Here is a 213,658-nt window from a genome sequence, read left to right on the forward strand (position 1 = left end):
TTGACATTGCCAGTCCTCGCCCTGGGAGGATGCCAAAGAACAAATGGTTATGGAAAGTGAACCAGATTCTCAAGCCTTCAAAAAGAAAATATACAGCACATTGTGTGGAAGTTTGCTTTGCCGCTACCCCTGTTAACTTTGCTGTTTTGGAAAGTAAGATTCCAGTCTACAATATAGTTTTTATTACAGTAAGACATACAGGGACCAGCTAAGATCAGATCTCCCTTGTGCCGAGCTGTCTGTGTCTGAACAGCTGGATACAGACATGCAAAAATGGCGGGAGAAAGGAAATAGTAACATCCTAATTTTACAGATGGGAAAAGGCAGGCACAGAGAGATAGGGAATTTGCCCAAATTCCTCCAGGCAATCTGTGGCACAGTTGGGAACTGAAACCAGAGCTACGGAGGGCCTTAATTGCAAGATTCTTTCACCAGCACAAAATCCACCCCCCAATAAATAAATAAAAATCAAAGAAAAGCAGCTGTTCAGCTGCTGATGAAAAAAAACTAACCTCACATTCCACTGTGAACAAGCTGATGAGGCTGCAGCATAATCAGAATCAGGGTGGATAGTGTGTGTGGGGGGTTGGGTTTCAGTCTTGATGTTTCAATAGCCCTTGAAGAACTTGAGAGGGAGAGAAAAAAAAAGTGTTCTCTTTCCACTTAATGAATCTCACCCCAGAAGACTAGCTTTGCCCAGTAGCCAAGGTAATAGCCTAAAATCCCTAAAGGAACTGGAAGGGGGAGTCTGGGTCTGGCCAACAGGGAAAGGTCTAGCTTCAACAATAACACAAAAGCCTCTATCTGACGTAGCTGAACTACAGAAGCCCTGTGTAATCATAAAACAGAAGGGAAGGATTGCCAAAAAACCAACCTCTGGTTTAAAAAAAAAAGTAAAATACAAAGCCAATATTCACAATCTGTTCAAGACTCTTATTTTCTGATGAGATTAGATGTTAAACCAAGTAGTTTAAAGCAGCAAAAATCCCAGCCATGGTGACTAAAAAACCAAATGTTTCAACAGAATTATTATAACAAGCAGCTGAGGACAGCAGGATTTTCAGATAAAAGGCTTACCATCCTAGAATCAAAACACACAATGAAGTATAGTCTCTCTTTATTTGCATTTGAAAGGTACAGTATATTACACGAGACCATCTCACACGAATTTACATGCTACTGTTTACGACTGCTACTGAGAGCAGCCCCAACAATGAGTGTATTCTCAAATACCCCCAAATTTCTAACCTGCCTGCAGTAAACCAAGGATGAGGTGGGTGAGGAAGAACAACTCATTTTTACAACACTGGCATTGATTGGCTAATGCTCTGACATGTTTTCCAAACGTGTTTCTTTAAGGGAAGGCGGCTTCTAAAAGATACTAACAGCTATTGGTTTAAAAGAAGGGCAGTTATGCAGAATACTCCCTTCTTCCCAGAGGTCTCCAAATTTCATTGATTGAAATTAATGGCACTCCAGTAGGGATAAACATGGGGGTCTCTGATTCTACAGAAAAAAGGTGGAAGGGATGGAAAGAAGGAGTATAAATAAAAAATCGAGGAGCATTATTTCCATCAAAATACAGGTAAGAAGTGAAGGTGATGAACATGATAACAAGGGGCCCTTTAGATCAGTTAGTCCAGCTTCATGCCAGTATAGGACTCTGTCTACACTAGTTTTACAGGTGATGGTGTTTCCACCACTTCCATTGGCAGCCCTATTCCACACCCAAAACCATGTCACTGTCAGAATAGGTTTTCCTGATATTAAATTTGATTTTTTTCCCCCTACATCTTTAGAACCATCTGCAAACATAGAGGTAGTTCCCCCATCTCTATTTCTATATCCTTTGACTCTAAAAATCAGTAGGAACTAAATCAATGGATTACAGCCAGTTTATAAAATACATCAAAGCTAAAGATAATTTTTTATTTTCCCCACTATGCTTCAAGTTAACCATAGTTTAGATGGAAATATTTCACAGTAGAAAGACAGCTATGAATGGGCCACAAACAGAGGAGGGCTTTAAAGTTCCCTGGCACTAATATATTGTGAACTATTACACATACAGGCTCAGATTTTCAAAGGGGTCATAAAGATTAAGGCACCCATTAAGGTACTGCAATTGAAAGTTAATGGGATCTGGGTGCCTAGCCTTTGAAAATTCCAGGCATACGACATACAATCACTCAGCTAGCAGTGGCACTCCAAGCATGATATAGCCACATTTGCAGATACTAGAACTGGAGGAGAAAGAAAGTTATATATGTAGAGCTACAGTTGTATAGATCTGGTTGGGGGTTGCTTCCTTACAAAGCATGGAAAAAGGACGTATTCAGCTTGGTTCTTCTCTGCAAGACAGTTGACATGACTAGATGGGATAGTGAAGACTGCATCTAACAAATAGCGAGCCTGGCCTAATTAGGTTTGTAATGAGTAGCTGCTCTATACCAAAAGAGGCCTTTATTCAGAAGGGACTTTGATTTTTTTAACAGAATACATTTTGAAAGAATGACAGAACCTCTGGAAAGGATCTAATAGCAGCAATAAGAAAATGCAAAGTGTTCAAACATGTATTTCATGGCACTGTGTCTGCCATCTGCTTTTCTACTGCGAACTTAGTAATGAACACAGTCAGGAGTAGAAAACTGCCAAATTGGAGGAACAAGGAAATGCAAAAATTAATCAACCTTAAGGGGGAAAAAAGTCCTCAGAGAGGAACAAAATGCCAGGGTGCCTTGTAGAAGGTGGATGGGAACATTTACATTGAAGTGAAGGTGAATGCAATACAGATAGAGTTAAAGCAAAGAACAGAACAGAGACTGCACTGCACACAATGAAGAATAAAATGTTATTTCAAGTATAGAAGATGAAAGGTCAACTGAAAGAGTCAGTAAGGGCTCAGAGATAAAGGCAATTCAGTGACAGCAGAGGCAGAGATAACAAAATGTAAATGAGTTTCTTGCTTCAGTGGTCACATGAGACAGGGGGATTGATGCCAAGAAACAGGATTATTTTTTTTTAATTTAAAGAAAGGCTTGATGGAAATAGGATAAGCCAGAACCAGTAACAAAGAAGTCAGAATTACTGAAGACATGAGGGCTATTCAAACTTCAGCACAAATTCGTAGAGGCTGGGATGGAGAACTCAAAATATATACTGTGTGATGGGCTGGGTCAGAGACCCCCTTAGGACTGTCATCTGATGTGCATAGACTACCTCTGAGCCCATTCTCTGCCAGTTTGGGACTCCAGAACCCTGCTTTGTTGAGGCAGAAATGCAAGCCTGCTGCAACACAAACCCAGGGTCTGAACCATGCCCCCAAAGCTGGAGACTTAACTGAAAACAGCTCAAGAAGTGCTCCTGTCTCCAGCACCCAGACACCCAGCTCCCAAAGGGATCCAAACCCCAGATAAATCCATTTTATTCTGTATAACGCTTGTACAGGGTAAACTCATAAATTGTCCTCCCTCTATAACTCTGATAGAGGGATATGCACAGCTGTTTGCTCTCCCAGGTATCAATCAACAAAAGTGATTTTATTAATTATATAAGTAGGATTTAAGTGGTTTCAAGTATCAGACAGAACAAGTAAAATAAATCAAAATAGGCACGGCTAACTTAACACACTAAGGATCTAGTTACAAATACTAACTTCTCACCTAGATCTCAGGTACAATTTTTCAGACCAATGTTGTAGTTTATAGCCTGGGTCCAGCAATCACACACACCTCTGCAGTTACAGTCCTTTAGTTTCAATTTCTGGCATCTCTTTAGGGTGGAGAGACCATCTCTTGAGCCAGCTGAAGACAAAATGGAAGGGCTTCCAGGGCCTTTTATATTCTCTTGTGGGCAGAAACCCCTTTGTGGCTGTGATTTTGCACTGAAGAACAAGATGGACTTTGTAGCCACGTGAGCGAGTCACATCTCCATGAACAATTCAGCTTTTTGTAGGCTGATGGCATGGTTTATGTGTTAGGCTATGTCTAGACTACTCGCCGTATCGGCGGGTTAAAATCGATTGCTCGGGGATCAATATATCGCTTCTCATCTAGACACGATATATCAATCCCCGAGCACGCTTATATCGATTCCGGAACTCCACCAACCCCAACGGAGTTGCGGAATCAACAGGGGGAGCCGCGGACATAGATCCTGCGTGGTGAGGACGGGTGAGTAATCCGATCTTAGATATTCGACTTCAGCTACGTTATTCACATAGCTGAAGTTGCGTATCTAAGATCGATTCCCCCCGTAGTGTAGGCCAGCCCTTAGTTTGAATGTTCCCAGGAAAGCTTGGATGTGAATTGGCATCTCCCAAAGTCCATTGTTAGTTAAGTGCTCTCAATTACTTGAATAGCCCCTTCACAATATATTGGCCAAACCTCCCTTATGCGTCTCCTACAGCAAACACTTCAAATACAAACAAACAGAGCTCCAACGCCCATAACTTCAGATATAAAAATGATACATGCACACAAATAGAATATATTCAGTAGATTATAACCTTTGCAAAGATATGTCACATGGCATATTGAACATAAAGCATATTCCAGTTGTGTTTTATACTTAAGCATATTTCCATAAGCATATAGAGTGCAATGTCATACTATGTATATAATAAAGTCATACAGAACAGACAGAAGGATCCAGGGACTACTAAGGAAAGAGTGCGGAAAGGCTGACTCCATCAGAAGGGAAAATATTGATGAGAGACTAGATATACCTGACTGGAACACTTAGTTTGAATAAAGATATGCTGCATGAATTTATCAAAATCACATCACAACAAAGCTGATAGAACTTCTGAGGCAACCAAGAGAATTTGAGATGTGTAGCTTACAGGGGCAGCTCCAGGCCCCAGCACGGCAAGCATGTGCTTTGGGTGTCAAGCTGCGGGGGAGCGCTCTGCCAGTGCCACGGGGGCGGCAGGCAGCTTGCCTTCAGCAGCTTGCCTGTGGGAGGTCCGCTGATCCAGCGGCTTCGGCAGAGGTCCTGCAGGCACGGCTGTGGGATGTCCGCCAAAGCCGCGGGACCAGTGGACCTCCCACTGGCAAGCCACTGAAGGCAACCTGCCTGCTGTGCTTGGGGAGGTGAAATGCCTAGAGCCGCCCCTGGTAGCTTAATACATAGTGCACTGGACTAGGAAACCAGCAAATCTGGGTTCTTTTCCCAGTTTTGCCACTGACCTGCTACGTGACCTTAGGCAAATTACTTCACCTTGCTGAAGACTCCAGCTTCCCTCCCACCCTTTGTCTTGTTTTTTCTATTTAGTCTGCAACCTCCTTGGGACAGGAAGTGTCACATACAGTGTCTAGCATCCTATTGGAATACGAATTTACCTCTATGTTAAGAACTACCTGTCATGGTATATTTCCCCAGTCTGAACCTTAGAGTCCAAAAGTTGGGGTACCAGCATGAATTCCCCTAAGCTTAATTACCAGCGTAGATCTAATAAGCTGCCACCAACCAGGACTTGGAGTGCATGGTAAACTCTAGGCCCCCCCAAAACCTTGCCCAGGGACCCCCAAGACCCAGACCCTCTGGATCTTAACGCAAGGAAAGTAAAGCCCTTTCCTCACCGTTGCCTCTCCCATATTTCCCCTCCCTGGGTTACCCTGGAAGATCACTGTGATTCAAACTCCTTGAATCACAACACAGAGAAATCAGGTTTGTTCCCCCCCACCCCTTTTCTTCCCCTCCAGGTGTTCCCTCCCTGGGCTCCTGGAGAGATAGACATATTCAAGCTCCGTGAATCTAAAACAAAGGGATTCCACCCTTCTCCCCTCCTCTCCTTCCCTGTTAAGTACAGACTCAATTCCCTTGAGCCTCAACAAGGGGAAAAAATCAGACAGGTCTTAAAAGCAAAACTTTTAATAAAAAGAAAGAAAAAAAGTAAGAGTTATCTCTGTAATTTAGATGGTAAAAGTTACAGGTTCTTACAGCTTATAGACACTAGAAAGAAGCCTCCCCCCCCCCAGCAAAAATACAATTTAAAATACTTCCAGCAAACTACACATTTGCAAATACAGAAAACAATCAAAAGACTATAACCGCCTTTTCTACCAAATACTCACTATTCTGAATATATAAGAGACTGTAGCACGGAGATTGGCAAGAAACTTGGTTGCACGTCTAGTCCCTTCCAGGACCCAGAGAGAACAAAGCAAAACCCAAAAACACAAACAAAGGCTTCCCTCCACCGAGATTTGAAAGTATCTTGTTTCCTGATTGGTCCTCTGGTCAGGTGTCCGGTTCACTGTTTGTTAACCCTTTACAGGTAAAAGTGACATTAACCCTTAACTATCTGTTTATGACACGACCTCACTAGGGTATCACACAAAAGTGATAAAATGCAAAAGGTCAGCAGGAATGAAATAGGGATTTGGTGGCCAATTAAGTGTCCTGGAGGCTTAAACTGAATAGCATTAGGGGAAACACTTCTGTATGGAAACAAGATAAGAAGAGTGTGACTATAAACATTACTACATCTAACAGAGGTCATTTCATGTATCAACAACCAAGAAGAAAAAATATCCAATAAGAGACAAAGGCTGTAGATCCTACAAAAGGACACACTGTGCTGTACAGACAGTGAGATATATTAGACACTCAGCACTGCCTAATAGAAGAAGGGAATCAAATTCAGAATAGCATGGGCAGACTAGGAGCCCTGACAGATGTTGGTTTTGTAATGTAGAGGCTCGTGTGTATTAAATACTCTCTGCTGGATGGAATGTCAGGCCTGCTTGAGTGTGTACAATAGCTACAGCAAAGCAAATATGTGGAACATGCAATTTACTCACAATCGATTTAAACCTTTGTTTTCTGAACTGTCCCATGAGACATTAAGTTTGCTTTAATTTATGTGTTATTCAAAGTAAGTCACTGATTAGTTCTTGTTTAGGAGATTTTGCACAAGCAGTTCACAGTGAGTATTCTAGGTGTATTAGTTAGTTTTGATTAGACACAAATAGTATGTTTGTCTTCCCTAACTGGGTATGCATGGCCATTAGAACCATATTTCCAGTGTAAATACTAGTCACATTTAGAGAATTCAATATTCCCTGTCTGCAAATACTTTCCAGGATTTGTTAAAAGTGCTGTTTGTTACCATTCCTGCCAGTAATCTTATTCACCAGATATGCAAGGAAAGGAGGACACAAAATGCATGCAAACATGGCAAAACAAATTTATTTTAAATCATGTGATTATAAACAGATTACTTGCAGTTGAGGCTGCTGGGGGGGGGGAAAACAGTGGGGGAAAATCCCAAACATTTTACCAGTTTTTAATTCTGCATCATCATCAGATTTTGAAAACTTTAAACCAGCTCTGGCTTCCAGTATTTGTCCACCTCTAACTTTAACTTAGTAGATTATTCTTTAGTTCAAATAGCAGAAACATCTGCTTTTGAAGCAGAAGGATGATTGATAAGTCTATCAAATACTTCCAAACAAATCGAAAAGGATCAGTGTGGGACAAAGTTCAGACTCTTGATACAATACTTAGAAGCACCAAAAAAAGCAAACAAAATATTAGAATATAAAGAAAAGAGGTATTGAACACAAGGCTAAATACATTTTTCTGACCTTGCACAAAATCAGAGTAAAATGATTATCAAATGGAGATGGCACTCACATTTTGATTTGATCATGGCAGTATATCTGCTGCATGTGATGTGCACATCACAAGCAAAATAATTGTGCTAGTTCTGCATGACCTATGGTGCAAACAGGTGGAATGCTACCCATTAGAGCTGATAGGAAATTGTCTATCAAAACTATTTTTAATCAGGAAATTGGATTTTCAACTAAAAATTAAGCAAAAAGTACCTGCTTTCTGCCAAAAACCCTCAATATTTCAAATTGAAAAAAGCTCAGCATCTGAAAACTGATCAAGTTTTTGGATTTAGATTGCAAACTGGATTATTTCAGCCAACAACTTAAATATTTGTATTCTGAAATACTGACATAGTGCCTCAAGGAATTATAGATTGGGAGCATGAGGCACCCATTCTCCTCTATGTGCTGGGCTTCCCACTTGGACTTCATCTTCCATTATGCACCATTGTTGTGCCACCTCCCCTCACCAAGAGGGAAGAAGGTGCTGTATTAAGGGAGAGGTAGTCTGACCATGGAGCTTGGCCTACAGAGGAGAATGGGTGCATGAGGCACCCAAGTTTCATCTCCCATAAGACAATGCAGCAGCAGGTCTTATTTAGAGTATTTTGGTAGAATTACTTTGTTTTCTAGTATTTGCCAGAAACTCAGTTTTTCCACCAGGAGAGGGGAGGGGAACAAAAACAAAACCCTTAGTTTGGATCAACTCTACACCCAGTCTTCTTAATTGGAGGTTGAACTGCACTTGGATGCACTCTGGCCTAGTTTAAACCCACAGATCCATGCGGTCAAGCTTCTTACCCTTCAGTGTGCCCCCTTGTGGCCGAGCCCTTGATAACAATGGTCTCACTTCGGTTTCCCTTTCTGTCCCAGTTCAGATGCATGGCTTGTGGGGCTTGGAATCTCTTTACAGCTCCAGCCCTTTGGATAAGTCACTTGAGTCTGTCCCCTTTTGGGGTAGTAAGGGGGTCCCACCCCAAGGTGGGAAGAGCCCTGTGATGGCCCCCAGTAGCTAGTCAGCGGGCCCAAACTCTCCTCCTCCCAACTCCACCAGGGAAGGAACAAAAGTCAGTCAAAACAGGGACAAAAATAAAGTCCAATGTTTTTGTGCAAGGTCAGAAAAATGCTAGGACCACCACCCCAAATCTGGGCTTCAGCAATCTTCCCCACTTTGGGATGGGTGCTGGTAGGGGGACCCAGACACACCTGCTTCCCAGCCCATGTGCCCTCTGATTAGCAGTCAAGGACTGAGTGATTAAGTTTCCTGCTGCCCACCCCAGGCTGCTTCCTGCCTGTGTCCTTCGCAGACATCTGCATTCCCTGAACCCTTCTACCAAGAAATGCGCTCTCTGAGGGGCTTCTCAGTCCCATACTATGAAGCTCTTTTAGACTGGCTCTCAGCTTCTCCAGTAGCCAGCCAGCTCTGCCTTGCTGTTTTTTAATCCCAGCTGTTCCTAATCAGCCATTCAGCCGCAGGTGAGGGAGTGATTGCCTTCTTCATTAACACCTTAGTGTTTGCTAGCCATGTCTGGTCTATTGGCTATTTGAACTTGTGTCAAATAGGGGAAGCAGGAGACATGAACTGAAACAAGGGTCAGACCTTAAAGGAATTTAAGCAGAATTGCTTTCTACATAGATCAGTTGACCTGCTCTATAGGTTTCAGAGTGGTAACCGTGTTGTTCTTTTTGCTGATACAGACTAAGGTGTAATTGTAGCACTTTAGAGACTAACAAATGTATTTGGGCATAAGCTTTTGGCCCACGAAAGCTTATGTCCAAATAAATTTGTTAGTCTCTAAGGTGCCACAAGTACTCCTTGTTCTTTTTCCTACTGTGTAGAACAGTTTACTGCAGTGGAAGCAGGTAGTTTAAGTTTTGAAAGGCAGTTGTGTATTGTTTGCCCTACCCTATATATTTACTTAACTCAAGGGATTAATGGATATTTGGCTCTCTTCTGTCTTTATTAATTTAGATCTGGCCTTCTATGGTTCAGAGACTCCGGGGATTAGTCTCATTATTCTTCTATTTCGACTTTAGTTGCAATCAGTTTTAATACCATAGTCAGATATTAAATCCTTCAGGGGAAGCCTCTGTATTAAACTAGCTATTCCAATATTGAAATGAGGGAGTACTGAAAGACAAATTTTAGGTAACAGTGTGTAGAAGAATTAATAATGATGGGCTAAGCTCTGTGTTTGTAGTGACTGTACATCACCATTCAACATGCTGTCTGTTAAAAAGGCATTAGGTTGAAACCTTCAAGGTCTTGCACAGAGTTTCCTTTCTGAGAAGACAATTTACTTTCCACAGTGACAGCATGAGAATTATATATTATTGCTCCCTTTCACATGTGATCATAATGCATTATTGTTCAGCATATGACATTATTATTAGGTATTGTAGTACTGTTGCACCCAGAAATCCCAACCCAGGTCTGGGCCTCGCTTTGGCACTGCACAGGCACAAAGATAGTCTCTGCCCTGGAGAATCTACAGTCTAACTAGACAAAAAAGAAGGAGAAATCATTCTTATTTTACAGAAGAGAAATCAGGGCACTCACCAATTCAGTTGCAGGCCTACAGCCAGTTGAAGCTTTCTAGGTTTTCAACAAAATCTTTCTTCGAAGATTCTATTTTCTACTAGAGATAGCCCAATATCACACAAAGTCACTGGAAGAGACAGAAATTGAACCCATTTTCCTAAATGCCCATCTACTGCCTTAACCTCAAGATCATTTTCCCTATCTGCTCTTACTCACAGAAGGAAACACTGCAAGATTGGACCCATACATTGCAATAACCTCTGCATACGATGCTATGTTATGAGAAATAAATGACTTTATATTTCTTTTTCCTGCAGCTTAGATAAAATTCAACACTTTTCAAATTTACTAATTCATATGGGCTCATATTAATGTATAGTATTCATTATTACATACATTTAGCTGTTTAAAGCTTAATCTTTTGACCATGAATTCGGTAAAGCATTTAAGTATGTTCTTAAATCCATCCCTATGCAGCACAGCCTTTAGACGTGCATGATTAATCTTGTGCTTGCAATGACTTCAATGGGATGATACCGGAAAATGTGTTTAAAGTTAAGCACATACTTAAATGACTCTCTTAATGAGGCTAGCTAGCTGAATCAGTGTCTTCAAAGTTAAATGAATTCTTAACCAAAATTTTACTTCATATTATAGGTGGCACAGGTGATGACACCTTTACTTACGGTTGCCCAACACTTCCCATTATAAGACCCATTTGCTTATAAATTTGCCAAAATGTAAGCATTTGGACTGAAATCACCCACCCTGGATATTTGCTTCAGGCAAAATGTTTTTGGAAAATGTTATCCAAAACAGTTCAACCATTTCTCAGAATGCTTCAAAGGGAAATGATGTTGTTTTGCCCATGTTAAAAAATTCCTCACAATCATGTTGTTGAGAAGATCTAGAGCCTCCATGCTCTGGAGCAGGGACTTGAAAATTCGTGGGGAGGGGGTCATCTTGGAATCAGGGATGGAGATGGGCCTTCTGCCATTCTGGTGGGAAATTATCCCAATTTGGCCAAGTTATAAGCCTCTGAAAATCTCAGTTTGTACATGCTGAGAGCCTTGTAAAGGTTTGGCTGCTAAATTCTTCAAAGATTCTATCTACACTTGGCATGCACTGGGACTGCAGGGCTGCTGTGGTACTGGTCACTGAAGCTGACAGCAGCAAGACCATCTCTTACGGCGCTCTCGATGCTCCTGCTGCTGGGGGGCCCGGGCAGCATGGAGAAGGGAGGAGGCAGCAGCCTGGCTGGAATGCAGGAGTGAGTAGTCAAGCCTGGAGGGGTGCTGTCTGAGGACACTCAGTAGGAAAATGGGGGATGCAGAACTTAAAGGGCACTTGGGGAGACTGGGATGAGGAGGCAAGGGGTGGGTGAGCTGGCTGAGGGGAGGAGAGTGGGACATGGTGCTGAAGGAGGTGAAAGGGAAAATATATTTGGATGATGATCCAGTGGGGTCTTGGACATGTAATTAAGGTGACCAGAGGGCAAGTGTGAAAAATCGGGACAGGGCGGGGGGGGAGGGGGGCGTAATAGGATCCTATATAAGAAAAAGACCCAAAATTGGGACTGACTCTATTAAAAAAATCAGGACATCTAGTCACCCTACATGTAATCAAGGTGCAGGGATTGGGATGAGAAGATTGTAGAAGGAGTAAACCAGGACATGGACAGGCTGAAGGCAGAAGGATCTAACCACTAGAGAACACTACCCTCACTACCAGGATTCCTGAATCTTAACATCCCTCTGCTCTCAGCAAATATCTGTAAACCCCCTAGCAGTGTACGCCTCATCCTCCTGTACTAACTGGCCCATTCACTAGCTGAGTGACTAGCTACCTTTGCTTTCATTTCCTGTCTTAGCTCAAGTTGCAGCCATCTGTTCTGTGGATCTAAAGGTTCCAGTTCTGCTGGATGGAGAACTCATATGTAAGAGGGCAGAGGAAAATCCTGGACAGCAGAAGGATCCTGGACTCCTTAGAGAACTTGTCTTATGCCCAAAGAATTGTTCAGAGTTGAGGGGAAACTGAGGCAGGGAAAGTGCATAGAGTTGTGTTATTTTGTCTAAACCCGTGCATCTCTCATGCTAAATGAATAGTAAATTGCATTTTAGAATCCCATGCAAAGTCTGGGTGTCTATTTGTCTTCACTATCGCATACTCCTGAAGAGGTAAATGATAAACCAGAAGGCCCACACCTTCAGTGAGATGCTAGGGAACATGCAAGAGCTGCTGAGGAGGCACTAGCTTTAGGGCCTAGGCAATTGGATATTGACATCCCCATTGCCAAGAAGGATGTCAAACACACAGGGGCAGCTCCTGGCACAAAGCGCGTGCCTGGAGCGGCAAACCGTGGGGGGCGGCGTGAGTCGCTGTGACAGCAGCAGTCAGGCAGCCTTCAGCGATGTTTCTGCGGGAGGTCTGCCGGACCCACGACCTCAGCAGCAATTCGGCAGTGGGTATGCTGATGGCGCGGGACCGGTAGATCACCTGCAGAACCACCACCGAATCTGTCTGACCGGTGGACCTCCCGCAGAAACACTGCCAAAGGCTCCCTGACTGCCGTGCTTGGGGCGGCAAAAAACGTAGAGCCGCCCCTGCAGACACGAGGTCCCAAACCCAGGGAGAGTGCCTAAACTCTGCCCCATCCCAGCAAGCTAAGGGCACGCAAGATGCAGCATTTGGATGCCCTCACAGAAGTCAGGACAGCATCTAGCAAGGAGAGTTCAACTAGATCTGTTACAACAGACTCAGGTTCTCAGGTATTCTAAGCACTCAGAGGCTTTTGCGCGTTTCATTGCTTGTATAAAAGGGTAAGATTTTGGCAGTTATTTTCACTAATGGTCACAGATAGTTTGGAGGCAATAAACAGAAATTCACGGCAGTCTGTGACCATTACTGAAAATAAAAGGGGAGGGGGGGAGATGACAGCTGGAGCCCCACCATGGAGGGTCAGGGGGACTGACAGCCAGAGCCTCATTGCCATGGAAGGAGGTACAGCTCTGGCCAAAGCCCCACCCCTGGCCAAAAGCAGCAGCAGGGGGGAAGGGTGCACAGCCCCCACAGCCAGAAGGGCATGGATCCCTGGCTCTAACCCCAACCACAGCATCACACAGCCCCAGCTCCTGCCCCGACTACACCCATGGGGGTGGGGGGTCGCATAGCCCCAGCCCAAGCTATGGGCAGGAGGAATGCACAACCCTCACCCCCTGGCCAAAGCTACAGGCTACCTGCCCAGCCGAAGCTGCTGGGCGGGGGAGGGGGTGCACTGCTCCAGCCAGGGGGGGTGGAGATCCAATACCCTATTTCCCAACCAGCTAACACACATGCTCCTTAATTCCACAGAGATTTTACTTTCAGGTCTCTAAAGAGAGGACTATACAATTTGAGATTTTTGAACCAATTTGAAGCAAATGAAGATGGGAGGGGCTACTGGGGCTTCCACTGACTGCGCTAAGGCATGGTGTGATCTTTTTCCTGGCCGCTATGAAGCCTGCCCATGGGCTAGCTTCTCCAACTGAGCTGCCAGTACAGCCCATAGCTACAAAGAAAGGTAACAGCAGAGGAGCTTGCAGAGCCCCATTGACAGCATCAGGACTTAAAAGTACAAAGGACAAACAGAAGTTGGTGGAAAGTGATGCAATTCAACATCATTCATTGTCCTCTTTCTTATAGAGAAATCACTTGTTTCAAATTTCTTTGCTTGAAAATATGCATTGTCACGCACTGCATGCTGTAATAAATTACCATCGAAAGAATACAGACAGCTTCCACAATCAAAATGCCATGGTCATCTCAGTTCCCTGTGTAACTTCTAAGGCACCATAAATGAGAGCTCAAGTATAGCAAAGATTCAGTTTAGGTTCATATCTATTAAAAAATTAACACTACAAGAATATTAATGAATTCATTCATTGTATACAGCAAGTATCTCTTCATAGCTATAGGCCATCCAGAGGCTACATACTAATTCTAGGCTGCAGGGGGTTCAGTTCTCAATGTTTCAGGGAAAGATATCAGGCTATCAATTTGTTTTAAAAATGGAGCAGGTTCTGGACTAGCCACTGTGAAAAACACAAATTGTAGAGGTAAACAATGCATAGATCATTGCATAGATGATTTTGTCTACTCAAAGACAAATTGCAACCTGGCACAGGAAAGACAAGGGATGGTATGCAGATAGCCTGACACCCCCCAACATGCCTTCTGGAGATGCACATTAACTGGGCTGAGATTGCTAAACTCAAAGGGCTGGATTATGGACCCCTTATTGACAATGGCAATCAGTAACTCAAACAAATAGTCCCATTGAGGAACATCAATATTGAAGTCAGTCATTTTAAGGTGGAAGTGGAGAGGTTCACTGAATTGAATTCACGGAAGAATCTGAGAATTTAGCTGCCAAACTAACAAGCATGTGCGACCTGCAATTTTTCAGAGGCTTACAACTTGGTCAAGTGTGGGTGGTTTTACAGAAAAACAGCAAAAGGCACCAAGGCAATTCCCTAGCCAAAGGTCAAGTCCTAGTTCCAAAACATGGCAGTACTAGATCTTCTCAACTAAACAATTGTAAAAAAAAGTTTAAACATGTGATAAACATCATTCTCCCTAACCTTATTTTCAGAAATGCTTGACATACTTTTGCTGAAACTTTCAAAAATAAGTTCCACATGAGGCACATACCTGGCACCTGAAATTTTAGTCCAAATGGTTGGAGTGTGGCAAAGTTATAAGCAACTGAAAACAGTCTTATAATGGGCAACCTTAAGTATAGACAGAGCTACCAACTCTTAAATTTACATAGTTTAGAATAAAAGTAACAGACTGTGTGAAAAACTATGGTAGTACAGGATTGATGATGGGAGAATGTAAGGACCCTTTCATTTCTAGGCCTCATTTATTTAAATTGTGCCCAGGTAAGGTGTGACACCAGCCTGTTCATTGGTCTTTGTGACATTAGGAAGAGAACTGACACCTTCAGCTAACAGTCAAGTATACATATCACAAAAGTTGCCACCACCATAATTTGGAAGTCAGAGAGGTCAAGGATTGAATGGGGGCAGACAGGAGGGTGAGGGATGAACTTGAGTAAGATACTGGTACAGAAGTGAGGCAATGTGGGGAACAGGGAAAACTTGCACTATTACCACCTGTGCTGTCCCTGTTCCATGGGGAAACAGAAAGATTCCATTTCCACAGCTGTCAATATAGCATCTCTCACCAGCAAGACATATATTGTGGCAGAGCTCTGACCTTGCCCCCATGGGTCCTGCACTTCTAGGCAGTTTATGCTAGCCTCTGGCTCATTGTGAACCTCCATGTAGTCCTTCTCTCTCTAGGGCCAGGGTTACAGTCTACTGAGCCCTTTTCATCATAGGCCAGCAAGGAGGTTGGTGAGAGAACTCCCACAGTCTCTGTTGTCCCTGGGGGCTTATTTCAGAACAGTTTAGCCTCCTGTCCTGACAGTGGCCTGACTTCCCCTCCCAGGAGATGTTCCTGTAGTGGTGGGTTGGGGGGGAACCCGGGCCCGCCCTCTACTCCAGGTTCTGGCCCAGGGACTCTAATGGTAGCAGCTGTTGGCAGCCAACCTTTCACTGCCAGAGTTGCTACATTTCCCTGGGCCACAGAGCTCTTCTGCTTTTCCCTTCTTCACCCTTACCTTAGGGCTCCCTTAACCATGGTTTGAGGGTGTCTTCTTTAACCAGCTCTTCAGCTGCATTTCCTCTTCTCTGGCTCCCTGGCTCTCCTTTGCCTGACTGGAGTGAGCCCTTTTTATAGTATCAGCAGGGCCTTAGAGTCACTAACTTATTGGCCTCACCTGACTCTTTGCAGGTTAGAGTCTGTGTTCTCATTAAGATGGAGCAGCCCCTGCTCTGGTCAGTCAGGGAATAGAAAACTGTTAATCCAGTGGCCAGTATATCTGCCTTCAGCTATTCTGCTGTACCCAACTGGCCTGGGTTTATTACTAGATATACATATATATAAAAAAGGAGGTTTTTTATTTAAAAGGACATCTTCGACTCCATTCGTAAGTATGTTTTACTGCATTAATACAAGACATTTTAACAGAACACGTATGCATTAGTCAAAATAGTGTCCTACAGCTGCATCCACTTTTAAGAACATCAGCAAAAGGCTCTGCACTTCTAACACACACTCTTTCTGTACAATGCACTTATGAGAATTAAGGACTTGTTTCCGCAAGAGACTGATAGGCAGCAGTTTTGAAGTCAATAAGAGGTGAGGGGTCAGCACACCTCACAGCATTGAGCCCTATTTTATTAGCTGCATATTGGTTCTTCTCTTATCTGGTCCTAACATTTTAAGGCCCAGCAAAGTCCTTATTGTACACATACTGTATAAAAGTATTCACTGCCCTCTGTACCAAATTCCAATATATCCAACTATTAAACTAGTACTATTTTAAGTTATATGACATGTAATCCTGTAATCCTTCTGCCCCTGTGAGTTGACAGCAACAAGGGCTGGGTTCAGTATCCAGGGGTTCCATTTCAATAACAGAATGAAAAACCGGCTCGAGCCCCCACCCAGTGACCTCCCCCGGGCAGTTCTAGGAGGCAATACTTCCCCACTCGCAAGCAGAGAGTCTGAGTGTAGCAAAATCCTTTTAATAAAGAAGGGAAACAATACAGCATCACATTGGAGAAACATCACAAACAGGATCATAACACAAACCATAAGCAAAAAACCCCACCTCCAAGTACATTTGGCAATGTCCTTTCCCCCTTAGACTATTAAGTCCAATCACCCCAAAAGTCTCTGTCTCTGGTCAGTGCCATCCCAGAGTTCAAAAGTTTATCTGCAGAGTTCCCCTCCCCAGCCTGGGTGGAATTAGGAGGTCATACACAGGGTGTTAAGGGGCACCTTACATGGGCCAGGGGCCAACTGCTCCTCCTCTCCATGAAGTTCTGCTGCAGACCTTCACCACAATCAGCTCCACTCCATCAGCTGTGCCGCTCCTCCAGCCGACCCATAAACCACTCCACTCTGCTCACTGTTCTGCTCCAACATGCTGCAAACTGCTTCGCTCTGCCAGCCACTTAGCGATAGATCTTCAGGCTCCCCCACTAGTTAACACAGCACTCAGTGATCTCAGCTCAATACGCTTAACTCTTTTAGTGATTTCAGCTTGTAGTAGGGGAGCCCCAGTGCTGGTGCACCATTGGCACAAAGTAAATTCAGCTCAGAAGCCTCTAGATGGACTCCTAATAAATTCAAAATTAGCTCTGCTCTTTAACAGTGAAGAGAGGAGAACATGCAATTGGTGTTCCAGGCCCTCAAAGGGGGCCCGGACCATCAGGTACACACACCAGTCCTCAACCTCTCTCAATTCACTGGGTTTTGACACCCATGTCCCTTGTCTAGCAAGTGCTACATAACTGATGGTGAGACATCTGTCATAAAGCAGTCTCATAGTTCCTCATTCACATAATCAGGGTGACACTTTATTCCTCCTGCCCCAATAACAAAGAAATTGGGGATCCCAGAGCTGTCAAAATAACTATCCCAGGCTGCCATGGGCTATGCTAGGTGGGGTGGGTGTGCCAATGCAAATACCTAAAATTCCTTTCCACACTTCCCATAATTCACCACCAGATGTCAGGGTAGAGCTTATCCTGATTGCTTACAATACTATTGATTTTTAAAACAAATTGAGACATATGGTCAATGTTTATAGATGTTTCACTATCTCTAGCATGCAAAAAAAAGATTTGCAATTTTGAAATAACACTTTTGGGACCAAAGTACACTGGGTCCACTCCTTCAAATAGTTGCAGTGTTTGCACTGCAAGAAATAAATAAAAGAGTATTCAGTTTTAAAAGGGTCTGCCAAATGACCTGAAAGAAATTATATACTTTGAGAAAGCTAAAGTATCATAGTATCAGAGGGGTAGCCATGTTTGCTGCTTTTACAGATCCAGACTAAGAGTCCCATGGCACCTTACAGACTAATAGACGTATTGGAGCGTGAGCTTTTGTGGATGAATACCCACTTCATCGGATGCATGTATTCACCCATGAAAGCTCATGCTCCAATATGTCTGTTAGTCTATAAGGTGCCACAGGACTCTTCGCTGCTCTTAAAATATCATAAGGCTTCTTCCTAGATATCAAATAAGACTGAGGGCTTTTTTCATGAAAAAAGAGTAGGGCACAAATTCTGCCTTCAGATACCAGTTTAACCTGTACAATAGTTTCAGCCATGCGGGTTGGTTTAGTGCTATGATTACAAACAGCATGTATCAGTTCATGCAGACAGAAAACTAAATGGGGACATAAGATTCATATATCTGAAGTCCTCACTTAGTTTTCTGTCTGCATGAACTGATACATGCTGTTTGTAACTATAGCACATATTATATATATAAAAAAACATGTTCCTCAGAATGCTTATTGATTGCACCAGGTAGGAGGGGAAAGTGTTTTTCTCTCTGCTTGTGAAACAGTCCCTTTTTCCCCCGCAAGGAGACATTCAGTTGCTGTGTTTAAGAGTTTGTGTGAGGAGAAGTTCACTCTTTTTTCTCTCTATTGTCAAATTATTAAAAAGTCTCATTAAACTATTTGTCTCGGTCTTTTACCTCATTCCCCCATCCCTGTTAGCTTCAACCCATACACCTCTCAGCATCAGCCTTCAGCTTCAAATTGTATAGAAGGTCTGATCCTGAGCTGATCAGAGCCCCTTTGAAGAGCTCTGAATGCCTTCATCTCCCAAGCAAATCACTCCACAAGTCTATCCCAAACTCATGGTAAATCCTGCCTGCCATCTTCTCACAATTTTACCTTAGGATGATCCAGACATCCAAGCACCCCTCCATCTGAGTTGCCATGAGTGTATAAGGGCAAGAGGAAGCCCTTCTAGAAGGGTTATCATGTCTGAGACATTTGACTTTTTTCTGATCTTAAACTGTAATGTTTGTACAGTGCTTGAGGTCTAATTCAGTAAAGGCTTAAAGTGGGGCAGAAGGCTTAAAGGGTGCTCATGCAGTTAATAAAATCTCACCAACCAATTTACCTTACAGTTTGGTTCCATAAAGTGCTTTATAAATGCTTATTATTTATTACTAGAGAGCACTAATATATACTCTTACCTTTCCCCAGTAGGCAGAACCACAACTTCAAGTGCTGATTGACTGTATAGTGCATGTAGAAATCTCTCTAAGCAGGAAGACACCACATACAGGTCCGCAACCTTGTGAACCCACTAAGAGCAGGGAAGAAAGGAATCATGTGATAAGTCTTTTCTGAGCTGGCTGTCAATTAAATTTACATGGGCATTTCAGAGAGAGAATTTCATGAAACAGAATTCCTGCAGGATTCTGGGAGTACTCAGAGCAAAGCAACTGCACTCTTGACATAATTTAGAAAAACATATGCTACAATTTAGGAATTGGTTTTCTCCTGATAATATTTTGACACTTGTAGTTTTAAATCCTTCATATCATACAATATTTGTGTCTGGCTCCTTTGGGAGACGAGAGATTCCAGAAGACTGGAAAAGGGCAAATATAGTGCCCATCTATAAAAAGGGAAATAAAAACAACTCAGGAAACTACAGACCAGTTAGTTTAACTTCTGTGCCAGGGAAGATAATGGAGCAAGTAATTAAAGAAATCATCTGCAAACACTTGGAAGGTGGTAAGGTGATAGGGAATAGCCAGCATGGATTTATAAAGAACAAATCGTGTCAAACCAATCTGATCGCTTACTTTGATAGGATAACAAGTCTTGTGGATAAGGGAGAAGTGGTGGATGTGGTATACCTAGACTTTAGTAAGGCATTTGATACAGTCTTGCATGATATCCTTATCGATAAACTAGGCAAAAACAATTTAGATGGGGCTACTATAAGGTGGGTGCATAACTGGCTGGTTAATCATACTCAGAGAGTAGTTATTAATGGCTCCCAATCCTGCTGGAAAGGTATAACGAGTGGGGTTCCACAGGGATCTGTTTTGGGACCGGCTCTGTTCAATATCTTCATCAATGACTTAGATGTTGGCATAGAAAGTACGCTTATTAAGTTTGCAGACAATACCAAACTGGGAGGGATTGCAACTGCTTTGGAGGACAGGGTCAAAATTCAAAATGATCTGGACAAATTGGAGAAACGGTCTGGTGTAAACCGGATGAAGTTCAATAAAGACAAACGCAAAGTGCTCCACTTAGGAAGGAACAATCAGTTTCACACATACAGAATGGGAAGAGACTGTCTAGGAAGGAGTATGGCAGTAAGAGATCTAGGGGTCATAGTAGACCACAAGCTAAATATGAGTCAACAGTGTGATACTGTTGCAAAAAAAGCAAACGTGATTCTGGGATGCATTAACAGGTGTGTTGTAAACAAGACACGAGAAGTCATTCTTCCGCTCTACTCTGCACTGGTTAGGCCTCAGCTGGAGTATTGTGTCCAGTTCTGGGCACCGCATTTCAAGAAAGATGTGGAGAAATTGGAGAGGGTCCAGAGAAGAGCAACAAGAATGATTAAAGGTCTTGAGAACATGACCTATGAAGGAAGGCTGAAAGAATTGGGTTTATTTAGTTTGGAAAAGAGAAGACTGAGAGGGGACATGATAGCAGTTTCCAGGTACCGAAAAGGGTGTCATCAGGAGGAGGAAGAAAACTTGTTCACCTTAGCCTCTAATGATAGAACAAGAAGCAATGGGCTTAACCTGCAGCAAGGGAGATTTAGGTTGGACATTAGGAAAAAGTTCCTAACTGTCAGGGTAGTTAAACATTGGAATAAATTGCCTAGGGAGGTTGTGGAATCTCCATCTCTGGAGAAATTTAAGAGTAGGTTAGATAAATATCTATCAGGGATGGTCTAGACAGCATTTGGTCCTGCCATGAGGGCAGGGGACTGGACTCGATGACCTCTCGAGGTCCCTTCCAGTCCTAGAGTCTATGAATCTATGAATCCTGTGCATTGGCTGAATGTATACTGCATTACTTTGGATATATTGATTAGTGCTAATTAGTGTGAGGTGAAAGTACTGTTTGCATGAAATAAATGGTACAAGTTGGAATCTGCTTACATGAGTGATTTTTAAATACAGCCAGATTACAATGTCACTGTGCAGTAAGTAAATGTGTTGTACAAGGACACTGATCCTGAGACATATTAACCTCCTTCAGTCTGAAATCTTGAGTCAAATTTCCCAGTGTTAAATGTCAATGCAAAAATGCATCTGATATAGAAGCAAAGGGCTCCCTGCTGCTGAGTATCAAGAGTTTAAAAGAAGCAGTTAATCCTTCAAGTGTGGTTCTACTCTGAACAGTGACCTTTTGAAAGTGGCATTGTAAGGTTCCATTTTTATTCTCTCAGTGCCATCCAGGTCAAAATGTGTTCATTTTGACAACAGAAACATGTCTTCTTCTAATGGCCATCCCTGCAGATTCAACCTGGAACCTGAAATTCAACCTAAGCTCTTTCCTTCTGGTGCATCACCACTTAAAATAGAGGACAGAATTATATCTTCTTGTTCACTTGTGCAATCACCATTCAAAATCTGCATATAGTGAACTCCAATTAAATCAGTGCAATTGTCTTCATTGGGTTTGCACAGCTGGTAAAACTGGGCTCCTGCCACTCCTTGTGGTCACTTGATTCTTACTCATTGCAGCCAGTATTAGGCATGGTACTGGGGGCAGCACTACTTAGGGAGTTGCTTCAGTTAATTCCTCCAGGCTGTTTTCTCCCTCACTGCCTTAAGGGGTCAGAAGGTTGTAACCCATTCAAGGACTTATTGCAGGGTTTTCACCTCAACACAAGACAAACCTCAAATGGCCTAATTAAAAACAAGATTGATTATGAAAAGAAAAACCAGAACAAAATAAACAGTCTCCATAATATATCTATCATGTGTTATAGGGCCAGATCCAATTGCCACTGTAGTCTTATAGAAATACCCTCCCCTACGCTTTCAATTGGAGCTTGCTCAGAGACACAATCAGCAAAAGTTAATTCATATAATTATAGCAAAGAAATCTCAAGGATACACCTTTCTTCACTCTGATCCATTTGGCTTCTCAGGTGTCCTCCCTCTTTCTTCAGCAATTTATGTTCTCTCAGTTATAGATCCTCTGGATCTGCCAGGTGTTAGCCTGCCTCTTACAATACCATGCATCTCTCACACGGAATTTACACAGGTGTCCTGTCTATGAAGGTTATTGCCAATTTGGATTTATTTCTTGCTTTGGACAAACCATTTTGTTTCTCTTTTCTTCCTACACAATTTTGAAAGTTATTGTAAAGGCAGAGCAACACAATCTGCAGCTCTCTAGCAGGAGGTTAGCAAATGACCTGATCAAAAATTAAACAAGTCTGCCAGTCATCATAGGAAACGTTGCTGCCGGGAATTAAAAACAATAAGCCATGGCACATGCTTGCCTATGCTCATGTCCCTCATATGGCAGCTCATCAATTCTGTAATTTTAAAGACTAAATAACTATGGTAGTGCCTGGACTAGAAAAATAGGTCATGTTTAAATATCCACCTATGGATTTTATCATCCAGATAAACCTCCCCAACACCAAATGCTATCTGCTCTTTATTCTTACTCAAGAGTCATGATTTTGCTTGTTAATACTTTTGGCTGGAAGTGACAACGGCAAGCTTGGTCAGTCTGCTTCTAAAGATGATATAACTTTTAGAATTCTACTCTATATCAAATATGAATTACGTATACATTAAAAGTAATCTGGCACACAACTCACTCCCTCTTACCAGCTTGGCTCTACAGGGCTCAGAGGAATAAGAAGTAGCAAGAATTTATTTTTGCCACTATCAAACAGATGTAGCTCTGAAAACACCAAGGGTGTAGGTTAGTTAAGTAGGAATGTGCCTTTTTTTAAAAAAACAATAATGAATTTTTCAATTGATGCCAGTTTAAACTTGAGCACAGCAGAAACTAAATTGGATAACAATTTAATTTTGTCTCTTGGTTTTCAGCCAGCTGTTGCCTATTTTGAGATTAATAGGCAATATGTTAATTGTTAGCTGTCCAAATGCAGAGGAGAGGAAACCCAAAAGGAAACAAGTTAGCAACTTGTCCAGTAAGATATACTTCACCCAATTACAAGGAGTTTGCCTGTTATTTTTAATTAATGTTCTGCAGATAATTCAAAGACGTGGCACCCTTCATTCTTGAATTTATGAGAGCATAAAAAGAACTCTACATTTTCAGCCATCATCTCAAACCTATTTATCATATTGTAACAACACTAGCAGCATATTCTGTGGCCATTTAGATCACATCTAGATTAGGGATATATAGACTTGGTTTAAAACATGCAAGCTAACACATTGAAACTAACATGGTGTCAAACAAGACAAGACATTTTAAAATGCCTGTCAGAGCTCTGACCTTGCCCCCGTGGGTTCTGCACTTCTAGGCAGTTTATGCTAGTCTAAGCGGCTCATTCTGACCCTCCATGTAGCCCTTCTCTCTCTAGGGCCAGGGTTATAGTCTACTGAGCCCTTTTCATCATAGGCCAGCAAGGAGGTTGGTGAGAGAACTCCCACAGTCTCTGTTGTCCCTGGGGGCTTATTTCAGAACAGTTTAGCCTCCTGTCCTGACAGTGGCCTGACTTCCCCTCCCAGGAGATGTTCCTGTAGTGGTGGGTTGGGGGGGGAACCCAGGCCCACCCTCTACTCTGGGTTCTGGCCCAGAGACCCTAATGGTAGCAGCTGTTGGCAGCCAACCTTTCACTGCCAGAGTTGCTACATTTCCCTGGGCCACTTCCCCACAGCTCTCCTGCTTCTCCTTTACCAGTGGTTTGGGGATATCTTCATTAACCAGCCACACTTTCTCACCACTAGCTCCCCTCTGCCTGACTGGAGTAAGCCCTTTTTATAGTATCAGCAGGGCCTTAATTAGAGTCAGCTGGTCATATTAGCTTAATGGCCTCACCTGACTCTTTGCAGGTTAATTAGTCAGGTATTCTCTGCTCTGGTCAGTCAGGGAACAGAAAACTGTTAATCCAGTGGCCAATATATGTGCCTTCTGCTATACTCAACTGGCCTGGGTCTATCACAAATGTTTTACCTTGTTGTGATCCAGCTAGCTAATGTATTTTAAACTGTGATTTGGCCTGTATAGACTAGGCGCAAAATCCTGTTTAGAATCATGTCACAATCAGTTAGCTAACACAATTTAAAACATGACCTCTTTTCCTAGTCCAGGTATGACCCTAGTTATTTAGTTTTAAAATTACAAATTGACCGAGCTGCTATGTTAGGGCACGGGTGTAGGAAAGTATATGCCATGACTTATTGTTTTAAATTCCTGGCAGCAACATTTCCTGTGGTGACTGGCAAACTTGTTTAATTTTTCATCAGGTCATTTGCTAACATTCTGCTAGAGAACTGTCTCTATACCAAGAATATCAGTGTTAAAATAGGGACAAATATATCCCATTGGCTTCAATGGAGTTAACAGCAGGGATTAATTTGGACCAGACAGGGCTTTAAAAAATGAGCATTAGCACACAGTCATGAGTTGTTTCTCCCAGATAAATTTTGTACAATCTGAAATTCCTAAACTAGCTTTTTAATAGTGTTTCAAATAATTGTGTTTCTAGTTTTTTTCCCACTGCAAAAATAGCCTTCAAAATGTAAGCTAACACATTGCTGCCTTTTTAAAATAGCCTTGTAGAAAAACCTGCCTCTAATAAACAGCAGTAGCAAGAAACACACCTCTTCTTCTCCCTATTTGTTTCAATGAAATGTGACTTTCAAGCTTAGTTGGGGTCATTTAAAAGCTTACATCAAATCACTCAAACACTAAATGAAGCACATTTTAAACCATTGCCTTGAAGCTTCCATTTTGACATTCCCTCTCCCAGAATTTTTCGATATTATGAAGCATGTTATTGCCAATCCCAAGTGCTTGGGCGGGGGAGGGGGGGAATCATGAGTTAGTCCCCACAAAAAATATGAGAGTTATGTAATTAATAAGTGTTGGGTTTTTTTATTGGCCTTCTAATTCCTGAGCCTTTACAGTTTACTTTTTCATGCTTTTCTTCATCATCATGAGGGTTAGGAACTTTCTACTACTTTTAAATGAGAGCTGAGATTCTCATGGATTCACGTGCCTCCAGAAGCTGAGACTATAAGAGAAATAGAGCTGGGAGAAATTTCTGGCTGAATAGTTTATTCATTGAATGAGCCATTTCAGTCAACCTGAAAGTATTCACGAATTGGATCCCTTTAGTTTTGGCTGGGAAGAAGTTTTGCAGGGTCAGTTTCAAAAATACTGTGCTTATTGCTTAGAGCACTTGGCTGGGATGTAAGAAACTCACGTTTGAATCTCCACTCTGGAGCAAGGACTTAAACTCAAATTGTCTGTTTATTAGGTAGGGGGGCTAACCACCAGGCTATAGGCTAGTCTTCTCTCAGGTGCTTCTGCTGAAGCTGTTGTGTGTGGAGTGTGGGGAGAAAGAGAGAACATAACTCTGTAGCATGCTGATTAAGTTCCTCACCTGGCGGGTAGGAGATGTGGATTGAAATCTTCTCTCTGTCTGATTCAAAGGAGTGATTTTAATCCACATCTCTTGCCCCCTAGATGAAAGCCTCAGTCACCAGCCTAACAAATTGTTCTCATTCTCCTTGGCCAAATGAATATTTATATAGTTATAAAAAGTGGAACAGCTTCAGCAGGAGAGATGCAGGCTCAGAGCAGTAGTGCCAATACCTTGGGAGTTAGAGCACTCACTTGGGAGAGGGGACACCTGGGTTCTAGGCTCCTCCTCCAAATGAATAGTTAAGTAATTATGAAAAGAAGTAGCACAACTTCAGTAAAAGCTATTGAGAGCAACCCACCTCAAAGGCACAAGATCTGAGCTCAAGTCTCTGCTCCAGAGTGGGGTCCCCTACATCCCAGGCAAGTGCCCTAACCACTGGGCTGAAGGCTGCAAGTGGATGGATGGGTACACATGGTTTTCTGGAATGGACTAGGCTTTTCCAATTTGCTCAGAAAATTCCAAACATTTTCAGAAAAAAGCTCTTCTTTTTCCTGATTTTTCAGTTTTCTGGCCAAACTGAATGACCAACTATTTGCCCAGTGTCATAAACAGATAGTTAAGGGTTAATGTTCTTTTACCTGTAAAGGGTTAACAAAGGGAACCAAACACCTGACCAGAGGACCAATCAGAAAACAAGATTTTTCAAATGTCCAGGGAGGGAAGTTTTTGGGTGGGTGTTCTTTGTCTTGGTTTGGTGGCCCTCTCGGCTCTGAGAGTGATCTCTCTATCTCTAGGCTTTCTAATCTTCTGTTTCCAAGTTGTAAGTACAAGGATAGTAAGACAATAGGTTTATATTGGTTTTTTTGTATTTACATGTGTGTAGTTGCAGGAATGTTTTAAATTCTTTTTGGATAAGGCTGTTTATTCATTTTTTCTTTTAAGCAATTGACCCTGTATATTGTCACCTTGATACAGAGACCATTTTTATGTCTTTTTCTTTCTTTTTATATAAAGCTTTCTTTTAAGACCTGTTTGAGTTTTTTTCACTGGTTACGGCTAAGAAACGAAGGGGGGGGGAAATCTCTTTGTGTTAGATTTGCTAAGCCTGACTTTGCATACTCCCTGGATGAGGGGAGAGAGAGATTTGATCTCTCGGTATTTGTGTTTCAAGGACTTGAAGCAGGGAATATCCTAGAGTACCCAGGGCGGGGAAATCTGGGAGGAGGTAAAGAGGAGGAAGGGAAGTGGGTTATTTCCCTTTGTGGTGAGACTCAGGGCATCTGAGTCTTGGGGTCCCCCAGGGAAGGTTTTGGGGAGACCAGAGTGAGCCAGACACTGGAATTTTCTGGCTGGTGGCAGCGATATCAGATCCAAGCTGGTAATGAAGTTTGGAGGTTTCATGCTAGCTTCTCATGTTCTGAACTCTAAAGTTCAGATTTGAGTAGGAAAGTTATGACACCCAGCTGTAAAAAAAAAAAAACACAAAATATTGTGTGACTCATGACAAAAATCATGAAAGTTGTTTCTTCTTCTTAGCCTATGAGGCAACATGCCTCAGGTGGCACGTGACCAGGATCATCACCACAATTGGTCTGCTGGTCAGATCATTAGCTTCCCTAGTCTGGGTCAAGTACTAACAGGAGTGCAATGCGAACGAAGATCCATGCCCCTCTGTCCCTCCCCCACCCCCCAAGAGTTATTAACCCAAAGAGGGATGCAAACAGAACAGTAAAGCAGTGAGGCAGAGCGCCCTTGGAAGTACACGGATTGAAAAAAACAATGGATTTCAAATGGAAGATATAAAAAAATGTTTGTGCTAAAATGTTTCCTTTAAACTAGTTATCCGAGTACAATGCATTGGCATTCAAAGAAAATAATATAGCTAAGGAAAGGCTACAGAAAACTAAAGTATAACTCGTTTCATATTTTGGGTATAAAAAATAGTATAATGCCAACTTTATTATATGTTTAAAAACTAGTAATTATTAAGGGCCAGATCTTGCCACTCTTACGTTGAGTAGCATTTTACTCCAATGAATAGTATCACTGGTTTTAATGGGACTAACACAAGGAGTAAGGTACTACTCAACTTGATTAATGGTAGTAGAATCTAGCTCTTAACAATTTTCAAGTTACTAAATGCAGACATACTACTTGTGTTAGGATTAGAAACATACCTAGCAAAGAAATTAGTGAAAAAGATGTTTGCTATAAATAACACCATCATGGCAAGAGGGAGAAGGAGAGAGCATACATATAGAGAGAACACTGGGGCAATTATCAGAAATGTTCCAGATCAAAGATGCTTGCTAGGAAAAGACCATATTCTCATGGACAAGCAGTAATCCTGATGATTAAGGCTATGTTTCAGTCATGGGTATTTTTAGTAAAAGTCATGGATAGGTCACATGCAGGTTAAAAAATATTCACGGCCTGTGGCCTGTCCATGACTTGTACTATATACCCCTCACTAATCTTGGGTGATCTGGGGGTGGGGGTGGCAAGTGGCCCAGAACCCCACTGCTGCTGGGAGTTGGAGGACAGGCAGGACCTCCCCTGCAGCTGGGGGAGTGAGGGTGTGGCAGCCCAGGAACCCCACTGCTGCTGGGCGGGGAGGGAGTCCACAGCAGCCGGTGTGTCTGGCCCAGGACTTCCAAGCTGCTAAGGCCAACCTCCAGGCCATCTGCACCATCCGCTGCAGAAGCCATGGAAGTCCCAGAAGAGTCCCAGAATCCATGACTTCCATGACCTCCGTGACAGACTCGCAGCCTTACTGATGATCATTCACCAAGAAAAATACCATTTAACTTAAGCAATGAAGCAAAAGATGAACTGATAAGTTAAAGCTGAGAATAGGTGGAAACAACTTACAAAGAGACTTAATAGTTCTGTGCTATAAACTGAAGAGCCCAAACAAGCAGGGATATGCATTAATCACTATAATTTAAATAAAGCCATAGACGATGAACATTATGTGATGGAAACTGCTGAAGAACTGGCATCTGAGCGCTCCAAAGCAAAATCATTCTCAGTATTACAAGTAGGACATGCATTTAACAAATAAACTTTGATGAGTCAATTTCTAACTTATTTTTTATACACCATTTGGACATTATAAATGTAAATGAATGTTGGCATTATAAGATGATAGCAGCAGATGAAAGTAAAAATTATTTATAGTAGAACCTTGCTCATTTGCACATCACTAATCTTCATGCCCTATAATTCAAATACACAAAAACAGATGTCTCTCCCCACGTCACAGCAAAGACTGAATAGCAGAGTGTGGTAGACTGTTCTCATTTCATTAATTCTACTTTATTTGATATAGGTTCTTATATTGTCTTCAGCGCTGTAGTACCTAAAGGTATGCCTACACTGGCAGAGTTAGATCGCTGGCAGTTACACCGCTGCTCAGAGAGTGCTGAAGGGAAACCGCTGTTGTGTGTTCCCACTGCCAGCTGCCTGCACGATAGCATGTTCACACTTGTGGCACTTGCATCAGTATTCGGAGCAGTGCACTCTGAGCAGCTATCCTCCAGAGCATCTCTTCCTCTTCTGCTGCTAAGAGTTGTGGGAAGGCGGAGGGGGTTACAGGGCATCCTGGGGCCTGTCCCAATGCCCCGGGATGCATTGCTTCACATTCCAGCAATCCCTGTGCTTCTGTCTGCATTTGGCGCCATCTTTCAACAGTTTGTGTACTGCGCATCCTGCCTCTTTGGAATGGATCCTGCACTGCTAATCAGTAAGCTGCTCATTCTCACTATCACATCAGGAATGGCAGTGGAATTATTCCTTAAACTCCAAAGGCAAGAGGAATGTGACATTGATCTCATCACGCATACTAGCTACGACACGGGAGTGCTTGTGACATTCACAGAGGTGCTGACCACAGTGGAACACTGCTTTTGGGCTCGGGAAACAAGCATTGAGTAGTGGGATCACATTGTCATGCACATCTGGGATGACAAGCAGTCAGACAAGCTGCAGAACTTTTGGATGAGGAAAGCCATATTCATGGGACTGTGTGATGAGCTCGCCCCAGCCCTGCGGCACAAGGAAACAAGAATGAGAACTGCCCTACCATTGGAGAAGCGCGTGGCAACTGCACTGTGGAAGCTGGTTACTCTGGACTGCTACCGATCAGCAGCTAACCAGTTCGGAGTGGGAAAGTCGACCATTGGACTTGTGTTGATGGAAATGTGCAGGGCTATTAATGGCATCCTGCTCCAAAAAACCATGACTCTGGGCAACATGCTTGATATTGTGGATGGCTTTGCATAAATGGGCTTCTCTAACTGCGGAGGGGCGACAGATGAGACTCACATTCCAGTTCTAGCACCAGACCACCTAGCCACCAAGTACATTAATCAGAAGGGGTATTTCTCTATGGTTCTCCAAGCGCTTGTGGATCATAGCGGGCGTTTCGTGTACATTAAAGCAGGCTGTCTGGAAAGGTGCATGACACATGCATCTTTCAGAACACTGGCCTGTTCAGGAAGCTGCAAGCTGGGACTTTCTTCCCAGACCAGAAGATCACTGTAGGGAAAGACAAAATGCCCATAATGATCCCAGGAGACCTCACTTACCCCTTAATGCCGTGGCTTATGAAGCCATACATGGGAAATCTTGACAGCAGCAAGGAGCGGTTCAACAACAGGCTGAGCAAGAGCAGAATGGCTGTTGAGTGTGCTTTTGGCCATTTAAAGGCCCACTGGTGCTGCCTATATGGGAGGCTGGACCTGGCCAATGACAATATTCCTATGCTTATAGCCATGTGATGTATACTCCATAATATTTGTGAAGGGAAAGATGAAAGCGTCACTCAGGACTGGAGCGCTAAGGCTCAGCGCCTGGAGGCTGAATTTGAACAGCCAGAGACCAGGGTTATTAGATAGGTGCAGCGCAAGGCCATAAGGATCAGGGATGCCTTGAGGCAACAATTCGAAGATGAAAGCCACTAATATTTGTTGCTATGCTTGGGAGTGCAGTGGTTGTAATGCTAGGAGGTGGTTATGATTGGTGCAGAAGATGCACTGTGAAGGTTTAAGAAAATTACCTGTTGCTTTGCAGGGCTCTTTTTGCTTTCAGTTAATGGAATAAAGATTACTTTCAAACCAAAATAATTCTTTTATTAAAAAAACAACAACCGGAGAAGAGAGACAGACAAAAACAAACAAACACATCAGCACTGTGGGGGATGCAGGATCCCAGGAGGAAGTGAGGTCCCAGGATGGTTAAAGATTTGTGTATCTCCAGGTGTCATATGCAACCTTGTCCTTTGGAGTACAGTGCAGCAGGTACTGTACTTCAGCAGGGCTAAACTGCAGAGGGACGGGTGTTGAGTGCAGTGGGAACTGGGAGTCCGCAGGGCTGGACTGTGACAGGGCAGGAGTGGAATGCAGAGAGTACAAACTGGAACCAGGAGGTTGATAAGTGTGTTGGCAGTTTCTGGGGAGTGCATGGGAAAGAGTTTTGCAACAGCAGCTGCAGAGGAAGACGACTACTAGTATTGCCTGGAGTTTGTCCAATTGGCGCTCCATAATGTTTAAGAGCCACTCTGTGGCTTTGTTCTGGTGAGCCACCTCCTCTTTTCGGTCCCACTTCTCACTATCCCGCCACTCCTTCAATTCCTGTTTTTCAACCCCGGAGTGCATCATGACGACATCACACAGAAAGTCCTCTTTAGTTCTTCGTGGTCATTTTCTAATTCTGCACAGCTATTCAGTCAGCAATAACAAAGAGGGAGGCTGGGCCCCAAAGTCATATTTGTGAAGCCAAAATTTGTGAAGCAACATTTTACAGAAGCAGTATTGTTTACAACACACAGACTGCTGATTCAGTGATTTAAACACAGCCACTATTCACACACCTGTCACTAATTGGCTGACCCCAGGCAAGCACACATGAGCAGGGCCAGCTCTAGGCACCAGCTCTCCAAGCATGTACTTGGGGCGGCACTTTCCAAAGGGTGGCACTCCGGGTCCTTTTTTTTTGCTTGGGGCACAAAAAGCCAGGAGCCAGGCCTGAGCCAAGGTGAGCTGCGGGGGGGGTCGGGTGCGGGGGGGGCCACAGGAAGTAACCCTGGGCGGGAGGAGAGGAACCGCTCCCCTCTAGCTCACCTCTTCTCCACTGCTGCCTGCTCCCCTGAGTGTGCCACTGCTCCGCTTCGCCCACCTCCCTCCCAGGCTTGCTGCGCAAATCAGCTGTTTTGCGGCAAGCCTGGGAGGGATGGAGAAGTGGAGCTGCGGCGGTGTGCTCAGGGGAGCAGGCAAAGTGGAGGTGAGTTGCGGTGGTGGGGGGCGCAGGGAGGGCCGCAGGAAGTAACCCTGGGGGGAAGAGAAGAATCGTTCCCCCCCAACTCACCTCTGCCTCCTCCCCTGAGCATGCCGCCGCTCCACTTCTCCCCCTCACTCCGGCTTGCCAGAAGGGGCAAGAGAGGAAACAAGGTGCACCTAGGGGAGGAGGTGGGGCCATGGATTTGGGGAAGGGGTGGGGAAGGGGCAGAATTGGGGGTGGGGGCGAAGGAAAAATTTTTGCTTGGGGAGGCAAAAAACTTGGAGCCAGCCCTGCACGTGAGCCACGCCTTCTAGTAGGCATTCCACAGCTCCTTCACTTTGACCCTGCACTGCAGTGTGTCCCAGTCATGGCCCCTTTCTGTCATGCATTGTGAAATCTGTCCATAGGTATCATAATTCCTACATCTGGAGATTAGCTGGGACTGGACAGCCTCCGCTCCCCAAATGCCAATGAGCTCCAGCAGCCGGGATTGCCTGGTGCATGGAGTAGGCCTGGTCACCTTGAAAGATGTGCTGAGATCACTGCACACATCACCGAGCAAACAGGAAAGGGACTTTCAAAATTCCCACGCAATTTAAGGGGTGGGGATGGTTGGTCACTTGAGGGCAAGGCAGTAGAGTTCAAACCGATGACCAGAGAGGTGAAAACAGGCATTGTGGGACACCTCCCAGAGGCCAATTGCAGCACTGTAATTGACCTTAGTGTCTTCACTGGCACCGCGGAGCTATAGCTCTGCCGCAGAAAGCTGTACGCCTCTCGTCAGGCTGGTTTTTTTGCAACTGCGCAATTTCTGTGCACCAAGTGGCTTGGCAGTGTGTACACCTCAGGAGTTACAGCACAGAAAGCTGCTTTACTGCGCAGAAACTTGCCAGTGTAGACAAGGCCTAAGCACACTTACCACATGTGTCAGATTTTACTAAGACTTCTGTGTTCGCACAAAATATCCAAATATTTACAATAAAAGTAGTCCCATAAGTAATTAAAATTCAACTGAGCAAATAGAAGAACAAAGTGTTGCATTATCCTTGGGGGGTTTTAAATGACGACTATTCTCTTATTTATTAATTTGCAAAATCCAGTAAGATAGGTCAAGTAATTAATGTCATTTGCTTATTTTAAAAATCTATTTAATGCATGCCTTGTAGAAACCTCTCTTTTGAAATGTATTTTCAGTGAAAATTGTCTTTATCCAACAAATTTTGGGGGATAGGATTAAATGAAAATCTGAAAAATTTTACTTAGCGAGGTGCGATTTTGCAGAAAAACCAAAATGTTTTGTCCAACCGACTAGCTGCAGAAAACCAAACACTTTTTAAAAATTCTCTGTGTTTTGATTAAACCCCTTCAAAAATAGTAAACAAATGTCAACAAAAATGGGGGGAAAATGTTGAACTTTTTCAACACAAAAAAACATTTCCCAACCAGCTCTCATTCTGGGTTATATGATACATTAAGAAGTGCCTATACAGATCAAAAGAGGCCTTTAAACACAAATTCACATTCATTCTGATACCAACAAGAGTGAAATCCAATTGATTTCACAACACCAGAAAATTACCAGCTGGTATGATAAAAACAAAATACCAACCTCACCTACAAAGGCCAGCTCTTAGTGCACCCCTGCCTCCCAAAAGCCTACGGGAGGAGATGGACTCTGCAGCATCTCCTAAGGGCAACAAATTTAAGGTTTTTTGGACCAAGGGAGAGGAGAAATACATTTCCCCATGGAACTAGAACCCAGGCGCCTGGGACAGCTGATGTTCCCACATTGCCACCAGGAGGCCATGCTGAACCACTTCCAAGAAGCACTGTGGAGATTAGACGCCACAGGAAGAACCACCTGAAGGGTTCAGAGCAACAGCATCCTGTAACCCTCTGGTTGGCCAAGTGCACTATTTAAACCTAGAGGGTGCCACCAAGAAATTGTCTGAGCAACTATACAGACTTCTGGCTTGCTGTAACTCAAGACGTCATCTTTCTCCAGTTTCCAACCCTGGCCTGACTCTTGTCTAATGATCATGGCATAGTGATTACTCTGATTTCTGTTCACTGACTACTACCTCAATGTATAGACACCAGCCCAGCTGTGATCACTAGACCACACCACCTACTCCCCGGTCCCTTATACTGTGCGGAGAAGTGGGTGATCTATACACCAGCACTAGTTCCATCTTTAATTCCATCCCAAGATACACTGTATTGAATATTGACTAACTCTGTTTCAGGTTGGATGAACGGCACAGACATTCCTCCTCCTCTACAATTCCACTTAGGTTCATATTGTATTAAATGCCCTACCAAAACCAATGAGGTAAAAATACTCCCTGAAGCATCATCCAGCCACCTGTTAGGAATGCAAAGTCAGGACCCTTATGCTTTATTAAATAACGATAGCTGATAATTTGCTAATCACCAGTCTTGTATTATATAGAATGAACCACTGATAGCTCTTTAAAGGTTATAGGGTAACAATGCAAAACCAATGGATACCATACTAAACCTCTTCATTTTAGTTTACACCAAACTTTTTCCTGTTTTGCTCAATACTACAGGAATTGAGAGTCTCAAATTCTCATAGCCAAATCCCTTTCCAGTGTCATGCAATAGCACTGTCCCACCTTCTCGGCCACGTTAACCACCCCACTAAAAATATAACAAAAACTAAAACAGAAGGGCACTTCTCCCTTTTCCTCCCACCCTCATTACCATAACTGAGTTTCTCACCCCAAAGCAGAGCAGGAAGAAATCACTGAACAACCCAACCAAATTTTTTCACTTCCTGGCCTCTGAGTTTGGGAATCTGAGCATGATCCATATTTCCCCTCATCTTACTGCAGACGAACGGTAAAAAGATTGCACACACAGAGGGCTCCAGCATATCCCACCTAATACAAGGACATTCTGGTCCGTAACTAGGGCTCCTTGGCAACACAGTAATACACATTATAACAGAACAATAATGTACCACAAAGTACTCCCCCCCATTCCTTAAAGTATCAGTCCTTCATTCCCATACATAAGATAGGTGTGAAACCCAGTTATGCCACTCAGGTTGGAAAGGTGAGTCCAACCCAAGAGTGTAAGAAAAACCCAGCCTTACTTTTGCCCCAATCCCAGGAGAGACTCCCTGTAAGCCGGTTGTGTCGGGGCTCGTCCCCCTTAGGCGCGGCGGGGAGCCAGGGCGCCTCCTTGCGCGCCGCAGTCCAGGTAGGCTTAGCCCTCGGCAGGTGTTGAGCGGGATACAGGGTCTGTAAACAGGGTAGAGCCCCGGCCCTCTAGCCGGGGTCGGGGATCTCAAAGTCAATAAGCCACGGCCCTTGGACAGGGCGGGCAGCAATAGTTCAGGCTCAAGCCTCCAGCGGGGCTGAGCAAACACAGTATCAGCCCAGGCCCTTGGACAGGCCGGGCAGTAAGTTCAGGCTCAGGCCCCTAGCAGGGCTGAGCAAACACAGTATCGGCCCAGGCCCTTGGACAGGCCGGGCAGTAATAGTTCAGGTTCAGGCCCCTAGCAGGGGCTGAGCAAACACAGTATCAGCCCGGGCCCTTGGCTCGGGCGGGGCACCAAACACAAGTCTAATTAGCTCTGGCCCTTTGGGTCAGGGCAGAGCAGTAGCAAAGTCAACGGGGCCCAGCCCTTGGTTCTGGCGGGGCACCAAACACAAGTCTATTTAGCTCTGGCACTTTGGGTCAGAGCAGAGCAGTAGCAAAGTCAACGGGGCCCAGCCCTTGGTTCGGGCGGGGCACCAACACAGTCTATTTAGCTCTGGCCCTTTGGGTCAGAGCAGAGCAGTAGCAAAGTCAACGGGGCCCAGCCCTTGGTTCGGGCGGGGCACCAAACACAAGTCTATTTAGCTCTGGCCCTTTGGGTCAGGCAGAGCAGTGGCAAAGTCAACGGGGCCCAGCCCGTGGTTCGGGCGGGGCACCAAACACAAGTCTAATTCGCTCTGGCCCTTTGGGTCAGGGTAGAGCAGTGGCAATAGGCGGAAGAGGGGAGTCTGCCACCAGGTTACGGGTGGCAGGGGGAACGCAGGCCCTCCCACTCCACTGCGTTCCAGCCCGGGGCCCTAGCAGCGGTCAAGACCCACTGCGGTCAGTGGGGATCCTGGCCGCAACACACTGACATGGTTCGGGCTCTTCCGGAGCCAAATCAGGGTCGGCTATCCCCGGGCTACTTCCAACCTCCCCCTCTCTGGGTACCTGGTTCTTGCCGGCGTCGTCTGATGGGTCCCAGACCATAGGTTCCTCCGGGTACCGGTCGTGGGAAGCTCAGGCCACTCCTCGGGGTATCAGGCACACGGCAGGTCAGTCGACGATCCTCCGGGTACCGGGTTGAGGCAAGTCCAGCCAGCACTCCCTGGGTAGTGGGCGCGAGGCAGGTCCGGCCAGCGCTCCTCGGGGTATTGGGCGCGAGGCAGTCCGGCCCGGCGGGAGCCGGGCACCAGCGTCTGTCCTCTCCGCAGCCTGCCTCCAACTGAGTGCTGGGCCGGGCTTTTATACTTCCTGTCCCGCCCCTTGACTTCCGGGGGGGGGGACAGGCCTTGCTGACTCCGCCCACTGAGGCGCCTGCTCTGGCTCATCCCCCTCAGGAGCGGCGGGGAGCCAGGGCGCCTCCTTACACACACACCCCCCAAGGCTGGCTCTCGGGCGACAGGGCCAGGCTCGTCCATGCCCCCCAGGCGGGAAAGGAAGTCCGCATTGGCGTGGTCCTTTCCGGCCCGGTGGCGGACGGCAATAGCGTAGGGCTGCATGCGAGGTACCACCATTGCAGCCGCGCGTTGTGGTCCTTCATCCGGCCTAGCCATTGGAGGGCGGAGTGGTCCGTGACCAAAGTGAATGGGGCCCCAAGGAGGTAGTAACGCAGAGTGTCGCAGGCCCATTTCGCCGCGAGGGCCTCCTTTTCGACGACTGCATAGTTTTGTTCTCTGGGGAACAGCTTCCGGCTGATGTAAAGAACCGGATGCTCCTCTCCATCCACCTCCTGTGAGAGGACAGCCCCGAGCCCGACTTCCGACGCATCTGTTTGTAGGATGAATGGCGCTGGAAGTCCGGGCTAAACAAGACTGGCTTGCTGCAGAGGCTTGCCTTAAGCGCCCGGAAAGCCTCGTCACACTCGGAGGTCCAGCGTACGTGTCGCGGGCTGTCCTTAGTGAGGAGCCCAGTCAAGGGGGCGGCCACCGCTGGAAACTGGGGGATGAACCTCCGGTAATATCCCACCAGCCCCAAGAACTGGCGGACTTGGCGCTTTGTGGTTGGCGGTGGACAGGCGGCAATGGCCTGAACCTTGTCCACCAGAGGTTTCACCTGTCCATTGCCAACAGTATACCCCAAGTAGGTGGTCTCACGCCAGCCGATGCGACACTTTTTCGGGTTTGGCCGTCACCCCCACCTGACTCTCTCCCTCTGTCTTCTCCTCCTGGCTCGCTGACTCTCGCAAGGACCTTAGGACGGCGGCGACTTTGTCCAGGTGGGTCTCCCACTGCTGACTGTAGATGACTATGTCATCTAGATAGGCGGCGGCGTAGTCCTGGTGTGGTTGGAGGAGGCGGTCCATCAAGCGTTGGAAAGTTGCGGGTGCCCCATGAAGGCCGAAGGGCATCCGCATGAAGTGGTACAGGCCAGTTGGCGTGGCAAACGCAGTTTTCTCCCAGGAGGCCGGATCCAGGGGAATTTGCCAATACCCCTTGCTTTGTCCAGGGTTGTAATATAGCAAGCCTCTCCCAACCGGGCCAGCAACTCGTCTATTCGGGGCATGGGTTAAGCGTCAAATTTGGAAATGGCATTTACGCGCCTAAAGTCTATACAGAAACGCTGGGAGCCATCGGGTTTAGGCACCAGGACGATGGGACTACGCCACTCACTTTGAGACGGCTCAATTACCCCCAAGTCTAGCATTGCCCGTACCTCGTCTTCGACGATTATCCTTCGGTGATACGGCAGGGGCCTGGTCGTGGCCCGGATCACCACTCCTGGCTCCGTCTGAATCTGATGATAGGCCAGGGAGGTGTACCCGGGCTTGGCCATAAAAGTGCGAGGGAAGGCTTGAAGGAGGCAGCGGGTTTGCTCCAGCTGCTCTTCGGTCAGCGTTTCCGCGAGCTGGGGTCCCTCGGGTTCCTCCGTAGTGGGTATCTGGGGCCCGAGTTCGGGTTCTGGTGGACAAGGACTGATCAGCAATCCTTCCCGCTCCCGCCAGGGTTTTAGGAGGTTAACATGATATTGTTGAAGCTCTTCCCGCTGGCCGGGCTGACGAATATCATAGGTGACGGGGCCCACCTTCCGCACCACCTCGTACGGGCCCTGCCATCAAGCCAAGATTTTGGACTCGCTGGAGGGGAGGAGGAGTAAGACCCGGTCCCCAGGTTGGAAGTCTCGGGTACGCGCATCCCGGTTGTACGCCTGGGCCTGCATCTCTTGGGCGGCTTTTAAGTTTGCCTGTGCCAGGGTCCCAGCTTGCTTGAGACACTCCTGGAGCTGGATCACGTATTGCAGGAGACCCTGGGCGGGTGAGGGGGTTTGCTCCCAGGTTTCCCTCATCAGGTCCAACAGGCCCCGCGGTTGGCGGCCATATAACAGCTCGAACGGCGAAAACTTGGTGGAGGCCTGGGGAACCTCTCGCACCGCCAAAAGCAGGGGCGGGAGTAGTTGGTCCCACCGGCGGAGGACTTCGGGGGAGAATTTTCACAACATATCTTTTAGGGTGCGATTAAACCTCTCTACCAAGCCGTCTGTTTGGGGATGGTACACTGAGGTTCATAGTTGCTTGATCCTCAGGAGCCTGCACACCTGCTCCAACAGCCGCGAGGTGAAATTGGTCCCCTGATCCGTGAGGATCTCCCGGGGCAGGCCAACGCGGGCGAAGACCTTAACCAACTCGCCTGCGATGGTGCGGGCGGTGATGTTTCGGAGCGGGATCGCCTCGGGGAACCGGGTGGCATAGTCCAGCATGACGAGGATGTACTGGTACCCCGCAATACTCTTAGGGAGGGGTCCCACCAGGTCCATGGCCACCCGCTCGAAAGGGGTCTCGATCAATGGCATCGGGACCAGTGGTGCCTTGGGGGTCCTCGCTGGCGCGGTCAACTGACACTCCGGGCACGAGGTACAATAGTCCTTCACCTCGCGGTAGATCCCCGGCCAATAGAAGCGCCCCAATATTCGGGCCAGGGTCTTTTCAGTACCCAGATGTCCGGCAGCCGGGACGTCATGGGCCAGTTTCATGACTGCCCGCCGATGACAGCAGGGTACGAGGAGTTGTGATCGGGGCTCCTTGGTGTGTGGGTCCCTCTCGACCCGATATAGGCGGTTCTGGCGCAACTCAAAGTGCGGCCACCGGGCAGCTCGTCCGGGATCGAGGATAGTGCCATCCACGGCAGCGAGCTGTTCATATGCCTCGCTGAGGGTGGGGTCCGCTCTTTGGTCCCAGCAGAAGTCCGTGGGGGCCGAGGGATCCCTGGCCTCACCCGGGGGAGCATCGTCCCCACCCTCGGCGGAGGGGTCTTCCGGGGGGTCTAGCTCCTCCTTCTCCATTTCTAGGGGCCTCTGCTCATCATCCTTCCCTCCTGAGGCTTCTCCTTCTAAGGCTGGTACGGGACCCCAGCTGCCCCCTGCATGTCGGCGTAGGACTGCTGGAAACCCGGGCCAGTCCCGGCCCAGGATGATTGGATAGGCCAGGTTTGCTGCTAGACCTACCACCATCCGTCGGGTCTCCCCGTCAATTGTCAATTGCGCCCAGGTGCTGGGGTACGGCCGTACGTCGTCTTGGATGCATTGTAAACGAATCTCCCCCAGGCGTGCATCCGCTGGGGGGACCTAAGTGGTTGCGGATTAAAGTTTGTCTGCAACCGGAGTCGAGGAGGGCCACGGTTGGATATCCCTCCACGATCACAGGCGCCGTAATCTTGGCAGGCTGTCGGCGCCGGGCGCGAGCCTCCCCAGAGCAGACTTGGCCATAAGTACACTCCATTTGGGGGCAATCCCTCTGGAGATGTCCCGACTTGCCACAGGAGAAACAAGGCCCTAAGTCAGATCGTCCGACTCGGGGTCGGGTCCTCGGGGAGTCCCTGGCGGGGTTCCCGGGCACCTTCCGGGGAGCGGGCGTTGGGGTTTGGGTGCGCCGTGCTGGTGGGGCTGCAGCCCGAGTGGGTGTCGCCTTCTTCCCAGGGTCGGGACGTTCTGGTCCTGGTGGAGTTGGTTGGCCTGTCGGGCCCATCGGGGCTTCTGCTGCCAGGAAGTCCTCCATCAGGGTGACAGCGGCGGCCAGTGTTGCAGGTTGATGACGGAGGACCCAGGCCCTTCCTCGCGGTGGCAGGATGTGGGTGAACTGCTCGAGGATCACCTGCCTGGCTAGCTCTTCCAACGTTCGAAGGTCGGGCTGCAACCACCGCCGGCAGGTCTCCCGCAGTTCTTGGGCCACCATACGAGGCCGGGCCCCCGTGGGATACGTCAGGCCTCTGAACCGCTGTCTAAACGTCTCCGAGCTCACATCGAGGGCGTCCAGGATGGCGGATTTCACCTGCCCATAGTCCTGGGCGGCCTCGGCAGACAGGCCTCGGTGGACTGCCTGAGCCACTCCTGTCAGGTACAGCACCAGGATGGAGGCCCAGTGGTCAGGGTTCCATGCCGCAACGGTGGCCACCCGCTCGAAGATGACCAGGAAGGCCTCCGGGTCATCCCCCGGGCCCATCTTGGTCAGTCGGATTGGTGAGCGGGGCCCCGGGCCGCCGTCGGTGCCCCCCGACTGGACCCCCTCTCAGGGCCCCCGCTCCGCTGCCAGGCGCTAGAGACATTTCAGCTGGAACTCCTGCTGTTGCTGAACCAGATCCTGGATCAGCTGGCGTTGTTGAGTCCCCAGCTGCTCGATGAGCAGCTGCTGCTGCTGAAGCTGGGCAGCCTGCTGCTCCTCTTGCCGTCGTGCCTGCGCCGCCTGCTGCCGATCCTGGTTCTCGGTCAGAAGGGCGGTGAGGTGGGACAGGTCCATCTCGGGTGAGAGGGCTCCCTCTCCCACGGCCCCCCGTTCACGGCGTTAAGGGTCCGCGCCCACATCCTGGCGCTGTGTAACTCCCAGTGGTGCCTCCACGTGTAAGCCGGTTGTGTCGGGATTCGTCCCCCTCAGGCGCGGCGGGGAGCCAGGGCGCCTCCTTGCACGCAGCAGTCCGGGTAGGCTTAGCCCTCGGCAGGTGTTGAGCGGGGTACAGGGTCTGTAAACAGGGTAGAGCCCCGGCCCTCTAGCCGGGTCGGGGCTCTCAAAGTCAATAAGCCACGGCCCTTGGACAGGGCAGGCAGCAATAGTTCAGGCTCAAGCCTCCAGCGGGGCTGAGCAAACACAGTATCAGCCCAGGCCCTTGGACAGGGCAGGCAGCAATAGTTCAGGCTCAAGCCTCCAGCGGGGCTGAGCAAACACAGTATCAGCCCAGGCCCTTGGACAGGCTGGGCAGTAATAGTTCAGGCTCAAGCCTCCAGCGGGGCTGAGCAAACACAGTATCAGCCCAGGCCCTTGGACAGGCCGGGCAGTAATAGTTCAGGTTCAGGCCCCTAGCAGGGGCTGAGCAAACACAGTATCAGCCCGGGCCCTTGGATCGGGCGAGGCACCAAAACACAAGTCTAATTAGGTCTGGCCCTTTGGGTCAGGGCAGAGCAGTAGCAAAGTCAACGGGGACCAGCCCTTGGTTCGGGCGGGGCACCAAACAAGTCTATTTAGCTCTGGCCCTTTGGGTCAGGGCAGAGCAGTGGCAATAGGCGGGAAGAGGGGGAGTCTGACACCTGGTTACGGGTGGCAGGGGGAACGCAGGCCCTCCCACTCCACTGCGTTCCAGCCTGGGGCCCTAGCAGCGGTCCAGACCCATTGCGGTCAGTGGGGATCCTGGCCGCAACACACTGACATGGGTTCGGGCTCTTCCGGAGCCAAACCAAGGTTGGCTATCCCCGGGCTACTTCCAACCTCCCCCTCTCTGGGTACCTGGTCCTTGCCAGCGTCGTCTGGGGGGTCCCAGACCATAGGTTCCTCCGGGTACCGGTCGTGGGGAAGCTCAGGCCACTCCTCAGGGTATCGGGCACACTGCAGGTCAGGCCGACGTTCCTCCGGGTACCGGGTCTGAGGCAAGTCCAGCCAGCACTCCTCTGGGTAGTGGGCGCAGGGCAGGTCCGGCCAGCGCTCCTCTGGGTAGTGGGCGCGAGGCAGGTCAGGCCAGCGCTCCTTGGGATAGTGGGCGCGGGGCAGGTCCGGCCCGGCAGGAGCCCGGGCACCAGCGTCTGTCCTGTCCGGCAGTCTGCCTCCAACTGAGCGCTGGGGCCGGGCTTTTATACTCCCTGTCCTGCCCCTTGACTTCCGAGGGGTGGGGACAGGCCGTGCTGACTCCGCCCACTGAGGCGCCTGCTCTGGCTTGTCCCCCTCAGGCGCGGCGGGGAGCCAGGGCGCCTCCTTACACTCCCTTTTATAGAAAAGGAGCTGGGAGAGGAGTTGGAGACGATGGGTTGAATCCACACTGTACACAAAGCTAGAGAGAGGCAAGCCACACCATACTACTACTACTACGTAGCTCCTATATAGCACTTTTCATCTGTAGATCTCAAAGCACTTTATGAAGACAGGTAAGGTTCATTTCCATTTTAAAATGGGGAAACTGAGGCATGAGAGCAGTGAAATGACATGCCTCGGGTCACACAGCAGCCCAGTGGTAGAACTGACAATAGAACTCAAGTCTCCTGAATCCCAGGCCTGTGGCTCTACCCACTAGACCATATTGCCCAGAGTGTTTCCTGGCCATGGCTCCTGAAAGTGATGGTACTGTTGTTGCTGGTGCCAAAAGGCCCTTTATAAAGGGGCTAACCTGTCCCCTAGATGCAGTCATGATTGAACAGGGGTAGGCCAAGTAAGAGCTCTGGGGCAGTGGCAGCTCTTTAAAAACCAGCTTCTGCTGATGGTTCTAGGGGGTCCATCAGCCTAAAGTTGTCAAGGTTCTACCTATCCATAGTTTTTCACAACTTTGAAAGTGTTACACCGGCTATTCCTTTCAAGCCATTTGTACAAAAAAATTGAGCTTGGACTAGAGTCGAACTGCAGCATTACTACTACTGAGAGTTTATAAATACTTAATTTCACAAGACAACATATTCAGAAAACAATCTAAGGATAACCCTCATTAAGGCATGATACAGTCTGAAGAAGCTGTTTGTACATCATTTCACAGAAGGGTAAACTGAGATAAATGAGGGGCTGAGACTTTTACAGAAATTTAGCAACAAATCTAGGAACAACTCAGACCTGGGTCTGTTCTAACTTCTGATGAAGTCAATGGCAGGACCCTATTAACTTCAGTGGACTTTGGGCCAGGTTTTACATTACATTCTTCTTAACAAAATGGGGCAATATTCCGGGGAGAGAATTGAATATATGGCCAGATTCCTAAGTGAATTGGCTTTGTCTGTATTTGGGCTCTTTTTATGTTCCCTGTCTGTGAAAACTTTAGTCTAGGAATGTTTGTGGAAACAGTGAATTTTAAGCAAATGTTGGAAGATGTGATTAAAGGGTTCAGCCATTTTGAGGCCTGCTCGCTCTCTCTCTCACACACACACACACGATGCTTCAAAAGGGTAATATTTATAGCAACTCTCTCTGAACTCAGGCTTTCAGAAAAATTAGACTCTAATTTGATCATTAAATATTCAATCGCAGAATTGCATTAAAGTGAAACACTTTATCTCCTTTTAACACTCCTAGACTATTTCATTTTCTTAAACATTTCCCATGTTTGTCCAGTGTAACTTCAATAGCTTTCTGTAGCTGTATTTTACATCACTAGCACTTCTCAGCTGGTAGGCAGGTGGTGGTAGCACATGGGGGAAATCTAATTTCTTTCCAGCTGGATATTTCACACAGCGTCATCTCAGCATGCAGAGGCTACTTACCTATCAGCTTGTGTACTAAGGGATCTGTTCTCTCCTCATTACTCACCCGCATCACTCCTCTGAGCATCAGTGGGCATTACACGTGAATATCAATAAAGTAACTTACAGCTCCATCAGACCTACATGGCAATAAGCTACAGATGACTTTCCCTATCTGTTAATTCTAGCTGTTCTTGTTGGCTGTAATTTAGAATTTCCATCTATCCTTCATTATCAGGATATTCTCAAGGTACAAATTTGATATCTTCTTGGTGCTTCACAATCTCACTGAACTAAGTTGGAACGAAAATGAGACAACCAAATGACCCAAGTTTAATAAGTCAAGTTGAAAGGAATTCAGAGAAGAGCAACAAAAAATGATGAAGGGCCTGAAGGGACTGATTTATGAGGAAAGATGAAAAGAGCTAAATATGTTAAGCGTGGTTAAAGGATGACCAGAGGGGAATGTGGTAGCTGTGCACAAGAAGTATCTAAGCATCAAGGAGGGAGAGAAATTGCTTATGATATTTGTCCAAGGAGACTGTAACTTGGAGTAATGGGATGAAATTAAGCAAAGGAAAATTTGCCTAAATATCAGATTTAAAATGTATTTGATAGCAGAATACCCTTCCCGAGGGATGCTGCAGAAGTCCAGCTGCTTGAGACATTTAGAATGAGGTGCTACAAAGGGAAAAACTTTGTAATGGCAGGGTGCAAAAAAGGGTCTTTTTTCCATCATCAGGTCAGCCTTTTAAACAGGCCAGCATGAGAAGTGACAAGCAGTGGAAAAAACTACGATTTGTGTAAGTTGGTAAGTGAAATTAAGTTGGTAAGTGAAATTAAGTAGTGTGCTAAATGAGTTCAAGTACACTGAGAGAGCAGAAGCAGAGGTAAACAAATATATAGAATTTAAGTCACTTCCCTATGTGCCTCAGGTTACTCATATGAGCGATGGATATAATACTACTTACTTCCTCACAGGGGAACTGTGAAGCTCAGTTAATTCATGTTTGTAAAGTACTTTGAGATCCTCACAGGATATGTTTTGCCATTTATAATATTTGTATTTGAGAACTACTGAACAAGTATGGATGAAAATATAGAGCTAGGCACTGGTTAGTCATGCTAGTGAATCCTCTGTGTTCAAATATTCCCTGCTCATAGACTGGGTACCGAGAACAAGAATCAAAAAAAGAAGGTAAACGAGTACACTTGAAACAGAAGAGGAAAATGTGTATGCAAACAAGCAGCTCATTAAAGCAAAATGCCACAGGGCTTTGCAGCTGTCAATTTCCATCATGTGGGCAGAAGGATAACATATATTATGACTGTGTTGAAGGTATGTCTTGGAGTGAAGTAGGTGCCTTGCTTACCACATACATCATTCCTGGGTGACCTCTATCCTGTGGTCTGGTCTTGGGCTATAAGGTATAACACTGTGGCTGTACTTCTTAGCAACTCCATACCTTCCAGGGGCAGAGGGTGTCCATGCACACACATGGGTAATAGAGTTCAAACCAAAATGAAAATAGCTCCAAGGCCCAGGAGGAACCAGGTCCCCTTCCTCACACAAATCAGGGGAGGCAGTCTTTCAGGCTCTGCAGGAAGTCTTGCTTCCCACCCTTCTGCTTGGTTGAAGGCAAAGAAATAAAACTGGTCCATCTTCCTTCCTTAAAGGGCTCAGGCTAGCAGTACTCTCAAGCAGTTTATCAGGTGGGCTCTAGTTCTGCTTGTTTCAGAATGCCATGGCTCCCGGGCTGAGTGCCTCCCCCACCCCCAGGTCGGACAAACTGCACAGGTGTGGTGGGTTGGGGTTAACTGTGACCACAGAAGTTCCTTAAGCCCATTTTGACTGATGAGTGTTATGTATTTCACCCCAGGCTGTATTAAGTTTCTATGGGGAACTCTGCATTGGGTGCAGGGAAGATAATGTACACCACCTTTGCACTTGCAGAAAGCTCTCTGCTGGGTCCAGAAAGAGGAAAGATGATGCCATGCAGGTGGGAGATACCTCCCCACTTTCCGGGTGGGAGAGGAGGGAAGGTCCAGCAGCCCCGCAGGAAGATAAGTGTGCCCACAGCATCTTTTTTTAAAAAAACAAGCAGAACTGATTACGTTATTTTCTGGTGGGGATCGCTTACCCTCCCTTGCTCTTCATTTCTGCAAATTAAGGAGCCACTTGCAATCTTAAATGGATTTGCAGTGTGACTATCAGTTCAGGGCCCAGTTTCAATCTGATTTTTCTGCTGCACTTTAAGGCACTAAACTAAGCAAATATGGGAGAAGCTAATGCAAATAAACAGGGATATCAGAAGTTAGCCTACACTTCCTTGGACTGCATTATCATCTTGTTTACATAAAGCTATCGCTCTAGTCCATGTCAGCCACCAGCCTCAGCCTAAGTTGAGCAGCTGCCAATTTTTGTTATGGCATTTTTGTCCGGTGTGGACTGCCCTGATTAATCATTCCCTGCACCAGCCTCTTCCTTTGAAACAACAAGTGGGCCAGTACTCCAATTTTAACATTTTTCTATGAGGTTCATGATTTTCTGGTAGTTCACTTGTATCCCCTTGCTAATAAAAGCAAATTCCCTTGAGATATTCTACACCTTAAAGCTAAGCTTGATTAAAATAAATAAATAAATAAAAGTATTGCAAGTAAGAATTATCATTTCCAGACAAAGATTATTTACCTTGTAATACAGCAGGTCTTAAGCAGATCTCATATACTTCCCTGGCTGCTATATATACACAGATTCAATGTTTCTGACACTGCGGGCTTGATACAGCTGTCACACTGGTGTAAATCAAGAGTAACTCCACTGATAGCCATAGAGTTACAATAATGTAAAACCAGTGCAATTGAGATCAGGAGGCGGCTCTGAGTTTCAGGATAAGATCAGTCTCACATGGGGATCAGGTAGCAAGAGAGTCATTAGTAGGAGAGTATCAGAGGGGTAGCCATGTTTGTTGCTTTTTTACACATCCAGACTAAGAGTCCTGTGACACCTTATAGACTAACAAATGTATTGGAGCATGAGCTTTCATGGGTGAATACCCACTTCGTCAGATGACATGCGTCTGACAAAGTGGGTATTCACCCACGAAAGCTTATACTCCAATACATCTGTTAGTCTATAAGTAGGAGAGAGAGTGTGGAGCTACCCTCCATCCCATGCAGGTGAAGACGAAGAACTAGCTACAATATATCCCTTTGTCAATCAGGAATATAGAGTCTTCTAGAAAATGGCTGCTGCTGTACTTGATTTCCTTATCATGAGGGCACAGCACCAATGCCCCAGTCATACCCAGTCTCCATCTTCAAAATGGCCCTTTCGGGATCCTGGCACCAGTGGAGGAGGGGATACCGCACCATACCAAGCAGATTCTCTATACTGTGCAGTTGCTGCCTGAACACCAACACAACATATGCGCACAGTTCAGCAAATGTGCCTCTCGTGTATGCATCACCCTCCCCCCCACCACCACCCACACACATACCACCTAAGAACTTGCAGCAGGCTCAAGCTCATTGGCAGCAGGTGTAAGAGGCTAGGGGAGGCTAAGGATACATCTACACTACGGGATTATTCCGATTTTACATAAACCGGTTTTATAAAACAGATTGTATAAAGTCGAGTGCACACAGCTACACTAAGCACATTAATTCGGCGGTGTGTGTCCATGGTCCGAGGCTGGCGTCGATTCCGGAGCGTTGCACTGTGGTTAGCTATTCCGTATCTATCCCATAGTTCCCACAGTCTCCCTCGCCCCTTAGAATTCTGGGTTGAGAGCCCAGTGGCTGATGGGGCAAAAATCATTGTCACGGGTGGTTCTGGGTAAATGTCGTCAGTCATTCCTTCCTCCGGGAAAGCAACGGCAGACAATCATTTTGCGCCCTTTTTCCCTGGATTGCCCTGGCAGATGCCATAGCACGGCAACCATGGAGCCCGTTCAGCTTTTTTTTTTTTTTAGCGTCACCATATGTATACTAGATGCCGCGGATAGAGGCGATACTCCAGCATAACACAGCAGCATTCATTTGCTTTTGCATGATAGCAGAGACGGTTACCAGTTGTTCTGTACTGTCTGCTGCCAGTGTAAAATTGGCAATGAGATGACGGTTATCTGTCTTTCTGTGCTGTCCGCTGCTATCATGGATGCCCCTGGCTGAGATCGGCCAGGGGCACAAAAGCAAAACTGGGAATGACTCCCCAAGTCAATCCCTCCTTTATGGTTTCTAAAAATAGAGTCAGTCCTGCCTAGAATATGGGGCAAGTGTGCTTAAGAAGCAGTGTACCAGAAAACCAGAGAGCACAGTCACTCTGTGTCAGCTCCCGCAGAAATGATGAGCTGCATGCCATTCACGGGGGGTGCCCCTGCAACAACCCCACCCGTTGCTTCCCTTCTCCCTCAACCTTTCTGGACTACCTTGGCAGTGTCCCCCCCATTTGTGTCATGAAGTTATAAAGAATGCAGGAATAAGAAACAGTGACTTGTTAGTGAGGAGGAGGCAGCCTCCCCGTGCTATGACAGTCCAGGCAGGACATTAAGCGGTGCGGGGGAGAAGAGCCCAGCATCCCGCTGCTATGATAGTCCAGGCAGTACAGAATCTTTTCTTTACACAGGAAAGGGAGGGGGCTGATGGAGATCAGCCCCCAGTTGCTATGATGAGGACCGTTACCAGCCGTTCTGTCCCATCTACTGGGAATGACCAGGAATCATTCCTATTTTTACCCAGGCGCCCTTGGCCAACCTCACCTGAGGCAAGCCAGGGGCACTCACGGGCTGATGGTGACGATGGAGATCAGTCATAGTATACCATCTGCCACCAGGGAGGGGAAAGGAGCGGATACTGCTCTTCACTACTTCAGCATCGCATCTACCAGCAGCATTCAGTAGACATAGGGTGACACTGAAAGAAGTCAAGAAATGATTTCTTTCCCTTTTCTTTCATGTGGGGGGGGGGGGTAAATTGACGATCTATTCCCTGAACCACGCCGGATAATGTGTTTGAACCTACAGGCACTGGGAGCTCAGCCAAGAATGCTAATACTTTTTGGAGACTGCTGGGGACTGTTGGACAGTTGGAGTCCTCAGTATCCCTCCCTCCCTCCAAGAGCGTCCATTTGAGTTCTGGCTTCCCGTTACACTTGTCATGCAGCACTGTGTAGCCTGTAGATTTTTTTTTCAAATGCTTTGGCATTTCATCTTCTGTAACGGAGCTCTGATAGAACAGATTTGTCTCCCCAGACAGCGATCAGATGCAGTATCCCGTATGGTCCATGCTGGAGCTCTTTTTGGATTTGGGACTGTATTGCCACCCGTGCTGATCAGAGCTCCACGCTGGGCAAACAGGAAATTAAAATCAAAATTTTGCGGGGCTTTTCCTGTTTACCTGGCCAGTGCATCTGAGTTCAGATTGCTGTCCAGAGCGGTCACAGTGGTGCACTGTGGGATACCGCCCAGAGGCCAATACCGTCGATTTGCGGCCACACTAACCCTAATCCGATATGGTAATACCAATTTTAGCACTACTCCTCTCGTTGGGGAGGAGTACAGAAACCGATTTAAAGAGCCCTTTATATTGATATAAAGGGCCTTGTAGTGTGGACGGGTACAGCGTTAAATCGGTTTAATGCTGCTAAAATCAGTTTAAACACATAGTGTAGACCAAGCCTAAGACTCCCCAAACAGGATGCGCACAACTCCATCTTGGAGGAATGCCCACCTGCCACCTTGGGAACTCCACCGCCAAAAGGGCATCCGAGCCATAACCCCGTCCACACTCCGGCCCGAGGCCCCCCTCCCACTCATCCTCTTTCCCCATGGCCCCACCCACGCTGCTCCTCTTCCACCATTGCTCCACTTCTTCCCTTCAAGGATTCCCTGCCCATCGCTTGGGATGGAGAGGTGCGAGCACGGATGGGGGTGGCTTGGGGGAGGGGACAAAGAGGTGAGAGTGGCAGGCAGGCAGGGGGGACCTTGGAGGAGGGGGTGAAGAGGCAAAAACAGTGGGTAGGCGGGCCCAGGCCTGGGGTGAAGTTGGGGTGGAGCACAGACAGGGCCTCAAGAGGAGAAGGATGAGCAGGGATGGGCCTCAGGCACAGCAAGGGGCAAGGCCACAGTTCAGGTGCTGGTGCCCCACCACACACTTCTAGGGAGCTTCCAAGCTCATGCCTAGCCTTCCCAAAGGCAGGAGTCACATGCCACCCATGCTTAAGTTCCAGTTTCCTCGATGGCAAATGAGGACACAATACAGCCCATGTCTACCCAATTTACCTGCCACTTATTTCCTACAATCCTTCAATTCCTGAGTACCACAAGTTCTTCCCAATGCAAAACCATGAATACTTTTTAATCCTCTTTGAACATTAGGGCTTACTTCATTCAGTGGCATCTACAACCACTATCTCAGTTTACACACACACCTCCATGCCACAGTTTTCTTATATAGGTAGATACTTATAATTTATCCTTTCAGCCAAACAAATCAGAAGTCCTTCCCTCTGGGACATCGGAAGTCCAATACAAACAAAGAATTTATACAAGCCATATCCTCCAGTTCTTGTTCCCTGAGGTACCATTCTACAGTGCAATGACCCACCAGATTGGACTGGTCAGTTCACAAATACAAATACAAACAAAGCTCTTCCTTCAATCTTCCCTAGAAGGTCTACCCATCTACTCCGCCTAGCTCCTTTCACAGCCCTTTCCAGAAATCAAGGGTGTTCTTGTCTTTCTCACCAAAGTCACCAGCAGCCCTTCCTCCCCCAGATCTGATCAGAGGAGAGGCCTAAATACATCTACTTGCTCCCTGAAGGTCTCTCACTTCACATTAGAGCTGATCAGAAATCCCACATTTTCCCCCATAAAAATTTCCTTTGGACAGTTTTACCCGAAATTTGGGAGGTTTCTGAGAGTTTTTTCCCCAAGAAAATGAAAAAAATTGTTTATTTTTTACTTAAAATGACATTATGTTTTTTGTAAACACTTTTCACACTGTTTTCCATCTGGAAAATTTTTGAAAACAATAAGAGAGTGAGTGAAAATAGATGTTTTCCCCCCAGCTGGTCTCTAAAGAGCCAGGACGTCCTTATGACACCTCTGTATAAAAATATTGTTTCCACTTTCGTAATAATTTGTGGCCCCTTTATTTATTTGTGATAACAGTTTAATTTGTTACGTTCAGCTAAGTTGGTTCAGCCTTTCAGTTTTTGTAGCTGAAGCATTACTGACGTAGAGGGCATTTTTGTGCAATTTAAGGGAAAAGTAACAGAGAGGACTGAAAACATGACTTGCAAGAACTGTTTAACAAGCAATCAGAATCACCAGATGGATATCCCCTTTATCGCTAATCCAAAACAAAACTGTTTTTCAGTACCATCTGGAGCCAATGAGAGATGCATTTTAGGTCCACAAATCCAGAGTTTTCAAAATACTAACTGACATAGCAACTTCCTTTTTTTCCTGATACATTCACTTCTACCCCAGACCCCCCAGCAAAGCATTCATTTTATAATTCAGAAACCTCAGATCAACCTCAGGAATGATATTTTGGCACAATTATGAGATATTCTCCACTAGGGAGCTATCTATGGACCATCTGCAGATACAGATGTGTTGGCTCCTTTATGTGTAAACAACTTTGATGATAAAATTCTACTGATTAATTGTCTTGAGGCCAGCCACTCTGAAATCTACTGTATAGAAACCACATAATCCTTTTAACAGGGGGAGGGTGGGGAGAGCTTTCATAAGTGAGCAAATCTAAAAAAAAAAAACCAGAACATTTATGCATATACTTAGCCAGTATCTTTCCATATTCTTTTTGTCACTGTTGAAGTGTGTGTACTGAAGTGTCTCTCTCTCTAAGAGTTTTCAGCATTTCCTCATGGCTGATCCTGCCGTGAAGCCAGAATCATGCGTTTATTCATTCATCTGTCTCTCTCAGGGTTTTTATTCTGCTACCAATCACTATAGTAACTGAGCACCCTTCATATAAAGTCAATAGCCTTAGTGGACTTCCTGGAGTCTTTGGCACTTCTCCCTTTTTCAGGACTTTATTTTTTTTAAGGTTGATCAGTTTCAAGATTTTTTATTTATTTATTTATTTATTTAGGTCGGTTTGATTGGTATTTTTGGGGGGTGTCAATATTGTGAATGTCATTCCTGTGATGAAATGGTCTTTTTGAAGAAGACTGCACTTTTGGATGGGAGTGGGATATCACATTTATCTAGAGCATTCTCACTTATTGCAAAGGGTGAAGACGGCCAGGAGAAGTGACAGACTGGGAAGTACTTGCAAGGCATGCTCCAAGGGCCTAGTTTAATTTCCTTTGATCTCAATGGAAAGACTCCCATTGACTTCAAGTCCCTAGAGGCATAATGTTTTCTCAATAATTAGTTAACATGGAAAGATCAATTTTTAAGAAATGTATAAATGTTATTGTTTGTTTCAAAGAGCTATTGAAAAGAGTGTCCCACTCCCCCAGGCTCTGGTGTCTCTGACAATCTTTAAATAGAGAAAAGAAGGAGGAGTACTTGTGGCACCTTAGAGACTAACCAATTTATTTGGCCATAAGCTTTCGTGGGCTATAACCCACTTCACCAGATTCATGGAGTGGAAAATACAGTAGGAAGAGATATATATACATACACAGAGAACATGAAAAGATGGGGGTTGCCATACCAACTCTAACAAGACAAATAAATTAAGGTGGGCTATTATCAGCAGGATTTTAAAAAAAGCTTTTGTAGTGATAATCAGGATGGCCCATTTCAAACAGTTGACAAGAAGGTGTGAGTAACGGGGGCGGGGGGGGGAGGAGGGGAATTAGCCTGGGGAAATAGTTTTTAGTTTGTGTAATGACCCATCCACTCCCAGTCTTTATTCAAGCCTAATTTAATGATGTCCAGTTGCAAATTAATTCCAGCTCTGTACGTTTCTTGTTGGAGTCTGTTTTTGACTTTTTTTGTTAAGAATTGCAACTTTTTAGGTCTGTAATGAGTGGTCCAGGGAGGTTGACGTGTGAAACCTTTAAATGGAGAACAATCCCGTTAAGTTAACACACCCTCTCAATAAACTCTTTGGATAACACGAAGATTAAACCCTTTCCAACAGACCCCCTCATAAATCCCACAAATCTCCCTCCTCCCTCAAAGCCAAGGAGGAAGAGCTGGGTGTTCTTTATTGGTCAGAAAACGCAGACTATTTTGGACCATCACAGGAGCAAATTCCAAAGGCTGGGAATGGGCCCTATATGAAGAAACCCTGACAGTAATCCCCTCTTTTATACTAATGGGACTCCAGTTCTAGCATCTCTGCTGACCACAACCATGGCAGCATGGAAGCGAATGAGAGAAACTTTTTAGGGTATGTCTACATTTCAAGCTGAAGGTGTAATTTCCAGCATGGGTAGACATACCCACACTAGCTCTGAACAAACTAGCACACTAAAAACAGAAGTGTAGCTGTAGCAGAGTGAACAGCAGGAGGAGCTAGCCTCCAAAGTACATACCTAGCCTTTCTGATGGGAATTTGCTCCCGCAATGGTCCAAAATATGGCACATCTGGAAGTGCAGACATATCCTTATATACGAAGGTTCTAGGGCATTTAGGGCTAGAACCAATATTTTAAATTCTACCAGTGAGACCACAGGCAGTCGTTACAGAGCACCGTGCTTATGGAGAGACCCTTTGCTTAACACACGGGCTGGCCCATTCTGCACTAACTTCCCTTTCCAGTTTAATTTAAGACATAACCCCAGACAAAATATGTTATATTCCTCCATGGTGACAGATGACAGTCACAAGATCCGCATCCTGGATGATATGCTATGAAAGTATCTCTTTAAGGGAACAGGGCAGCAGAAGCCCAAGAGGTGCGGATGGCTCAGGCCCACACTAAGAGCCTGAGACTGAATACTTTGTCTAGCACAGATATCACTACTACTCAGTTGGTGCCATCACATTCTTTTATGTAGTGTAGGTTGAGGCGTGTCACTTTATTTTCAAGACAGAAAACACCAGGAAGTCTTTTCTCACCTTTTGCAGGTCACTTCTTATCCTCACTCCACCATCTGTAGCACTCCGTGGTGTCCTGTGGTACTGGAAACTTTGAATTACTACACTGAGCTGAGACTCAGTACCAAAGTAAAACCTAGCAGTTGTCCGCTTCATTGAATATATCAAGCTGGGCTGTTAGCTCAGAAAGAACTAACTGAATACTCTTTAGTATGTGTCACGGTTTAAGGTTTATTTTTATGTTACTTTGCTCCCCAAAGCCAGAGCATTCTATTTCACAGTCTAAGGCTTAATTTCTCAATAACTACACACGATGTTAACCTTCTGCCCATTATCTAGGTGTTCAGAGAAAAACAGCCAATTACAAAGCCATCTTTTCTTTTAACCCTTTTCTTGAGTGACTGAAATGTTAACTGTGCGATGATTAAAATGTTCTTAGATTATTTATAAAGCCTTCTGTATTATCAAGTCAATTTCTCAACCAAACACTGGTAGAACAAAGAGAAAGGGAGAGGGGAAGGAAAAAGAAGAGGCACTCCATTCTATTGTCTGTTGACATTTTCAAGATAAATGGCAGCTTCAGACTGAGGTTATGTATCAGTGGACCCTTTCCTTGGGCAAGCAGAGTCCCTATCTCAGTCACTTATATGACCCCTTATTACTATAGTATCTGAACATCTCACAATGTTTAGTGTATTTACCCTCACAATTCACCTCTAAAGAAGTGCTATTATCCACATTTTACAAATGGGGACACTGAGGCACAGAGAATCTAAGTGACTTATCCAAGGTCATACAGGAAGTCTGTAGCAGAGCAGGGGCTTGACTTCAGGTCTCCACAGTGCCCTAACCATCAGTCCTCTTGATCCTCCCTGGTCCATCTGAGGTCAAGTTACAAGCCTGGAAGGGTTGTGAGGGCCAGTTGCCAGACAGAGCTTCCTCCTCTCTTCAAGTGGAAGGAACCAGCTAAGACAGCAATGGATGAATAGACAAAGATCAGATTCAGATAAAACCAAATAAAATCCAAGACTAATATCAACAGTTTAGAAGAGATACACAACTTGGAGCAAAAAATGAAGAAAAGCAAAGAAAAAGGCACTGTCAACATCATTTACGGGGGGTATGTAATTTTTCAACAGCACTCCAGAATTTATTTATTTTTTTACAGAGGTACTAAAATCAATTAAAATAATATTTGATGCATAATAAACTTGGAAATTTCTCTTAGGAATAACTAGGAATAATTTGCTGCTGCTGCTATTTTCCTATACCCATATCTAATATTTTTCTTACATTCTTAGGCAATCCTAAAAAAGTTTTCATTTTATAGCCGCTATCATTTCAAAGATTTCTTCTGTTTTTCTACAGATGATACCAGTTCCAGTGGTATTCCCTATTTTAAGTGTGGAGAATATATCTCAAATCATTGGAATCTTTGAAAACAGAACAAAATTGGGAAGTATGCTCACTGTCCCTTTAAAAAAAATCCTAATAATATCTTGACTATATCAGTCAGCTTGTTTAGACTTCATAATGTTTCCACCTTATGAATCCACCCAGGTTCAGAACATTTATCTCAGCAGGCTGCAGAACTTTCCATTTGTCTTTATTACATGAAGCTGGATCATTCTAATTTCTTGTTTACAGGCCACTTAGGTCAGTTTTGTATGCAGTTGACTGAATCCAGTGATGGGAATGCTCATTAGTATTAGCATATCCAACAGAGCTGAGGCCCCGCTGCAAAGTTCAGCTAAGTTTTGTAAAGTTCTTATCAAGGGATTTTCTCTTTGAGTTCATCTCTAATAGACAAGCAATAGAAACATACATCAGTGTAACTTCCTGCAGGACTTTCAAAAGTTAACCATTGTTTGTTCAACACCACCCTAGGAAACTGGGGGACTGAATGGTACAGACTGATGATAATAGGCTATGAAGAAGTGGCGGCAAAGAACTTACAACACAAAATTACTTAAGACATAAAAGGCATTTAGACAGCTTCTACTTTCCAAACTGACATGACTGAAAAGAAGCCTGGTCTCAGACCACAAAATGCACAATTAGCCTGTGGAACTCACTATCACTAAATGAGGCTATGATCTCAGCAGAATTTTTAAAAATAGACATTTATATGGATAACAAGAATATCCAGAATTAAAATAATGAATTAAAAATGAACAAGAGTTTTGGAAGCTACATAGCGACCCTCAAGCTTCAGGGCATAAGCCAACCTATAATTGTTGAGGGTTAGGAGGGAATTTTCCCTGGGCGCAGTTATCCCATAAATGCCTACTGTAGGGTTTTTTGCATCATCCTCTGAATTATCTAGTATTAAGCCACTGTTGGCGGCAGGGTACAAGACTGTAGAAACCACTGGTCGGATATGATATGAAAAGTCCTGTGACTGTCTGACTGAATAGCCTAGGGGATATCAAGCGATCAGGCCCTGTGCATTAAAGCAGTTTAATCTGCTTTAACGGGCTTCTCAGCAGGCATAAGGATATGCATGTGAGCCCTGCAGAGAGCACCTCTAGCTATTTAAAGTACTTATATAGCCCAGATTATCTCAGAATCTGAGCACCCATAAAATATATGGCAGAAACCGGCTATTTATAAATAAGGCTGTTTGTCACACCCCAGCAGTTGTGCCCAAGAAACTAAACCTGTGGTAGCCAGAAAGAGAGCAGGTACTCTAAGCTGGGGAGGGATGGCTCTAAACGAGTGTCCTTATAGCGCTCAGTGTTCACTGGGTTGAGTGGGGGGGGGACCAGATAAGCTGTAAACATGCAAATATCTTTGAAAGTCCTTTGAACCAATTTTTAAAAAAATATTGTTTCAGCTGAGCTTGTAAACTTTTATTTTAACTTTGGGAAACAGTTTACATATTCCTCTGGTATAGGAAGATGTCACAACATGCTGGGATGAGTGTGACATTTTCTATACAAGCAGACCCAACACAGATAAATCACACTCCTCCATAAACAAACATTCCTGCTTAGAAACAAATCTGTTTACATGGCGAAACCTGCGATGGGACTAGAATTTGGATCTCCAGGTTCTTAGACTAGTTGTTCCTGCAACAAGCTGTAGCAGCCTCAATAGTCCAGACAGCTAAGGCTCTGGGGGGCAGGGACCATTTTTTGTTCAGTGTTTACACAAAGCCTAGAGTGCAATGGTGTCCTGGCCCCTAACTGGGGTTTCTAGGCACTACTGCCATATGTGTGATAATATACTGGATCAGGAACTTCTGTTACAGCACCATGTTATATGTTATTGCATTATGCTTCCAGATCAAGAAAGGTTTCTAATATGGCTTGCTTATCCAGTACAGAAAGGACAAAACTTTGTTCGAACTGCATTTCAATATGTGCTCTAGCCTAACCCCTTCACCTTGTGCTATCTTTAACAAAAAAACAAACCTTCTGATTGCACCTGTAATTTCTGTTTTTCAACAGGTGTCTCAAAATGGCAGTGGGCTGCGGCGGATAAGATTGGAGTTTGTCGTTCTAGTGACCTTGCATAAGCTCTCTGCTAACTTACATTAAAAATGGAGGATGGTAGAGGAAAGTTTTCGGCAGCTTTTTCCTGACCATTTTCTTGCGGGGGTTCACGGCCTCAGTTAAAAATAAGGGTAGTAAATTGCATGGAAATGTAAACAGCAATGAGAAGAGTTAAGATGTGAAGTCCTAGGGTATGTCTACATCTACAATTTTGCAGCACTGGTTGTTACAGCTGTATTAGTACAGCTGTATAGGGCCAGCGCTGCAGAGTGGCCACACTTACAGCAACCAGCGCTGCAAGTGGTGTTAGATGTGGCCACACTGCAGCGCTGTTGGGCGGCTTCAAGGGGGGTTCGGGGAACGCGAGAGCAAACCGGGGAAGGAGACCAACTTCGCCGCGGTTTGCTCTCGCGTTCCCCCAACCCCCCTGCAAACCGCAGGGAAGGAGACCTGCTTGCTCGGGGATTCGGGGAACGCGAGAGCAAACCGCAGGGAAGGAGACCTGCTTGCACGGGGGTTCGGGGAACGCGAGAGCAAACCGGGGAAGGAGACCAGCTTCGCCGCGGTTTGCTCTCGCGTTCCCCGAACCCCCCTGCAAACCACAGGGAAGGAGACCTGCTTGCTCGGGGGTTCGGGGAACATGAGAGCAAACCGGGGAAGGAGACCTGCTTGATTACCAGAGGCTTCCTCAGGTATGCTGGGATACCTGCTTATTCCACGGAGGTCAAGAAAAGCGCTGGTAAGTGTCTACACTTGATTACCAGCGCTGGATCACCAGCGCTGGATCCTCTACACCCGAGACAAAACGGGAGTACGGCCAGCGCTGCAAACAAAGAGTTGCAGCACTGGTGATGCCCTGCAGATGTGTACACCTCCTAAGTTGCAGCGCTGTAACCCCCTCACCAGCGCTGCAACTTTGTGATGTAGACAAGCCCTTTGTCTCGGGTGTAGAGGATCCAGCGCTGGTGATCCAGCGCTGGTAATCAAGTGTAGGCACTTACCAGCGCTTTTCTTGACCTCCGTGGAATAAGCAGGTATCCCAGCATACCTGAGGAAGCCTCTGGTAATCAAGCAGGTCTCCTTCCCCGGTTTGCTCTCGCGTTCCCCGAACCCCCGAGCAAGCAGGTCTCCTTCCCTGCGGTTTGCAGGGGGGTTCGGGGAACGCGAGAGCAAACCGCGGCGAAGCTGGTCTCTTTCCCCGGTTTGCTCTCGCGTTCTCCGAACCCCAGTGCAAGCAGGTCTCCTTCCCTGCGGTTTGCTCTCGTGTTCCCCGAATCCCCGAGCAAGCAGGTCTCCTTCCCTGCGGCTTGCAGGGGGGTTCGGGGAACGCGAGAGCACACCGCGGCGAAGTTGGTCTCCTTCCCCGGTTTGCTCTCGCGTTCCCCGAACCCCCCTTGAAGCCACCCAACAGCGCTGCAGTGTGGCCACATCTAACACCACTTGCAGCGCTGGTTGCTGTAAGTGTGGCCACTCTGCAGCGCTGGCCCTATACAGCTGTACTAATACAGCTGTAACAACCAGCGCTGCAAAATTGTAGATGTAGACATACCCAAAACGGGAGTACGGCCAGCGCTGCAAACAGGGAGTTGCAGCGCTGGTGATGCCCTGCAGATGTGTACACCTCCTAAGTTGCAGCACTGTAACCCCCTCACCAGCGCTGCAACTTTGTGATGTAGACAAGCCCTTTGTCTCCTCTTTCCCAGCTCAAGTAACTTCCCCCTAGGCTATAGAGTTGGGGGAGGGGTTCCGTCAATCATTCTCCGTTTTCTTTCCTGATGGTGTTTGCATCACTGCAGATTTGTCATCAAAATTTTTTTTACTCACATTAGGCTCACTCTATCAATTCATTTTTCATCAGCCAACAATGAAAATTAAAGTCATGCTCAAAGTTTGTATTCTGCGTTTTGCTTTTTGTCATTTCAATGAGATTTTTACAAAATAAAGGTTTAAAGCGCCTATTAACCTGAAAACTTCTGACACAACTTTAACCAGGGAATCAACTTGAGCTTTGCTAATAATGGCTTTTTTCAGTTTGCTGACAAGTCCAAAAAAATTGTAAACAATTTTTACTTTGGGTTGAACTGAAAACAATTTTTTAAATTTATATTTTTTTTAAATATTTTTTGGCAAATGGAAAAGCCAAAAAAAGCCAAGTCAAGCCTAAACTTTTGGGCACTTTGACAGAAGTAAAGAATGACTAGAGGAGGAGGAGGCCCTTCCTTATAATCCTTAGCCCCAAGGTTATGGTCCTAGGAAACCAGTGTTCAGTTCCTCCCTGCTCTTTACGTGAGAAGGAATTTGAACATGGGTTACTGTAATGAGGTGGACTGACCCTTCCCAAACACAGAGGAAGAGGGTGGTTCCAACCCCTCTAGGAGGTGGAGCCTTACCTCCTAGCTCTGCCCCTGCAAGCCAAGGGGTGGGGCCAGAAGTATAAAGGTGGGACCTGGAAGCTCAGTAAGGGCCCAGCCACTGGATGGGACAGACGTGTCCCCTAAGCACTCGTGCTGTGAGGTGGCAACAGGCCCGCAGAGTGCAGACGACTGGACCACCTGGACTCCTAGACAACCTGACTCCATAGAAGACAGACGACTGGCCCGGACCACTGGCTGGCCCAACTCTGGCAGAGCTTTTGCTGGCAACTGAGGCCCCCGCCGATCACCTTACCTCACCAGACCAGCAGGTACCCTTGGATGGGGAGAGTGCAAGTGGCCATGGGGTAGTAGACCACTGTCTGGCTGCAATGCTGGCAGAGGGTGAGTCAACGTGTTGCGGTTTGGATACTCGCTGATGTGGTGGCAGACTCCTCCACCACCCTTAGGGCCCTGGGCTGGGACGTAGGGGAAGGGGAGGGCCTCCATCCCCCCTGCCACCCAAGTGGTGGGTGACAGTCTCCCCATCCCTCAGGCTAGCTGAAGGAAAGCTTGAGTTAACTGACTTTGTTTGCAGCCCCACCTGAGGGCAGGTTGGAGCTGCGTGACTTTGTTTCCTGTCCCGCTCTGCACCAGAGGCAAGGTTGATTGACTATTTGTAGCTCCACCTGAGTGAAGGCTTGAGGAGGTGCTAGAGCTGGAGGGAGGCAGTGAGGGCAAGAAAAGGCAGCAGGTCCAACCTCCTTGCCAGTGATGAGTGACCATTTCAGACTGTAGTTTGCCTCTGAGAGAAGGGGCTCGATGATGACTGGCAGTAGCCACTGAGGCAAGGTGGGTATAGGGGGTTGGGGTTCCCCTGGGAGGGGAGACCCAGAGTGTGGGGACACTGGCATGGGGTAAGGGACACCGTGGTCCAGGAGGGATGTGGGGCCTGAACTGGTGGGGATAAAGGGACTGCAGAGGGGCAGGTAAGGGCAGGGAAAGAACCGGCCAGAGGAGGGCACTCCTGAGGTGGATGAGCTAATTCCCAGACTGACCAGCAGGTGGCGCTGCGGCAGTGAGTGCCCCACCTGGCTACAATCACCTACATTTCAAGAGAGTTGGTTAGCCACCGAACTAGAGAGTATTCTGGCCTGGGGTTTCTCAGTCTCTCCTGTTGAAGCTTTTCCACTTTTTATATATAAATACATAGTCACTGCAGCAGGGTCTTGAACTTAGGGCATTCACCTAGGATTAGGGAGACCAAACGACCAGGCTCACTGTCTTTCCCTAGTGCCTCCATAAGAGTCACTTAACAGATAATGTGACAGTAGATGGTGCTCAAGAGTATTAGCACACTTCCTAGGTTATGCAGGATCAATAAAACTTGTTGCGCACAGCAACTCGCTTCTTGCCATTGTAGAGCTTTACAGAAAGCTCTTAAAAAGCTAAACATGCCAGCACAGACATGGCTAAAGACTTAATTGCACTGACCTAGCTATCCTTCCAAGAATCAAAATCGCTTTTGTGACAGAGAATTAATATACATGTAACCCTTCTGCCCTTCTGAGTTGGCAGCAACAAGGGCCAGGTTCAGTATCCAGGGGTTCCGCTTCAATAACCCAATGCCAAACCAGCTTTAGCCCCCACCCAGTGACCTGGGAAAATCTTACACACACTCCTAGGCACCTCAAAGAGGCAATGCTTCCCCTCTCGCAAGCACAGAGTCACGGTGTAGCAGAAAAGGTTTAATACATGAGATAAACAACAAACACTAAATTGGGAAAACACCTCAACTAGAGTTCATAGACCAAACCGTGAGCAAAGACCCACCCCAGGAAATTGGGCTGTGTCCTCTTTCCTGGGCTCTTGAGTCCAGCAACCCCCAAATCACCCACAGTCCCAAAAGTCCCACAATCCAAAAGTCTCTGTCCTGGGTCAGTGCAGCCCCAAAGTTCGAGAGTCTATCTGCAGAGGTCCCTCCCCCCCCAGCCTGGGTAGAAAGGGGCACCTTACGTGGTCCGGGGCCAACTGCCCTGCCGCTCCGTGGGTTCTGCTCCCACCTTCTCCATGAACTGCTCCGCTTTACCAGCCGCTCCACTCCGCTCCTCCAGCCGTCCTCAGAAACTGCTCCGCTCCACCAGCTGCTCTGCTCCACCAGCCGTCCTGTGAGCTGCTCCAGTTGTCCCTGCAAACTGCTTGGCTCTGCAGGCCGCTCCACCCCTCCCACAGCTACTCCGCTCCGCCAGCCGCTCCGCTGCCACCAGCTGTCCCATGATCCGCTCTAGCCGTCCCCACAACTGCTCCACTCCGCCAGCTGCTCTGTTCCACAGTATAGCTTCAGGCTCCCCCGCTAGTTAGCACAGTACTCAGTGCTCTCAGCTCAGTAATTTCAGCTCATAGTAGGGGAGCCCCAGTGCTAGTGCACCATTAGCCAAAAGTGAGTTCAGCTCAGTAACCTGTATCTGGATTCTTAAGGGAATAAAAAATCAACTCTGACATTCCACAGTGGAGAGAGGGGGATGTGCAATTGGTGTTCCAGGCCCTCACAAGGGACCCATACCATCAGGTACACACACCAGTCCCCAACCTCTCTCCCTTCATGGGGTTTTGGAACCCATGTCCCATGTTTAGCAAGTACCACCCAACTGAGGTTGAGTCATCTCTGTCACAAAGCAGTCCCACAGCTCCCCATTCACACAATCAGGGTGACAAACTTTTTTTTTCCTGCCCCAATAACAAAGAAATTGGGGATCCCAGAGCTCTTAAAATAACCAGCCCAGTCTGCTGTGGGCTTATGCTAAGTGGAGGGTGGATGCCAATGCAAATCTTTCCCCATTCTTTGAAATTCTTGGAATTCTTTCCACATTCCCTACAATTCACCACCAGATGTGAGGGTAGCGCTCATCCTGACTCTGCTTACATACATGACTTAACTTTTAATAAATTTGAAAGCTCAGTTTTCTCATATGCACTACTGGAAACAAAGCATGGGTTTTACAAACTTTTGAAACATGACACACTAGGAGTAAGAGGTTTCCACTATACTTAAAAAATAAAAAAAAGTCTGGCAAGTAAATTAGTCCCACACATACAAAAATGTCTTTTCTACTCACAATACCACAAGTCTTCTCCAAAGGGGGCACACACACATACATCCAACAGTTGGTCAAATCTTTTAACATGAATCGATTTCCAACATCTCTCTCTTTTAGTTTAAGGAGCTTTCAGTAAAGCCAATGACAAAAATTTCACTGGCTGCCCACTTTTGCTGAAATGTATAATAAGCTTAAGCAACATGCCTCACTCTAGATTCAACTGTCTGCCAAGAGCGAACAAACTTTTCTAGACAATCTGTTATTTTACTGACTGCAGTCAGTAAAGCCTGTTGCACCATCTGCTCTGTGGAAAGTACAAGGTATGTGTTTTACATGGGTTCTCAATTAGAGATGGGCCAGAGTCAAAATTCCTGCTGTGGGGATCCACTGAAAAGGAGTTTCAACAGCAATTTCCAACCTTCTAGCTTCATGGCAAAGCATCCTAGACAAAGCACTTCCATAACAATGCTATTCTTTTCTATACCCTTGAAAGCGATCTGTTACAACACACCCAGTCAGCAATCTTATCAGAACCATGAAGGACTAAGGGAGCATGAGCCAGAACTGCCTTCTTATCATTCCAACTAGTCCATTACTGGGGCTATTCCTGTAGGTAAGTAAATAGTTGGATTCACCAATACTGATTTGAGGTACATTCATTTTCTAGGGCATCAGGAAGGGAGTTTGCACTGCCATTACCTGAGCTTTAAGTGTCCTGGTGGTAAACTGGGGGCTTCAGTCTCAAAGGGTGTTCAGCCAATTACATTCACCACCATTAAAGTAATATGAAGTCCATCATAAAAGCTGACAAATACAGAGAAAAAATGTTTGAGACCAGAGGTATTAATTACATTGAATCATGAGGTAAAACCAAAATGGAATCTATTTGCTTTCTCATGTGATCCACGAGCCTCCCATTCCCATCCCCACCATATGTCATATGAAAGACATGACTTAGATCTACTATGATGGGGCATGGACAGATAACATTCAATTTTGATAACCCTGAAGTTAGCCAGGGCTAATGCGTAATGGTTTGGGTAGTCCTTTGAGACATCCAAAACCAGGAATAAATTTGCATCCATTGGAGTGCGATGGCACACAAGTCATGTTGAAGATACAGAATAGGGCTCATGTAAATTTTCTATCAAAGCAGGTTTTTGATGGAAAATAAGGTTTGTAACTAAAAATTTTCACCAAAAATGGCCATGGAAATTTTTTATTTTTTGTCAAAGAAATGAATACTCAGAACCGGAAATATTTTTTTCCTGAAATGCCACTGCAGTGCCTCACCAGAGTTGCGGTTCAGTTGCTTCATGCTCCCATTCTTCTCTATGGATCAGGCTCCTAAGCCAGACTTCATCTCCCATAATGCACTGCAGTCATATGACTTTCCATGATGTACCCCTCAACAAGAGGGAGACCATGGTGCATCATGGGAGATGTAGTGTGACCAGGAATCCCAGCCTATAGAGCAGAAGGAGAGCCTGAAGCATGGGTACCCATGAGGCATTATTTTGGAATCAAAATACTTTTATTTTTAATTTTTCACCAAAAATTCCAAATTTTCCATTGAGAAAAAAATCATTTTCTGGCCTACTGTACTTAATACTTACCTTGTTTCATATAATTTCAGAGGCTATGGGTCTTTTCCACCTAGCTGGGTGAGATGTCATAGATTTTAATTTGAGAAAGGCTCTCTAGAAATGTCTCTGGATGAAATCCTTAAAGTCTTCCACTTTGCTTAGTTGCTGAAGTTGAGGGGCTCAGGACACACTTGTTTTAATGGGGTGAGAGAAAACCCAAGTTTGGGAGCCTGCAGTCACTGGGCTGTGAACAAAAACAATCAATGAAAAAAAGGTATTCTGATGTTTTTTAAACCAAAGTACAAAGGAGGGAAAATTAGATTTTTATTTTCAATTTCAGATTCAACAACCTGCTGGCTGAAAAAGATCTCCTTGGGTTTTAATCTTCAGCGATGCTCCTGAATTATGATTCACTTCAATCCCCAGTCTAGTCTCTCTCTCTCTCTTTGTGTCCCCTCTGGAAATCTGAGCTTCCGTGTGAGATCCACCAACCTCTGCATCAATAGAGGAGACCATGTAGCAAGGCCTTTCTTCTGCTTTGTTTTCTGCAGCCTCCCTAATAATATCACCACTTATTTTTAATTCTGAAATAAATTCCTTGAAAAATAAAGCATGCAAAAACTCAGAACAGCTATTAGTCCTTAGAGCAATGAAGTTGTATCTTTCTTCTGAATTCAGGGGGAAGGGAAACTTTGATAAACTGATGTCTAAGGTTTAAAGCCTCGTTGCTAACGAGGTGGTGGCAGGTAACTCTGGGGACAAACCATCTCTTCAAGAATTAGAAAAGGAGAAAAAAGAATACTTACTCCAGAAGGAAAAGAGGTGCTTGCCTTCAGCAGTCAAACATATAATGGTCATTTTAGGACTACAGCTGCTTGTTGCTCCCAAATTTAAAGGGCCAGCTACCTGGAAAGCATGCTGGGAGAGGTTTCTATTGCAGTTTGTCCCCACACTGGGGAGTTCAGAAGTGATTAAGGAGTCCCATAGGAAGTAGCTCTTAGGAAAGATGATTGAATTCCTGTCTTGTAGAGGGCCAGGAATCCCGATCTTATGAGTTTTACAGAGCCTGCTGTATTCAAATTAGTTATGCCTATTTGTTTTCCTTTTGATTCTATAACAAGTCTAGATGCTTTTGGACCTGCACTGTATCCTGTGCTTAAAGCTTACAATCAGTGCATCACAGTAACTCCACCTTTCCATCAGTGCTTCTTTCCACAGGCCTCCTGCCAGCCAGTGCCCGGATTAAAGAATTTTGAGGCCCTATGCACAATGGAAATCAAGCCTCTGCGCATCTTCTCTGCCCCTGGGGGGGATGGGAGACATTAAGGTCCTGCCCCATAGGATGGAGGCCCCTGAGGTGTTGGAAAGTAAGCCTGCCTGGCTGCAATCACCCATAGGCTCCTGTCCCATGGGTCTGGCCTGATTCCCTGCTCCAGCCTGTGGGCTTTGCCACACGAGGCAGAGGGAACCCTCCTCTGCCCTTCACCCCCTACAATGCCCTGCCCCTTTCCTGGCTCACAAGTCCCAGCTGCCACAAGATGGGGGCCTTGTGCAAGTGCACTGAGTGCGCGTTGGGTAACTGGGCCTGCTGCCAACATTCCTGTCCTCAGAGATTCTCTTCCCAGTGCTGCTCTTCTCTTCCGCTGTCTGCTAGACAGTACATCTGCTTGAAAGACAATACAACCTAAAGGAATAAGTGTAGGAGTGAGGCTTAGGACCCTGTCAGTACTGCTCAGTCTTCACTGATGGCTCACTGTGTAGCTACTTACAAGTCACTTCTCTGCCTCAGTGTACCTATCTTTAAAATGAGGACAATATAACAAGCTGATAACACCTTGCATGGGGTGAATTGTTTAGCATTCACCCTACTAGCAGCATCTTGGATCACCTGTTGAATATTTAATAGCACAGTGCAATATTTTTTCTGTCTTCTAAAATTATTTGATAGACTCAGAGCCATTGGCTCCTTAGAAATACTTGCCAGTCTTCAACCCATCATAATTCAATTTATATGCCTACTTATATGGTGTAATGAAAACAGAATAGATTAGAATTCTAGTAGCACACCCAATTCTCCCCTTAGGGAATGCTTTAATTTCTAGGATTTAAAAATTACACAACAGTTTCATTTGTATATTTAATTATATGGCAAGGCAACTGAATGCCTCAATATGGACATATCATGGTATACTTAAAATGTCACGATACATTTAACAGTTAATACAGAACAAGCAGGCTTGTTTTTCTTCTATTGACTGATAATCATAAGAGAAAAAAGGGAACAAGTCTGTCCTGGTTGTGCCAGGCACAAATAACATCTTAGAATAATAATAAATAATTCTCCTTTCCACAGTTCCCTGCTGATGGAATATGTGCTTTAGCACTGTCACTCTGTATTTACTAATCAACCCATGACAAATCTATGACTATGTTCCATACATAGGTAGTGCACTTGTACATACTTCTCTAGGAAATTATGGAATGGGTAGCTGTCTGATGGATTACTATGCTTTATGAATCAGACATAGGTTTTTTATGATCAGACCCATGCTTATCAAAGTATTCCAAGACATCATACACATTATGAATTGGCTCAAAGTGTGAAAGACACATTCAAATATTCATTTTCAACCTCTATTTTAAAGTTACTGATTCAACCACATTAGTCATCATCCTTTTGAAAACATACAGTAAAAATAAAAAGATTACTCATTACAAAAGGGATTACGAGAACATGAGGTGGAAAGGAGAACATAGTCCATCCACCTATTCAGGAGTTAGATAGTTATCTGGCATAAATTGATCCATTGTTCTCAAAAGAGCTGTATTTATTTACACCAGCTGAGGATCAGACCACAAGATTTTAAATGCTATGAGATGAAATCTAAATATTTGCCTTCCCTCCACCCCCACCTTCCATTCCATTATTTATTGGAACTTCCCTTTTATGAAAGAGTGCAAAATGTTCCAAAATCAGGACCATCTCCAATTTTCAAGACAGGGAGCATCCTTCATTCATTTCAGAATAACACATTTGAAGAGCTTTTATGTGATCAGCTGCGGGAATTGCACTCTTGAACTGGTGACGGAGGGGACATGGTTAATGGACAGACATGTTTTGGAGAAAAGAAAAGGGAAAATTTGAAGGTGTGCTTCCTGGAGGAAGGGATTGTGAGCCAGCACTGATGGGTCATATTCTTGGTCTCTGCACTAACTTGCTAACCTTTCTGTGCCTCATTTTCTCCATCTGTAAAATAGGGATGTTAAAAGTAGGAAAGGGTCATTTGTGTGATACAGACTACTGCCTAGCTAACTGGACTGAGATCACCAACTCATTTCACATAGGCCACGAAATATACATCATCTAGTAATGACTTCCAGTCACTAGCAACATGGGCTGGATTCTAAACAATTACTTAATAGCAAAAGCCTGTACCTATATCATAGTACCAGTCCCCAGAGTCATTAAATCCCTCTGTGACGGACATTCTATTTCTTTATTCTCAGTAATCTATCAGTGTTCTAATCTTCATGTAATGTTCTGGTAAAAGTACCAGTGAATAAAGAACACAAACTTTTAAGTTCTTCCCCCATCAGATGTTTGGAGCCCACCAGGAGAGTAACACAAGATACCTTCACAGATTCATACATGAGATAACCCTAAGAATGTACATCAGATACAAATCTTTTGGAATAGCTATTTATTTAACTTTTACTACTGAAGCAGGATGCTCTTTTTTGGTAACTTTTTGGCACCAAACATTGGATTTTCCTTTGTAAAATGTATCTTGATAATTATTGCCAATGCAAATGGGATTACGATGTTCATGGCAGTTTGTGGAACTCTTCTCTTTAGTAGTTTTGCATAATTATAACTTGTCAAAGCCAGAACTTGAAGATTTATCAATATTGCCATCTAAGGATCTCTTTCAGACTCCACAATCAAGAACTGGCAGCTAAAAACAGGTTTTATAAACTCCCGTTAGTGCTGGACTCTGAGTGTTAGAGGCATAGAATGAGCCACCCAACCCAGCCTCCCATGCACCCTTGTAAGGGGGAAGGTGGAGTTACGTTAGCCTCTCCCCTTGCACTTAGGTAGTGCAGAGACTAGTATTCAGGCTGGCCATGTGTAGGTGCACAAGAGTTGCAGGGAGAAGAGGGGTGCAGTAGGCCACAATCTTATGCTAGATTAAAGGGCAAATAAGGGGGCTCTTTCATGGTTTTGTAGGAGGTGCAGAGGACTGGGAGAAATCCACAATAGTGTACAGTGGATGGCCTGCATAGGGTTCTCAATCTCTCCAATGTAAATGTATTTTAAGAGGCAGGCAGGCAAGCAAGCAGATTTTTTCAGACATTTCACATCTTGCCAAGTTTCATATCATTAGCCACTTTTAAAAATTATTATCCTCATCATCCTGCCTGAAAACGTAGTATAGGAGTTATTAGATTATGGGCTTCAAGCCCCCTTATGGACTCCAATTCCATCATGGTGCTGCAGCCACCTCAGTGCAAGTACAGGTGCAAAGTTCTAAAAATGACTTCTAGCTTCCTCTCTGGTAAAAAAGCCAGGGGTTGAAGCCAGGGGCTGGGGTAAGCACATTGACTAGTCTTTACAGCTTTTTGGGGCCTTAGATGAAGCAAGGGGTGGATTCTGTTCTGTGGCAAAATTCCCAGCCAGGGAACAGCAGAAAACACTGGTCCCTGAATACACATACACTTTTATTATAGATAGTGCAAGTTATATAACTGCAACTTTGCATGCATACATGCTCTTCAAAGCATATTAATGCAACAAGTGTCATATTGGGTGTGGACATGTGCAAAGTGGCAAACATACAGCTAGGGATTGAAAATTAAACCCAGAATATGATAGCAAGAAAATCTAGTTCTTGGTTTCACTCTTCATGTTTCTTTGGTCTTGTATTTGGAATACAAGCAGTACAAAACCTGCAATGTAGACTTCATATCTCTGTTCACGACATCTGTGGATACAGAAGAAACAAACAAGCCTGCTGGGAAAACATTAGAAATCCTTGAGATAGAAAGACTGCAAATGTCAAAGCACTGAAGGTAATCCTTCTCTTTTCCCAAATTACAATCTAACTAAATCAAGAACCAAAACAGGAAATGTAAAGCTATCAGATATTCTTGATTTCTTAAATGAGTTAGAAGAAGAAAAAGGGTCCTTTACCACTGTACCACATTGAAATAAGGATCAGTAATACACAATAAGAAACAATTCTTCACTGGCAGACTGCAGAGCAGATAATTTAATAAGACTTGATAACTGTATTTTTGTGATTCTATTATAATGTGAATAGTAGCAGACATTGCCTTAACTCTTCATTTCCTGGCTTTGTAGTGTTTGCTTTTTGTTCTGTGGTGTGTATTTCCTGCTTTTTGAAGGTTGCAGTTTTCAGCTGCTAACATCCATATTCTGGAAGTACACGAGGTACCGCTAAGGAACCTCAACGCATGTTTGACAAAGGTTTTAGCTAGTTAATACATCAATATGTATGCAAACTACCACTTCTTCCACACGATGAGAGACAGGCTTGCTGCTCCTCTTAAAGTAATGTAAATGTATCGCTTTGTACAGAACATAGACCAGTAGGCCAGATCTTCAGCTGGTGTAAACAGTGTAGTTCCATTAAGCACCAATACTCATCAGCTGAGGATCTGGCCTACGTAGCTGTACATAAATGATACACATTAATCAACAGTAGACATTATTTGAGGCAATCCTCCACATTTAGATAAATGGATGGCAAATGCTTTTAACCCACTCATAGAAAAGGTATACCCAGAGGCTTTCACAGATTTGGCTTTCCCAGTTTAACTAGAATGGTTCACTGAAATCCAAGTTCCATATATAGGGCATGAAGGCTCCAATTTTTCTCTGCATGCTCATAAATCACTCATATTGACATTAATGACAGCTACCCATGAGTAGAGCTGGTTGGAAAAAACCATCCAAAACAAAATGTTAATGAAAAAAATAACCAACATTTTTTATAATTCCCACACCTTCCATTTTTTGATTGGCTCTACCCAACAATATAGGTAAAGATACCTATGCCTATAGTCCCGGACACATGCCCCTTGTGCGGTGTGAGGGAGACCTTGGAGCACATTACTTGGAGTGCACCAGGTTGCAACCCCTATTCCGCCTCCTCACAAATATTTCTTATGCTCTGGCTGCACTTTTCACCTCACCTCTTTATCTATGCACTCCCAACCGGGACCCACAAAGCCACAGGACATCCTGGTCAGCCTCTTCCTGGCCCTGGCTAAAATGGCCATCTATAAAACCAAGGAGAGGAGGTTGACCGATGGGTCTCCTGTGACTGTGGGGCCTATTTCCAGTCCTCCATCCACTCATGCATCCAGGCAGAGTTTCTTCTGGTGTGGCGTTCACTGGCTCACTTGATGCCTTCGAGGAGCAGTGGGCGCTGTCCAGGGTTCTCTGCTCAGTGTCCCCATCAGGTTACCTTTGTCTGACCCTTTGACCTCACTCTCATCCCTGTTATTTCATTAGTTGTCCCCTGAATTATTTTGTTTCCAGGCCCTGTGGATCCTCCCCTTAGGCTGGGGAGTGGGGTGGTCCTTTAGCAGGGGGTGGTCTCTGCTCGCCCCACTTCCTGGTTCCCAATAGGAATATAGGTAAAGATAGATGACCTCTCCATATGTTCATGTGTACACATACCCCAATCTTGTCCATGAGTGGACTACCCAACTGGGGAAACAGATGACGTTTTTAACACTGGAACAGCTTTCTGGGGAACATGGTAAATGCCCGTCACTTAAACATCTTTAAATAAGACTTGAGGTCTCTCTAAAATCTATGCTCTAGTTCAGCAACAGTAAGTTGGGCTTCATTCAGGAATGACTGGGTTGAAATTGAATAGTCTATGTTGTTTAGGAGCTTGGACTAGATGATCATAATGGTTCCTTTCTGTCTCTAAAAATCTACTAATCCATTTACATCCTAATTTTGGCAATGAGGTCACACACTTACTCCTACATGGTAATTTCAGCAACTACTGATGTATCTTAGACCCAATTCTTGGTTTCAATGGTGTTAACTTACCAAACTGTGGGTATTGTACAAACAGAACTTTTTTTAGTGTTAAATATGAGATATATACAGGAGATGTGTAGCAAAGGAAATGTTATGAAACACGCGGTTGTCATGTTGAGGAGATTCTCTAGCTGATTATCCTAGCTTTTCATGAATCAGACCAAGAATCATTCTCTTCCGGAACAAATACTATGTTATGACTCACCTTCAGCATTGACAGGAAACTCTAGAAGACCTCCATCGCAGCAAAGCCACTGCAAGGTTAACATTGTGAAGCTGTTGATCAGAAGAGATTAATGAAAGAGAAAGTGAACTCTGGCCAAATATATTTATGTGCATGCATTATTCTTTTGGTAGTTAAAATGGGGAGTTAGCATTGCTGCTCCAACATTTTTTCATACTCTCTTAGTTCGGTGGAAAGCTTATAATCACTTCTATCAATTACCAAATCAGAAAAATAGATACCAAATTTCCTTTAAAAATTATATGAGAAGGGACGCAAAGAAAAGATCAATTCATTTAAAAATTTTCTGAAAATCTGCATTAATGAGAGTCCCAAAAATTAAAAGTTTGATAAAAACATAGGGAATTTTTAACATAAAATGAATTTTGCAGAAAGTATTCTATTTTTCATTTAAAATCCTAAAGGTTTGACATTTTCTGAACAGCTGTAAATGTGAACATTAGAGTAATGTTTTAACATACAAAGGTCTACATGCATATTAAATAATACTGATGATATCATTATGGATATCACACTTGAGATATTAAGGACATTTCAAGGATCAAGTATTTTTCAATCTTTTGTACTGTCCTTTCTTGGCTGTTTCCCATCAGGAAAACAACATTGCAAATGCATGAATTCATTCATAAGTGACTTTACAAAATGAACAAAGCTGATGATTTTTATTTATTTACAGTTAAAATCCAGATCCCATTCCCCTCTTGATTTTAACATACTAAAGGCAGGTTGTCTATTTAGGTTCTGTCACAGACTATTCCTTTAATGAAGTAAAAACAAAAACAAAAACTTAAATTGCTTCCTTAGCCATTCTACTTGCTACTGATCAGTTTTTTCCTTCAGGAGGTACCGTGGTACTGTGCAGGCATGCTGTGCTTTTTTTACCTCTCCTATGTTACACACTTACGTCCTACCATGCATAAGCTGAGCAAGAGCTATATTTTATTCTGAACTAAAGTGGTACCTTTATGTTCCACCTGGTTTTGTGATTTACAGATAACAATGACCGAAAGTTTGAAACTAGGTTTAGATTCTTCTTCAAACCCATGGCAGACAAGGAAAATGAAACGATTATACAGAGCTACAAACTGTTTACCCTGGGATGAATAAATAAAATGGTTGTTTAATGAAGTCACTGGGTGAGGAGCATCAGATGTTCCCCTCAGCAAGTTCATGAGACTTCCACATAAAGGTAGAATGCTGATCTTTTATATAAATCTTAAGACACAATACTGACATTTACTACTGATAGGCAAACTGGTTTGGATAAAGGGAGTACATTCATCTTTCTGCACTTCCAGATGGAACCAAAAGCACTGGAATACTGTTCAGCATTTCCAGCCGGATAGAAAGTTGGAAATATGAGAAGTCTTGGATAAAAGTCTACGCTAGTGGTTATAGACTCTTCTGCCCCATGCCACTAGTTTGTCTTTGTCCCCATCTCTTCCTCTCTATCATCTGACATGTCCTCTTTCTTGCCTGAACACAGAAGGGAGTTCATGTGCATGAAGTGCAATCTGGTGGCTGTGCTGGAAGAAAAGATTCTTGGATTGGAGGGGCAAGTTAGAGATACTACTGAGATATCAGAGAAGCTGAGGAGGTCCTAAACAGCCCAGTCCAGGAAACCACTGTTACCCCAGGTTCAAGGAAGAACGGAGCTGGTCACCGAGGAATCAAAAAGAGAAGAAGTCAGAGAGGAAGCCTGGCAGTTCGTAATTACCAGAGGCAGAAGATCATGGTCAAACTTGTTTGCAAAGAGGTCTCCAACTGTCCGAGGTAGATAGATTATTCTTGTTGGAGATTCATACTCGGAAGAATCAAAGAACACTTTGCAAGGGACAGACAGACACAGGACAGTGTGATGATTTCCTAAAGCCAAGAAATGAGACACCACTCTAAGACTGCATCGGCTTCTGAAGTTGACTATTGTTGATGATGCCTATTGGAACTAATAACACTGTATTGCGGGATATTTTGCAGACAGTAGATGACTTTGGGAACATGGAAGTGTTCTGAAGAAGAATGTCCAAGTGATCTCTGAGATCCTTCTGTCCATGAGTGAAAGAAGACAAAATGGCAGAAGATTCTGGAAGTGAATTGCTGGCTAGGTAAGTGCTTATAGGTTTGGTTTTGTGGAATATTGATCCACTTTCTAGGGGGAGTGGGGATTATTACTTTGCATGGCTTCCACTCAGTAGTAGGGGAACCAATCACTTCGGGGACAGGCTGCTAAAGTAATTCAGGAGGGAGCTAACGAATAGGGTAAAAATAGTGAAGATATGAGCACTCAGCACAAAATTGAGATGTTGAAAACAAAATTAATCAGGACAAGAAGAGAAGAAATTATGGAATTGCCTATACACTAATGTTAGAGCCTGAGTAATAAACAAGAGGAATTGAAATTGCTCAGTTCATGACCAGACATTTGATCTAGTTAGCATTACTGAAACATGGTGAGATGATTCTCACATTTGGAATATTAAAATCAATGGTTATAACCTATTTAGGAAGGATCAAGTAGGGAAAAGGGGAGGGAGAATGGCATTCCGTTGTCAACAGTGACATTACCTGTTTCCGATACCACTGATAACTTAGAAGAAAATGATCTTCAGTGCTTCCAGATTAATGTCCTAACAGATAAACATACAGATGGAGTAACAGTTGGTGTCTGCTATAGATCACCAAATCAGTGTTAGGAACAGGATAACCACCTCCTTTGCACTTATCTATAATGTGTAGGAAAATAAGCTGCATGATTATGAGGGACTTCAATCTGGCGTGACATATGCTGGAGATCTCATGCTGCCAGTACTAAAACATCCCTGTAATTTATAAAAATTATATATGACCATTTCCTAAAAAAAAAAAAAAAAAAAAAAAAAAAAAAAAAGTGTTGCAGCCTTCATAGGAGAATTCTTTATAGACCTTCTCCTAACAGATAAAGAGGAAACTGATCACAAAACTAAAATTAGTGGTAGCTTAGTACAAGCAATCATGACTTGCAAGCAGAATAAAGTCCAGACCATTCATATATACACCTGGTTCTTTAATGGGGCCAATTTCACAAGCTGAAAACAATTATGAGCTAAATCAGCTAGAAGGAAGAATTTAATCAGACAAATGTGACTGATAATTGGAAATCATTTAAGAAAATCTTACTAGATGGCAGAGAAGCCACAATCAAGGAAGAGCCAATGCTGGTTAAAACAGTGATTGGTTTTAAAGGGGAAGGGAGAGGGAGAGGAGGAGAGTGTGTGTGTATGTGTAGTAAAAAAAAATGGAATAATGGGGAATCTAATAGTAATGAAAATAATCAGAAGTTGGGAATTGTAGAAAAAATGATAACAGACAGCAAAGGGCACAGGAAAAAATATGGCCAGCAGAGTTAAGGACAATTAGAAGGATTTTTTAAAATATATTAGAAAACAAAAGAATCCGACAATAGTATTGGTCCATTGCTAGATGGAACTGGTAGAAATATCAATAACAATGCAGAAAAGGCAGAAGGGGTCAATAAATATTTGTCTATATGGGGTTGGGGGGCGGGAACAGATGATATAGTCTCTTCATATGGTGAAGATAACACTCTTTCCATTCCACTAATTTCTCTGGAGGATGTTAAACAGAAGCTACTAAAGTTAGACATTTTAAGTCAGCAGGCCAAATGACTTCTATCCAAGGATTTTAAAAGAGCTGGCTGAGTACTTCGCTGGACCATTAATGTTAATTTTCAATAAGTCTTGGAGCACTAGGGAGTTTTAAAAAACTGGAAGAAAGCTAATGTTATACCCACTTTTAAAAGGGTAAACAGAATGACCTTGGTAATTATAGGGCATGTCAGCCTGACATGGATATCAGTCAATATCATGGAGCAGCTGATATAGGACTCAATTAATAAAGAATAAAGGAGGGTAAAGTAAGTAATGGAAATCAACATGGGTTTTATGGAAAATAGATTAAATCAAAGTAACTTGATATCTTTTTAGCTGAGTTTACAAGTTGAGTTGTTAAAGGTAATGGTGTTGACATGGTAGACTTCTGTAAGGCATTTGACTTGGTACTGCATGACATTTTGATTAAAGAACTAGAACGATATAAAATGAACATGGCACACATTAAATGGATTAAAAACTGGCTAACCAATAGATCTCAAAATGCAACTGTAAATGAGGAATTGTCATTGATGGATGTGTTTCCAGTAGGCCTTGCATGGATCGGTTCTTGGCCCTGTGCTATTTAACATTTTTATCAATAACCTGGAAGAAAACAAAATCATCATTGATGAAGTTTGCAGATGACACAAAAATTGGGGGAGTGGTAAATATTGAAGAGGACTGGTCACTGATTCAGAGCAAACTGGATCGCTTGGTAAACTGGTCACACGGAAACAATATGTGTTTAATACTGCTAAATGTGATTATATACACCTAGGAGAAAAGAATGTAGGCCATGCTTTCATGATGTGGGACCCTATCCTGGGAAGCAGTGACTCTGAAAAAGAATTGAGGGTCATGGTGTATAATCAGCTGAATATGAGCTCCCAGTGTGACACTGTGTCCAAAAGAGCTAATGTGATCCTGGGATGCATAAACACAGGAACATCAAGTTGAGCAGAGAGGTTGTTTACCTCTTTATTTGGCACTGATGTGACCATTGCTGGAATATTGTGTCAAATTTTGGTGCACGCAATTTAAGAAGGATGTTGATAAATTGGAGAAGGTTGAATGACTGAAGGATTAGAAAATTTGTCTCATAGTGATAGACTCAAAGAACTCAGTCTATTTATCTCAACAAAGAGAAGGTTAAGGGAGACTTGATTACAGTCTATAAGTACCTACATGAGGAACAAATATTTAATAATGGACTCCTAAATCTAGCAGAGAAAGGTATAACCTGATTCAGTGGCTGGAAGTTGAAGCTAGACAAATTCAGACTGGAAATAAGACATAAATGTTTAACAATTAGGGTAATTAACCATTGAACAATTTACCAAGGGTCATGGTGGATTCTCCATCGCTGACAATTTTTAAATCAAGATTGGATATTTTTTCTAAAACCATAGTTTTCAACCTTCTCTATTTCCAGACCTCTAAAAAATTTTGAATGGAGGTGCAGACCCCTTTGGAAATCTTAAACATAGTCTGCAAAATCCCAGGGGTCTGTGACCCAGATTGAAACCATTGTCTCTAAAGATATACTCTAGGTATTATTTGGGGGAAGTTCTATGGTCTGTGTTATACAGGAGGTCAGATTAGGTGATCACATGTAGCCTGTCTGGCCTTGGATCTACAAACCGCCCCCTCATCCTAATTCCTGCTCCCTTTTCCCCTCCTCCTCTGCTCCTGCTCATCCTCTGTCCCTGAATCCCTCCCTTTCTTCTATCCATCTGCATTCCCACTAGAGTGACCAGAACGTCCCAATATTAGGGCTTTGGCTTAATATCCGAATATTGATTTCCTTTATTTTTCAGTGTTTTTCCCCCCTCACTAGCATCCACTCCAATTCCCTCTGCCCAAGATACACAGACTGTATCTACTGGCTTTGAACTATCAGCTTTCAACTGAGTGAAAGACGATACACAATAATGATCCTGATGGTATGGCTGAGTGTCACCACGTTTAGAACAGGAATGTCATGTTTTAAATCTCAGAGGAGTTCTGCAGTGGAAGATTACATTGTTAGTTCTACTGCTACCAATTAATGTCTAAAATGTGGGGGAGTTAAGTACACAAGGGATTTGGGAGGATTGTTTTAAATTGAAATAAAGTCTCTGAGCTACAGTAGGTAGAATTTATATCACTCAGGGTATAAGACAGGAAAAAAAACTAAGTAAATAATGCTTTGACCAAAAGTAGAACCTGGGGTTAACTTTGCTAAAATGAAAGTTTGTCAGATATAATCACAGCGGAGTGCTTCACAGCCCCAATGGATTCCTCTCTGAGGGCGGGGTCCAATGGTTAGAGGCTAGGCCTGGGAGTCAGTAGTCCTGGATTCTAATACCAACTCTGCCATTTCTTACTCTGCAATTTACCTCCAAAAAATGGAGATATCTACGTTCCTCACAAGAAAGTTGTTTAGATATCATTAACTAACAGGGCTGGTCAAAAGAATAGGAATTATTTCTACAAAACCTTTGAACAAAACACAAACATGTTGCTTTCTTCAAACTTCTCATGGGTTTTACTGATTTTTTTTCTTCAGAGTGATTTGAAAATAAAATGTTTTGTTTCCAATTTAATTGAATCAGAGCAAAAAAAATAGTGGAGAAAGAAAAGGAACAGGGCACGGAAAATGGAAAACTTTCATTTTGATTCAATTCAAATTATTTCCCCCCCAAATCTAATTAGCAGAGTTTTAAAACAGGGTCGGTATTTGACAGGCAGCGTGCACTAGGGTCAGGTGAATTGTTAGCAATAGCAGGAAACTTTTAGAAAAGTTACCTTGTCTACAGGGATCCTTAGCAATGGTTCCATCAAGTTAGGGTTGAGGTACATTTGTGGGACAACGTGAAGGAATCTTTGTGGCCCCTACCCTTGCTGTGTCACCTGTGTGACTAAATGAAGAAGCTGTTGATCTAATATTGCATTCGCATTCCAACCCATGCAACACAGATGTTTATTTAAAGCACTTGGAATTCAATGCATTTGTCTGGTTAACAAATGCAAATAATGATTTGCTTTCATTTTGTAGGATCATGGTAGATTCCAGTACAGACTTTGGGCAGGGACTTTTTTTTGTAATTAGATTATAACATGCTTAGAGCACTCTTGTGCATCGTCTAAAGCTGCTATCCTGCAAATGCTTGTTCATGCGATTAACTTTACACATTGAAATCACAGATACTATTGAAAATGGGGCTAATCATGTGTATAAAGTACATGGAAGGTGTTTGCAGGACCAGGGCTTAAGTAAATAAATAATAACCTACCATTTCCGTAGCACAATTTGGGGTCAGGAAGAACTCCCTTAAATTCAGGAAATACCCCCCAAGCTGTCCAATTAACAAAGCAAGATAACTCCATCTGCAAACTATAAGAAGAATCATCTGAGTATTTTATTAAATTGCTTTTACCAAAGCCAGGAAAAAGAGATTCAAAGAATTTTACTCAAAGAGATAAATGTTGTTCTAGGAAAGAATTGAGAATATACAGTATAAATTACACAATCTAGTGATTTATTTCCTTAATCCCAATGTGTACACAGAATGTCATTTCTATCTGTATAAGGCTCATAAACCTCCTATTACTGTAGTAGGAATGTAACACTGTGTGGAGGATAGCAATACAAATGACCTTTCTGAAATGTCTCATGTTGAACAGATTTCAAACAAAAATAAATAGGTATCACTACATAAAAGGAAATTCCATTCTAGGTTCCTGGTAGCAATCCCTTCAAAAACTCCATTCTCGGTAATTAATACTCCAGTCCCCAGCCATACATGCAGCCACTGGAATTATTATTATGTCAAAGATTTGAATGGTTGCAGTTAAGTGCCAGTTATAGTCTAGACTTTCCCCACCTTTTCATATGCATGCCAAGAAGGAAAAGAGCACAAGGAACTTCCCCATCCCAATCTGCTTCCACTTGGTTCACCCTACTCAGAGGCATGGGAGAATCACAATCCCCGCATTCTCGCGAACATAAGGACTGTTTCCTTCCCACTCATGTGCCCGAAGAGGTGTCAGCTGCACCAAAGGGAGGTGGGAGGAGACAGAGCTATAGTTCCACACCTCCTCACTGTAGTGAGCAGGCTGCACCCATCTTCACAGATGATGCAGTGTGAACTCTTCCCTGGGCTCTGTGAGGGATGTATCTGATGAGGCTCCACATTGTCCTCAGAGCAGGGCTGTGCCTTTGGAACAATCATGCCCTATAAATAAGGCTACAATTTTGTCACAGAAGTTGCTAAACTTCCAAAAGACCTCCGTGACTTCAGCCCTGGCGGCTGGAGCTGCAGGGGTCTTGCCACCTTTCCCACAGCAGCAGGGAGCTATGATGTACCTCCTCCACACCCTGAGGAAGCAGGCTCCCAAGCTCCCAGCTGCCATGGGGCAGGGGGATCCATGCAGTTCCCTGCCAACTGGGGGCAGGGCAGGGGGGACCCCTGCAGCTCCCCAGGTTGTGGTAGCAGGGGGAGCCCCGCAGCTCCCCACTGCTGTGCCTCTGAGCCCCCACAGGTGGTGGGGTACCCAAGAACTCCCAGTCACTCCACAGTTGCCCAGTTCCTTCCCATTTCATTATGGATATTTTAGTAAGAATCACAGACAGGTCACAGCTTCCGTGAATTTTCTTTATTGCCCGTGACCTGTCTGTGACTTTTACTAAAAATACCCTGACAAAATCTAGCCTTACTATAAATTATGGCTAGAGTTTCAGAAGCGTCTAGTAATTTGGGTGCCCACCTTCAGGCACTTTAAAGGGGGCTGATTTTCAGAGGGCTGGTAGATCAGCAGTTTGTGAAAAACAGGCCTCTTGACCATGTCTTAAGTTAGGCACTCAAAAAATCCTAGTCACTATTGACAATTTAGGCCTAATTTTCAAAGATGCTGAGAAACCACATTTGCAGCTTAACCAATGGAAGCTATAGGGGTCAAGAGCCTCTGAAAATCAGGACCTATATGCTGACAACCCGGGATGGTGTTCCATACAAACCCCTTATTTCAATTATGTATCATATTGGCATTAAAAAATCCTCCCAAACTGACACTTGATATGCCTGAACTCAGGCTATGAATGAATGTGTATATTTGTCAAGTTTTAAAAGAGAATATAGGAATTTTGAGGTGACAGGAAATATTAACAGAACCGACAGACATTTTAACATACAGCTCAAGAGTGCTACCTGAGATTCAGCATCATCACATTTAATCTAATTGCCACATGCTTGTTGACAAATTGCAAAAGCACCTAAAGAATCAGAGGAGGGAAATGGAAGTTTTAGGAGAATTCATTAATAATATCTTATAATGCAAATGTCAATGTCTGTTTAACATTTGAAAGTTACCTTTTTCACAGCATCCAGTTTGTCCGGTGCATGTGTGAATAATTCATCAAAGGCATCAGCTTCTGAGGCAAAATATTCAATAAATGTTAATTAGGATTATCTGGAGTAACTACTAGACCAGCGGTTAAAATAAATTGAACTGGGAGGGGGGAACCCTCCTTGTATAAGCCCAGGAGAAGTTGAGTTGTGGGAGAGCACTGCTCCCCAGTATTCTCTTCCCCACTTCATATCAGAGAGAAGAGGGAGCTGTGCTTCCCCTGATTTTAACTCCTGTCTCAGACAAAATAGTTTGTTTTTATCAGCTTCCCTAATTTTCACAGGCATGGGTTATCTCAGTTTGTGCTGCAATTAGCTTGCGCCCTAGGCAAGCTGAAGTTCCATGGGTCCTATAGTTCAGCTCTTTTCATTTGCACACCTTAACCCTGAACATCTGCAATAAAAATCAGTAGAAAATAAGGGGCATATATTCCCATTCTTGGTCCTGTTAGTGAAGGCAGGGGGCTGGATTCGAAGACCTTTCGAGGTCCCTTCCAGTTCTAGGAGATAGGTATATCTCCAATTATTTCTATTTCTATTTTCTGTTCTTCAGTACCTGAAATTCCCATTGACATCAGTGGGAGTTTTGCACAAAAACTGAGTGTGGAGAATGACCACATTCAGTGACAGAAATATTTGCCTATAATTCTAAATCCATAGATTTGAAGGTCAGAAGAGACCCTTAGAGTCTGACATCCTGCATAACACAGACCATAGAACCTCACCTAATAATTTTGAGTAGCATTACACATGAGAATTAGGGATGGAAATCAAAATGAAATTTGGACATTTTCAGTGAAAAATGGAAATGAAATTTTTGTGAATTCCCACCCCTATTTTCTGACCCACTCTAATGAGAATTGTGTACATCTCCTCACAGTGACCCATGTACAAAATTGCTTTTGCCTGAGATGAACAAAGTTCTCCAACTCGATTAAAATCAAGGGCATTATGCCAGCGTATTAAGAAGACTTTGGCTTCCATGGTGTGGGATGTGAATCAGCTTTGTTTAGGAGGAGATACTCATCAAAATTAGCAGCTATATTACACAAAAAGGCTCCAGTGTTGAGAGAGCATCACTGGATTTCATTCTCCCATTCATTTTTGGTTCAGTATTGTTAGGAACAAAGAACAACAAATCAATACAGGAATGTATGTAATCCTACAGCATTGTCACAAACTAGAGAGCCTTCTTCTGGAGCTAAGCTTTCTGTTTTATTCCTTAATTTAAGCAAGATATATTTTTAAAAAATAGATAAAGACTGAAGAGTGAATTAAGGTTTCCTCCTTTAACTGATTCATCTGCATGTTTTCTGCATTGTCTCAGTTTATAAATGAAGACCACTTAATAGAATAACTGATACAAAATAAATACATGTTCAATTAAATACTTTGTCTCTGCACTAGCTGTAACTGGTCACATGAATTGCACAGAAGAGAATTAAAGCAGCCCCTTTGTGAAATTTGCCCCTTTGCAGATAGGGAGGCTCAAATAGGCCTTGTAAGTCCTCAAAATGGAGCGTAAGTGGTATATAAGCCTTTCATCTGGTAAATTTCACAATGAAATGTTTTACTTCCCTTGGTAGTCCTGATGGTGCATTCTGCTTTGGATTAAGCTGGTTGTTAAGGTCTGTTATCAAGTGATAATAAAGTTTCAAAACATTATTCTGCAAACTAAAGAAAACAGACCTGAATACAACTGGCAGCAAGTCAGAAGCCCAATTCTGCAGCTATTACACACGTGAATAGTTCAACTGAAGTAAATGGGATTCATCTCACTTCACCCCTCCATCATTTTGCCTCCTTCAATTTTATTTCTCATTGCCAGTATGGCTTTAGGTTCTCCTGTGGGGTGATCATGACGGGCCCAGTTCTGATCTCCTCCCCATATTATATCCATTTAGCCCTGATTTAACATGATGTCAGTGAGATCAGAAGTGGATACATACAACTTTTGAAAACAATATGCAGTAAAGAACACTGAATTTGGCCTTCAGAGTACTACTTGACTGGCCTTCTAAATTCCTCTCTGAAGATTCAACAACAACAACAAAGAGATATAGCAAAAAACATACATCCAGAACCAATGCCAATTTCTAAGCAAAGCATATCTGTGCCATAAGGATCCTATGAAGTAGGAGATAAGTAACAGAACCTCACTAGTTATTTGCCAGAGTAGCTTCCAACAGACAGTTTTATAGGCACTATATTGTGTGTTCTGGAAGAATATCATATTTAATTGGCACACAGACAAATGCCCATGTATTTTATAAGCACAGTCTTCCAACAAGCTGCTCATAATACTAGAATTTTAAGGTTGTGTTACATATAAATACAGAATAGTTGATGATGGAACTGTAGCAGAGAAAAACTGTTTCCAGTTCATGGTGCAACCTCCATATTTTCATTGTGTCCATTGCTGAGCTCACATAATAATTAGAGAATCTCACAAACTGAACAGATCAGATTGCTCTTTCTTTAGCACCAAAATAAGGGAAAAAATTGCTGAACTCTGGTAATGTATTAATTCAATAGCTATAAATTAGTAATATGTAAACTGGTTTTGTTTTTATACAATTGAACTTTTAACTTCAGATGTATAAACCTAACATGCTTGGTTTGCTAATTATGTCATTTGTCAGGTCTTGCAAAGACCAATGAAAACAGTAACAGCTCTGCAAGATGAGTAAATGCCTCGACTTCACGCAATAATTCTGTGGGCAGTAGCATTTACTAAGCCCTGAAAATGCATAAATTACTGAACAGATTGTAACTAAATGGCAACCAGACATGATGTATAACTGAACTTTTGGTAATAGCAATTTAAGATTTTTTTTCCGGATCCGGTCAATGTGTTGGTGTGATACACTGGGAATAAGTCTATGAATTATAACTTTCAGTTTGATTTTTATGACTCTTTGTATGATATATGCTTATTGATTCCTTCACTGTATGCTGACATGTTAAAATTACATCTTCCCTCTTTTGCAAAGGGTCTGGCACCTAAGCAGTCGACTCTCAATAAGGACAATCAATAGTTTAATAACCTTGCCCTAGGAGGACAGTGGAGGCTACTGGCCAGAGATTACTGACTTACTATAGCTCTTATCCATGCTAACAAATATAGAGAATGTTGAAGGCCACAGCTAGAGTTAGTTGAACACTGATTCGTTGAAATCAAAATGTTTTGATGAAAATTTTGTCAGGAAGGTTTCTAAAGTCCAGGATGGAGTTTTATGAGTGAGTGAGACACACCAATCCACCTCAGAATAGCCAATGCCCAGAGCCACCTAGGATGTGGGTGACCCAGGTTCAAATCCCTGCTCCAAACCAGTGACTTAACCAGGCTGAGCCCCCTATCCTCTGGACTATTGGCTATTATTGGGGTGGTGTGTCTTTTTTCTGCCTCTCTTGTATTCATTCATAAAATATTTTGAAAAGTTACACTTTTGATCTGATGCAGAACAAAAACAAATTCTGAAATCTGGAAATTTTTCATAAAGTGAAATTGCTGCTTTCCAACCACCCCTAGCTATAGCCCATAGAGGACTAGAGGCTGGAATAACCCCAGGGGAAGGCCAGGAAGAGATAAGGTGTAAGAAATGGTTGTTAAAAGGAGACTTACTTTTGCAAGGGGGGCCAGAACCAGAGACAAGACTGAACAGAGAAGGTTGTCAGAGGATCCTGGACTCCCTGAGGGACATTGATTAATACCGAAAGAGCTCTCAGGAAGGATGAGGAAATTGAGGGAAGACCTTGTGTTCAGGCATTTGTTGTTTTAGATCTGAATATCTCTTGTGCTTTGTCTATGACTAAAGTGTGTCTGGTTTAGAAGTCCTTTGCAGAATGTTTGTGTTCCCTTGTTTTAAGTCTCACAATGGCCCAGAAAAGTGAAACTATAAACCAGGGTATCAACATGAGTGGAATTCTGGGAAGCACATGCTTGAGTTATTTGAAAAATCAAGGCAGAGCCTACGGCAGCTAGACCATGGGATCCCACATCCCAGAAGGGGTACTAGATAGTGTGCCAGAGAATGAACCCAGGAGGCTTAAAAACATGTGGGAACCAAAGGTTGAATCCAGTACAGCAGCCTGGTGTCTGACCACAAAGGAAAATTTGACCAGGGCTGTAACATTTGGTTGCTTGGGATATTTTTTTAAATAGCCACAGCCACACTTTTATTTTAATAAATGAAGCGATCATTTCAATCCTCCTTTGTTATACAATCTATAAAACAAAATGTTTCTTCCCTTACCTGTTCTTTGTGATATATTCCACTGCATTTTCTGTCCTTAATCCTGTTAAGGTACGCTGTTAAACAGAAAGTCAATATAAAATAATGATGTTTAACTGCAAGGGCTATATAAAGATGTATAACAGCAAGGGCTGTGGTAGTAAAGGCAACTTTTATTAACAGTTTGTTGCTATAAACTTTAAGTTTAAAATATTCACCATTGCTTAAATGACTTAGGAACCTAAGCGCAACTGTCAAAAATGATTTTAGTGACATTGGCGTCTTGTGTGGCCAAGATCTAGATCTTCCCATCAGAGACTATCCATACAGTAAAGCATTTAAAATCCAGACTGTCCTAGATTTAAATGTGTAGAGAGCAAGCCCAAGGCATATGCATCACTTAAGTCCCAAATGCAGCCCTCCAAATAGGGATTAAGTGAGATTTAAGGGGGATATAGGCCTCGTGCTGTGCTCTATATGCATGTGAACTTCACCCACAGTTAGAAAACTGACTCAGTGTTGCCAACTTTCACAATTATATCACAAGTTGTGGGATACGTGATGTTTTTCTTAAAGCCCCAGATCCTAGATTCATGTAACTATGTGAGAATCTCAGTTTTTATTTCATTACCTACAGAAATAAAATTCTAAAGTTCCTAGCCCTCATAGGTGTGGAGAAAAGCTTGAAAATGTGACCCAAGTGCACCCTAAAGTCACAAAAATCAGAAAGTAAATAAAAAACCCAAATTTTAAAAGAAACTCTCATGATTTTAGGCCAATCTCAGGATTCTAGGGGGCAGACAAATGAATTTTAAACAGTTGGGGTTATAATCAATTATAATTTTCCGTCTACCAAGAGCAACTCTGCTTTCAGGCTGAATGTCTTTTATTTTACATTAAGTGGAAACAGCAAAAGCATATCAGGAAAGTCTCCATGACAAAGCATTGTGTTTGTAGCCTCTGTAGAATGCTACCTCTGAACTGAACACAAAATGGCAGGTTACTGCTGCAAACAACAGATTTCTAGAAATTAAAAGGTGAATTACACAGAAAACAAAAGCATAACAGTTATACAGTGATATACACCACACTTTTCTTCCGCTGTATTTTTTAATTTCTTGTGAGATCTCTGTAACCCCATGGCAGCAAAGGAAAGAGCCATAATTACCTCAATGATTATTACTTCCACACTAACATTTGAAGGGATAGGCAGATCAGGTTGGAAATGCTTTGCTATTGCAATCAGAAGACACAATGTGCTCAGTAAGTCCTTCTGGAAGATAGCTGTTTCATGAAAAGAAAGCAAATTATAAGTAATGTGCCAACTCATTACAGCCTAATAGTAATACTTTGCATTCCCATTGTGCCTTCCTGAGAAAGTTCTAGTGCTTTACAACCAAAATATGAAATATGCCTCCAAATACGCTTGTGAGGAAGGGCAGATTAGTCCCATTTTATAGCTGTGGGAATGAGGCACAGAAAGATTAAAGAGACCTGTTCAGGGTCAAATAGGAAGTCTGTAGTTAGACACAGGAGAACTGGGTTCAGTTCCTGGCCATCTTTCAGTGCCTTAACCCCAAGATCATCCTTCCTTTAGCAGCATCTTCTTAGCCCAGTAAAACCCCAGAACAATATATTTTTATGAGGTAATTTCCTTGCATTTTACTTCTGCACATACAATCAACACTCCATTTCAGCTGGCTCTCTTCTAGTTGTAAACTTTGGGCCACAGCTTCCAGAATAACGGCAAGTTTATGTTTCTGTTTTTTTTCCGTCAGTGCAATCTTCTCAACATCCAGCCTGAGAGATCCTAGTTTTTCTGAGATGGAGCATAGTTAAAACAAAACAAAGCAAGATGGGTGTGTTTTAACAGCACTGTAGAGACAATACAAAATCATAGCAGAAATACCAAAAAAGTCTCGATATACGTGATTAGTATAATTTAATAAATTATATAACGCAGACCCGAAGCCAGCAACTGGATGTGAACAGGTACTCCCTTGGGTTCATGCAGAATCTCACTGATATCAATAAGGCTCTGCACATGGTTCTGATTGAAGGATTGGGGCCACAGGCTGCAGGCTGATTTTTAGCCACAAGTGGTCCACACCCTGAGTTTTACCAGTGGGAACTGCAGGAATCCCCCGAGTGAATCTGCCCTGTAGATTGGTATGTGCGCTAAGCACATAGCGGTTCGTATAAAAAGAAAAATCTTAGTTCATAGGTGTGACACCACCGCCCCAAATTATAAAAGAAAAACAATCCTATTCACGAGCCTGGTGGCACCACAATGATTTACGAGATTTGATCAGAAGATTAGGAGGTGAGGGCCAATCCAGTTACAGTCAAAGTAGAATGGAGAAGAGGGCAAAGACAGCAATAATTAGAGGAATGGAGGGAATGGTAGACCATAACTTTAGGCTGGGAATTGATTCAAGAGGCCAAACCTTCAACTAGTGTAAAATTGATGTTGCTCCATCGAAGTGAACATAGCCACACTGATTTACAGCAGCCGAAGTTCTGGCCTGAGGTCTCAGACTATGGCTTTTTAAAAATATACATATTTATAATTGTAGAGGTGATTCCAGCTGGTGTTTATGGTAATATCATAAATCATATTCACTGTCATGGTTTATGATGTCATCAGCACCTCTTGGAGGTGTTATAACCTCAGACTTCAAAGTTAACCTTTTTACTCTCTATATAAACAATGGAATAAAAAGACTTTCCAAAGGGTTGTGGGGAAGGGTCAAGCACTTGTTCAGGATTGCAATTACCACATATGGTTCACAGTGCAGTGCTCATCTCTATTTGAGTGCAAGAGGCATTAATAATTAGTAAGATACCAGCAAGCAAAGCTGTTCTTACAGTTTAGTGTGTTTGATTTTTATTTTATCTGTGAGCTTCGGCACTGAAGAGCATGTGAGATTTATTAGAGAGCAAAGCTCAAAGAAGCGATTTACCTAAGAGATGATGAAGTATCAGCCCATCAAACAGGTCTTCTTCCAGGCTTTTCACTACTATGTGTTCCTGTTTCAGGGTTGTGTTAATCCAATCTATCAAGAGCTGCAGGGAAAAATCAAACAGTCAACAATGATATGTCTGTTGTTGAAACAGACAGTGGGAAAATAAATGGCAATACTTTAGCATCACAAGAGTGCACCTTCCTCCTTCGTCTTTTGTTTTGTTTTCATCCTCCATCGAGTCTCTCCTTGTCTTTATTTTATTTTAGTCTTCTCTCTCTCTCTCTCTCTCTAACACCATGCCCCTATTTTCTCTTTCCAACTCTCTTCTCTTTCCCTTTTCATTTTCTCTACTCCTCCCTCACATCCGCTTTATTCTCAATTCATCTCACTAAGTGGCATATACACAGAATGAAATGTAACACCTCTTTGTGTGCTAAAGGGAGGTAGCTAGAGGTAAGGCACTTATATCGAGACTTTTTTGGTATTTCTGCTCAGATTGTGTGTGTCCCCTCTGCTGTGGTTGATAGAATGTGTTTCAGCACATCAAAATATTAAACGCCTAAAGGGTAGATTTCATTCTGTGCAGAAAGCCGGTGAATGTGTGTTATGGGTCCTCTTCTGTGCCTGCTCCGCAGAGAATATTAGTCTGTTACAGCCCAGCTACAGAGATTTGGCTCTAGCTCAAGCTATGACAGCTCATGCTTTAATTCTGAAGGCCCCCAGCTCTATGGTCATGTTTGTCCCAATTAAACCCTGCTTGGAGGGCTTAATTGGTGTATCAGTTTTGTGCTGCTTCTCTGTGCAGGGGTGTCATAAACAGATAGCTAAGGGTTAACGTCTCTTTCACCTGGAAAGAAGTAATCTGAAACACCTGACCAGAGGACCAATCAGGAAACCAGACTTTTTCAGGTCTGAGTGGAGGGAAGTTTGTGTGTGAGTCCTTTGTTCTTGGTCTTCTGCCTGTCTCTCTCTCGGCTATGGGAGGATTTCTGTTTCCTGCTTTCTAATCTTCTGTTTCCAAGTTGTGAGTATTGAGATCATAATACAATAGGGGTTATTGGTTTTTTTCTTTTGTATTTACATGGTATAGTTGCTGGAGTGTTTTGAATTGTATTCTTTTTGAATAAGGCTGTTTATTCATATTTCTTTTAAGCAATTGACCCTGTATTTGTCACCTTAATACAGAGAGACCATTTTTATGTACTTTTCTTTCTTTTTACATAAAGCTTTCTTTTTAAGACCTGTTGGAGTTTTTCTTTAGTGGGGAACTCCAGGGAATTGAGTCTGTGCTCACCAGGGAATTGGTGGGAGGAAGAAATCAGGGGGAAATCTGTCTGTGTTAGATTTACTAGCCTGACTTTGCATTCCCTCTGGGTGAGGGGGGAAGAGAGATTAGCTCTCGGTACTTCTGGAAACGGGGAGGGTGGAATCCCTCTGTTTAGATTCACGGAGGTTGCTTCTGTTTATCTCTCCAGGAACCCAGGGAGGGAATACCTAGAAGGGAGAAGGGAAGGGAAATGGTTTATTCCCCTTTGTTGTAAGACTCAAGGAATTTGGGTCTTGGGATCCCCAGGGAAGGTTTTTGGGGGGACCAAAGTGCCCCAAAACACTCTAATTTTTTGGGTGGTGGCAGCTTTACCAGGTCCAAGCTGGTAACTAAGCTTGGAGGTTTTCATGCTAACCCCCATATTTTGGACGCTAAGGTCCAAATCTGGGACTAGGTTATTGACAAGGGGTGAATGGAATCCTGAATAAACCTATTTTCCCCTCATTAGACTGTTCTTCAGGCTGAAACATTCCAGTCTATATTGTTACTCCGAAGACATGCTTCTCAAAGAAAAAGAAAAAACTTAAAAATCCTATGAGATGTTTGAAAATTCACAAGAAATTAAAAAACCTCTCTGCTCTATATTGATGAGCTCGCAAAGTATGTGTAATGCACATTCAAAGCCAAGAGACAGCAGGATTCCACTCAGTGAACTGTGGTTATCTTTACCCAGGGTCGCCCAGAGGGGGGGGCAAAAGGGGCAATTTACCCCAGGCCCCGGGCTCCGCAGGGGCCCCCACGAGAGTTTTTCGGGGCCCCTGGAGTGGGGTCCTTCACTCGCTCGGGGGCCCCAGAAAACTCTTGCGGGGCCGGGCCCCGGAGTTTCTTCCCCTCCCGGTCTTCGCTGGCAGGGGAGTCCTTCCGCTCCGGGGCAGAAGGACCCCCCGCCATCGCATTACCGCCGAAGCGGGACCTGCCGCCGAAGTGCAACCCGGTCTTCGGAAGTAATTCAGCAGCGGGGGGCCCCCGCCACGGGTCTTCGGGGCACTTCAGCAGCGGGTCCCAGAGCGGAAGGGCTCCCTGCCACTGAACAGGGCCGGCTCTAGCGATTTCGCCGCACCGAGGGCCCCCTGTCGCTTGCCGGTCCCACGGCTCCGGATGCTCCACCAGAGCCGCGGGATCAGCGGACCCTCCGCAGGCACGCCTGTGGGAGGTCCACCGGAGCCGCCTGCCACCGATGGCCCCAGGCCCCCGGCATCCTCTGGGCAGCCCTGTTTTCACCTAATGCCTAGAGTTCAAGTTCTAACGATGCATTGGATTAGTGTAGTTTGAACTGGAAAGCTGAGGGCAATGGCATAAGCTGATGAACTGCTCTGCTGAAAATAGAGTCACAGGCTTCCTGGCTCACCTGTTTTATCGTTTAACAGCCATCTCCCTACTACAGCTTAGGCAACATTGCCTTACCTCTAGCTACCAGGGTCTCCCCAGGCAGCAATACAAAGAAGTGTATCTGAAAATACAGGAGAAAAGAACAGCTAAGGAAAGGAAAACAAAATAATTGAAGCAGAAGTTTGCTATTAACTTCTTCTTGCTTTAAGCACTTCACATTTTACTTGTAGTTTAATATTCTTGGCAACCGAGGTGGCCCATCTTGTAGCTTATATTTCCTTGCCCCTGTTAGGCCTGAATAAAGATATAGCAGACAAAACCAGGTATGCCAACCTGACCAAAGTCAGGCTAACAGAGGTTTGTGGGTAATCCCTGAGTGGAAAACACTGAGAAGCAGCAGCCTGTCTCACAAGCGCTGGGAAAAAGTGAGATAAGAGAGAAGCTGCATTCCTGGCATAGTACCAGATGTGCTGTGTTAGGGCAGCTCCTTTGAAGAACTGATAAGAGCCCTAGGCCATGTCTACATCTAAAATTTTGCAGCGCTGGTTGTTAGAGCTGTATTAGTACAGCTGTATAGGGCCAGCGCTGCAGAGTGGCCACACTCACAGCAACCAGCGCTGCAAGTGGTGTTAGATGTGGCCACACTGCAGCGCTGTTGGGCGGCTTCAAGGGGGGTTCGGGGAACGAGAGAGCAAACTGGGAAAGGAGACCAGCTTCGCCGCGGTTTGCTCTCGCGTTCCCGGAACCACCCAGCAAACCTCAGGGAAGGAGACCTGCTTGCTCGGGGTTCGGGGAACGCGAGAGCAAGCCGGGGAAGGAGACCAGCTTGATTACCAGAGGCTTCCTCAGGTATGCTGGGATACCTGCTTATTCCACGGAGGTCAAGAAAAGCGCTGGTAAGTGTCTATACTTGATTACCAGCGCTGGATCACCAGCGCTGGATCCTCTACACCCGAGACAAAACGGGAGTACGGCCAGCGCTGCAAACAGGGAGTTGCAGCGCTGGTGATGCCCTGCAGATGTGTACACCTCCTAAGTTGCAGCGCTGTAACTCCCTCACCAGCGCTGCAACTTTCTGATGTAGACAAGCCCCTAGTTTCCAAGCCTCCTTGTTTTCACTCCCTGGTTTTGTTCTTTGTTTGTTTTTAACTCCCCTATATTTCTAACTTTAGGCATGCATGTATACTAAAGGTGTCTAGTTTCTAGTTGTTAAAAAAAGGGGGTGGGTTGCTCCAGTGAATAATTTATGATGCGACGGAACTGTCTGTATAAGCTTATACTAAAATGTAAAGAGCAGGCTGGTTCTCTCGGGAGACGAGCTGCTCTCTATTAATGCGTGCACTTGTCAATAAAAAGCTTTTAATCGGACCTTGCTGGTGTTGCCTGTCTCTCTCGCGGTCAGACAACGAACTTTGCTGTCTGGGGGTTAAAGTCCCTGACACCCCCAAAGACGAGAACACCCAATTGAATCAGGAAACTAATTTAATATTTTCCACAACTGAGTTTCTTTGCTTCTCTAAGACAGCCCTTGAAGAGACCTCAATGTCTCTCATCATAATCACCTCCTTAAAGTCTCTATGTCAGAGCTACGAACTCTCCAGACAAGGAAGACAATGCCTCCCACTCCCTGATATGCCAGAAGGCATTGCTGACAGTAAGAAACATAAAGAATTCTCTCTCTTCCCCTGGCCAGTGAGGACACAGGTTAGTCAGTCAAACCCAGGTTTTATGTGCTGTAACCATGAATGGGGTCAACAGCAAAGTTCACAGGAATCTTCACAATCACGGACTAAAGAAAACCTTTATTTTGGCAATTTGTGAAGAATGAATTCAGTGTCTTTAGTGATTCCTTCTTGCTATACCACCTCTCAAATTCTCTCATTTATTCAAATATGGTAATGGTAAAAACCTGTTGCAAAAATTAAATCCTTCATGAACTGATTGAGAGCTTATTAGGTTTTAGGGAACATATAATATAGAAACACACAACTGTATGTTTAGGGCTTTGTGAATATGAGCTATACATACACACCGGCACTCAAAGGTCATTTTTAAAATACCTGTCACAGTTTTAATATCTCTATAACTGTGAAAGGTACTAGTGTGCCGCCCAATGAGAGCTGCCATTTTACTGATCCTTCCAAACAGCAAGTTCAGTATGATGATATCCAGGAGGCTATCACATGAGAAAAGCATCTTGAATGATGTTTGAATATATAACAAAAAAGGGGATTTTCAAAGTCTCTGTGAAGTAAGTGCTGCTGTTTAAAAACTGAGTTCATTTTACTCAATTACATTAACTAGAACTTAATGGCATTTACTGTACAATAATTTTGAAAGCTTTTGTTATGAATGTGAATGGTGACTTCCATGACCAGTGTCCTCTACAGTGATCTTCATTGCTCCCTTCGAGATGGCTTGTCCAACTGCCTTAAAGCAGCTGGTATTGGCCACTGGTGAAGAAAGGATACTAGACTACACAGACCACTGCTCTGAAGCAGTGTGGCAATTTCTATACTCCTATCACACAGTCAGGGCAGCAAACCTCAGTTTCTTTAAGGATTAGCCTTACTAGTAGCAAATGTTAACATTTGATTTATTGTTTGTTTGTTAGAATCCTCTTTGATATTACACTGTTGCTTTCTTTACAATGAAACTCTTGGATATTTTGGGCTCAGAAGTTATCCAGCTGAACACTTTGGACATGGACTAGGAGAAAAAAAATCCTCTCAGATGCTAGAACCACATTCCCCTTCACACGATACAGCAAAAGTCTTGTTCTGTCTGAGTTAAGCATCTGAGACTTGATTCTGCCAAGTGCTAAGCTCTTGGGCACACATCCAGCAAAGCACCTGGAAGCAAAGCACCTTTATGCCTGTGCGTAGTCCAATTGATGTAATTGGGATTACTAACCTGCTTACGTTCTTTGCTGGCCTGGGGCTAGAGCACTCAGTACCTTACATGATGGAGCCTGCTTACACAACATTTAATAACAAGGGTTTCTGTGTAAATAATAATTTAGTAAAAGAAAGGATACCATTTGTAGTTCTTCCAGCTTAGGGTTATTGCAGGAGGTAGGATTTATGAATTTCCTCTTTTCTCCTATAAACAGAAGTGAAAAATATCTATTACAAGTTTCTGATGTGACTAATGCAAGTTTTCTGTAACAACTGCCATCAGGTCAACATTGCCCCTTTTTGCTAATTACAGCATGAAAAAGTGTACTCATTTGTAATTTTATAGATTTCCTAAGAGGGAGAAAATGGCATATCAGATCATTACAATTGCCTGCTAGAAATTATCTTTCCAAAGGATTCAAATTGATGAGACCAAAGGGACGCTTTCTAAAAATGAACAAAACCAGTTTGGTTTGGTTCTTTTGTGTGAAATGTAACCCTCATTTAGAGGATTAGCTGGAACTTGCATTGACTCTTCATAACCCACCTATGGAGAGTTGGAGACTAAATTCCATGCAACAGGGTTACTTACTCACACTTGATTGAACCTGGGAATAATGCTGTAAAACAAGTGAGATTCATTTGTGCTGAGAACTTTCATTTTTTTGGTTCTTTGGGTCCCTCTTCTCTCTTTCTTCATTGCTGCTTTATAAAACACATACCTTGAATGGCATCATTCTTAAGTGGCGAATGATGAAGCACACTGGGCTGTGCAAAAGCAGTGAAAAAGTCTGGTTCCATTGTATTACTTTTTGCTCCTAGAAAATTGAAAAAAAAAATTCAAAATGTGCTGGAGCCAAAATGACTACTAATGAGGGAATATGCACCAAATTAAATTATTTCTTTCAGCAATTTTTGAAGTGTTTGTGGGTGACCTACTTTTAAACATGCAGCAACATATATTTAAGCAACATTAAAATTAAAATGCAGTTAATCAGTTTTTTTCCTGGAGACGAAAAGCACTACAGTATTAAAATAATGTCTTAATTCCAGTCAGTTCTGATTAATGTGAATTAGATCAGCAAAATCCTATTTCAGTTCAGATGATAAATGCTTCAGCAAGAGACATCGGGGTGCAAGTTATAAAAATGGTCAGCATTTAACTGTTTGAGATGAATAAACCAAGAATATAGCAGATCTATAAGACTGTATGTATTCTTATTAAATAAGAAAGTTAAAAAAAAGCTCAGGCTTTGACATTATTTCTCTTCCTAACCACTGCTGTCCTGAAATAAAATAGGAATGACAACACAAAAAGGAGAACAGTCCAAAGTATCTTGTCAACATATAGAAGACTATGGAAGGGATTTTCAAAACTGGATAGGAACACTGGGAGAGGGTAGCAGATGCCAAAGTGGGGGTGAATTGGATAGGAGCAAAGAGGGACAAAAACTTGTTAGGGGCACAGAGGCAGAAGGGTCTATTACCACTAGAGAACATACCCCTACATCAGGGTGGCCAACCTGTGGCTCCGGAACACATGCGGCTCTTCAGAAGTTAATATGCGGCTCCATGTATAGACATCGACTCCGGGGCTAGAGCTACAGGCTCCAAGTTTCCAATATGCCAGGGGGTGCTTACTGCTCAACTTCTGGCTCTACCAAAAGCCTTGCTCCCACTTCACCCCTTCCCACCCTGTCCCTTGAGCCTGCCATGCCCTTGCTCCTCTCCCTCCCATCCTTTCCCCTTCCCTCCCCCCTGGAGCCTCCTGCCCGCCACTTAACAGCTGATCAGGAGGTGCAGGGAGAGAGGGGAAGACGTTGATTAGTGGGGCTGCTGGTGAGCAGGAGGTGCGGGGGGGGGGAGCTGATAGGGGGCTGCTGACTTATTACTGTGGCTCTTTGGCAATGTCCATTGGTAAATTCTGGCTCCTTCTCAGGCTCAGGTTGGCCACCCCTGTCCGATATCACCTGGAATTGTATCTTTCAAAAATGTAAACATATCAGGGAGAGCAGAATAAGTTTGTACACACAACCTTAATCCTAGAATTTCCTAACATTAGAATGCTTGACTTTGCAACCTTAACATTCTTTTAATGTAGGATTTTTTATATGTAATATAAAAGGCTGAGAAAGCTAGGCTTGCTTAGTCAAGAATGGTAAAGAGCTAAAGGAGACTAAGATTTTGAAGAGTATAGCTAAAAACTGAGCAGTCTCTCTTTATTTTGTCCTATAATATAAGAACAAGTGCTTAACTTATTACAGTAATGGTAAGTAAATTTAAATTCACTACAGCAGGAAATCACATTGTATACTGTAACTGAATTTTAAGGGGTTGGATAATAACATTTGTAATTATAGTATGCAAGCTAAAAATAGGGATATTAAAATCTTATGCATCAGTGTACAAAATGATCATCTGCAGGGGTCAGAAAGGACAACAATTTGCATCACCACCAGACATGTATAATTATTATTACTCATTATTTGTACTACATTAGTCTGAGATTTGGGCTACATCATGCCAGACTCCATACAAACACGGAGTATGAGCCAGTTTCTGCCCCTTGCAATCTAAACAGACAAAGGGCAGGAAGGTAAACAGCATTGCATAGCTAATCAGTTGCATTCTGGAAGTGAGGGCCACAGTTCACCTTCCTTTGAAGCATTAAATCTTAGCTATTGCTGGAGGCAAAATATCAGATATCATGGATAAATAATCTGTCCAGTATTATTAATGCTATGTTCCTATGGCCTAATGGATAGAGCACTGCATGGGGACTCAGCACTGCCATGGACCTGCTGGGTGACCTTGGGCAAGTCACTACCTTTCCTGTGCCTCGGTTTCTCCATCTGTAAAATGGGGATAATGATACTGACTCCCTTTGTAAAGCATTTTGAGACCTATGAATGAACAGTGCTGTATTAGAGCTAGGTATTATTATGAAGAGGAAACATTTCCCCTCTTATTAAAAAAAGTTTCAAGTCTCAAAAACATAGGGGAAGAAATATATTTAAAGGAAAGTAGGGCAGCCTTTGTTAAACATTCACATTGTGAGAACAGGAAAGCAGAATAATCAATAGGTAAGAGATCCACTGCAAATAGTATTGCACATCTGACATGGAAGACCTCTGAGGTACAGTCTCTTGCTTTGATAGCTTAAAACTCCAAACAGCATTGGAAGGGTCCCCTTAGAATCTCTCTCACATTTTTGTCAGGGCTCCTGTCATAAACAGATAAGTAAGAGTTAATAGAACAGAAGTACTTCATATCTCTTTTGCCTGTAAAAGGTTAACAAGATCAGTGAGCCTGGCTGTCACCTGACCAGAGGACCAATCAGGGGACAGGATACTTTCAAATCTTGAGGAAAGGAAGTCTTTGTGTGTGCTATTAGTGTTTGGTTGTTGTTCTCTCTGGGTTCTGAGAGTGACCAGACGTGCAACCAGGTTTCTCTCCAATCTCTCTGATACAGTTTCTTATATGTCCAGAGTAGTGAGTACTAGGTAGATAAAGCGAGTTAGGCTTATGTCTGTTTTCTTTATTTGCAAATGTGTATTTGGCTGGAAGGAGTTCAAATTTGTATTTTGCTGAAAGGATTTTAATTTGTACTTGTAAAATTAGACTGGGAGGGTATTCCCAGTGTCTATACCTGAAAGACCCTGTAACATATTCCATCTTAAATTTACAAAGATAATTTTTACTGTTTTTCTCTCTTTAATTAAAAGCTTTTCTTGTTTAAGAACCTGATTGTTTTTTTATTCTAGTGTGAGACCCCAGGGGACGGGGTCTGGATTCACTAGGGTCTAGGTGGGGAGAAAGGAGGGAAGGGGGAGAGAAAGGTTAAATTTCTCTCTGTGTTAGGATTACTTTCTCTCTCAGGGAGAGTCTGGGAGGGGGAGAGAGAAGGAGGGGGAAAGGTGAATTTTCCTCTCTGTTTAAAGATTCAAGGAGTTTGAATCACAGTGATCTTCCAGGGTGACCCAGGGAGGGGAAGCCTGGGAGAGGCAACGGTGAGGGAAAGGGTTTACTTTTCTTGTGTTAAGATCCAGAGGGTCTGGGTCTTGGGGGTCCCCGGGCAAAGTTTTGGGGGGACCAGAGTGTACCAGGCACTGTAATTCCTGGTTGGTGGCAGCGCTACAGGTTCTAAGCTGGTAATTAAGCTTAGAGGAATTCATGCTGGTACCTCATCTTTTGGACGCTAAGGTTCAGAGTGGGGAATTATACCATGACAGCTCCATTATAAGGAAAGTGAATGTGTTGTGTTTTAATACAGACTTTGATGGTTCCATTTTAAGAATATGCATGGAGAGACAATACTAGCAAAAAACTATGATTAGATATTTTCACATCAGTCTTGCACAACACAACAGACACAAAATGCACAAAACTGCTGGAGAGAATGTATTTCATCACTATGGTTGCAAAACCAAATGCCAGCTCTAGAAATGGAGTTGGCAAGAATGAAATAATTATAAGAAATGGAGCCTTTTACAGCCTACGTAAGAGTAACAACTGAACTATTTGAAGAACGCTGGACCAAGGGAAATGAAAAATATAATTAATATAGTGGAAGATTTTCATATGCGCTAGTGGCAATTAGATACCTAACTTGAAAGTCAATGGGGGTTAGGTGTCCAGCTGCCACTTTTCCCTTTAAAAATCTCTCTCAGAACTCTTAGACCTGTGTACACTTACTGTAATTCATACCCTATATTGCCTCAGTGGTGCTGTTCCCCCTACCTTTTATATCGGTCACTCTTCCTTTAATACTTATGGCTGAAAATAACTTGGACTGTCAACAATTCTGCTTCTCTCAATAAAAAGTTAGTAACTAAAAACACACATGGGCTATTGGGGAGGCCTCCAAAATCAGACACCATCTTTGAGACCTTCGCATCTCAGTTTCCCCATCTGTGACGTGAAGACAGTAACACCTACCACCGAGTGGTTGTGTGGGGCGTCATTTGATAAGGGCGAGAGAGAGGTTTCCTCTCGGCCCATAGTAAGGAGCATCAGGTAACTGTGCCAGCCCAGGATTTCTACTCCCCCAGCCTTGTTCCTGTGAGGGAAGTAATCTGCTCTAATCTGATACCAAGTGTCAGTTACTCCCCCCCCCTCTGCACTAGCTGAGCAAAGCTGACTGTCAACTACAGTCAAGGCTCTGCCAGTTCCTTGCCCTTGCCTGTCCATTTGCACAGGGAGGTGAAAGGTGGAGGGGCCCAATGGAGGTTGCTCTCCTGGATGAGTTGGAACCCACCATATTGACTAAACCACCTAGAGGAGTGAGGATGTGCCCAACATCCCTTTACTCCACTGCAGGAGCATGTAGGGTGAGCCACAATTGTGCCCTAATTATACGTGAAGCACTTTAAGGCTATAAAGGGACTACATTCAGCAAGTATGACATTGTAAAATTAAATCAATAGACTGACAGTGGCCATCTTGGCCGATACAGTCTGTACACAGAGACATCTCCTGTGACTTCCAGGGAGAACGTAGATGTGGGGTTGTTTCAAGCCTTTATTTTACAATAAAAGTGGGTTGCTGTGCAGTGTCAGGCAAGTGACCCAGCACTGCATGTCTAGCCCAGTGGAAACCTAGATTCTAGATCAGAATTTGCTGCAGCCTTCTGCCTCACAGGCTCTTCACCTCAGCTTCACTCCACATCTGCCCTTCTTACCTTCATCTTCACCCCGTCCCGTCTCCCTTGCCTCCTTCACAACAGTATCCCCTCCCGCTTCACTTTTCTTTCCATTTAGCATACTTCCTTCCTCCTAAACCCACAAAATGGGCTGGCGGGGGGAGGGGGAAGAACACAGCACTAAGATGACATCTGCCATTATCATACTGTTCACTCTTCTTGTGTGTTCTACCCTTTTCCCCCTCCCTGCATCTGCCTTGTCTTTTAGATTGCAAGTTTTAAATTCAGGGACTATCTGCTATTCTGTACTGTGGCTATTTTTGCCACTTTCTCACTTCCCAAGCCAACCTGGGTTCAGAATGCTGAGGGGCCTGGCTCCTGGGAACATTGGCTCCTCTCATGTATTAAAGAGCTGTTTTGGCAAGCTGAAAAACCTGGGGGATCTCACACACATTTATGATTTACGCTGGCAAGATGTTGAGCACCTACGGCTACAGGAATTGGAGATCTCAGCATGTCACAGGAAGTACTTAGAACCACGCCAAAACAGGCCTTAAATTAAAAATTGGTGGCAACGTACATAAATATATGCTTAGGGCTCAATCCAATGACCTGCCTAGCAGCTGAGAACGGAGGGCCTCAGCATTTCATAGGATCATTAGTTATTATCATTAAGTTGGATTCTGGATCAGGCTCCAAGTTACACTCTAGGGCAGGTGTGGCCAAACTGCGGCTCGCAAGCCACATGTGGCTCTTCTACGATTAAAGTGCAGCTCGCAAAGCCGACCATCCCCCCCCATTCGGCTTCTGCCCCGGGGAGACATGCTGGGGTTAGGGGCTTCTGCCCAACAGCGAGGGAGGGCTTCTGCCCTGTGGGAGGCGTCTGCCATAGTGCAGAACTCCCTAGACCCTCCGACCCAACCGCAGGGCAGGAACCCCAGGAGGCATGCCCCACGGGCCTTAAGCCCCGAGCCCCTCTCGAATTTCTGAAGATTCTCGTATGTGGCCCAGCGGATCAGTAAGTTTGGCCATCCCTGCTCTAGTGAAACAGCTTCAGTTCTAAACAACCCCTCCCCCCCCCCCCCGGTTTTCTGTAGACATCTCAGAACACTGCCTGCTAAAGGTGTACATATTGCACTAACATCATGGGGGAACATGAATGTATTTGGAATCCTTTTTTGATTTCAGTTCCTTATTTGCGCTGGGAGAAGTATTAAGATTGGAGCTGCTCATGCAGGCCTGCTGCAATGCGGCTCTGCAGACTCTCTTTTCTGTTTTTCTTTTTAATTCTTTTGCTATCAGACTATTTTCTCTGGCCTTGCATCCACACATGCATTGTTTACTGGTACATGGAGAACACCACTTGTTTTATTCCAGTTGCTAGAATACTGATTGCAACAATATTGTGCATTGGAAATTTAAAATCATATTGGCCTTACTCTGGACTCTTCTTGCAAAATGGCATCATTTGGTTCTGTGCTCTCAGTTACTGAGACAATATCCTAAATTTTCTTAGTTCTTGAGAAAGGCAGAAGTTATTTATTTTTCTGCATTCTGCTAGGGGCAATCACTAAGTTTTCAGGTATGTCAAGAGTTGCTAGAATATTATAAGCTGCAATGCAACAGTTCCTTAATTGCTGAAAATAGCAGATAAGATGGTTATTTTGCCATAAGAACCATTTTGTATTAATAGTTTAAATCACCTAACTTTTCGTCTACTATCCCTTCACAATCTGGTTCCCCAAATTTAATTGAGCTATTACATATGTTTTACTGCTTATAATGCTACCATAATTATAATCTACCATAGAATATACATGAAACACTTACTTTTGCAGATGAGGACACCAAGAACTTTGAATTGATTTATTTCCTGTTGGAAAAAGCCAAAAGCAGTATTCCAAATAAGCTCAAAATTAGTGAGAAAAGGCTTTCTAGTCTGAAAAAATAAAAACTGCATGTGTCAGGATTCAATCAATCCATCTAATTTTATACTGCTGCTATTAGAACACCATGATGAGAAAAGTAGGCAAGAAACAAAAAGAGAGACTAGTTCTTTGCACTCAGTTTAGAAGAGTCCCTTACTTCCTCATTTTGCACTGTGGTTTTCAAGAGAAAAGGTTTGCTTGTTAGCAACAGGAAAGAGATGACGTTATGCCACATTCTGCCAATATAATCAATTTACATATGAACATTTTACATAAAAGAACTGACAGCATGTTGCCTTTAATAATTCTCTAAGTATTCCTCAAGGAGTCTATCAAAGGCAAGGTCATGGGAAAGAAGTATGAAACGTATCATAGGATAAAGTTTTGGGCATCCTTGTGTTGAAATTGCTGCCTTCCATTCAAAGCAGCTTGAAGATTATCAAGAGGCAAGTTACACACAGTTCTTATGTTACATTTTAAAAACGAAACCACAGTTCTGTTCAGAGCCCTGATGTCAGCAAGTATGGTCTCTGCTAGAGTCTATAATAACTGCAGTAAACGTGCATCTAAACCAGGGGTTCTCGCAACAAATTTTTTGGTGGCCTCAGAGTGCAGCCACCAACTCTTGCTGGTGGCCACACTGCCACTTTTTTCCTAAAATTATTTATTTTTCCTCAAGTTAATAAGGTAATATGCACATACATACATACAAATCATTGTAATTTATTTATGGAAGGTTTTGGGGTTTTTTTTGGCAAACTCAGTTATAAAAATAATGCACAATTATCTCTATTCTTTACTGTACCTAACAGAATAGAAACACAAATAAGGTGCTTTGTGTATTCTTGTCTTTTTTATTATTGTTTCTTTTGCTTTTTTGGGAAAAGTGGTTGTCTGTACAATAATTTGACCTAATAGTCCAAATAATAAAGAAAAAAGGAAATTCAACATAATAGTCCAGATAATAATGAAAAACATATCTAGGCGGCTTGGGTCTGGGGAGGGATGGGCAGGGCTGTGGCTGACCCGGGGCTCCTCCGGACAGGTGTGTGTGTGTGGGGATGTCTCGGGGCTTTGGCCAGCCCAGGGCTCCTCCAGTCAAGCAAGGGCGGGATGCTTGGGGCTTCTCCGGGCTAGGGGCTTGTGGCGCCAGTTGTAGTTGGTCTCAGGACTCCAACTGCTGGGGGTGGAGGGTGCAGGCAGAGAGGGTGGAGTCAGGGGCTAGCCTCCCCAAAGGGGGAATCCACTCTCTGGCCATGCACCCGCTGCTCACCTCCTCACCCCACCCTGCCCACCGCTTGCTTCCTGCATCCCTCCTCAGTCCCCCACCCGCCACTCACATCTCTTACCCGCATCTTCCCCTCGCCTCCTCACTCCCTTGCCACAGACACCCCCCTGCCTGCAGTGAGAACCCCCTAGTATTTTATTGACAGGGAAAATTGTGGTCATACTGCACGGACATTGCATCTCTCTCTTAAGAAGTATACAGTAGCATCTACCATTCAGGTGATTAAATACTTTTCTTTCTGAAGACAGAAAAGGAAAAACTGCTCTTCAGATTTAGATTTTCCCCTAGTCTAATTAACATTTTAAAATATTGTAATGATCTTACTAATAGGGAAAGCCTACTAGGTCATATCCATCCAGTTACTAATGCATGACGATTCCCTGAAGTAAATTCAAGTGGTTAGTCCAATTTAGTTTTTAGCATTATAAGCAGTAAAGCTTCCCCCACTTCCCTTGAGAGATTATTTCACAGCCTAATGCGGCTCACTCTGATATCATATACCACATTTAGGCTAAATTTTCTCTTTTTTAAAAATTTCACATTCTTACTCCAAGTTATAGCCCCCAAGCACTACTCAATTCCTCTCCTTCACCATACATCCCCATCAGATACTGGTAGATGATTGCCATACCCCTTCCACATATACTCATTCATCATTCAACCACACTAACTGGGGTTTGTTGTCTAAAGCCTTCCCATCATTCACTGATGCATTCACAGTCATTTTTTTTTTGCTGTTCTCCAATTCCCCCCAATCTCTTTCTACTGATAAGATGCCCAATCTAAGTACAATAGTCTAAGTGGTGTGTGATGGTGTGTCCACCCCACACAAGCCCTGCGCTGGTTAATATGGATCAGAAGGGGTCAATTAACCTTAGATTCTGCACCTGGATGGGGCCCAGGGGTTGATAAAGCCTAATGGCAGATGAGGCAGAGCTGGGAGGCGGGGATTGGGATAGCATTATAAAGCCAGGAAGTAAGCACAGGAAAGAGTTGCAGGCAGCAGATTTGCAGTTGCTGCCTAGAGTGAAAAGATGTTGGCCAGGGACAAGGAAGCGCTCCAGGGGGCAAGTAAGCTCTGGTGTCCTGCCCTGGACTAGGGAGTGTTACAAGAGGCCTATGAGGTGAAGTGGGCATGGGGAGTGGAGAAAGCTCTGGGGGTAAACCCAGAGAAAGGCAAGGAGATGGAGAGGTGGGTAGGAAGGAGTCCAAGGACTGCAACAGCAGTCACAGGGTCCCTGGGCAGGAACCTAGAGTAGTAGACAGGCCTGGGTTCCGCTACCAGCCACTGGCAACGTGGCACAGAGCTGGAGTTGGAATAGAAGACTGCCTGAGAGGACATATGGACAGCTTGTCTGGTGGGACATCATTGCCCTGGAAAAAATGGGGGAAGACTATATAGTGACTGGCCGAAGGACTGAATCATCCAAGAGGAAGCACTCCAAGTCATGGAGGGGAGATGGAGAGAAAGCAACTGATGGCAGGGGCCACCACATGGGGCAAAAGCAAATTCCCTGAGCCAGGCAGAGAGGTGCACCTGCAGTGAGTGGACCCCTTCATATGCTGTTCTACCAGTGTCAGAGAGACAGGCTGCTCTGTTTTCTAAGGCCTATGCAAACCAATATCTCATTGGCCTCTTGGTCTTCATTTAAATGCATTCTTCATTCAAATCCTTCCTTTTATTATAACTTCATCCATTAAGCAGGCCAAATAAGAGCAAGAAAGCTATGTGATCATCATTTGTTTATTAGAATAAATACAGTTATCACAAACCATGCATTAAGTTCCACAACACTCCTGCTGTGATTTTAGAAAACATAGGATTGCATTGTAATTTGCTTACAGTACACTACTTTTACACTCTCACTAAGCCAGACTTGTCCATGGTATGACAAGTGCAGTATCTCATCTGCAAGGTTGTTTTTTGTGGGTTGTTTTTTTTTAGTAACAGAAATCCAGAGTGCACATTGTTAAAAAATAGTAGAAAAGATTCTTAAAATACATTAATACACAAAGCATTGGGTTTCTATTAGTGGGGAAAAGAAAGCTCTGTAAGATTTGCATTGATGTAAACTCTGTTTTTGTTGCTTTGCAGTCTTGTGAAACGTTCGAGCATAGCTGACCATAGCTCAGGCCTCTTCTGAGCCGTAGAGCAAGCTGAACGACGACTGGCTGGAACTGAATCCGCAGTTCTGATGGTGAATCTACAAGGCAGATTACACAGGCTGTACAGGCAGCCAATCTCATTAACCATATAGAAATGTGGAAGCTCGAATGTTGGGCATGCAGTGTCCACGAACTATGCCACAAGCCTCAGAATTCCCTGGCCTTTTCTACACAACTCTACACTAAGAGGCAGAATTCAAAATTTCCAGTAACGTAAACAAAATATTAACCATCCTGTTCTTTAGCATGGATGGAGGGAGGCCTATATTTTTAAGCTTTAACCTACAACATATTAGCCCATTACAACCCACACATTAGGTATGTGATAGATTAGGAATGAAATAAACATTAGTTGGTGGGGTGCTATATCAAGATGATTGTGTTTTAAAACTGATTACTTTTGGGGAAGCCCTTCTTAAGTTGAAAGCATCCTGTTGGCAATTTGCCCATGGCATACAAACTAAAGGTCCCAAACCCGCAGTCCCCTGGCTACAGGAGCACTCATATAAGAACTATCTAATAGCCCAGTGGTTAGAGCACTCGCATGAGATGTGCAAAACCAACTTCAGTTCAAATCACCACTCTGCCTGACTTGGAATGGGGACTCGAACTCAGTTCTCTCAACTCCTACGTGTAGCCTTAATTGCTGGCTTACGGGGTTTTTTGGGGTGGGGCTCTCACACTCTCCTGTTGGAGCTCTTCCACTTCATATCCAATATTTGAGTTTAAGTAGGAGTTTAGGGATATAGAGCTGAGCAGGGGAGTTGAGGATCTAAATTTTGGACTTAGGTGCCCAGTTACGCACCTAAATTCCTTTCTGAATCTAATCCTTACAATCTAACTCACTAGTTCTTCAGTCACCACAGCATCTTCCATGGTAGATGCGAGCTGAATTTCTAACAGAAACAAGCAGAAACCTCCTCCCACTTTTTTTTTTTTTTGACACTAGTCCCCTTAGGCCACCTTTTATACCTCATAAAGAAACAAAAAATAAGTGTTTTCTCCTTTTGCAAGTCACTGTTAAAGTGTCAAGCTGAGACAAAAATGTTAATGAAGAGAGAGTCTTCTGTACAATTACACCACAGTTCACATAGCACAGTAAGGGGACACGCGTTTCCTTTTGGTCTTTAACACTGAAGGGTAAATTCAGTCCTGGTGTAAGCAGATGCATTTCATTTGTAGTCAATGAGAGAGGAGCCTCTGCTTACAACAGGACTGAACTTGGCCCAGATAATGCAGTAACACTGCCTTCCTTGATAGGCCGCTCTGTTAAATGCTTTACATAAAACCTGGCAGCCCATAAAGTATGACTAATGTGATAAACAGAAAGCAATAATATAGTGGTTTTGGATCTCTCCTCCACATTCTGAGGGAAGGAATGCTATAAAATACATAGCTCACAAATAACTTACTTTGATATTATAATACTATTTCTTTTAATAGCCCTGCCCATAACCTGTTCACATAAACCACATCCTAGCCTTGCCTTCTTTGTACATTTAACTACCTATAGCATCATTAGACACGCAGATATGTCTGCACAATCAGGTGAAATCCATCTAGTGCTGTCAAGGTGTCTTGTGTCAAGGTAGATACATTCAAAGTGTCTAGTCTTTTCTCAGGCAAACTCCCACTGACTTCAATGGGAGTTTTGCCTAAGGATTATACCACTGAGTCCAGAGTACACAGCAGTAGCAAAGTATCATTGGGGATGATGGGATGAAATCAACTCATCACAGCATCACTGAAAGGAAACTTATGTTATTTTCAGCCCTGGGATCCACCTCTAAACTGTTCCAAATTCAGTGCAGTCCAATGTGTTCGATACTGGTGTACATTATATGGCGTTGTCCAGAATAACCCAGGAAGCAGAGGCAAAATCTTATTGAAAAATGACCTTGCTCCATTTAATTTTCAAAACAAAAACTGTAGTTCTGTTCACAGACTTTGGGCTCTGTAACGCTGTAACTGCCATTGACTTCAGTGAGAGCAGGAGCAGGCACTTTAGCTTTTCCACATGAAAATAAAGGTCAACCTTGCACGTCTAAGCAACTAAACTGTTATTCCCCCTGCTCATTCCACAAAGGGTTAGAAAGAATGGATAAATCCAGTCCGTCCATCCGTGACCAGCTCCTCACCAAGCTGATCCAGACTACACATTTCAAGTGTGGCTACAGCTCCCTCCTCAGCACAAAAGGAGGGAGAGAAAACCAGCTATGACCGGATTTGGCAATAATTCCATTTCTAGGCTAATTGTGTGTAAACATCAAGTGGAAATAATACTGGGTAGTATGAGCTTAACATGAAAGATAGAAAAAGCCCTCACGGTACAGTTTCAGGTGGTGTCCTTGGAAACAAATACAGTAACACACACAAACCTTATTTAATGGAAACTGCAGTTTCTAAACACATTGCAATGCAAGGGTCTGCCTTTGTATTTCTAACACTCAAGCCTAGCGTATCTTCCACCACCAATGGTAACCAAGTAGTTTACAAAAGAAAGTATATATAGGCATTGTCCCATCAAGAAGGGTTCAAGTTTTTCCTGTTTATCAAAAGTAACTAGTAGTATTCTTTATCAACATAAAAAGAAAGCTTGTTGACTTTAGCAAACAGACACGCAAGGATCTCAGAGCAAAGATGTAAAAATGAGATTTCAAAAGGGAGCTAACATAAAATACACAACGTATTTTCAGCAGGCATGTCATGCAAAGGGATACATGGAGATAATGTGAACAGGAGAAGGAATGCCATCATGCAGCATGGAATATAGTGTAAGGCACAAAGGGAACATAGAGGGCGTTTTGTTTTTCCTTTTCTTTTTTTTCCCCCTTAAGAAGGTTGTGAGGATTAACATCTTAGCTTCCAGGATCACTCAACATTCTTGTACTTTGTGAACAGGTTGTACAAAACCCTGAGGGTAGACTTCAGATCCAAGTTAACAACATCTGTGGAAGAAAAGGAGAGATTCTTAGGTTGCTTTAGTACTACCTCCCAGTTTCCTATGAGTGGAAGAAAGTGTCTTCTGATCTGTGAACTCAAAAAGAATAAAAAAAATAAAAAAAAATAGGTCCAGTTCCCTTGGATAGCATCATATGTTAGACTTCAAGAAACGTTAGCCATTACTTCAATCACTGATATTTTTAACTTCTCTCTGGAGGGAGGAAAAAAAAAAAAAGAACTCTTATCCCTCTCTGATCTACAATTTATCATAGACTGAAGGGTTCTTCTGTCTCAGACCTGATATCTCACAAATAACTGAAAAATACTCCATATTAGATACCATGTCACAGCTTTAACAATTTCTAGTGAGTTTCTACCAGGGACACTGCTAACCAGGTGCCCAGAGTGGGGATTTAAGTCCAAATTGTATATTTCTTGTGAGGTTCTGAACCCAACATATCTAGAACCTCTGCAATGACTTGCTATGCAGTGAGCTGAACTTAAACTCCTGCTTTGTGTGCAAACCTTCCTGCGTCCCCCCTCTCACTGTGCTGGAGTGTGGGTAAATTTTCATCAGAGCAAGGAAGGGAAGAGTGCATGAACAGTTACAGTCCACTATAATGACAGGCCATTTTCCACCCTCCCCATTCTTCCCCTTTGCAAACTTCATGCTTATTGCTCACTGGCTTGGTATTCCCCCACCTCAGATGCACAACAGAGAGAGCTTCTCTCTTTGTTCTTCCTGTCCGGTTGCTACGATAACATAGAGGAAGTGCCACAGAGAAGTACATTCCAAAGGCTGCCCAGGGGAAAGTACAGCACAGAGTGCCCTTGCAAAACTGAAGAGAGTATCTCCCAACGTCGACAGCGCAGGAGAGGGGAAAAGCAGCAGGTAAAGATGTAGGTAAGGGAGAGGATAGGAGGGAAAAGTTGTGGGAACAGGAAGAGGAAAATAACTGAGGAGACAGTGCGGGTGGAAGAAGAGGAAGGAGGACAGGTAAAAACAAAAAAAACCCACAAACCCCATTCTCAAAAAAGTGACGTGAGAGAAGAACAATAAGCAGCACAGAAGAGAGGAAAAACACAGTTCTTTGAGCTGGGGAAACCAATCTGAGGTACAATAAAACATCCACAGCCTGCTTGGAAAAATCATTCCCATGACACTCTCTCGCACCTGCTTCACTCTTTAGATGACAATTCACAAGCCCCCCTATGCTTCACACCAGGGTTTCAGCCTCCTCTCACCCTCCCTTTCTTCATCTATTATTTTGCACAGTTGCATGAAAGGAGGCTCTTTGTCTTTCTCGTTTAACACGTGGATTGAATACGTGTGAGTACATGCTGGCTGTAGAGCTCCACAGAGAGGACACAGCACAGGCTTCCTCACCGTGCCCCGCAAATGTGCCTGGCCTGAAATGACCCCTTGTTAGGTAGGAGAGAAATTCATTCTCCATGAACATATGCTTCTCAGCCTCTGTGACGGGATGGCCAACTGGCTCTCAATTAGTGCCACTTGAGGGGACAGATTTGTGCTGCACACACTTGTTTGGGAAGAAATTAACTATTTTACACAAACCTCCGGACAGCCACCACCATTACTAAATGACATGCAGCTTCTATCAGCTTGGCCAGATTTGAAGTGGTGACTTAGAAGTGAAAAACCACATATCTAATTACCATTCCCAGCATCATGCAATTGCTCCATGCTATCCTCTCTTCCTGATCCTTGGATGTGTGCATAAGCAGCAGGAGCAGAAAGATGCCTAAGAAAGATCTTGCTTGCATGAAAATGACCACTATAACACAGGAAGAAAAGTCCTAGTTTTAGCAGAATTGTTTCTGTATATCAAAGTTTTCCAGAAGGTGTAGGAAGCGGTTTAACACCACAGCATCCCTAGCAGCAAAACACTCCCAAATGGCTTGGGAATGTGTTAGTACATTCTGTGCAACAGATCGAGTTGCTTCAGACAGATATAAATGTGAATTTAGCCCTAAGGAGCAAAGTTTCTTACTAGCCACATCCTCCACAATCAGCAAGCCAAGGGGAATCTTTGGTGTGGGCCAACGAAACCTACAGGCAGATTCAACCTAATGGTGTTGGCAGCCAACTTGAAGTTCCAATACCAAATGTATAGTTCTGGTAGTGCAGAGCACCCTTAAAGCTGGCCCATGAGGCTAGCTGAGGATGCTGTGATATGAGTAATCAACACCTGGCATAGAGCCTGCATAGCCAACTCTACACCATCCAGCCAACACAGAGTATTCCAAAGGCGGGAAGAGTGGCCAGAAAGCACTGAGCTCCACCAATCCCCCTTGAGCCCACTGCAGGCAGCTAGGAATTAGAGCAGCTCTGAGGCTGCTCTGATCTCTGCCTGAGACCTAATTAACCTCCAGCAACCCTGTGCATTGAGGGAGCATGAAGGTGACATAAAGCCTGTGTCTACTGCTGCCCTAAGCACAGCTCCACTAGAGCTCAGGATCAAGGACTACATCTCTAGGTGCCCAGTACTGAGATTGATCGTCTCTGTTCTTTGTTATAGTACCTGGTCTGCAAGATAAGTGAACAGTGCAGTTTAACTGCAATAATCACTTTACAGGTAAGATAAAATGGGATGTTTTTTTTTGTAAGGTGACAGGTGGTCCTCTGCCTTCAGGGATTCTTAGGGTATCTGTGCCATCTCCAATTACTCCATTGGTTTACTTCTTCCCTTCCGTCCTATTCTCAAGGTCCTGTAACCTAGAGACCTCCCTTGAAGACCAGGTCGGTCTCCTTTCTGAGCCACTGCCACCACTTCTGCCTCACATGGTGGGAGGCGATGGGGAGGGAATTATGACATGTTGCTCACTCTTCCTGCTGAAAAGGAATAAACCCGAGTCTTTTACTTGCTAATGTAATGTAATGATTCATAGAATTTAAGGTCAGAAGGGTCTATAATCTTCTAGTCTAACCTCCTTCATAACACAGGCCAGAGAACTTGACCACGTAATTCCTGCATTGAATTTAATAACTTGTGTGTCAGCACAACATATCTTTCAGAAACACATCAACTTCTAATTTAACAAGTTCAAGTGATGGAGAATTTGTTCTATTAGTTAATTACTCTCACTTATAAAATGTATGCCCTATTTCCAATTGAATTTTTCCTTCCAAAGAAGTTCTAGCCATTGGATTTTGTTAGACCTTTGTCTGCTAGATTAAAAAGTAATGTGATATCATATATAGCCTCACTGCATGCGTAATTATAGGTCATGAGATGAGAAGCACTGACAGGAAGGACCCAGACATACCCCAAAAAAGCATGATCTCAATCTTCCTTGTAAGAGGAAGCTTGTGTGGCCAAAGCCCAGCCAGTGCTCACTGACAGAATGCTGACAAAAGGTGCCAGTAAATCTAAAAATAGCCTAAAATAGAGTTTAAATGAATACCTCTACAGCCTATCAAAATCCCTTAGGAAAATAATCAAGCAGCCCACTAAAATTCACTCTACTTTAATGACTTAGGGCAAAATTTTGCCTTCAGATGTGTTTGTTAAATTGAATGGCTGTAACAAAGGCCAGAATGTGGCCTGTAATTTGGGCAGTGTTGTATAAACCACACACGATGATTCATGATATTTTACTGGGGTGGGAGTGAGTGGAGCAGGATATACTAAAATATTCAATTGAACACTAGACCTGTCTCTTGCGAGTACCGCAGAAAGCACGTAAGCTGCAAAGTGGGGTGCTTTCCGGTCCCTTCAGGCACAAAGTGACACCAGTACAGCAGGGCATACACAGTGAGTCCCACACATAAAACATTCTGTGGAGCGTGAGAAACTGCACCACCGCAAATTGTTATTCAAAGGGACACCAATGTTTGCAAGTGCCAGGATTCCACAGCAAGATGAAATGAAACTACTGGCAACAAGCACAGCCTCCTATGCTACTTTCCCTTCCACAGAAATCCCAGCTCCGTGCGGTATATCAGCACCCTCAATCAACCCAGTGTAGCAAATGTGAACTGGGGGATAAACAGACCAAGACAACTGCCATATTAACTAACTTTGCCCTCCTACTTTTATTAATAAATTTAATTCCTAAAGGGTACAATAATCAGCTGATTTAAAGACTATGTTGACACAGAAACCTGTCCCAGTTCTCACTACAACATCCTCTGCTGTACACTGAATCAGAGGGCAAACCACATGGAGTCTGTAGCAAAGAGTGAAGTAACACTGTTTTGAATAGCTTTCCTGCAGTAATGGTCAGGCTAAGCTACCTGTCACTTCTGGGGTAGTCATAATGAAAATGAAGATTGCTCGATTGACAGTCAAGATGACATAATTCCTCTCATTAGCCAAAGAGCAAACAGTGCAGAGGTAGTGCAAGCTTCTTGACACTGCTCCATTAATTAGCTTCGGTACGCAAAGGTACAACCTTTAAAAAGTCAGAAGCACAATTCAGTCTTCGTGCTCGTTCAGTACTTAGCCCTGCACCATAGGAGCAAATGGGAGTTTTTGTCACTGATTTCCACAGGAACAAAATTAACCCCTCAGTTATTTGTCTCCGTGATCAAGTTGCTAGCAAATTAGTGCTAATTTTTTATGTAAATTTTCCACTAGGAAAAGAACTGAGAGCACCAACTGATCTAACATAGGCTACTGGACAGCTATCACATAGCACTATCATTTACTAAAATCATGGGCCTGACTTGAACCTCTTAATAGTTGAGTCTACTCCAATTATGACGCACGTTACGGGAGATAACGCAGATATGCATAAGGAGTCTTTTGGATAAAAAGGAGTCAGATAAACAAAGTTTTACCATGTGTGCATATATAATACATACACCCACATCATTTCCTGATGTAACCCTGTTGACTTTAATGGAGTCACACAAGAGATGTAATTGCCACTCTGTCTGTATAAATAGTTTATGCCTCTACAGCGTATATATTACCTTCAGGACGAGCCTTTGGTTTCTTGAGCCCTCCATCTTGCATCAACTCAAAAGCAAAGGAAACATTATGGACCTGCAAAAAAGCAATTGAAATAAATTTCCAAATTCTAACAAATCAATAAAAAAGCAGTTACCTTCTTCTCCCTTCTCTTGACATCAGAAATAATGATCTTGGGATTTATTTCGTTGGTTCTAAAATCAACAACATTTGTTGATCTGAATCCCAGGTGTTTTCCTCCCAGGAGTAAAGGCAACAGAAATCAAATCGACTGAGGGACTCATTTAAGTAGGAAGTTTCCAAATTTAAAGAGTCAAAAATTTAATGAGTACAGTCTGAATGAGGAAACCCATGAAAGCTTGGCAGAACAATCAAGTCTCTGTGTTGGAGACTGGTGCGCTACTGAGATCAATAAATCATACAAATGTAAGGCAGGAAGGGACATGCAGAAGTCAAGATGTCAGAGCCTTTATATGAGGACAGAAACATCTGCATTCCTGGTAAGCTCTTCCTGTCTGTATATTCAAGGTAAGTTATAGTGTTTCAGACTCCAAGGAACAGATCATCTGCCATCAATGCAGTAAGGAACTTAACAGCAGTTACTCACCAGAGAGCAGGTGACAATTAGAGACAGAGAGATTAGAAGTAAGGTCAGGCTTAACATTTGCAAATGATTTTCACTAGATCATTACAAACTTAGTACCAAGCAGCAACAGTAATGCACAAAAAAGTACTCTTCGAATTAAGGTGAAGTCAGAGAACAGAACAGGGAGACACACAGGAAAGAAAATATGAGAAGGATCAATTAGGGCTAGTCTATGCTGTGTGGTCGTGGCACAGTGCTGGGAGAGAGCTCTCCCAGCACTCTAAAAAAAACCCACCTCCACGAGGGGTGTGACTCCCAGCGCAGGTGCACTGTCTACACTGGCACTTTACAGTGCTGAAACTTGCACTCGGGGCGGTGTTTTTCCACATCCCGGAGCCAGAAAGTTGCACCGCTGTAAATTGCTGGTGTAGACAAGCCCTTAGAAGAGAAACCTCTTAGAGAGAATGTTAGTCTGAAAGGATTTAACGTGAGCAATCAGCTTTTCTTCTGGATGCCTACTGAAGTTTAAGAAATTCTTCTTCTCTGCACATGGAAAGGTAATTTGGATAAAGATATCTTTGTATGTTTGTCCCCTAAGTGACTGACTCTGGAGATTTGTGGCATGAGGGGGGAGATTTAATTAAAACTACTTATCTCAGTGAGTGAGGGAGTTAAGCATACAAAACTTCTTTGCAGTAGGATAAGAAAAAGTGCCCTTTGTTGGGTTAATTGAAGAGAATTGTAATCTTTCCTCCTACTCCTGTTTTTCCTTGATTTATTTAGGCAAAACTAATTTCAGAGGTAGAAAGAGATGCACAGTCCACAAATAAAAGCTAACTAATCCCTCCCCCATGCTCACGAACACACTTTCTTCTTCTGTGTCTGTTTCAAAACAATATCTAATAACTTTAGTTCAGCATGATTCTCATGCCACTAGACATAAACAAGCAACAACACAATCACAGCTGAGTAGCTATAACACTATAGCTATGTGTTGTACGATTTTATACTCAAGAAAATTCAACCCATAAGAGAGAGAGAAAAAGAAAGAGTCTGAAGAAAAAGGTAAGTACCACCCATTGAGGGGTTTTTTAATGAAGTAATAAAATATTTTCCAACCTGTTCTATAAACACAGTCCACACAGAATATGAAGTCCATCACCACCCACTCCCTTGGTATTTGTTTATTAGGAAAATAAAACTCTAAGATAACGAAGAACTACTCAGATCTTATCCTCAGGCTCAGTTACTCCTAGGCGTTTCTCTCATAGGATTTCTCAGACCACATCCTGGATTCTCTTCTGCCCAGGAAGCCACTCCTACCTCCCATACATCCACATCCGGCAACTAATCACCTGCCTCAGGGAGTGGGCAAAACCCACATTGCTGTTTCTCAGCAGGATCAACATCAGTTAACAGGGCAGGGAGTTTCAGCAAACTCTTCAGCCAGTTAAAATACTTTCCTAATTTGGTACAATATATTTTTTGCTCCATGGTATATAGTACGATCCCTTCTGATGAGGATGAGCTATATCCATCAAAGGTGAGTTGGGCAGTGAAGACCAAGTCCTCTCAGGTGTTGGGCTCCTCCAGGTAGACGCTGGGTCTCAATCACCTCCACTAAAGTCAGCAGGAACTGAAGGTGCTCAGCTTTTTGCAGGATCGTGCCCTTAAAGAATACTAAGTTCCTGCAACTTTACTAACATGTCAAGCCCTGATGCAGCCAGCTTCACTCCCATTCATAACCCCGGAATGCGCCACGCGCTCAGACCAGAGCCACCACAGAACCCCACCAAAACAAGGAGCCAGCCTCAAAGGGGCTGTACAGACCCCAAGCAGGAGGACTCAGGAGACACAGCTGTTTGGAGGAGCTGCTGGTGTGGGGCCGCCTAGCAGCCCAACGTTCTGCTCCTTTCACTGCTGAGGTTTCAGGGAGATCAAGGCTCTCTGGAACCGCAGCGGTGAAAAGAGCAGAAGAATGTGGGGCAGAAGCAGCTGCTGTATCCCACCCCCGCAAGCCCTGTCCTCCAGCAGGGCTGCTCAGGGCTCTCCCGGGAACCGCAGCAGGGAAAGGAGCAGCATGTGGGTTGCTGTACCACCATCAACCCCACCTCACACACCCCTGTCTGCCAGCATGGCTGCTGTACAGACTCCAGGCAGGAGGACTCAGTAGATGCAGCTGCATGGAAAGGCTGGGAGTGGAGCAGGCTCCTCCTGTGTTTTTCCTGGTACACCATACCAGCTATGAATATCTTACCAGTATGGAGTACCAGATCGTACCACCATACCTGCACCACTGCATAGCATGGAGGAGGATTACATAGCATGGAGGCTAACAGTAAACCAGGATATCTACACCAAGGACCATTCCTGAAATTTTTCAGATGATATACTCCAGGGCTCCTTGCTGCCCCTCTCCCAGCCAGCTACCCCGTGCAGGCACCCCCTGCAGTTTCTCCTACTTGTAGCACACCTTGAGGTTGTCACTCAGCAAGACCTTGGGCAGAGCAGAGGGGAAACGAGCTGCTGAAAGTGGGACGAGGACAGGCAAGCCCCGGTGTAGGAGCCAGCCCTCCTCTCTATGGCTGTTGGGAAGGTCCAACATGGACGACCTGTCGCCCCTCCCAATGGCATGCAATATTCACAACCTGCTTATCGCTCTAGGCATCACTGGTCTACACCGTCCAATGCAACAACTTCCCTGCAACAGCCTGGCAAATCCTTATCCTCTCCTCATAGCTCACTTCGTCTGAGATGCCCATCCACAATAACCCACTTTAGCTCAGACGCCATCATTCGTATCTTCCCAAATTTAAAGTAATACATGAAAATGCTTAGCTAGAGTTTTCCTCTGGGTCTCCTAGAGTGCTGTCTGTGCACCTAGAGTATAAACCCTTTGGGGCAGGAACAATGGCCCCGCCAATTCTGAAGAGACTTGCACACAAGCAGACCCCTGAGCCGGTGTAGATTCCGATTGACTTCAGTGGGACTTTGTGTTGCATGCTGCCTACGGGACGCTCATTGCCGGATCAGAGTCTATGTCTGACTGTGTGTCTGGTACAGGGTCAATCCCATTGTCGGTGCTCAGCAAACGAGTTCTAATCCCAGTACTGTCAGAGACTGGCTGTGTGGCCTTGGCCAAGTCACCACCGCTCTGCCTCAGTTCCTCGTGCACACGAGAGGTAATATTACTTATTTCCCTTTTTTACAGGGAAGTGACAAAAATTAGGAAAGATAAAGGACGGCTTTGTGGTGAAGGCACTGGACTGAGACTACTGGGTTCAATTCCTGGCACTGTGGTATTGACTGCCTGTGCTAGCTTGGCCAACTCACTTAGTCTCTTTGTGCCTCAGTTTCCCATATGTAAAATGGGGATAAGACTTCCTGTCTCCCACCTTTTGCCTTTCTTGGATTGTAAGCAGCTCATGGCAGGGATTGTCTCTTACTGTGACTATATACGATGCCTAGCAAAATAAGGCCCTGGTCTCAGAGTGGTCTCTAAGCATTGCTGTAATAATAATTAAATAAGTAATTCAATTGGAACATGTTAAAGTTCTATGTAAGTGTAAACTATTTATTATTTTATACCCTTTGGGTTTATAAATATCATCTGACCACAGCTGTGCTGGACATCGCAGGACCTAGCTTCTCTTCTCTTAAATATGTTTATAGGTATTCACGTGCTGAATGCCTTTCTTAGCCTAGCTGCTGGAGTCATTCAGGAGGTACTGGCAAAGTCACTGGGATTTACACCACTGGCAGTCACTGGGATTTACAGTCAACCTTTAAAGTACAGATTCTAGTAACTGCCAAATGGTACAACGAATGCATCTTTGCTACAGCCTTTGAAAGGAAGGATATGCTATACTCTGGCTTAATTGGGCATGAAGAGAATTCAGCCCATGGATGGAAAATTGCATGTGTGATATGGTAGTGAGAGGAGCACAAACTGGAATTTCTACTCACCTTCTGATCAAAACTTTCAGGCGTTAAATAAAAGTTGTGGAGTGGAACAAAATAGTCTTCAAGCAGACCCATGAGCAATACCAAATAGACGCCATCTGCAAACTGAGGAGAGATACTGGTGAAATTCCCAGATGGCAGGCAGGAGACATTTGATTTCATGCAAGGCTTTGCAACAATGAGAAAAAAATCAAGATAAATAGCCCAAACCATTTACCTCTGCTGGCAGCACTTCATTAGCTGGTTTACAGACATTTAATAATCTACTTCTTGCCCCACTCAGGGCTGGGAAGGAATTTACTGCACTTGTGTCAGAAACAGTAGGACCCTTGGCCAGTTCCTTCTCCCCTGACTCAGCCATCAAGGTCCTGTATCATTGTCAATATCCTTGCAGCTGAGGAATGCCAAATGGGTTTTTCTTTGGAGTCCATTGACCTAGCCCTAAGTGGCTAGACAGGTTGCTGCAGAGGGCCACAGGGATGTCTCCCCACATCTGAGAGCACTGTTTTCACCGCCCTCACTACGAATAACTACGTGCTACATTGACAATGGGAAACTATATATCTTTAAAACACGACCCAGAAGACCACATACAATTCTTTTACACGCCTTTTCCTTGTTTTACACCATATGTAGGTTCACATGACATGGGATGAGGTGCTCAAACCCATGAGGAGAGCCACACCAAGCCTATGAAGAGAACCACCAGTAGAGTATCACTGCTCTAAACCAATACAATTCCTTTTAAATACAGTGGTAGGCACTGTATATGTCAAACAGAATTCCCTATATGGATACCAATACGACCTGTCTGACATCCCCTGGATTTTTTTTTTTAAATCAGAGATAAGGTGGCATATTCAAAGAGTTCTCTGGTGCAGGAGCGTTTTTTGTCCTGTGTGTGTACAACATCCAGAACCATGGGGTCCTGGTCCATGACTAGGGCTCTTATGCTCTACAGTAATATAAATAATAAAGCAGTGCAACTATCCACAGAGACCTACACTCCCGAAACCAGAGTCACATCAATGTGGCATGGGATAAGGCACTACTGCATTAGCAGAAGCGGATCCTCCTGTTAGCTGTCAGTAGACTTAAGGGGGAGATTTTCAAAAGGCACAGATGGCAGAGCGGTGCCTAACTCCAATTGGAAATGAATAGGAGTTAGGGTCTTTGTTGTAATTTGTTCCTTTGAAAAATCTTCATCTACATCTGCTTTGTAGGCCAGCCACTAGAGGAAGTTATCTCAAACACTTGACCAGGTCTCATTCCATCTAGTTAGGGACAGTAGTACAGATAACCCAGCCAGCACGTTCATGTACTACTGCACTATCTGACCAAAGTAAGCAACAGTTCAGTGATCAAAATTCTGTGTGATCTAGTAACTTGTCAGATAGGACAGTCTCTCAACCTACTTTCCAAAGCATAAGAATTCTTGTTAATTCTGACCACTTTGCACTGCAGTTTAGCAATTGCTTCCACAGTGAGTGCTATGATGGAGTTCCAAGATTCTGATTAATTCCTAAAATAGAAGAGTGTCTCATATAACCAATACTTCCACTTACTCTAACCTTCCCTGGACCATTTTCTTGTACTTTTTATATTCTTTGTACATTTCAGCCCTGGTGAATGGTGCTGGATTGACAGCCCTTGGAGATCAAAGACCTGTACCCATAAATCAGATACCACATTGATAGCAATCATACAAAACTCTTGGGGTTGATCAAATCTCCATAGTCCAATTAATCATGGGTGTCTCAGCAGAGAGCTCAAATGTATTTTTGTGATACAGATAGCCAGGCCCCAGAACTGGACTGAAACCTCTATTCACTAAGGCCCCAGAACATCAATCAGTGGATGATCAATTTAATCCATATCAGCCTAGGCCAGATTCAGACCAATTACCTAAATGAAATGCTCAGTAGTCCATAACCAATTTCCTAGGCTATCTAGTGCCCACGCTTACTCTCCTGGGCAAACAGCAAAGAATAAGTTAACCACTTAGTCCCATTTTAAAGCAGTCTTTATCTTTAATGAACTCTCTTCCACTGCACAGTGCAATTGTTTCTATTACAGCAGTTAGAGCTATGCAAGCTTCTGATATACTCTCAGCTGAGTGAAAAAAAACATGCCCCAGTGTCTCCAGAACTCACGTTTGATTGGATTATAGTGCTTTGAAGGATATCCAATACGTAATCTGAGTTAAACACAGACCTATGCCACAACAGACCTATGCCACAACAATTACTGAATCAACTGAGGATTTATCCTGGTTCAGATCAACAGCCTGAATTCACACAATTGGGAAAGACATGCTGTGACCTGCTCTCATCCACAATTTAATTAATATAGCTAGTACTTTGCAAATGTTTTCTTTGATGTGTTAGAATCATTGGTCTGAAACCCAGCCATATATTACAGTCAACACCACAAACAAATATTAAATATTCTAAAACTTCCCTGGTTATCTGAAGCCAGGCAAGGTTACAAATTACCAGCAGTATCTGCTATAAGTCATGTGTGCAGTAAGTGGGCAAGAGAAGCAGCCAGAGGCAAACATTACTGCCAATTACGATCACTTACAAAATAAGGCGAACACATATGAGTATCCCTCTAAGGGAATAAAAGGGGAGAGTGGTTTGAGCATTGGCTTGCTAAACTCAGGGTTGTAAGTTCAATTCTTGAGGGGGCCATTTACGGATTGGGGCAAAAGTCTGTCCAGGGATTGGTCCCTTCCAACCCTGATATTCTATAAAGATAAGCGTACGCAAAAGAGTTTGCACAACTGGGGCCTAAATTAGTAACTTATACCTTGAGATTTATTTTCTTGTATAAAGCTCCTACCTGTGTTTCTAATTCTGTCACTTCCAAATTCAGCTTATTTAGGTGTTTGTTCACAAAGGTGATCAGAGACTGTAAAGGAAAATGACAAGGATTAATGAGGTTAGAAACAAGAACCGATGCCCATATAATAGGGTTAATACAGCATTAGACTAAAAAAAAAAACTGGTAAACAATTGTCACAATACCCTCTTTGCCAGTGCACAAACATAAAAAAAATAATTAAAGTGATATAGCAGTGAAAATTACTATCTTCATTGCAATAATATTATGGCAGGAGTCACCTCTCACAAGTTATTTTTCTTAGCATGCAAGCACACTTTTAGTCTTGGAGGAAATGCTATAGTGGTTTTGATTCAGTAGCAGGTTCTTCGGGGGAGCCATGGTAAGCGGCAGGAGTGTGCGCTGCCTGCCTTAATTCTCTAAACAGAGTCAATTCTTGCACCAAAATTGTTCTATGAGAACTGGGCATTGGCACTGGGCTGAGATTCTTGAATGAAGGGATGGTCTGTGTGCTGTTTGTGGCCCCTCTGTTCCAGAACTGGTGTGTGTATATAAATAAACAAGTTACAATAAGATTATACCCAGGCTCTGTTGGTCTGATTTCCATCCCAAAAGGAACTTGGTCTGCAAGGCCCTAGACATCTGCTACCATTCAGCAGAGGAAAACAGTAGCATAAATATATACTAAAGGTATTTATCCCAACAATCTAGCCATCTGCTTAAAATATTTTTAGAGGTGACGTGGAGTCAGATTTTAAAGTTTATATTAAATGGACAGCATTCACTTAAAATTCAATCAACTTTTTAAAAATGCTTTAGCAGCAGTTTCAGAATGGAAAGATAAAAACTTGTCCAGGCCACAAGCCTAAACATGTTAGTTTAAATGTATCCTGAAAACACCTCTTCTGTCCTGGTCCATGACTAGGGCTCCTAGGTGCTTTAATAATTCAGGCTGTCAAGTGATTAAAAAATTAATTGTGATTAATTGCACTGTTAAACAACAACAGAATACCATTTATTTTAAATATTTTCAAATATATTAATTTCAATTACAACACAGAATACAAAGTGTACAGTGCTCACTTTATATCTATTTTCAATTACAAATATTTGCACTATAAAAAACAAAACAAAAAATTTCAATTCACCTCATAAGTACTGTAGTGCAACCTCTTTATCATGAAAACTGAACTTACAAATGTAGAATTATATACCAAAAAAACTGCATTCAAAAAGAAAACAATGTAAGACTTTAGAGCCTACAAGTCCACTCAGTCCTACTTCTTGGTCAGCCAGTCACTCAAACAAGGTTGGTTACAATTACAGGAGATAATGTTGCCCGCTTCTTGTTTACCTGAAAATGAGAACAGGCATTCGCATAGCACTGTTATAGCTGGTGTTGCAAGACATTTACATGCCAGATGCGCTAAAGATTCATATGTCCCTTCATGCTTCAACCACCATTCCAGAGGACGTGTCCATGCCGCTGATGGGTTCCCCTTGATAATGATCCAAAGCAGTGCGGACTGACACATGTTCATTTTTATTATCTGAGATAGATGCCACAAGCAGAAGGTTGATTTTCTTTTTTGGTGGCTTGGGTTCTGTAGTTTCCGCATCAGAATGTTGCTCTTTTAAGATTTCTAAAAGCATGCTCCACACATTGTCCCTCTCAGATTCTGGATGGCTCTTCAGATTGTTAAACCTTGGGTTAAGTGCTGTAGCTATTTTTAGAAATCTCACATCAGTACCTTCTTTGCCTTTTGTCAAAACTGGTGTGAAAGTATACTTAAAACGAACATGTGCTGAGTCATCATCTGAGACTATTATAACATGAAATAGATGCAGAATGCCGATAAAACAGAGCAGGAGACATACAATTCTCCCCCAAGGAGTACAGTCACAAATTTAATTGATGCATTATTTTTTTTAACGAGCATCATCAGCATGGAAGCATGTCCTCTGGAATGGTGGCTGAATCATGAAGCAGCATTTCTGGCACATAAATACCTTGCAAAGCCAGCTACAAAAGTGCCATGTGAACGCCTGTTCTCACTTTCAGGTGACACTGTAAATAAGAAGCAGGCAGCAATATCTCCTGTCAATGTAAACAAACTTGTTTGTCTTATGTGGCAAACTCAGGACAATTTAGCTACCAGGAGAGGGGTAGTAATTAGTCCCAGAGGGGTTAAAAAGCCTCTCCCTATCCATTGAGGGGAGATAGCCACGGAGAAACAAGGCTCAGCTGGAACAGGGGTTACTAGGGAACTAATTAGCTTCAGCTGGCCCCAATTGCTGGGGACCTTTTGAAACCCTCCCTGGCAGGGAAGCAGGGGGGAGGAGAGAAGTAGAGTAGCTGCCAGCGAGTAGGTGCTGCAGGACTCTGACACTCTTCCTGCAAGGCAGATTGCACTCTCCCCAGAAGGAGGGAAAAACTGAGCAAGGGACTGGCTGAGAAGGGATCGGCCAGACCCTGTGCGACCGGGAAGGGCTTTTGCTTTGCCCAAGCCTGCGGCTCCAAGGCGGCAAGGGACTGAGCCAGCAGAGGAGAAGCAGGTACATTGCCACACTTAGCAATTGGCAGAATAAGAAATAGGACTGAGTGGACTTGTACGCTCTGAAGTTTTACTCTGTTTTGTTTTTGAGTGCAGTTATGTAACCCAAAAAAATCTGCATTTGTAAGTTAAACTTTCACGATGAAGAGATAGCACTTCAGTACTTGTATGAGGTGAGCTGAAAAATACTATTTCTTTATCATTTTTACAGTGCATACATTTGTAATAAAAAATAATATAAAGTGAGCACTTTGCACATTGTATTCTGTGTTGTAATTGAAATCTATACTGAAAATGTAGAAAAACATCCAAAAATATTTAATAAATTTCAATTGGTATTCTATTGTTATAAGTGCAATTAATCACGATTCATTTTTTTGAGTTAATTGCATGACTTAACTGTGATTAATTGACAGCCCTACTAGTAATACAAACAACAATTAAATAATGCAAAGAAGCAAATCTCAGTTCCAATCTCTATGTAAAATAGTTACTCAGTTTTATGCTCAACAATTTAACATTGGTATTTGCACACGCTAATGGAATAATGCAAAGTCTTTGTCTGTTCTCTTCCAGATGAATATATTAACACAAGCTGGTTCAGATTAATGGCTAGTCTTCTTTTTCCCTCTGCCCCCAAAAAGAGGCATGTTGAAGGTGGAACAGAGAGTGGCCTGTGATCTGCATCAGGAGAACAGCCCCACAGGACTGTTCCAGGTGTTGTAAGTGAGCATCCCTTTGGATATGTTAATGAAAGTGAAGTTTAAGCGTGAAAGTAAAACATATACGTGCGCGTGTGTGTATGTGTAATACAACTTCTTGCAGCCATAACTGATGAATCACAACCTATATATCTACCCCGCTGACAGCCACAGTACACTAGTGAGATTCTCTAGCTGTGGAAGGGCACCCCTCGTACAACGCAACTGCTCAGATCAGACACTGGGTGATTATTTTGGATATTAATACCTGCAGTTTCTCTCAAAGTGCTGTATGGAAGAGTGCTGACAAACACCAAGAATGATCAAAAACCCACTTGAAATTATGGGAGTCTTCACTGATTCTAAGGCTGATCTAAAGGCGGAGGAGGCCTGAAATTACTTCAAGTCAAAGTTGCAGAAACTATCAAGAAAGGGGAAAAAATTCATAGGCAGGAGGTTCAGATCAAGCTGGAGGAGCGAGTGGAAATCCATCAGTTTCATGAATTTGTTAGTCTCAAGTGTCACAAGTACTCCTGTTATCTCAGAGAGGTGATTAAGAAAAAGCAGAAAGACTACAAGGAGTGGAAGATGAGAAGGATAAGCAAGGAAAGCTACCTTATTGAGATCAGAACATGTAGGGATAAAGTGAGAAAGGCTAAAAGCCATGTAGAGTTGGACCCTGCAAACGGAATTAAAACCAATATTAAAAGGTCCTATAGCCATATAAATAAGAAGAAAACAAAGAAAGAAGAAGTGGGACCGCTAAACACTGAGGATGGAGTGGAGATTAAGGATAATCTAGGTATGGCCCAATAGCTAAACAAATACTTTGCCTCAGTCTTTAATGAGAAGCTTAGGGATAATGGAAGGATGACAAATTGGAATGAGGATATGGAGGTAGATATTACCACATCCAAGGTAGAAGCCAAACTCGAACAGCTTAATGGGACAAAATCAGGGGGCCCAGATAATCTTCATCCAAGAATATTAAAGGAACTGGCACATGACATTGCAAGCCCATTAGCAAGAATTTTTAATGAATCTGTAAACTCAGAGGTTGTACCGTATGACTGGAGAATTGCTAACATAGTTCCTATTTTTAAGAAAGGGAAAAAAAGTGATCCGAGTAACTATAGGCCTGTTAGTTTGACATCTGTAGTATGCAAGGTCTTGGGGAAAAAATTGAAGAAGAAAGCAGTTAAGGACATTGAGGTTAACGGTAATTGGGACAAAATACAACATAGTTTTACAAAAGGTAGATTGTGTCAAACCAACTTGATCTCCTTCTTTGCGAAGGTAATAGATTTTTTAGACAAAAGAAATACAGGCCTGGTCTACACTATGCGTTTAAACCGATTTTAGCAGCATTAAACCGATTTAATGCTGCAACCGTCCACACAACGAGGCCCTTTACATCGATATAAAGGGCTCTTTAAACCGGTTTCTGTACTCCTCCATGATGAGAGGAGTAGCACTGAAATCGGTATTACCATATCGGATTAGGGTTAGTGTGGCTGCAAATCGACGGTATTGGCCTCCAGGCGGTATCCCACAGTGCACCATTGTGACTGCTCTGGACAGCAATCCGAACTCGGATGCACTGGCCAGGTAAACAAGAAAAGCCCCGCAAACTTTTGAATTTCATTTCCTGTTTGCCCAGCGTGGAGCTCTGATCAGCATGAGTGGTAATGCAGTCACAAATACAAAAAGACCTCCACCATGGACAGTACGGGAGATACTGGATCTGATCGCTGTATGGGGAGACAAATCTGTTCTACCACAGCTCCGTAACAGAAGATGAAATGAGAAAGCATTTGAAAAAATCTCCAGGCTATGATAGATAGAGGCCACAGCACAATGCTGTGTGACAAGCGTAACGGAAAGCCAAAGAATCAAATGGACGCTCATGGAGGGAGGGAGGAGGTACTGAAGACTCCAGTTATCCCACAGTCCCCGCAGTCTCCGAAAAGCATTTGCATTCTTGGCTGAGCTCCCAATGCCTGTAGAGTCAAACACATTGTCCGGGGGTTTCAGGGTATATGTCGTCAATTTACCCCTCCCCCCGTGAAAGAAAGGGGAAAAAAATCGTTTCTTGACTTTTTTATATGTCACCCTATGTCTACTGCATGCTGCTGGTAGATGCAGTGCTGCGCCAATGAATAGCAGCATCCTCTCCCCTCCCCTTCCCGGTGGCAGACGGTACAATATGACTGCTATCCATCGTCATCATCAGCCCGTGAGTGCTCCTGGCTGGCCTCAGGTGAGGTTGGCTGGGGGCGCCTGAGTAAAAATAGGAATGACTCCCGGTCATTCCCAGTAGATAGTACAGAACGGCTGGTAACCATCCTCATCATAGCAACTTGGGGCTGAGCTCCATCAGCTCCCCCCACCCCACCTTCATGTCTAAAGAAAAGATTCTGTACTGCCTGGACTATCATAGCAGCAGGATGCTGGGCTCCTCTTCCCCCCCCACCGTTTAATGTCCTGCCTGGACTATCACAGCAGCTGGAGGCTGCCTCCCCCTCATTTTATCTCACTAAAAAGTCAGTGTTTCTTATTCCTGCATTCTTTATTACTTCATCACACAAATGGGGGACACTGCCACGGTAGCCCAGAAAGGTTGCGGGAGAAGGGAATCAACGGGTGGGGGTTGTTGCAGTGGCACCCCCCATGAATGGCATGCAGCTCATCATTTCTGCAGGATCTGACATGGAGCGGCTGTGCTCTCTGGTCCTCTGATACACTGTTCTCTAGTACACTTGCCCCATATTCTAGGCAGGACTGACTCTATTTTTTAAATAAACCATAAAGGAGGAATTGACTCAGGGAGTCATTCCCATTTTTGTCTTTGCGCTCCCGGCCGACCTCAGCTAAGGCCAGCCAGGAGCACCCATGACAGCAGCAGACGGTACAGAACAACTGATAACCATCATTCTTCGCCAATTTACAATGGCACAGTAGATGGTACAGAACGACTAGTAACCATCTCTGCTTCCTTGCAATGGCAAATGAATGCTGTGGTGTAGCACTGCAGTACCGCCCCTGTCAGCGGCATCCAGTACACATACGGTAACAGTGACAAAAGGCAAAACGGGCTCCATGGTTGCCATGCTATGGCGTCTGCCAGGGCAATTCAGGGGAAAAGGGCGCAAAATGATTGTCTGCTGTTGCTTTCACGGAGGAAGGATTGAGTGACGACATTTATCCAGAATCACCCGCGACACTGTTTTTGCACCATCATGCATTGGGATCTCAACCCAGAATTCCAATGGGCGAGGGAGTCTGTGGGAACTATGGGATAGCTACCCACAGTGCAACGCTCCGGAAATCGACGCTAGCCTCAGTACATGGATGCACACCGCCAAATTAATGTGCTTAGCGCGGCCGTGTGCACTCGACTTTATACAATCTGTTTTACAAAACCAGTTTATGTAAAATCAGAATAATCCCATAGTGTAGACATACCTGCAGTGGATCTAATTTACCTCAATTTCAGTAAGGCATTTGATACGGTTCCACATGGGGAATTATTAGCTAAACTTGAAAAGATGGGGATCTATATGAACATTGAAAGGTGGATAAGGAACTGCTTAAAGGGAAGACTACAATGGGTCATATTGAAAGGTAAACTGTCAGGCTGGAAGGAGGTTACTAGTGGAGTTCCTCAGGGAACGGTTTAATCTTTTTATTACTGACCTTGGCACAAGTGGGAATGTGCTAATACAGTCTGCAGATGACACAAAGCTGGGAGGTATTGCTAACACAGAGAAGGACCGGGATATCATACAGGAAGATCTGGATGATGATGTAAACTGGAGTAATAGTAATAGGATGAAATTTAATAGTGAAAAGTGCAAGGTCATGCATTTAGGGATTAATAATAATAATTGTTATATATTGGGGAGGCATCAGTTGGAAGTTACAGAGGAAGAGAAGGACCTCGGAGTATTGGTTGATCACAGGATGACTATGAGCCGCCAGTGTGATATGGCTGTTAAAAACGCTAATGCAGTCTTGGGATGCATTAGGCGAGGTATTTCCAGTAGAGATAGGGAGGTGTTAATACCGTTATACAAGGCACTGGTGAGACCTCATCTGGAATATTGTGTACGGTTCTGGTCTCCTATGTTTAAGAAGGATGAATTCAAACTGGAACAGGTACAGAGAAGGGCTACTAGGATGATCTGAGGAATGGAAAATCTGTCTTATGAAAGGAGACTCAAAGAGCTTGGCTTGTTTAGCCTAACCAAAAGAAGGCTGAGGGGAGATATGATTGCCCTTTATAAATATATCAGAGGAATAAATATCAGGAAGGGAGAGGAATTATTTAAGCTCAGTACCAATGTGGACACAAGAACAACATTAGGACATTAGGAAATTTAGACTTGAAATTAGACGAAGGTTTCTAACCACTGGAGGAGTGAAGTTCTGGAACAGCCTTCCAAGGAGAGTAGTGGGGTCAAAAGATATATCTGGCTTTAAGACTAAGCTTGATAAGTTTATGGAGGGGATGGTATGATGGGATAGGCTAAATTTTGGCAATTAATTGATCTTTGATTATTAGCGGTAAATATGCTCAATGGCCTGTGATGGGATGTTAGATGGGGTGGGATCTGAGTTACTACAGAGAATTCTTTCCTGGGTGCTGGCTGGTGAGTCTTGCTCACACGCTCAGGGTTTAGCTGCTTGTCATATTTGGGGTCGGGAAGGAAATTTCCTCCAGGGCAGATTGGCAGAGGCCCTGGAGGTTTTTCGCCTTCCTCTGCAGCATGGGGCACAAGTCACTTGCTGGAGGACTCTCTGCACCTTGAGGTCTTTAAACCACAATTTGAGGACTTCAATAACTCAGACATAGGATAGGGGTTTGTTACAGGAGTGGGTGGGTGAGATTCTGTGGCCTGCGTTGTGCAGGAGATCAGACTAGATGATCATAATGGTCCCTTTCTGACCTTAAAGTCTATGGGTCTATGATTCCAATAAGCACTGGGCCAAGCCACAAAGCTTCAAGATAAGCACTTCAGTTGTAACTTTGGAGTGAAATTTCTATGATTCTGATGGGCATATTTTTTTCCACTGATACCACAAATATTTTCTACAAGTTTCCAGACTTCTGGGACCTCTTTCTGCTTAAAAATCCACTACTGATCACAGTAGAAAACAAATTTGTAAAATATTTTACCTTTTTCACTACGCTGAGTTTATCTGGTGCATGGTCAAAGAGGGTGTCAAAGGCATCTCGTTCTGATTCATAAACAGAAGAAAGCAATGTTAGATAAATCAATTCTGCTGTAACAGTCATATGTGGAAGCAAATTATGCACGGTAATTCTCTTTGTTCCCTGTTTTAGGAAACACACAATGGAGATTCAAACAAAAATCAGTCAGCCAGTATAGGTGTCTAAAGGCCAGAGCAAACTGCAATGAAGTTACTCACATGCTTGAAGTTAGTCACGCAAGTAAGTGCCTTGCTGAACTAAGGCTTGAACACAGACCTGATTTCCCCCAATCCTCCATCCGAGTATTCAATGTAAAGAACAAGCATTTAGCACTTCCATAGTGCTTTACACTTTCACAGGTCTGCACAAACACTATTTAATTTTATTTAAATTGATTTAAACTAACTAAATATGAGTGCATTACTTCTGTTGGAATCGTAATGGTAAATCCACTGCATTTGATGAAGGTTGTATTCACGCTGAAATCAATGAAACTCATTTTCCTTTTGTCTGAAGGGAGACTGTGCATTCTCCAGCGGCTCCAGAGCCACAGGCCCCAAAGAGGTGGCCGAACTCTAGCCCAACTCTTTTTTTCCCCCCCTTGGTCCCACAAAATGCTTAATTTGTACTAAAAAAGAGGTGTCAGGACTCCAGCGATTTTTTTACATTCATAACTGATGCAGCAAGCACAGAGGTGCCGGAGCTCTGAACTGCCAAGACCAGAGATGCTGGGGCTCAGCCTTGGCACACCCTGGCACAAATTAAGCACTGATCCCACATCACTTTCTCAAATCACTTTAGACACAATCTGTGCTCTGGATTCATATCATGCTATGGTGGTTTCAGCCTTTAGCTTATTATTAAAGCAGACAGAAATTTCCCAAATGTTGAGGGTCTGGATGAAATTTTCCATTGCAAACTGTAAAAGCAGCAAAGAGTCCTGTGGCACCTTATAGACTAACAGACGTTTTGGAGCATGAGCTTTCGTGGGTGAATACCCACTTCGTCAGATGCACATAGTGGAAATTTCCAGGGGCAGGTATATATATGCAGGCAAGCTAGAGATAATGAGGTTAGTTCAATCAGGGAGGATGAGGCCCTGTTCTAGCAGTTGAGGTGTGAAAAGCAAGGGAGGAGAAACTGGTTCTGTAATTGGCAAGCCATTCACAGTCTTTGTTTAACACGATCCATTATCTACAGCCAAGCACTGAGGTACAACTGCATCTGCTCTAACCCCTCAGACAGAGACCAACACCTACAAAATCTCCACCAAGCATGCTCAAAACTACAATACCCGCATGAGGAAATAAGGAAACAGATCAACAGAGCCAGATGTGTACTCAGAAGCATCCTACTGCAAGACAAACCCAAGAAAGAAACCAACAGGACTCCACTGGCCATCACATACAGTCCTCAGCTAAAACCTCTCCAACGCATCATCAGGGACCTACAACCCATCCTGGACAATGATCCCACACTCTCACAGGCCTTGGGTGGCAGGCCAGTCCTTGCCCACAGGCAACCTGCCAACCTGAAACATATTCTCACCAGTAACTGCACACCGCACCATAGTAACTCTAGCTCAGGAACCAATCCATGCAACAAATCTCAATGCCAACTCTGCCCACATATCTACACCAGCGACACCATCACAGGACCTAACCAGATCAGCCACACCATCACCGGTTCATTCACCTGCACATCCACCAATGTAATATACGCCATTATATGCCAGCAATGCCCCTCTGCTATGTACATCGGCCAAACTGGACAATCGCTACAGAAAAGGATAAACAGACACAAATCAGATATTAGGAATGGCAATATACAAAAACCTGTAGGAGAACACTTCAACCTCCCTGGCCACACTATAGCAGACGTTAAGGTGGCCATCCTGCAGCAAAAAAACTTCAGGACTAGACTTCAAAGAGAAACTGCTGAGCTTCAGTTCATCTGCAAATTTGACACCATCAGCTCAGGATTAAACAAAGACTGTGAATGGCTTGCCAATTACAGAACCAGTTTCTCCTCCCTTGCTTTTCACACCTCAACTCCTAGAACAGGGCCTCATCCTCCCTGATTGAACTACCTCATTATCTCTAGCTTGCCTGCATATATATATATCTGCCCCTGGAAATTTCCACTCATGCATCTGACGAAGTGGGTATTCACCCACGAAAGCTCATGCTCCAAAACGTCTGTTAGTCTATAAGGTGCCACAGGACTCTGCTGCTTTTACAGATCCAGACTAACACGGCTACCCCTCTGATACATTGCAAACTGGATTTTCAGTATTAAAAAAATACTGAACATTTTCAAACAAAAATATTTAACTGAAAAACATTCAGTGTTTTGTTCCGCTACAGAGTTAGCTGAAATTTTTTGGTTTTTGTTGAAAGATTTCAACAAAATTTTGACATATTTTGAAGATCCAGTAAAATAATTTGTAAAAATTTCCATATTTGTTTGCTTAAAAACAGATCTACTTATTATCCAAGCTCTACATAGCATATTTATATGCCCACTCCTCCCTTCCAGTCACCATAGTATCTCAGCATCTCAGAATCTTTAATAAAGTTAATTACACAACAGTTCTAGGAGAGAGGGGAGTGCTACTATTCTCATTTTACAGAATGGAAATAGAGGCACAGTGAAGCTGCGTGACCTGCCCAAGGTCGCAGAGTTTGTGGCGGAGGAGGGATTTAAACCTAGGTCTCCTAAGTCCTTCATGGACCACATGCCTTGAAGATTATTTCTCATTATTTTAAATAACAATGAGATGATGCACCTAGTCCCAAACAAACAGTGTGAGAGATACTATGAAGAAAGGAAAAAAGTTAAACAGAGGAAATACCAAAATGCTTGCTTTTCATTCTAAAGGCACAGAACTACTGCACAATATGGCACATGCTGTAGCAGAATCTGCACCATGGGAGAACAGGGTGAGGAGGGAGAAAAAAGGGAAGCTATTCCATGCTACTATATAGGAGTGGTAGGAAATGTTTGTAGGCATTGCAGACTGCCCTCAGTTCCAGGAGGCTGACATGTAAGGTGGACTTAGTGAGCATCCATGTGCCCTGCATAGTGTGCTTGCATAGATTCACTCCCCAGTCGAAGAGGGAGGCATCAGTGGTAAGTATCACAGCAGGTTGAGGTTGCAGAAAAGGGACCCCAGCACAGACATTGTCAGGCCATGTCTACCACAGCAGTGAGTCCTTGACCTGGGTAGGCATGGACAGGAGTTTTTGCATGCTGTGCTTGTGAGGAAGATATACTGTATGGAGTCAGCCCTGAAGACACTGCATGTTCAGCCTCGTGTGTTTGACCACAAATGAAGCGGCAGTCATAGGTCCCAGATATTGGAGGTATGTATGTGCCGGGATTTGGGGGCATGCTTGGGTGGTTGAGAGTTGTGTTATCACTGTGAACCTATGAGGTGATAAAAACGCTCTTGCCCACTTGGCATTGGATAGAGCACCAATGAATTCCAGTATTTGCACGGGGGTTAGTGTGGAGTTTTCAGAATTAACAAGGAGGCCCAGTTTTGTAACAAGTGTCATTGTAGTGTGGACTGCTAGGAGCATTTCGCTCTCAGATGGCACTTTGAGAAGGCAGTCATCTAGATACGGAGAAATGGTGATGCCTTGTTTGCAGAGGAAGGCCATGACCACTGCGAGTACTTTGGAAAAAAGTCACGAGCTGTGGATAGTCTGAAGGGTAGTACCCTATACTGGTAGTGACCGTGGCCAATGATGAATTGTAGGAAACGTCTGTAAGCAGGGTGTATTGCAATATGAAAGCACGCATCCTGTAGGTCAAAGGCCGAGAACCAATGCCCCTGTTCCAGTGCTGGGATGATGGTGGATAGGGTGACCATCTTGAAATGTTGTAATTTGACAAATTTGTTGAGATTGAGAAGGTCTAGGATGGGGCGCTAACCACCAGACTTCCTTTGTACCAGGCAGTTGTGAGAGCAGAAATCGCATCCTCAGTGTTGTGGAGGGACCAGTTCTATGGCTCCCAGTTGAAGATATCTCACCCTCCCACTCCAGAATGGGCTTGTGAGAGGGGTCCCTGAAGGGGGAGGGGAGTTGGTGGGATGGTATAGCTAGGAAGGGAACGGAGTAACCTTCCTTTATTATTTCCAGGACCCATCTGTCCAAGGTACTGTTCATCCAAGATGGTAAAAATTGAGCTAGGCAGTTGCCAAATTGTTGGTGTGTAGATGGCGGTACAGATGGTATGGGCAACTGGAGCAGGCAGGAGGTTCTCTGGACCTCAACAACACCTTCAAATTTCCTGCTTATTAGAGGGTGTGTGGGACAATGTCCCTCATGCAGGCGATTGTCTGTGCCCGTCAGATCAGTGACGTCGGTGTTGGTTGTCAAACTGCCACTGTGAGTAGTATGGCTGAGGGTGAGATTGTGGAGGGAGCTGATATTTTCCTGATCTTTGTTGTGACTGTGGCATGTATATACCGAGAGATTTTAGAGTGGCTCAGGATCTTTCAACGAGTGTAAGGAGTTGTCCGTGCACTCAGAAAAGAGTTTTTGTCCCTCGAATGGGAGATCCTTAACCGTATATTGCACCTCCTTAGGGAATCTTGAAAGATGCAACCATGATTAATGTTGCATTATTACCGCAGTAGCAATAGACTAGGCAGCTGTATCAGCTGAGTCCAGGGAGGCCTTCAGGGTCGTGCAGGCTATTAAGTGACCTTCTGAAATGAGGGGCAGGAATTGTTCCCTTTTTTCCCTCTGGCAGATCCTGGTAAAGTTCCTCCAGCTTAGAATAAATTTTATAATGATATTTGGCCATAAGGGCCTTGTAGTTGGAAATTCATAATTGGAGGGTAGCAGATGAATAGGATTTTCTGCCCAAAAGATCTAAATATTTCCAGTCTTGGTCAGGCTGACCGGATCGGGACTGGCATTGATGGCCTCTCTCTTACACCACATTCATCACGAGGGAATTCAGGGCCGGATGTGAAAATAAAAACTCCACATTTTTTTGCAGGTACATAATACTTCCTATCTGCCCGTTTGCATGTAGCGGGGATAGAGGCTGGAGTCTGCCAAAGAAGGTTTGCAGGTTCAAGTAGTGCACCATTAATAGGTAGGGCAATTTTTGTTGAGGGAATATATGGTTGCATCCATGGGGGCCCCTGAAAAGGCTGGGTGCCCTGAATTGCCGCAGGGTAAGGCTGATAAGTTGATATCAATTGCCCTGATGTTGATGAGGCAAGAGAGTCTTGATAATCACCCATGTCCTACTCAACATCAGGAGATGCTGTCCTTGTGGGAGAGCGCAAAGAATATGTCGATTGAGAAGTGGGTGAAACTTGGGACACCTCCTGTCTGAGGAGTGAAGAATCTGGAGTGTCAGATATTGTGAGGCCTGACAGCGGTGTGAACGCCTGAGGGTGATCTCTGGTCATTGCCTGTGTTGAGCATGGTGCTGAGCTGTGATATGGAAAAGAGTCAGCAGATGGCGACAGAGAACTTTTTGAAGCCATAGCTTGTAGGAGTTTGTAATCCCGACAGTCTCTCTCAAAACTGAGAGCGTGGAGGGCAGAGTACAGGGGCCGACTAGCAGGGGCGGCTCCAGGCCCCAGCACGCCAAGCACGTGCTTGGGGTGGCATGCCATGGGGCGCGCTTTGCCGCTCGCCGGGAGGGCGGCAGGCAGGCAGCCTTCGGCGGCATGCCTGCGGAGGGTCCACTGGTCCCGCGGCCCTGGTGGACCTCCCGGTCCTGCCTGCGGGCGGTCCTCCAAAACCGCGAGACCTTTGAACCCTCCGCAGGCATGCCTGCGGGAGGTCCACCAAAGACGCGGGACCAGCGGACCCTCTGCAGGCACGCTTGCGGGAGATCCACCAGGGCCGCGGGACCGGCGACTGGCAGAGCGCCCCCCGCGGCATGCCACTGTGCTTGGGGCAGCGAAATGTCTAGAGCCGGCCCTACCGACTGAAGAGCGATCTGCTCTTGATTTTTGGTGGGTCTTCATTAGACCCGCTAAATCAACTGCCTGTGGATTGATCTCAGCGCCTTGATCCTGGCTGTAGTGTAGATGTAGTGTAGGAGCAGCTTTGTGCCTCTGGTCAGAAGCCGTTAGCACCACGGATCTAGCTGGGGATGGCATTCCTGCAGTTTGCACCTCAGGAGCTTAGGGTGGGACCGCTCTCTTCTTAGTGTCAGCCTGGACAGAGGATGATCTTCCCTTACGCGCGGGAAGGGAGTGAGGGTTGGCAGACAACCTTACTGAGCGTGAGGGTCTCTTAAACCTAGAGGAGCCAGGCATAAGGGTGAGGGAGTAGCATCCCTGACAGGAATTAGGGAAAACAAAAAACTAATTACATTCTTTTATTTATTATTTTTTTAAGGATGAAGGAGAAGAAAAGAAAATGAAGGAGCTAACTAACTATGAGAGGGAAAAACAGGTAAGAGACTGTCTAAATTACGAAGTAGGATCTGCTAACTGTTCCGTTCCAGACCACAGGTGATAAAGAAGGAACGGGTCAGACTTCACAGCACAGGGCAGGAGAGGTGCACATCTGCGGTCTGACGGGCACTGCTATTGAAGATCTCCGACTCCAGACGCAAAGGTGCTGCTGCACCTACAATGGAGCACCCACAGGGACATCACTCGAAGTAGTAGTTCTGGCTCTTTTGGTAGCTGTTCCTTGTGCTCCATTCCCCACTCCTCCCTGGCACTTCAGGCAAGACTCCCCACAGCCAGTAACAGATGTCCCAGCCATGTGCTCCTGCCCTATGCAATTGCCTGCTCCACTGACCTGGGCTACCCAAGATACACTTATAAGAAACATACAGATGCTTTGTCACTGTGTTTAATAGGGCAACTTCCAAAGGTTAATGTGTTACTTACCAAATCTTCCCATCATCATCCTGCAAGTGAGAACATGAGAAAACATACATTTAGTTCATGAATCATTACCTTCAATGAAAAGACCCTGGGCTTAATGGACCTGATCCTGTGCGGTGCTAAGGACCCTCGACCCTCACTGAGGTACAAGTCTCAGCACCCAACAGAATCAGACCCAACATGCTGGAGGAAGAGAATGGGCCAAATTTATCCTGGGTGTAACTCCACTGATGTCAGTGGAGTTACACCAAGATCAGTGAGGCCCAATGATGCAAAAAGCGTAATAATTACTTTTCCAAGTCTAAGTGTGAATGAATCAATATATATTATTATATACCAAATCCGCGTATACATTTAGATAATAGATTGCATTACACAGTTCAGAATAAGCATTGCCATGGTTAGGTATATCACAGTTTTATTTAGAGAAAAAAATATCTATATACATAACTTATATATGGTTTGCATATTTGTATGTTATGGAAATAACATATGCAAATACTACACGTGAATCAAGTCCTCAGCTGGTGCAGTCAATGGAGCTATGCAGATTTACATAAGCTTAGAATCTGGCCCATCTATATGTATAGAAGAGTTTTGCGGGAGTTCTGTACAGGGTTGAGTTTTGTTGACTGTTATGGGTTTAGATTTGGAGCGGGAGGAGGTGTATTTCTAACTTGTGTCAGAGCACTTAGGATTTTAGATAGGTGTCTTATTTATTTAGATCTACACCATATAAAAATACACACAATTACATACACACACTAGCACCTTTCCCCCTAAAACAAAACATTTTACAAACTATATCCAGTACTACTGAACCGCAGCCACTCCAAGAAAGAAGACTGCCAAGCACACTGCACAAGCTGGAGGAAGGAGAGTAATTTTGGCCAAAGACACCATGGCAAACCTCCATTCCCCTTAAAAGGACCATAAGAGCTTTAATGTCTACACAGAAAAGCTGTACCCTCATTTCTGAAGGTTTCATCCAAAAGGACCCCCACAGAGCAAACCACCTGGTAGTCCACTTAGCTACAGAATGATAAAAGGTTGAGACATCTCTACAGGGAGCCTAGACACTGATGAGCTGGAGAGGGCTCATGTAAGCCCCTTGTTAACACTGCCTTTAGGCCCCACGATGGAGAGTCTGAGCTTTCATTTTTAGCCAAAGTGCATTTCTATCCCTTTTCCTTTGGGAGAACTGTAAAAACAGAATGCAATGTAGATCAGCTGCAAAGATTAAAGGGACTATGCTGCTGGGCTCCCACTGTGCAGCACGAGAATGGGGAAAACTTAGCACAAATCCTTCCCATGCTCTATTTTTATGTGAAAGCAGTTAGTAAATTTTGAGGAGGTGCCTCAAGGAAGCATCTTGCGGATCCTCCCCAAATTCCCTATACTGCTCTTTTAACAGTGTGGTGTAATAAGGATGGACAGAAATGGATTATACAGAGGGAGTAAAGGAGACAGCAAAAAATTGTTGCACAAAGATCATCAATGACATATTAGGGTAAAGCTAAAATCATTTGTTAAGGGAAAATATTTTTCCTTTGCAATGTATTTCCAGCAATAAAGTGGCTTCTGCATGAAAAATGTTGTGTATTAAGGGTTTCACAGAGTCAGTTAATCTGATAAAATGAAAGAGCATAAAAATTCTGTTTGAGTAATGATACACCATATATACTCCCTACGCTCCGCTCCTCCTCTCCCCCTCCACTCTGCCCACACACACTCACGCTTCCCTCTAAGGATTTTCTGCTTACTCTGTCGTGGTTGTGAGTTCCTCTGTAACGTGAGCTGTCTGGAGAAGGCCTTCCCGTTTCTGGAAACCAAGATATAAAAGTTAGAAAGTGGAACTGTAATGGAGGAAGAATTCATAAACGTTCTGCAGCATCCCGCTCCCATAAGCATCCCAAAGGAGAGCACACATTTTATCTAGCTTTTAAAATTAAGTTTCTGTAGAGATAGGGCAAGGCGACTGACACAAGGGGTTACGATTTAGCACAGTGGCATTTATCAGACTGACAGCCAAATGAATGCTTAGGAGGCATATATCTGCAGCCTATAAATTCACTGGCAAGTCTCCTCAGGCGACAGGAGTCTAAATTCTGCCTGGATCACAAATTAGAGAGAGAGTTTATCAATTCCATCTGAAGTCCCCAGTGGATATTTGTTCATGACACAAACATCAACAAATGGTTTAAATGAGTTGGCAGACCCCAGAGCAGTCTGAGGCTGGGATAACAAGGGTTGTTACCAGAGGTCAGGGTTGAGGAGCACTGGCAGAGCTACCAGTGTGTGAGGGAAGTTTGCCCAGCACAGGAATTTAAATGTGGTTGATTCAGTCTCTCTCTTTCAGGAGTAACAAATTCACTGAGGAATTGTCCGGCAGGGGGGAAGACTGACTATTTTATAATGGAAGTTATTTCCCTTTTACTGGACTTTTCAGGATGATTTTCTGCATGTCTAAGATCTGCTCCGCCCTACAGAGAGATAGTGCGTGGTGAGACCCAGTTACAAAACAGGTTTCCCCAGACTCTGTTCAAACATGGCCTTTATGCTGTAGATGAGACCAAGCTGTGCTTTAAGCATATTCCTGTGCCATGTTGGAGCCTTGGGGACACATTTTGTTGCTGTAATTGGGTCCTCCCATATGGTAGTTTTCTAACTCAATGCAGAGCCAGTGTTTTTACTAACTTACTTACAGTCATAACTTGCCCTTCCACTGACTACATAGGTACCCTACAAAATTAAGGGATACATCATTTCCCCTCTGAAGGAAGAGAATTTTTTTCCTCTTCTTTCTCTCACAGCTTTAGATGCTGTCTTAAAGAGCTCAGATCCCAGCAGCTGACTTCCAAGCGAGTCTTGTCAAATTGACTTATGACTTGGTTAACTCAGACTGCTGCTTCAGGACTAACTCTAATTCTGATATCCGCGGCAAACCACCCCCAGGCGTGAAACCCTCCTATTCCTCCCATGCCCTCTCATTCATTCTTGACAGTTGAACCACAAACATCAACAAGAAATGGTTAACAAGAACAGCAATGAAAAGAGGCACCCCTTTCTGAAGCATTTCGTTTAACCCAAGAGCCATTGCAGGAATTCCTTCCTGTCACACCTTCTTCACAAAACAAGAACAGATCTGCTGTTTCTAGTGAACCAGCGAGCCTGGCCTGGAGCAATGCTGGAAGCAGCTGTTATCTCCTGTCATTTGCTGTCATGCCTCCTCTCTAGGGCCTGGCCCTGTACTGTACTGAGGGTACCTGTCCCACTGTGTCTAAAGAACGCATCAAATCCACCTCATGAATACATCTGATTCTGCACCCACCAGGTGGCCAAAGGATTACTGCCTGGATGGTCTAATAATGTAAGATGGGATGACCATGACCACAGGGATGGACAAATAAGGAAGTCTGAGTGAGTGCCAACACTAAGTGACAAGCAACTACTGCCTTGTTTCCATCCCATCATTCCCCTGCTCTGCTTCCTAGATTGGCTTCTGCAGCCTTCAGCCACCTTACAGCCCAGAGGCAGGAAGCAATAGCTGTGAGTGAATGAATTCAGAAAGTAAAGCTGGTGAATAATGGGTCTTAAATGTTAAAAAGGAAGAACAGAAGTGAATCCTGCTCCTGGGTTGGCTGGAAACAGTCACTGCAGGAAAAAATGCTGATTTTTAGGAGCTGAGCATGCTGGTCCTACAGCAGTCTTGGCACCTAGTCCCGTGGACCTGGCCAGCCCAGGCACAAGTGATCAAGGTTTGGTCCTAACCCTTTACATTGCAGTCACGGAATAGACTTATTTTTCCATGAACACCACATACCTTCCTCACCTCCGGCCTCTGACTTGGAACTCCAGCTGTTGGAGGCAGGGCCGGCTCCAGGCATTTGCCCAGCAAACAGGTGCTTGGGGCGGCCACAGGGAAGGGGCAGCACACCCGGCTATTCGGCGGCAGGTCCCTCATTCCCTCTCAGAGTGAAGGACCTGCGGCCAAATTGCCGCCAAAGACTGAAGTGGCAGCGGTAGAGCTACAGATCACGACCGCAGCCTTTTTTTTTTGCTGCTTGGGGCAGCAAAAACCCTGGAGCCAGCCTTGGTTGGAGGATTATCTCAGATATACCCCTAAAAACCTTTTAGTACCACTGAGGCCAGATGTGCTGCACATTTGTAACATTAAGTGGACTAAGGGAGAGACAGACTCCGTCTAGGTAAGCCTTGAATATAATCCCACAGACACTATGCATAATGGACTTCAGCACTGCCATTATGATGATTTATGAATAAGTCTTTCTATAGTCTCCTGATTTAAAATATTTCTCTATTATAAAAAATTAACTGATGTGAATTTATCTTTCAAATGAAAGTTAAAACTCGAGAGGGGGGAAGTCAGCTGGGAGCAAAGCCTCAGGATTTTCAGTTCTCTGCTTTAGGCAGGTACATCAAGGATTTCCTCTTTTTGAGAGGGACAGTGCTGAACAACTCATATTAAAGCTGTTCAGCAGGTGCAACCTTAGCCCAGCTAACTCAGTATCCAAGGCAGCTACTTACAGAGCTGTACAAAACACCAAGTTAACTTGAGCTCAAGACTTCATGAGTAACTGTAAAAGTCAGATTGTCATGCTAAAAATAGTTTATATTTCATACACAAAGCATTTTAAAAAAGAAACAAAATACCACCACTGGTCAATTTCAAGAGGCAATTAATACTGATTTTGCAACAACCCACCCTGAAGCTGACACACTGCCATCTTGTGGAGTCTGTCATTATACAGTTATTAAGTAGCAAGTGTATGTTTATGCTGTACTAATCTCTCTTATGTGAAATATATTTCTTGCTATGTGTGGTACAGAGATTATAGTTCTTCCTGCAAAGGGAGAGAAAGCAGAAAGACCTCTTTTAAACATAAACTTGCATTCTGCGTATACTGTGCAGCATGCACTCAAAAGACTACGAGGTATAAACCCAGATCAAATTGCACAGTTTTTCCAGATCGTACATGTCCCCACCTTTAACTGAATAATTGAATCCAGTGAGCACAGGAAAGCATTAGCCTTTCTCCTCAAATCCAAATCATTTTAAAGAAATGGTAGAAAGGGCATTACATCTTTCAGGACCTGCATAGACTACTTCCTTCCACCTGCAGCATGATGCTATGATAAATTTGTTTTATTTCATTGGGTAGGCTCATAGAAACCAGAGGAGGAAAAGACCTACTAGATCACTGAGTGGCTACCAGGTTATTTGTTGTTAATATTTAGCACTACTGTAGGGTTTTCACCCATAGATCAAAGTGCTTCATCAATGTGGACATATTATCCCCATCTAAAAGCTGAGGACACTGAGAAATAAGGAAGGTAAGACAGGATTTTCAGAGGCACTGACTTCAGTTGTAGCTGTGAGTGCTCAGCATCTCAGGAAAAAAAGTCACATAGCAAAAGCCAGGAACAGAACCCAGTTTCCTGAATCCTAGTCCCACGCTTTATACATTTGACCACACTCTCTCCCTAGGGAAGCGACTGCAGGTTTACCTTGCAGACTTCTGAACCAGCCATGTAAATGCCGGGAAGCCTACTCTAATCCACCCCACTCACACATTTAGCCTTAAACAAGGCAAAACACTTCTTTAAGGGATCACACATCCCTAAGACACCAGACACCAATGACTACATTTACCCATAGCTGTGTCTGCATCAGGGGTTGTGCAGCATAGCCATGTTGGCTAGGAGGTGTGTTTTTTTCACACCTCTGACCGACATTGCTATTCTGACAAAAAAAAATCTGTCAAGGAGACCTGGCCTAAATCAATTTAAAGCTGATTTAGAATTCCAAAGCGGACATACTGAGGCCAGGTCTAAACTACAAAGTTCTGCTAGGCCAGGTCTAAACTACAAAGTTCTGCTAGCACACCTAAGTTGGTTGGGGTGTGAAAAAAAAATCCTATAGCCACTTATCTCTATACCAGCTAATCCCCCAGTGTAGATGCAGCTATATCAACAAAAGGGGGCTTCTGTTGACATAGCTAATATGGTTTGGGGAGGGGATGTTACTATGCCAACAGAAAAATTCCTTCTGTTGCTGTAAGATGTGTCTACACTATACCAGCAAGGCATTTGTAGTGTAGAAAAGACCTCAAACAAATAAGGCTTATGCTGGTAAATTACCAAACTAAGCCAAGCCAATTTTAAGCAAGGGTTAAACCAGTTTAACTGAGTCTACATTAGGAGTTTGCACGAGCTGAACAAAATCAAGGTAAGACTTTTTTTCTAAAGGGTAAAAATGTCAAAAGTGCCTAAGTGATTTAGGAGTCTAAGTCCCACTGACTGTCACTTCTCACATCTTTTCTTAAATGAGGACCAAATTCTGCAGATGCTTATATACTGCAATCACTTTCCATGACGTTGAGTGATCGCCTTGAATGCACATAAAAGTGTTTGTAGGATTGGGGCGGGGCCATCTATTATCCTATTTCTATAGCACCTTGTCTAATGGGGCCCTGATCGCGACTGGAGCCTCTAGGCAATACAATGCTCACAATACATTATTATTAATATGTATTATTTAAAATGTTATCAATGCTGATACAGGCTTTAAAAACCGACATACGTTATTGAACTGGTATATATTTCCTTAAGACTGAATCACATACAAGTTCAACTACAAATATTTTGCACCTTATTCAAAACTCTTAAAATACAGGATAATATACTGTATTTTAAAATACTATAGGACAGTAACATCAGGATAGTAAATGTAAAGAAATTTCTCAGTGATATGACATACATAGTGCGCACATGTACATACAGGCAAGTCTCATCTTACGCGCATTTAACATGCATGAATTCAGCTTTGCATGGTCAGCAAAAAAAGAGAGAGAGAGAGAGAGAGAGAGAGAAAAATAATTTGAATATTGTACCTGTAGTGTGGGCGATTCCGCCTGCCATTACACTCAATGTAATTTTGACTATACACGAATTTTCGCTTTATGCGCTGACAGCGGAACGTAACCCCAGCATAAGATGAGACTTGCCTGTGTACACATCCTCTTGTCCCTCCGAGCTAGGAGTGTGCAGACACATGCTAGCTTGGTTCAAACTAGGATTGTACTTGGGAGACTAGCCTGAGCCAGCACCAATGCTGCAATATCCATGCTGCTGGGGGGTGGGGGGGCAGCAATGTTAAAGCGCTGCTGCTGCAAAGGACTCTGCGGTGCCTTAATGTCCCTGCCCCTTTTGCCTCCCCTGGCCACTGACAGCCGGGGAGGGGGGAGCAAAGGGAGCAGCTGCCCTGGGGCCAACGATTTAAAAGGGCCTGGGGCTCCAGATGCCACTGCCACTATTGCAGCAACGGCATCCGGAGCTCCAGGCCCTTTAAATCAACACATAAGCCCCAGGCGGCATGGGCCAAGGGCTGGCTGGGGGATGCTGACCCCCTAACCCATCCCTTCTAGGGGCCAGAGCCACCGCCCTCCTGGCCCCCCGTACCAGTAAGTGTCCTCAGTTACTTTCACCCCTGCTGCTGAGCAGAGCTAACATGATCTGTCTACCTAGGCTGGGAGGCATGCTCCCAGCTGCAGCGAAGACATACCTTAAGCATTCCAGCTGGCAGCCTGAAAAACGTCAGTGTTTAAATTAAACCAAACTGTATGTCTTATCTGTCATTGTCTAATTTCATTTTACAAGAATAATCTGTGGTTGCAGAGCAGAGGCCTGGGACTCAGTTCCACTACACCATGTATCATCTCATTCCTGAAATGAATCCCACTACAGCAGGGGTGACCTCACACTGCTACTGCCAAATCTACAGTCAATGCTGGCAGCCGTGCATACATTATAACTGCATAGGCCATCACACTGGACATTTAAAGCAGGACATGAGAAAGCAGCCAGCCACAAGGCTTGGATTGGTAGGACAGTAGCTGTTAGGAAACCTGGGTTCAGGTCCCATTTTGGGGCTTTTGCAGCTTCATCGGCCAGAGGGAACCACGTGATTTGGGAAGAGTGAATGAGTTATGATGGAAATTGAGACAAAACACAAAAAGAGTGAGAATGCCCTGTGAGTAGCAAAATGCTGTCTGTGGACCAAGAGAAATGGGCAAAAAAGCCAGGATCAGGCAGCAAAGACAGAAATGTTTAGAGCAATAGATTAGAAGTCAGGGTTCCTTGGGTCTAACCCATCTCCCTAATCGAGCAGAGCAAACAGAGGAACGGAGCTGTGAACGACCATGATCAAGGTCAAAATGCAGAACCAAAGGAACCAGAGTGTTACAAGTGACATGATGAACTGGTCTCCGGGAAACACAACAGCCTTCAAAATAAGAGATTCTAAACCTCTCCCCAGATCCTGGTGTTGTTTCTGTTTGAATGGTTCCCTCTTCAATGAGCAGGAGGTAACAATGATTTACCTTTAGTAAAAAGCCAACAAATGGAGCTCTCTGACATGCAAATTCCATTACGCACTATTAATTTTTTTCTATGACATCAGCAACTGGAGGCCCCAACCATTATTAGGGATATATTGTTTTAGGTACCTTGTGAACACATCATAAAAGATTGTAAGATTCATAGATTCCAAAGCTAGAAGGGAACACTGTGATCATCCACTCCGGCCTCCTGAATACCACAGGGGAGGGATTAGCTAAATAACGAAGACAAAGATGGTGGGGGAGGGGTTGCAGCACATACGCAGAGTGATCAGGGTAATGGATGGCAGCCATTATGACACAACTATACTTGGGAGTTCATACTTACCCTTACAACTACCACTTGCACAGAAACGTGCTCAGGAAGTCGGATGGGAGCCCGGAAATGCATGGCCAAAGCTACCAGAAGGTGGAGAATGGAAATTAGGTTCTTGCCATGGATTGCTGAAGTAAAAAACACAAGTCAAAAACAGATTTTAAATAACCGGCCTTTTGAGGGGTGGAAAAAAGGTTGAAAAACTGTATTGGTTAGCAAGGCAACACTTTAGTCCTGTCACATAATGATCTCAAAATAATTTTTCAAACATTAAGAATTCAATTAACCTGTGTCCACTGGATAAATATTATCCCCACTTTACAGATATGGTAACGGGGGGAAACGATTGTCTAAAGGCACAAAATATGTCAAAAGTAGAGCCAAGTACTGAAACCAGACCAGTGTCCCGATCATCCCTCTCTTCAGGGAAAAGTAAAGGACCTGAGGGAGCATATTACATGTACTAACTGCGTACAGTAGTAATTTAGGTGTGCGCACAGCCTTAGACCTACAGCTGACTGTATCAACAAAGCAGTGAATATTCATAAAACTCACCACAGAAGTACAAAATTGCATTAGCTATTAAAGTGAATTAGCATATCTCCTTGAGCAAGTTCAGATGTGCTCAATTGTATTAAATCAGATCTATACTTGAGAATGTCCACCCTGAATACATCTGTAGCAAAATTACACAGGCTACGGTGTACCTGCTTATAAGCCACATTAAGATGGTTCACTCCCTGGGTGGAAACACATCACAAATTTTTTTGTAGATAAAGGGGCACACTTTAAAGGGATGTTCTTTCTGCTTACTCCATCAGAAATAGTGCCTCTAAACAGGTTTCAGAGTGATAGCCGTGTTAGTCCGTATCAGCAAAAACAACAAGGAGTCCTTGCTGCTTTACCAAGTGGGGGGGTCAGTGCTAACGAGCCAATTCAATTAAGGTTGAAGTGGGCTAGTCTCAACAGTTGACAAGAAGGGAGGAAAAATCACTTTTGTAGTGCTAATGAGTTCAATGTAATCAAGGTGGCGCATTTCAAACAGTTGATAAGAAGGTGCGAGTATCAGCAGGGGCGAAATTAGTTTTTGCATCTTTTCATATGCAGTGTATTTATACCTCTCTACTATATTTTCCATTTCATGCATCTGATGAAGTGGGTTATAGCCCACAAAAGCTTATGCCCAAATACATTTGTTAGTCTCTAAGGTGCCACAAGGACTCCTCGTTGTTTTTGTCTCTAAACAGGACATCCTAGAATGAATGAACGGGTCCAAGCTCTCAAGTCTGTATCTTGAGAGGCTAACAGGTTTCTCAGATCTATAGAGATTCAGCAAAACAATGTTTTAATGATAATATATGCTTAAAGAAATGACACACTTGAAGAAGTCCAGTTATGACATATCCCTCCTTATCTGAAGGAGATCAAACCAGAACAATAGAGGTAGGAGGATGTATGTTATAATCTCAACCTTCTCATTCTATGTATACAGCCTACACATATACATTACCATTAATAGTCTGTAAAAACACTGAATCACAGAATATGTGATCAAGTTATTGGTTACAAGGATGGATGCTGCATTTCTGAAATGGGCAGCAGAAAATAATTTCCTCTGCATCCATGAACATGACACAGTCTCACTTCAAAGCAGACTTTTTTGCACATGCCACTTACAGTCGACATTCCATTTGATTGTCCAGCCATGGGGTCGAAGTAAATCATGGACAGCTTCCAGAACTGTCTGCAGCTTTTGTTTCTGACCAATTTCAGACTGCGTCACTTCTGCCACATTCAGTTTACGGTCAGCCAGCTTTTCTGCATACAAACAAACAAGCAAAGCAGGACTTGTTAGACAAGCATAAGGAAGAGCACAGGACTCCTGGGTTCTAATCCCTAGATCTGCCAGCTTGGACAAGTAACCCACCTGTGAAATGGGAATATTTACCTTCCAAACTTCACAGTGATGTTTTCCAGTAACTTCAGTGTTTGGTAAGACACAGAGATCCTTGGCTAGTAGTATTTTTGAAGTGTTACATTATAATAATTTTCACAAGGGTACAACAAAAATTTAGCCATTGCACCTTCCTTTTTCCTCCCCTATAGTTAAATGAGTTCAACACAGTAAGGCCTTGTCTGCACAAGAAAGTTGCACCATTTTGACTAAAGCTCTGATTTTGTTAAACTGGTGCAAATGCTGTGTGGACACTCTTATTTTGGTTGAAATCTGAGTTATTTCAGTTAAATGAAGTCAATTAAGAGTTGGTTTAAGCTAAATCTAAGGCTATGGCTACACTCAAGAGCTTACAGCAGTACAGCTGTACTGATGCAGCTGAACCATTGTATGCTCTCTAGTGTAGCCGCACTATGCCAATGGGAGAGAGCTCTCCATCGACTTAATTAATCCACTTGCAACGAGCAGCAGTAGCTATGTCAGTGGGAGAAGCTCCGCTCTCACAGCACTGTCCTCATCGGCACTTAGGTCAGTGTAACTTGCGTCGCTCGGGGGGTGGCTTATTCTCACCCCTGAGTGACATAAGTTATACCAACATAACTGACAGTGTAGACAAAACCTAAGTAGACCAACTCTTAAACCAAAATAAGCATTCGCACAGAGGTTTATACTGATTTAACTAAGTTGGTTTAAAAATAGATTTAAGTCAAACTGATATAACTTTCTCATATAGACAAGGCCTAAGTTGATTGGTTGTTTTTTTGTCTTGTTTTGTTTTTTTTACAGTGGACAAGGCACAGCAAGTTTTGGTAAAAATCACAGATATTCCTAAAATTTGGGATTCCTCAATAGTTCATCTGAACTATTCTTCCAGAACCACACACTAGTGTTTCTCCTTTCCCCTTACCCCTCTCCCCATCAAGCCAATGAACTTGGAGGTGAGCTGCCTCTATCTACTTTTTCTCAAACTGGTGGGGGCGAGGCAAGGAGACCAAGTTGTCCTCCAATAGGCTGTACAGCAAAAGGTACCTCCTCTTCTCTTCCTCAGGCCAGGGGAAGAATGGCCAAGCTCACTACGCTCTTGGGGGTGGAAGCCCAGTGCCTTTACTTCACTTGATACCCAGCTAGAACATGTTTTGGGGGGGGGGAAGCCCTACATCCAACAGAAGTGAATTTTTTGTCAGACACTTCATTGTTACTGGTCATCTTTTAGTGCACAAGTTAGGGTTTGGGTGTATTGACAGCCCAGCAAATAGGGATTTTGCTAATCCTTCATGCTGACACTATGTATATGTAGAACTGATAAATGAAATTGATTTTAATTGTTCATTTTATTAATGTAACTTCTGTTCACCATTCACACTTGCCTACACTGTAACTTCTGTTCCATATTGTAATTCAAACCCCATTTTAAAACACTCACTCCATTTTGTAAAAGCTTCCTCCAACCTTCATTTTTGCAAACTCTGCTGTAATCTTATTAGTTTAGTTTAGATGTGTGAATGAGGTATGTATGAATGATGGAATCAGCCTCCAGCCCCAGCCTGTCCTGATGAGATAAAGTTCAAATACCAATGGCTGAAGACCTAGACAACAGCCCTAAACAAAGGAAGAAGCATCCACCCTAAAAAGAAAAGGACAACAGAACAACAGAAGGAAGATCAAAGCCAGGTTCAAGGCTGAAAGTCACGCCTGCAATTAATGGGTGATCAATCTAAACCCAGAGGCAGCGTGACACAGCAAGACCTATAGACTTTGAATCCAAACTAAAAGCCTATAAAAAAGAAGGGTGAGATGAGAACCTCTGGGTAACTTTCTGCTGCCAACATGGAAGGACATCAGTGCCTGCCCAACAGAGATCCAGCTTGTCCTTGTGCCCAGCTTTCCTGGCCAGTTAGCTGCCACAAGCTACGAACCCAAGCTACAAAATCAAGCCATGAACTTAAGCTATCTTCAGGACTGGTAACTATGCAGCAGCTGCAGAACGCCTGATGAATGTGGGTGCGTGTGTGTGAATGTGTGTGTGTGTGTGTGTGTGTACAGGTATTAGGTATAATGTGAATGTGAATGTGTGTGTGTGTGTGTGTGTGTGTGTGTGTGTGTGTGTGTGTGTGTGTGTGTGTGTGTGTAGGTAATAGGTATAATGTGTGTGTATAAGAATTAAGATATTAGTTATTAGTCATAAATTGTTATCATAATAAATGTGGCATCTTTGCCTTGTCCCCTTTAATAAGATCCTGCTGGTTTTTATTGGTCTAATATAATTGGTACAACATATATCATGGCATCCCAGTGGCACTACTTATCATCTTGATCAAATTCTGCAAAGGAGGCACAGCCTCTAAATAAATCTGTCACCTATTGGCTAATCTGCCACTTTGGGGGGCTTCAGAATTCTCCAGATGACAAGTTTCTGATTTTCACCTGTCATACGTCCTCTAAGGAATCTGAATTCTGTTATTAAATCTCGGAGCACCTTTTACGTGAATGAAACAATAACAATCAAGTGGTGCAAGAGAATGAAGGAACCTACTTTATGAGCCTCTTGTGCATGCAAAAGGGGGAAATGAAGGGTCAACTTTGCTCACATATTGTGAGACCCCAAGCAAAAGAAGCCTGTCCAGCACCACATACTTTATTGCCTCTTGCTGTGTCACTAGCACAAGAAGACATTTAGCCTCAATAATGCAATGGCTATGGCTAAAGCAGTCAAGAAGCCTTGACTAGAGCACGAGATGGAGCCCAGTTGTGATGACTGGTTCTCCTGTGAAGAAAAGGAAGGGCTGCATGGCAGAAGCTCCTCCATTTTAAGTCAGGCATTCTGCTTCTTTGTGCTCTAGAAAAGTTGATTACAGAAAGCTACCTTTAATAGAAGAAATGGAGTCTGGTCAATTAGGAGACAAAAAAAATTGTAACTATTTTATATCAATCTCTGTGACAATGTTCCTCACAAAAACAAGTGTCCATATATGACATGCTGGGAAAAGGATGTGGATAGACAAATTACTCCAGAGGAACAGGGGTTGATGTGGAAAAAAGAGAACCAGCAACCTCAGTCTGTAGCACTAAAAAAGAAAAAAAATTCTTTAAAATACTGTTTCATTGGCCCCAACCATACAAACACTGAGACCACGTCAAAAAATAGAGAGAGATTGAATGGGGGGAAATGTTGGAGAAACTGTGGCGAACAAGGAGATTTCATGCATATATGGTGGACATGTCCAGTCATTAGAGAATATTGGGATGCAATTTGTAACCAAATATCACAAATGGTTGGATATTCATTTCCAAATGGATCCTTTGGTAAGCCTCCTGGGGCTTCTTAGGGGAAATGGTCACACAAACATTGGCACTGGAACTAAGGGTGCTGGGGCTGCTGCCACACCCCAGGGGTTGAAGTGGTTTCCATTATGTACAGGGTTTGCAGTTTGGTTCTATGGCTCTCAGCACCCCCACTGTACAAATTGTTCCAGCACCCCTGAGGAAATGAAGAATTAATCTCTCATCTGCTAGTAGCTGCTTGGCTATTGGTAGCCTCTCATTGGAAAAAGAAAAATAGACCAACCACTGAGGAATGGTTCCAAAAAATAAATAGAGAGGAGAGAGAGAGAGAGGGGGGGAGAGAGAGAGAGAGAGAAGGCTGTGGTTATGGAAAAACTGACACACCGATTACATACCCAGAAAAGACACTTAGATATTGGGTTACTTTTTATTCAGTACTCAAAGTTCACCTGCAAAAAGAAAAAAAGCCCCTAGCACAACTATCCAATTTTTTTTTTTAATGTTAACCTTTGAGAGAGATACCTGGTCTCTTAACTATATGAGCATAGAGATTTCACTCTATTTCATAAAGTCACTAGAAACATAGATATTGTAATGATGGTCACTCTGTAACATGGTAACACCCTGTTAGATAGAAAGAGCTGGTGACTATATTCCTGGATAATGTCTCTTTACACAAAAGCTAATTGTTGTAATGTTTTTTTGTTTCTGACATTTACAAGGCAAGGATCTTTAAGCTTGTTAAAACTTCCAAAATAAATAGTTCAAAATTTATTTTAAAAGCTCTCCTCCCATTTTACTGAGCTCCTTCAAGCTGTGTTTTGAGGCGTTTTCATTGCACAATAAAGCCATTATTGTTAATCAGTGTTAAAAAGATTTTGTGAACATTTACCGGAACACTGTGGGGCTCTAAGTGTCACATGGGGGAAATTCAGCAAGCAGCATCCATGAGGGCTAATGAAATTAGCATAATTGAAACCCCTCACTCCAGCCCCTCTAGATCACTGACAATGGTCCATGAGTAGTCGCTCTCAATCTGTGGGTCACAAGAATTAAGGAAACTATGAGCCTGTTTCTCTAGCATGTCTCCGATCGTCTATTACTTGAAGCTCCAAGGCTTTGTCTACACTATCACTTTTGTTGGTAAAACTTTTGTCAATCAGGGGTGTGAAAAAAAAAACACACCCAGGACCAACACAAAGTTTCATCAACAAAAGCGCTGGTGTGGATAGTGCTATGTCGACAGGCAAAGAGCAGCTACACGGGAGACCTTACAGAGGCACAGCTGCAGCAGTACAGCAGTGCCACTATAAAGTCTGTAGCATAGACATTGCCTATGTCTCTCCATGAGATGCTTCTAGCTTATGAACCACTGCAATGATTCCTGCAGCACCTCCTTTGAGACACAAAGGATTTTGGGTAGAAGCTATTAGGGGAGAATGGTTGCAAATGGAGAAATGAAGGTGTAAGGGGGATGCCGAGTGATAGCTAGAATAACAATTTACTTAATCTACTTATTGACTGAAGATCCTCTCTCCCCTAAACCCAAGACACGTGTAAGGGCACAGTGTGTGTACTCCACTCATGCCACATTGTACAGATTTAATTTTTGAAAGAGCATGCCCTCTGACCGGAAAGATGAACCATTATAATTTATTAAATGGATTGCTGTCAGCCCAAAGACTTTCAAAAAACTGGACACATTAAATCTAACATTAAGCCAGTTTCACTTTGATTGACCAAGATTAGCACATGCCTCCTTACCCCCCATTTCATCTATCTGGGATGTTCTCCCAAGTGAGCGGAGTTTAGACATCAGCATGAATCACCCATTCCGGGGAGCAGGATTCTCGTCTACTCCAATCCCCTCTCTGGTCACATGAACAGAAAGATAGGACAGGCTGATGCTGTGTCTGATGGCTAAAGTGGATGGACTGAATATTTAACTTTACCAAAACTGCAGACAGCTAGTCTGTGGGGGGCAACTAGCCATCAAACCAGAGGGGCTGACTTCTTTGCAAAGCTCCCCTTCTGTAGCTTCAACTCACCCAAAAGCTTCTGCAGCACTTGCCCATCATAAAGGTCCTCTTCAAGCTGCTTAACGATGATTCTTTCTTCCACCAGGACATCGTTAATCCAGTCAATTAGAACCTGGGAGAATGGAGATGGGAGGCAAGTGTCTAATCACTGAAGCGAGTTACTTGTATCACAAGCAGCAATCAAAGTAAGGACCAGAAACACATAACCCTGCATGAATAATCATCTGGTATATTTACTTCCAAACAATAGAGAGATCAGGTGGTGAAAAGACGCTAGAACTTTTTTGGGGCCCAGATCTTGCAAGAGTTCTCTCCCTTTCCAGAGCCAGTCAGTAATAGGTGATGAAAATATACAGCTCACTGTCATCCATTATTCCATTCAGGTCCTTTTGCTCCCAAAACACAGGCTTCTACCACTTGAGCTAACTCTCTGTTACAGGCAATACATACAGTATTGGTCTTTAGAAAGATCTCTAAGCCAATCACTAGAGGGCAACAGTCACAAAGACCTGAGCACAGCAGAGCAGCGGTATATATACACACTAAACAGTACTTCACAGCTGTTTGGTCACTGGCCAGAAAGGGACGGGTGATTTACAAAGACAATGTGCTCTAGCTCCTACTATGGGCTAGACTCCCTGAAAGAATAATCCCAGTCCTTTATCAACCCAAGCAATATATGGATGAGAAGTCACGTGACCAGATATCAAGTGTGAAAAATCAGGACACTTTTGGGAGGAGGTCAGGGGGACAATAGTTGCGTATATAAGGCCATGTCTACATCTAAAATTTTGCAGCGCTGGTTGTTACAGCTGTATTAGTACAGCTGTATAGGGCCAGCGCTGCAGAGTGGCCACACTTACAGCAACCAGCGCTGCAAGTGGTGTTAGATGTGGCCACACTGCAGCGCTGTTGGGCGGCTTCAAGGGGGGTTCCGGGAACGAGAGAGCAAACCGGGAAAGGAGACCAGCTTCGCCGCGGTTTGCTCTCGCGTTCCCGGAGCCACCCTGCAAACCGCAGGGAAGGAGACCTGCTTGCTCGGGGTTCCGGGAACGAGAGAGCAAACCGGGAAAGGAGACCAGCTTCGCCGCGGTTTGCTCTCGCGTTCCCGGAGCCACCCTGCAAACCGCAGGGAAGGAGACCTGCTTGCTCGGGGTTCCGGGAACGAGAGAGCAAACCGCGGCGAAGCTGGTCTCCTTTCCCGGTTTGCTCTCTCGTTCCCCGAACCGCCGAGCAAGTGGTTCTCCTTCCCTGCGGTTTGCAGGGTGGCTCCGGTAACGAGAGAGCAAACCGCGGCAAAGCTGGTCTCCTTTCCCGGTTTGCTCTCTCGTTCCCCGAACCGCCGAGCAAGCGGTTCTCCTTACCTGCTTGCTAGGGGTTCCGGGAACGAGAGAGCAAACCGGGAAAGGAGATCAGCTTGATTACCAGAGGCTTCCTCCTTCCACGGAGGTCAAGAAAAGCGCTGGTAAGTGTTTACATTGGATTACCAGCGCTGGATCACCAGCGCTGGATCCTCTACACCCGAGACAAAACGGGAGTACGGCCAGCGCTGCAAACAGGGAGTTGCAGCGCTGGTGATGCCCTGCAGATGTGTACACCTTCAAAGTTGCAGCGCTGTAACTCCCTCACCAGCGCTGCAACTTTCTGATGTAGACAAGCCCTTAGACAAGGCCCCTAATACTGGGACGTCTGGTGACCTGAATGAGACTTTACATAGTGCACCCACAGCACAATACAGACAGACAGAGCAGTGTGGAACCAAAATTCTAGCCAGCTCGATAGTCACTCTGTACCGTGCATGACAGGTTCCATATGCTAAATTAGCTTAACTATAAAATCTTGCATGTGCTAACCAAAGCAGGAAGGAGCATAAAGAATCTTCTAAAAAAGGAACAACATTAAATTTGTCAGGCCTCAGACATAATCCTATTAAAAGTAACAGGCAAAACAGTGTCATGTCTTTGTTTAGTTGGCACCAGAATGGGGGAAATGTAGTTCATCACTTGTTTTACTCCAGTTTACTATGTCAAGCTCTATATATAAAGTACATTTTGCTGAACTAATGTAATTTTTGTAATAAGAGACCTTGCTTTCTGCTATTAAATTTTCACTTATAAATGGAGAGGCAGTATTGCCAGCCTCAAGTCTTCAAAAACAATGAGGCAGGGTGCCCAAAAATCATGAGAATGGCTAAAAAATCATAAGGTTTTAAATGTTATATATACAAAATTGTGGATTCCATTAATTTGCTTTCTTGCTAGAACCCCCATTTCCACCTTTTCTCCTCAGCCATGAACGTTTGGATTGTATTTTGTTTTTCTATATGAAAGCTGACATATATATAATCCTGTGATGACAGGAGCTGGGATTTAAAAAGAAATATTGTGAGACTTGTGACAAAAATCACCAGAGTCAGCAACACTGGGAGAAACAGGCATGTGGGATGTTCTAATTACAAGGTGTATCTGGCTAATTTATACAAGTTAGTCAGGTTCAGCTACCTCACAGCAGCAGAGAGAGATACTTTGGGCTTGTCTACATGAGGCCAGCAAAGTGCACCAGAGGGATGTAATTGGTAAAGTACACTAACGTGCTGCACTCTAATTGCCCCATGTAGACACTGCTGGCACGCTGTAAAACAGGGGTGGGCAAACTTTACGGCCCGAAGGCCAGATCAGGGAATAGAAAATGTATGGCGGGCCATGAATGCTCACAGAATTGGGGTTGGGGTGTCGGAGAGGGTGTGGGCTCTGGGGTGGGGCTGGGGATGAGGAGTTTGGGGTGTAGGCAGGTGCTCTGGGCTGGGACCAAGGGGTTTGGATGGCAAATGGGGGATCAGGGCTGCAGCAGGGGTGCAGGAAGGGGTACAGGTTCTGGCTGGAGGTTTGGGCTCTGGGGTGAGGCTAGGGATGAGAGGTTTGGGGTGCAGGAGGATGATCCAGTCTGTGATCAAGCGGTTTGGAGAGCGGGAGGAGGATCAGGGCTGGGGCAGCAGGTTGGGGCGTGGGGAGAGGCTCAGGGGGTGCAGGCTCCGAGTGGTGCTTGCTTCAAGTGGCTCCCGGAACCAGCAGCATGTCCCTCTCCAGCTCCCACGTGGAGGTATGGCCAGGAGGCTCTGCACGCTGCCCTGTCCGCAAGCACTGCCCCTGCAGCTCTCATTAGAGCGCGTCAGAGCTGGAGCAGGGCCATGGCGCGGCTTCTGGTAGCTGCATAGTGTGGTCCTGACCCTGCACCCTGACTGGAGGGGGCCAAGCTGCTTCATGTGGCTCATGGGCCTGTTTAAAATGGCTCATTGGTCGAATCCGGCCCGTGGGCCGTAGTTTGCCCACCCCTGCTCTAAAAGGTACCTAGCTTGTGTTAACACAAAATAGGTACTTTTAGGGTGTGCCAGCAGGACCTACATGGGCCTGTTAAAGTGCACCATATTAGAATGCTTAAAAAAAATAATAAATCAATCACACCCTTCTAGGGCGCTTTGCCAGTGCCATGTAGACAAGTTCAGGGCTGGGGGGGGGGGGGGGGAAGCACAATTTTTCACAAGTTTCAGCTGGACAACATAGTGAGCCCTTGACTGAGGGTGAACTGGGATAGTTTGTGGGTATGATCATCACATCTGCCCTTTGCTTTAAGCTGCCTGGAAGCAAAAGAAACTTGGTAATAAAAAGAATGCTCTACAAGTTGTTGTTTTTTTTAATTAAAAATGTTTTGAACAGATTTCCATGAGGCAATAGCAGCAGCTCTTTAATGCTGTGCAGGATATAAGCACACAACTAAAGCGACTCACATGTAATGTATTTTTCAATGGGGGATGGGGGCAAGAGGGAGACAGAGTTTAAAGGCGTTTGATGACTAAGTGCTCTGCAATAGTTTAGACATTGCACCTCTGTGAGTTCATAAAGAAGCTACATGTATCTGCTTCGTCATTCACTTCAGCCAAGCAAACATCACTTCCTCAGCATATACAATAAAGTACCCAGCCTCTCCTTCTTTGTGCACCTTATGTCAGAGCCCTTCAGTGATCTCTTCTCAGGCCATGTCTTGATAGGGGCACCGACCCCTCCGTTCTTCTTCTCGACATTTAGACTGAGATTTTTGAAAGAGCCTAAGGGAGTTAGGCACTCACATCCTCTCATATTTCAATGTGAACTAGGTGCCCTACTCCCTTACACTCCTGTGACAATCCCAGCCATTGTCAGCTGGCCAAAGATTACACCCAGAGTAAGTGGGAGTGCAACCTGCATAGAACAGTTTGGAAGGCATTACTCAATAGGGCAGAGCAGCCCTTGCAGACTAGGTCAGGGAACTCCAACCTACTAACTTATAGCCCCCTTCTGCGGGCAGCAGGGCAGTACAGACTCGTTGGTAAAGGGGAGAATGAGGTTACAGTATTTTTTTTAGGGTAGGAAGGGACCATTACAGTGAAAGGAAGAGAAGAAGGAAATGCGGGTTGGGATGGGAGAGGAAGACAGGCCTCCTTTAGCATTACACACTGTTCACTAACTCCAGTAAAAAGCAACTCCCAATTAAGTAGACACATTCTTGTCTGAGATGGTAAAATAGAGATATTGCAGCCTCTTCCTGAACTGCACCACCTCGATAACTGTTGGACAGGAATAGAAAATGTTTAGCAAGAAAGAAGCTATAAAGAAACACACAATTAGCATCATTCCTTTAAAAGAGGAGGGCCAGATTTTTTTTGAAGTGCATTGAAGTGATTAGAGTTTCAAATTAGCAAAAGTTCTCAGCTGCAGCAGCTTCCATTGAGAACAATGACAGTTTGAGTGTTAAGCTCTTGAAAATTTGGCCCAAAGACTGTGACTGAAGTTACTTCATCACCTTTCTAGTATCACAATAGTGACAGAGAAGAGATTGAGAGAGAGAGAGAGAGACCATGGGTAAACAGATTTCAAAAGGATCCATGTGAATTAGGAGCCTCAAGTGCCATTTTCAAAATAGGAACCTAAACCTCATTGACTTCCCAAGTCACTTAAGTATTTTGGAAAATGTTACCCCATGTAAGGAGTTAAATTACAGCACTCACAGTTTAAATTTAGAATAAAAAAGACCTCTTGGCAAAAGCCCATAAAGGAGAGAGAAATAAAACAAGGACTAACTGTACAGTTTCTAAAAAATTAATACAATGGCTACATTTGAAAAGGGGGGAAGCAAAAAACGTTAAAAACTTATTTAATATGCAGCTCACAATACCAGCCCTCCTAGAGAAAATGAATTTGTAATTAAAAATAATCCATCCAAACCTTTTTGAAAAAGCCCTCAGAGACTGACAAGAGCTGCAGTTTTCAAAAACCAAAGTTAGCCAGACTGCCTCTTGATTTCCTGATTGCAAAAGCTTGTGTCTTGCTGAGGAAATCTGAAAAAATGCTCTCTGCATTGGATCTTCTTAACTTTTTCAAGGGGAGAAACAATCTCATTTGGTTTTATTTAAAATTTAAAACAGAGATAGATTTTTTTCTGATTCATTTCCCACAGAAGCTTAACTCTTCATGTCTTCCAAGTCTCCCATTCACACAAAGACAGAGGCACAATCTAGCCAATTAGCTGCAATAACTGACTGTTTAAGCAGCTCAATATAGATTCAGACACAGCAAAGCTCTTAAGCCTGTACTTAACTGACCATGTGATTAGTCCCACTGGAGTCAGTGGGAATATTTGTGTGCTCAAAGTTTTGTGCATGCTTAAGTGTTTTGCGGGATCAAGGTCTTAAATTCCTAAAAGTGGAATTTCTCTCAGTTGTTCTACAGTATTTGGCTAGTAGCAGTTTTAAAACTGCAGTAAAGTCAACTCTTCTCCCCACCATCACCTCACCTGCTGCCTCATACAGATGTTGACATGTAAAAACAATCCCCAGCTGTATTACAGCCGCAGGCACATATATGCATAATAAATTGCATAAACATGCCAGTGGTGCTTTAAATTTTGACACATATATTTATTAAACCACTTTTAGGACAAACTCTTATGTCGGATTTAATGAGCCATGTTTTATTATGAAGTGCTGGGCTGAAAATTGAAATTGCCACCAGGTAGAACCCAGAAATAAAACGGTGTGAATATCCTACAAGATAAAAAAAAAACTGGTCTGCCTGGCTGACTGGTATTATACACAGGTAAGCTCATTTTTTGCCTCAACCTTCACCAGTCCCATAAAGTGCTTTATTAGAAAGGCTGCCTGCCCCAGAACACATTGAAACTTGTTCAGAGCAAACTTGCAGAGATCAAGGACAAAGAGCCCTAGGTCACTGCCGCTGAAAATAAAGAACACAAAATAGAAACAAAGCAAGTACATAAGAGCATCTGGCACAATGGGAAAGCAGGAAGCCGAGCAACCAAACAGAGCAAAGAAAGCCAACTCCAAGCAAAAAGGTCATTAAAACAAGAGTTGGAAGTGCCCCCTGCAAGAATGTGAAAGCAGGCAGAAAACAAGATAGCTCAGCTCATTATGTGGTTGAGTGTGGAAACTGCTGGTGTAAGTCATTCAGGTCTACAAGTCTTTTGGCTAAACCTTCAATTTGGGCTGTTTCTGGACAAACAGATTTTTTTATTTTTAAGACTGAACATGTAGCTTTTTTAACAAAACTTGTACCGGTTAGTCCCTAATGGGTTCCGGGTGCACCAGTTAGTCACATGGTAGGCAAAACTCACAAACCCATGCTCAAAGCTCACAGCTCAGTGGTTTCATTTAAAGTTTTGTCTTTATCATATCTGACACAAACTATGCATTTAATCTTGAAGGAGTGAAAACTAACTGAAAATGTTTGTTGACCACAGGGATTGACCAAGTAGCATTGCTTGGAGCACAATTCCGTTTAGGAGACTGTTCAAGAGCTAAAACATCCTGTAACATCAGTTGATTTTACAAGGTTTCTGTCAAAAATTGCTTGCAAGATTTGGTTGCTGTCGAATCTGAACCTGAAAGATTCTTTGAACCTGCAAGCTCTCTTTGCAAGATTTTGGTCCTAAATGGAAGAAACCTTGTAAGATCAGCTGATTGTAACTAGGGTGACCAGATGTCCTGATTTTATAGGGACAGTCCTGATATTTGGGGCTTTGTCTTATATAGGCACCTATCACTCCCCAGTCTTTGTCCTGATTCTTCACACTTGCTATCTGGTCACCCTAATTGTGACAGATGTGAGACCTGGGAAGTGTAAAGAGTTCAAACTCCTTCAAATATGCCAGACAGGCATGGACTTTTGAGACAATAAGTGCGGAATTCACAAGGAGTGATTAATGCAAATTATGCAACCCTGGTTGCGCAAAAACCCAGCCTGTTGAAGCTACACCCTGAGGAAAGGGCCATTGACTGATTGACCATTGACTTGATCCTGGAGACTGGAGATCAAAGGCACAAGAGCTGTATAAAGAAACAGCTGAAGTGACCAGTTGGTATCAGTTGGCGTCTGGTTCCCGATTTAAAAAAACTGACATGAACTTGTAACCCAGGGGGCACTCAGTTGTGGAGTCTGAAAGACTGACACCTGCCAGAGCCTTATGTTGGGGTTGGGGTAACCTCTTATAAGCATTTAGCATGTGTGTAGATTCTTTTATTGTTTTTATATGTTTTCTCTGTAATGCTTTTGCCCTAAGAATAAATGCAGCTTTGTGAAGGCTGGTTGGTAAACCGATATACAGTGTTATAATCTCTGGAGAAAAAATTAATGACAGGTTCTGTACCCTGCTCAGATCTGTTGGGAAACCCACAGGAAGGTGCAGAGGGACTGCAAGCCTAAAGCTCCCTGTCTAAAGGGAGAGAGGCCAGTTCTCCGCCCCAAGAGAGGCAAGTGCTGGGAAGTCTAAACCTTAAGTGGATGCCATCAAGGAGGGAGCTCAAAGGTGCAGTGAGTCCTGAAACTGTGACATGCATGTTGCAAGATTTCCCTCAGCTAGAATGGGGGAAATCCTAAGAGAATAAGTGTTTACATGAGATTTTGGATAGTTTTCAAAAGTGCTAACTGATTTAGGAGCCTAAATCCAAATCCCATTGACTTTCAATGAGATGTAGGCTTCTAGGTCAGTTAAGAACTGTAATACTGAGTAGTGAAATGCCTAAATCCTTTAAAGGTCTGGGTCTTAGACACTTTTGGAAATTACACTCTTTGGCTGTATCTGGACCAAAATCAAAAATTAGGCCCCTTCCAGTTTTGGAGCCAACCAACAACAGAACACATAGATATGAGAGTTCAAGAGGATTCAAATCTGCATTACTCTCAAGATCACAATATTTGAAGTTATTCAGAAGAACTGGAATAGCTTACAAATATCCCCGACTACTCATTAGAATTATTTAAATAGATTGGTTTCAACTATGTTCACATCACTTAGGTGTTTACTCTAACAATTTAATGGTAGGAATGTTCACCAAAACAGAGAATCTTAAAGCAATGATTCGGGATATTAATGGGAAAAAATTTTAAATATGTAAACAAGAACATTCATATTGGAAACCTGATAACAAGGGCTTGTCTACATGGCCCCAGAGTTCAGTTTACAGGGGCATAAACTGACGTGCACACCAAAGGATGTGCTGTAACTGCCCCATGTGGACATTGCTGGTGCAAACTAAAAGGTACCTAGTTTGCATTAATTTATCTCCACCTGGGGCTTTTACAATGCAGCACTTTGGTGTGCACTGCAGTTCACATCCTGATAATCCAAACTGCAAGGTCATGTAGACAAGCCCTAAGAATTATCACATGCTTATCTAATCAGAGAAGAGCCACATACCAAGCAACCCAAGTGACCAGTCAAAAATAACCATCAAATCTGAATTCCAAATACTCACATAAAATTGTTTGCAAATAAGCCACAGACCAAGAACAAATGAGTTTGAGAAAAGTTTAAGAAGGTCACCCACAGCCAGGGCTGGCTTGAGGTTTTTTGCCACTCCAAGCAAAAAAATTTTGGCTGCCTCCCACCCCTGCCCTGGGCTTTCATCCCCCAGTGCCCTCCTTTACCCACACTCCCTGCCGCCCCAGCCCTGGGCTCCCCCACCAGTGCTGACTCCGCCTGCTCCTCCCTTGCCTCCAGCCGGTCCGACAACGAAGCTCCCAGGCCGTGCCTCAGCCCAGGGTCCCTCCAGCCAGGGCTCCCATCTCCAGAACCGGCCAGAACCTGTGAGGGCAGAGTTGGGGGACCGCCCCAGCAGGGGGATGAGGAGCCGGGGCAGGGTAGCCCCAGAGGGAGCGGAGCCCAGAAGAGTGGGATGCAGGCCCCACACACCAGCGCCTCACCCTCTATGACCCCGCTGCTGCTTCTGACCACCCTGACCACCCAGCCTAAGTGTCCCCCACTCAGAGTCTGCCCAGCCCAGCAGCAAGATGCGGGCGCTGCTCCTCCGCAGCGTGAACCGCAGTGGCCACAGGGCACCCCTCACGTACGATGCGCTGCTGCTACCAGGGCCGACTCTAAGCTTTTGTTGCTGGAAGAAAAAAAAATGGCTGGAATGCCGCCCCTGAAAATGTGCCACCCCAAGAACGTGCTTGGTTTGCTGGTGCCTAGAGCCGGCGCTGCCCACAGCAAAAAAGTCCCAAAATTCCTGGATAAGCTATTTACTATGAACTATTGTCTCAGTTCTTCTGATTTGATCTGAGTTTCCAGCTTTGGCCCATCTAGTAAATTTCACACAACTCTAATCAGAGCCTACTGTTCTACCAAAACCAGAACTGTAATTTGCCCCACACAGCTGTGAATGAAGTGGAAAACAAGAACTGATGGCCACTGATGGAATTTATTTGATTATCTAGTTGTTCTTTGCAGCTGGACTTCCTACTGACCGATTGTGCCAGACTATTTTTAAAATATATAATTATACTAAACATCACTTTTTTCTTTTTTTTAAGCCCATCTCTAGCTTGTGCTCATTTTCAGTTCTGTAAGAGCATTCAAAGCATCTATTATCGTGTCCTCCATACAGCAGTCATCCAGTATAAGAGATTTAGTATGCTTGCTGGGATGAAAAGTTATTTTCCCTTTTGTTCTTTCTGCATTACAGTGGGATTCTACAGTCTGTCTCCCCCAGAGTTAGGACAGTTATGTTTTAATCACTTCCAAATGCACACAAAAGCCTGCGGTGCTTAATCCACTACGGATACACTTCTTATTGCAGCAGGAAAGAAGAGATTAAACAATCTTTTTCTGTGGAGCCAAAAGGTATTAAACAATATGTCACCGTTAGATTCCCTGGTTCATTTTCCCAGGGGCTTCCCTGCCCTGACACTGCTTTTCACAACACTGATTTGTGAGTGTGTATGTGAGTGGAGTGGGAACAATTAAGAAGGGGGATTAAAATACTGTAGATGTATCCACTTTTTAGAGAGGGGAAAGAACTAATGAAAAGGTTTAGAATAAAAATTAAAGCTATCAAAGTAACTATTCAGTTTTCCCCTCTTTATTTAATGGTGATCTTAGACTGTAAACTCTGTGGAGCACAGACTGTCTTGTTTTGGGTTTGTGCCGCACCTAGCACAATGAGGTCCTGGTCCCCAATTAGGGTTCTTAGGTGCTACCACAACTCAGATAATAAGTAACAATAGTAATAGACAGCTTAATGACCCATTAAAAGAATACAGAGCAAACAGAAGATCAACCTGTCGCACTTTCATTAGGGCATTCAGATACAATCACAGCATAATTCAATCCCCTCTCTGCCTCACAGTATCACACCACATTAGCTCTCAAATTCCTTTCCAATTATGCCACTGTACAAACTCCTGCCTTAAATTATGCTTGTGAATGGTTAACGAATATTTACACTTATATAGGGCCCTCCTCTTGGAGTAGCCTCACCAGAAGAAACACAAGGCTCTTTTGGGATGGTCCAGAGGAGACAGCCCCTAGTGGCTTCCAGGACATAGGGATCATTTCTCCATTGCCCTGAATGTTGTACAATCATGTGCAACTGTACAAAGTGGGAGTAAAATGTTACCAGTCTGATTTGTAAGCAACTGAGCCGAGTAATGGTGAACCAGGCCCCAATCCTGCAATGAAATCCATGCATAGAGACCCTTGCGCCTATGAGGAGCACATTACAGTATAAAGGCTCAAGTCATCATCCTCTCTCTAGTCAGATTTTGAGGGGAGGAGAACCTTGCTAATTTGTATTAATGACTCAAAAGATTCACACCTGCCCACAGCATAAGGGCTCCAAGTCTCACTAAATTCAATAGCAAAGCTCCCAAGTCTACTACATTTCAGAGTGTGCTTGGTTCACTTATTCTGACCACACTGGTTCAGTTTTGATTATTCATAGGAAAGCCATGAACACCCCATAGTACAGCTTGGAAAAGCGGCATGAGACCACTAGGGTTTTTGCAAGCACTGTCGGGTTTGAGGATTAACACAGTGAGAATGAGTGAGATTCTACCGGGTTTTAACCCACAACATATTCAAGGGGAATAGCACCATATGTACTTGCACACAGCTCCTCTCTAAAGCTGGATTTACAACTGGACAGGAAGCTGGCTTTATGTTCCTAAAGCAATGCCCTGCCATTGCTGTGCTGATAATACAACGATGGGTGTGTTTGTTGTAAGCACATACATATGCTGCTGTGGTATTTCTTTAAAGCATGCATTCACTCCAGTGATGTACCAAGTAAAGATATCCTGACAAGAATGTATCAAAGCACACGTCCTTTCCTCCTTCATGGGATTACATAATCCAGATTTTTCTGACCCATCTAAGCATTATTGCTCTGTGCTTTCTATCCAAAGCAATACAAATCAAAAGCCTCGCACACAGAGAGGCAGGTACAGGAAATGTAGTAAGATAGTAGTATGAGCATGAAAGACAGAATGCATTAGGGCAGAGGTTCTCAACCTTTTTCTTTGAGGCCACCACCAACATGCTATAAAAACTTCACCGCCCACCTATGCCACAATAACTGGTTTTCTGCGTATAAATGCCAGGGCGGCATTAGAGGGTAGCAAGCAAGGCAATTGCTTGGGTCCCCATGCCACTGGGGTCCTGGCAAAGCTACATTGCTCAGGCTTCAGCCCCGGATGGTGGGACTCAGAGCCCCAGGCTTCAGCCCAAGCTTTGGCTTTCTGACCTGGGACTTAGCAAGTCTAACACTGGCCCTACTTCGCAGCCCCCTGAAACCTGCTCGCAGTGCCCCCAGATCCCTGGTTGAGAACCACTTCATTAGGGTACAGACCTGCCAACGCTTCTCCCTCTGCTCCAACCTTCACTCAGTTAACCTCAACACCCTAACCCTTAAACTCATCCTTCTAAATGCTACACACTCTGGGTTAGACTCCTCCACCTCACACAGAGCATGAGTAAATGAGCATTGTGTGGGGAACTGGGGCTGGAGTGGGATGGAATTTACAACTGTTATAGGAAGGCTGTGGGGCAATACTACAGATCCTGAGCTGGAATAACAGCTGCTGGCACTCCACACACATAGTGCAGATGTTCCCAGCTACTGGATACATGAACATCACAGATCCAGTCCCTCCCCTAACACACAGGTAGATCAGAAGCTTCTGTTCTCCCTGTCTCATAACACAAAAGCAAAGGGACATTCAATGAAATTGAAAGGAGGAGAATTCAAGACCAGCAAAAAAAGAATAATAATAATTTTCACACGCTGTGAATTATACTGTGGAACTCATAATTATACTGTGGAACTCATTGCCACAGGGGGCTGTTGAGGCCAAGAATATAGTAAGAATTCAAAAAGGGATTAGATATTTATATAGATACCAAGAATATCCAGAGTGAGCATAATAAACAAGAAAATAGAATGGAAGGGATGTTAAACCTCAAGCTTTAGGGCTTAACCGTAAACCAATCTCTAGCTTTAAGAGATCTGAATGAGACACCTAATGTGGGGGGCAGATTATGCCACATCCGCCTACTGTGGGGTTCTTGCATCTTCCTCTGAAGCATCTGGCTCTAGTCATCATAGAGAACAGCATGCTGGACTAGATGGACCTCAGGTCTGCTCATTATGGCAATGCCTATATTCCTATACTCTCAATGCTCCTCTCCACTTGGACCTAGACTGGAGCCCACTCCCCCAGTGTGCAAATATGAAGACCACCCTGCACAACCATTTCACCTGCTCCCTTCCTGGAACAGGGGTACTGCTGGGGCTCCACAACGCAGAGCATGGGCCCTTCTCCACCATGGCAGAATTTCACACACAGCGAAAAATCCCATTCCTCCTTTACTGATCATTTCATCCATCTGCGCTCCTTTCCTGTAACCCAAACTCACTCCTACCAAAACGGTTTCCCCTGCTATCACAGTGACAGGGAGCCCTCTCTCTCACGTCATAAGGAATAGCACTGTGATCATTGCTAGATTCAAGCTGAACTCTGCTTCACTTCAGTATTTAAAGGGATGAAACTGTAGCCTTCATCTCCCCTCCCTAAGCATCCTCAGACTCTCAGATGTCTGCTAATCTCTCCTTATATCTTCTTTGCTGTTGGCCTTACTTCCTAACACTTCTACGTGACCTCAATATCCAGGACAGTTCATGAATTATTATCTCTTTACATAGATGTATTCTCAGTAACAAACCTCTGGTTTGTAAAGGATTACATGTAGCAATCTAAAGATTTTTTCATGAAAGAAAAACAAGACAAGTATTTACTTCCTACCTTGATTAGTTCTTTGAACTTGGAGTCTTCTTTGGAGTTGGGATCGATCATGGTACGTTCCTCATTTTCCTCTGGCCATTGAGAAGGGAAATGTCTAGTTAGAGCCATGACATGAACACACTCTCGAGGATATTACAGGAGCTATTATTTGCAAATCTGGCTGGAAGTTGATTAAGAAATGACAAAGTCTAGTCATCAAACTAGTGAGGGAACATCAAGTGATCAAAGCATGGGGAATTCTTTAGAGATAAACTGAAGGATTACACAGTACTAACTTCCCTAAAATAAGATTCAATTGGCCTTCATCAGGTCACGCAGCATAGTGTGTGTCAAGCTGCAACATCTAGTCTCCTGTATCATGTAGGCTCCTTGGGGCAGGGCTGTGTCTTTTTCCAGACAGACCAGAGCACATTACTGGCACCCAGCTAACAATGATGATCATTTTATCCTTTCATCAGTTATTTAATTTTCCTTTTAAGCTACATCATCAGACTGCAGCATCCTAAAGAACCCAGTAAACTCACTGCATTATGCTCCCTGTAACAGGGTTGACATGGGATTATGGGTCATACTCCTTGTGATGGTGCACTCCATATGATGTTATGAAAATATGCTAATGAGTGTGACTATAATGTAACTGGAATATGCTTCATGCAAAAGGTCTCTTGTAAGGTGTCATTACAAAGCTTATAATTTACTGAGTGTGAACATCCTATTTGTATAAATGTATCACTCTAGTATCTGAAACTAAAAATATGAAATATAACTCTGAGCTCCTATTGTAATTATGCAAAGTGTGGGCCATTAATGGTGGTTTGGAATCTTGATGGCTCCCATTAACTAGTACAATTGGTTGCAAATGGCTCTGTTTACTTGTAAGTCTTCTTGTATGTGTGTGTGCTGGCAAGTGGGTAATGAAGTCTTACAGTGACATCTGATCATATCACTTGAACTGGAATCCATCTTTAACCTGGTGTTTTTCCATTTAGAAGTTGGGGTGGGAACCCAGAAAGGGACAAAGGATTCCCACCTTGTGCAAAAGATACATAAGGGAGTGGAATAGAACAAAGGGGGCAGCAGTCATGAGAAATCCCCCAGCTACCACCTGAGCTGGAACAAGAGCTGTACCAGGGGAAAGGACTGGCCCCAGACTAGGAAGGCATCCAGTCTGTGATAGAAGCATATTGAAACATCTCTGAGGGTGAGATTTTAGCTGTATTCAGTTTTCTTATTGTATTAGGCTTAGGCGTGCATGTTTTATTTTATTTTGCTTGGTAATTCACTTTGTTCTGTCGGTTATTACTTGGAATCACTTAAATCTTACTTTTTGTATTTAATAAAATCACTTTTTACCTATTAATTCACCCAGAGTAAGTATTAATAGCTGGGGAGGCAAACAGCTGTGCATATCCCTCTATCAGTGTTATAGAGGGTGAACAATTTATAAGTTTACCCTGTATACTATTTATACAGGGTAAAACGGATTTATTTGGGGTTTGGACCCCATTGGGAGCTGGGTATCTGAGTTCTAGAGACTGGAGCAATTCTTAAACTGTTTTCAGTTAAGCCTGCAGCTTGTGGGGAACGTGGTTCAGACTTGGACCTATGTTTGCAGCAGGCAAGTGTGCCTGGCTCAAACAAGGAAAGGTACTGAAGTCTCAAGCTGCCAGGGAAAACAGGCTTAGAGGTAGTCTGGGCACATCAGGTGACAGTCCCAAGTGGGGTTCTGTGACCCAGCCCGTCCCACTCCTTTCTCCTGCTCCCTGCCTTTTCAAATCCCACTGCAAAATTTGCTAGCTAGCAAGGACTGCACTTACTCTGCTGCAACTGCACATAATGCTGAGTCAACACCAGCAGCCATACCAAGAGTGAAACTGACAAGGACTTAGGTCAAATTCAGTTGTGCCTGGAGGAAAGTGCCTAGAGCAAGTCTAGCAGAGGTGCAATCTGCTCCATTTCTGTGGAGCTGAAGAGTGGAAAGAAGAGAAATATTTTCTCCTTGTACCTCCAAGGCGCAGCCAGACCAACACAATTTGGGAGGGAGGGGAGAAGGAGAAGGGAAAAAACACAGAAAGGAGCGGGAAATGGAACAGGGACACAGAACAGGAAGTGGAGTGGGATAAGTGGAAGGGAACAAGGAGGACATACAAATGGGAAGTGGAGTGGGGTGGGACAGTTAGAAGGCATCGAGGAGGTAGCTGGGTGCATCAGAACTGGGGACCCAGCTTAGTTCCTCAGTGTGAGCAGCAGCTAGGAGTACTGTAACTAAAGCCCTTGGCAAGGAAGTGTAGGGAGTGTCTTTCTATACAGTTCTTGGGCCAACCGAAAGAACCATGCCAATAGGCTCTGGGGGAAGACCTATCTAGCTCTTCTCAGCTTGAGTATGGTCTCCATAACACATGGGTGAAGGGAGGGAAGGAGAAGAGGGGAGACAGATAAACAAGGAAGAGGAAAGAGAAGAGGGGGTGAAAGACAAAAAATCCAAAGGAAGGGAGGAGACAAAGGAACAGAAGAGGGAGGAGTAAAGATTAATTTTAGATGGATGATTGCATTTGAGGTTTTGCCCACTGAGCCAACACTTTGTTGGACTGGTAACAAATACACTCAAACAAAGGCTCCCCCTATGTTTTTCCCCACCACAACTGAACGCATCTGTAGGTGCACACAGCATTCTACCCTAGATGCGAATATTAAGGAGCAATGTTGTTACAGCCTGTTAAATTCTGGTGCTCAATTTCAACTAGCAAACTAAGCCTTCCCCACCTTTCCTCACTGTAATCTCCTTTGTTGCTGAAATGACAGTTGTGATTTAGTTTAGAACAGCTTCTGTACATGAAAATGAAAGCACAGCTGCTACACAGCAACAAGAATGCAGCATCACAGTCTTGTTACATGATCCACTGCGCTGCAGCTAAAACAGAACTGGAGGGTTTAACTTTAGCTGTGCACATAGACATCCAGGATGAAATCCAGGACCACTGGAAGTCAATGGCAACATTTCCATTGACTTCCATGGGCCAGAATTATACCCATAGCATACACTTGCCTAAGATTTATGAGGCGGAAGCCTTTGATACATGATACACATGCCTCACATCTCACTGTACCGTTTAAGAAGCCAGTCCCGCTTGAGTGGATCTATTCTGTCGCTGCAATCAAGCCTGCCTGCCCAGGCAGACTGACTGACGCTAGCGCCACTCAAGCTAACATGCTAAAAGCAGCAGTATGGCCACTGTGGCCCAGGCAGCAGCTCCACCTGACCCCCGCGCTGCCACCTGACTTGGTCTATTCAGCCATTTTTAGCACTCTAGCTTGAGTAGAGCTAGCATGAGTCCCTCTGTGCGGGCTGGGAGGCTCTTTGCAGTGTGGACTTACCCTTTGTGTTGCCTTGATGTACACACGAATGGAAGATGGACAGAGATGCCAACACATGTGGTCCACACACAAACTATATCATGGTCACAAAAAGGAGTTGTGATGGCCACAGTGCCACGAACAGAGAGCCCTCTGAGCTGCACCACTGCTCAGGCACCAGAACACGACGACCCGCTGTACCAGTATTACAGTTACGTTGTTGTTAGTGATGAAGCTCTGCACTCACACTGGGTGGATATGACAGACTGTACAATTGAGAGGTTTCCCTAGATCGGCCCAGACACTTGGGCTCAGTTCTTTGCAGGGTCCACAATCTATTAAAAAACACCTAAACTGAACGTTGAAAACTTTTGCCAAATTTTCCACAAACCTAGGAAGAGCTTCTGATTCTGTAAGATTTCCAGTTTCTTTTGGTTCTTTACTTCCTCCTGTCTACTGGGATGAGTCAAGCAGGCTAACGCTGAGGAAGTTACACCCAGCACACGCCCAGCCCATGAGATTGCGAGCTGGAACTTTCAAAAGAGGGCTCACCCATGTTTGTGCAACACTCACCTTTCCTGTGCGGGGCCCTAATCTCTCTCAGTCTCTCTCACCCACCTTTAACAGAAGAGGGGATTAGAGAAGCTCTTTTTGCTTCTTTTTATATAAAGGCCTCATGGTGTATTATTTGCTTGAGGATCTTACCTATATCAAAACAGGACAGAATTAGACCAAGGCTCCAGCTAATCCAGTATCCCATCTCTGAAGCGTCAATACCAGATGCAGAAGAGGAAGGCATTAGGTCCCCTGCCTTTTCAATTATGGAATAAGCTCTACAGAAGTTAGTTTTCTTCCCCATTCTGGTCAGTCAGTGCCTGGTTTATGCCCAGAAGAATGCAGATTCGTCTCTCTGGTTTCCTTTGCCTATTTAATGTAGCCATGGGTTTTCCCATTATCCATATAAACAGTTACTCCTTTTTGCAACTGCCCAGAATTATTTGCCTCAGTGACATCCTGTGCCAATGAGTTCCACAGGTTAAAATATATATTGTGGAGAGGGAAGGACATTTCCTTTTTGCTTTTTAATTTCAATGTGTGCCTCCTTATTCTCATAATATCAGAAAGGATAAATAAAAGCTCTCAATTAACCTCCTCTATCACATTACTTATTTTACATACCTTTAGCATAGCCTCTCTTATTTGTCTCTTCTACGAACTAAACATTTATCATCTTTTCAATCTCTCCCACCCTCTTTTCATTCTTCAGACCCATATTTAGTCCCCTACTATTTCTTCTATATCATCATTTGTGAGATGGGATGACCACAACTCAATACAGCATTCAAGGCTGGAATGTATTATCCATTTAGTCAATACGTACTTTGAGAGAAACGATGGTCTACTGGTTAGGTTCAGAGACCAGGAGCTGTGACATCCATATTCAATTCCCAGTTCTCACACTCTGTGTGAGTTTAGGCAAGTAACCTAGGCTATGTCTACACTGTGGACCTTACAGCAGCACAGTTGTAGTGCTGCAGCTGCACCACAGTAAGGTTTTCCATGTAGCTGCTCTCTGCCAGCAGGAAAGAATTCTCCCGCTGGCATAATTAAATTACTCCTCAACAAGTGGTGGTGGCTACATGGCACTATCCACATCAGCACTTCTGTCAGTGAAACTTATGTTGGTCGGGGGGTGTTTTTTTCACACCTCGAATGAAACATTTTGCCAACAATAGCGCTAGTATAGACATACCCTTGTGTGCCTCAGTTCCCCATTAGTACAATGGGAATAATAGAACTTGCCTACCTCATAGGGGTGTTGTGAGGATAAATACATTAAAGATTGTGAGGTGCTCAGATATTACGGTGATGGGGCCAGGTAAGTATAACAAGATATATATTCAGAATTATATTCGGTCTAATTATTTGCACATCCTAGCATTTATTTGCTTTTTTGACACTGCTACACGATAAGCCAGGGATTGGCAACCTTTGGCATGTGGACCGTCAGGGAAATCCACCAGCGGACCAGGACGATTTGTTTACCTGCGGCATCTGCAGGTTCGGCCGATCGCAGCTCCCACTGGCTGTGGTTCGTAGTTCCAGGCCAATGGGGGCTGCAGGAAATGGTGGCCAGCACATCCCTTGGCCCATGCCACTTCCTGCAGCCCCCATTGGCCTGGAACAGCGAATCGTGGCCAGTGGAAGCTGCGATCAGCCAAACCTGAGGATGCTACAGATAAACAAACTGTCTCAGTCCGCCAGCGGATTTTCTGACAGCCCGCATGCCAAAGGCTGCCGATCCCTGCTATAAGTTCACGGTCCTATTGAGATGCTCACAATGATGCCAGGTTTTTTTCTTGTTGATAGTTAATTTAGAACCCAGCATGATGTGTGAGTATTTCAAATTATTCTTTTTGGTGTGCAAAATCTTGCATTAGTCAACAGTGAATTTCATCTGCCATCATGCTGCCCAGTCATCTAGCTTAATTGGGTCCCTCTGGATTTCCTCAGAATCCACTCTAATCGTAACTACCTTAAATATACTATTTGCTCATTTTTCCATCTCACTGCTCACTTCCTTTTTCAGATCATTAATGGAATATACAAAAACATCAGACCATGTAGAGAACCTTGGCACACCCTACCATGAAAACTTTTGGTATGCTGAAAAATGACCATTTGTTCCGACTCTGTTTTCTGTCTCTTGACCAGTTTCTGAACCAGAACAGTACTTTTCATCTCATCCCAAGACTACTTAGGTCAGGTCTACACTACCACGTAAGTCCACCTAACTTACATTGCTCAGGGGCATGAAAAAGACGCCCCCCTGAGCAGTGCAAGTTACTGAGACCTAAGCACTGTCCACACCAGTGCTATGTCGGTGGGAGATGCTCTCCTGCAGACATAACTTCTGCCTCACACAGAGGTGGAATAATTATGACGACAGGAGAGTGCTCTGCCATCAGCATAGAGCGTCTTCACCAGATGTACTGGTGCACAGCAGCATTGGAGCAGCTGTGCCGATGTAGTGCTTCTAGTGTAGACCTGCCCTTAGTTTGCTTAATTCCTTAATATGTGACATTTTGCCAAAGACTTTTCGAAAGTTCAAATAAAATTATATTTATATTTATGGGTTCCTCTTTTATCCACTGTTTCACTAACATTCTCAAGTTCTAGTAGATTGGAATCCTTTATAGATGCTATGCTTGTCTGTCTTATCATATGTTCATCTAGGTGTTTTATCATTCTATTTTTTAAATACTGTTGCTTACAGTTTCCCTGGTGCTGGAGCAAGGCTAAATGGTCTGTAATTCCTAGGATCACCACTAGCACCTTTGTTAAAGTTCGGTGCAGTACTTGTTACTACACCAGGAGCCTGAGAGGTGCATAAGTTAAATTAATCAAAGTCTCAATATTTATATGAGCACATCAGCCAATTCATTCTTTCGGAAGTCTTGGAAAACACCCCTGGTGGCTTGTTGCTCTTTAATTTAGTTGTTTGTTCCAAGGCCTCCTCTTTTGATACGTCAATCTTTGACAGTGTCTCATCTTCATTACCTGAAAAGACTAGTTCCAGGGTAGATATTTCCTCAATATCCTCTGTGATATGGAATGATGCAAAGAAATCAGTTAGTTTCTCTGCAATGCCTTCTCTTCCTGATAGTCCAGTTCTCTTGCTAGCTTCCTGGCTCATACATACTTGAATAGTGGGCTCACTGCTGTTCAAATTTCCTCAGCCCTTCTAATTTTTCTTACATTTTACATATCATAGTTCATGCTCATTTCTACTGGCTTCAATTAACTTCGATTTTCAATACCTACGCACATACTGACCTCCATTAACACACACTTGCATATGCCTGTAGCATTAATACTGTACCTAATAGGGTATCTTCAGGGTGGATATCAATGGTGGCGGGAGACATTGGCGCGTTGATAGCATTTTTGCCCTCTTCCTGCAGGTCACTCACTGAAGAAGAAGAAGAAAGGAAAAAGAGGAAAAAAAAAAAACTGTAAATGCAGAATTCTGTACTTTTTACACATTTTTTTAGCTACAGTGGGAGAATATATCTGGCAGGCCCATTTCAAAGCGAGTCTACAGCTTATAGAAATAAAAACCACAGCTGCTATGGAAAAGAATCAGAGAGTCAAAACATTTTGCCATTTCATATTAAACAGCTGGTTAGCCTGGTGATTTAGCGGAGGTTATTTTGCAGGAGTCTCAAGCTTGCTGTAAAGATGAACTCAGAATTTCCATTTCCCACACCAGGAAGCGTTTAAAGCTCTGTGGGCGCTCTCTCAGTCTGGAGTAAAGATGGTTCCTTTTGTGCACCTCATGGGGCTGCACATGACACAGAAAGGGGAACTAAACAATAGTTGACTGGACTTCAATGACAATAAGAACAATCTTTTCCACCTGCAAGAATCACTGTGTGCCACTGTAATTAACAAAAAGCCTGAAAGAACCCAAGGAAGACTTGAGAAACAGTAAAAGGGGTTTTAGTGAAACACTGGCATTGACATCATAAAGAGGCATAGTATGGGTTAGGCTACAGCAGTGGTTCTCAGACTGTTGCACTGGTGACTTCTTTCACACAGCAAGCCTCTGAGTGCAATCCCCCCCTCAATAAATTAAAAACACTTTTTAATATATTTACCACCATTATAAATGCTGGAGGCAAAGCGGGGCTTGGGATGGAGGCTGACAGCTCGAGACCCCCCAGGTAATAACCTAGTCACCCCCTGAGGGGTGCCGACCCCCAGTTTGAGAACGCCTGGGCTAGGGGATCAAGCATAAGACTGGAATCTTTAAACTTGAGCTCTAAATCCAAAGCTGTCACGGACCTCTCTGTAGGATCTTGGACAAGTTGCTCAACTAGTCTGTGTCTTCATTCAGCCATCTGTAAAATGGATCTATAGAACAAGATTCCAGGATTGTCACTCTATATGTCCCTCTGAAGCCTAGAATGACTGTTGAGTCAGGGTGAAGCATGGCTGAGAGGTTTTTTTTGCCCAGAATATTACTGGGTTCAATTATGTCAGCATTCATGGCAAGGCCGGTGCAAGGAAGTTTCGCGCCCCAGGCAAAACTTCCACCTTGCACCCCCCTTCTCCCCAGCCCTGCAGCAGCTCCCCATCCCCCCCTGCCCTGAGGCACTCCCCCAAGGCAGTTCCCCCCCGCCCTGAGGCGCCCCCTGTGGCAGTTTCCCCCCCTCGGGAGCTGTGCAGCACCTCCCCACCCCAGCTCACCTCTGCTCTGCATCCTCCCCAAGCACACCACCCCCGCTTTAATTCTCCTCCCAGACTTGCAGTGCCAAACAGCTGATTGGCGCTGCATGCCTGGGAGGCGGGAGAAGTGGAGCAGCAACCGCGCTTGGGGAGGAACTGCTGTAAAAAAAAAATTGGGAGCATCGCTTTTTGGCGCCCCCTAATCTTGGCGCCCGAGGCGACCGTCTAATTTGCCTTAATGGTAGCACCGGCCCTGATTCATGGTCTGCTATCATCCAGTTTTTAAGTTCTTAGCCATTTTGACTTCATGAATTACACCTGTGTGACAGTAAAGGTATGTATCTATGACAGTCCAAGAGTCTGACACCACTGCAATATCAGCAGTAACTCAACCAGTCACCATCCTTTCTTTAAAGCTAATTTTCATTCAACAACAATTTCATTGGTTGTATAAGGGAAACTGAAGAGATGGTGGATTACTTGGTATAGCTGTCACAGTTCCTCAAAACCACCCGCACAACATCACAACCAGCACATACAATAATCCAAAACATACCCATAACCCTCATGGCAACACCACCATCCCCATCCCATTCACAACCCACACAAATCAACAAGTCTCCCAGCACAATCCTCCTACAAACAAATCAACACAACTGACATGCATCATAACACCAAACATCTCTCTGAAGCCTAGAATGTCTGTTGAGTCAGTATGAACCAACAGAAATGGCTAGAGGCATAGCTGAGAGCCCTTTTTGCTTAGCATATTACCAGGTTCAATCAGCCTTGGGATGTTCAGCTATTTACAGCTTTTTTTAGTTTTTTGTTTTTTAAAACACACAACTTTACAAATTACACTGCTGCAGCAGCATGGCCTTTCAGCTACTAATAGTAACATACCTAACTCTCACCCGTGTTGGATGGAATAAGAGCGTTTGTGCACAGCTAGAAGAAAAGCAAAAGGATTGTATGTGCTATTAGTACCATCACACGCTATTAACGGATATCACCTTAAAGCCCCTATGGATAACAAAATCCTCCACTTATTTTAATTTAAAGGAACAGATGGGTTTGAAATAAGACAAAAGCACTGTACAAGGAAACTATGTAGGCTACTGGAACCCACAGAAGCTCAATGCGGTGCTCTGCGGATCTCCAGTAGTGGCTGGTCACATATAGAGATTGATGAGCCTGCTACAGACTTTGCTAACAGAGCTGGATTATTTTAGCTCAAGAAGAATAGGTTCATGCTTCTAGATCCAGAGGCACCGTGTCCAATCTCTGCTGACAACAACCCACTTTGGGGCCTGGTGCTACACTGAACTTAGGGATGGATAAAGTCCAGGAAAAATAAAAACCCACGATCAGTCTTCACCCCCCCAGGTTGAAGGTTGGATAACTTTTGCTGCTGCTGCTGTCATTTTCCGTTTCACGTCTTTCTGCACTGCACGGTCATGGTGAGGAGTGAAAGTGGAAATGCCAAAATATCATGAGAAAGCAGCTCTTGCAGTATTTCAGACCCATTTGAAGGCAGCAGTAGAATCCTTAGGATCTGGTCTCCCTGGGCTATCACGCTTTGAAGGAAGATCAATAACTCAGGAGTGGAAAAAAGAAAATTATCAAGAACAGTGGGAGTCAGCAAGGGACTATGGGATAGGGAAGAGATAGGACCTATGTAAGGGGGGGAAATCTCAAAATTATAGTGAATCCTGGTCCTATTTAACCTTAATCTGCTTTTACCATGAAGTGCTAGTAATCTCCTGTTATCATGACATTAACAGACCAAGAAAAGTTAGGATACATTAGGGTGCCACAAAAGCTGCCACATTTATGGATGCTTCTCCCAACTTTTTAGGTTTGCCTATTGTAAACCACACACCTCCTGGATGTGATGTTCTGTCCCATTTAGTGGCACTGAGACCACTTAGCGAGAGATTAATGAGTCTGCTCTACAGCCTTAACTAACAGCCATATGGCTTTTAGCTCATGCAGTAGAGGCTCGTGCATATATCTCCAGAGGTCCCAGGTTCGATCCTGCCCGCTGACAACCAGGGTCTGTCAGCATTACGCTATCACCTGCTTCACATAGTATTGGCCACTGAGGAAGGGTGTGGTGGACAGGGATACAAAGACCTAGGTTCCAAGGCACAGTAAAAGCAGAACTTTACGTTTGTAGATAACCAGTCCTTCTCCAACCTATCAAAAAAGTGCAACATCACTCCAGGAGTGCCAAGAATGTTTTCATTGTCTGTGCAGGAGACTACACGGGAAGCCCGGGCCCTTTTGGGGCAAAGCACGGATTTCCATATAAACAGGTAAATAACCACAAGCTCAACAGAGCAGTCCTTTCCTGGGGAAAAAGGCAATCTAAACCCCACTGATTTCCCATCAAGCAGTTCTTTTAAAAATAGATCTCTACTCCCCTTTCCTGTAGTAAGATCAACCCATATACTCTAGCCATTTGTATATAGAGAATTGTTACAGTCATAGATCATTAGGGTTGGAAGGGACCTCAAGAGATCATCTAAGTCCAACCTCCTGCTCAAAGCAAGACCAATCTCCAAATGGCCCACCTCAAGGATTGAACTCACAACCCCAGGTTTAGCAGGCCAATGCTCATTACACATATTATAAAGTCCCATATCACTACTCTCCACCTATACAGAAAGAGGTTAACAGAGAATTAGAATGCTTGGGACACGCACACGATAATCTCTGTGCAACATTTCACTGGCAGCCAAAGAGAAGGCACTTAAAACCATTTATCACTTTTCCTAATGAGGATTCCAAGAGGTGAACTAGTTTCTGCTTTCTGGCAGGCTATCAAGTAAGTATAAATTCCCTGAATGCCACATGTTGTCCTTATGGCCCCACAAGGAGCAAATGCCAGATTCATATATTTTGAGAGCCAATGGATTAAAATCCACGTTAAAGTGACCTGCTAGAGTTAATATGAAACAAGAGTGTGTCCTGCCAGTAATAAGGTACAGCTCACTTTTGGTATTGTATACTTTTTGCAAAAGGACAGGAGCAAAACTGCATTCTCTACTATATATGGAATATGCTGTATATACTGTAGCTTTTTACCTAAACATATTTAATTTTAAAAAGACACTAAGGATTTTATTAATTTTTTCAAAATTTCTCTAAACAAAAAATCAGAGAACTAAAAAGTCACATGCTAAGTTGAGTGTCTTTTCATAGCATGACATCCTCTGTGTGTGTCCACTTACGGCTCAATCCTGCAAACCCTTATTCCCTTAAGTACTCCTTACATTGAGAAGTCAATGGAAATACGCATGCAAGTAGGAATAATCACAAATAAGGTTTTGCAGATCTGGAACATGCTTCCCTAGAGATTTGGACACCCAAATCCCATTCAATCAAGTTGCCTTTGAAAATCTCAGCCTAAATTACTAACTCTTCATGGCAGAAGTTTTATTTTCATTATTAGAAGCATTTACACCATTACTGTAGCACCCAAAATCTCCCATCAGGACCAGGGCCTCCCTGCAATGAATGTTGGGGAAAGATAGATGATGAGACAGTCATTGCCGTGGAGAGTACATTTATTTTAAAGTACCTGGCACCCACTGTGTGCTAAATAAACAAACTAGATGCTTTCAGAAAACTACATTTAAACAAGGCTTGGAAGGATTTGATCTTTTTAATCGGTAAATGTCAGCAATCAACTTACATGTACACACACACGCAACTGAGAAAAAGTATTTCCATCAGTAATCATCAAAATTTACAGAACAGGAAAGCCAAAAAAATGCTATTTGAAAACTTATTAGGGTTTGATTTAAGGACATTTACTTTATGTTTTTGACATCTGATGTTGTATCGGGTTACAAAGCTTAACATTTTGAATCACATCTGCTGCCATTAAAGCATTATTGTCTGACCTCCTCCCATAATTTCCCACAACTCTGACAACTTAAATTGAAAAAAATGCTTAAAAATAATCATCGCTACTATCCATCGAAATTGTCCAAAAAACATCAAATTCTGCCAAGCCTACTTCTAAAATGCAGCTACATTGCTTTTATTCCCCCAGGAGTTTAATTCAAAAAGGAAGTTCTCTGACCAAAGTAGATAAGGAAGGAGATGATTTCAAAATGTAATTTTTGCATTTTAAAAATAAAACAAAATAAAGTATTTTCAGCTAATTAAATCTCCTCCTTTCCACAATACCACTTCTATGGCTAAGGGCTCAAAAACAGATACGGAAAAAGTTAAAAGATGGAAATAAATACAGTCATGCATTATGCACCCAGTGCCCATCTCACACACAGCTGAAGAAACATGTTTGCTCTTGAAAGCCAATTTGCTGGGCTGAATTCCACAAGAGCAAAAGGTTCTGTCCTATTTCTGAAGCAAGCACCTAGTCAGAGCAAAGCGCTGCCATTTCAATAAAGCGAATTCTAAAAGACAGTCCTGCAGACAGAGACTCACTTACAGAAAGCCAGAAGCTCACAGCAAGAACTCTGCTCCACACGGGTAGCTTATAAACCTTAGAGTTTTGTGCATGACAAATCCTTTTGCATACCTCCTTTTGTTCGTTTTTTACAAAGCAGCCCTGCCATTTTGGCTGCCTACAGTATGCGATGGTCCGGAGTGTACCTCTGCAGTGCAGTATGGACAGTGCAAATGTTAAAGGAAGAGAGGCAGCTGGAAAGGGACTGACATGCCTGGCCAGTCAAACTTGGGTTAATTTGGTCATGGTGACTTGGGAGGAGAGAGCAAGACAGCAGCAGTTATGCGGAGGGGAGAGTAGGGGGAGAAAAAATACTTTGCTTGGTAGCCTGAAATTCAAGAAGGATGAACTCCCAGTATGGAATTCGCAACATAGCTCATGTTCTGTAAGAGAGACAAAAGAAGCCATAAGTCCATCGCAGTCAGCTCGGGCCAATAGCTGACACATGATTTTTAAAGGTAGCACTTAGCCCACAAGAAGTCCCTGGTGACAGTCACCTTTGCCCATTAGCCAGGGCACAGTCACATTCCCCCACTGTCAAGCAATCACAATGGCTTATCAAAGAGAATACTGAAGTGCAGAAAGAAATGAGAGGTTCAAAAGGCACTGATCAATTATGCAGATAGTCAGAGACCTAATAGCAGGTTTTATTTCATCATCTTCCATTCCCCTGTGTGGCTACGTTTGTTTTGAGGTTTAAACTTCAGGTTTACCATAATATTCCACATGCCAGAGTTTCTGAAAAGAAGAAACTGTCCCATGAAAGCAAATTAAATGAAGCTGCAAAGTTCAGATCAAGATTATTCACAATTCTAGTGCATATGCCTGTGTGAATATGTATTTGCTGGAGTACTCTCAACATGGTGAACTCTGAAGTGTATTCATAGGGTTTTCTGGTAACAATTCTGTTTCACCGCTTTCCCCTCCACACCAATGTTGTTTATCAGATACAGCAATGAAACAAAAGGGGAAAAATAACTTACAACACACATACAAAAGAGACCAAGACAACTCAAAAACACACAATGGAGACAGCAACAAAAAACAAATTATTCAAGATTGAGCAATGTATCCATTTCTGGGAAGAACTCAATAGATGTTTTAATAAAGGCCCACAAAAGTTATGCAAAAATATTCAGTCTAGCTGAGACAAGTTTCACAAGTCTCCAGATAACAGAGGCCATCTGAAAAGGGCTTGCCAGGGTAGCTACTGAATACGAATAGAGCTATACCAGCAAACCCCCCTTGTGGAAAAGCACCTTATACTGGCAAAAAAGAGGTTGCCTTTTAACCAGTATAGCTTATACCAGCTCCTCAAATGGGAAAAACTCTACTGGCAAAAGGACTGTTTTGGCAGTAAAACTGCATCTACACTACACTAGGATTTTTGCGGGCATAGCAAAATGATTTTTTCCCCCACACTCCTACCAGACACAGCTATGCCAGCAAAACATTCTAGTGTAAACCAGCTCTTAGCCAGAAGGGGGGAAAGCTAACTTGCTTCTTCTGAGTCACAAGGATTGGTCTCACTCCTGATTCACATCTGGTCTGTAGTAATGTGAGAGACTCTGCTAAACAGTTATAGCCCCCAAGTCAAATTTTCATAAGCCTGTGACTTAGAAGCCTGTTGATTAGGTGTGAGAATTTTTACTGATATAATTATACCGACATAAGTCCTGGTACAGACTGGTGTGAGTGTGCCTTATACCAGGATAGCTTATTGTGCTTCCTAAACTAGAGTAAGCTATACTGGTATAACAGCATCCACACTGGGGGGGTAGGCGGAGGGTGGTTGGTGCTCTAACTATATTAGTTAATGCAGCAAAACTTTCTAGTGGAGACAATCCCTAAGCAGGGCCGGCTTTAGGAAGTGCGGGGCCTGATTCAAATACCCAGCAGCAGTCCGAGTCTTCGGCGGTGGGTCCTTCACTCGCTCCAGGTCTTCCACCACCAAAATGCTGTCAAAGACACAGACCAACGTGAGTAAAAATTAAAAAGTTAGGCGCTCTTCTTTAGGGCGCGGGGTCCGATTCGGGGGAATCGGCCTAAAGCCGGCCCTGTCCCTAAGTCCTATTTACAAAAGTGATTTAGGAGCCTACATTCCACTGACAGTCAATGAGACCTAGGTACCTAAGAATTCCACCCTAAGTCTCAGTGAAAGTCAATGGGGGTCCAGACTCCTAAATGCCTATCTCATTTTGAAAACAGGACATAGGCACTTTTGAAAAACGTACTTCCATTTTTGCAATCAGATCCATGTAGGGAGACATTAGAACATAAGAACGGCCATACTGGGTCAGACCAAAGGTCCATCCAGCCCAGTATCCTGTCTGCCAACAGTGGCCAATGCCAAGTGCCCCAGAGAGAGTAAACCTAACAGGTAATGATCAAGTGATCTCTCTCCTGCCATCCATCTCCACCCTCTGACAAACAGAGGCTAGGGACACCATTCCTTACCCATCCTGACTAATAGCCATTAATGGACTTAACCTCCACGAATTTATCCAGTTCTCTTGTAAACGCTGTTATAGTCCTAGCCTTCACAACCTCCTCAGGCAAGGAGTTCCACAAGTTGACTGTGAACTGTGTGATGAAGAACTTCCTTTTATTTGTTTTAAACCTGCTGCCCATTAATTTCATTTGGTGGCCCCTAGTTCTTACATTATGGGAATAAGTAAATAACTTTTCCTTATTCACTTTCTCCACACCAATCATGATTTTATATACCTCTATCATATCCCCCCTTAGTCTCCTCTTTTCTAAGCTGAAAAGTCCTAGCCTCTTTAATCTCTCCTCATATGGGACCTGTTCCAAACTCCTAATCATTTTAGTTGCCCTTCTCTGAACCTTTTCTAATGCCAGTATATCTTTTTTTGAGATGAGAAGACCACATCTGTACGCAGTATTCAAGATGTGGGCGTGCCATGGATTTATATAAGGGAAATAAGATATTCGCCATCTTATTCTCTATCCCCTTTTTAATGATTCCTAAAATCCTGTTTGCTTTTTTGACTGCTGCTGCACACTGCATGGACGTCTTCAGAGAACTATCCAGGATAACTCCAAGAACGTTCTCCTGATTAGTTGTAGCTAAATTAGCCCCCATCATATTGTATGTATAGTTGGGGTTATTTTTCCCAATGTGTGTTACTTTACATTTATCCACATTAAATTCCATTTACCATTTTGTTGCCCAATCACTTAGTTTTATAAGATCTTTTTGAAGTTCTTCATAGTCTGCTTTGGTCTTAACTATCTTGAGCAGTTTAGTATTCTCTGCAAACTTTGCCACCTCACTGTTTACCCCTTTCTCCAGATCATTTATGAATAAATTGAATAGGATTGGTCCTAGGACAGACCTTTGAAGAACACCACTAGTTACCCCTCTCCATTCTGAAAATTTACCATTTATTCCTACCCTTTGTTCTTACCCTGTCTTTTAACCAGTTCTCAATCCATGAAAGGATCTTCCCTCTTATCTCATGACAACTTAATTTACATAAGAGCCTTTGGTGAGGGACCTTGTCAAAATCTTTCTGGAAATCTAAGTACACTATGTCCACTGGATCTCCCTTATCCACATGTTTGTTGACCCTTCAAAGAACTCTAATAGATTAGTAAGACACGATTTCCCTTTACAGAAACCATGCTGACTTTTGCCTCCGACAATTTATGTTCTTCTATGTATCTGACAATTTTATTCTTTACTATTGTTTCAACTGATTTGCCATTACTGACATTACTTACTGGTCTGTAATTGCCGGGATCACCTCTAGCCCTTTTTTAAACATTGGCGTTACATTAGCTATCTTCCAGTCATTGGGTACAGAGGCTGATTTAAAGGACAGGTTACAAACCTTAGTTAATAGTTCTGCAATTTCACATTTGAGTTCTTTCAGAACTCTTGGACGAACACCATCTGGTCCAGGTGACTTGTTACTGTTAAGTTTATCAATTAATTCCAAAGCCTTCTCTAATGACATTTCTATCTGTGACAATTTCTCAGATTTGTCATCTACAAAGGACGGCTCAGGTTTGGGAATCTCCCTAACATCCTCATCCGTGAAGACTGAAGACTGAAGCAAAGAATTCATTTAGTTTCTCCGCAATGACTTTATCATCTTTAAGTGCTCCTTTTGTATCTCGATAGTCCAGGGGCCCCACTAGTTGTTTAGCGGGCTTCCTGCTTCTGATGTACTTAAACATTTTGTTGTTATCTTTTGAATGTTTGGCTAGCTGTTCTTCTTTTTGGCTTTTCTTATTACATTTTCACACTTAATTTGGTAGTGTTTATGCTCCTTTCTATTTACCTCACTAGGATTTGACTTCCACTTTTTAAAAGATGCCTTTTTATCTCTCACTGGCTTAACAAGCATGTAAAAGAAGCACAGTGGCTCTTCTTTAATTCTTTTACTGTGTTTTTTAATTTGGGGTATACATTTAAGTTGGGCCTCTATTATGGTGTCTTTGAAAAGTGTTCATGCAGCTTGCAGGGATTTCACTCTACACAATGTACCTTTTAATTTCTGTTTAACTAACCTCCTCATTTTTGCATAGTTCCCCTTTCTGAAATTAAATGCCACAGTGCTGGTCTGCTGAGGTGTTCTTCCAACCACAGAAATGTTAAATGTTATTATATTATGATCACTATTTCCAATCAGTCCTGTTATAGTTACCTCTTAGACCAGATGATGCGCTCCACTCAAGACTAAATCGAGAATGGCCTCTCCCCTTGTGAGTTCCTGTACCAGCTGCTCTAAGAAGCAGTCATTTAAAGTATCGAGAAATTTTGTCTCTGCATTTCATCCTGATGTACTGGGGTTCCCCATGGGCATGGGGTCTAATGTTGCCAACTCTCCAGGCTTGCCCTGGAGTCTCCTGGAATTGACATCAATCTCCCAGTGACTATTGAAAGCAATCCAGGAGAATTTAATAGGATATTTTAAGAAAATGGCATTACATCATGTTGGGAAAAAAAATCTCCTGGAATAACTTCAGTCAGAGTTGGCAATCCTCATGGGGTTTCATCTGTGTGGATCTAGATGCTTGTTCTAGTGTCTGGCCATCAGTTGGCCAAACACACACACACACACACACACACACACACTTACTTACTTACTTCTTTGGGAGGGGTGGGGGGGGAGACATATTCCAGTATTGCCAACCCCCAAACAAAAAAATCATGACCTAGGCCCCCCAAAATAATGAGATTTTAATAAATTCAGAGTTCATCGCCTTCTAACTTCTGTGTCTTTTTGCTGCACTCTAGTCATGTTTTCAGGCTTTTCTCTGCAACCAGAGGACAAGAAGTTTTTTTGTAAAATAATTAAATAAATAATTAGTAAAAGAAATGAAAGATTCTCCTGTAATCCCCTGAAGAACAATGTGAGTGGGGTAAGGCCATGAGGCTTGTGATAAATCACCTGAGTTGAAAACAGTTAGATACTCCAAATTGTTTAGCTCTAGGGTCCCTATTCTAGTCCAGTGGTGGTTTGTGAAATGTCACAGAGGGTTCTTGGAAAAAAAATTCCCTAATGGCGGCCAGAGCTGTCCCTAGGGACCCCAAGCAGCAAGGGGCCAGCAGTCTGGAGCCCCTGGACTTCCAAGAGCTAAGAGGATCAAAGCAAGCATATGTATCACACTGAGGAGATTTAAACTTCAAGACTCCCTACAAGAAATGGAAAGGGAGGTGGATATTTTTTGCAGTTTTTAAAATTAAATAGGCAGCTAGTGTTGTTTTTTAAATTATTATGACAAACAAGTTTAAGCTTTATTGTAACGTGCGTTCTTTGCCTGGACTGCTCAAGACCTGAATGCTTGTGCAGGAGGAACTCTTTGAGTTGGCTTCTTAAATACCTTCATGCTGTTTCACATCTGATACTCCTTGATGAAACATTGAATAAGCCTATTATATGACAACGCTCCTAAGTGATACAAACTAAGAAAGTGAGATCTTGGAAGAGTGTTGCCATTTTCATAATGTAATAAAAATACTGTAATGATAAATAAGATCATAAGAATGGCCCTACTGGGTCAGACTAAGGGTCCATCTAGACCCATATTTGTCTTCCAGGTGCCCTAAAGGGAATGAACAGGACAGGTAATCATCAAGTGATCCATCCCCTTTCACTTATTCCCAGCTTCTGGCAAACAGAGGCCAGGGACACGTAATAATAAATAGTGTGTAATAAGCATACCATAAAAACAAATGTTATATTTCCAAGTTCACTGCTTTTATAATTTATACTCAGGAAAATGAGAAAATCCCTGGAAATATTCATTTTTCAGAGGGGGTTTGTGAGACTTGACATTTTAGTGAGAGGGGTACACAGGTTGTTAAAGTTTGGGAACCACTGCTCTAGCCCAATACCCAGTAATATAACAAGTTAGGTGCTCAGTACAACACAGCAAAAAAATAGCAAATCAAAGGTAGCAGAAAAGCAGCAGTGAGAAGTCCTCAACCCCAGTTACGTGTTTTAGGACTCATCGAGACCTATACCTGTTCCAGTCTGAACTTACTATGGCTTTAAAGATCAATGCCCTGGAATGGACTACACTCTCATGCTGCTGTCATGGGCATTCAGACAGCAGCAAGACTCTCCCCTCCTTTCTTTGGCATGCATAGTGCCTCTTCTCAGGCACCAGGGGTCACGAGATAAGGATAATTAAACAGCACAGGCTGGGATTTTAAAAGGGAAATAGGAGACACCCACAATAGCCTCCCAGGAAATGCGTCCTGTGAGATTTCCAAGGATAATGCAGAGGCGGTCATTCAAAACCCAGGACATCATCATCAATCAAACAGTGCAGTGGTTTACAGAATCCTTCGCCGCGGTTTGCTCTCGCGTTCCCCGAACCACCCTGCAAACCGCAGGGAAGGAGACCTGCTTGCTCGGGGTTCGGGGAACGCGAGAGCAAGCCGGGGAAGGAGACCAGCTTGATTACCAGAGGCTTCCTCAGGTATGCTGGGATACCTGCTTATTCCACGGAGGTCAAGAAAAGCGCTGGTAAGTGTCTATACTTGATTACCAGCGCTGGATCACCAGCGCTGGATCCTCTACACCCGAGACAAAACGGGAGTACGGCCAGCGCTGCAAACAGGGAGTTGCAGCGCTGGTGGTGCCCTGCAGATGTGTACACCTCCTAAGTTGCAGCACTGTAACTCCCTCACCAGCGCTGCAACTTTCTGATGTAGACAAGAATGAAAGTGATCAGTAGCAAGAAAGTGAAAGCGCCAATGAGATTTTCAAGCATTTCTCAAGAGGCATGAAAGTGAACTTCAAACTCAGCTTGAACCCAGTAAAACAAAAACAAACAAAAAAAAGGAATTCCAATTAGGCAATTTCCACTACCTATGAAGGTAGGAACAATTTGATTTCAACACGAGATACTTGCTTATCTGCGTCCTCAATAACATCAGCATCATTAACACTGTTAGTGTTTTAGGATACAGTGCAGGCCACCTTTAATTCACCACCATTAATGTTCTTGTAACAAAGGGCAATCACTAACTCTCAGCTGAAAATTTCCATCAAAACAGTCTTTCAGTGGAAAATTGTGTGTGACAAAACAAAATTTTCCACCAAAAAAAAAATAAATAAAAAAGTGTCTGCTTTCCAAGGAATATTTCAATTTTTCACCGAAATATTTTGACTCTGACAAAATCTTTTGGTTTTTGAGTTTTCAGCAAAAACTCAGAAAATTTCCATGGAAAATTTTAAGAAAAATATTTTTTTTCTATTATTGTTGAAAACTGCCATAGGAAAAAAAAAATTCAGACTAGCTGTATTCAGAATGTAAATTCAGTACGATTGTGATGTGACAGAGCCCCAAAGGGTACATCTACACTACAATAAAACATCTGTGGCTGGCCCATGTCAGCTGACTCAGACTGCGGGGCTATAAAACTGCATCGTAGACATTTGGGTTTGGGCTGGAGAACGAGCTCTGGAACCACTCGAGAGCCCATTCATGATGGAAGATGGAAGAACCATACACTGTTTGGGGCCTTCGGATGCTTTTCCTTTGCAATATAGTTAAGCAGCTGTTTCTTTTCTATAGCTGAAATGCCCACTGACACACTGAGTCAAAGAAACAGGAACTTATGACAGATGAATGAAGTCTCAAAATTGATTTCTAATTTTAGCCCATAAACAAATATCTCCATACCCTCAAATAAAAGCATGTGTCCAGCTCTTTTCCCTGACAGAATCCGCTTTTAAGGATTCAGCAGTTATGAATCCTTTTAAATATACCAAAAAGATATTGAACTTGTTACCTGAACTAAGCAGAAAGGGACCAGGACAACTGGGAAGATATTGCTGAAATGAACACTGATCGCGTCCTTATGTAGCTATGGGGCTTAATGAGGATCAGCATGTGGATAAAAATTAGAGAAAGAAAATAGAAGGGCTCAAGTTCTGTAACAGGCTCTACTGGGCCGTTGATCACTATTTTTTTGTTTTGTTTTGTGTGTGTCAGCCGTCATTTCAACTACAGAAAGAAACAGCCTCTTACCTACATTGCACAAGAAAAGCATACATAAGTCCCTAGCAGTGACTGGTTCTTCCCTAACTCAAGAAGGGAAAGAAACAAGAGTTCCCCTCATTTAGATAAAGTCGTCACAGGTCAACAATCCCAGCTCCTTCATTTATAATATATTTAACTCTCCCCATACATCATGGCAGTTTGCCTGGGATGCTTTGTTACTATCACAATTAAATCGCCTGCATGGCAGTTGATCTTTTTTGTTCTTCTGCACTTTGGAACAGAAAGTTATTCAACTCAAGCTTGACAAGGGAACATGGGTCAGGAATGTCCTACTAACATCCCGTATTAATTGTTCTCGATGTAGGAACCTTCCTCCTGTGTTTCCTGCTTCTTATCTCTACCTCTTCCCCAGTTTTGAATGCATGCCACCTAGACAAGAGGTGATTATTTAAGGACGACTGATAACTAGCCATCTTCTCCACTAGCTTATTCACTGCTACCTAGTAAATGGGAAACTCTCCCAAGCAAATGAAAGCACTAGCACAATACAAATAATAAAGCTTCTGTCCTTCAAGAGATGTGAAGTGAATGGAGCCAATGAAGTATCAACTTCCTGAGCCTGCAAATGGATTGCTTCAGTCCATGAGTTTGCAGGCAGGCAGACAGAGGGTGGGCTGAAGTGATGCCTAGAATTTGTGCTGGGTCCCAGCACTGGGGTGAATTTCACCCTGAAAGAACACTGACAGTAATTACTAAAATAAATTTCTGTTTGGATGTTAGGACATTTATTCCCTCTACCCTTGCTCAGTTAAAGTTCTGCCTTAAAAAGCAGAAGGGATTTTCCACTCATTAAACAAGGATGCCTTGGTGGTGGAATGGATGTGGTTGTTGGTGTTCGTTGTTTCCCACTGCCTCCTGTATGAATAACAGGAACCTTGCATTTGAGAGAGGGAGGCAGAGTCTGAAAGTTGCCTGTTAAAACATTAAGGAAAGAGAAAGTCTAATGTACAGAGGAAAGCTATGTGGGGAGACCTACTGAAATAAATCTGCCATCCTTCAGTATCCCTGCACTGGCCTTGGGCAACATCAATACTCCCTTTGGAGATGCTTGTTCTTCCCTCCTTCCCTCACCTTGCTATATAGTTAATAAAGAGGTTATTTTAAATTTAGTACAGCAAATTTTATATAAAGCATTGCATATTACTATGTAATCCACAATACTACTTTGACTTCTACTCCAAATAAAAGTTCAGAGATTTATCAGAATGAATTAATCTGCACAGACATTTTTATTACTGTATTATTATCTCTATTTTTAAAAAGATAACAGACACTGAGTCTCTGAGGGCAAAGTTTGGAACCCAAGTTAGGCACCTAAATAAAGGGCTCGTTTTCAGATGTGCTGACACCCCCAATTCCCATTGAGCAAGAGTGCTGAGCACCTCTAAAATCAGGCCACTGACATGAGCACCCAAGTTTCTAAATTTTGGTCAAAGTGACTAGCAAAGGACAAATCAGCCACTTAACCAGCAGAGCCAGGAATGTAACTGAAGAATTCTAACACAATCCATTCATTTTAATCTCTCGTCACACACCACCACCCCAATCTGACCCCAAATAAGGGCTCAATGCTGCAAACACTACCACTTGTTACCATTAGCAATTCCCACTGAAGTTAGTGTGATTCCACAAGGTAGTAAACATTACAATGAGCAGTATTTGCAGAAACAGACTCAAGAATAAACATTTCCCCAGCCTTCTCACTTGGATACAGAACATTAGAAGTAGTTTTACATGCTTCAGCTTATTGTTTTTCTTCTTTTATTTGTTCCAATTGATATAAAGTGTTATGCAGAATTTTATAATAAGCATACATATGTGTAAACATTTGCATACATCAATTTTTTTTTCTGAATATGTCAAGAGAAATTAAAGGCAACAGGACTCACTGATGAAGGCAATGACAGCGGATAAACACACGCAGTAACAAGAAAATGACACTCTCCAGTTCAGCCTGCGATATGCAAGAGAGAAGCCGTGTGCTATATATGATTTGCATCTACAGCTATGACGTGCAATTTAAGGAAAGCAACTCTTTTTGGTGCAGAAAAGTGACTCTGCAGGAAAAGTACACTGAAGATAACAGATGCTGCAAACCACAAATATATGTTCTCTCTGACCTGTTACTAACAGCTCTAGATGCACAAACATCAACTAAAAAGGAAAGGTAGTCCTGATTTGGGATTTTGCTAAAACAAACAAACCAACTTTGCAATTCAGATATTTAACTCAACTAATTTTAGGGTTTTATAGTAAAAACTGGGTCTGAACCCAGTACAATGTAAATAGGGTCCAGCCTAGGGATGGGCAGACTATTTCACAAGGTTGGAAACCACACCCAGAAACTCAACTAAAGCTTTCAAAGTGTTTACCACCTCTTCCTGTCCCAAAGCAGCAAAACAGCAGCAGCCAGAGTCTACCACTCGTAGCCATGCTGGATAGTGTCTTCACTCTGTGAATACATTCAGTGATTTTAGCAGAACTACTTGCAGGATAGGATATTACTTCACATGAGCAACTATGGTAGAATCTGACCTTTTAAGGAGTTTTATTAATGGTTTCCAGTTCTGCCATATTCAGGAAATTATTATTTGTATTGCAAGAGCTTCTGGGGGTCCCACCAAGATCAGGGCCCCATTATGCTGGCTGCTAGACAAACACAGAGTAAGAACAACAAAGAGTCCAGTGGCACCTTAAAGACTGACAGATTTATTTGGGCATAAGCTTTCGTGGGTAAAAAACCCACTTCTTCAGATGCATGGAGTGAAAATTACAAATGCAGGCGTTATTATAGTGATACATGAAGAGAAAGGAATTACCTCACAAGTGGAGGGTCGTGTCAAAAGAAGGGGAGTTACCTCACAAGTGGAGGGCCCTGGTTCTCCACTTGTGAGGTAACTCCTTTCTCTTCATGTGTCAGTATACTAACACCTGCATCTGTAATTTTCATTCCATGCATCTGAAGAAGTGTTTTTTTTCACCCATGAAAACTTATGCCCAAATAAATCTGTTAGTCTTTAAGGTGCCACATGGCTCCTCCCTGATACTTGACAGAGTAAAAAATAGTTCATGCCCCCAAAAAGTTTACATTCCAAGTACTCAAATCAGACAGAAGGTGGGAAATAGAAAGTACTTGTATTCCCCTTTTATAGATGGGAACTGAAGCACAGAGACTCAATGACCTGTCCAAGTTCACATGGAAATTTTGTAGCACTGCCCAAACTGGACTCAGGTCTTCGAGTCCTAATCCAGTCCCGCATTCTAACCACATGACTATTCTTGGAATTTCAGAAGACGACTCAACCATGAGAAATATCAGCCCAAGTACCAACCAAAAGAGGCTGAGAGTTTCGTGAAAGGATCCAAATGTTTGGATTATAGATTTGGCTGAGCATCAAAGAGTTCAAATATTTCACTGAGCAGGAGGTGCAGAGTTTTGGAGATTAGGCTAGAAATTCCTCATGGTCTGCCAGTCTAGTCTGTTGCATTCACAATTTATTCTAAGGACACACATCAGTGGCATCAGGCACCAGCCTACCTTATAGTCTGCATAAGGCAAGACATTATTTTGTGCCATGAGGTGCAGCAGCAGCAGCAGTCTTGGCAGGCAGATGTTCAGTGGGCTTGGGCACCTTGAAGAGAAAGTGAGCCCTTCAAATCCAACTTTTGGCCAATCTAAAATTTTTTTTAAAGCTATACAGTCTGACCCTGACTCAGGTTGGTGGGGAGAAGTGGGCAGAACAGCTGCTCAGCGAGATAGACACCTTCCTTCTCACTAAAGCAGTGGCCTCAAAGCCAGGAAAGAGAAGCAGCTTTGCTATTATTTCCTGTTTCTAATGTAGTAGTGTGCAAGCACCCCAAACTGGAATCGCGGCCCCATTGCTCTAGGCACCGCACAAAAATCCCACACAAAGGCAACCCCTGCCCCAGAAAGTTCACCCAGTATAACAGCCCCCTGGAACCACACTTGCATAGATCCAGCAGCCAAGAATCATCATATAGGGGCTGCTATAGGTTAGCATGGGAATCTTTCCTTCTCCACATCCTGCACAGGCCATTCAGAGGGCAGAAGCCGGATTACTTGGGCTCTGTTCTCCAGTGAGAACTCCTCCTTCGTCCCAATGTCAATTTACAGAGTCATGTTACTACCCACGCTGTGACATGCCAAAATACCCAGCATTCTTGGAACAACAGTCTGTGTCACTTGTGCAGTCCTGTTCATTGCAAAAGTGAAATTTCCCCACGAGGACCGATTCTTGTTATCTGTATTTTCATTTTCTTGAGAAAACTCTGCACTGTACCACACCGCTTCTCAAGCAAAATCCCTTAGTGCAATGAAACTCCTTTGGACCTAGGAAGTCCCATATTGTTTCCAGGCACTTCAGTGGGTATGTAAATTCCAGTTCTGATTAGAGTGAAGTTAAATGGCTTCAGTATGACAGGGCTCCATGATGGGGTGTGAACAGCCTTACCAGTGAGTCAACAGTGGCATAGATCCCTAAGGGGTTGGACTCAGCATAGACTAAAGATATAGTGCCAGCCACTCCTTTCCTGCCCAACATCCTAGTGAGCCAGTGTCACTGTAGCAGAGCTCCGGAGCATGAACAGGAAGGGAGGCAAATGGTGATCCCAACTAGACTGCAGGTGAATGAAGACCAGAGGAGAGTGAATTAGGAGAGGCACATTAAGGGAAAGTCCACAATCAGATGCCTGGGAACCCTTCCAAAACTCCACCACCCCTGAAGAAAAGATTCAGTCCTCTATGTGTGCCAGAGCTATGTATTATATCCATACCACTATGCCAGACGAGGACTACAGTATGCAAGTGCTATTCTACTTTAAACTGAAAAAGACAGCAATCTTTGCATCTATTTAATAATATATGTCTTCAAAAACACTTGCCAAGCAGGCTACGTGGGAAGACGTGTTTTGAGGATCACACATTGTTTTTATTTAAAGATAGTGAGAAACAGACAACATGGTCTATAAAGAGACTGTAATAGTTCTCCGTCTCATCCAACTCCCACGTTTCACGACACCAGGAGTTTATTTCCCCTCTCCAAAGAACTGGTATACACCTCTCTCTCTCTCTCTCAACTAATTAAGTTTTCACTGCCAACATATGGCAGCTACACTGAAAAATACATTGTTACTTTTCAGTGTATATTTGTATTACAGTTCAATCATTTTAAATAAGAAATACTAAATGAGGAACTGGAAGTCATTAAAGCCTGTTTTATGATCGCTTGAAAATACGTTTTATTGGGTGTTGAAAAGTGTTTTTATAATAATAATGAGCTCTTATAGAGATCTCCAAGTGTTTTACAGAAGAGGCAAGTATCAATATCCTCTTTTTCAATTCTGAGAAACAGTGGGGCCACTTGATGATCGAAATACAAAAGGAGCACTTAAAGACGATAAAGTCATTGCGGAGAAACTAAATGGATTATTTGCTTCAGTCTTCACGGATGAGGATGTTAGGGAGATTCCCAAACCTGAGCAATCCTTTGTAGGTGACAAATCTGAGGAACTGTCACAGATTGAAGTGTCACTAGAGGAGGTTTTGGAATTAATTGATAAACTCAACATTAACAAGTCACAGGGACCCAATGGCATTCACCCAAGAGTTCTGAAAGAACTCAAATGTGAAGTTGCGGAACTATTAACTAAGGTTTGTAACCTGTCCTTTAAATCGGCTTCGGTACCCAATGACTGGAAGTTAGCTAATGTAACGCCAATATTTAAAAAGGGCTCTAGAGGTGATCCCGGCAATTACAGACTGGTAAGTCTAACGTTGGTACCGGGCAAATTAGTCGAAGCAATAGTTAAGAATAAAATTGTCGGACACATAGAAAAACAAACTGTTGAGCAATAGTCAACATAGTTTCTGTAAAGGGAAATCGTGTCTTAACTATTCTATTAGAGTTCTTTGAAGGGGTCAACAAACATGTGGATAAGGAGGATCCAGTGGACATAGTGTACTTAGGTTTCCAGAAAGCCTTTGACAAGGTCTTTCACCAAAGGCTCTTACGTAAATTAAGGTGTCATGGGATAAAAGGGAAGGGCCTTTCATGGATTTAGACCTGGTTAAAAGACAGGGAACAAAGGGTAGGAATTAATGGTAAATTCTCAGAATGGAGAGGGGTAACTAGTGGTGTTCCCCAAGGGTCAGTCCTAGGACCAGTCCTATTCAATTTATTCATAAATGATCTGGGGAAAGGGGTAAACAGTGAGGTGGCAAAGTTTGCAGATGATACTAAACTACTCAAGATAGTTAAGACCAAAGCAGATTGTGAAGAACTTCAAAAAGACCTCACAAAACTAAGTGATTGGGCAACAAAATGGCAAATGAAATTTAATGTGGATAAATGTAAAGTAATGCACATTGGAAAACATAACCCCAACTATACATACAATATGATGGGGGCTAATTTAGGTACAACGAGTCAGGAAAAAGATCTTGGAGTCATTGTGGATAGTTCTCTGAAGATGTCCAAGCAATGTGCAGAGGCAGTCCAAAAAAAGCAAACAGGATGTTATGTCACTGAGAGATAACAGACTTGCTCAAGGTCACCCTGCCAGCCAACAGCAGGGCCAGAAATAAAACCCTGTCCAGGGCCATATCACTAAGATTACACTGCCTTCTCCCCTCCCCCTTCGACTGACCCTCCAGTACATACATACATAAAAAATAAATATTCTGCTAACCAAATCCTTAAGGCAAGAATGAACTGGAATCATGTTGCACACCATGTTTTTCAATTAATCTACATGCAGCACAGAATCCATGACTTCTGGCTGCAGAAACACAGGTTTCTTCATGGTTAAGATGGAGTCCCAGCGTTGTCTACATGGTGATTTATTGCACAGTAAGCCACTGTGTGAATGTGTAGTGCATCAACTTGCTATGCAGATATTGTTACAGCACAGCGGAATTCCAAGCGTACGGCTTAGCATACTACTTCAAAATGCAGTATGTTAAGCCACACACACAGATTTTTGCTGCAGCAGTATCCACACCATGAGTTACGTGTAATGTAAATTCACAGTAACTCCTCATGTAGACAAGCCCCAAGTCAAGAAATACATACATGGGCAGGCTGGACACATTCCATCCAGTAGAGGTTAGTTGTGTGTACACATGTGCATGCACACACACAGGGATTATCCATCTCAGAGGTGGTGACTAAAGAAGGCAACAAAAATAGCACATAAAGCAAGAGGTATTCCATATCTACTACACATATGGCCAGGAAAACATCATAAACTCTATATTTTGCATATCATAGCATGTAACTCCATCTATTGCATCAACTGACCTAATACAGCCCCTGTGGGAATCAGTAACCTCCAGCAGTAACAACTAATGTATTTAACATATTTCAAGGACAAAACCCACCTAAAGTAACAATGCATCCCTCCCAACAGTCACCCTCCTCTGCTGGAAAACCACGTGATGGTGTGGAGTATTACTGCCACAAGTTGTCACAGATCACATTACTCAGAGTCATGGAGGCCTCATGCGATAATAAAAACTGGATAAAGAATACACTGGGCCAGGAGAAAAATGTCAGGTGGTAATGAAAACATAAGAGCTCCATTAGACAGTAAGGCATCAATAGAATCGACACAATGATCGCTGACTAGACATAGCCTGTTGTGTCAATCAGGTCACAACAGGTACAGATTCATCTTGACTAGCTGGTCAGTTTTTTCTCTTGTAGATACAGCAAGCTGACTTTTAAGTCACTGGCTTCTGCAGTAAATTATAAATAACTGCATCCAGTTAGCCCAAGATGTCAAAGAACAAAATCTGCTGAAGTCATGACTGCTTTGATGACTTGAGGTCAGTGCAAGGGAAAGCCTGTGGGCAACCAGTTTTTGTCTTCCCTACTTCCTGCTGTCACTAAGTCTTCTAAAAAAGAAAAAAAAAACTGTAATGGGTTTGAGGGATGCCTCTTAGCTTGCTGATGTGCTGAGGAAGATAAACCACTGAAACAGAAACACAATAAGGTTGAAAATATGAAATGGTAGTGCACAACCGTGAGGTTAACAGGGGAAGCATAAAGCAGCTCCAGTTACAGGCTCTACTAGCTATAATGATGGTCAAAAGTCCCAAAGAGACACTGCTATATGAAAGCAGTGGGTCCTTCTTATGGTATATGCCAGTGGCTGTTTAATGTGTTCTTAGCTTTTCTGATGTCTCTAACAAGTAGTCATCAAGGGTTCTCTATGTCCCATGTATCCTCATATAATACACCCACACTTCCAAATTCAGAAACACAGACTGAGATTTTCATCCACACACACGGGATTTGGAAACCTAATCACCTTTACAATAAATGGGAATTGGATATCCAAATCCCCCTAGGCAACTTTGAAAATCTCAGTCAGATACATTTACTCACTCCTCACGCCCTCAAGTTTGAAACTCTGGACCTCTGTGTCCACAGTATTGACCATATGCATACCTGGTACTTTCTGTATCAGGAAACCTCTCTGCACCATGGATAAAGTTATCACGTAGGCTGAGCAGCAAGCCTGAAGCTGCTAAAACACTGAACCCTGCAGAAAGCAGAGTCTGCCTCACCTAGCTCTTGTCCCAGATCACCTGGCTCTTGAACCCTTACCTAGAAACTGTCCTGATAGATTTTGGCAATGGAGGAAGTTAGGGTGACCAGATAAGAGGAAGAAAATATCAGGTCACATGGGGAGCAGGGAGAGGAGGTCGCCCGCGGAGCGAAAAAAAAAAGCTGAGTGCTGCTGGCGGGACAAACGCCTACATATCGGGATGGTCCCAATTTTATCAGGATGTCTGGTTACCCTGGAAGGAGTTCACCAGCTGAGCCCCCATTCTTGTGAAATAAAGGCATGATCCAAAGTCCAGTGAAGTAAGTTGAAAGTCTCCCATTGACTTCAGTGGTTTTTGGATCAAATCTTAAAAGCAGAACATTTTGGACCACAGACAGAACATTCTCTTGGGTGAAGAATGATGGAGGCAATTTCGGTATGCTGCATAGAGTGAAAAGATAGCAGGATAAACATCAGTCATATGCCAATGTTTGGCCTAGGCGGCTACTTTTAAAATATGCCAAAGAGATTTAATTCTACAATACTCCTTGTGTATATAAAACCCAGAACTGCATTGAATAAGCCCTCTGTACTCCCACAGTACTGAGCTGTGAATAACTTGAATACAATTTACATTAATAAAGATCCCTGAAATATTATAATCCATAAGAAGTACTGAAGTAGGTATGATTTCATGCATTGCAGATATAGTCCAGCCTAAACCACCACAAAGGAACTAAGCAATCTATAAAATGCCTTTTCCCCTCCAACAATATTTTTAAAAACAGTTGTGAAAACTGATTTTCTATAAATTAAGTATTTTGATAGCTATTTTGCTAATGTTTTTGAAAAAAAAAGTTTTAAAATCCAAAAAATTTAGTGAAAACTTAAAAAAAAAAACCTATTTCAAAACACTTTGAAATGAAAGCAACTTCAATATTTCAATTTTTTTAAAAGGTTTTTTGTTTTTCAACCTAATAAAGATGCAGAGCTATTCTGCTGACTCTTGCTGCTGCCAGATCAGGTGAAAGTTTTTAGCTACAACCCAAGATATCATATAAAAAAATCCACCATTTCTCTCAGAGGTATTATCCACACTCTAAAGTTTTTGCTAGTACAGCTTAGACAAGTTCCCTCAATGAAATAAACTATACTGGCAAAAAAATTCTTTTGCCGGTATAATTGCATCTACAGCATTGCTAGGGTTGCCAGGTGTCCAGTTTTCAACCAGAACACCCAGTCGAAAAGGGATCCTAGCAGCTTCAGTCAGCACCACTGACCAGGCCATTAAAAGTCCGGTTGGCGTAGGGCTGGCAGGCTCCCTACCGGGGTCCGTGAGGCTCCCCGGAAGCGGCAATGTGTCCCTCAGCTCCTAGGCAGAGTCACGGTCAGGGGAGCTCCACGCACTGCTCCCCATCCCAAGCACTGGCTCCACAGCTCCCATTGGCCAGGAACCGCAGCCAATGGGAGCTACAAGGTTACTGTCTCCAAGCAAGGGCAGAGCACAGAGCCGCCTGGCCGCACCTCTGCCTAGGAGCTGCTCCTTCCGTGGACTTGGGAGCCACTCGAGGTAAGCACCGTCCACAGCCCACATCGCCTCCTATGCCCCAACCCCTTGCCCCAACCTTGAGCTGCCTCCCACACCCAAACTCCCTCTTGGAGCCCACACCCTGAAGCCCCTCCCATGTCCCAACCTCCTGCCCAAGCTTGGAACCCCCTCCCACATTCCAAATCCTTCGGCCCCAGTCCAGAGCCCCCTTGTACCTCAAGCCCCTCATCCCCAGCCCCAACCCAGAGTCTGCACCCCCAGACGGAGCCCTCACCCCAATACCCTGTCCCAGCCTGCAGCCCCCTCCTGCACGCCAAAGCCTTCATCCCTAGCCCCACACCAGAGCCCACACCCCCAGCTGAAGCCCTCACCCCCTTCTGCACCCCAATCCCCTGTCCCAGCCCGGAACCTCCTCCTACATCCTGAACCCCTCATTTCTGGCCCCACCCCAGAGCCCGCACACCCAGCTAGAGCCCTCACCCCCTCCTGCACACAACCCACCTGGCCCAGCCTGGTGAAAATGAGCAAGTGAGTGGGGGAATGGAGTTAGCAGGAGACAGAGCTGCTGGGCAGAGGCAAGACCTCAGGTAACGGTGTTAGGGTTTGTTCGATTAAAAAGTTGGCAACCCTAAGCACTGCCAGCATAGCTACAACATTTTAAAAAAGCAAAAACAACAAAAATACACTCCTAACTAACTGACACTGCTATGCCAGCAAAGCTTTTAAGTACAGACCTGGCCCAATGCAGAGGGAACTGGTGGCAGGGGCAGAGGGGCCCTGCAGCGGAGAATCCTATGAACAGCCAAGCTCAGAAGCAAATTCATGTTTGTTGTTATTTACGGAAACACTAGGAAGGGAAATAAGTTGGACTCAATCCAGTGTGTGTCCAGCAAGACAGGAATGTCACCTGCCTCCATATAGGTACATGTATCATTTTAACTACATAAAACATGTAAATTCTTCTTCTAAAAACAATCAGTTCTGCTTAACCAGCTTTCATTCCACCATTGATCTACTTATTTAACTTTGCATAGACAGGAGCAGCAGTGATGCTGCATAAATAGATCATAAAAGCTAACCAAGTGCAGACCAAGGAGTCTGTGCTGTCTCTCTCTCTCTAGCTCTCTCTTGTTGTTAATATATCACCCTTTCATATGCAGATCACCTAGAAATCAGTGTTTCCAACTCTGACACTGAAAGCTGTGTGCCACTCTTCCATTACCTCAGAATACCTCGCTGGGCATACATGAATAATAAATGACACTTGGCTCTTACAGTGCTTTTCATCCACAGATCTCATGAGATGAGTTTACAAGAAATCAACTAAGTATTATTCTCCCTGCTTTACACAGAAGGAAAACAAAGAACAGAGAGGGGAAGTGCTGTCATAAGGCAGGTCGGTGCCAGAGCCAGGGACAGAACTCAGGTTTCAAGGTTCCTAGTCTAGTGCTCTATCCATTAAGACCCATTGCACCACCAATGCTTTTCTTAAGTAGCAATTGGAACTGGAAGTATCCTGCACAAATGATGGGTCATCTAATACACAACACTGGTGAAATATGGCATTTAATACCTAGAATGTTTTCCACTTTATTATTAATTTGCTCTATTTAGGAATACTAGTGCTGCAGACCCATTGGTTGAAATAATGTAAGAATGGTCTGGTCTGTTCTTCCACTTAAAGTTGCATTTCATGGCTATGGCATTTCAATTGTATTGCAGCTGTGAAATATGATCCTCCAAACTGGCCCTGAGGTTTGCGATCATTTGTCAGAAATGTCACTGCAGAGCCTTGCGGCAAGAGTTTTTACTCATTATTTCCACATGGCACACAATGGTCGCCAAGAGGGGAAGAACTTAGAAACAGGAGGAGAGGAGCAAACATCCGGCCAGGCAGGAAACAAAAGGGACACAGAGTGCCTTGTTAACAAGATAAGGAGGATACAAGAAGAGCTACAGTATTAGTTGTTTCCTGCTATAGAACGTGGCTCTATGGAACACGGATGGGAGGGACTCCCACAGTCATCAACAAGACAGAAGAGAGGAGCCAGTTCACAGACAGAGAAAGGCAGAGCATCATTGAGGAAGAGGCTCAGAATAACTGTTGTAGCTAGGGAAGGGCTCAATCCTGCAGCTCTTACTTGTAAAAGTAGCACCTCCTTATCCAAGCAGTCCTCTTAACTTCAATGGGGCTATTTGCATGAACAAGGATCAGGGCCCTACTTATTTCCCCCCCCCCCCGGCATTTAAACACAAGCTTCCAAATTACACACAATATGATCCCTTCACGTAGTGAGTGACGTTAAACAGCAAGATCTAACACTGGTCTCTGGTAACAGTCTAAACCAGGGGGGAGCAAACTTTTTGGCCTGAGGGACACATCGGTGTTGGGCAATTGTATGAAGGGCCGGGTAGGGAAGGCTGTGCCTCCCCAAACAGCCTGGCCCCGCCCCCTATCAGTCCCCTCCCACTTCCTGCGCCCGACTGCTCCCCTCAGAGCCCTCAACCCACTCAATCCCTCCCACTCCTTGTCCCCTGACCGCCCCCTCCTGGGACCCCCTTCCCCTAGCCACCCCCCGGGACCCTGTCCCTATCCAACCCCCTTCCACTCCCTGTTCCCTGACGGCCCCAACCCCTATCCACACCCCTGCCCCCTGACAGCCCCCCCCCCGGACTCCCACCGCCTATCCAACCGCCCTCTGCTCCTCGTCCCCTGACCACCTCCCTCCCCGGAACCCCCTGCCCCTAACTGACCCCTGGGATCCCACTCCCTTATCCAACCCCCGCCTGCTCCCTGTCCCCTGACTGCCCTCCCGACCCCTACCCACATCCCCACCCCCTGACAGGCCTCCCGGGACTCCCATTCCCAACACTCCATGATCCCCATCCCCTGACCACCCCACCCAGAACCTCTGCCCATCCAACCGCCCCCTCCTCCCTGATCGCCCTCCAGGACTCCCTGCTCCCTTACCAGCAGCAGGAGCTCGCAGCCACAACACCCAGCCAGAGCCAGCTGCGCTCCCCACGCTGCCCAGCGGGAGCTTCGGGCCACAGCGCGGCCTGAGCAGCAGTATGGCCATGGGGGCCAGGGGACAGGGGGGAGGAGCCAGGGACTAGGCTCCCCTAGCCGGGAGCTCAGCGGCCGGGCAGGATGGTCCCGCGGGCTGCAGTTTGCCCATGTCTCGTCTAAACACACAGAACACCACGCCAAGACACCATATGCAGTGCTTAGTGGAACCCTGTCTCAAGCACGACCTCCAGAATTTGCAAGAAACAGGTTAACTCAAGAGGTTTCCAGTTGGCAAGAAATACCACAACAGTGCCCAGCCACTTGCAGTTATTTGGCACTCTGTACTCTGGTCATAAAATGAAGAAGACACACATCAGACTAAAAGATACAGCCAAGGCAGCAGCAGTGCAGGATTCCATGCCTCAACCCTGATGCTTAACATCTCCAGGGCTGAGCTATCGGGTTGGCTTGGCCCTACTTTGGACCTGTCTACAGCATAGCTGCACCAGTGCAAACCTCTGGCACAGACAGTCAACACCACTATAAAAGTTACCCTGGCTTGAAATCTGCAGATCAGCAATGGCTGTAGCCACGGCAAATCCCCAGAGCAGACAAGACTGCCACCAAGAATGCCAATTGTGATGCAATGTGAAATACTAGCCTGCTAACGTTTTGGCAATGGAAGAAGTTCACCAGCTGAACGACTCCTTTAAATGATCGGTTGAGGGCCAAGCCCAAGCTTTGGGGAAGAAAACACCAGCCAGAGCACAATTTAAGCATCTGAACTATCTGAAGCATATGAACTCTTGCCGAAAGGGATTTTCCTGCTGGTTACTCAGACCAGTTCTATGCTACAGACCTATACTGGTATAACTAAGTCACCCAGGGGTGTGACAAATCCAAAGCCCTGAGTGACACAGTCATACTGACCTGACTCCCCAGGCAGACAGTGGTATGTTGACAGAAGAGCTTCTCCCATTGGCATGGGAGCGTCTTCACTTAAACAGCACAGTCGACGTGGCTGCACCAATGCAGCACTTTAAGTGTAGATCTGCCCTCAGAAGTCATTCTCTCAATCAGCATTACACTCTGCAAGGTTCAGGAGAAGAACGTTAGGGTTTTTGTTTTGTTTTAAATAGTGAAGCATTTCATGCCATGGGAAGCAAAATGGTGCTCACTCTGTAACATAACATGTTAAATAGAGAGATCTGGTTATATTACTGTATAGTTTCTCTAACAAAAGATCGCTGTTGGAATTATGATTGTATTGTCTCCGATATTTACATAGCAAAGATCTGTTAATTTCTAAATAAAGAGTTTAAAAAGATAGTGGACCAATTAGTGTCAGTTTGTACACTCAATTACCAGCCATGGAAAGATAACCAGCCACATACAGATCAGTTCATAGCCTTTACCTAAGGACTGTATTTATTGTTCAACACAACAAAAGAAATGCTGAGTGAGACAACAAAACAAAAGTCCTATTTTTAAACCAGATGTGGGGGGCCCTGGCAGTTTAGGCTATGTCTACACTGCCATTACTAACCTGCAGCTGGACAGTGTCAGCTGACTCCAGCTCACGGGGCTTGGGCTAAGGGGCTGTTTAATTGCTGTGTGGATGTTCAGGCTCAGTCTAGAGCCCAGGCTCTGGGACCCTGCGAGGGAAGGGGATCCCTCTGAGAAGGGAGGGATAGCTCAGTGGTTTGAGCATTAGTTTAGTAAGCCCAGTGCTGTGAGCTCAACCCTTGAGGGGGCCACTTAGGGATCTGGGGCAAAATCAGCACTTGGTCCTGCTAGTGAAGGCAAGGGTCACTCAATGACCCTTCAGGGTCCCTTCCAGTTCTATGAGATACATACATCTCTATATTATTATAATATCCCAGAGCTCAGTCTCCAGGCCAAGCCTGAATGTCTGCACCACAACTGAACAGCCCCTTAGCCCAAGTCACCTGACATGGACCAGCCACAGATGTTTAATTACAGTCTAGACATACCTTTGGCAGTCAGCACCTCCACCCAGCTAATACTCTCATCACCTCCCAGGCTTCAGGTGCTTTTCCAGGAGAGTCTTCTGCAGCTCATGAGAGGGCAGGGAGCTTTCAGCTGCATCCCCTCACTGGTAAACATTAGGCCCAATCACCTGACACTGCCAAGCAGGTTGGAGGATTCCCAGCACTGGCCTGCCAGGCTCCACTTCCAGCACAGGGCTGGCTGATCTCTGGCCTCCTTGGCCCTTTAAGGGGCAGACCACCCTATTACATTTGTGTTGAGGGATTTAGATGGAGGACCAGTAACATGTTATGACTGAGTCAGTTTCTCCAGTTGCAGTGAGAAGCCAAGAAAGTAAGAGATCACTAAGATGAGAATCTCTCAGTGGGGTACCTCTGGCCAGCCAGGCTGCATGGCACAGGTGATAGTAGGATTAGAAATGTGGAGTTAGCTCATGGTGTCAGAAGCCAGAAAGTGTCAAAGTTGAGTGCAGTCTTCTCTCTTAGAGAGTGAGCATCTTAAAATTGAGAGAGGGTGGATGAAAGGGTTTGTACCCTGGGACATGAGAGAGAGAGAGAGAGACATGTCTTGAATTCTTCTCTGCTAAATTACACAACAGCCAAATTGGCAGGGTCCTTGAGATGCAGCAGTGAGTGATGATGTTGCTGTTCCTCTCCATTTGGTCACAGTGGCAGGGTGACTGAAGAGTGGGGGACAAAGACACAGTGATTGCAGTGATAAGGGGGATTCTTGTCTTGAGAGGGATGGCTTTGTAGGATGCAAGAGATGTGAGCAGTGTGAAGTAGTGAACAGGTGGTAGGCTAGGAAAGGTTTTTTGGTTTAACCTCTTTTGCAGCCTGCCTTAGGGGGTCACTATTTGGATACCTGTGTCCCTTCAATGGCCACCGTCAAGTGGCCAAGAGAGTGGATCAACACTGCCATTGGCTGGGAATATGGAGACCCACTACAGTTGTGGGGGGGTTGGATTCCTTGATCCTGTGGCAGTTGCCAGACGGAGAGACAAAGTAATAAGAAGTTTGTATGGAGTCTGTGTAAGCACAAGATGTTTAATTTCTGTTCTGTTGGTGTCACCTCCTCAAGAGATGGAGTTGTTGGGAGATAAGGATCCCGGCCTTCCGTTCATGATGATTAACATGGGTGATGGGACATAAATCCTAGAAGGCTGATGTTTCAATAAAAGCTGAGACCCCTGACTTTGTACTACCAAAGTCAGGTAGGATGACACTACTGGACCAGTCTTGACACAAGTATCAGAGGGGTAGCCATGTTATTCTGGATCTGTAAAAGCAGGAAAGAGTCCTGTGGCACCTTATAGATGAACAGATGTATTGGAGCATGAGCTTTCGTGGGTGAATACCCACTTCATTGGATACATGCATCCAATACGTCTCATGCTCCAATACGTCTGTTCGTCTATAAGGTGCCACAGGACTATTTGCAGCCTTGTCATCAGCTGGATATTCGTTAGGTCATAAACCAAGAAGTGTGTTGGGGGGGAAAATCAATAAGAAGGTGGTGTGACTGTGCTGACTCCATCTAGCTTGAAGAGTAAGAGATCTCCCTTTCCAAAACTGGATCTGACAGAGTGTGTCCAGCTAGCATGCAAGTCCCAAGATAGGATTAAGATGGGACTAGTTTTAGTGTATTGCTCGACTTGGCAGGGCAGCGGAACTCTTCATGAGCCGACTAAATTCCTCACCTCAGTAGCACTGGAAACAGAGATTGTTCTCGGCAACCTCAATCTGCATGTTGATGATGGATCTTCTGAGGCAACTCAGGATTTCCTGGCCATTATAATGACCATAGGCCTATCCCAAATAGTTACTTGCTCAACTCACACAGCTGGTTACAAACTGGATCAGTTTTTTGAATTGGGATTGGAGGTTAGGCAATTGGACCTTAAACCTGTGTCCAACCATTACCACCTACACTTTGAAGTTGGGGCTCTCTGTCCTGTCAGGACAAGGAACCTGTTTTAATTGTTCACCTTCAGAGATTAACGGAATCCCAAAAGTTCCAGAGAGCTCAGATCGGAAACCTTGTTTCTCCAAAAAGCAATCCCTTGATGGTTTGCTCTTTTGTCCTTCACCACTGGTGCCCTCTTCACCAGCTCTATTCTCACCTCACCCTTGTTTACGGGACAAGTGATGCGAGATGTCAGCTTTTTGCCACCTGCATCTGCTCATTTTGTTCAGATGTGGACTTTGAACAGCTATCCATGCTTTTGTCACCTCAGGATAAGATGACTGCAATGTTCCCCCTATGTGGGCTACACATTAACCAGTGCTCTGGGATCTAAACCGGCTGCCCGTTTGTCTTCAGATGGAGTGTTGGTTAATTACCTATAAAGCACTAAATGCTTGGGACTGGCCTATCTGAGGGACCACCTCGCTCCCTGTCCCATACTGTCATAGCTGCTGTCAGCTAGAGTGCTAGAGCTGGATCCCCCTTGTTATAAAAGAGAGAGGACAGCTGGCAGGGTATTCTCTCCGAGGGCTGTGGGATGCCCCATACACACACTTTTGGTCCAGAATAGCCTGAATTTGGTACCCTTCAAGGTAGGCTGCAAAAGCCATCTGTTCAAGAGGGTTTGCGGAGAGGGCTGAGGGTACGCTCACACAATGATAAAAGGAGAGAAAGGAGTTTTTGTAAGTGGCTGGCTGAGTTCCTGTTGAAATTATTACTTTAATGCTCCTGGGATTTCAGTGTATTATTAATGAGGTTTTAAGGTGTCTAAAGCCTTGGATAGGCATCTTTTCAAATAATTTAATCTAAATTAAATAAACTCTAGCTAACCGCAGAGCAGCAGCAGGAATTAAGCTCAGCACAGAACATCAGTGCACTGGGAGTTAAAAGAGTGTAATTTTTTGGTACACCCTGTCTCCCGTTCAGGCATTGTAGGATCAAATTAATATAGATGTGATGGCTCCAAAGCTTCCACAACAACAGCTGTGAGGCAAACTTGGTCAAATTTGGCTATGAAGTTCTGCTTCCATCCATTCTTCCATGTAGAGGCAGTCCAATGGAGCAATCCTAGCCTGAAAATAACTGACAGAACTTTGACGTGGAGGGATTGGATGGACAGCAGAATGACTGTGTCACAGCTAATTGACAATGATAACTTTAAACCATTTGTAGATCTTCGGCAACAATTTGTTTTGCCCTGCTCCAGATCATGGACATATCTCCAGTTAAAGCATTTACTTATGAATATATTTGGACCAGATGCATTGGAAACTCCAGAAATTCTATGATTTTGGAGGAAACTTCCCGGATTTACTCAGCCAACAGTATCTTTTTATTATTTACTGGTCAAAAAAACTCTTCCAAAGACTGTATGCAAAGCTTGTCTCTCTCACCAACAGAATTTGGACCAATAGAAAATATTGCCTCATCCATCTTGCCTCTGCTAAAAATTGATAGTTTCAGAGATTCTTGAAATAGAGATTTGTATACACAACTATCTCTGACCCAATGGAATACAATTGTATCTGATGTTAAAAAACCAACTACGGACCCCAAGACTACAGTTTAGTCACCAAAAGACACTTTTTCTAATATACTATTCCCAATACAGGATATTGGTAATGGGCCTCATTAATGCTGACCACTGCTGGATATGTAACTCCACCAGTGTTACACTAGCTCATATGTTTTGGGAGTGCCCCTGTATCAAGAATTTCTGGTACATCTCTACCTCGATATAATGCTGTCCTTGGGAGCCAAAAAATCTTACCACGTTACAGGTGAAACCGCGTTATATCGAACTTGCTTTGATCCACCGGAGTGTGCAGCCCCCCCGGAGCACTGCTTTACCGCGTTATATCCGAATTCGTGTTATATTGGGTCATGTTATATTGAAGTAGAGGTGTACGAGGTGGGTCAAAGGATCAATTTGATATTGGATGCTAAGTTGAGGTCTTCCCCCCTTAAGTTTCATTCTTGGATATGTTCCTGGTGCCTGGAGATTCCCTGGGTAGGAGGTGGGTCCAATGTGCAGTTTTGATCACTAAAAAAATTAATCCATCAAAAAATGGAAAAGTCAATCCCAACCAAATACTGATGCCTGGCTTAGATATGTCACTTTCCATCCCCTCCCTTTATCCTAACCCTCTTTATGACAAATCTAGTATTTTGGAATATTTGCTGTGTTTGGAAAAACAAACAATTAATTAAACAGAGTAAATTTTTGCAGCATATCTACTCAGATACCCTTTCTGGAGTTTACATGACAGATACTGTGAAAAAAAACAAGACATGCTTTTACAAACCATATTCCACATAATCTATTCAAATGAAAAAAGATGAAGTTAGTTTTCTAGTGGGTCCAATCTGGCCATCTTCTTGATTGCAATGGCACTATTTCACAGGGTAAGGTAGCATCTAGCATGCTGAAAAATGGTGACATGAGGCCTGTGGACCTGATTCAGAACACTTTATTCCACACTCACACAACTAGTCCCATTGATTTCAAAGAGATTGAGGAACTCTAGCCCCATTGTTCACTTTGTTGTTGGGCTCATTTATTTCCCAGGATTTCTCCCCTCCCTGGCAATGAGAATGGAGAGGATAGTGGGAAAGTCTTTGTCTGGATGAGTCATAAGGTGCTTTAGACTGAGAGATGGATTTCAATTTGTGTGGAGACCTATGCATCAAAATGAGCTACCCAGAACAGTAAAGTGGCTACAGGGTGCATTAGTCAGTGGATACACAGCTGTTTATCCTGCTGATCCACCTGTAAGTGAACATAGTTGCAAAGCAATATCCATTTCTACCTAATTGACAGAGAACTACTGATCCAGGCTATATCTTCTTTTTCATTGGTCCTGCACTGTCAGCAGGGGAAACCAGCAACTGTCAACTGTGCACCAAGCCACTGGCTGCTCAGTCTCCTTGCTATATTGGAGCCCAGATCTCAAGGACCTTACCTTAACCTCCACTGTGTATGTCATTGTTGGTATCCATCAAAACCATAACATTATTTAGATGCAGTTACATTAATTGTGGCTTCTGCAACACTTGCAACCCTCCCCCCACCTTTCCCTGATTACATGATAAATCATAAATTGCTCTTTTTCTGTAACAAGTTCCTTCACCCTATACACTTTCATTTGGAAACAGCACTTAGCAATTAAGGCTGGTGTATTTCTCTCACCCACTCCCCCATACAGGCATTATATATAGCTACTAACAGTCAGACACCTGCTGCTCAAAACTTTTCCACAATCTCTGGCTAGGGAAAAAAGCTTCACAAGAACAAAAGAAGTGAAGATTGCAATGAAACACTCTCCTTCTTTATTTCCACATAGGAATGTCACTCAAATTTGACTGACAGGCGTTGGGGGAAGTTAAAAGCTGAAGACAACAGCTTTATCTTGCACTGCATCTTTTATATGATCTGAGTGAAGCTAAAGGCCCATCTCCCGCAAATTCAATTGCATTGGGGAAATTGGTTACGTCCCTGATGTTGTTAAACCATGTTTTGGTTTTACATACAGTTGGGTCCAAAACAAGTTCCTGAATCACGCTACTAGTTTCTATTTCAGCATGGGACTGAACCACATTCCTGTATAATATACACCAAGACCAAACTGTGCCATGGCACTGCCATGTTACATGGAGGTTTATCAGTACAGTACTTCCTACAGTGTAGATTTGATACAGATAAAGGAAAAGGAGAAAAGTAGTTTCTGACTGAGGTAAGGAGTTGCACAAAGGGACCAAGGGTATGTGACATTATTTTTAAAGTCAGGAACACCTAATGAACAAGAGAGAGAGAGAGATTATATACTTATTTGCTCTACAGCCTTAGCTAACAGCCGGCTGGCTTGAAGCTCATGCAGTAAGCTCCAGAGGTCTCAGGATTGATCCCGCCTGCTGATGACCAGGGTCTGTCCGCATTACATATGCGGACACAGATTTTGAGACCTGTGACAGTGTGGAAGTGGGAATTAATAAGGGATATATTTTGCTGCTGCCAAGAGTTCATTAAGCAACAGACTCTTGGCAGCGAGTAGTCTTAAAAAGAGACTATTGGGCCCTCTGCTGGCCTGCTTTGGGAAAACATCCACCAACTATTGCCCCCCTAGCCTTTTCCTTCAATAAACAACTTTGAGATTGGGGAGCAATTTCCCATGTTCCCAACCACAGAGGAAAGGGTTAACCACATACTTCTCAAACATATCATTTCAAAGGATGACACTCATTTTAGTCTCAAAGTTCCCTCTATTCCATGCCCTCTCACATTATTAACGAAAATTTAGACAAGAACTATCTAGAAACAAAGTACTGTCAATGTTGATGACCTCTCAAGGTTCCTCCCAGTCTTACATTTCCACGAATCTGTGAATTCTGGCAACCTTATCTTGAGTCTCACAATTTGTGCGTGTAAATCCGTAGTTCCTGGAGGTGTATCACTAGGGGAGAATCCCAGCTTTTATTTTTAAAAAGGCAGTTTCTAGCCCTGATGTTTGCAGAGCAAAGCTTGAAAATGTGCACCCAAAAGCCTCAAAAACCAGGAGGCAAAGAAAAAGGACCCAACACTTAAAAAAAATCTCATGATTTTTAAGCCAATCTCATGAATTGTTTAGATGCAATTCATGATTTTTAAATGTTTGGAGTCTGCTATACTGGAATCATTAAACTAAGGTTAGAGAGAAGGCTATTTATATTAAAGAAATGAAACCCACCATTTACTTTAAGTTTCCTGTATGTGCATTTTGGGGGGGCTTTCATTTTGGATCTTTATCACATACTGCATATGGGCCTTTGCAGGTTGAAAGGAACAACTGGCTGATGTAGGGAAGAAGGCTGAAGAAGCTAAAGTAATGGAAGCCACTTCCCCTTACGGTGAATAACCTCCATGCCCTCAAAGTCATAATGCTGGCCCTGCCAGAACATAAGCATGCAATAAACAAATTGTTGGTAACTACCTAGGTCTGTGGAAAATTTTTGTTTTTCATGTCCATTCATCCCATTTAAAGGAAAGAGTCACAAATTTAGATTTCCTTCCCATCGAGAAAAGTAAAACAACTCAAGCAGTTTCCCTCTCAACACAAAAGACAAAAATTAAATTAAGAATTCTATAGCCAGTGGGAGCTGTGGCCACAACAGGAGTTGGCAAAATAATAGGCAAGCTCAGCAAAACACGCGTTTGGCCTCATCTAAAAGTGACTGCGGGAGCAGATGTCCTGAAAAAATACAATCTTACAATGTGGAAATTGTTTGTTTAAAAGTGATGCTGGCAACCTATTTAGGCTCAAAGAATCACCTTCAAAAAACAAAAACTTATTTGTATATTTGAAAGTTTGGGGTCCATGTCAAGAAATCAATTCCTCCATCCCATTCTTTTGAAACTGACTTATATTAGGGGATGTTGTGACTATATTTCTTCAGTACCTCAGAAATAGAATAGTGGCACAAAGTCTGAGACACTGTGGATTAAAAAAGTATACTAATCAAAGGAAATGGCTTTTCTTCTCTCTGGTTGCGGTTTGGTGTGGCCTAGCAAGATTTCCTTTGATCCAAGTTTGGATGCCAAACATTTATATGTAAAAAAAAAAAATCCTAAAGTTAATTGCTTTTCATAGAATTAAGTGTAATTAAAACGTACACAATTTCATCAGTTAACTGAAAGAAGTTTCAAATTTTGTGATTTATCCCCTTCTCCCTCACCTCCAATCTTAATCTACACCAGAGCCAAGAATGTCTCTGATTAGCAAGAAGGTCAAAATTAGATTCAAACATAAGGAAATGACACTCAGATATCAGTTGTTTGTGAGTAAGGATGATGATGAGGGACACTTCCTGTATAGGACTAGACATGCATTCAGACTCAAAGAATCCAAGGTCAAGAAAGTGAGTTATCCTTAAAAGGGACATTTTCAATTAGTTTAGAGGAAATTTTAAGTTTAGTTTATAAAGAATTAAAACTAGCTCCACAAAATTTAATTGCAGTACCTTCTCGTTTACATAAAAGTTGCATCATTTTAACTATACTGGTACAGTTAAAGCAGTATCACCACCCTGAGGGCTTGTCCACAGTTAAAATGTGATAGAGGCACAGCTGTAGCATTTCAGAATAGACACTACCTATGCTGATGGGAGGGGTTCTCCTGTTATCACCTCCCAGAGAGGCAGTAGCTAGGGCAAGGGAAGAATTCTCCTGTCAATCTAGCACTGTCTACAAGGGGAATTGTGATTAGTTATATTGTTCAGAGGTGTGGATTTTTCACACCTTTGACTGATGTAGTTAAGCCAACTTAATTTTCTAGCATAGACCAGGTCTTAGTGTAGATACAATTTATACCAGCAAAACTGTGCTTTAGCTGGCATAGCTTATTCCAGGCCTCCCTCACCCCAAGAGAAATAAACTATACAGGTAAAAGTAGCGGTTTGAGCATTGGCCTGCTAAACACAGGGTTGTGAGTTCAGTCCTTAAGGGAGCCACTTAGGGATCTAGGGCAAAATCAGTACTTGGTCCTGCTAGTGAAGGCAGGGGGCTGGACTCAATGACCTTTTGGGGTCCCTTCCAGTTCTATGAGATAGGTATAGGTGTATATAAGTAGTGATCAATATAGCTATGCCAGCAAAACTTTATAGCGTAGACATGGCTTGGCTCCAGTACAACTGTGTCCACAGTAGGGCTACATTTACACTTAAGACATAGTTGCAACACTGCAGTTGTGCTGTGGTAGCACTTCACTGCAGACACTCACTACAGCCAGGGAAGGGATTCTGTCACACCCCTAGCCAAAACAGTTACACCTGCAACAAAACAGAACCCAGACCAGCCCTGAAAAACAACTGGCTAGATTTAAAAGGATTTCTTGCACTGTTTGCAACCCAAACACCACAGTGTTCTGCTAGAGCAGTAGCTCTCAGCCTTTACCAACGATGAGCTCATTTTCCAATAGAAAAAAGTTTCAGGCTTATCACTCCTAACTGCGAGCCCATGTGCAAAAGCATGGGAGTTGTGAAGTGAAACTAGACAGAAAAAAAGTGGCTTGCCCTGCCTAAGCGAACAAGGAGTAACTAAAGGAAGAGCTTGTAGTAAGTAGTAAATGGGATGTTTCCAATATTCAGCAAGCTGGAGCTTCGGGGCTTTCTAATGTCATATCAGTGCATTGCTCTGCAGCCTTTGACGTTAGTACTGGCCAAACAAGGACCGATCTTTAATGAGCGAAGCCCTCGCAACCAAGCTGAGCTGGAACCGCCCCCCCAAACGTCTCTGTGCTGCCCGGACGCCGGCCCCCCAACAGCGAGCGCCCCCCAGCCCCACGCTGCTACCAGGGGCCAGGCTCCCTTTGCTGAGCACGGTCTCCACAGCCCACCGCTGAGGGCCAGGCCCTGGCACACCCGCCCCTCGCCCCAGCAGGGCACCAAACCAGCCGGGGCTCAGCTGCCTGCGGGCTCGGGCTCCAGCCCCCCCCCTTTGCCCCCCACTCATCCGCCCTCAAGCCCAGGAAATAACGGGGGGGGGGTTATTCCATAGCTTCCCCCCCCCGTCCCTGGCCAGTGGCCAGGGAGGGAGCAGCAGCTGCTGCGAGTCACGTTGCTCTGATTCACTCCCCCCCACGGCCGTGGCAGACTCACCCTCCTTCGCTTTCTTCTTCCTCGCCAGCGTCCCGCCTAGCTTGCCCAGGAAAGACTCGTCCTTCTTCATCCTGTGGGGCCGCAGGGTGGGCGAGCGGAGCGGAGCAGAGGACATCGGGCTTGTCCCGGCGGATGGGCTGCGGGGCAGGAGGCGGTAGCGGGCTGGGAGAGCTACGGGGCAGGAGCAGCAGAGCAGAGCTGGGGAGGGCCTGGCGGCGAGTGTGTGAGTGAGCCCCACACACCGGGAAAGGGGCGGGCTGGGGCTGGGAGCTGCAGGGATCGGCCGCTTTCCAGCCTGCCACAGCGCCCTGCCCTGGCGTGGAAGTCCAGGGAAGCCCCCTCAGGGGCGGCCCGCCCAGCACGGCAGGCAGCGGGCTCCCTCCCACTGCCACCCCTACCCTGCCCGGGAGCAGCCCGGCTGCTGGTGGGGCGCGTCCTGGAGAAATTAAATCCTGCCGGGCTCAAACACACCCGGTGTGGAGTGTAGGTCGGCAACCTTTCAGAAGCGGTGTGCCGAGTCTTCATTGATTCGTTTTAATTTAAGGTTTCGCGTGCCAGTCATACATTTTAACGTTTTTAGGTCTCTTTCTATAGGTCTATAAAGCTAAACTGTTGTTGTATGTAAAGTAAATAAGGTTTTTAAAATGTTTAAGACACTTCATTTAAAAATTAAATTAAAAGGCAGAGCCCCTCCCCCCCGCCCGACCAGTGGCCAGGACCCAGACAGTGTGAGTGCCACTGAAAATCAGCTCGCATCTCGCCTTCAGCACATGAGCCATAGGTTGCCTGCCTCTGGGTTAAACCGTACCTGTGTCAGCACCACACACACACGGATTGTAGGCTTGGGGTTGTAGTATGGGGCTAACACACACAAAAATCCCACTCGTGCGCTGAACCCCCTCCCCTCCCCCAAAATATCTGATAAAGTAGAATCAAAGATCCAGGTGTCCTGCCACTGCTTGGGTTTCCTTAGCTAATAAGCCGGATGAGAAGAACAGGGCTCCGATAGGGGGCTGGTACATATTGCTAACGTGTGTATGTTGTTACTGTGTGTGTAAGAAGGACATGATCTTAGAGGATGCCTCTGAGATCTAGGCACCCCACACACACTGAGGAGCCAGCCCCTGCCCTGAAGAGCTGACAATGGATACAGACAAGACGGGGGAGGGACAGGCACAAAGTTGTGAAGACATTTGCCCAAAGTCAGTGGCAGAACTGGGAATACAGCCCAGGGGCAGCATCTCTGCTGGTGGCAATTATCACAGCTCTATTGCAATCAAAGGAGCTATGACAGCTTCCACTAGAGTGACCAGATGTCCCAATTTTATAGGGACAGTTTCAATATTTGGTGCTTTTTCTTATACAGGCTCCTATTACCCCCCACCCTCTGTCCCAATTTGTCTCACCTGCTGTCTGGTCACCCTAGCTTCCACTAGCTGAGGATTTCCCCCTAGATCTCCTATTCCCCAGTCCAGTGCCCCATCCATTAGACCTCTCAAACAGTATATATGTTACTGTCTCCTCTCCCACGCTGCGAGTCTCTTGTCACCTTAGGCAGCAATCCTGCAATGAGCTCCATGAGGGCAGACGCTTGTGCCTACTGGGACCACATTGACTTCAGAGGGACTCCCCATGGACACAGACGTGCAGAGTTCATTATAGGACGGAGGTCATTGACTCTGGAACCATGCTTAGTGCAGCACCCAGCACAGGAGACTACGAGGCAAAGTAACTCATGATCCTGCTGAAAGACTTACTTATTACTTATCAGTTTATAGCTCCCATGAGTGTGAATAGGTGCTTGACAGAACACACATAAATACAGATCCCTAAGAGGTAACAAATATTAGGCTCTAGTCCTGCAAAGTCTTATGCACATGTTTAATAGTTCCACTGAGTTCAATGGAACTGCTCAGGTGCTTAGTGTTTAGCAGGCGCTTTAGGCTCCAGTGCTGCACGTTGCTCCAGGGGAGCATGTCATGATCTATACCAGGGGTGGGCAAACTACGGCTCACAGGCTAGATCTGGCCTGCGAGCCGTTTTAAGCTGGCCCGCAAGCTCTCACTGGAGCACAGTCTAGGCCACCCCCATTTCCATGCTCCAGCTGGGGCAAAGGCTCCTGGAAGCCGTGGCATGGCCCCACTCCAGCTCCTATGCACTCCAATGGCCCCTTCCAGTGCTCCCATGGGAGCTGCAGGGGCGGTGCCTTCAGATGGGGCAGCGTGGAGAGCCACCTGACCGTGCCTCCGCATAGGAGCCGGAGAAGGGACATGCTGCTGCTTCTGGGAGCCGCTTGAAGTAAGAGCCGCTAGGAGCCTGCACCTCTGAGCCTCTCCCCATGCCCCAACACCCTGCCCCAGCCCTGATCCCCCTCCTGCCCTCCAAACCCCTTGATCCCAGCCCAGAGCAAATTTGCACCCCAAACCTCTCATCCCCAGCCCCACCCCAGAGCCCACATCCCCAGCCCGAGCCTGCACCCCTTCCCACACCCCTGCCCCAGCCCTGATCCCC

The 213,658-nt window shown here is 44.0% G+C and overlaps 2 protein-coding genes and 1 long non-coding RNA gene across 7 annotated transcripts; 1 reads left to right on the forward strand and 2 right to left on the reverse strand.

Annotated features, from left to right (window-relative positions):
- Window positions 1-62,586: 62,586 nt before the first annotated feature.
- Window positions 62,587-101,242, reverse strand: LOC115638327 (gamma-parvin-like). Its single transcript, XM_030539927.1, is given in 16 exon segments — window positions 62,587-63,610; window positions 64,423-64,636; window positions 64,743-69,374; window positions 71,679-71,716; window positions 71,718-71,749; window positions 78,643-78,736; window positions 80,557-80,621; window positions 80,719-80,780; window positions 82,760-82,763; window positions 84,992-85,066; window positions 86,158-86,273; window positions 86,668-86,808; window positions 87,953-88,055; window positions 93,649-93,713; window positions 94,231-94,326; window positions 100,980-101,242. Coding segments are annotated over 14 exon segments (1,101 nt in total). The 5' UTR covers window positions 101,110-101,242; the 3' UTR covers window positions 62,587-63,610; window positions 64,423-64,636; window positions 64,743-69,294.
- Window positions 101,243-104,093: 2,851 nt separating this feature from the next.
- Window positions 104,094-211,433, reverse strand: PARVB (parvin beta). Of its 5 annotated transcripts, none has more exons than XM_030539938.1 (13): window positions 211,148-211,433; window positions 172,032-172,121; window positions 164,795-164,865; window positions 151,176-151,278; window positions 145,569-145,709; window positions 143,904-144,019; window positions 136,919-136,977; window positions 135,159-135,178; window positions 128,240-128,301; window positions 119,805-119,873; window positions 116,964-117,065; window positions 112,414-112,486; window positions 104,094-107,479 (listed from the first exon to the last, which is right to left on the reverse strand). In XM_030539938.1, exons 1-13 carry the CDS (start codon window positions 211,260-211,262, stop codon window positions 107,403-107,405), a joined length of 1,098 nt encoding a protein of 365 aa, XP_030395798.1. In that variant the 5' UTR covers window positions 211,263-211,433; the 3' UTR covers window positions 104,094-107,402. The 5 variants fall into 5 exon arrangements, with proteins under 5 accessions (XP_030395798.1, XP_030395816.1, XP_030395819.1 ...); XM_030539956.1 differs by lacking the exon at window positions 211,148-211,433 and adding an exon at window positions 197,268-197,330; XM_030539959.1 differs by lacking the exon at window positions 211,148-211,433 and adding an exon at window positions 189,952-189,972.
- LOC115638366 lies at window positions 136,802-149,205 on the forward strand. Its single transcript, XR_003997430.1, has 3 exons — window positions 136,802-136,812; window positions 136,999-137,005; window positions 149,038-149,205. It is a non-coding gene; the product is annotated as an uncharacterized LOC115638366 (long non-coding RNA).
- Window positions 211,434-213,658: the final 2,225 nt, after the last annotated feature.

Source organism: Gopherus evgoodei, chromosome 1 (assembly GCF_007399415.2).
Source record: "Gopherus evgoodei ecotype Sinaloan lineage chromosome 1, rGopEvg1_v1.p, whole genome shotgun sequence".
Classification (NCBI taxonomy): Eukaryota; Metazoa; Chordata; order Testudines; family Testudinidae; genus Gopherus; species Gopherus evgoodei.

Excerpts from the sequence above, each read along its gene's own strand:
- PARVB (XM_030539938.1), bottom strand. The coding sequence starts at position 211,262 with ATGTCCTCTGCTCCGCTCCGCTCGCCCACCCTGCGGCCCCACAGGATG. Across the intron at positions 151,279-164,794 it reads AGTTCAAAGAACTAATCAAG|GTTCTAATTGACTGGATTAA; the intron begins GTAGGAAGTAAA and ends CCATTCTCCCAG. Across the intron at positions 117,066-119,804 it reads TGACAGAATTAGAAACACAG|TTTGCAGATGGCGTCTATTT; the intron begins GTAGGAGCTTTA and ends ATCTCTCCTCAG.